Source organism: Pteronotus mesoamericanus, unplaced genomic scaffold (genome assembly GCF_021234165.1).
Source record: "Pteronotus mesoamericanus isolate MK-2021 breed Mesoamerican mustached bat unplaced genomic scaffold, CSHL_Meso_final contig_56, whole genome shotgun sequence".
NCBI classification, from domain to species: Eukaryota; Metazoa; Chordata; class Mammalia; order Chiroptera; family Mormoopidae; genus Pteronotus; species Pteronotus mesoamericanus.
In genome coordinates, this window is record NW_026555201.1 from 19,688,896 (window position 1) to 19,977,253 (window position 288,358).

Sequence of the window (288,358 nt, forward strand, 5' to 3'; positions counted from 1 at the left end):
TGGATTCTTTAATCTGTTCGATTGATCTTTGCCTTTTCATTAATACCACCCTGTTTCGACTACTGTAGCTACCTAATAAGTCTGAAAAATAAAGTACTGTGAGTTCTCCAACTTTGATTTTCCTTTGGCTTTGAATTGTTTTGGTTATTCTAGTTCTTTTACTTTTCCATATAAATTTAGAGTCAGCTTATGTATAAATGCAGGGATGACTCTCATTTGTTTCATTTTATAAATATAATAGGAAAAAAAAGAGAATCAGCCTGTTTGTACCTTCTGGGAAGAAAAATCATACTTCTCTGGATTTTCATTTGGGGCTTTATTAAATTTACAGATCAATTAGAAGAGAATTTACTTCTTAACAATATTCTGTATTCCCATACATGAATATTGTATATCTCCCATATTTTTAAGTCTTTGAATTCTTTCTTCAGTGTTTTGGAGATTTCAGCACACATACCATGTAAGTATTCTCAGATTTGCACTCAGTATTTGATTCTTTTTGGAATTGTTATAAATAGTACTTTAAAAAATGCCAGTTTTCACTTTTAATTTCGTAGCATATAGAAATATCGCCGACTTATCATGTTGATATTATATCCTATACCCTGGTAAACTCACTGGTTTCAGGAGCTCTTCTGAGTATACCTTGGAAATTTCTACATAGAAAGTCATGTAATCTGTGAATAGAATTGGTTTTACCTCTTTCTTTCCAAACTGAATAAGTGTCTTTTGATTTTTAACCTCTTACTTTATTGCTATGGCTAGAATCACCAGGAATATCTAAAAAGAATGCTGAAAGAAGAAATCCTTGCCTTGTTCCTTATCTGAAAGGGAACACATTCAATTTTTCACCAGTATGTATTATATTGTTTCTTGGTAATTTGCAGATTCCCTCTATCAGGTCGAAGAAGTTTTCTTCCATTTCTACTTTTTATTTTTTTCTAAAAAATTTTTAATTGAATTTATTGGGGTGACATTGGTTCACAGAATCATATAGGTTTCAAGTATACAACTCCATAAAACATCATCTGCACATTGTATTGCCCATCGCCCCAAGCAAAGTCTCTTTCCAACCCCTCCTACCCTACCCCCTTTGCCTACCTCCTCCTACCCCCACCCCCTTTCCCTTTGGCTATCACCACACTGTTGTCTGTGCCTATGTGATATATATATATATAATATATATAATATATAAACATGTATTTATATATAAAAATACTATATATACATGGTTTTTTGCTTAATCCCTTCACCTTCTTTCACCCAATTCCCCAACCCCCCTCCCTTCTGACAGCTGTCAGTCTGTTCCATGTATTTATGCTGCCATTTGTATTTTGTTCATCAATTTATTTTGTTCATTAGATTCCACATGTAAGTAAGATAAAATGGTATTTGTCTTTTTCTGACTGGCTTATTTCACTTAGCATAATGAACTCCAGGTCCACCCACGCTGTCCCAAAAGGTATTCTGTTGTGTAAATGTACCACAGTTGTTTTTTTTTTTTAATCCACTCATCTACTAATGGGCACCTAGCCTGTGTCCAGAGGTTGGCTGTTGTAAAGAATGTGTTTCAGTTTTTTTAGGATATGTTCCCAGAAGTGGGATTGCTGTGTCAAAAGGCAATTCCACTTTCAATTTTTAAAGAAATGCCATACTGTTTTCCACAGTGGCTGCACCAGTCTGCATTCCCACCAACAGTGCATGAGGGTTCCCTTTTCTCCATATCCTCATCAGCACTTACTGTTTGTTGATTTATTGATAATAGCCATTCTGACAGGCATGGGGTAATATCTCATTGTGGTTTAAATTTACATCTCGTTGATGATTAGTAACATTAATTATTTTTTCATATGCCTATTTTGAGTTTTGTGGAAGTCTTTACTGTATTTATTGATATGATAATGTCCTTTCTTCTTTAGTGTGTTAATATGATCCATTACATTGATATTTGAATGTTTAACCATTGAAAAAAGCATTGCATTTTCAAGATAAAGCACACTTAATCATATGTATTTTTAAAACATTGCTGGATTCAATTTGCGAATGTTTTCTTTAATTTCTGTGTGTCAAAATTCCTGAGGAATATTGTTCTCTAATTTTATTTTCTAGTACTTTGTTTGGTATGAAAGTAATGCTGGCCTACTAAGATTAGTTTGGATTGTTATCTCCAGTTTTTATTTTCTGGTAAACATTATGTAGAGTTGTTATTATTTATTCCTAGAAAGCTTGGTAGAATACGTTAGTGAAACAATTTGAACATGATTTGCTTTGTTGGAATGTTTTTAAATTTGATTTCTTCAATAGATATATGACTATCCAGGTTATCTATTTCTTTTTTAGTGAGTTTTAGTAGATTGCCCATTTTATGAAATTGGCCCATTGAGTCTGTTATCCAATTTTTGAGTATAGAACTTGTTCACAGGATTCCTTTATTATCCTCTCAAGGTCAATGGTGACTATAATAACAGTCTCCCTTTTATTATTTATGTTAATAAATTATGTTTTTCTTTTTTATCTTGGTCAGTTTGGGTAGTAGTTTATCAATTTTATTGATCTTTTCAAAGAACCATAGTTTGGATCTATAAATGTCCTCCACCGATTTTCTCTATTCAATTTTATTGCTTTCTGCTTATACCTTCATTAATTCTTTTCTTCTGCTTACTTTGGATTTACTTTGCTCTTCTCATCTCTTTAGGTAGAAATTAGACCTTTCTTTTTTTCAACATAGATGTTTAATACTGTAAATTTTTCTCTAAGAGCTGCTTTGGTTGCATCTTATAAACTTTAATGTGTTTTGTTTTCATTTTTATTTGGTCCAAAATATTTTCTAACCTAACCTCTATTTACAGTCTCATTTTCTAAGACTTCTCTCCTGTACCTTGTGTTCTAGCTATACTTGTATAATTTTCCACTTTTGCTATTTCCTTTACTGGGAATGTCTTTTCCCCTAGTTTAATCCATCAGCCTTCTCCATGAAGCTTTCCTTTATCACCATAATGGATAGTGGTATTTCCTTCTTTGAGCTCTTAAAACATATTATATTGGTTTGGTCGAGAGGTCTGTATGTTTTTTTTCCATAAAATAAAAGACACATTTTTCATTTCCACCAATAACTTTATTGATTTGGGTATTTTGAGTATGTCGACTATCTCCCATGTGGTAGAATGTTGATTATTCTCAGTTAATGTCTCGATTTGATTGCTATCAACTTCCACTGGTCTACACAACTGTTGAGCATTGTCCAGGAAAACCTCTAGCATGAAACTTTGCAAACCACTTTTGATATGTTCAATCAGCCACAGCACCATTTCCATACACTGCATAAATCTTTTTCTGTGTTTGTTTCATTTTTACCTTTCTTGAAATAATAAAACATAATATGCTGAAAATGTTGCATCTTTTCTTCCATCTCCAATATTAAAATGGTTATACAAAAACTCACCAATTTTGATAAGTTTTTTTTTTAATGCATGCAGATACTACAGTTGTCACAATACAATCTAACAAAATTGTTTCAAATGAAGTTAAAGACAACTAAGTGCTACTGGAGCCATCTTACAGAAAAAACCAAACAAGCTTTTAGGCCAACCTAACAGTATTGATGTATTAAAATGATTCAGAAAATTATATAAAACGAGAACTTCTATTCAAGAAAATGTGCTGAACTGTCTCTCAGTGTATACAAGAGGACTTAACTGAAGTCACCTTGAGCATTGTCTTGTTGTATTAGAAGCCTCTCAGATTAAGACTCTTTTGAGAGATTGCAGAGTTGAAAGGAACAAGCATGAGTCACATTGTTATGCAGGGGAACTTGTATTCCTTCATCCAGGAAAGCAAACCTTTTTTCCTATGATCCTCAGGTTCTGCCTTTTGAGTTTTTTCCATATTGAGCTCTTCTTTTGTAAGCTGTGTCAGGCTGGGTGGCTTGACAACTTCATTTCCTTGTGATCCTTGTCTGGGGGCCACTGACAGAACCAATAGCAGGGTGACTGGTGTCCCGGCTTGTGCTCAGTTAGAAATAGCTCTTGTCTACACCAAGACAGTTAACTGTGACTACTAAGATAAGGTGTCTGTTTCAACAATGGCTGGATGGAGTTCTTTAAAATAAGATTTTGGAAGAATTGAGGTTGATTCTGAAGACACAAGATAAAACTATCAATGATTTAAAGACAATTTTTTAACAGTAAATATAGACTTGTAAGTGACTAATTACAGTATCTCCATTTGCTAACTGCTCGCTCTTCGCTACAGGACATAAAAACATGTTAGCCATGGGTGTAGTAATCCCAATTTTCTATCTGCTCTAATTTTTACCCAAGTTAAACAGCTAATGTTCATATTCTAATAGGAATATTCAGAGTCTTAGTTACAGAAATTTTCATACTTCACTGCATTTTCTGAAGCCCCACTTCACGTATATGGGAGTGAGCAAAAGTAGGTTTATAGTCGTGAGTACATGAAATAGAGTTTGTTCTTATATTATTTATTTATTAATTATCATATTATTTATTATTGTTGTTAACCTATCTTTGCCCACCCCTGTATAATACCTTCTGCCAAACTCTGGTATCATTTTTAAACAGTTTTATTGAGATATAATTGATATGCTTTAAATTACACATTTAAAGTGTACATACTGATTCATTTTAACATATGTATAAATCTATCAAGCCATCACCACAAAACAAAATAATGAACATTTTCATCATTTCCAAATGTTTTCTTGTGCCTTTTTATAACCTCCCTTCCTACCCTCCTCAGCAGCTCCTTTCTCCTCCCTTGGCCATCACTGATCTGCTTTCTGTCATTGTAGATTAGTTTGTGTTTTCTAGAATTTTACAAAAAAAGAATAGCTACATTATGTTTTCTTTTTTTGTCCGCTTCTTTCATTCAGCATAGCTTTTTTGAGATCCATTTTCCTGCATATATAAATTGTTTTTCCTCTTATTGCTGAGGTATATTCATATGATGAGTGTATGGATATACCTCCATTTGTTGATCCAATCACTTATTGATGGACATCTGGGTTGTATTCAGTTTCTAGCTATTATAAATCTTTTATAGACAATCCTGTGTAATTTTTTTGTGTGGATAAATGCTTTTATATCTCTTGCGTATAAAGCTTGAAGTGAAATTGCTGGGTAGAATCAGAGGTGTACATTTACCTTTTCAAAAAATTGTCAGGCTTTTCCAAAATGATCGTACCATTTTACATTTTATATTTTTTGCATTTGTACATTTATATTTCAAAAACTGCCTTTCTCTCCATAGTATGGAAATTATGACTCTTTTTATTTCAACTCTTGCTATTGAAGTGGGAGTTTCAGGTAAGACTCCAATCCGGGGAGAGAGCTGGGATATAGCACAGGCACTGTTGTGGGTGTGAAAAGGTTTATCACTAGCACAATGAGGCAGGCTCTCAAGCAGCTCTAAAAATAGCTTCAAAGAACAGAGAAAAGGAGAAGGGCTTGGCTTTCATTGTGATCAGGGGATGGGGCCTGGGTAAAGTAACAACTCACTGGAGCAGGCTTACATGGTTTGAACTTCCTGCCAGGGCCAGAGGAGAGAGTTTTCTTATCGGCCTGCCCACATGTGGGACAGAAGGGGAAGTAAGAGTGGTGAGGTTTGAAAGCTGTCAGCAGTCAGACATCAAACATGGAGTAAGACTCCTAATTACTATTCACCCCGATATTTGACTGTTGCCTGAAATGGACCATGTTTCATTTAATTGAGTTTAGAGCATGTTTAAGTCAGTCATTATGGCATCCTGTAAGTTCTGCTTACTGAGGCCAGCAAGAATGATGAAATCTTTATTAAATGCTTTTTACATGAGTCCAACATTATGTATTTGGAGAAGTAAAATGAATGTCTTGCCTGTTTTCAGTAAATTTTGGAACTCTGGAGAGGGTAAGTGTCTTAGTGAGACCTTACATTGTGGCTTCAGTATGTGCAGAGACATGTGAAATTTTGATTCATATTTTGGGTATTTATGAGGCAAGAGATTCTCAGGGCTGTTTACCCTAAATGAGGCAGCCTTGAATAAGGAATTGTTATTGCTGGACTAGATAAACGGACCAATGACATTGGCTCAAAGTTCTCTTAAAAATGTGCAAATGGTGCCAGTTGTTGGGGTGAGCAACCAGTGTGTGAAGTTTGGCCAATTTTGCTGACCCTTGGGTTCCATCCATGATTTGGGGCATCCTAGTTAAAGCTGCAGCTCTCCAGTGAACATCCATCGCGTGCTGGTGGTTCTGCCAACCGTAAAATATAATACTAACTTCCTTCACTCTTCATGCACTTGTTCCCAAGGGGCTCTCCAGGTAGCCAAGGAGTCAGTGAGATGGTTCCTCCAGAGCTGTGGCTTCTAACATGGGACTGATGATAGGAGAGCCAACCCCTCCTGCAGGTGGGATATGACAGAAGATCTATGTTTGACTGTATGCTGTGGGTATTATTTCTGTTTTAGTGAGGGGGGGGCTTGGTGAACTTGCTGAGCTGCCACGGTGCTGCTTTCATAACCCAAGACATTATTGGCAGCTGGGTATGGAGAGCCAGAGTCAAGTATGTGAGAGCTTTTGTTCCCAGGACAACCCATTATAAAGCCAGCATTGCCCCTCAAGCGGCATATAGTATGTGGCTGAAGAGAGCAATCTTTTACATCAGCAGTCCATGGGCAAGTTCTGACTATCATGGATGATCATTAGAAGAGTTGCTAAAGCCTCTATAATAAAGGAGTTTGTGGGAGAACACTAAGAAAAGTGTTCTTGTATTGCAATTTTTATAGATTCTATATAGCCTTTTGTTGTAGGGAGTACCATTTAAAGTGGGTCAGTTTGTAAGAAACAGCATAAATGGGCTTAAGAAAATTTTAAAATGAGCAATATGTAGCTTCAGAACCCATTAAGGTCTAAAGGATGTTGAGCCTGTTTTAATGTGGGTGCTTAGAGGGTCAATAGCTGTTTCTTGACGGCATGAAGGATAGAGTGCCCCTCAGCTTACCAAAGACTTTTCAGGAATTTAGCAAAGGTATCCTGATCTTAGCAGATTTTGAAGGTGATTTAGCCCCCTGTTGTAGAGGCACTAAAGGGCATTATTCAGCACCCTTTTATCTTTTTATTGTGTAATTTTTTTTATTGTCATCTGGGGACATGCTCATTGATTTTAGAGAGAGGGAAAAAGAGGGAGGGAGAGAGGGGTGAAGCCTGATGTGAGGAACATTGAATATGGTTTCTTCCTATACGCACCCTGATCAGGGACTGAACTCAAAACGCAGGCATGTGCACTGACCAGGAATCGAACCCTTGACCTTTTGGTTTTGTCTTGGACCAGACCTAGCTTTGGGTTTCAGATTAAACTGTTTGTCCAATTTAACCTGAGCCATGCTGACCAGGCTTATTATATCAATTCTTTTAGCACCATGGAGTATCATGGCTGTTTTCTGTATAACCCCGAGGATCAAGAATTTTTAGCAATATCATCAGCAATGGCATTTTTAGGGTCCTAGTGAGCCATCTGCTTTTAGAAGTGTGACAAAGCATGCCTCATGGTGATTACTCTTCCTCACATAAGTGACCAAACATATGTGACCTGTGTACAGTAACAGTGGGTCTGTATATTCCACAGGTTAACAGCCTTTCCCCTGAGTTTTTTTTTTTAAATAGAATTAAGGCCAATGCCTGGTTGAGACAAACAACCAATAGTCACAGGGTAAGAGTCATTTTCCTGAGCTTAGCACCAGCTGATGGTTATGCTAGAATTGGACACACAATTTAATCTGAAACCCATGGCTAGGTCTGGTCCAAGAAAAATGACCCAGGACCTCTTAACATAGGGCTCCAATCCCATACTCCTGTCCCCAAATTTTATTTATCAAAATTTCCTATTTAAGTCAGTAAAATCTATGACAGAGTCTCAGTAGGGCTCAGCAAATACAACCAAAGCAGAAGAGCTGAACATGCAAGTTTGCCAGCAGGCTAGTGGCACAGCTCAAAGAGCATGCTAGACAGCAGGCAGGGGAGACAGCTAGTTGCATGACCACAAAAATTCTCTTTATGCCAATTTGCATTACCATAGGAAAATAAAAGCTAGATAGTAATACATGTTGTATTAAGCCAAATAGCAGATAAAGAAGATCTTTGCACTCCACTGAAGGAAAAATCATGATAAAGCTTGCATTTGGAAAGAATAATATGTAGCACTGGATGAATGGTTTGGTGGGAACATTAGAAGCAGGGAGACCCAAGGCTTCTATTAACCCACGTATAACATTTATGCAAATTAGAAAAAGGTATACTTTTTCAAGGTACTTTATTTATTGGAAAATATTTATATTCTCAATTATCTTATAATAGCTTCTTTACTTTGAAGTGAGAAAATTTTTGTAAAAAATATGTACATCTTTTTCATATATTTTTACAAAATATGTAAATGGTGATGAAGTCACCAAAATGTAAATGGTGACTTCATCAACAATCAAGTGTGGTGATTGTGCAGGGACCAAAGAGTACAAACGTGCATGGTGGCCTTAGGGAGAACAAAGAAGTAATTAATGAAATGGCTCAGACTGGAGATGATAGTCCTACTAAGATAATAGCAAAAGATATATGTATGATCTCTCTCTCTCCATATATACATAGTATGGAAAACGTCCAGCCATTGTTCATATAACAAGAATGGTTTGTGCAACATTGATATAACCTGGTAGCCAATGAGAGTGGACTGGAATGCACATGTGTGAACAATGACTACTTTACTATACTAGTCAGTGGGGGCAGTAGACATTGTTGAGTGAGCATGTGTACTGTGTGGCTGTTGCATTCAAAATGACTGACAGAATAGAGCAATGAATCTATATCAAACTTTGCATGAAACTTAGACAGTCATCCACAGAAACTATTTAGGTGATTCAAAAGCTACAACTATGGGTGACTGGTGATTGGCAGCTTCATCAGGATAATACTCCTGCTCACACATCATGTCTTGCACAGAGCTTTTCTGTGAAACATCAAATCACCCAGGTCCATCCAATCCCCCTATAGCCCAGATTGGGTGCTCTATGACTTCTGGCTTTTCTCAAAACTAAAATCACCTTTGAAAGTGAAGAGATTTCAGACCATCAATGAGATTCAGGAAAATATGACAGGGCAGCTGATGGCAATTGGGAGAACTGTGTGAGGTCCCAAGCTGCCTACTTTGAAGGGGACATTGAAACCTTGCCCTATGTACAATGTTTCTTGTATTTTGTATCTTCTTCAATAAAAGTCTCTATTTTTCATCTTTTGTGCTGGATACTTTCTGGATAGACCTTGTATATACAGTATATATATATTGTGTGTATATATATATATCAGTTCACAGTAAAATGTCTATTAAAAGAAAATTGGTATTATGAATAGTTTCCAATAAATAAAGTACCTTGAGAGGGTGTAACTTTTTCTCACTTATATATACACAAATATATATTTTCTTTTCGCATCTAGCAACTCTCTAAGATGGTATAATCCAAGGGCTTGGTGATCTATGGTTATATGAAATTCTAGATGTAAGATTTGAAGATATAGTAGGACTCTTAAGATAGTTCCAGGACTTCCAGTCAAGATACAGGCCTGGGTAAACACTGCTCACCTCCTTGCACAACCACGGCAAAAATTACAACTAAACTACAAAACAAATATCACCCCAAATCATCAGAAAATCAAGCTGTATGGAAGTCCGAATTAAAGAAGTCATATTGATCCTAACAGGTAGGAGGAGTGGAGATGCAGAGACATGTGGAGAGGCACAGAGAAAACCAGAGACATGGAGATGTAGTACAGGCAGTCCCATACCCACATATGGTGGGTAAAAATTGGGAGGGATACTTCAGGAGAGAGAGATCCCAGCCCCATACCAGACCACCTAGGCCAAGGTTTCAGTGCTAGGAAGATAAAGCTCCATAACTTCTGGCTGTAGAAACCAGTGGGGGTTGGGGCAGTGGAAGGAACTGTAAGGTTCTCAGGAGTCTCCTCTTAAAGGGCCTGCAATGGATTTAGGACTTACGCAGACTCACTCTCTCTGGGCTTCAGCACTGGGGAAGGAGCTGGAAGGGCACCCATGGAATACAGGGAGAAATTGAAGTGTCTGACATCAGGGAGAGTGCCAGGAGACAGCTTCCTTCTGGACAAAACTCCAGAGGCCAAAGAGCAGCATTGTCTCTTTTTTGAGCCCTCCCCCACACGGAGCCACAGAGCAGCGGCTACACCATATCTGAGATTCTATTACCCTAGTTCACATGGGTTGCCCACCCTGGTGATTACCTAAGTCTTCACCCCATCCAACTCACCAGTGCACATTTCTACAATGTAGTGTCACACTACTAAGACAGAGAGTCAAAGCAGCTCTACCTAATACGTAGAAACAAATACAGGGAGGCTACCAAAAGGAGGAGGCAAAGAAATATGACCCAAAGAAAATAACAGAACAACACTCCAGAAAAAGAGCTAAGCAAAATGGAGATAAGCACTCTATCAGATGCAGAGATCAAAACAGTGGTTATTAGGATGCTCAAGGAGCTCATTGGGTATTGCAACAGCATAAAAAAGACTCAATCAAAAATGAAAGGTACCCTAAGTGAAATAAAAAAAGATTTACAGGGAGCCCACAGTGGAGTGGAATAAGCCCAGAATCAAAACAATGATTTGGAATATAAGGAACAGGAAAACATTCAATCAGAACAGCAAGATGAAAAAGGGATTAAAAAAACCCAACAAGGATGGGTTAGGGAACCTCTGGGACAACTTCAAATATAGCAACATTTGAATCATAAGGGTGCTGTAAGGAGAAGAGAAAGAGTAAGAAATTGAAAACTTATTTGAAAAAATAATAAAAGAAAACTTCCCTAATTTGATGAAGGAAATAGACATACAAGTCCAGGAAGCACAGAAAGTCCCAAACAAGATGGACCCAAAGAGGATCACAGCAAGATATATCATAATTAAAATGCCAAAGGTTAAAGATAAAGAGAGTCAGAAAAGCAGATAATTACCTACAAAGGAGTTCCCATAAGACTGTCAGCTGATATCTCCAAAGAAATTTTGCAGCTGAGAAGGGACAGGCAAGAAGTATTCAAAGTGATGGAAAGCAGAGACCTACAACCTAGATTTCTCTATCCAGGAAAGCTGTAATTTAGAATTGAAGGGTAGATAAAGTGCTTCCCAGACAAGAAAAAATCTAAAGAAGTCCTCATCACCAAACCCTTATTATATGAAATGTTAAAGGGACTTATTTAAGAAAACGGAGAAGATCAAAACTATGAACATTAAAATGCCTATAAATTCACAACTCTCAACAATTCAATGTAAAAAACAAACTAAGTAAACAAGAAGAACAGAAACATAATCATAGTTATGGAGGGAGATACTTTGAAGGGTTATCAGTTGGGGGAAGGGTGAGAATGGGGGGAAGGGTGAGAATGGGGGGAAAGGTGCAGGGGTTAAGAAGTACAAATTGGTGGGTGTGGAATAATAGGGGGATGTTAAGAATAGTACAGGAAATGGAGTACCAAAGAAGTTATATGTATAACTCATGGATGTGAACTAAGGCGGGTATTGCCAGAGGGAATGGGGGTACCAGGTGAAGGGGGATCAAGGAGGAAAATTGGGACAACTGTAATAGCATAATCAATAAAATATATTTAAAACAAACAAACAAAAAAATGGGTCCTTTTTTTTGTCTTAGGAAGCTGGATGAATAATTATGTCATCCATTAAAATGTGTAAAATAAAAGGAAACAGGATAGTGGTTGGAAGGGTATATAAGAAATAATGAGTTAAATCTCCAGGTCCATTCATGCTGTTGCATTGGGTAATAATTCCTTCTTTTTTACAGCCACTTAGTATTCCATTGTGTATTTGTACCACTTTTTTTTTTTATCCACCCATCTGCTGTACCACATTTTTTTATCTACTTATTTGGCTTTTGAAGACAAATTCCATGTGATCTTAGTCATATGTGGAGCCTTATGAAAAAAATAAACTGATGAACAAAATAGAACCAGAGACATGGATACATGGAGCAGACTGACAGATCTCAGAAGGGAGGGGTTGAGGGGAAGAGAAAGAGATTAACCAAAGAACATATAGACATAGATGCAAAGCCCATGGACACAGACAACAATGTGGTGTAGGCTGTGGGGCCAGGGGGCGATTGCTGCCTGGAAGGCTGCTAAGTGGGCGAAACAGGAGGACATCTGTAATAGCGTCAACAATTAAAAAAAGTGTTTAGTTTAGTTTCAGACATGCTAAACTTGTAGTGTTTGTGGCCTTATCTATGGGCAATTAGATATATTGACCTGTAGCTCAAGAAAAGAAAGTGGGTTGAAGCCATAGACTTGGTAGTCACCAACATATCAGAAGTTGTAAAAGACATGTGCATGTCTAATACTTAATTACAGGTAAACTGGATGGCTGAAAGAGCCAAAAGCAAGCATGGCTCCTGGCCTTCTCCCTCCCTTCTGTTAACCCAGAATTTTTGTATAATTTTATGGAGGGAAAAATTGAGTCTCCCAAATGACTGGTAATGGACTGTCACTTACCTACCCTGATGTGTGGGGACTCAGAGACAGATTATATTCAACTTTAGAAAAACTAAGTAATGTGCCTTCTCTTAAACCTGCTATTTCATACTCTATACATGGACACAACAAACTTTCTGTTTGAACGCACTGGTTCTAGAGGCCAGTATTCCTTCAACATGAGAAAGTGGCACCCTAAAGTGGAACATGAAACATACAGTGGAAACTCAGGAGAATGAGGAGAATGCCAAGGGCTGTCTAGACAGGGAGGCAGTAGGCATGGTGTTTAGGTGCATTAACCCTGAGGTAAGACTGCCTGGGTTGTTATGCAAGCTCCTCTTCTTACTAGATTACAGGTTAATTAGCCTCATTGTATCAATTTCCTCATCTATAAAATAGAATAAGAATAATAAAATGACTGCATAAAGTTATTTTGTTATTCATAGGATTAAATGAATTGATACACACACATATCTAGCTCTGAGTTCAGTGTCTAGCACATTAGTTTTCAGTAAATGTGAGTGATATGCACTTTACATAAGGAATCTATATTCGTGCTCCAGATGACTTTGTCTTTAGTATGTATATAAAAATGTAATAATCAGCCCTGGCCGGGTAGCTCAGTTGGTTAGAGTATCGTCCTGATGCACCCCAGTTGCAAGTATGATCCCTAGTCAGGACATATCCAAGAATCAACCAATGAGTGCATAAATAGATGAAACAATGAATCCATGTTTCTCTCTCTCTCCCTTCCTGTCTCTTTTTAAAATCAATGCATAAAAATAAAAAAAAGTAATAATCAAAATTGATTATTGGTGTTTATCCAGTTTATTCACACAAGGATTTGAGGCAGCAAGACCATAAGGTTCACATTTATAGGAATTAAAGGGACAGATAAGTGGAGCCATAAAAAACCAAAAAGACATAGAAACACAGGCTGTCATATCTGATATTAAATCTGCCATTGGCCGTGTATTCAGGAGAACAAAGCAAAGAGGATCGAGTATACATTTTGGGCTACTTTTGTCCACGATAGTCCTGGAGGTCATGCCATTCCTGTATGTTCACCCTGTCCTCTTGCAGCTTGGTAACCTAGTGATGCTTTATTCCCCCTGAAGAAGAAATGTTTTCCACTTTTCACAAAGTTCTTTTCTCCTGTCTTCCTACTTTTTGATTAAGGTCTCTGCCATATGTCTATTCTTACCACCTTCCTTCTGATTTTTATCACAAGATCTTTATCACATCTTGGGTGTCCCTTGTATTATTTTCCTCCCTATTATTCCCTCTGACGCTTGGCCTCACTCTATTTCAGTATCTCCAATCCATCACTATCACTCGTATCTTTTCCAAACATGTTCTAATCGTATTACCTACTTTCTCAAAATATTTTGAGTGGCTCTCCATTGCATTTCAAATAAAGGGTAAATGCTTGATATTCTGGGAACCTGCACAATCTAATCTCATTCTTTATTTCCAGGTTTGTCTTTCCCCACTTCTCAACACATAGCTATGTTCTAATTGCTATCCACAGTGCCTTCTTCTTTCCTGGAACCTGCGTGCCCTTTTCATCTCTATCCCTGGCAGCAGAAAGCGCAGTGCCTTGCTTAAGGGGGAGAGTTCAATCAGAAACTGTTAGAAGGGTTTTGCTTCCTGTGAATTCAAACCCCATGGAGTGCTGCCCTCTTTTGGTTACAATAGCCCAGAGTGTAAACCACCAAATAGGGAATGAAGCTGAATGACTCATCTTTTCCTTTTGGTTAGAACCCTCATGGAAACAAACAAAGCAGGGTGAAATAATTCCGTCCTCTTTTCTCATTTTATCTAGCTTCAAAGATTGTTTGTTTAGGGAGATAGAAAGAAGATAAAATTTTGTATAGACGACTTGGAACTCTACGGATTCAAATAATATATTATGTGCAAACTCAGAGCCGGGGTAAAACTAATAGCTACTTTGAACACTACCAAAGCTCCAGGGATCTTAGGCCTCAAGGCAGAATTTTATGTAAGAGCTAGGGAAGGAGCAAAGAACAAGTACTCTTTAAAAACCTGGTAAGGTTAAGGACAGTTTCTGGTTAAAGGGAGACTGAGGTAAGTGAGAAGGTCATTTATTTCACACTGATACCTGGTATTTGGTAAAGTAAGAAATAATGGGGCCTGCCCATGAAGGTCAAGTTACTTCTCTAGACCTTTGTGGGTTCCAAGTTTGTGACTCCACTTGAGCCAGTCTTGATGATCCAGCAGAAATTAGAGGGGAAGGATGACTTGGAGCCCAGAAAGAGTGGTGGTCACATTTTTAAGAAAGGATGAGAGGAGGAAAGAGGGATGCACAGGGAAAAGGCCCCAAGTGAATGAGCTCTCTTCAGTATAAACAAGTCGAGGGCTGTTAATTTTAGAGCTATATACCCGTATCTTGGTATGGATCACATTGAACCTCACTAGGTATAAAACAAAATGAGCCTGGCTGGTGTGGCTCAGTGGTTTGAGTGCTCGCCTGTGAACCAATGGCAGCTGTTTCAATTCCTGGTCAGGGCACATGCCTGGGTTCAGGGCCAGGTCCCTGGTTGGGGGCATGTGAGAGGCAACTGGTCAGTGTTTCTCTCCCTCTCTTTCTTCCTCCCTGTCTCTCTCTCTAAAAATAAATAAATTAAATTCAAAATAATAATTAAAAAAAGACAAGGAATAGCAGATAGGTATGCACTATAAGTAACAAGAAAGTTCAATTAAGGCACGCCTGAGTTTTATCTCAAATGTCAATAAAACCAAACTTCCTTGGATCTGAAAGGAAAAGGTATTCGAAAACTGAAACCCAGCGGGTGACAGGGTGCTCCTGACCTTTTGGAGGAGGACAGAAAGGTTTGTAGGCTGGTGTCTGAAGCAATCCTGGCATCCCTTTGATTAGGAGCTAATGTTAGCAGAAAGATCAGGTGTCAGTCATGACCAGAGTTGTTCTCTATTATCTTGAGAAGGTCACCGGATTTCTGCCTCTTCTTTTTTGAAACCTGATCTGGGGACCACAAACAACCACAATGAGTTGGGTCCCTGCCATGTTCTCTAACTTGGGCTGCCAAGGCTGAGTCAGTGCCAGGAGTGGACACAGGATGCAGCTTGAAATATTCAGATGGGGAGAGGGTTGGACTTTCTTTTTCATTTTCAATAATACTCTTGGAGCACACTGGATTGTGTGTGGACTTCAAAGAATACACTAAATGAGATTTGTCTTGCATTTGGAGAGAGGAGATCTACAAAAGTCTGAAACTTTCTTGTGTTTAATTTTGGGCTCTTGGGGTGCTTTGCTCTATAGGGGCCTGCCATTTCTTTACAATGTGGTGGCCCTTCTCTTTAATATTATAAAGGTACACTTTATTCAAAGGTCCATAAGAAACAATGGAAAGTCCCTCTTGTGAGCAAGGATATGTGTATATTCACAAATATAATTTCTTTTATTTGTGTATGACTTTGCCAGCAGCACCTCACTAGAGCTGAACTTCTGCTATATAAATAAAAACATCTGGTGTATCCAAAGAATTTCAGTCTCTAGAGAATAGGATCATAAACAATTGATCCTCCAAAGGCCTTTCAGTATTTTAGTTTGAGAAAAGCTTTCCCACAGCATTGCTTTAATTATTTTATCTGTTTTAAATCTTCCAAGGATTGTATAATTTGGTCTTTCTAACCTAATGTCTTTATGTGAGTACATAAGGAAAAAGTCTCCTCTTTTTTAGTTTTCATTTATCTTCGTGTTTTTTAAAAACTTAAATTTATTGAAGTAACCTTGATCAATAACATTAAATAAATTTTACCACTTTGGACAATGTGAAGAATAATGTATCTTTTAAGGTACTTTGATGAATGAATTGCAATTGGACACTCAGATTAATAGAGAGTTTTGAAGAAGAAAGTTTGTTATTCTATTTTTCTGATGGGAAAATGAGACATAGAGGAATAAGTTCAATGTCCCATGTCCCACAACAATTAACTGCTAAACATGATTCAGATTATGTGAATCCCAGTTGAATAATCTTTTTACTCAACACTCTCTTCAACTTAATGTTTGTTTTCTTTGAAGAATGGATAGCAAGCATGCTTCTTAGTAAGACAAAGAGAATTTACTTTGACCAATTGACCAAACAAGACCCAGCAGCTGGGAAACTGGTTAAGACTCATAAGAATAAAATTGGCTTTCTTCTGCTTTTCTTTTTTCTTTAACCTTGCCTGCCCCCTTTAGCAAAAATTGTTTAGTGTTTATTCATTTCTTGGAAAAAAAATTTCTAGGAAGCTTCTGAAAGTACAATATGTTTGTCTGGAAGACCAAAGGGATTGATTGCAAATGTCATGTCATTGAATGTTGGCCAGAGAGTGTCTCCATCCACTGAGTTGTATCAGCGTCCCTTGGAGAGCTTAAAAAACAAAGATTAAACCCTGGGTCCCACCGACAGAGGACAGCATGTTTTTGGTTTGGGTGGCGAGGGTTCTCCAAGATAGTTCTAAATGTGCAAGCTGGATTGGAGAGTCACTATTTGATGCACCTGGATCACATTATTTCACTAGGGGAGTAAGCCTATGGATTCCCGTCTTTCTCCTAGGATGGACTTCTTTACTTTGAAGTAATTTTGAGTGAAGCTAAGCAATCAGATAGCAGTGTGGGAGGAGATGTGGGAGGGATAGAAAACAGCAGAGTGTAACGAAAGGACTCACTGAAAACTGTTTCTACTTCTTCCTGAGGGTTGACTAGACCTATGGGTAGCTTGCGTTATTGGACATAGGGAACATAGGTTGTCCGGGCTTCTTGACCGTGGTGCCTCCCGGAGCTAGCCGCAGCTCTTCTGGCACCATTTTTAGAGCAGGCTGAAATATCATAGACCCTGCCTTTTAAATTTGGATGTGTAACAATGTTGTTGTTTTTATGAACTATTTTGGCACGAAATGGCATTCATAGCAACTATCTTAATTGAAATTATATTTGGATGTGACTTATTAGGCTGTCCCATGCACGCACTAATATTTGCTGAGCTATTTGTTAGGGAACAGGATGTCTCCTGTATCTTAAGTGACCCATGGAAAAGTCTTCCCTGTCCAGTAAAATACATACTTCAACTAGTACAATTTTAAAATATTTTAATGTTTAGAAGTAATAAAAAGAAGTTCAAAGAAGCATGAAAGTAATGAAAGCTGATGTCTATTTTTTTCTTTTGGATATCAAGGTATTACTGGCATCAAACTAATGTTTGCAGTTTGGGAAGAATCTATGCACGAGTTCATTTTTTTGGTCAATACATGGGCAAAGGGAACTTTTGCAGCCCAGTTTGAGAATTCATGCAAGTTGTATTTAGCATTAGTATTCTTAGTTTTGTTTTTGTTTTTTTTTAAATATAGTTCTTTCTTTACTTCGTAGTTCATGCTTTTCCCAGGCTAGTGCAGATGAGCCTCAGTAAGGCTGCCGGGAACGGGGAAAAGCCAGCCTTCTAACGGCTTCTGTTAGCACAAGGGAGTGAGCTGGGAGGAGAGGGCAACTGTTTCATCTGCAAGCCTGAGGCTACTAACTCTTACCTTCTGGGATAGATCCGCCCTGGCCATAAGACATCTCTCATTTGTTTTTATATTGTGGCTTTAAAACCGTTGGAAACTGTCCAGATACTATTTTGGAACAAGGCAGGGAAAAGCTAAATAAATTTATAAAAACCATTTAATGTGTTTTTTAATGTATTCAAATGTACTCAAAATAACCAAATATGGTTATAAAATTTATAAAGTTTTGCTCTGTTTGTTATTTCTCCTTCAAAATAAGAATACCACACCCAATGAGTTGACCTCTTACTGAGATGGGACATCATGGTTTTAGCCTTGGCTGGTGGGGCTCAGTAGATTGAGTGCCTGCTTGCGAATCAAAGGGTCACTGGGTCTATTCCCAGTTAGGACACATGCCTGTGTTGTGGGCCAGATCCCCAGAAAAGAGTATATGAGAAGGCACACATTGCTGTTTCTCTCCCCCTTTCTCCCTCTCATCTCCCTCTCTAAAAATGAATAAATAAAATCTTAAGGAAAAAAAAGATTTTAGTGACAACAGGTTCTGTAAAGGCTTTGGTGTTAAACTAGTTTTATAATGATTGTATTGTGATAGGAAGTGACGGCTCTGGTAAGCCAGTATGAATGAGTTCTGGTCTCAGCCCTGCTGTGCTCACTGGCTTTGCGATATGGAACAAGTGATCTTGATCTCCGTTCACATGGCAAGTGAGGACACACAGACGGCTGCGTCAGTTTTAAATGCTGTGCCGTACTTAAACAAGGTCTACTTTTCAATGAAGGAATTCTAAAATGAAATTTCATCCAGATTTGTTTTCAAGAAACTCTTCTCTGTGTACAAATTATTACATTAGTCATCTTTTAGAAGGACCATGATTTATTCTCAAGGCTGTAGGAAATTGTTTGTGAAAGAGGTCTCAAGACTGACCCATGGCCACTGTTTCCCTCCCCCAACTCCTCGCTCTTTCCTTCTATGGGAAAAATCTACTTCCCTGGCCTGTGTATCTTGGAAGTTCAGATACATTATTTTGTCCCTCTTGGATGCCCTCACGACACATGGTAAACTTTTTGATGAGACCATCTAACAAGTCAGACCCAGAACAAAACTTTATCCTCAGTGATTATTTCTGTTCTCATAGACCTTGTTGTGCAGTTAGTTTTCACCTCCAAGGAAACCTGGGCGGGAACATGGGGGCCAGGCCTGCTTGTCCAGTCTAGGTTGGCTGTGCTGCCCTGACCGACATGGCCATAGGCCAAGGTCAGTCCATTGGCCCCTCACAGAATTCTCTTCCAGATCCTTACAACTGGTCCCTCCTTCTTCGTTTCACTGTGTGCTTATTCCTCACAGGACTTTATGGGAAAATAGGGCTGTGTATGTGCTCCCTTTGGTTAAAAGTGAATCTCCATTCTGGAAACACTGCTTTCATTAAAATAAGGTCCTAGATTTTACGTAAAAAGGGAGTTTCTCCAAGATTTTTTGAAGCATTACCCAGCTGAAACTCTCATCACTAGAAATAAAAATAGAATGTTCTCTAAACAGGCAGGTTTTTTTGAAGGAGAATGTGGTGTAATTCTAAGTGAAGAAGAACAAGATGTTTTTGTCCATTGTATTATTATATTTTAAGTTAGGGAAATATCTGTCAATAAAAAAAGCTTCTGATAACTAATACAATTACTGAAAACTAGTAGTTAGAAATCATATTAAAATTTTTTAACCACGAAACTCCCAAAAGTAAGTATAGGGAGTACATAGTATGTATCCAAATATTTTATGGATAAAAAGTGATAAAATATTAGACAATCAACAGTTGAAATTGGGAGATCAGGAAAATGCCCTCTTCATTCTTACACAATATGGGCTTATTCAAGAGGTTTTAAAAACATAGCGTAGAGTTTTAGAAAATTGATGGGGCCATCGCAGCCAGGTTTGGAGTCCTAGACATCTCTACAGACCCTCCAACCCCCTTAACCTGGAAAATGCAAAGCGTCCTCTAGATGGAGCACCAGGCCTTTTCTTTGTTAAGATAAGTAAGTCTTACTTTTGTGAAAGGAATTTAAAACTTCATTTTAAACAGGAAATAATGTAAATAACCTTATTTTTAACCTCAGCATGTATTACCAGGAACATCTATTCTTTAATGAAGGAAATGTATTTCAGAAAACAGCTTATCCTCACATGGGCTGGAGTAAAATGCATTTGATTTTAAGTTCTCCGAGTGAAATCCATTGAGTTCTGGAGACTTGGGCAAGAGCCAGGAAAGCTACAAGTGTTCTTTAAAAGGCCTGAGTATAACCGAGAGGGAGGGATGGTGAGGGCTGAGAAGGACAGGGTGAGGAGCAATCCCTTTGTCTAGACGGAAGCATTTCTCAAAAGTCGCTCCACTGCCTAAGTCATAATCGTGGGGTGAAAAATAGGAAGGAGGTCTGAAGTCATCGAATGCATTCATCTCTTTTTGTGAAGGAAGCAACAGAGACTGAGAGAAGTAGCTTTCTCTTACTGATGAAAGTGATGGAGTTAGTGATGGTGCAGACAAAACTAAGTAAGCAGGTTGAAAACCTTTGTTGTCTTAGCGATCTAGAATCCATTCCCTTTTCCTGACAACACTGATGTTCTTTTGGAAGTTACATTTCCCCAACCATATGGAATCTTAGAATGCTGGTAATGGAAGCTGAGGTATCCCATGAAACTGCTTCCGTACAGCCAAGGGTTAGGCATGTGGCCTAATCAGTCACTTGAGGGATTTAAAATCTTATGTAGAGTTTTTGTAAGGAAATATGAAACAGCTGAAACTAACTTACCTTAAGTGATAACCTAATGTTTATTTTACTAAGCATGGTTTTTATTTTCCTCAGCTTTATTGAAATATAATTGACTTCTAACATTGTTTAAGTTTAGGGTGCACAGTGTAATGATTTGATATGTGCATATGTATTACAAAATCTAAACATGAGTTTTCACCCTGCCTATTAGTTCTGTGAGAGCTTTAATTACCTAATAATTCCCCTTTTGCTTAAACTGGTCAGATTAGTTTTTGATACTTGCAATTAAAGAACTTTAAATGATTTCAGCAACTACCAACTATTTGATAATGAAGCAAGGCTTTCTTATTGTAAATTCAAGTAACTCAGCACTCACCTTAAGTTACCAAGAGTAACTTCTTAATTTCTCCAACCAGAAACATAATAGAATAACATGTTTTTGACCTTTTGAGCTATGGCAATTTTATTGTAATAAATGAGAAAAGTTTTCCCTTATACATTATACCAGAGAGCACTCTAAAATTAAGTAATACTAATTTATTTTGCCCAGAGTTTTTCTAAATCTTATATAAAACAAATAAACTTTGCTTGTTTTCCTACTAGAAATGAAGGGAAAAATCTCCAAACTGGTAAAATAGTACAAACAACAGCCATAAAATTATATGAGTCAGACTAAAATAACAGTGAGATAATAAGGCCTTTGCATTTTTTTCCCCATTCACATTCCTTCTCAAAAGCATCTGGTTTAACCCTGTTATTTAGAAAACATGTTACAAAAACCTCGTTTTTCTTTTTAATGTAATTCTTTTTAATGTGCCCAGCAAGTAGACATGTCCCCTCCTTCTATATCTCTGAATATAGTTTTAAAAAAGAGTTTGATGTTTATAAACGTTTCTTTAGGCCGTTATAACTAATCTTTGGAATAATGTAGTATGATATGATTTATAAGCTGGCAAGTCTCATGTTTTAACAATGAAATCTACTGGAAACAGTTAGGCCATTCTTATCTTAATGAGATTTTAAGGCAGACTTTGCAGCTTGGCCCAGTGGGCAGGGTAAAGAATGCTCCCAGGCTTGGGAGCAGACACGCTGACTTTCCCAAGTGAGTCAGCAGAGGGCTTTTCTGTATTGCTAAAAGTGTCTTGTTTTTGTCAAATTTGTAGTGCAGTTGAAGAAAAAGCACCTTATAAAATATAAAGGCAGGTTAAAGGGAAATCAATGCCCTGGAGATGAGCTAGCTTAAATAAAAATAAAATAGAAAGACTAGTTAGTAGAATGAAATGTCTGTGACTTAATTCAGTCTAATATTTGACTTGTTAAGGTTACATCCCTTTGGAGGTCACAATGTGTGTTAACCAGGTAGAAGTGCAGGTAAAACTCACCAGTTTGTGGGGTTCTCTTGAATTAGATTTGGATATGCCCTATTATGACTCTAACTGGGTCACAGTGGTATGCTGGAGCCTGCTCCTACTGGCTTATGAAAGCCAATGATTACATTTGCAGGAATTTTATGAGTCAGTTGAAATCACATTGATAGCCCCAAATTGACATGGTGGGAGTACCTACTCCATGGAAATCTGCAGAGGCTATACATCTGGTGTAAATCTGAACTTCCCATTTCCCCTAAGATGGTTGTTTAGCATTTACCAGCATATCACTGGATATAATAAAAAAAGGGAACTTTCTTGAGAATCATGCCATCTCACACCATTTTCATGCCTGTTAGTGTCTGCTTTGTTCAGCCCAGTTGAGTGCACAAAAAGTCATTCTTGCCCTGGCTGGTATGGCTCAGTGGACTGAGTGCTGACTGGAGAACCTAAAGGTTGGTGGTTCAATTCCCAGTCAGGGCACATGCCTGGGTTGCGGGCCAGGTCCCCAGTAGGGGGCATGCAAGAGGCAACCGATCAATATATCTGTTGCACATTGATGTTTCTCTCCCTTTCTTCCTCCCTCCCTTTCCCTCTCTCTAAAAATAAATAAATAAAATCTTTAAAAAAGTTATTTTTGAAGGTTTGGTTCCAGTCTCTTAAATACTGGGAGCTCAATCTGGTTCTTCACTAACAGGAGAGGCGGGATCTGGAGGTGGACTCTCCTGCAGCCCCTGCTGTTGGTGCGCAGCAAGATGTGTGTGGGTGAGGTGGTGGGCAGAGGCCTTGGTGTGATGGTGAGCACTGATCTGCAGTCCCTCTCCCCTGACCTGTTGCTTATTTTCTCCCCTTTCACAGAATGTAGTACTATAGTCCCCTCCCTTAGCGGCAGTTTCATTTCCCACAATTTTAGTTACCCATGGTCAATCAAGATCTGAAAATATTAAGTGGAAAATTCCAGAAATAATATTTAAGTTTTAAATTGAGCGCCGTTCTGCATTGTGTGATAAAATCTCTGCTCTCCTGACTCCTCCTGCCAGGGAGGTGGATCAACCCTTGGTCCAATGTATCCAGTCTGTGTGGTTATCAGATCAACTGTTGTAGTATTAAAATGCTAGTAGTCAACTAACCCTATTTTAACTTACTAATGACCCCAAGATACAAGAGTAGTGATGCTGCAATTCAGGTACGCCAAAGAGAAGCCATAAAATCTTCCTTTAAGTGAAAAGTTGAGAACAGTGCAATAGGATATTGAGAGAGACCACATTTACAAAACTTTTATTATTGAGTATTGTCATAGTTGTTTTAGTATGTTATTATTGTTAACTTCTTACTATGCCTAATTTTTAAATTAAAGTTTATTATAGATATGTACATATAGGAAAAAAGATGATATACATAGGATTTGCTATTATCTACAATTCATGCATCCACTGGGGGCCTTAGAATGTATCCCCTCTAGATAAGTGGGGACTATTGTAAATGCAGTTGTCCTAGGCATTGCTGACCTGTGTCTCAGTTTTGTCTTCTAAAATGTTATCTCCTGGACAGGCTCTTTCTGGAGCATGCCCACGCTTTTTTTTTCTCTCAGGGTGCATCTTTACTTTTCTCTCCTAAACTCTAGGAGTCCCCATGAGACTTGCAACCAGGGGAGCAACGGGCAGTGGCAACTCACCGGGCTAACCTCCTGAATCTATCCCCGAGGTCCCCTCTTCTCTGACTTCTCAGTGATCTAACAGCAGCCCTGCCTTGGCTCATGTCTTTCCTATAACATTTCTGGAGAGCCAAAGCAGGGCCCTGCGTAGGTTCTCTTATGTTGCGTCTTCTACCTCAAGCCCTTCCTTTGTTTCACTGTCCCCAGCTTTAATAAACATACTCTTAAATAAACAAATGAATAAATAAAGTGGTATCACCTTTCAACTACACACCTCACATAGCATCTATCGTTGACAATGTAGTAATGTTGCTGTTTATAAATGCAGTGAAGCCTCAGATTTACTACTACCACACTCAGATGCGCGATGAACCATTGGGTTCTTAATTTTTTTCTGTAGCTAACTTTGTGACCACTGTTCACTGCTCTGTTTGGTGGCTTAGGTAAATGTCCTTCAGCATTTCAGTCCCTTTCCCCCCTGACGTCTAGGTGATGGGGTGGGGTTGGGTCCACTTGCCCTGTGTGTCTTTGGGAGACTGCCTTCTAGGTCTGTACAGTGGTCTTGGAGGACTGCTAGTTTCTGTAGCGAATGGCTAGTCTGGGCTTCTCCACCTTGGCTATATGATTAGTTTTGCCAGTCTTACCATAGGATGTGCTGCTCACTGTAATTGCTGATAGAGGCTGCTGTATCTCCTGCTTTGTTCTTCTGTTTATTTTCTCTGATGATTTTGGGCTCCACTTCAGCTCTCAGTGGCTTTGTGGAACTCTCTAAAAAGTTTGACTGTGAATCTATGGCCACATGGTCCAACCAGCAGACTCCAGCAACCAAAGTGGTTCTTTCTCAAGACAGCGGCCCTCGTATAAGCTCTGAAGCCAGACCCTCAACTCCCTTCCCCCGCATCTGGGAGAAGCGTTTGGTTTCATCTTTTAAGTGAGATCTGAGGGCTGCACCAGAGAGTTGAACTCAGGTCCTCCCTCTGCTCATCCACATGTTGCTCCTACCATTAGCATGTCCTTTGTGGAGTCACCTTCTTTCCTACCTCTGATTCTTTCTCTTTCCCACAGCCCCTCTGGCTGGAAATGATGAGCTTTAATTCCTTCTTTTTCCCTCACTGGGGACTTCATCATATAAACTCTAAGATCTAGTCCCTCAGTCCTGCCTCTTAATATGTAAATAAAGGGAGATAAATATATAGAAAGTCTCCTTTCTTGAAAGAAAAACTTGACTTTTAAATGTATGTGTTTTTTTAATAGACAAAAAGAAAATCCTGCTTTGTATGTTGGAAATTGAATATTATATATATTTTTTCTCTTTGTTTCTTGGCTGAAATAATCTGAATCCTCCAAGGCAGATGCATGCCTCATTCTGACATGGAAGAAGGTCATACACATGAAATTGCAAAAAAGTAAAGAAATTAAAATATTTTAAACATTATCCTCATCACATATGCTTAGCTTCTCCCATCTTTTGGGTTAAATGCTTTTCAAGAGAAGGCTCCCCTACTGCTAAGAACTATCTCCTTTCAGCAGCTTCTTATATCCCTGTTTTCACTATCTCCCCCTCTTTGGTATCCTTCCTGTCAGCCTTTAAGTAAGTACCTGTATCCCTTTAAATAAACAAACAACAACAAGAAAAACCCCAGGGACTGGGAAAAGCTCTCCAGGGACTTCCCATCTGTCCAAACTTTCTCTTTCTCTAGTGTTTCCGATCTCAGTAAGTGACATCACCATCCACTTAATCATGGTAGATGGCATCGTCCTTTATATCTCCTTTCCTTTCATGCCCTGTGTTAATTAACTAGCAAATTCTGTTATTCTGCTTACAAAATGTTTCTTGAATTATTTTCAAGTTCTCAACTCAACTCCTATATATTCTCTTGTAGTCTAAATCACTATCATCTCTTCACTGGACTACTATCATGATCTCTGGTGTGTTTACCTTTGACCTTCTTGAATATGGAGTGATCTTCAAATAAACAAACAGATAAGTAAAATATATATAATTTGCATGTGTGTATATTTATGTGTACATATATTAACATATTTATATGTGTGCATATATATATAATGCATGTATATGCATAAATACACACACACACATATACATATAAAATCCTGTTTATGTTACTCTTTTGCTTCATACTCTCCACTAGCTTTTATTCTTCTTGGGGTGAAATCCAAAATTCTTACAGTAATGGTCCAAAGCACTTGAATGACCTCACTTTACTGTTGTTCCATCCCAGCCTTGCACCATTCTCTCCTTAGCTCACCTGCTCTCGCTCCACTATGTAAGCCCTTTATTTCTTCAAACCTACCAAGTTCCTTCCTTTTTAAAGCATCTACATAAGCTGTTTTCCCTGCTTGGTAAAATCTTGCTTCTCGCTGGCTAATTCCAGTTCTCGATATAAAACTAACTTTCTCTTGAAGCCCTACCTGACACTCCTTCTTCCTGTAAGACTCTCTCAGATCACTTAGTACTTTCTTTAAGGACACATACAATAATTTTAATTAAATAATTAGTTTTATAATTATTTTTAATGCTGTTTACCTCATTGAATGGTAATCTTTCAGGAAAGAGGCTGTCATATTCATTTTATTATTTCTTCCGCCTCTAATTATAGTGCTCATTAAATTAATTTGAGATGACTTGTATATGTTTAATCTTTATATGTTTTATCTTCATACCACTTAACTTAGTTTTTTATTTATATAAGTGTCCTAGAGCTTCTGTTAATAATTAATTATAATTTTAATTATCCCTTTTTTTTTCCCCTGGGGATTTCTGTCTTCTCATCTGTATGAAAAGGAGAGGGTTTATTTTTCTTTTTATTTTTTTGGTGTGTGTGTGTGAGAGGGAGAGAGACAGAGAGACGTGGGTGGGGGGTGGGTAGAGAGACACCAAAGATGTGAAGATGAAAGCAATCAAACTCAAACCAGAAGTAATCCCGATGTTGGATTCTGAAATGTTGAATTCAACCTCATGTAGCGTATTGCTATAAGAAAGCATTTAAAAAAATTGGCCACTGGAATTTCTAATGGATCTCAATTGCCTCCAGGAGCAAATCCATTCTATTTAGCCTAGAACATAAAGCTTTCCATAAATGGAACTTTGTTTCCCTTTCTAACCTCATTTCCCATCACAGACTCACCAAGTTCTATAAATATATCAGGAAAAGGAGAAGATTATCAGCATCATTATTACCATCACGGCTAACAATATTTATTAAGCAATAGTCTATACTCAACATTAGATGAGGGCCTTTGGGGACATACAAAAATGTGTAAGTCGGAATCATAGCTCTCAATCACCTGTTAACCTAGTAACAATGAAAGGTATACACAGAAAAGATAAATTGCAATATAAATTGAATAGTAAGTGCTAATAACAGGAGTGCAATTTCCTGAGTTGTGAACTAGTGCTCTGCTTTAGTTTTATGTTTCCACAAATAAATGTCACTCTTGGGAAACAAGAGAAGGTAGGAGAAGATATATAATGTTCTGCCTTTCTCTATGAAGTCAAGTCTTGTGAATTATCCATTGCTTTGTGTAGTCTTCCTTCTTTCTTGTCTTCAAAATAAGCATAATATAGCCTAAATCCAGAATACAAAGGGACAGATATCTGTCAATGGCTGAGAGCCCTCATCCAAATCCCCTTGAGCCCTTGGCTTACTAACTTTACAAGTTCAAATACACTAGCTTGACCTGTGGAAGGCAAAGCTTGACTTCTACATTGAAAAGTTAGCCTGGTCCATTACACGAGGCCATGAAATTAAATACCAGACAAGAAAAGGTCTTTAAAAGGTTTCCCAAATCCTGAATTTGTGTCACAACTTCCCTGTGTCATGGGAATTTCCATACTCCCACCAATGGAGCACCGTAATAGAAGTCTACCCTAACGTCTTCCTTGATCTGACTAATGAATGGCAGAAGAGTGAGCTGAACTTGGTACAGTACTTAGGGCAATGAGGCTATTTCACAGTGCCTGATTTCTCTTTCTCTTGCAGGTCTCATTGTCAACTTTCATCTTCCCTCTTATCTAATATCTTTCAAGAAGGTTTTTTTTGGGAAAATATAACATCTTTTTGTATGTGTGCATGCCAGTTCTCCAGTTTTTTCTATGTCTAAATGGACATTTTGGAGGCTTTGGAGTAGCTATTTTGGGGGCCCATTCAACTTATAGTATGCCTTAGTAGTAGGCCATTGTCCCAAGATCTGCAGTTCAAAGCTGGAGACTCAGGAGAACTGATGGTATGGTTCTTGTCAGAGTCCAAAGCCAAAGTAAGGAGAAAACTGGTGTCCCAGCTGAGAGATGGTCAGGCAGATACTGTGAATTCTTTCTTACTCATTTGTTCTTTTCAGTTCTTCAATGACCTGGATGAGGCCTACCCACATCAGGGAGGGTGATCTGATTTACTCAGTCTACCAACTCAAATTTCAATCTTATCCAAAAAATCCTTCACAGACAGACTTAGAGTGATGTTTCACCAAATAGCTGTGGTCCTGTCAAGTCAGCACATAAAACCAGCCATTACAGTCATCTTCTTTTTTCTCAGTTCCTCTGTCTCAGTTATGGATCATTGCTTGTCAAGGAATAAAATCCCAACCAAGTTCCTCAGGTAAAAAGAAATCCATTGGATAGATGTAGTTGTGGAAAGCAGAATGTGGTCAAGCATCTCTATCCCTTGTTTATGTTGCTTCCTTTTGAATATCTGCCCCATTTTCCTACTTCTTGCAGAATAGCTTTCTTTGCTCATTTAATAGCATGCATATGACTGAAAAGCAGCTGTCATATCTAAACCCATGTGACCACAAAGCTACATGTGACTTTTATCTCTGACTTATTTCAGCACCTGAGAGAAAAAATTGGATCAGTGACAGGACCACTGTGTATCATTTTGCTCAGGGTCAAGCGCCTACGCCACGCACCTACGCCTGGCTAGAGGATGCGAGTGCATTCATTTCATATTGCTGCTGTAACACATGATCACAACTTTACTGGCTTAAAACAACAAAATGTTATTATCTTATAGTTCTGGAGATCTTATAGTTTCACTGGGCTAAAATGAGGATGTTGGCAGAGAACATTCCTGCTGGAGGTTCTGGAAGAGAATCCATTCCATTGCCTTTTCTAGCTTCTAGAAGCTCCTGGAAATCCATGGTGGAGGCTGCTGCTTCCATCTTCTAATCTCTCACTCTGATTCTTCTGACTCCTTTCACCAATAAGGACTCATGTGATTACATCGGGCCCATAAGAAATTAGGTTAAATGAATCATTAACTGCCCTGGCCAGGTGGCTCTGTCAGTCGGAGCATTGTGCCATACACCACAAATGTTGTGGGTTCGATCCCTGGTCAGAGCACATACTTAGGTTTTGGGTGGGTTCAGTCCCCGGTTGGGGTGCATATAGGAGGCAAGCAATTGATGTTTCTGTCTCACATCCATGTTTCCCTCTCTAAAAACAATAAACATATCCTCAGGTGAGGATTAAAATTTTTTTTTAATTAATAAAGGGAACCATTAACTTAATTACACCTGTAAGTCTCTTTTGCCATGTAAGGAAAAATTCACAGGTTCTGGGAATTATGACAAGATGTCTTTGGGAAGCCATTATTCAACCTCTCATAGTGAGAGTCATAAAAAAAAGTATTATCAATGGAACAGAGGCAATGTGCTTCTGGGAGGAGTTTCTGTGAATAAGGAGTGTGGAAAGAGTAGGCAATATAACTAGCACATCTACTTCATCTTCCCAGACAAGGACCTGCTCACCTAGAGGGAAGTCAGGCTGGCCTTCGACCTCCACTTAATGTTTCCAGTCTCCACTTCTTTCCCCTCCAATGGGATTTCTCAGTCCTCCCATATTTGTAATTCACTTGTACTCCTTTTTCTTACTATAATAAACTTTTTGGTGTTTAATATCTCCCCGAACTGGATTCATTATTACAATACAGATGCCTAATCCTTTTAGACTCATGAAACAGAAAACATGAGATGTAGTAGAGGTGGGCTTGGGAATCTGTTGCTTCTAATACACTCCCCAGGTGATTCTTGCACACACCAGAGCTTGAGAACCTCCACTGTACCCTAAGGTAAAGCTGATAAACTTATCTTGTTATAACAAAAGGCTGAAGAAAACCTTCCAAGGGAACTAGTGTGTTTTCACTGCAGCTTTTGGGAGGTAATGATAAGAATTCTGCGTGTAACTCAGTAAGACTAATTCAAGCTGGGAGTGGGGGAAGAGGTCATGTTAAGATAAGAGGGGAACATTTTGGGGGGCTGATCCAACCTTTATGTGACTCTCCAATCACAATGAAAGGCTTAGTTTCTTTTAGATTATGTTTTCATACTGATTTGTACTCTGCTGAAAACCACAAAGATGCTATATCTCCAAAGGTGGTTTTTCTGTATTAGCCTTGATCAAATGATCTTTGACACCCCAGTGTGGCTGCAGTGGTTATTGTCATAAATCAGAAGGTCAGATATCTGAGTTGGAATCTTGGTGTTATGTAAAGTCATCTAACCATGACGTTAAGGATTTGGCAGAGTTTCTATTCTCAATAATTTGATACAAGTATGGGATGCTTTTATATGCTTTCTTTATAAATTTATAGTTATCTACTTTGAATAACTTAGGTAAAATTAGTAGAAAAATTATATTAGATAGGCAGTTTCTTGTGAGCCATAGATGCCTCCCTATCCCAAGTTTGTAATTCAGCTGAAAAGGTAAGTTGCAAATATATAAAGTAGTAACCTAGAAAATGAGCACATATAATTTTTGAGTTTGTGGTTCTGTTTTTTTGTTGTATTTTTATTGTTTATGCTGTTACAGTTGTTCCTACTTTTTCTCTCTTTCCCCACCTCCACCCAGCCCCACTCTCTTTCCACCCCAAGCCAAGCCCCATATTGTTGTCTGTGTCCATGGGTTGCACATAAATATTCTTTGGTTAATCCCTTCATCATCATTCATCCCATCCCCTTTCCCCTTCTTTCTGTCAGCTGTCAGTCTGTTTCATATGTATCTTAAAGTCCTGCTACAATTTTGTTTGTTGGTTTATTGTATTCATTAGATTCCACATATAAGTGAGGTCATGTGGTCTTTTTCTTTCACTGACTGTTTTAATTCACTTAGCATAATTTTCTGCAGGTCCATCCATGCTGTTTCAAAGTGTAAGAGTTTCTTCGTTTTTACTGCTGCATAGTATTCCATTGTGAAAATACACCACAGCTTTTTTTATTCATTTATTTACTGATGGGCACTGAGGCAGTTTCTAAATCATGGCTATTGTAAATAGCATTGCTATGAACATAGGGTTGTATATATTTTTTGGTTTTGGTGTTTTGGGATCCTTAGGGTATATTCCCAGAAGGAGAATCACTGGGTCAAAAAAGGGTTCCATTTTGAATTTTTTGAGGGACCTCCATATTGTTTTCCACAGTGGCTGCACCAGTCTGCATTCCCACCAACAGTGCACTAGGGTTCCCTTTTCTCCACAACCTCGCCAACACTTGTTGTTTGTTGATTTATGGATGGTAGCCATTTGACAGGTGTGAAATGATATCTCATTGAAGTTTAATTTGCATTTCTCTGATGATTAGTGATGTTGGGGCATTTTTTTCGTAAGTCTATGGGTGTTCCATATGTCCTATTTGGAGAAGTGTCTGTTCAGGTATTTTGCCCAATTCTTAATCAGGTTTTTTATCTTCCTGCCGTTGAGTTATACTAGTTTTTTTGTATATTTTGGATATTAAACCCTTGTCGTATAGCAGATTAAATGATATCAAAATGTGCTAGCTATAAAATGCTTGGACATGTTAAATAAAATTAGTCAGCCATGTAAGTGGTTAAATGAGTTCACAAGGATGTAAGGAATATTACCAGAAGCTAAAAACAAAGCAGATATTAAACATGGCCTTCTTTCACTTTGGGCTTGGGAGTTCAATTTATACTCTGAAGTCTGGGAACCCTCACATAGAGAAATTAACAAACAATTACTTGGAGCAGTCGGTGGAAGTACATAAATGTAATTCTTTTTTTGTAGGGGCCCATCCTCAACCTTGGAAGTAAGGGATTCTCATGGAAAATGCACTACCAGAAATGAATCCAAAATCAAAATTACAAAACCCATGAGATAATTCATCCTAAGTGCAAAAAACATATGCAACAAATAGCAGGGCTAAAGCTTGCCTCCTCCTGAGAAATTCAAATAACATCATTCCTCAGCAACTCTGAAATAAGTACATCTAAAATGACTGATGATATCAAATGGAATTGAAAACATGAGAAACCAAATTTATTTCTCTTGTTTTTTATATAGCACATTATATATTACTCTAAATAGCAAAATGCATAATGCTATAATAGTTTAAAGAATGAAGAGGACTGCCAGAAATATTGGTGTTACACCTTGACTTTGATGCTAAAATGTTGACAAGAGGAAACTTTTCTTGTAGGAGCATTACTTCTTTCAAGATATTAGTTAGATATTGCAAGTCAATGGCCCCATAGCAACTTGAAAAATGAATGTTCCTATAAACTATAACACTAACTTCTGGGGTTGAGCTTTAATTTCAAATCATGACCAGCACAGATATTGCTAATGACACTTAATCACGTCTTTATTCAGAAAAGCTAAGATAGATGCCATTTGTAAATTAAATTACGTCAAACAATCCAGAAGTTGCCAAGCAACACACCTTCTGAAAGCATAAATAGAATACTGCAAACTCTCTTATAATAAGGCAGTTAAATTTAGCATGGTTAAAGCCATGTCAAAGATATAGGAATCTTTTTGCTTGCTTGGTGATAACATATATTCTGTCTAAAATCACTAAACCTGAAATGTGTTAGGTTTAGTAAAGCAAGTGAGGAATAATTGCATTTCACTAGTAGAATGTGATATGATGGGAATCAAATGTTATCTACTCTAGATTTGATCTCAATCAATGAAAAATCAGTGTTATATGAACTACCAAAGAAATTAATTTTTCCCAAAGGTGAACTTTATTAAAAATACCCCCCTTATTTTTATCATTGATATATAAACTTAAGGTCAGCATTTTCCCATTCTTGACAATTGTTTTTAATGTGGTGTGTTGAGGCCAATAGGCTGTCAGGTGTCAACTTTCTACAGATCATATTCCATGTGGGAAAATGTGCAGCGCTCTTGTAGCAGAAAGGGAACTGTTTATTGCATGCATTATGTGGTTGCCTCAAACTTCTTATGAACTTAATATCTCTTCACAAGCTGGTAGTTGATTCGCTTTTTGCCAAAGTTCCTTTGTCAGAGTAGAATGAAATATAAAAGCTGTCAACAAAAATTTGACAGTAATAACTACATGTAGCACAGTCATAAATTCTCTTTTTGGTGTGGCTCTGGGTCTAATCTTTCATCTAAACTCTGTTCTATTGTACCTATTCATGGAAGTCTATTTTGCCTGTTTTCATGCAGCCTACCATTTAATGTAATGAGTTCATAATGTAGGTCTTTGAAAAAGAACCTGGGATTTCTGTTATTGTTTTCTTTGCCATTGTTCATTCTCCTTTACTGATCTTTTACCTATTATAAGCCCAGATGGATGAGAAATAGAAAGACAGCATACACTAAACCTATCTAAAATAGAATGGTCACCCTGAGAATTCCTGTTATAATTTCCACTATTTTCTTTACCAGGCACAACAAGTTATAGTTTTTAAATGTATACACTTCAAAACAGAAAAACAGTAATAAAAATGCCAGATTATGTAGTCTAGGAATGCTCAACTTTAGCCAGTGAAAATGGCTGTGATATTTTGAATAAAAAGTTTAAAGATACTATATGAGTTCAGATGAGAATATTTTTGTCTTTTTGTAGCACTGATAACCAGGAGAAGCCATTACAAGTCATTGGTTATTATATTTTTCATCAGGCAATTTTCAAGATTATTTGTTCAGGTTTTTTTTTTTTTGAATTGTATAAGATTTATGTCCACTGTAAGCATTGCTTAAGGTGTTTTTGCTCTTGATTAAAAATGGTTTTGTTGAAAATGCTATTGAATATTGCAATCTATATAGTGCATTGGGTGGCTTATTTTGTCAACCTGACCTCCTATGTTACCAATGTGTATCATCTCCTTCTCCCAAAAGCATACTTAATCTTTATTTTCTTTGCACAGTCTTTTGTTGCGAGTCATAAGCCTGAGGCAAATAAAATTCCAGTGTTTTCCAAGGACAAAAAAGATACTCTATGAAATTTGAGGTAAAGTTTCCAGTTTTATAACACATGAATTAAGTACATAAGATATCTAAGCTTATATTGGAAATAAATACTTTCCACATGGCTTTAATATTTAGAAATAACTATGAATATTATTAAAATGTTTACTTTTTGAAACATGAAATTCAACTTTGTTTTCCTTTTGGGATTTTTCCATATGTGTATCACTTGTCAAAAATTTTAAGTTAAAAAGAGTCAAGCAGTTACTAGATTGTGAAAAAACATTAATGTATGATTTATAGCTTCATATTTTAAGTTGGCTTATACAGGTTGACTTATGAAGCTAAGAGAAACTGTTATAAGAAAAGGAGGGGACTTAGTAATATACATTGATTATGTATGTTTCTACCTTTTGCAGAGAGTCCATAAGTGTTTTACATAAACAAAATTGCTGCCCTTATTTTAAAAATTTCTTTGGAGGAAAAATATTGTTCTTGAAACAAATTTCAAGCTTAACCTTTTGATTTATTCTGTAGTCACATCTTCTAAAGTATCTGGTATATTTTACAGTTTTGATTTGGTTTAAGTAGACAAATATTTTTGGACCAATATTTAGTATGTAGCTATAAGTAATTAAGTCATCTGTTTAGAATTACAATATATGAGTTTATTGCTTAGTTTGAGTGATTGTCTAATTACTTTAATAATAATGGCTAATAACCTTCTAATATACATTTATTAAATACATACTACAGTTAAATTATTTAAACTTTTAAAATATTTATTTAAACTTATCCATTAAAATTATAAAATGAGTGCATAAGCATATGTATGTGTACATAGGCACGTAGCTAATTATAAGTTGAGTAAACTTTGTATGTGCCTCCATGCTTAAAATGTGAATTTATAGGAAAATATCTTCTCTTGGGTCATGGAATTAGTGTCCATTTAAACAATGGAAAGTGATTAAGATCATTTAAAACAAGAGAAAAAGATCATCACGTTTGGGGCACAGACAAGGAACTGTTTATGTAACAGATATTGGGCATGCAATAATTAGAAGTTCACAGAAAGGACTGGGAAATCATTGCAGAAGAGGTGTCTGAGTACAAGATGTTAAGAACTGGTATGTTTTTTTGTCTTATAAGGCAGTTCCTTTGTAGTTAGACATTCCTTACGATGGTGCTCCATTAAATGAGTCTGATACTAAGGCAGATAACTCATGGAATCTGCTATAGGAAATGTGTGTCCATTATATAAGCATGGCTTTCACTCACTCATGGGGCATAGATAATCTCTACAGAGTTCGTTATGAAATATTCGAGTGGTTCTCTGATGCCATTTTAGGTAATCAGTTGCTTCCAGAGAAGAATGTTCTTACTATTGGAATATGAAGACCTTCTTTGTTGTCTAAATGGGTATTTGTTATAGAGGATGGAAAAATTAGGGGTGAAGGGAAGATTTTCAGGGCTAGACAAGTTACTTCATTTTCTTTTTAAAGTCAAATATTAGATTACCATCTCCATGTGTTATTTTCTATGATTGTTACAGAATATTTGATAGAAATATCTGTGGGCACATAAATATATCAATTTAAATTACAGTGTAATGGGACTTGAGTTGAAAATACATGCACATAATTTTAGTATGAGGACATTGAGGCATTCTAGGAATGAGAGGATTTTATTTCACATTTTTCAAAGTACAATAATATTTTATGAATAAAATACAGAGAATAGATGAACAATTGGAAGTAATATGATCTCAAATGAAATCAGCAGTTGACAGGGTTTTTAAAAATTAATTGATTCATTAATTTTGATGCTGCTGTTTTTAGAAGTTATAAAAGGCAAATAAATATAGGCTAAAAAGGCGTGTGATGTGCAGGGTCAGGGTAGGGTGTAACTAATACCGGCTCCTGTAAGAGGCTGCCATGCATTGCTAATGAGAGGCTCAGCCAAAAGGTTGCCTGCAATTTCTAAAGCTTCAGATGCCGTATGTAGTTAGAAAGACGGGAATTCCTTTATAAATTACTTTATTACAAAGCTATATTTCTAAGATTTTGACCACTCTGTAAATACACATCCTTCTAAGATGCCATCATAGTAAAGACCAACAATTTGGTTGCATTTCAGGGAGAAAGTCTACACTGAAATGAACATTGTGAGAAAACTCAATTTAATGATACCTTGGAGTAAATTCTTGCTTCATATACTGCTGTTTTCATTACAAGGTAAGAACTCATATAACACTTTTACCTTATTTTATCATATTTTAGTCTTTGTTGAAACTGATAGGAATAGTTTCTCCTAATACTGCATCTCTTAACTTAGAAATCATTAGAATGGATATATACTAAGTTATAGCCAGATTGTCTTTTTGAAAATTTTTAATAATGTAGATATATTTGGGACTTTCAGTTTTTTTGTTTTTTTCTCTAAATGTTTAAATCACACTTTTATTGTATTATGCAACTGTACTTAAAGAAGCTCTGATTATAACTTTTCTAAAAAATGATTTAAAATATTTGTCTCTGTAATTTAATTATTTGAAGTTTATAATAACTATAGAAAAACTGAGTACTGAAACTTTCTTTATGCCAGCAACCCAGAGATTGGTAAAAAGATGTTTTAAGGAGGACTTTAACATTTGGTGCTCTGAATTGATTTTCAATTATTTTATAGCAATTTTATTTACAAATTAATTTTTATAGAATATTTTTATGGGGAAAGCATTTATTTATAATGAGTTTTCAATTTCTAATTTCTGCAAAGGACTGTATGTTTTGTGACATGTAGGAGAAGAGGGAGAAATTACTGAAGTATAAAAGTCTTGTGAGGTCATAGGCACTAACTTCTAAACCCTAAGAGTAACTCACCGAATTTCCAGGGACAAAATGCCATAGGGAGTTAAGAGATGGAGTGGACTTTGGAGATGAACTTGTCTTACATCATTATTTTGTGATGTAGATGGTAGCTTGCTTAAGTTTGGCATTTGCTAAGTGGTAGGACTGAGACTAAAACTTGGATTTCTGTACTCTTAAGTCTAGTGCTTGTTCTACTGTATGATGTCTCTGGGTAAATCTCAGTACACTGCTCTTTCTTTCTGAATTACCAGTTGCTCTGATGTCTCACAGGGAATCTGCTGGTCAAAATCCTTTAGGAAATGCAAAATACCTAACACAAAACTAAGTTTTAGAATTTAGTTTAAAATTATCTTTTTAATAATTAAAACATGCAACCAAGGTATCTATATAATTCTTTTTTAGTCTTATGTATATATATGTTTATCTCTGGCAGGGTATATTTGTGCATCATCCATTCTGACTGAAACATCAAAGTGAGTATTTCTTGTGTTTTATGTCCTATTAAACATAAAATTAATAAGAATGAACCAATTTAAACAGATAACTACATCTGCTTGTAAGATATAAAAAACAGATAAACATTTTACAAAATAACATTATATTTAGTTTTTAAAAAATATTTTCATAAATTAAAAATTATCAAGCATTCAGTTCCTTATTTATGAAGAAAATTAAAAAAAAAATTTTAATTATATGAGGAGTTGGTGGTGTCCAAAGACTGTAGATACTAAGGAGATACTACTTCTACTTTAAAGATTTGTAAAGAGGTTATAATTGGTAATTTACCTTTTATATTATTATTATCAATGTACATAGCTGATTACAAATGTACTGTATCTCAACATAGAGCAAAACAAATTTTAATGATTAAAAAAGAATAAAATTGGTCTAACACTAAATAATGAAAGTCATTCTTTGGATTAAATTGATTTGCTTAACAGAAAGCAGAACTCCATTCCCCATTGATTTTGACAAATCACAATACGATGTGCTTATTCACTTTAATGCTAATCTGCCTTTTATGACATGGTAAAGGGGTAAATTAACTATTATGTTTGGTAAAAGTGAACATGTTCTTGGCGACTTATCTCACCAGTTTTATTAGGTCATTTGGAGAAAATATCAGACATGTTGGTGCTAAAATGTTACACTATTTTATTTACTCCTCTATCTTGAAGTTCCTTCCTAAAATTCAGTTTACATCAGACACTGGAGAGATTTGGGGACACTCCCAGAATTTTGTAAAATGAGACAACACCACCATCCAAATCTAACCCCTCCGAAAGGGGGAGGGGGACCTTTTAATGTTAAACCAAGAAAGACCTCTTTGATAAGGTGATGGAAATCAGGAGGAAAACACCAGCTCTCTCTTGGGAAAGGCTTGTTCAGGTTGCCTTGGGGCCTTTGACTATACAAGTTCTTTTTGTTTTCTTCCAGAAACGGATCTAATGAAAATCGACAGAAAAGAGCTCTTTTAGCAGCACAGGTAGGTTATGCCTTGGATGGAGAGAGAGGCGGAGAAATAATCCATTCCGCTTTGGGACTCTGCTGTCACTTCAACAATGAGACCTTTGTGGAGGGGAATGAAATGCTAAAAACAAGACGGGAAGGAGGAGGAAGAGGCAAAGTAATTTCTCTCCTGCTTTTCTGCGACCTTCAAATTCTTGTTTACAGTCAAATGCTTTTTTGCTGTTCACCGCAGTTTCCTATTGATAGGCTCATAGCGTGTGCCGGAGATTCAATCTCATCTACTTGCCAGAAAATTTAAATGGGTTTAAAAATTAAGCCCAATATCAGTTAGGACAATGACAACAGGGCAAATACAAGCAAACAGAGCAAAGAAAGGTGTAAATGATCTGAGTTAAAAACTGTACAAGGCCATCAGAGGTGTCCTGGTGTCCTGACAAACAGCTTTTATATATATTGTCTGATAAATCTAAATTACAGAGAGACACTTCTGAGAGGCAACCTTTTTTTTTTTTTTTTTTGAGGGGTGAAGTAGCACTGAACTTGGGGATGCCTTTTTGCCTTGATCCCTTCCTATAAAGGATATTAGATCTTATAATTGCAGTATCTTCAAACTGTGGTTAGGATGTTCAGATGAGTGGGTTTTAAAAAACATTTCTCTATAAAAGATGGACGGCAAAATAGAGGATCCTTTAAGGAATTTCTTTGGAAGGTAATATGATTTGAGTATTTACATAGCAAACAGCTTATATATTCAAAGAGGCCTTTGTCAAATGTTGAAATGCAATCAATTTTACAGACATTTCTGGTAAATGCCTGAATATTTAATATATTTTTTTGTTGTTAATTAAAGAGAATTAAAGACAAATTTGATATGCTGTTGTGACAGTTTAGAAGACAAAACTAATTTTTTTTTGTTAAGAGTGATCATTTTTTTGTACTAAAATGGGCAAAGAAAGGATTGTCTATGGAATGAAAATATTTTATTTTTTTCTTATAGAGTGTTTTGTGTACTTAAGTACTTACATAACGTGTGAAGTGGTTAAAATGATTTTTCTCTGAGAAATTTTAAGTAAGTGTTTGCCAGTAGACCATATTGGCTGCAAAAGGACATCATCTTGACTCAGTAGAAAATCTGATTTTGAGAAAAATTGCATTCTATTGAACTCACTATGTTGAAGAATCTGTGAGATATACCTATGGTTGTCACATGAAGTGACCTATTGATGGGGTTATACAGGGTTGGGCAAAAGTAGGGTTTACAGATGTGTACAGGATAATACAATAATAAATAAATAATAATACAAAAATAAATTCTCTGTTTCACATACTCACAACTGTAAACTTCCTTTTGTCCCCTGTACTATTTTTAAGATGGGTTTTTTTTTTTTTACCATTTGTATAATTTACTCCAGAGGATTTATGTTAATGCCTACTTTTTGTTAATAAGTTAGGAACTTCCCTTATTTTGATTTCCCTTTTAGCAAAAAAGAAGAGTAGGACACTCGCCTTTTTATTTCCTATAGTTAAAGAACATACATGACAATTAATGAATATTTAAAGAAATTTTGAAAGAATAAATGTTAAAGAAGGACAATGGAGACAATCACATGTTGCACTGTTTAGGACTGAAATTTCATCTGTTATAAGGCCATTCTTGCCCACAGATTCACTCCCCTACTCTAGGAAGACAGAACACTAATGGGTGGATATCTGTACAAGTAAGGATTCAGAAATATGTTGGCAATGAGATGAACAATGAGCAAAGAAAGTGTAGACAGACTTCTCTCAATGGTGTATTTGTGCACTGCAGTGATTTCTCATCTAAAGACTGCATTTCTCTGTGCTTCTCAGCCTCCTGTGGAGATTTAATCAGCCAGGAAGAAGAATGGGCTATTCTTTTTTATCACTTATGTGACTATGCACCCAGTGCTTGAATTTTAATTGTATTTGCATTACGTTTAAAAATTCTCCTGAAAACAGGGGCTGAGACCTAGACTCAGGTGCAGGTAATTTATTAAGGATGTGTACAGTGAAGGAGAGAGAAAAGTGAGACCAGGAAGGGAGAAAATCCAATACAGCTATGTTAATGAGGGGTTTCCTGCTTTAGACATCTGAGGCTCGGTCTTGCTGGGTACTCTCTGAGAAGCTGTATAGACTATGTTGTGGAATTGTTTCTCCAATGAATGGGGGAAGCTGGTCTACTTATTCACCAACTCCTTTTTCCCTTTGGTTGAGTGCAGCCTCTGGGGTGCTTTAAATCAGGTCCTGGGAGGAGCTTTCTGTGGTCTGTCCTGCTTGGATGCTGCCCTTAGGCAGAGTTTGAAGGGAGCCAGTGTTTGAAGTTAGAGGGTCTGAATGTGCACGGAAGCCCAGATGCAGGTGAAGCTAGATGAGAGGATGTGGGGAGGGGCATCAACAAAATTTTTTTTTTATCCTCACCTGGGGACATTTTTTAAAAAATTGTTTTTAGAGAGAGAGGAAGGGGTTGGGTAGACTGGGTAGGGAGAGTGAGAGAAACATTGATGTAAGAATGAAACATCAATCTGTTGCCTCTTGTATGTGCCCAGACCGGGGACAGAACCTGCAACTCAGGCATATGCCCTTATTGGGAATTGAAGCCACAGCCTTTTGGATTATAGAATGAAGCTCCAACCAACAGAGCCACACCAGCTAAGGCAACAGAATCTTTTATAGTCATGGTTCTAAATAGCCTTGGGAGGCACATCATTCCTATTTGAACAATGTCTATTTTCAGTATAGTTGGTGTTTGTTGGTGACATACAAGAGAACACATCAGAGATATAAACATGAATAGCAGTGCTCGTTATGCAGAAACTCAATGTCTAGTGGAGGCCAAAAAAGAAGATATTTTTGTATAACTTGTTCACTGACTCTGAGACACCATCAATAATTTGTGATTATTTTTATGACATAAAAATAAAAGTGCTCCTACTTATAAAAATACCATTCTGAGTTCAGAAAGTTCATCTGTTAAAAAGATGAAAACTATGTGTCATGTTTCATTTTCATACTACCATTATTGAAATATTGTAGTATGATGCATGGAACTCTGTGGTAATTAAAATGCTGTGATATTCAGGAGACTGGTATTCTAGGTAGTCGTACCTGGTCATACCAAGTAGTGAGAGGATATGGAACAAAAAAATGAGTTATATATTCTTGCCTTAGTTTAGTATTGTTCAGTGTATTCAACTTTTTTTCTAATAACAAAAATAGGTAATATGTTTATAACTCTTATAATGTGTATCACACTATACTTGGTACTTTACTTACCCCATCTCATTTAATCCCAGAGTTTTGTGAGGCAGTTACTGTTATTCCATTTTATAGACTGGGATTATTGAGACTGAGTAGGTTAAATAATTTATTTAAGTTTACAAGCCTATATGAGATAGCCATACACTGGGTGCAACATACACTGTTAAGTCACCATACATGTTTATGAGCATCAGAGGTGATTCACTGGAGCCAAAGAAGATTTTGGTGTCCAGTAATACTGGTGGTTGTGTTAGATTTAGGCAGCTAGAACAAAATAATGTTGAAGAGAGAATAAAACTTGCAGCCTTGGGGGTAATCAAGGTCACAGACTATTGTGAGTCTGAGTTTGAAGAGAGAGGCAAGGGCAAAAAGCAGAGATTAAATAGTAGGATAAAACCTTGGAGGAATGAAAGCAGGAGACAATGAGCTTGGACCCATGGTGTTGGGTCAAGGAGTTTAGAAAGGAGTCTTAAAGCCGTCAGTGTGGGAGTTCTTTGAGCAGGCATGGGTCAGGTTTGCCTGTTAAAAGAAGAAGTACTTTGTTGGGAAAAGCAAAATAAAACCTTACATGTAGGAAGGAGGCCAGAATATGTTGAAAAAGGACTTTGGACCTGAAATCACTTTCCTCATCCCCCTTTTCTTCTTATTCTTCGCTCTTCCAAGTTTTTCTAACATCCTTTGGTACTCAATTTGACAATTATGCAGCAAATTTTTAGAGTGTGTATTCCTCTGTGAACATAAAATTGCTGTTGGAAAGGACTATGCTGCAGACCATATACTAAATTGGCTTTGAGTTGGAATAAAAATCATAACTGATTAGTTTTAGTAATCCACAATTATTTGCTTTTAATCCATATTGACCTCTAAAAGTCTTAAGGTTTTATCTGAGTTGCTTAGATTAATGTAAATCTCTCTCTTGCTAATTTTCTATGTGTGAAGTACTATGGTGGAATCTTTGCATACATTGTTCTATTTATTGTTATGACTACACAATGAAGTAGGCACCATTGTTCCCATTTTACAGACAAGTAAAAGGAGGCACTAAGAGGTTAGGAAGTTTGCATGAGAGTAAGCCATGACAGAATTAATTAGGACTCCAGTCCAGGTCTCTCTACTTTACTGATTCATGCTCTGAACCACTACCCTAAAGTGCCTTAGGATCTATAAAAATGTATGCAAAAGCTCTGTGAGCTTTAAAAAGTGTTAGCTCTTTGGAGAGTGAGGGTGATACTCTCACACTGCAGCAACGGACGCTTCTGAGGACGGTGCCCCCACAGATGGGTCTGCAGGCAGTGGGGGCGTCATTGCTGCTGCATCGGCCTCGTGCATGTTCGCCAGGCCCATCTGCACTTGCAAGTGTCAGAGCACTGTGACTTCTGCAGGGAGAGCAGTCAGTTAACGCAAAAATTAACTCTAACCAGGCTCTTTTCCAAGGAGAGAAAGGAGGCAGAAGAACTGAGGTCAAATAGGATAAAGAACTTGTCAGAGTCATGTACGAGGCAAAACCACAACCTCAGAGGAGCCTTTTCTGCCTCATCAAGATGGCCTAAGTAACCCAGAAAATAGAATGTCAGTACCTTGTACTTTCTGTATTTGTAGCTATTTTCCAGATTTTCTAATTTGCTTGTTTGGCTGTTAATCTAATCCTCTTGAATTCTTATTTCTTTCAAAGTCTGAAGCAACATCTCCAAGATACTTCTTCCATGAAGCTATTAATTGGGGTGAGAGCAATATAAAAGGTTAGTGCTCCATTTATGTTTTTGTATTTGCTTTCTCAAAAGACCCCTTTTGAGGGATATACTGAACCAACTCTTTATTATCTCCATATAATGCAGGAAGGAAATGAGGCCAGGAAGGAAATAATACTTAACAATAGTTTAAGTCTACTTCATTTCTGGAAACAAGCAAGATTAAGCAAAGCTGATAATTACATGACCCAGAAAGATATCACTGGATATCAGAAACTTATTTTCTGAAACAATTACTTGCTCTTTGATCCCTCCTTGACATCTTATTTTTACTTACCAATTTCCCACTTCCATTAAGCAGAATGCTGATGGTAGTTTGAAATTTAATTTGTTTTTCATGACATTTAAAATAACAAGGATTTCTGCCTTTGGTTTGGTATTTGTTTTCACGGAATAAACAGGGTTGTGAGTATTTTTGAAGGAGATACATTTGTTTATCTAAGTATTTAGACATTTATTACTTGTAAAAATGCAAGATTGTGATAAGATAAAATATAGTTTTGCCTCTTGGAAAAAACTACATTTAAGTTTATGAAAAATATTATTTTTTACCTGTATTTATGATCAAAGTTGAAATAGCTCATTTTTCTTCGGTTAAGATATATTGCTTAGAGAGTTGTCTGTGTTTAAGTGTGAAGAGAAACTTTAGATCAATTGATCTTAAGGTGGAAGGATAATGAGTTTTCTGAATTTTTGTCTTTGGCAGAACTGTGGTTAAATTACTGCGTTTAGAAAGTGCTTTCATGGCCTTACCTTATTCCAGAAAGGCACAACCTCTAGTAATACTGTATAGTGACTCAAAGATGTCCTCTAGGTTTCTTGATCTGTTACTTAAATCCTTCTTGCGTGGGTTTTGCCAGTTGCTCTTGTCCTCTCCTTTTTAGAGGAAAAATTTTCACTGTGATTCATGTGCGTTTTGAACCTTGCCCAGGAGCTCACAGCTTCTTGCTTCCTCTTTCAACATAATCCTTTGGGGGCAATTTTTCTTTCCATGAAAGAAAGAATATTTTTGGTGATGTCTAGCAGTGACTTTGTCTTCTACCCCATTAAATTTAAATCTAGGTCAGAAAAAAATCCGTCATTTGTAATTAAACCTGAGGATTAATACACAAAATTCAAATGAAATTTTTAATCATTATCTTAGAAAATGGGAGTCTTCTTTTGAGTTTTATACTTTGCCTGATCCTTTGGGTAAATGAAGGATGCTATTCTTTAACACAGCACTTGCTCCTTCGGAAGGTTCTCATTGGATGCGTAGCCGGTGCCAAACTCCGTCAGCGGAATCATCCGCAGTTTGTTTATTTCTGGTTCTCATCATCTGGGACAGGGATTCCTTACATGGGAACTTGACCTTTCAATTGCTTGAAGGAAGCTAACCTTTGCTCTCAGGGTAGTTTGAGATGTGAAAGCCTGTCTTTCTTGTTTCACAGCACACATAATGAAATGAACTAGATAAAGACTTGATGGGCTTAATTCTTTAGCTCATCAAGGCAAGAGGCCCAGGGTTCTGTTTGAGTTAATAGTGGTTTCACTTAGTCCAAGCTAAATCTTGACATATTATGTTTATAAGAACTGATGCACGCCAGGAGATAACTTACTTTGTTGTCTCTCAGGTTCTTGTCCTCATGAATGCCTTAACGGAGCTTTCTGTTCTAAGGCTGGTACATGTGACTGCCAAATATTTCAGGCACTTGGGACACGGTGCCAGATTGGTAAGTTTCAGGGATACTAAGGTGAGAATTATGAGATGCCGAAGAAAACATTAAGGCATAATTTGCTATATTAGAGTTCATCCATTGGGATTTGGAATAATCATATTATATATTGAGTATTCACAATTCATTTCTAGTAATTTAGAAACAATGTAAAAGAAATTAGACATGCCCATTTTCTCTTCTCTCTTACCTCTACTATTTCCTCAAGCTATTTTTTTCTCCTCTAGATGGTACTAACCCATTAAAATCAGATTCTCGTTCATCTCTCCTTTGCTTGATAAATTAGACTTCTTATTCAGAACCGCACATTCTTTGTGACTTTGAGTTAACTGGACATTCTGTACATAAAGTAGACATAACATTGAGAGCTCTTCAAAGCAGAGGATACTTAAAAAATATTTTTATCCATGATGTTTAGGTTATGATACTACATCAGTCATAATCAATAAATATTCATCTTTGTCATGGGTATTTATTGAGCTTCTACTAGATAACAGGCTAGGCACTTGGGGTACAATAGTGAATAGTACAGACATGTTCCTGTTCTCCTGGAAGTTACAGTGTAGAGAAGGGGGCTGACACACAACAGATACACATTAATCATACCTGTGAAACGTGCTATAGAGCCTAAGGGTCTATGAAAATTTGCAACGGAACTAAAGCATGCTATCAAAGAAGACTGCCTGAATAATGAATTACTCTCTATTTTTTTCCCGAAAGAGGCCAAAGTTGGTCAAGGCTAATAAATTCAGGTAAAAATTACAAAAAGACCCCCAACACAGTTGTGCTTTATCTTTATGATCCCTATGCAGGGTATTGAAATATTTTACACGTACTGATTATTCAGTTAATATGATTGACTTTCATATTATTCTAAAAGGAAAGGTCTAGAAAATCCAAAAAAGAATAGAAGCTGTCCACAAGGGTAAGAAGGGAGGCGTGGAGACAATAAGAGCTGACGTATAATTTAAGACAAACATTGCTTAAAATTTGACCAGTTTGAGGTCATACATTTTTAAATCCCAGCATAATTTGGATGACTATTGCTCCCTACCCCCAGACATATAAATATGATACTTTTGTTAGTGTTCTTTTTTGTGGATATTATTAAGATATTTTTGAAAGAATTATGGAGACGAGAAAACTCTCATGCTGCTTATGCTAATTTTAGGACACTCAGTGGTGACCTTTCTTTTCTGAGTTATTATATTGCTTTATTACTATCACTTTATTTTACTGTATTATTCTCCCTACTCTTTCTTTCTTCCAGAATCTTCCTTTGGAAGCCAATATAAGGAAATTATTAATATAAATTCTTTCTTTGAAACCACATGAAGGCCATGTTTTCTTCTAGGGAAATTTATTGCTTTTGAGAGCAACCAGTAATTTTATGTTGGTTATTTTTTCCTGTGATATTGACTACCAAAGAAGAAAACATATTTTAATGAAATAGAATCACTTACTATGAGTGAACCTTGCCAGAAGCAGGTGTGATTTACTTAATTTTCCTAAGTATTACCCTATTTCTTTTCAGTGCCAAACATGGGCAATGGCAGAGATGGGATTTGCAAAACCTGGGGACAGTACCACTTTGAAACTTTTGATGGCATCTACTATTACTTCCCAGGAAACTGTTCTTACATTTTTGCAAAAGACTGTGGTAATTTGGAGCCTCGATACACTGTATGGGTAAGAGATACTAAGGTACAATTAACTTAGAACTTATTTCTGGTGAAGCCTGTATTTCTAAGATATTGGACAAATTATGCAAAATATATAATACTTAGGGTTCTGACTAGGGAAAGAGAGGGTTCTTAATAGGATGGATAAAATTTGCAGCTGTACTGAGTGTAGTTCTATCAAAGTGAGGCCTATGACTGGGAGAAGAAGGGTTTGGATTTACATGGAAGGGACTTTCAGGTAATGCAGAAATGTCTATATGACAGATGTCATAATATCAACTCCAGCTGATGTCCTCATTCTTCAGGTTTTATATGATCATTTTGAAGTGGGGATGGGTCCAGGCACCAACCATATTATTCACATATGTTTGGTTCTACACATGTCCACTGTGATGCCACCTGCATTAATTTTTAAAATGGCGCCCCTCAGCAGGAACCGGAGGCCAACATTACCTAAGCACAGGCTAGGGGATGTGGTAGCAGGCAGCTAATTACCAGATAGATTGACACTATCTGATTGAGCTCACAGAGTTAGTTCTTTTTTTCAGAATGCTTGCTTCAAAAGAATCTTAGGAGACATCTCAAAATGTAAACTGCAGAGTGGCTCTCACTGAAGGAAGTCAGGGCCCTTTTCCCTGCCCACTGCCTTCCCGGAACTTCCAGGCATCCAAAAGCACACCCAGGACACTGCCGTGCGTCCTATTCAAAGGCTAATCCCTCCATAACTATCATTTGTTTGAATCCTTGTTTGTTTTTGTTTTTCTTTTCTAACTTACACTGCCTAAATTCTTTTTGTCTCTTATATGAGGCAAATTGTAAAAAGTAGGCCCTGAAGCTTTTCAAGAACCACAAATCTTAGTGATCCAGAAAGGAAATGAGGTCTATTGGAAGTTAACTTATGGGGAATAAAGATAAAAAAATGGTTTCTTCAGATAGGGGAGTTAGTGAAATACACCTTCAGTACTCACAGGGCTCTTGTTCTTAGTCCCCTTTTGTCCTTTATGCCTTCACTCTTTTGCTGGGTTTATCACTCAGACACCTTCTGACTCCCTCATTGAAATGGTCTTGTCCAGTGTCTCACCCTTTTGAGGACTAAAGTGTCAACTAGGTAATCTATCCTTTGATAATAATACACAATGCTGAACTGTGCCTCCAGAGCTAATAGACAGTTTCTACATGGTCCTGTTCTGCTCAGTGGAATTTGCTTTCAAATCAGCAAATCCATTTATTTTAAATACCATCTTTCCCCTGATTACAGAACTAAACTACTTTATGTCACTTGTAGAAAATTTAAAAAATTCATACAAGTCTAAAAATTAAAACTAGAACTATCAGTAAAGAGTTAAGTTTGCTAATGGCTTCATATATTTCTTTTTACACTTTTTTATTCTGGATTTTGTGCACATTTATAATATAATATTTTTCACCTAATATTATATCAAGGAATTTCTTACATGTTCAAGTGTCCTTAACGAACAGAAATTTTATTAGCTATATTTGCTTCAGCTTACGGCATACTCCAATTATTTAACTATGCCCTGTTTTAGAAATTTAGGTTTTAACAATATTTTTAGAATTTTAAAATATATATTGATAAACATCTTTATGCACATAGTTTTATTGTCTTGATACTTTTTTCCTTCAATTTCAATTCTATTTTTTATGAAAATCATACCTGTATATAGCTTAAAAGATTTCAGCAAGGCATACAAAGTAAAATAAAAGAAAAGAAAAGAAAAAGAAAACAAATAAAAAACTTCTGCCTTTCTTCACTCCTCATCCCCAGCTGAAGTCTGACTCTCCAGAGGCAATTATGTCAACTTTTTTAGCTGTTTCCTCTGGTTTCTATTTTACATGTAAAAATCTGCAATTTTTAAAAATTTTTAAAAGTTAGGCCTTATTTGTTCACTTCCTACTGTGGAAAATGAGGAATCATCTCAGTTACATCACCCTTCCTACCTCTCACACACACACACTTTCCTCCTCTCTTCCTAATAGAGTATATCACCATTTTTAGTTAAATCATATGTGATTTTTATGTTTATTATTATTTACATATTGCATATATATGACTAATATTCATATAAGTATTGTTTAGACCCGAGCTTGGTGGGTTATTATGAATATATTTCTCTCCTTTGTACATTTGTATGGAGTTAACAGTTATCCTAATTTTGGTTTGCTGTGTGTTCTATACTGCAATCATTATTTTTCCCCCTCCAAACTCTCCATCACTATAAAACTCTTCTCAACATAGTCAGATACTTCAGGAAATCCCTCAGTTTCTCTCTCCCACCCCCACGGGGTGTCCATTCCTCAATTCTTTGTTCTCTGCTCCATTGAGGCTGATTGATTTTGAGCCTCTTACACACCTAGCACTTGGGATTTCTCTTCTCTTGGAGAATTTCATTCTTGTGTCTCCTGTATTGTCCCTGTTTCTTGGGTCCTGTGAATCGTTTAGTGATCCTGGTACTTTGTACACACTTGAGAGACAGGTTCTGAAAAGCTTATTGGATGCTCCAAACAGGAGAACAGTGCTCATTTAGCGGTGATTGACCCATTTCCTCTTGTTTTGCGCACTTGTTTTAATTGACTATATTTTCAAGTTGTTTTCAAGAAAGAGAAGATACTTTCCTGGAAAGTGTGTAGGGAAGTGAATATTTTAAAACTTGATTATTAGTTGGAAATTACTTGAAGAATTTTGAGATTTAGTCCATTCTGCTTTCTGATTATTTTATATGTGGCCTCTCCCAACCCCCTTCAGAAATTTTTAGATTTTCTCTGTATCATGAAGGTTTTAAGATTTCAGGATCATGTAAGTTTTAAAAAAAATTATTGTGTTGGGCACCTGATGGGCCTTTTGAAGCTTTACAAATCCTTCAGTTTTGGAATAATATTTCTTTTTCTTCTTCTCTTTCAGAATTTCTTCTCTTTCTCTTTTTCAGAAATTCTGTGATTCATTAGAGCTTTGGTATTAGAGCTTTGGAAGTGAGTGATTTATTCCTTATTTTTCTTGCTGATGCTTCCTTATTTTCCATCTTTTTGCTTTTTTGGTCTAACTTTGGGAGGTTTAATTCTAACTCTTAGATATTTATCTTACAACTATTCTATTTCAGTTATATGTTTCTCCTATGATAATGTCAATATACAATTATTACTTTTATTTCTTGAATTTCATTTTTAACAGAATTTTATAGTTGTTTCACGAATGACATAACTCACTTTTTTCTTTGAAGATATGAATTATGGACTTTTGGGAGATTATTTTTCTGAATTGTTTTTGATTCCTTTGCTCTTTTGTTTGTTTATTTGTGTTTCATGTTGAAGGTTTTTTTAATCACAATCCATGAATATTTATTCACATGTAAAGATTAGGCTCTAAAAGCTGATCAGAAATTTCTGAATATATGGATGGGGGTTTACTTGCCTGGTAGGAGAGTGAGAAGGGAGCCTCTGGTTTCATTAGATATGACCCAGATAGAAGTATCTGTATGCCTTTTATCCAAAGGAAAATCCTCCAATGTCCTGACTGGGAATAGATGCATGGATTCCTGGATACTACCAACATTTTAGACATACTACTTTTGGCTTTTGCACTTGCTATTCCCTTTGCCTAAAATGGTCTTCTAAATATCCACATGACTTGCTCTTACACTTCCTTTTTCTCATATATCTCTCCTTTCTTTTGTTTTTCTCTCTTTAAGGTTCATAATAGCCCTAAATGCCTTGGTTCAGTGTACTATTGTTACCGGTCAATCAGCTTGTTCTTTTCAGACCAAGAGGAAATTCGAATTTATGGCCACGAGATTAAAAAAAATGGAATCAGGTAAGATACAATAAATAATATAATGAAACTAACATCATCGATTAATAGTATTTCCAAACAGCTCACACTGAAAGTGAATTGTGGAGAGTAGGAAGAGAGAATTTCTTTTCAACAGTAACCTTAAAGTTATATCACACAGATATCAAAACTTTGGTAGGTTCCAAGGCCAACCAAGTGGTCAAGAATCTAATGATTTTAACTTCCCTGATGCTTTTGTAGGGCACAAGTATGTTTACATATGTGGAGAAAAGGTAACTAAGAGAGATTCAAGAGATATATTCACAGTTCATGTCTTCAATTATTTTCCTTTCCCCTCCTCCCTTCCTTCCTTTAGCAGAAACTTTAAATAAAACTAAACTTCTGCAAGTCCTTTCCAAATTTATGTGACTAAAGAGTGGGCATTACTTGAGATTTTCTATTAATATACTGACAAAGATTCGGAGCCAATATGTAACTGGCTTTCCTGAATAGATCAGAGATGGGGCTGCTTCTGGTTTCCTGTCTGCCGAGAGTAAGACCTGAGAGTTTTAGGGAAGGGGTATTTATTGATTTATTTATTTGGAAGAAGGTCTTATACATTTTAAACTAGGAATATTGTGGAACAATCTGCCTTCCCACCTCAATAATTATAGCAAAATTCAGTCTTAAATATTTCCAGGCTGAGTGATACCAGGTAAAGTAAATTGTGGGATGGAAAAATTCTATCCATCATTCAAAATTCACTACCAAGTGTTCAAACCAGGGGGAGTCTTTCCAGTGCAGTGGTTTTACCAACCAGTGTGTTTTATTTCTCAGTTTAGATTCCTTAAGAAGCACCAGGTTGTAACAGAAAGGGCTTTGGATAAAGCACCGGGGGAGCCAGGCATTGACTGAGGCAGGCAACCCAGCGTGGGCTCTTGATCTCTCTGGACTTATTTTCTCGATAATTGGGTTCTGTACTTCTCATTTTCTTATAAAAGAAAACAGTCATTTGAATGAGAAGATGATTCATTATATATGTATTTCTTGGAACTGAGTTTCAATAGTAACTAGGAATTCCTATATGCGATTTTAGGTAACATAATGGGCACTTTAAAATATTATGTTTTGTAAAACAGAAATGGCATTCAAGATTTTTGAGAATACTGTTTGTTAAATCAAAGGTATATTTAAATTTTAACTCAGACATGTTGTAAGATAAAAAAAGAGTAGTTTTCTTATTAACCAATTAAATTGCTTATACTCATGTTGTATCTGGCCGAGGGTCTAACTCACAGAAGGTGCTAGAGAAATGTTTGCCAAAATGAAATCAAGTATGTGAGGTTGTGTACCTCATGCATTATCTCTCCGGACTTCAGTTGTCTCACCTGGGAAATGAAGGGCTTTTTGAACATATGAATCTGGAAATAATTTTTATCATTAATCAGTGCATTCATTTTAGCTTGCATTGTTAATATTTCTTGCCTAGGTTGAATGGAGATTTTCTTAGATTTATGGGAGATTATCTAATTTTTCCTATTGTGCCCATCTCTACTAGTGTCCTTTTACGTTATAGATGTTAGAATGATCACATCCACCTTTTATTTTTAAAAGGTTTATTTACTCAATTTACTGTGAAAGAGATAAATGACAAATGACCAAACCAAAAACTACCCACAATGAAACAACTATACCTTCATACAATTAACATTCCATTATTATGAAATATATTTAGAAAATATGATTCAGTTTTTATGTATAGTTTTTATAAACTTGCAAACTTAAACATTGTTATTCATATGGAATTTTGCAATGTACTTACTATGAATTCCTAGTGTTTATAATTTTAATATCTATTATGAAAGCATTATTTAGTATTTTTATTTATTCTGCAATGTAAATTTTTAGTTATTTTCCTATTCTTATGACTAATTCTCTGTAAAAATTTACCTGCAAGCATTTTTGGGAAAGTGATTGGATATTTTGAATTGTTTCTTTGGAGACCATCCTTTTGTTAATGGATATGATTAATTTTATAGTTTTGTGTCATTCTTTTCCTGAAAAGGAACTCAATAATTTGAAGTTTTTGAGAGAAATGTTTGAATATACCTATTAACTTCCTACTTCACTCACATTATAGTTTATAATTTTCAGTTAGCATGGCTATAGTAATAAAAATGATATTTTCTCTTGTTTTAATTATTAGCGTCTGCTATTTCCTCTAATACTTGTGGATGGAAGAAGAGTGTTCTTTACTCTAAGTACTCTAGGCAACTTACCGTGCTTTAAAAATGTCCAATTTTGTAGTTTTCCTTAGATTTTGATATGTCTCCCACTTCTTTGTATGTGTACATTCTTGTGAAAAATGAAAAGACTAGACATTGGACCAGGAATTTAAATATTCAATGTGACCCTTGTTCAAATAGACCAAGTTTTATCCAACTTAAAAATTATGAATCTGACCCCTATGCAATGGTGTAGAACAAAGTATTCTATATTTCTAATAACATACTTTGCAGCATTAAAAATGTAAATTATAATTAATCATGCTTTGACACTTTTCTTTTGGAAAACAATGACTTATACCAAGGTGACACTTTGGGGATAGAAGCTCCTATTTCGTTACAGCCAAATTTAAAATAAAATTAAACAAAATCAGAATTTGTGCAGTATGTTTACATATTTTGACCATGTTTGTACTTCAAAATTTTGAGCAGCATTTTTTGATTATCTTCAACTCTCTCAATAAAAATAAATATATTTAAGCTCTCATTATTCAAAATAGACAAGGTTACTTTCCAGATTATAAAAATCATTCATATTTAGCAGAAGTATAATTTTGGCTGAATGAATCATCCATTATAAACATAAAATCTAAATCAGTGTGGAGAAACAGATATACTTTTTGTTGTCTTTTTATTTCAATATTGAATTTTTCCAAAAATATCAAGATTTCCTATTGATAGTTGCTTGGGAAATCTAAAGACATAGTTTATTCAATAATTTTGAATAATAACTATCTTTTATTTAGTTGTCTCGGTTATTATGACAAAGAAATAAATTATCTGTAATTGATCCTTTATTATAATTCTTAGATTGCCTTTGTTCCATTTTTCAAGTTTAACATTGCCTCAGACAATTGGACAGTTTTCTGTTGAAAGACTAGCCGACTACATTTTGGTGAAAACAACCTTTGGTTTTTCACTGGCTTGGGATGGAATATCTGCAATTTACCTCAAAATATCTGAGGAGCATAAAGGGAAATCGTGTGGCCTGTGTGGAAACTACAATGGCGTTCAGTCTGATGATTTCATCATTCAACAAGGTAAGGGGAGCAGGAGAAATGCATGGGTACTTCTGAGGTCTTCTTCCTTCACCCATCAGGTTGTTTGTACTCCAAGGTGTACAGCTTGTCCTAGCTTGGGTAAAACTGGTAGGTATCACTTACTTGTTTTAGTGATTTTAAGTGAAACTTAAATAGAATAATAGTTTTTTGCCACTCTTGGAAACTATGAGCTAGTTTGTATTTGCTGAATTAAGATACAGGGCTTGCTCATGTAACAAATACTAATTGGGCATTCACTTTGTGTCAGGCATTGTTGTGGGAGCTTGGGATACATCAGTGAACAAAACAAAGACTCCTCCCTTTTCAGGGCTTACATTTTAGCGATTTGGACCCATTTGGGACAAAATTGTTCATTTTTGGACAAGAGCTATTTTACATCATCTTGATAGTGATAAGTGACCGCTAAATAATAGTTTTGTGAAGACAATGAAATGTGAACAGCATTATAAAAACTGAATAATTACTTGGAAATATTTTATTATGTATAATGATGTATCTATCATCATCCACCTATTTATTCAACGTCACGAAACTAATCTCTGTAAACTATTAAAAACGTGTTCTCTTTCCCTTTGGTTACTAGTGTGTACTGGCAACAGCATGAGAGTCACAGGACACAGTCATGATTGGGGTCCACACGGAGAGGTGCAATAAAAAAAGAGTGCTGTTCTCAGTACCAGCAGACATGGCTGTGAATCTTGTTCCAAGTCTTACAAGTTTTGTTTGAGGCAACACATTTAATCTCTCTGATGTTCACTTTCTTCAGCTGAAAAATAGGGATAAAATAATTCTGAAACTTAAGAGTTATCAGAAATAAGAACACATCTTGCTGTTCCAGTATTTATAATAATAGTTAATATGAGCACATAACTACACTATTCCCAACCCTTGAGACATTCTCTAAGGTAAGTAGTATTTTTTTAATTTTCTAATGACACAAGGCGATGTGCTCAATATAACACAGCTTGGAAAATGCTGCTGTCAGGGTTGGCTGTCTCCCAAACCTATGTGTAGGTAAATGTGTGAGAGATTGACTTTAAATCTGTAAAGTGCTATAGAATCCTTTTTTTAATATTATAAAATTAATAAAGAGGAGTTGCCCATATGTTGTGTTTTAAGGCATAGTGAAAATCCTACTTTGAGGGTGGATTCTGGAATCAGGCTTTGGGATTCAAATTCTGCTTTGTCACTTATTAAACTTTCTAAGTTTAATGATATAATAATAACATCTACTTCGCAAAGTTGCAAAGATTAAAAAAGACCACCTATACAAGACATTTAGTATAGTATGGGGCACATAGTTAATGCTCCATACATTTTAACTAATTTATAATCATCTCCATGTGGTCTCAATAAGCCTATAATGGAGCTGAAATAAAAATGTTTGATTAAAGACATTGCTTTAAGAGGCCCTTGTTAAAATGCAAACATTTTACCCACAAGGCAGAATGCGTCATCAGGATTGGATCCCCAGTGGCTAGTGTAAAGAGCTGGGTTCCAAGGAGCCAATTTCCTCATATGTAAAATGGAGATAAGAATAATGATCCTGAGAACTCGCAGCCTGTGAAGATCAAATGAGAAAATGTAACTGAAGGTGTTCAAAAGTCTGTGAGCACAATAGAAATAAATGTACAGTATTGAGATCATCATAAAATGGTGTTTTGTATCCTGTTGGGTATTTAGAATGAGAGGGTTTACAAACTTGAAATCTTGAGAGTAGGGACTTAGACTCAGGCAGAATCAATCTAATGGTAATTATTGACTTCTTTTTCTTCTCTATGAAAGCTTCACAAGAAAATAATACACAATTTAGTTCTCAGGATTAGAATTAGAAAAGGCTGCTGTGGGCGATTCTTCTAGGACACCTAGGGAACATGGCCTGGAGGCCTGGAGACAAAACAGCATCTGCTCTGTGAGGGACAGAGAGACTCAGGCTGGATTTAAGAGCCAGACACACTTGGATAACTACCTAAAATGGTTGCTCACAGTGAGCTAATTGGGGCAGCACAGGGCTGATAGCAGATTATAGGTGGCAGAAGACCAGCAGGAGGCTCTTGGACTGAATTATGGCTGAACTGGCAGAAGGCGAGAAGGACGCTGGAGAATCTGTGGGAAGCACCAAATGAGAGCTTTCAGCTTCTTCACAATTTTATTTGGTGCACAATATGAAACAATTAAAAAATAACTAACTTACAATAATTCATGGGGCTATAAAAAGAACCTACCCTCTAATTTTCTTCCATGCTCTAGTAATGCAAGAAAATTTCTACTATAGATGAGCTATACTCCCTTCAGCTTTAAGATCTTAGCATTTTATTGAAACTCAGCTTTTACACTGGTGATTAGATACATCTTTAGAAGCAGTGAGTTTAACTGAATGCCATTGAATGCATGATGTCTTAAAAGTGACTAAGATTGTATTTCTCTCTGCATTCCTACTCATTCTTCAGAGGTGACTTTACAAAGAAATGAGGATTTTCAGAATTTCTGTGGATATAGAAGATTTTAATTTGTGGTCCAGTTGATATTCTGGTTCCATAATTCATTCTGTAGCTGGCCACACATTAACACAGAAACCTGATTTATTTTTAATTTTCCCTGCATAATCAATAGTGCCTCACTTTCATTCTCAGAAATGTCCCAAGGTGGACAATTACTCTATTGGCAGTACCTTTTATATAAAACATTTTAATTTTAGTTTTGCAGACTCTAAGACTACAGATTGTCTCATAATAACCAACTTTTGTGACTCTTTTATTAATGCAAGGTAGTAAAAAAATAGCTAAACATGTGGTTGAAAGACTAGAACTTAAGTGAACTTTAAAGGATTGTGCAGGTTGTGTAGTTCCATTAAAATTCGCACATAAATATTAAATGGGTCTTTAGGATATGTTTTTGTTTCTCTAGACACTTAAAAATGATGATTTTTAAAATGAAATGTGACTATAAATTATCTTTAAGAGAATATCTATTTTTCCTTTTTAAAATAAGTATATTGGACTAGACCCATGCTTAGTTGAGTGTGTCACATTTTAATCAATATCCGAGGTAATGGAGTGGGCCAAATTTGAAAGCTCTAGGATTCTAATCTTTTTAAGAAATATTACAAACTCTTTTGTATTTATTCATTCACTTATTTAGCAAATGTTTTTTGAGTACCTACTATATACCAGATACTAACCCAGGGATACAGCATAGGACAGCTTGGCAAGCTTGGTAATCTCTCTCCCTTCCATTAGTAGGTATTATAGTAAAAGACAAAATAAATAAAAGAACAATTAAAATAAAATTTTTGTGAAAAATAGCTGCCATTAAAAGAGCGCGAGAGAAGGAGGTTAAGAGTGATAAAACACTGTGTGTTTGGCTGTAGCCCAGATCATGTGACAGAGAGTGCTCTCTGAGGGAGTCATATTAAAAGAGATCCTTAAATGAATAAGGGGGTCAGAGCAGAGGGAAGATTGGAGGAGGGAGGAGGAGCAAGAGTCAGGTAAGTGCAAAAGAAAGGTGGGAATGAGTTTGAGTGAAGAATAGTACTATGCCAGCAGATTGGAGTAGGGTGAGAGAGAACAGGAGAAGATGTAAGGGAAGCTGGGTAGGCAAAGTAGGTGGAAGAGGTTAGGAGCTGAAGGAGTGCAGGGGCCAGATCAAAAAAAGTCTTCAAGTCCACAGTAAAATTTGGGATTTTCCACTAAGAAAAGAAAGCATTTTTGTAGATGCACTCCCACAATCTTCCCAACAACTGGTAGTAGCACACAGACATTATCTTCCTATCTTGAGGATAGGGAGAGAGAGTTAAACAATTGGCTTGAGATTTTTGATTTTAGTGATGTGGTAGTTCATCTTTAAAGGTAGACCCATGGCTATGTAAATCTACTTGGTGGACAACCTAAAACTGAAATCTGAGGCTGTCTTAAATGGAACTTTGAGATGTCATCTTTTTTTTTTTTTTAATAGATTTTATTTATTCATTTTTAGAGACAGGGACAGGGAGGGAGAAATAGAGGGAATGAAACATGATGTGAGAGAGAAATATTAATCGGTTGCCTCTTGCACGTGCTCTGACTGGGACCAAACTACAACCCAGGCACGTGCCCTGACTGGGAATTGAACCCATGACCTTTTGCTCTGTGGAGCAACACCCAACCAAGTGAGCCACACTGGTCAGGGTTTGAGATGTCATCTTGTTCAGTTCTGCTAACTTCTTGAAATTTGAGATCCAGACTTTGCAAGTGGGGCAGGATTCATTTTCATTAATTGTGAAACTTGTACTCAGGCCAAATGCTGTGACAATTTAACGGGTGTCCAACCCACGGCCCAGGATCGCTATGAATATGGCCCAACACAAAATTGCAAATTTACATAAAACCTTTTTTTTTTGCTCATCAGTTTTCATCAGTGTTTGTGTATGTAAATGTGTAGCCCAAGACAACTCTTCTTCCCCCAGTGTGGCCCAGAGATGCCAGAAGGCTGGGCACTGCTGCTGAGGCACAGAGCCCGGAGTGCTCACTGCCAACGGTCTGTTGCCGTGTGCATGAGCTCCTGAATCTTGCCTCTGAATAATGCTGAGATTGTGTCAGAATTCCTAACAATCTGTCCTGAACATGTTTAGAAACACTTTTCATCATGTTCAGATGAAATGGATTCATTCCTTGGTCTTCTGTTCACCAGGTGTCTTTTTTAGTCTTTCAGTGTGGGTGTGTCCTCTGAAATCTCAAGGGCTCCACAAAGATATTTTTTATTGTTGTTTACCCCCAAAACGGAACTATAGTTTTAGTAAGTTTCTGACTAATGCTAAATATAGTGAGAGGGCTTTCTGAAGATTTTCATACCAAACTTTTACTTATGCTTCTGTTTTATGCATGTTTTTCTTTTCTCTATAGCACAAACTACAGTCTAATTTTTACAGTGATTTACTGAAGTGCATGTTGTACCCCTCACTCTCAACCTTTCCTCATGCTGCTTCAATACATTCTTCCTCTTTAATTATATTAACAATTGTTTGGTCTTGACATTTCAGTCAATTTATTTTTCTTATGCTAAGGTAATGTTACAAGGGTGGGCAAAATTAGGTTTACAGTTGTGAGTATGTGGAATAGTTTATTCTTGTGTTATTTATTAATTATTGTATTATTTTTCATATGAACAACAGTAAAACTACGTTGCCCGCTCCTGTATAGTCTAATATCATTGATGATTATAAAGTTATTGAGTTTAACTTTTTGACCAGGTAGTTTATGTTGATGAATTGTGTATTTGTGGAAAGTGATATTCTTCCACATATTTGTGTGTGTGTGTTTGTGTGAAACAGTGGACTACACAGAAGACATCGCTATGTTTGCAAATACCTGGTTGGTGCAAACTGCAGGTGACCCCACGTGTGTACCCACACCCTCAGATTTTCCAAATCCATGCTCCAGTGGGATGCCAGCATTTGAGGTAAATTTGGCGTAAAAAATTTGGGCATATTGGATATAATACACATGTATTCTATTTGTATATTTAATGTTAAACATTTTAAGTGCAAATACTACATCATCAAACACTATTAAATTTCAGAAATATAACTGCGATCGGAATACCTTTAAAAGTATTTCAAAATAGTGAATGTAATGAGTTTCATAAAAGAACTACTCCTTATAAAAATATGCAGTTATAAAAATGTTGATTAATATTTATAAGCAGAAAGTACCTTCTGTTTCTTAGTAGGAACAGAGAGCCTTGCAATTAGATCAGTAGGAAAAAATGAGAGCACAAGCATGTGGTTGGGTCCGCCCTGGTGACTGCCGTCTTCTTCCGCACAGGCCATCTTCTTCAAGTGCCAGATTCTGCTGCAGTTTCCTTTCCTGAGCTGCCACGAATATATTGATCCATATTTATATATTGCTAGCTGTGTGAATGATCTTTGCAAGTAAGTGAAATGATTAGTATTTGAAGTGATATTTTCTATATACAAAAGAAGAGCAAAAAGCACTTCTGTAACTTAGCCATCTTGTCGGTTCACAAAATGTAATGGGAAATTAAAGTAAAAACTATACTAACAGCTATTAAAAGATTGCTGGATAACAGGTAGTCTGTAGAAGTGGCATCAACAAAATACAGCAATTCTTAAATATTTTTCATGCCACTAATCCTTTCTGGGAATCTAGAGATGTCTGCAGATCCTTTTTCAAAATAATGTTGGAATGAACAAAATGAAACACATAAATTTACAAAGAGTATTATACTGAAACAGAGTTATTAATGTAGTAAATGAATTGAGTTTTTGGTACATGTCCTTTTTTATTTGCACAGTAGTTCTAATAACTACTGTAATTTGACATAGTGATGAATGTACATAATATTTTGAGATAGCTGCAGTGACTAATGAGAAATGAAAACATGAAAAAATGACATATGAGATATATCAGTGACAAATATAGCATTGTATTTGCAAATACAACATTGTGATGTGTTACTTAAGTGTATAATTGAAGGAAATGCTTAATTTCATTTGGAGATTAGGGAAAATAAACACGTAATCCTCTTTCCATCCAAGGTCCAGACTCCTGCATTCTCTCCCAGGCTAAGAACACCTAGACTAGGTGGTTTCTAGGAAACAAATCCTATGAGACTCATAGTATGTTCACTAATGTAACACTTGCTATAAATTGCCTATTATCGAAGTCCTTTCCATTTTTTAAAAGTTACCGCGTATATGATTTAGCTATCTTGAATGTTCAAGAATAGCTCAAGAATCATCAATAAATCTGAATTTTAAAAAGAATTTTAAGAAGTGTAGATGATATATGGGAACTTGTTGTAAAAAACCAGACTAATTTTTGGATGAGTAAAACTACTTAAAGGTATCTAGGGTAGCTTGTTAAGAGGTTTAAGTTTACTAGAAGAGCAAAGAAGGAAAGTGAGATAATATAAAACTGTCTTAATTACAACTGCTCTGCTTTAATTAAATGGTAATTATTACAAAAATAATGAATATAATGATATTTTTCAGATATTAACATAAGCTAATTTGTGATACATGGTAATTTTTAGTAGAGTGCTGTTGTAGCTTTATTTGTGTGTATAGTCTCTAAGCGTTAGGGATTTATGACCACAGGAGCTTTGAGAGAATGACCTTTCTACCTAAAATATCAGGTATCACCCTCTACATTTTAAAACATTCTGCTCCTTATTTGGTTTTATTTTTTAGGAACAATGTTGTTATACCTCTGTTCTTTCATTCAGTCTCTTGTTTTGAGGATCCCTGTAGGCAGTCCATGATCCTTTTCTAGCCACATGTATGGAATTTAGAATTTTTCTTATTATATCGGTCTCATTCTTGGACCATTCTCCAGTAGTCTTTTCATTTGCCTTTATTGTTATCATATTTAGCACCCACTTCTCCAATAGACTGAGATGAAGTATCATTTGGCAGAATTGGGAAAGTCATTCTCCACTTATTAATTAGGATATTGTTTGGCTGCTCTAATTGCCAAAGTATCAGTGATTAAAATTAAATTTTCTCTCACATATAGTCCAAGGGAGGAAGTGGTCCTGGGTTCGTACCTTGTGTCTGCTCCCTGAGTTTTCCAGTGACTCAGTGATAGTATTGCTGTACCATCCCTAAAGGCCTAGGATATTGATGCTCAATTTTATGGCCCAAACTGGCTTATCACTACCATGTTCATATTTTAGCCCTTCAGGAGGGAGAAAAGGACATAGAGGGTTGATAGCTCTTTATAGGAAGTGATGTGTAGTCTCATGCATACTCCAACTTTTATTCTTCCTGCTGGAACTTAGAAGCATGCCACACCTCGATGCAAAGACTGCTGGGCAATGTTCTCCCTGTTCAGGCAACCGCATGCCCAGCAAGAACTTGGTGGTTCTAATACTGAGGAGAAGTAGAGGGAACTGAGGACAAAATAGGGTCTCTGCCACACTCACTTTGAAATTTCATCACTGAAAAGTTAACATACGAAATTTTGATATCTTTTAGGCTTTGGATTTTGAAACTGAATTGCTTTCTCCAAGGGTAAATAGAAGGATAGAGTAACATCTTTTATTGGTTGAAATCATCTGATAGTTTAAGAGATATGTTTGAGGTGGAGGGGCCAGGTTTGGAGGAAAAGCAGGCGTGTAACACCACAAGGAGGGCATTATCAATTGAGTAAGTGGTCATTGATAGAATGATGTGAGAATCTACTACAGTTAGCCTTTCACTCTTCTCAATATGTCACGCAGGACTAGACCTACCTACATTCTTTCTCCCCTAAAGGAGGTTCTCTTCGTTTCTTATATATCAGAGGACTACCTCACATGACCCTGCATCATGAGAATAGTATTGTGAATCTGTGAGCCCAAATTATTTCCTGCTTGAATTATGATAGTATAATGAATTTGATTCAATACATATTTTCTGAGCATCTATTCTGAACTGAGCAGTGTGCCGCACCTTGGAGAAAGAGAAACTATTTTATTTTACTTTTTTAATCCTTACCTGAGGATATGTTCATTGATTATAGGGGGTGGGAGTGGAGGGCGGAGAGAGAGATAGATATTGAGAAACACTGATGTGAGAGAGAAACATTGGTCAGGTGCCTTCTGCACATGCCCCGACAGGGGGTGGAACCCGGAACCTAGGTATGTGCCCTGAGTGGGAATCAAAACTGCGCTTGTTTGGTCTCCTGATCGCTTTAAATAACTGAGCCATCTGGCCAGGGCAAGAGAAACAATTTAAAAAGGGACGCCGTTTTGGGAACTCAGATTCCAGTGGGGCAGAGGAACAGGTCTCCCGCAATGACACATGCTCTAAATGTAAAATGCCGTGAATGTAGAGAGGATTGCTACCTTCTTAGGGAGCTCTGGTGAAGGCCCACGGAGGAGAAGGCAACTCAGCTGAAATCGGAAGAATGATGCAATACCAGTCTTGAAGTTAAGCCCTGTTTCTACATCGAAGGATGATAAACCCACCAGCAAGGACATGGTTTTAGTTCTTTTTTTTTGCATTATCAATACAATGTATTTATTTTATCTTTTTTTGTTTTTAGGGCATAACATCGTGAATTTTTATTTTATTTTATTTTTTAAATTTTATTTTAATTTATTTTTTCAAATACATTTGTCTCTGCCTCCCCCCCCGCCCCCCACTTTTCCTTGCCCCCTCCCTCAGCTCTTCCCCTTTGGTTTTGTCCATGAGTCCTTGCTATATGTTCCTTGACTTTCCCCTTCCCTTCCTTTTCCCTGCCCCCCCCTTCCCTCTTGTCTCTGTTGATTTCTTTTCCTTTCAGTGTTGCTGGTCTTATTTTCCTTGCATCTTTGTGTTGTTGGTTAGATTCTGCTTATAGGTGAGATCATATGCTATTTGTCTTTCGCCCCCTGGCTTATTTTGCTTAGCATAATGCTCTCCAGTTCCATCCATGCTGTCGCGAAGTGCAGAAGTTCTTTTTTTCTTTCTGCTGCGTAGTATTCCATTGTGTATATGTACCATGACTTTTTGATCCAATCATCTACTGATGGGCATTTGGGTTGCTTCCAACACTTGGCTATTGTCAATTGTGCTGCTATGAACATTGGGGTGCATAGGTTCTTTTGTATTGGCGTTTTGGTGTTCTTAGGGTATAGTCCCAGCAGGGGAATCATTGGATCAAAAGGCAGTTCCATTTTCAGCTTTTTGAGGAAATTCCACACTGCTTTCCACAGTGGCTGCACCAGTCTGCATTCCCACCAACAGTGTACAAGGGTTCTCTTTTCTCCACAGCCTCGCCAGCACCTGTTGTTTGTGGATCTGTTTATGATGGCCATTCTGACTGGTGTGAGGTGATACCTCATGGTGGTTTTGATCTGCATTTCTCTGATGGCTAGTGATGCCGAGCATCCTTTCAAATGGCTCTGGGCCCTCTGTATGTCTTCCTTGGAAAAGTGTCTGCCCAGGTCCTTTGCCCATTTTTTGATTGGATTGTTTGTCTTGGAGTGGAGTCGAGTGAGTTCTTTATGTATCTTGGAGATCAAAGTTTTAGTTCTTAAAGACAACTATTCCTTAATGCTCATTTTCCCTCAGTAAATTGGGCTAATAATTTCTTTCCTGCTCAATTGTTGTGATTTTTTTGTGTGGTGCCATGTGTAATGTGCCTAAAAGGAATCCTAGAGTAACTTAGATACTTAATAAATGGCAGCTATTTCAACAATAGTTGCACTGGGTTGAAAAGTCAATATTCAGTTACTTTGTTAACTTTCAAATTCTCTAGTAATTATAGGAAACAGTGTATGTATTTTAAGGAAATCATAAACTTCGTGTCTTTCTAGAAGTTGAATTATTTTGGCTTACCCTGTTTCTCAGAGACTTTTCTTGTTTGGAGGTTTAGAATATTTTCTGAGTTTCAAGTTTATATGCTCGGTCTCTTTTTCCTTCTAAAGCTCAGTTAATTGGACTAGATAAGCTGATGACTTCAATTACAGTAGCACAGGATAAGTGCAATTTGAGATGGGTGGCTTTTACAGTAGAGATACTGGAAATGCTAAGGTTCACAAAATGCAACATTCTTAAGGTCATTATCTTGTAAGATCTTAACTATTCAATTTTGAGTTTGACTTGGTTTGAAAAATGAGCTCACTATCTCACTCTAAGCCTTCCTCATTTTATAGGTATTTTGCTAATCTGCTCTGGAAATTGGCTGACCTCTTATATTTGTTTGGGGGAGCTTCTAGGGTGATTATAAGAAAATAATTAGAGATTATTTACTTTTGGCAATATTATCAAAGTAACTAGCTTTAGTAGTTTAAACTTGAAACTATTATTTTTTAAAATTTTATGTTAAATGCTGTCTATTCAGTCTTTCAAAAGAGGTACAGATTAGCATTGGTTTTATTCCAGTGTGTAGTCTATCAAGAGCATAGTATCTTTGAAATAATATTCATATTTGGTGCTTTTGTTGTGATAGAATTTTATTTGTTGTAATAGGATTTATTAAATTCCAAAATGTTTGGGATGCTTTGCGCAGGAGCCAAAAACCCATACAAGAATTCTGGGAACAATGTCAGAATTAAAATAGAAATCTTTTTCAGATATAGGGACATGCTTGAATCACAAGATGAGTGGTCAAATAATTTAAGACTTTGATGACAATGATTTACCGAGGCCTTTTTAGCTGGGATCCCATGTCCATTTGTTTTCTGCATTATTATACATAACATATTACATATATACTGACATCAGTGATTATTGGAATCTTCACCACACTAAACATTTCTAGAGATCAGGAGCTCAAAGATGTAAATTCTGCCAGTATTTCCGGTATGAATCGGCCCTTGTGTTCTCCCTTCCCAGAACTGACGATGATGATACTTACTGCCGCGCAGCCACCGAGTACGCGAGAGCCTGTTCCCACGCGGGCTACCCTATTCAGGACTGGAGAGAAGACTTCCCAGCGTGTAGTATGGTTCCTTATTTTCTAAACCCTGTGTACTTTTGTTAATTTTAGGCTTAGTCTAGTATTCAAAACTTCTCCGAGTACCCAAAATTGATAAACTGCAAGGATTTGTTATTGGTGTAGTGACGTTGGTAAACTCACAGACTTTTGGAAATACTCATTTTTTTTGTGGTGAATGAAGCTGACTTACAGCTCCTCTGTCTGCCCATTTCAGCTGACAAATGTGATGACAGCTTTGTCCACCGGGATTGTATCAGTTGTTGCCCGCCCACTTGCACATTTGAGAGAGAATGTCTTGGGAGCAATCTCCACTGTCTTGATGGATGTTACTGTCCAGATGGTAAGTGTTATGTGAAAGAAATCATGTCTCCATTCATGGAAAATGGCAGCCTGTGATTGGAGAACTACATTACAACATCCTTTCCTACGACTTTAGGGCTATTGCAATTTTCTGCCCTTGTAGGATTTGGTCCTTGAAGTGACTAGTAGAAAAGGCTGCCTTTCTTTAATAAAAAATGCTTCTCGCTTTGTAAATTTTCCAGGAAATTTGGGATCTAGGGTCTTAACATTACCCATGGTGACTCTTTTGTTCTCTTGAATATTTAAAGATATTTAATAATTTATGAAAGCAATTTCATAAAAAAGCCTTTACATTTTGGGAGTACAAGATTTTAGTCCTGATATAGTTTTATATTTGAAATTATAAGTAACATAACAAATTATAGAGGTAGAATTTAAATTTAGGAATGACTCCTATACCGATGGACCTTTTTAAAGAACACTGAGAATTTACTCAAACTCTTTTATATTTACAGATTTAAAAAATAGAATCCCAGAGATGTTAAGTGACTTTAACACTGTCATATATGTGAGTGAGAACTATGTGGAACCAGATCTGTTGACCTCAGTCCATTGTTCAGTTAGTGTTATTTAGAGTATGATCTTTGAACCAGTGCCAGGCCTGAACTCTTTGTAACCCATTCACTGATGAGTCAAGGAGTTTGCACCAGAATATAAATTAATGTACCAAAATAATTCGGTGCTTCCTTCATCTAGAAAGTCTTTCTCAGGAAAAAGGTCAACTGAATGAAACAGTGTGCTTAGTAACACAGTTGATTTACATTCTGGCTCAACCATCTTTACTCATTAGAGAGAAGTAACACATTTCCACTGTACTTGCCCTTTGAGTAGCTCTGCCTGGCTCTTTATTTTATGTGTGATGATGGTGTAGATCTCTCATTTTGAGATGAACTGAGATTAAACCAAGCATATATTTTCTTAGTTGTCTATATTCTGTATGGTGAACCTTGAATTTTTGATGGCAAGTCATGGGATAAAAACATTAAAAATCACTGAAGTAGATACTTAAAAGGTAGCTACTGATTGAGGTAGAACCAGGATATTGGTAACCCCTTGAAAGTAAAGAAATTTGTTATTTCATTGCCGAGTGTAAGCTAGTGTTGAAAAAAAGTTTGTTAAATTATTATTCAAAGAATAAAATCTTTATTATTTCTTTGAGAATTTCATATATTTTTTTCTTAAATAGGACTCATCATGGAAAATGGGGCTTGCATCTCCTTGGAAAATTGCCCATGTAGTTTTCATGGATTAGCTTATTCAGTTGGTTCAAAAATTGAACAAGAATGCACTGAATGGTATGTGATCAATGCCAAGTCAACTATTCCTGGGTGCCTGGCTAGTTGACAACTTTACCATGACATTTGTTTGAAGGTGTATACTTATTATTGGTTTTCTTTCAAAAATTTCAAGACACAGTTTGCATTTTATTTAAAATCTGTACAGGGGTAGGGAACATCTGTACATTCTTTTATAATGTAATTCTCACTTCCTTTGGGAATTTCATAAAATCTTTACCTATGTTGCATTTTCTTATTGTTTTTAATCACTAATTTGCACATACTACTACTCTTAGAATTGATGGTTTTCCTTGATCTTCTCTATTGATACTTTAAAAAATGACTCTCCATGTTGCTAGTTTTGGGCTCTGATTAGACATGTTTAGAATTTCTTATTAAATAAGCTAAGACTATTGCAGGCAAATGTTCCTCCCTCCAGGGCAGTCTTAAAAAGCAGCAGAGATCTAACTGGCATCAGGCTCCTTCCCTGTTGCTTGTCAGCATGTAAAACAAAAATGCCAGGGTTAGGGATAACTAACCTGTTCTTAAACACTGATTAGAGCTCCTACCTTTCAGAGACTGCTTCTGTGCTCCAAAACCCATGTCTTATTGATGGTAGAAGGCAGAATTTATCTTACATAAGAAGATATCTTTTCTCTGTCTTTAATATCTGATGATCCTTAGAACCAATTTTCTTAAATTTGTAGTAGATGTCTTAATTTATTAATCTGAACTCTTTATATGTATTTCTCTAATGACATAGGTAAATACTTTTGTGTGTGTTAACTTTTTTAGTTTAAGCAATGAGAAAAGGACAAAAAAAGTTCTGTTTGATTAGTACCCACTTGTATCATTGTTAGTGATTTTTAAGTATGTCACACAATAAGTAATGATTTAGGTGCTGGCCAGCACAAATTTATCAGTTAATTAAACTTGTGTGGAGATATTTTCCAAGTGTGATTATTCTGAGCCTATATATGTGATATATTTTGGTACATTAATTAATACATTGATGCAAACAATACAGTTCCTTTCTACCAGGAGATTAATGTATTTATCATTTTATTTAGTGTTTGTGTTGGTGGAGTTTGGAACTGCACTGAGCATGACTGTCCAGGTAATCTTTTCAAATATTTTTTAAGGAAAATGTCTCATTTTTTTTTTTGAAATTGAGCAGGAGTATAGCACTGATATTTCTGAGATCATCTCATGTATAATAAGAGATGTAATGATCTATAAATCCAGATAGTCAGAAGATAAATGGAAAATTGAATAAATGATAGCTTTGAGCAGGCAATCTTGGTAAATATTTATTAAAATAGCAAAAACATTGCAAAGCCTGAGGCATGTGGAAGAGCTATCACTCAGTAAACTTTAAATTGAATTGAATAACATAATTTAGTAAGTTTGTCAAACTAATAGATATTAAACATTTTAGTTCTTCTTTTTCATACAGGATTATTTACCCTAAATTAACTGGCTTTTTAAGACTAAATAATTTCTTTCTCTTCGTTTTTCTTCTCATTCTATTCCTTTTTATCTCTCTCTCTCTCTCTCTCTTTTTTTTTGGTAGTTCAATGCTCTGTTGTAGGTGATTCTCATTTTACTACTTTTGACGGTCGGCATTACTCTTTCATTGGAATGTGCCAATATATCCTTGTGAAAGGAACTGGAAAAGATAAGTTCACGATTACTTTACAGAAAGCTCACTGTGAGCAGGTAAGACTATCTCGTAATGATGGGAGAAATGTTTGTTTTTTGGACTCAAAGTTTTATCTAGGTTAAGAATGATAACATGAATGGGTATAGTGATTTTCTTTAAAAATAAGTTGATTGTTAAAATCCATCATTCACCTATGTACTATGAAGAAAGAAAAAAATGTTGATAATTAATCTATTATACTATTGATTATATGATGTTTCCTGATTTCAAATATATTACAATATGAGAACAAATATATTTTAAATTAAATATTTTATATCTTTTAAAAATGATATTTTATGTATAATTTTTAAGCATTTCCTGCATAGTAACACAGTGGACCTTAGTTTTTTGTTACTTCAAAAATACTATTTTAAGGAACAATTTTAGACAGGATTGGACAAGTTTCATATCATTCTAAATAAATACAATAAATTTCTTAGTGTACTGAAATATGTATTTAAGGCTTCTTCTTCAAATAAATACATCAATGATTCATAAATAAAGACACCCAGGCTGTACCTCTATCTAAATCAGGTAGTAAAAATCATTAATTTTCTGGTTTTACTCTAATATAAAATAGCTATTTCCAGCAAATATTCTCAACTATTTTATTTGCTTTTCCCCCCAGTTTAATTTTTTCCTTTGCGATACTTTAGAAATCTGAATAAACTTTCTACATAGAATTATACTTTTTTTGTTCTTTTCCTTACTGATTTTTAAATGTCTAATATACTACTTAAATGAATTTAAAGAGGTACTTCAAAAACATATTTACTGGCACTTAATTGAAAACATTATTTAATGCTCTATGGAAAGCACATGTGTATACGGTATATTTAATGCACTTAAAGGCATATTTTATTTGCAATGGGGCTACATCAGATGTATTATGTAGTAATTACTTTATTATATTACTTATACTCAAGCTTTCTTCATGCCAGAAATCCTCATGCATGTATACTCTCTTTCTCCTTCCTTCTCTCTTTTCACTCCCTCACCTTCCCCTATTTTTCTCTCCCACTGTCCCTGTTCTTTATTTCTCTCTTTATCTCTCTCATCTCTTTAATTGGCCATCCTTATTTATTCTTATGATCTCATTTTTATGCAGAATCTTGGCTTGGTCTGCCTTCAGTCTATAACTCTAATTCTGGATGATGATCTTAACAAACAAGTGACCATTACTAGAGGAGGAGAAATCCTTACCAGTCCTAACCAAGCCTTCAACCTGAATGGTAAGAAGCAGTGCTAATGGTGAACTTTCCTTACATTAAAACAACAACAAAACACCCTAACAAGGGAGCCTTCTCTGGTTGGCTGTCTCTCCGAACACTTGAGTATCTATGTGTTGCCAGATCCTCCACTAGACATGCTAGAGACTACCATGTTTATGGGACCTAGTGTTTGCCTCAAGTGGCCCTGTGTTTGGAAGGGGAGAGATACAAGCAAATAGCCACTTCCATGAAAGAGGATAAACTCAAAGACTTCGGGGCTCTAAATGAGCGCAGCTCTCCCAGCTGAGGGGAGGGGTACGGAGGTGTGGTCAGGAAAGTTTTCCGAAGGAGGAGCGCTGGGATGAAAGTGGTAGTGAAAGTGTACCATGCAGAGCAAGCAGGTGCAGAGCTCTGCAGTGTGTTTAGGGGAACTGTAGATAAGTTGGCAAAGCTAAAGCCTGGAAAGGGTAAATGGAGAATGTCCAGAGAGGAGAAGAGGGAACTAGGTAGGGGCGAGACTGGGGAAGGCCTTCCATACAGGGCATCCTACATTGTGGTTTTCCTGGGATAGGCTCTGTTCATACCTGTGTTTCAGCGTAGTTTAATAACACTCTGTTTTACTCCCAGAAATGTTCCAATTAGTATTAGAAATTACATGATATCACTAGTGATTGCCATGTTAGGGAAGTTGAACTTGATATAAAAATGAGTATAAAATTATCATTAGTTTACCATTTTTATGTACAAAAATGACTGTCTTATGTAGTTCAACCAGTTTAACAGTTTTAATGATACAGTCTTTGGGGGGCGGTATACTACAATTATCACAGTGTAGAAGTGGCTTTGAGAGATGTTAGACATTCCTAACATGGAAAACAGTTAGGATGTGATTAAAGTAGGGCATTCAAGGAATGAAGAGAAACTGATCTAAGGCACTGACAATAGAGATGGAAAGAAGAAGATAGATTAAAAAATTATTTAGAAAAAAATGGTCTGATTTTGGTGATGAATTGGATTGGTCTGGAGACAGGCAACAGGGGGATGAAGTGATCAAAGAATGATTCTCAGATTTCTGGGAATGGTGACCATATTATGGCAGAAACTGTAACAGGGATACAGGAGCAGAACTTTTGGTGGCCAAAGCCATCAGTTCAGTGCTGAACACAAGTTTCTTGTCTCTAAAGGTGTTTCATAAAATTTGCTTCTCCAGTGCTGAGCTCCTCCTTAGGCTGATAGGCTCAAGGGAATGGGGAATTTTTGATGAAAGTGTCACTGCCTTACTGAATCATGATGAGTGTTGGGAAACACACACACACACACACACACACACACACACACACACACACACACACACGTTGAGGAAGAGATATCAGATTTTAAATGTCTTAGGACCGTCTACCCTACCATTGAATGCTTTCCAACTGGAACTTCATGTGGACCTGACAGTTTATTTAAAATACCTGATCAAGATTCAGAAATGAGGGACAGAAGGGCAATGGGAGAAAAGAAAGCAGGCAAAATGTGGCAAAAACTGGCCCTGGAGCACAGGGACAGGAACTGGGCACCTGCCTCCCCGGTCCCTGACTCTGGGAAGAAGAGTCCTGGAGTGGTATGCTAGCATTTGAGAACACTGCCAATGAATCTCAAAGCTGATTTATGTATGTTCTTTTCCTGCAGGAGTGGTTGAAATTCAAACTCTGTCATCCTTATTTATTCTTTTAAAAACCACATTTGGTTTAAAGATTCTGTTTGCTATAGATGGGGAAAGAATTTATATTCAGCTCACCAGTACATGGAAAAGAAGAACACTAGGTCTATGTGGCACTTTTAATGGGAACATAAGGGATGATTTTCTGTAAGTACGATTTCTGTGTAGCTAACATGATTTAAAGACTAGTAATTTAGAGGACATAAAATCTTTTAGTAAAAAATGTTTACTCAACTAATAATATAGCTAGCTTAGGCATCACGGTTCCAAGATATTCACGTGGATTATGATATTTAAGTTTTGTAGCAATCCGCAGATTAACATCTTTGTTTTATAGACAAGCAAACCAACTGAGCCCAAAAAGTGTCAAATAAATAGCTCAAAGTCACCTCAAATAGAATGGAGCTGGGTTTTGAATTTAGACAGCATGACTCAGGGCTTGTGGGTTAACCCACAAAATAAAAGTAACTACTTTTTATACTCTCCACTGCCACCTATCAAAGTTAACAGTATTTTTTAAAAATCTTAATATCATTTTGTATTAACAATAGTAAGTTATACTTGTAAAAATATTGGTATCTTAGTATGTGTGATATCTCTAAAGCAACATTTTGTCATTGAAGTTAATTGAATTTTATGATAGTTGATGTTTAATCAGAAGAAAAGCAATAAAATACATTTGTACCTCTTGTATTGACAAAGCACTTTCACCTACATGTGAAGAGATATAGTGTGTAATTTATGCTAAGCATGGTAGGGCAGTTCAAATAGTATGATATGGTCCATTTTCAAGGAGCTTGTATTGAAGATTGGGAGGGGATAACAACTTTTAAGAAATTATGAGTTCCAGGCAAGGTGTTGATCAACAGTACATACATAAATACTGAGGTAATTACAAGAAGTTAAGTGTTGAGCTGTGTTGTTTTGGCTAGACGCACAGCAGGAATTTTGAGTAGGTGAGTGTGGGCTGGGTAGCGAGGGAATATTTTATGGAGAAGCCATTTTCGAAATACCATTTAAAAATTAAAACATATATTTGTATACTGATTTTAGAGAGAGAGGAAAGGGGAGATGAGAGAGAGAGAGAGAAAGAGAGGAAGAGAGAGAAACATCATGTGAGAGAGAAACGTCAATTAGTTGCCTCCCATGCGTGCCCTGACAGAGGATCAAACCTGCAACCTAGGGATGTGCCCTGACTGGAAATTGAACCCCCAACCTTTTGGTTTATGGGACAATGCTCCAACCAACTGAGCCACACTAGCAAGAGCTCCAAATACCATTTTTAAAAACACTTCTTTGTTTTCCTCCTGCTTGGGGTTCTTTCCACCATCGAATCTTATTCATGAACTCTCATTTATAGTTAACTCAACTCAGACTTGCTTCAAAAAACAAGTTCATATTACAACAAATGAAGTTAATTTTGACTTTGTTATATGAATATCCACCATTTATCTGTCTGGTTTTTACTTAAAATTGTGAGGGCTTTGAGAATAAGAATCACATCCTCAATCCTTGTATTCGTAGGAACTAGCATAGAATATTAAAGGCAGTAGGTGGTTGAATTGAAGAGAGGAAGAACTTTCAATAAAAAATGAATTAGAATAAGTAAGGATAACTGGCATTTAGAATTTTAAATTTCAAAAGAAAAATTTGGTATTGTCTCCTGTGTGATTAAATTGCTTTTAGGATATTTAGGTTTTCTTGTTTCATTTACTTATAGGTCAGAATATCAATATCTTCATATTAATATTAATCAAGTGGCTTGATTAAGATGTGCAGAAAAGACGCTAAGCCTTCTTTCCCTTCCTTGTTTGTCAGATGGGTTGGCAGACCATGTTTAACAGATGGCAGATCTGTCTCCCTCCTCCTAAGGCCCCAGTCTCCTCCATGTGTAAACATTCAGGCTGATAACAGTGCAGGATAATATTTCAGAGTTAGAGATAAAACTTTTTAACATTGTTTGGCTTTCCAGCATAAGCAATTAAACTTCTTTACTTCCCAAATGTTAATGAGAATCTGCAAAGTGGAATGGAAAATACTAATTACTTGAAAATTTATTTTACATTCCAATTTTAGTAACTTATGGTGAGCTGAAAGGTTATTTTATAAAATGAAATGCAGTAAATAAGTGGGTCTAAATTTTAACTCCTAAATATTTTTTGTATTTATTGTTTTAAGTGAACTAGATTCAATAAGAGAGCCAAGCTCTGAGTCAGTTCCTCCTGGGAACCCTGGCTACACCCATCACCTTGACCTATTTAATTGTCTTTTGTAGGAATGAAGAGGGAAGAAAGGGAAAGAAAGAGAAGAGCTAGTGCTAGTCAAACAATTTCTTTAGTTTCAGTGTTCTCATTTGAACAAAATGATGTTTTGGATTAGGAGTTTGTTATAGTGCTTTACAGTTTCAGAATGGTTTAATTTTGAGGACTAGGGGAAGGAAGGAAAGGGGAAAGGGTGGGGCAAAGATGGGCGTTGAGGAATGACTTGTGTAGCTCCTTTTTTTTCCTTTTCCTCAGTCATGGTGGTGAGACGCTCCATACAGTTAATGATGTCTGAGCTTAATAATAACCAAAGCAGTTAATTTATTAGGACACCATAGAGAGCCAAGATAAAGCCCACTCTATCATTTAGCCATGGTGTAGTAATTAATGCAGGTAGGGCTGGAGTTAGTCAGAGCTTCCTACAGGACACTTAATTCAACTTGATTCTCTAAGTAGTTTTGACAGTGCCTGGGATAGTGTCTAACAGGGATTGTTGCTTATTAAATATGGGCAAATGAATTAATAAACCTTGATGGTTGCTGGAGGGGGCATATTAGTGTTTGGCTATTAAACATTGTTGTGGTTTATAAGTCTAACTTCAGAAGAGTAGATATTTCTCTTCTATTTTGGTTTGCTGAGGGAATTGAGGAAATAAGCAAACTTGGATGAAGGATGCATTTTTATACCATTTTCCCTCAATTTTCATTTGGTTTGTTTGATTCATGGTGGAATGTCAGTATTTCAGGACTCATAATGGATATTGAAATATTGAACCATAATTATAGACTATTTATCCTTTGGGACATTGGTCTTTACCCTGAGAAGAGTCATGTGAGCTACGTACCGCTTTGTATTTCCATACACTCTAAAAGACATACATTAGTATTTTGGTTGTGTGATGTTTCGTTAAATCAGTGCAAACAGGATTTGCATGTTGGCTATGACACATCAGCTGAGTGAACATTGATTGTTATCTGAACTTCTGTTTTGCTTTCTTTCTACAGGGGGATAATGATGGTTTTTTTCATGAGGCTAAGATGATTATTAAGTAAAACCATGTATGTTCGCAATTTGACACTTCGCAGAGTCTTGATAACAGGAAGTTGATTCTATGTTTATTTTAAAAAATAATAGAACATTTTCAGTTCTAAAATTTTTCCTTGTAAATAAAATATAGCATTTCTTTAAAAATATTTAAAGACTTTGAACAAATGAAATGAATGGGAGAGACCAAGATGAATACTATCTTTGCTTTCTAGCTCTCCATCAGGCATGATAGAAGGTACACCACAACTTCATGCAAATGCATGGAGAGTTTCCTCCACTTGTTTTGCACCTGTTCATGTTCCTATGGTGGACCCCTGTAATATTAATCAACAAAACAGTGAGTACTTCTTTCTGCTTGTAAACTTAGGGGAAAGTTCTATGTATTACTATTATCTTATAACATTAGACAGTAATTTTAAATTTTGATATTTTTATTTTTTTCCATGTTTCCTTGCCTGTGGCTTATTTAGTTCATTAGTTTATTTTGTTGAATAGATTCCACTTACAGGTGAGATCATATGGTATTTGTCTTTCACTTACTGGTTTATTTCACTTAGCATACTATTCTCCAGTTCCATTCATGTTGTTGCAAAAGGTAGGAGTTCCTTCCTTCTTTCTTTCTTTTTTTTTAAATGCAGATTGATTTTATTTATTTATTTTTTAAATATCAAGATCCATTACAAAATATTAAAAATTTTAAATCCATTATAAAGTCTCACCAATTAAAACAACATGACACCAGCACAGAAATAATCAAGTAGATCAATGAAATAAAATGAGCATTGTAGAAACAAATGTATATATCTGTCTAACAATGTAATATATGATTAAATTGATATTTCAAATCAATGGGGAAAATATGGGCTATTCAACAAATAAAGTGCATGGACCACAATTACTTGAAAGGTAACAAATATAGAGCCCTATTTCACACATAATACAAAAAATAGTCAGGTGAGTTAAAAATCAATATGTAAAATCTAAGGAGTTTTAGGAGAAAATACAAAATAATATTTTTCTTACCCTGAAGTAACATTCTAACCCAGAAACTATAAAGTAAAACATTGACAATATGGTCATATTAAACATCTAAGACTATATAGTAATATACATATAAAAAAAGTTAAAGGACAAGTAATAGAATAGGAAAGTATTTGTAACACATCTAAAAAAGGGTTAATAGTTTTTGTTTTGTTTTAGGGCAAGAATTCTACAAACCTTTAATCAATGAATGGATAAAGAATATCAAAAAGTCATTTAAAGCTTTTTAAAAGTAATAGAAATAGGCAAGAAATATACAAAGGTTTAGTTTCAACAAATAATAAAGTAACAACACATCATTGTCACAATCAGATTAAGTATTAAAAATATTGGTAATATCAAGTATTGGCAACTGTGAAAGGAACTGGGCATTCATAGACATTTTTTCTTCATCTTCTTAAAACAGTATCTTTAGCATATCTTGCAGTGCTGGTTTGGTGGAGGTGTATTCTTTTAGCCTTTTTTTTTGTCTGGGAAACTCCTTATTTTGCCTTCCATTTTAATTGAGAGTTTTGTTGAATAGGCCTTTGCTTTTTATGACTTGGAGTATTTTTTGCCATTCCCTTCTGGCTTGTAGTGTTTCTGTTGAGAAGTCAGTTGTTAGCCATACCAGGGCTACCTGATATGTTACTATCTCTTTCTCCCTTGCTGACTTTAGGATTCTCTGTTTGTCTTTGATATTTGCTGATTTAATGATGATGTGTCTTGGAGTGGGCCTCATTGGGTTCCTCTTGAATGGGACCCTCTGTGCTTTCTGGACTTGTGTGACTTTTTCTTTCCTTAGATTAGGGAAGTTTTCTATCATTACTTTTTCAAACAGGTTCTTTATCCCTTCCTCCTCTTTTTCTCCTTCTGGTATCCCTATTATATGGATATTATTACATTTCATGTTGTCCTGTATTTCCCTAAACGCCACTTCATTCTCTTTGAGTCTTTTTTCATTTTCTTGCTCTTTCTGGGAGCTTTTTTTCTACGTTATTGTCCAGCTCGCTGATTCAATTCTCTGCTTCATCTAGCCTGCTTTTGATGCCTTCTACTGTGTTCTTCAATTCAGAAATTGTATTATTCATTTCCTCTTGTCTCTTATTGATAGTTTCCATGTCCTTTTTCATGCTGATATAAATTTCAATAAGTTCCTCATAGTTTCCGTATAGTTTTTTATAGTTCTCTCTGAGCTCACTGAACTCATTGAGCTTCCATATAACTGTTGTTTTGAACACAATATCTGGTAGTTTACTTGCCTCTATTTTGTTTATTTCTCTTTATGGGGATTCCTCCTTTCCCTTTGACTGGGGGATATCTCTTTGTCTTCCCATTATTTCTGAGACTCTTTTTTTTTTTGCTTCTGCTTCTTAAATTGATCTGTCTTGATTTCCTGACTTTGTGGTGTGAACTTCTATGGTAAGAGATTGCTGTTTTTTTCTTTCTGGATCTGCCTCCGATGATGTCAGATGTTGTCCCTCTCTGATCTTAGGCAGTCTGTTTGAGATTTCCAGGAATCTACTGTCTGTGGTTGTCTCCTTCAGCTGTTAATCTAGTCACTCTGCACTCAGCTGGCCGGCTTAGTGACACCACAGGGTGGGGCAGAGTTCCCCTTGGGGGTGGGGTTATTGGGTTCTCTCATGCTGCTGCTGCTCAGGGGCATGGTCTGCTTAAGCCAGACGACTGATGCTGTATGGGGAAGGAGTCAGCACCAGGACCCTGCTGGCTACTCTCTCTGTTCTCTCCCCAAACCCTTCTTCCCCAGTCTCTCCTCAAGAGTCCCTAGACCACTCTGATCCCCTTTAGCCAGGGATCTACTATTTGTGGCTGCCACTCTGTACTCAGCAGGGTTGAGTCCCTCCTGGGGGTGGGGCTATTGTGTCCTCTCACACTTGCCACTCAGGGAAGTAGTGTGCCTGAGCAAGATGGCTGCTGCCGCATGGGGAAGGAGTCAGCAGTGGGATCCTGCCGGCTACTCTCTCAGTTCTCTCTCCAAAGTCTCCTTCCCCAGTTCCCTCCTCAGGCCTCTTTAGGCCGCTCTGCCCCTGCCTTTGCCAAAGCCCAGGGTAAGTGGCTGCAAATAAAAATTTATGCATTGGCCCTTTAAATGGCTCTTTCTGTGTCCAGCTGCCTGTCTCTGGGAGAGAACAACCCTGCTGCTTTTCACAGCTGGCTGTTATCTGTGTACTTTTTGGGCTCTGGTGCTGTAGGCTGGAGATCCCCACTTATGGTTTAGACCCTGCTCTTCTCAAGGGGATCCAACTGGCCATTTCAATATCCTTCTGGTGCTGCTGCCTGTGGGTGCCTCGCCTGCCTTCTCCCGTTGGTACCGCACTCCTTACCAGTTAGATTGCGCTAAAGCTGATTCTTCTCTCTGTCCGAGGTTACAAGGCTCCTCCCTCACTATTGTTCAGTTGTTTGTTCCAGATGATTTCTCCACAATTTAGCTGTAATTCCAGGTTGGTCCTGGGAGGAGGTCAGTGTGACTTCCACTCCGCCATCCTGATTCTCTCGTGATGTTTTTAAGTAGGATAATATTGATGCCATTCCTTAAGTACGTTTGTTTAATATTATGTCTTTACATATGCCTCTTTATGTAATAGGTTATTTTTAAAAAGGACTCCAGAAAATGTCTATTTTATTTACTACTTTGCATTCATAAATTTATTTATTTTAGGTATTTATAAATCCCCCACTTTTTCTCAAATGTGAGATAGCATTTTGGAGAGTTCAGATTATTTAAAAGCTTAAGAAAAATATCTATTAACGCTGTTTTAGTTTTGGGATATTTGAGTTTAGTTCCATAGTATGACAGCTCATGCAGATTCTCCTGTTTATTACTATCACACTATGCGCTCCTACTCACAGAATCTATTATGGTTTCATAAATAGGGAGCTAGTGATCCAAGGAAACTTTGTGCCATCAAGCATGCAACAATTTGAGGTGGTCATGCTCCATGGTTACAATTTACAATGATAGCGAAGCTCACATGTCAAGAATATTTGGCTGTATTTTTTTGTTTGTTTGTTTTTACTAAAGCTACAGCAAACTATGAATGGCTATTTCACTGTTCAGTAAAAGAAGACATAAAAGATCTGTCCGGAAAATGTTCAACCATTGCTAATATAGTGAGAATGGTTTTTCTGACATCGATATAACCTGGTAGCCAAGGAGAGTGGATGGGTATGCACATATATGAACAATGATGACTTCACTGTACTAGTCAGTGGGGGTGGTAGATGCCATTGAGTGAGCATGTGTACTGTGTGGCTGTTGCATTAAAATGACTGAGTAAAGCAATGTCTCTGGATCAAATTTCATGTTAAGCTTAAACATTCCTCTGTAAAAACTGTTTGGATGATTTAGAAGGCCACAGCTATGGACAACTGGTGATTTGCAGCTTCATCAGGACAATGTGCCTTCTCATGCATCATGTCTTGCAGAGTTCTTTGGCGAAATGTCAATTAACCCAGGTGACTCAACACCCCTATAGCCTAGATTTGGCACCCTGTGAGTTCTGGCTTTTCCCAAAACTAAAATCACCTTTGAAAGGGAAGAGATTTCAGACCATCGGTGAGATTCAGGAAAATACGATGGGGGAGCTGATGGTGACTGGAAGAACTGTGTGTGGACCCAAGGTGCCTACTTTGAAAGGGATTGAGGCATCATTGTCCTATGTACAATGTTTCTTGTATCTTGTATCTTCTTCAATAAATGTCTCTATTTTTCATATTACATGGTTGTACATTTTTTGGACAGACCTAGTATTATTGTTATTTTTGTAAAATCACTTTGTGAAGAAAGTGTGCATTCTTAAATAGACTAAACATTTTAAAAGTTTAATTATTTTCTTTAATTATTTTAGCTAGTTTAGTGTTTTTGTGTAGTTTTTAAAAATACATTATTAATATTGGTTGAGTACTCATGAGAGGCCAGTACAATTTCTGGATCTTGTAGAGGTTATTTAGTAGGATTCTGTTGATTGTCATATGGTCCTTATTTTTAACCTATAGTTTTGATGTAGTGTAAAAACATAAGATAATGGTACTTTTAGTGCTGTCTTTTAAACTAAGCCAACTTTTCTTTTTAAAGAGGAATTTTTTAAAAGATTTTATTTATTTATTTTTAGACAGAGGGGAAGGGAGGGAGAAAGAGGGAGAGAGACATCAATGTGTGGTTGCCTGTTGCATGCCCCCTGCTGGGGACCTGGTCCGCAACTCAGACATGTTCCCTGACTGGGAATCAAACCAGCGACGCTTCGGTTTACAGGCTGGTGCTCAATCCACTGAGCTACATCAGCCAGGGCCCAACTTCTAAATTTGAAGAAGATTGTTAATCTTTTTGGTCATTTTTCCTATCTACAATAATAAGACTAGACTGAAGTCAATTGGTCTCTATGGTTGAATACTTACCTCACTCTTGTTTAACAACACTTTCCCCCTTTTTGTGTTTAACTTTGTATTAATAAAGCTACTCCTTCTCCTTCAATTAGTTTTGTTCAGCTTATTTCTAATTTTATCAATTCCCTTCTTGACATTGCAGCAACTTTATTTTTAATTTTTTTAATAACATGTAAAAGTTAGAGTAGAACACAATTGATAAATTCAGTTTTTCTTTTCTCTAATTGCCTCCTTTATTACATACCATTTGTGATATATACTTGTGTCATTTTTATCCTTATATCTCATTTCTTCTCTGTTATATATTTTAGATATTATCCTTCTTCACCTTTGCCATGAACTTTTAAAAAAAATTTCAAATAGGTAAATTCAGAATAATCTCCAAAGAAAGGAAAAGAAATAGATAAAAGTCAATAATTCTGATGTGGATTCTGAAGGATATTTTTCCATAAAAATCTTGTTGAGTCACCCTTTTATTTAATGTCAGCAGGAATATTTTTTAGTCTGCAAATCCTTCCAGCACACAACAGAAGTCCCATTGATGATTGCTTTGTTTTGGAGCTCCTGGGGATTGGGAATATGCATGTTAACACTATGCTGTTAGAGTCTAAGTCATTTGTTTTCACATACACAGGCATAACAGTACAAAAATACAAAACTAAGATAATTACCATGTGTTTCCTTACCAATAATAAATATATTTAAAATACTCCACCAATTAAGTTTAGCATAATTCATTAATTTGAAAACATTCCGATTCCTGACAGCTCATCTGGTCTCTCAAAGACAATGACAACTCAATGATTGATTAATTTTAGCTTGAGGAAGTCAATGCAACCTAGGTCCACTGCATCAAGGAACTGCATAGCTCTTTTTCAGAAAGGTGGGAGCTTCCAGATTGTTTGGTCAAACTTAGTTACTCCCATAAAAATTATATCTGATCAGTCACTCTCAAGGGGAACATCAACAAATTTTAAGAAGAAATTACACCCCAGCCAAAAGCCTGGTAGTTGTATCTCATGGCCTTTAGCATATGTTCTAATCCCTAATTTCTATTCATTAGTTATTTACGTATTCATAGATTCTTTTATCACTGTGCATTGTGCCTTGTGCAGACATTAGTGCAATGACTTTGTGGCATATGCTACATTACCATTCACCTCAGAGACTCTATTGGAATAAGATGATTCCCAGACTTTTCTGGATAATTGTGTATTCCAAGGAGTTGACATAGTATCCACGGTATGGCGCCATTTTTATCATATATGGATGCCTGGAGATAAGCCTGCCACTACTCATCAATTCTTCATAGTAGAATTGGGGTGATTTCATAAGGTGATTCTCAGGCAATGGGATGACTGAGATTATCAACCTTTTTTTTACTCATTCTGGTAAAAGTTATTTTTTTTGTTAAAATATTATTGAATATAGATTAAGTGCTGTCTTCAATATTACCAAAAGTAAAACAAACTAACAAAAAAACCCAGTGTAAGCTGAAAATATTGGTTCTTATTAAAAGTAATGTACAGTACAGTATATTTCTAGGAAAGCAAGATGCTGGCTAGTTCTGGAACTTGATCCTTAGGGTTAAGATCACAAGGAGTAAATGAGGTGCTAATGTGGTTCTTTGTCTGTTAGTTGGATACGCAGTACAATGTGATATCATCCACCAAGAGATCTTTGCTCCTTGCCACTTCTACATCAGCCCCAGGCTGTACTACCAGCTGTGCCGCCACGATGCGTGCAAGTGTGGAAGTGCCTGCCTATGCAACGCTCTTGCCCACTATGCCTACCTCTGCAGCCAGCGCGGTGTCACCATTGATTTCAGAGCTTACGTTTCATTCTGTGGTGAGTACGATGGCAATAGCACAGATAAAGACAATTAGATAACACTTTAGAGATTTTTGCATTTGTAATCACTTTCACTTTTTTAAACAGAGAGTCAATATTGCTTAAGTTATTTGAAATACTATTATAATGTACAAACAAAAACAAATGAAGTACTTTGTTTCTTAAAATTGAATATATGTTGGATAAGATCAATAACTTTTGACTTTTTTGTTATAAGCAAACTTAGAGTGTAACTGTATGGTTTGAAATTTGTAACAAATAATTTTAAAAATTTGAAAAAATTTTTACAGAAATGTCACATGTTAATATGAAAAAGCATTATGTGTTATAGTCACACAATTGATTTGCAGATAAATAGGCAAGTTATGCAACAGTCAAGTATTATTTCAGTTTCTTGGGGCTCTAGTCTTCATGGTTATGGTGTCTGCCATTCTTGTTCATGGTAGATTGTTTCCTTTTCTATTTGTTCTATATATTTTTTATGAGCTAATCTTTATTCGGGCCCTGTCTCCTGTTATTAGAATCCTTTGTGACCTGGATTTTAAGAGCATCACTTTCTCCACTCCTCCACCCTGCAGTCTGCTTCACAGAGCTTTTTCCTGTCACTCTAGAGGTCTTCTTGGCCAATTTTGATGTTACTTTCCTAGCTTGGGCTTTCTAAGAGTGACAATGTAAATACAAAAGTAATGTCAATTCACATAACAAATGTGTAGCATGTATATTTGGGGTTTTGATTTTTCAGAGGATACTTTAATTTATTATTTAGTCCCAACAGAATTACAGAGGTTTTCATAGCATCTTCCTGTACTAAGAGCAGATTTCTAGTCCAGGTGTTGGCAAACTACATCCTTTGGCTTCCTGTGTTTTTGTAAATAAAGTTTATTGCCCATTTGTTTACATATTGTCCATGGCTGCTTTTGGGCTACAAGGGCAGAGCTGTGTAGTTGTGACAGAGACTGTATGTCCTGCAAAGCTAAACTATTTATCATTTGGTCCTTTATGGAAGTTTGCTGACCTCTGTTGTAGTCCATCTTTGCAACATGGACTACAGGGTGGAGCTTGTTGAGGGTCTGAGAAAAATGTCTCCCAGTTCCTTGCCTCATAAAGGACTAAGTTTCATTTTCTGTTCCCACACGAGTTAAATCCAATAGATCGATCTTTCTCTCCTGTATTCAGATTTCTGGATATTACTTCTCTCTTTGCTTTTGGTATTGGGGGATGTTACTTATCTGCCACCCCCCATTTTTTTCCTCACAAGATCAATTATACATTTAACATAATTTCAATTAGGTTTTATCCAGCATCTTCTGGGTGTTTGCCTTTATAAGGTTATTTTAATTTGTCTGCTCTGATCAGTTCAGTTTGGCCTAGAGAGAAATTGGAAGGGTTTAGAAAAAAGTACAAGCATGATTAAGAATGCAAAAAATAAGAGCTATGAATATGAATCAATAAAATCAATTCCTTTCTTATTTGTAGAATACCAAAAGTTTCTTAAGTAATACTTAAATATGTCATAAAGAAGATGATGTTAGCATAACAGTCAATAGATTTGAAATGTGAGGACAGGAAGTTTATTTAGACATATAAAATACCTTAAATAGTTTTAAAAGCTATAGTGCAGGCTATTAAAAAATATTATGGAATATCTCACTTAAAAATATTTCAAAATAGAAATTTTATTTTTCCATTATACTTCTATCAAGGTAAAGATTGTTAATTAATTAATTTATTTCTGTTATAGGATTCTGTAATGTTCTGCTATCTTTTTTTCCCATGATTTATATCTGTCGCAGACATGTAATTCAGCACAAAATGCGTCCCTCCCCTGTGGCAATCTTTCTCAGCTGCTGCTCCTTTGTCCCCAGGGGTGGTGTGCCAGAAAGGCATGCTGTACCACCACTGCTCCTCCTTTTGTCGCCGCTCCTGCACGGCTCTCTCTGCCCCCGAGCAGTGTACTGATGAATGTGCTGAAGGCTGCAACTGTCCTGAAGGCAAATACTATGAAGAAACACTTCACTTTTGTGTGCCCATGTAAGTCACAGAAACAGGTTGACAGCAGCCAGTTTTTTAATCTCTTGTTTTCTCTTACAGAGTAACTGGGCTTTCATGCTTGTTTCTTTTCTCACTTTCTTAATCTAACTGACTCAGTACCACTTATGGGAAAAAAAATAATTTTCTTCGTGAACAGTCACTTTTTGCATAAAGTAAGTGTGCGTGAATGCAAAGATCTGCTTCCCAGATAGCTGCAGAAAGAGCTAAGGAATCTGATGGTTAACCCAGGAGTATATTTCTACTTGTTTTTACTATATCAAAATTAATAGCAAAGTTTGTGTTTCACTGCCATGTGGCAAATTATAGTAACAGCATTGCAATGCCTGTCCACACTCAGAAATCCCTCAATTCTCACACGAGATAACTACTTTTGTCTTAATATACTGTCTCAGTTATGTTTTCTCTGAGGTGCATTTAGGAACTTTTTTTGTGACTAACACAGTGCAGTCTGTGTTGGGACTAAAACAATACAGATTTGTTTTTTGGGTTTTTTTTTAGTTTAGAAAACAAAATTTGAAGCTACCCAAGACTTTGCATTTAAATGGTTTCTGCCATTTGTATGACAAAGTTGTACGTAGTCTCAAGAATCGTGTCATTTTTAAAGTGTGCCTTAAAGTACCAAAGCAGAACATGAAGTCTACTTGAATTTTAGTGTTTTCTGAAATCTACATGCATATAACCTATTTTATTAATTTAACCTTTTTCTTTTTTTCTTATAGATTTCACTGCCGGTGTCATTATAGGGGCAGCATTTATCAACCTGGAGAGCTTATCCCAACACCTTCAGGCTTATGGTAGATTTCAATGATGGTGATTGTACTTAATGAAGAACATATACTGATATAATTCCTTAATCGAAACTGTAAATTGAAATGACTACTATAATTTAAAACTACAGAGAACTCTAACAAAACTTTTAAAACCGTATCTATATCTCTATCTGTTATCTATTATCTATCTATCTATCTATCTATCTATCTATCTATCTATCTATCTATGTATCTACCATCTATCATCTATCTATCTAACATTGCAGTCCAGAAGCCTAGGTCTTGGACTCATAATTGCAGAAAAGAGTGGAATTGAAGTGTTATGCAGGGAAATGGGAGCCCTTTGATCAGTTTGGCTTTTTAGATGGAATTTAGGAGTAAGGTGGGTGTTCAAATACTGCAAGTTACTAAGGGGTTTTAGTTTTGTCATTTATCCATTGGCTTCAAGAAAAGCAACTCCAAAATAGATTTAACCATGTCACATACTGGAGTCAGTGCACCGTCTTTCTAGGAACATGAATCCTGGTGAGATAACACATCACTAGGATAACACCCATTTGGGTTGTAACTCATCTGTTAAAAATGCAGACACACTCATGCAGCAGTCCGCATCAATCTGCACTCAACTCCTGACATTCCTCTTTTAGTTCCCCTGTAGGTGCCAACAGATGACAATAGATAGTAGGTAATAGTAAAAATAAGGATAATAATAATGATACCACACCATTACTATGCCCCTTCTCTAGTCTGGCACCATTCTAAGTCTTTTATATCTATTATTAAAACACTCATAACTGTAAACCTAGAAGGTAAGTACTGTTATAGTCCCAGTTTACTGGTAATAAAATGAGGCACAGGCAGTCAAGCAAGTTGGTAACAAAGGCAAGTTTCAAGCTCAGGAAATGTGGCTCTGCAGGGATTTTTCTTTTGCCTACTTTGCTCAGCATCTTATTTCATATCCTCAGCAATATACAACTTATGCTCAATTTACCTTGATTGTTATCTCCATCTCCTTTGCTTCCACCCCCTAATCAAGATACAAAGGCAACAAACTTTCAGATCTTTCTCAAGTAGTTGGTACTACTAGCCACAGTTTCCCAAGCCAGAAATCTGGCGGTCATTTTTTGACTCCTCCCTCCTATTCAACACCCCTAGCCAATAAACCCCCAGTGACTGAGGATCTTACTTTTTGCAAGTAGTTGAAGTCTGCTGCTTCTCCATTGCCACAGCCATAACCATGTCTCTTCCTGTCTCTTCCCTGGACTTCCTGTCTCTACCTGGTCTTCTTGCCTCTAGTCATGTTCCCTTCCATTTTGTCTAGGTGTTGAAAATTTAACATAATTGAATTTATTTTAGTAAATTGGCAAAAATAAAAAAAATAAAAAAAGAAGGAATCCTTCTCAGTGAGAAAAAAATCCCATTAGTGTAGTGATCTCATTTGCCATTTCTGTAAGACATGTTCCAGAATAAGTATGATATGGAAAACCTGGTTCTGTAATCTGAGGTCTATCTGTCTCAGTTTTTCTCTGCCATTCGCGATGTGAGCACAGCACACCTCTGATGTCATCCTAATGTTAGACAACATATAAGCATTTTTTAAAATGTAATATGGTCTTTATATATTAGATTCTTCATCTGAGTTCAAACAAAGAACACATGATCTGGTCCAAAGCTGGAATGAAAAAAAAATGTTTATGTTGGAGTTATTGAGAATCAATGGGTTGTTCCCTCCCATGATAACTTCTTAAAGGAGCTTCAGGATTAAATTTGTCTGTATATGCTTTTTGTCTTATGCCCTGATTTGATAACGTAAGTTTCAAGGAAGATGTGGCTTCATTGTATGTTCAGGGTTGTGCCAGAATGATTTTTCTGGAAATCAAACCAACCATATCACTTGTCTGGTTCAGGTCAATAGTTCACCCCAGAGACAATGCCTTAATGCCTGAATAGCAGCTGGCCTTTGCCTCTTTGCTATCTGCATCTCCTGTCACTTCCTGCATACCTGGTTACACAGAATCCTGCTCTACCCCTGCATGGCTTTGTATTACCTTTTCACTGAGTATTAGAGACTTCTGTTTGAGCAAAGACTATGAATTTTGGTCTTTGTATTTTGATCGTAGGTATCCCCCATGCCTATCTCAGTGCCCCATATATAAAAGTATTTGATGAAAATGTGCTGAACTAAAATAGCTCTCTTCAAATTGGACCTAAGCCAATAACTTATGTATGAAAAAAATTCTATGAGAAAAATAACATTTGTATATATATTCAATAAATTTTTATACATTATATTGTTTTTGAAATGCATAAAAATAGTTTTGTATTTATATTTGTTTACTTTTACTAGCCAATGTTCAAATGGGACTGTGAAATGTGATGAGCCAGCACCGCCCTCTACTGGTAAGATCTAGACAAGTATTTTCCTTAAGGAGAATGTAGCTCTAGTACTGCTCCCACTTTTCTGGCAGAAGTGTTTCATCTATCACAGCCCTCCTTGCCTATGTGTATGAATATAGCCTTGGGAATGCTTCTCAACATGGTGCTTCAGCGCTTCCTAACTTCTTTCACTTTGGAAATTATAATATTTATGGGGCAGTCTGGGTTGAACATATAAGGCTCCTTGGGGGCAGAGGTCATCAATCCAGGGATGCTACCTAGATTCTGTCTACCAGGTGCCACAAAAGCTTTACAAATATGTATCTTGGCACCAGTTGTAACGCACTTGTGAGACAGAAGTTGTGACATTATGGTAAACCAGCACTTCTCAGACATTAATATGCCCACAATTATCTGGGGATCTTGTTAAATTGCTGATTCTGATTCAGCAGGTCAGGAGTGATGCCCGAGATTCTACATTTCTGTCAAAGGTCAAGGTTATGCCATTGCCACTGGAGCCTGGGCTACATTAGAGTAGCAAGGCTCTAGAACTAGCAACCACCACTTAAAAAATGGCATGTAAAATGGCATCTACTGCCATCTTTCCTTATAAATGCCATTTACATTTGTGTATCATTCCTAAAGATCCTATGTATTAGAGGATGCTATATTATTTATTTTCACTATACAAATACACTTAAATTTATAGTCACTGTAGAGAAAATTCTAGGCAAGTTAATAATACTACCTTCATTGACTTTAATGGACAGAAAGAGCGTAGGCTGTTAACAGTAATTGTGAGCGATTGCTTTGTTGTTTATTTACACAGTCATGTATATATTATTATAAATTAGCATTGGATTCTATGCTCTGGAATTACTTTATAAGGATTTAGGCTCTCTAGGGCTTCTTTTAAGATATGTTCATGGGCCACACACATATTCGGTAACTTCTGGGCCATCCCTGCCGTTCCCCATTGGCATTAAGGTGGCTCAGAGTTAAAGTAGGGGAAGTCCCAGTGGCCAGATTTCTTACAGAAGAATCCACAAGATTTGATCCTTTTGCCCCTAAATAAGGTATTTTGTTTAATCCCTCTGAGCCCAAAAGCTTTCTGGAGGAACTTGTAGTTCTTATCCTACCTAAAATTATGTCCACTTCAGTACTTCCACAGTATAGTGAGGACAGATGTCAATATTGTCTCAGAGGTGTGAAGCAAGATCTAAAATTATCATGTGTTTATTGTATACACAGAGATTTGTAAAGTTGAAACAATAATTGTTCTTCAAAAGTTGTGGATATATGTTTGGATTAATCAAAATACCCTGTTTCTTGACCTCAGAAAATTATACACTAGTTGTTTAGTTATCACGTTATGGAAGGAAGCTAAGGTTTTCAGACTCAAAATAGGTTTTGGAAATTTAGGTATTTAAAGAGAATCTGGTTAGAGAATATTTGTAAGCTCATCAACCAAACATCACAGAGTAAGAGAATGATCTAATAATAACTGATAAAATAGTCTATGGTGACTTGTATTTTGATACAAATGCACTTCATTATGATTATCTATCTATGGTATGAATACAAACGTAAGCATATTTTGTCTGTGTCTTGTCCCTGAAGTTCATGCCTGCCCCGAGGGAAAAGTGTATTTTGACTGCAGGTTACCTGACCCTGAATTACCAGCTGGTGGTGTAAATTGTGAGATTACATGTGCAAACCTGGCCATGAACTTCACTTGTGCCCCATCCTCGCCCTGCATAAGCGGTTGTGTTTGTGCTCCAGGGTAAGACTCTTTTTCTTGATAATACAAAACATTCGGGATTTAATAGGCAACGCAGCACTTAAAACATTATTTACAGAACTTGCCCTGGCTGGTGTGGCTCAGTGGATTGAGCGCTGGCCTGCGAACAGAAGGTTGTGGGTTTGACTCCTGGTCAGGGCACATGCCTGGGTTGTGGGGCAGGCCCCCAGCTGGAAACAAGCAAGAGAAAACCAGTTGTTATTTCTCTCACACATTGATGTTTCATTTCCTTCTCTTTCTCCCTCCCTTCCCCTCTCTCTATAAATAAATAAATAAATAAATAAAATATTTTAAAAAAAGAAAAAATAAAACATAATTTACAGAACTAGCTAAAATTGTTATTCTGGTTGATGGTGTTAATTAGTTGGTAACTAGAAAACTATTGTAATCATTGTTTTATGTTCATGTAACATCACATGTTATATGCAAGATATTATGTATTACATGTTAATATAACATGAATAAATAATGTCACATATATTAGGAGTGCAATATTATTAAAGTGATAGAGTATGTGCAATATTATTCAGGTACTATACAATGGAAGTATTATTAAAGTAATATAATGAATTAATGAGAGAACTCATTTTAGGATGGATTCAACATTTACTTCCAGATTCAACTGCAATTTTGGGAAAGTGATAGTGAACCACTTTTTATTCACTACATGTTAGTGCATATCTTTTGTATATTCTGTTGTGCTGCTACTATTGATATTAAGTTATAATGGTGATACTAACTGCTTTATCTAATGGATGTTACAGAAAATGGTGTGTTGAGGCAGTGTAGGGTCATGGGTAACAGCAGGAGCTCTGGCTCAGACACACCAGAATTCAAATCCCAGCTCTGCTGATGTTAGCCGAGTGATTTTTCTGCAAGTTTTTTTAAGGTCTCAGTTAGGCATTGTGAAATGTGTGTGTGTGTGTGTGTGTGTGTGTGTGTGTTCACTCAATAACTATGAGCCACTATTTTGTGGCAGCATAATCTACTTTTAACTTCATAAATTGTGTTTCGTAGCAGGAATGCGTAATACCCATGAAAGCAAATGCAGAATCCGGGGGCTATTAGCCTTCTTGTAGGCACACTTACAATGTGGCCTCACTGGCTCCCCTCCCTTCTGATGATGAATAGAGGCAGTGCTCAGAAGGAGGGCCGCGAAGGCAAGTAGGTCACCCATTCTTCTTCCATGAGCATATTCACACAAAGGGATTCCTGGGTTTAGTTCATATAAACCATGAGCAAAGAAGAAAGAGGTTTTGTGGTCTGTTTCCCAGGAGAGTCACATTTGCCTAAATGGTCCCCATTTAGAATAGGTTGAAGAGCCAAGGAACTTGGGACTGTACCAATCTTTTTAGAAAGGAGGGGCACAGGCAGAAGTTAAAAGAACAAGCCCATGCATGGGAAAATAAAGGCAGGTGGAAATCAGGCCATAGAACAGATAAGAAGGAAGACATTTTAGTAAAAAGGACAAGGAAAGTAAAACCTTTGTAATGATAAAATGATTAAAACCTGCATCATTGATTATTTATTTGATTTTATTATGACTATTATAGATGTGTGGCTGATTAGATAAATGTACATCCTAATTTCGTTTCATATGTTTGTGATTGATGCTATTATTTCGAAAATATCTATTTGCTGTCACATTTGACTTTCAGTTCAACAATGATTTATTTACTGATAAAATCTCATTACAAAAATTTAAAGGAATGTATTTTAAAAATACAGTTGAAATTGCCTAAGAGGACTCTGATTGATTTGGAAACACTTTTGTTATTTAGAACTTTCTGTTATAAAGTTGGTTATGGTAGTACAATTTGGATTGTCTTCCATGTGACTTTAGTTAGCTTATTTAGGAAAATAAGCCTGTAACTCGTTTTCTTGAGGCTTCTGATAGTGCCAATGATTCACTGACTATGAGAGGACTATATACCTTAGTTTAGAAGGTATTAAACTTCTGTGGATTAAAGAAATGCAAAGTGATATAGTGGAAAGAGTCATATAGACTTGGGTCCTCCTTTTTATTAACTGAAGTATGTTGGAGCAAGTTACTTAACCACTGGAGTCTCAACTTCCTCCTTTTAAAATGGGTGCGATAATATCTACTTCATGTCTGCAACACACCGGTCATATGGTAAATCTGCCCAGGTCTGCTTAAAGCAGATAACTTACAAGTGATTTTTGGCTTTCTTCTTTCTTCCAGTTTTGGTTAGTTTTAAAAAAACTCATCAGTCATCAGCATAGCCATTTGAAGCCACTACTTTGGCTGGGTATGTAGGGACTGTGGTTCATTTAGGTGAGCCATCCTTCTTCTAAACAACTGGACAGCCAATGTTTGTGAAGCATCTAATTGTGGAAAATTGTGTTACACTACATGGATGGTGGATACAAAAGTACCCATACAACAATGGAATCTACCTTATGAGGTTGTCACTAGGGTTAGATGAGTTAGTGATGTATTTAAAATGGTTAAAATGGTGGATGGGCCATAATAAGCACTGAAAAAAATAATAGTTTTTATTGTTGCTTTTGTGATCTCTCTTAGGTACCTAATGAAGTACTTGCCATTCATTGTTATGAATCCTCCAATAAACATTTGTACAAATCACTGTGTATAAAAAGTGTGAGACCTAAAGGATTGCACTAAAATGACTGTGCAAAATGGAGTCTTAAGTGATGAGAAGAGGCCTTTCAGGCAGAACAGGGGAGGAGAAGGGTTTTCTAGGCAGAGGAGAGATGCAATGTCCATGGAAAGTGGCTTGAAGTTTGGAGGGTAGAAGTGAGAAATTATGGACTTTAGGGCATTGTTGTCTGAAAGAAATCTAAATGAGATAATGCGTTGTTTATATGGATAGATTCATTTATTTGCCTTTACTCAATAGTTAAGTGTCTGCTATATACTAGATATTATTGGAACACAGCCTTTCATGGTCTTTCCAAGTGGAGATATAAGTCAAGTGACAGCATATCCATGGAATAAGAAATGATAGCACTATGTTAGATGAGCTATGAGAAGGAGAGCAGAACTCTAAAAGAATATGATTATTCCTATTTGAGAGAAGTGGCAAGGATCCAGGATTTCCTATGTTAATTTTGATAGCATTGAATTATAACATTTTAAAACAAATTTAGAAAATACTTTATGTATTTTGTCTATTTTTAGTAGCTATTTTGTGTTTTTTAGTAGCTATTTATTTTGAATTATTTTACTATTATTTTACCTAAATATATTTAAAATTTTATTGTACTTTCAAATTTATTATTAATATCTTATTATTTATAAAAGCAATATTGAAAAATATTTTAATATTAGAAAATATATGTATATATTTATATTAAGGGTATTGAAATATATGTATTTGTTTACTCTTAATAACAAAATGTTTTGATAACACGTCAAAATTAATTCTTCCTTAAGACTATTTTGTTTTAATTTTTATAGTCATAGTGATAGTAAGTACTTTTTCATGGGGTACTATTTTAAGAAGGCAATAACACTTTAAATAAAACCAACATTCAAAACCTGGTATGTTAGTAATACAAATGTGAAACACTTGATATAAAGTGTTTTCTTTTTTTAATTCAAAACACACCTGGACTAAATTCTTATGATTTTTAACTTTAAGCACTCACAGAAGGTAGCTTTTGATTCCTCTCTCTGTCCCGTAACAAAAAATGTGACTCATCTCATAATTCGCCATTTTATCAAAAAATTGTTATACCTACACTCTTCTCTTAAGTAGTAAATATTGATGAAAGGGGCCCCCACTACCTCTTTGTTTTTTTTTTTTTCAGAATAGCTCACTTTATGAAGGAATTTAGGCTTCTGTCTCCCTTTTCTTGTAGTAAGTGATAAGAAATGGTTAAAATTATCACATCCAACTTTTTGCCTGGCATTTACTTACTACTGTGATATGGAAAAGGTACTATATGGAAAAAGGCAGGGGACAAAGACCAGATTTAACCCTTCAACAGGCCAAGTGACAGATATAATGAATATAGATGGTTCTGAATGTCAAGATTATTAAATTTTTAAAAAAGATGAAATTAGTGCTTTACATTGCATTCATTCTTCTTTTGGAAGACTGGCAGAGCACAAAGGAAAATGCTATATTCCTGAAAGCTGTCCTTGTATCTGGAAAGACTGGGAGTACCTCTCGGGAGAAGTGATTGCTACTCCATGTTATACCTGGTAATGCAATTCATTTATTTCACAAACAAATGTCCTAGGCACCTGCATTAGTTTCAATCATCTTGTATTTACTTAATGGGACTGACTTCAGCAAAAAACAAATCAAGCCTGAGTAGATAAGATTTTATTTATTTATTTATTTATTTATTTATTTGAGTAAATAAGATTTTAAAGGCATTCAGGCATTGATAGAGAGCTACTATCTATAGGGAGATCATACTATTATTTTTATGCACATTTGTTTAACCCATAATAAAAATGTGAAATAATGACAACTTGAAAAATTAATAAGAAAAAATATCTTCAGTTTATAAGAAAGTGATAAATACTCCATAGAGAAAGTCACACTTAGTGGAAGGTTTTCTGTTTGGAAATAAGCCAAAAGGATACCATAAAATAAAATTAAATATAATTATAATTTTAAAAATATGGATAAAGATTCTATTCTCATGAACAAAATCACACCTAATGTATTTAAATAAGCTCAGGTATCGAAGACGGAGTTGTGGTCTTTTGATTCGCAGCATGCCCATGTTCAATTTTTCTTTCGCCATCTTTTTTTAATGTGACCCAGGCACAATTTCTAGGCTTTGTTGTGGTGTCTGATAATTTAAATAAATAAAATGGTAAATACATGCCTAGTTTCTTAACAAATTGGCAGTGCTCTTGAATGCAAACCTTCCAATTTTATATCACTTGAAAAACTAGTTAGAGCTATGTTTCTTACACTGGTAACTTGTGTTATTTTCTGATAGTGTTTGTCGACGAGGAATGTTCAATTGCACATACTATCCATGCCCAGCTGTGTGCACGATATATGGGGACCGGCATTATCATTCTTTTGATGGACTGGAATATGACTATATTGGTGATTGCCAGGTGTTTTTGATAAAGGTATGTCACAATTACTTATACTTTTATTTGTAATTATGTATATACAATGGGATAGCAAATCCATATGTCATTAACACAACCTATAAAAGTTAAGCAATTTTAATCTAATTTCCTTGATTCATTATAAGGTTTTATTATTTATAAGTGATGAGCCAGTTCTGAAACTTTCTGTGCTTTTTCTCATTTGTAAAATGAGGATGAAGAATGGACCTGTTTCCAGGGCTAGTTCTTAGGATTAACTGAGATAAATATAGGCAAAACTATCAAATAGTGCTTGACATATAGTTACTATACTTTAAACATTAACTGTTTTATTTTTATTGACTTAGTTTACCAAATATAAATATAAGGCATTAAATCAGGTATTGGGCTATGTATTGTTTATAGCTGTAGCAATCAACAGGCATTATTCTCAATTTTGTACTGATATTTTGATATGTTTTGGTAAACGCCAGGCTTTTTGTATCTTATAAAATCCTTCAAATTTTCCATATGTTTAATGCATTTGGATTTTCTATGTACCTAAATTTTATTTAGATGTCACTGATCTGAGAATTACATTTCTAAATAAAAATGTAAGCTTAGAGCCCTGGCTGGTGTGCCTCAGTGGACTGAGCGCCAGCCTGCGAACCAAAGGCTTGCTGGTATGATTCCCAGTCAGGGCACATGCCTGGGTTGTGGGCCAGGTCTCCAGTAGGGGGTGTGCAAGAGGCAACCACACATTGATGTTTCTCTCCCTCTCTTTCTCCCTCCCTTCCCCTCTCTCTAAAAATAAATAAATAAAATCTTTAAAAAACAAAGAGAAATGAAAGCTTAGGAAAGAAATTTCACAAAAATAAACAAAGTCTGATAGATTAACACCTCCTAAAACATTTCAATAGCACTTTAAAATAGGTTTTCTAGTAATTATTTTTTACTTTTGTATTATTTTATTTTAATTTTTTATTGTTTATTCTATCATAGTTGTCCCAATTTCTTTTTTTCCTTTTGCCCTTCTTTACCCTGCCCACCCCTCTCGCCCACAGTCAATCCCCTTTCCATTGTCCATGTCCATGAGTCATTCATACATATTCTTTGACTAGGCCCTTCCCCTGCCTTCCACCATTTCCCCACTCCATCCTCCCCTCCTACAGTTATCAATCTGTTCCATGTTTCCATGTCTCTGGTTCTATTTTTCTCATTAGCTTACTTTGTTCATTAGATTTCAGTTATAAGTGAGGTCATATAGTACTTATCTTTCACCTACTGGCTTATTTCACTTAGCATAATAGTCTCCAGTTCCATCCATGCTGTTGCAGAAGGTAGGAGTTCCTTCTTTCTTTCTGCTGCCTAGTATTCTATTGCGTAAATGTACCAGCTTTTTAACCCATTCTTCTACTGATGGGCACTTGGGCTGCTTCTAACACAAAGCTATTGTAAACTGTGCTGCTATGAACATAGGGGTGTATAAGTTGTTTTGAAGAGGTGTTTCAGGATTCTTGGCGTATATTCACAGCAGCAGAATCACTGGGTCATAAGGCAGTTCCATTTTTAATTTTTTGAGGAAATTCCATACTGTTTTCCACAGTGGCTATACCAGCCTGCATTCCTATCAACAGTGCAGTAAGGTTCTCTTTTCTGCACAACCTCTCCAGCACTTATTGTTTGTTGATTATGATAGACATTCTGAAAGGTGTGAGGTGATATCTCATTGTGATTTTAATTTGCAACTCTCTGATGGCTAGTGGTGTTGAGCATTTTTTTCATATGCTTATGTGCCCTCTGTATGTCCTTTCTGGAGAAATGTCTATTTAGGTCCTTTGCCCATTTTTTTTATTGGATTGTTTGTCTTCCTGGTGTTGAGTCATATGAGTTCTTTACATATTTTGGAGATTAAATCCTTGTCTGATGTATCATTGGCAAATATGTTCTCTGATACAGTTGGTTCCCTTTTCATTTTGATGATGGTTTTTCTTTAGCCATGAAGAAACTTTTTAATTTGATTTAGTCCCATTTGTTTATTTTTTCCTTTATTTCTCTTGCTCTAGGAGATATAGCAGCAAAAATATTGCTGTGTGGGATATCTGAAATTTTACTGCCTATGTTTTCCACTAGGACTTTTATGAAATCATGACTTATATTTAAGTCCTTTATCCATTTCAAATTTATTCTGGTGTATGGTGTAAGTTGTGGTTTAGTTTCTTTTTTTTTTTTTTTGCATGTACCACCAGTCCAGTTCTCCCAACACCATTTACTGAAGAGACAGATTTTACTCCATTGTATGCTCATGCCCCCTTTGTCGAATATTAATTGACCACAAAGACATGGGTTTATTTCTGGGCTCTCTATTTTTATTCCATTAATTTTTGTGTCTGTTCTTATGCCAGTACCAGACTGTTTTGATTGCAGTAGACTTGTAGTACAGTTTGATAGCAAGTATTGTGATCCCTCCAGCTTTGTTCTTCTTTCTCAGAATTGCTTAGGCTATTTGGGGTCTTTTTTGGTTCCATATAAATTTTTGGAATATTTGTTCTAGATCTGTGAAATACGCCATTGGTATTTTAATAAGAATTGTGTTGAATCTATAGATTGCTTTGGATAGTATGGACATTTTAATGATATTATTTCTTCCAATCAATGACCACAGCCTATGCTTCCATTAATTTGTATTTTCCACAATTTCTTTCTTCAGCGTTCTATAGTTTTCTGAGTACAGATCTTTTACATCCTTGGTTAAATTTATTCCTAGGTACTTTATTTTTCTTGTTGCTATAGTAAGTGGGACTTTTTTTCTTAGCTTCTCTTTCTGATACTTCATTGGTGGTGTACAAGAATGCTGTCAATGACTGAACATCGACTTTGTATTTTGTTACTTTGCAGAATTCACTTATTAGGTGGAGTAGTTCCTTGGTGGAGACTCTAGGGTTTTCTAGAAACACTATCATGTTATCTGTGAATAACGACAGCTTTACTTTCTCCTTTCCCATTTGGATGCCTTTTATTTCTTTTTCTGGTCTAATCTCTGTGGCTAGGACTTCCAGTCCTATGTTGAATAAAAGTGGAGAAAGCAGGCACTCTTATCTTGGTCCTAGTCTCAAGGGAAACACTTTCAGTTTTTGCCCATTGAGTATGATGTTGTCAGTAGGTTTCTTGTATATGGCCTTTATTATATTGAAGTATGCTCCCTCTATTCCCACCTGCTCAGTGTTTTTTAATCATAAATGGGTTCTGGATTTTGTCAAATGCTTTTTCAGCATCTATTGATATGATCATGTGATTTTTGTCTTTCATTTTGTTTATGTGATATTGTGTTGCAGCCTCCCTTAGGCTGGGAAGGTCCACTCAAGACTCAGGTAGACGGAAGAAGATGCATGGAGCTGTGGGGATGCTTGACATGCCTTTATTTGGGAGAGTCATAGAGGCCACAAGGCCATGTCTATATCTATATTGGCACCCCACCTTGGGAGTCACGCAGGCCATAAACCCTTGTCTATGTTGGCACCCCGAGTCACTCCTTCTCTCTCTCTCTCTCTCTCTCTCTCTGTCTGTCTGTCTCTCTCTCTCTGTAAGAAGTTCCTACCTCCTTAAGTACAAGCCCAAACAAAGCAGGCTTCAGGCCAAAATATGATGTAACCTAGCATGAGTTGAGGCATGCGAGCCTACTCAAGGCTAAGGTGCAGTTTATCGCACCCAGACTCAAAGCCATGAGACCCAGGCTCAAGGCTGTGGGAACACTGCTTCATCAGACTCCTTCGAGATTGTGAGAAGGTGCTCCCCCTAGTTACCCAAGCAACTGGATGAGGAAGCTAGACTGCCTCCATTTACTCTGCAGATGTATTACATTTATTGATTTACAAATGTTATGCCATCCTTGCATCCCTGGGATTAATCCCACTTGATGTGGTGTATGACATGTTTAATGCATTGCTAGATCCAGATTGCCAATACTTTGTTGAGGATTTTAGCATCTTTGTTCATCAGAGATATTGACCTGTAATTTTCTTTCTTTGTTGTGTTTTTCTTGGTTTTGGAATTAGGATAATACCTCATAAAAAGACCTCATAAAAAGAGTTTGAGAATCTTCCTTTTTCTTGAATTTTTTTGAATAGTTTAAGAAGGATAGGTGTTACTTTTAAATGCTAATTGGTTAATTACACATTTAAGTCTATACTCTATGCCTCTATGCTAGGAAATGTTAAGGGTACAATTATGAAGACATTAGCTTTACTCTCAGTTGTTTTACATATGAGGAGTCATTAATAAATAAGAAGCCAGAAGATTGGGTCAAATGAAAACTTTGGTGTGGGAATGTAACTAATTTTAACTAGAAAAGCAGTTAACAGGAAAGTTTCATGGAAGTGGGAGGCCTGGAACTGGTGTATTTCACCCTATAATAACACTTCTTTATCAGTGTACTTTCAAGTAGAATTCCTTTGCAGTGAACACCTCATTGGTTTTCCTTCTCAGTAACATTCTGGTTAAGCATTTGCTATTTCAGTAAATGAATAGCAGGGAGTGGGCGCTGTGGTGATTTGTGTGTAAAACCCTAAGGGAAATAATACCCCAAAGAAATCTTTGAGCAGGACAATACACCTCATGGAGGTGACAGCTGAAGGGTGGTTTTGCTTCCCCACCGGCAGGAATCCATGGATGCTCTGATGTCATTGATGCAGCTTCCACAGCCTCTATGTGAATGCTCTGCTTTCTGCTTCCTCAGGCTTGCTGAGTCTCTCCTTTCTGTATTTTGTCTCTATCTTTGCTTCAATTCCATCATTGTTTCTGTTTCCTCATTTCCTAAGCTTGCTTTACCTGTTCAGCTCCCACTTCACCTTTATTCTCTCTGTGCCCATTCACCCTCAGATCTTACTACAAAAAGCTTTTAAAGTCACAATTTTCTGGTTCAAATGTGAGAGAGAATCTAATTAGATAGAGTTGTCTTTCTCCTGTTAGCATGTAAGTCTTTTGGCCCATGAATGAATGTGTTGCTTTGCATCCAATCAGCTGTGGACAGAAATGTGGCTGCCTACAGCTACTGTATCAGCAAGGACTTTGTGTGGGGTGGTCCCCCTTAAAAGGCTAAGGCTAAGACAGGTGCCCAGACCTGAGATAAGTAAAATAATATACTACCCTCAGAGGTGCTGACATTTTATATTTCAGAATCATTTGGGAGAATATTCCCTGTTATTGTTTTCATGACCTGAGAATAAAGGGTTTGAGGAATCCCTGTGGCATATTGATGTTGATTTTTTCCCTCTAGCTTGTTATCATACTTACTATGTGGCTTAGTAACTCAGTATCATTATCTTCAAACCTAATGTAACTCAAAAATACATTAGAAATGGAAATTGGAGAAATATGATTCTTAGGAATTGATATTATTTCAAGTTACTGTCAACATAACATGTTATTCCAAGACAGACCACACAATACTGAATGTTTCTTGGCTCTTTGGAGTTATGTAAAGAATACAGCTGACCCTGAGTCACTTTAATTATTAGTAAAAAAATGGTGATAGAAAACCTTTCAGCCAGCTTTTCACATCCCTTTATTGAACTCTTCCCAAGAAGAAGAGCAAAACAAAACCCCAAAAGACATACATTTTTTGTTCTTTGAAAACTGTTCACAAAAGCAGAAATGTGTAGCATTATTTTTTAGTACAATGCCATAATCATCTTATTAGTCTCCTTTTCAAAACTTAGGCAATGATTTGCAAAAAGATTACCAGAAAGCAAAAGCTCTCAGTGACTATGAAGGAAGGAAAAATAGGTCCTAGAGGGACACGTCTGTCAACACTATTGATCAAAACCAATACTCTAGGTGTTATGCTATTGTGATTACTAATGAGACAGGAAGAGCTTAGACAAACCAAGAGATATACTGAGCTAGTGTTCACATAGCTGGTGACATGAAAAACTAAGTGTGGAGAATTTGCATCAAGACCTATGTGATTTCCAAACATTTAAAGACTTCTCTCACTTGGAAAATAAATTATGACCCATATGCCTATGAATGAAAAGGATTCAAGAAATGTGTGTGTCTTTGAAAACTGGATATTGAGTCCAGAGAAATTTTTTTTTCTGTTGTAATTCCTACCTTCCCAAAATTAGTGGGAGGACCCTTAGAGCAGTGGGGCTTTTTACTTTGGGGGCAGGTAAGGACTACCTCAAAAATTTGATGAAAGCCATGGATTTCCTTCCTAGAAAAATACAGATACTCAAAAGCAACATTTTACACTGAATTTTCAGGATCTTTAAAGCTACAGAAGCCCAGACGAGATCGGGCGCGTTCAGGGTGGTATGGCCGTAATGCACTTATAATTTTCTTAGGTAATATTGATATTTCAGATCTTTTTACATTATTTTAAATGTATGTTTTCTACATTATTGCAAATGTAATCTAGTGTTGGAATTGAATACTTATAAAGATTGGGAATTGGAGCTCAATGTGTTATGTATTTTAATTTAGTTTGTTTTGAAGATAAAATAGTTACATACAAACTTTCCTAATTCACAGATGCTAAAAACTTTTTTTAGGAAACATTTTAAGATGTTGTTAAAAGATAACACAGTATTTAAGACCATCATCTGAAGAGAAATAAAAATTGTGAATTCATGTGTGCTCAAGGGAAAAAAAAAACCCAAAAAACAAAAAACTACAGAAACCCATCCATGAAACTGAGATACAAAATTAGAAATCCTGATTCTAGGGAACATATTCTTAGTGGATGGAGTGGGAATGGCTAAAAGGTGAGGGTGAGGTGAGAGTAAGGGGGTTGATTTATAGTGTCTGGGGCTAAAAAATATTCTCTCAAACAAGGATAAACTATAACCTTCAACTGATTTATCTCCTCAGAGAAATTAAGAAGGGTCTAAACCGTTCCTAATTTCTCTGCAAGTGGCATTAAAAGATAATAGAACTCTGTTTCTGCCCTTATTTACCTAAGTGACCTTGGACACTCACTTACTCTGTCTTAACCTCTGTTTCCTGATCTGTAAAATGGAGATAGTACTTAATTCAAAAGGTGCCATAAGAATTAAGTGAGACAATATATGTAAAGTTCACAGGAATCCCTCAAATGGTATACATTATTTTATTTACCAACATATACCAAAGTTTTGTATATATTTTAAGTTTTAATTTGTAGGCATATAATTATTTAGCTAGAAAACTCTTTAAGATAAAACAAAAGATGTTGTGTAAAATGATGTGTTTTGGGGTATTTATTGGAAATGAACTGGTTGATAATTTGAGCTATAATGATAAAATGGGAAAAATATTAGAAAACATTAACAGATGATATCAGAGATAAATGTTCAAAAATTAAGCTATCTTGGTATATTTTCAGAATATTCTTCATATTATTAGAACAAAATGATCTTTATTTTAGAGGTAAGTTGTATTTCAGTTTCAATACACAGCATTGTATATCCTGGTCTTCTTTATAATTTGTGAATAAAAATAGCTAAAAATTATATATAGTACACAATTGTATTAATATAATGTTATTGACATTTCAGAGTACAGATGATTCAGATATATCAATCATTGCCCAGAACAAGAAATGCTTTGACAATGATATTGTTTGTTCTAAAAGTGTTTTGATTTCAGTTGGAGACACTGAAATTTACCTGAATGATTCTCCTTACAAAGAGGTTAGTGAAAATTTTCTTTTTTGGATCATTTTAACTTGTCCTAAGTATACAGAAAATAAAATAGAAATAATTTGGCATGCTTTTCTCTGTAACTGGTTACTAGATTTAGGTATTTTCTTTGCCATTTTACGTGGTTTCAGTAAGTCATATGTGACCTGTCTCTATGTTTACACTCCAATTCTCCATATTCTAATTCTTCCATCTTTTCTTCATTCCCATGGTTATCACTCTGGCTTTAGCAGCAGTCACCTATTACCTAGAATACTTCGGCACCCTCCAAACAAGACTCCTGACTACCAGTCTTAGTCCCTCTCCTCTAATCGATTCTGCCACACTGCAGTCAATGTGTGTAGTAAAATGAAAAAAAACGAATCTGTCACTCTAGGGCTTTGAACTTCCATTGCCCTGGAAGGCTTCACCAGTCTGACTATTGTCACCTCTCGTGACTCACCTCTCGTCATTTTCTGCTTCAAGCCCATGTTCCAGAAGTTGGAGTTTTTTATCCACTCTTCAGGTGCTCTGTGTTCTTCCCCTCACTTCTGTTTTTTTTTTCCTAAATGCCATTGCTCTTACCAGGATCAACCTTTCCATTTAACTTATTCTTATGTGATAGGTATCATTTTATCTCTTTCAGAGATCTTCTCCTCATGCATTACACTGGGGAAGTTATGAGTGTAGTTGTCTGTCTTCTCCGCTTGTCTACGAGTTAATGTGAGAATTGGAACCACTGATGCCCTGTTCATTCTTGCATTCTTGGAGCCTGTCCAATGTGAAAGAATGAATCCATTTCATTCATTCATTCATTCATTCATTCATATTTCTACTATATACCAAACTCTCTGTTAGTTATTGAGACTACAACAGTGAAAAGATGCTGTGTTTGTTCTTAAAGACCTTATCTCAGGTAAAGAATACATCCAAATAAGTAAGGATATGCAGTGTGATGTGCTATGTATGGCAAGAGTATGTACATACAAGGTAGTATAAGAACCCCTGGGAAGAAGACCTAAAGCAACCTTGGATGTTTAGGGTAATTGTTAAGAGCATAGTCTTTGAAGTCAGTCAGTACTCAGCTTGGAACCCTTATTCTATCGTCTGCCAGCTGGGTCACACTGGGCAAGCTGCAGCGTTCCTAGCAGTAAATTGGAATGATTCTACTTCTTAAGTTTATATGAGTATTAAACAAAATAGTGGATTTCAGAATATCTTTCTTCTCCTCTCCTTTACCCCCCTGACTTTTGAGGGCTCAGAGAATGTGCTCTAGAAAATGATTTGAACTGAGTTTTAAAGGGTGGGTGGGTATTAGCCAGATGAAGAGAGAGAATAGAAAGGCAGTTAATACAGAGGAAAAGAACAGAGTTGAATGATAAAGTGGCATGTTTGAAGAACTCCAAGTGGTTTAGTTTAGTTGAAGCATATAGGGATATTGAAGGGAAGGTATGGCAAAGGAATTCAGGGAGAAGTGTACAGACTGACTTTATGCACGAGACATGGGTGCAGGGAAAGTAGACAGGAGGCAGGTTCCAGATCATGGAGGCTCTTGAATGGTGTAAATGACATGATTTGATATATGCCCTTAAATAATGTCCTCTGAGATATTAGAACAGTGTTTCTCAAAGTTTGGTCAGCAAAATTTCTGCATTAAAATCATCTGAAGTATTTCTTATAAAATCTGGTTCCTGGGTCCCACCTTAGTAATCATAATGGTTGAGATTGAGAATGAAAATCAGTATATTTAATGGTACCTCAAATTCTTTCATGCATTAACATTTGAGAGCCAGTGCCCTAGAACATAGTGCCCTAGTCGGCAACACTGACACATAGAGGCCAAGTAGGCAGCACTCCAGCTTTGGACAAAAGAGTTTCTGTAGTCCTGTTGACATCTTTTTGAAGTAATTACTACAGTTTGGTATAACCATCAGTTGGATAGTCATTTACAGGTGAAGGTTCTCTCTAAGGACAAGAATGTGTTTAAAAAAAACTGAAGAGAAAATAATAAATGCTCTTGTAAAGACAGTTTGACACAAGTTTGAAGGGGTAATTATAGCTTTGTGTAGCTTTCAAATCCAATTTTTACCTGTATGCAGGTGCTGATGAATCTCCTTCATAAAGGTCAATGAGGAAAAGTCACACAGATAATTGGACCAGAACAAATCCTCCTAATATTTGTTCTTGAACATCAAAAGTAAAAATAAGTACCGTTTATTTTATGGCAGATGGATTGCTCATCCAGCAGAAGAAAATAAATGTTTTTTTTTTCCCCAATAACTGCACACTTCTAATTTTATTAAAAATATAAGCCATAAACCTTTTTTGAATTTATTTAAGCTGTACTTTAAGTGTTTTAATTCATCACACTTATAACATCGCTAGAGTTTGTGTAAAGTGCTATAATCTTACCTAAAATGGTGCTCTCTGTTTTGGGTAATTCATTGCACAACACTTTTCCAATGAGAACCATCCTTACTTCCTAATCTGAAATGAAAGGAATATGCATCTCCTTTTGATGAAAGAGAATTGTTTGTCTTGTAGCAAGCTGTCCTGTCTAATAAAAACTGTCCTGCAGGCAGATAGAAAATATGTGCAGAATCAAACTGAAAGAAGTCTAATAATAAGCTGCCTTATCCCAAAATTCATTTTATGTTCTAACGATATGTCAGTCAGTCTGAGGGAACTTTAATAGGAAAATACACAAAAGAGCATTTCATGATTGAAACAGAGCTATAAGCCACACTACATGCCTTAATTGTTGCTTGGAAGGCTGAAAGGTGAGACCCGTGAACAGGCCAGTGCAAGAAGTTATAAAATTTATGAGTGGGGGCTTGATATAGAAACTGAGGATACTGCCATGAACTTGACAAAGCACATCTTTCAAGGAGCTAAAAATCAAGTGAGTGCAAAACAGATAATAACGCTAAAGACAAAGTGAGATAATAGAAAGGCACTGAAAAGTATAATCAAAACAATAGAAATAGATTTATGGCAGAAGTAACTTGGGGGCAGGGCACGCTACATGTTTTATGGGCCTAGTGAAAAATGAAAATATGGGACCCCATTGTCAAAACAGGAAAATGTTATTTTTTCTTTTGTGCTTTCTCTTGTCCTGTTATGGCATTATTCCTTTATTGTTTAATGTCATGCCAATCTGGGCACAAGGATGCTTCCAGGTTGAGTGCAAACCCTTGTAGGCACCCAAGGCCTTGCTCATTACTCCAACTTGACACTTGGGAGTAGAAGGAAATGAGATTAGGTAGAGTCCATTAACAATACATAAGTTATACAATGTGTACCATTTTATCCAATATACTGAGCACTTATAAGTATTACCTTGGTCTAAGAGACTGAAAATTCCTTATGGCTATGCCTAAGTTTATTTAATTTGTCCTATAGAACATTTATGTGGCTACTATCCTACAGTATTTCTAAAGTATGCTTTTGGGAAAATTATAACTGAAGGATTTCATATCTCCATCATAATTTTTATTTTGCTTCTGGAAATATTAGTTTTACTTAATGCTCTTTAACCATGTAGTTTTAAAGTTATTATATGAGTTAATTTCAATGTAGTCTTTTATAAGGAATAGATCCTGCTCATAAAGATCACTGTATATTGAACAACAATAAAAATTTTTTTAAAAATCGCTGTATATTCTCACTTTAGGCTAAAGACACTAAATTTTCCCAATAGGTTGAATCCCTAGTTTCTTCCCACTGTTATCCTTTCTAGCATATAAATTACTTTCTTTTAATGTACAAATATGATCTGTCACTTTCCTATTCAAAAGTCTTTATTTAGAATAATCTTCCCATGGAATAACAGCCCTCGCCTTTAAGGATAACATGGTTGCAAAGAGTCTGAGGTTACTCTTGTCATGAAATCCATGTTCTAGTCCTTTGGTGCTCTCCTTAGCACTGAGCAAATCTTGTACTTTTCTGCCTCTAAGGCCCTATTCAAATGATGATCCCTTTTGCTTGGAATGATTTCTTCTCCATTCTCATTTCCAGCCCTCTATATCTTCCTATGTATGGCCTCTTACAGATCAGTTCATATCCCACCCCTTGCAAGAAGCCTTCCTCAGTCTCTTTGATGGAAATTCATTTCCCCATTCTCTCTCTCTCACTGTCTTTCATATATATATGCTTGTCTGTGTGCATATACATACATACACACATACACATTTTGTGTTTTTATTTTCTATTTATGTAAGTTTGTCATACATTTTTTGCACTCAGTCCTATTTATTCATCATCAATATGAAATTTCGGAGTCAGTAGGTATGTGCCCTTAATCTACTCTACATCCATGCTCTTGTTCAGCTTTCTTTTGTAACTGAAATACCTTTCCCCCATGTGCTCATTTGTCCATGTTGAGCCCATCCAGCAGTTTGCGTCTTGTAACCAATTTTATGTGTTTCTTATTGTATGCATTTGCTTTGTTTTTTATTTTAGAATTCATAAAAATGGGACTAAGCAAAAATACTAGTACCTAGATACTTGTTGGCAGATAGTAATTTTAATGTTTACATTTTGGTTAGAGAATAAGGAACTTACTATATCTTTATCATTATTATTATTTTTGAAGAAACTATCAGGTTTCTTTCTGGAAAATGAACCTACATACCAGCTTTGGAAGGCAGGGTACTACGTGGTAGTGTACTTTCCAGAGAAAGATATCACTGTTCTTTGGGATAAAAAGACAACCATTCATATCAAAGTTGGACCACAGTGGAAGGTAGGTCAACCTATTTGGTAGGTCAGTCCAAATGAGATGCAAGATACAAAATTACATTTACCTTTCAATGTTTTGTGGAAATAAAATGATTTATTTTTTCTTTAAGAAATAAGTTGATTTTATATTCAGAATTACTAACTCATATCCCAGTGAAGAACCACCTTATCACCTAGAGTACAGTATTGTATATAGTTCTTTTTGACATTGACCTTACAGTACCCAATTTTCCAGAGTTACTCCGGTCAACTTCTTTCTTCCCACCCCCCTTCAGCATCGTCATGTAATATGTTTATAATACAGTTTGATTCATCTTTTACAATATGCATTTCATCTTTCCCTCAATAATCTGGATATATCATTGAATTTATATATAGTAAAATTATTTTTAAAAAGTAAAAAATTTACTCTTATAGTATACAGTTCTACAGATTTTAACAAATGCATGGGGTTATTTATCTACCACTAGAGTGCTATACCTCAAGATGGCATGATGTAGGAGTGTTATTTTTTCTTTAAAATTATATTCTAAAACAAATATCAGTAAGAAAGATATGGGGCTATCAGAAGAGAAACTCAGACATGTGATGTCACAGGGCAAAGAAATATCTATCATCAATACAAACAACCTTTAATTATTGCCATAGCAGTAACCTTAGACTAACTGAATAATCAAAATTCCATCGTTCAGAGTTGGTGAAAAGCTATACAGAATGTTTTCTTAGCAACTTGTCCATGTGTGTTATGTATTAAATTATCTCAGAGTATAAATATGAAGTCAAAAAATTAAATTGATCAAGAATGCTTAATAAAAACCTATTGAAATCTAAAAAAATTGGTACTTTAAATGTTTTGGCTTTTCAATCTGACCAGGAGAAATATAAATTATTTTATTGTTTCAACATTCATAGTATTACAAAACCTTAAACATATCAGGAGGTGGGGTTTTCATCATTAAAAATTTACTTATATATGTATGTATAGGAGTATACTGTAATGTTTGTATTATACTTTTCCAAGCTAAGACATTGAAAAGTGTGGAAAATAAAATTTGGGGGATGATAAAACTTTTTTGAGAATTTAAAATAATTGTTAAGTATAATTAAATAGATAGGAAACTCAATCTTTTTGAAATATTTTAAATTGTAGAAATTCTTAAAATGTCTGTGTTAAATATTTAAAATATTTTAGTGACTATGAGTTCTTAAATGTTGAGCTGAATGTAGACTACTTCATGGTAATTTTCTTTTACTTTAGAACAAACTGTCAGGATTATGTGGAAACTTTGACAAATGTACTTCAAATGATATGACCACATCTAATAACATAGAAGTGAGAAATGCCCAGGTATTTGGAGATAGTTGGGCATTAGGACAGGTAAGCTGAATATATATATTTTATAACTAAACAAATTTTTTGGTATTTATTTACTGGAACATTTTATTCTTATAGCAAAATGTATCTAGGTAATATTATTTTATGTAATATTTCTATAGTAATTCACATTTAACAAACTACTTTCACATTTATCTTATATAATTCTGTGACAACCATGCAATATAAAGGGTATTGTCTTCATGTATGAGGCTCAGGAAAGTTAAATGATTTGTCTAATATTAGACAAATACTATGAAAGATTGTATTCAGAAGGCTGAATCTGGAGAATTAAAAAAAGTCTTGTATCTTCCTGGCTCATTGGCTAGATGCCGGTGCTCTTCCCCGAGGCAGAGCAAAGAGGAGAGTGATTAGTAGGTGACAGTGAGAACAGGACAATGATGCAGAGGTACGGACAGCCTAGGGAATGCTGGAAGAGAAGTGACAGGGATATTTATGTGGAAATGTCCAGTTTTTAGATTCAGGGGAGAGATCCAGGCTAGAAATAGGGATCTGGCAATTAATAGCTATATTCAGGTTGTTGAAGCCATGAGAAGTGTATAGAATGTGAAAAAGAGAAGTTTGGAGATCAAGGTTTTCAAAGAAAGGGGAAGAAGAAGAGGAAGTGGCAGTGGTCAGTGAGGAACCTGCCCAGAAAATGGTGCCACCAAAAGCAGAGGGGAGACATTTAAAAAAGGGCAAAGTAATAAACAGAATCAAAGGTAGTGAAAGGTCCAGTGAGATGAAGACTGAAAGACTGTGCTTATATTTAGTAATGAAGAAACCATTGATGACCTTTCCCAGGGCAGTTTCAGGGAGGTGGATTAGAAGAGGTAGAGACCAAATTGCTGAGCCTGTAGACACTTGAGTATATTCAATCTTCAGAGGATGGCTTGTGACAGAAATGAAAGAGGTGAAAATTAAGTCTCATTTGCTCATGTAATGATTTTAATCATTTAAATGCCACATTTAAGACAATGAAAAATTATTTATCTCTACTCTCTCTCTAATATCACTATGATGTTAATAGCATGTTCAATTGTTTTCAAGAATAATATATGCTATCACATTGAGTTGGCTGAGTGCAGGTGCTTTAGGTAAAGTCTGTCTGAAAGAATGAGAATATATTAGATGTGATTGTAATGAACAGAGTCAGGATAGATTACTATGGTTTCTGCTTTAGAGATCACCCCTTTAAATCTTTCATTTCTTCTTTAATATTTCCCACAGTGTGAAAACGCATATGAATTATTTAAACCCTGTGAGGCACATCAAAACAAATTTCCTTATGCCAAGAAAGAATGCTCCATTTTGTACAGTGATGTTTTTGCTCCTTGTCGCAATGTGGTAAATGAATACTTAACTAAACTTTCAAATCTAAATGGTTACTGCTGTATCTGTAATATTAGGATGAACAAGACAAATAATTTAGCTACCCATTGTTATGAAGACAAATTTGTAGTTTGTTTTTCTGTAGAAGTGATGCATTTAGTTGATTTACTCTCTCCCTCACACCGTCTTATTTAATAGCATACATTTGTATGTAGTATTTGCAGTAATCTCTTCTAGTTTATGAAGCATTTTTACATATATTATCAAAGCCATAAAAGATAGATCAAAGCTGTATTTGTTTTTCTTCAGAGAATATTGCTAAATGGACATTCTTTTCTTCAAACCATAGTTTAAGCGTATTTCTAGTGGCAGATTTAAAATGGTTTTAGAAGCATATCACAAGATGAAATGTAACTTATTTAGAAATTTAATTGTTTAAGATATTCATAAAAATCAATTAAAAGCACAATTGGTGCTTTCTTTTAGTGCCATATGAGTACTTCAAAGATGAAAAAAGTGAACTTTTATAAAATATAAATCTGTTATATTCCATATGTTGAAATTATATTTGTATGTTAATCCCATTTGTTGTGTGACTGAGAAAAGAATTTTTGGCTCAAGCAGAAAGAGTTTAAGTGTCTAACAAACTTAAAGCTACTGTAGTACCTAAACAAGTCAATGTTGTACATAGTATAAAAATTCTTTGCAGAAAAGTATTCCCAGTAAGGAAATAGCATTGAAATGTTAGATACAATTTTCTGAAAGTTATTTTTTTCTATCATATTGTATACCATTGCTTTATTTTTTATAAGTTATTTTCTCATTGACATTGGAATAGATATCTCAGATTGTGTAGATATGCTATTTAAATAATTTATCAGGAAATACTGCCTGTAGAGTTAGTATTTCTATTTTTATAAAATGTTTGCACACTGAATTGAAGAATTGTTGGTGTTTGTTTTATTTTTGATTTGTTTGCTTGCCCCCTCCCCCAGTTTTTACTATTTGCAAATACCTTTTTCTAGGAATGTGCTTCTTTTTGTACATTTTGCTAGTTCTTTGGTCTTACATTTGCCTAATAAATTTCTTTATACTCTGAGGAATTTAGACATCTGAAATACTGAGAGGAGTCTCTAGGCATCAGTGTTAAGCTGAGGATATCAAATTTTGAAAATCGACCAGTTAGTTTTTCCTAACTGGTAGAACCAGTTGGAGAACATTGAATTTTCATCATAATTACAAGTTACTGAAATTAATTAATCTTTTTGTCATTTTCAGATTGATGTTACTTCTTTTGCCAAAAATTGCCATGAAGACACATGTAACTGTAATCTTGGTGGGGATTGTGAGTGCTTATGCACAAGTGTAGCAGCATATGCATATAAGTGTTGTCAGGAAGGGGTACCGGTTCACTGGAGATCATCTACTGTTTGCTGTGAGTACCCCATTTGGCACATCATCATTGGGTGGGAACCTCGTGAGGAGATCACATTAATTTGTCTTCTCCTAGAACTAATACCATGGGACTCATGGAAGTAGAATTTCTTTAACATGACTGAATTTTAATTCCTTTGACAGTGCTAGTACATTTTAGTATAGTTAAAGGGTTTATAAAAAAAATTTGAGAGAACTTTTTCTGTTTTGTTTGACTGTTGTCACTGTAACATATGCACTATAATTTATTTGTATACCATCCTCAGATGCATTGTTTATAACTCTGTTCTTCCCATGGCTATGAAGCTTCTGTGTTCTTATTATAAGCAACATATTTTATAAAATATCATTTGAATTTGCTTTCAGATTGGACTTTAAACTTATTATTTACTTGTGTAGATGGTCATCTGAAGACTTTATAATGGTATCATTTCTGTGTTCTTTCACTTGGTCATTGATAAACCCATGGCAATATCTTGCACACTTTTAGATAAAGAGGTCATATTCTTATATAGTTTAATGTTTCTTCTTCTTTTTTTCTTTTAGCACTTGATTGTGAATATTACAATGAAGGTATGTGGCATTTCAAGAATATCACTATATTACTCTATTAAATGTATCTTCAGAGTTTTGAACAACTTTGCTGGAAACAAAGTATGAAAAGTTCATAATTTGGTTAATAACCCAATAGAAGCTTTTGCCTTCTAAAATTTATCTAAATTTCTAAGTATTTGTGTTAAAATTTTCCCTGGAAAATAAAAAGAGGGTGTAAGCATCTTCTCAGCACCCAGGAGGCCTCAGTAGTTTTTGAATGATGTGAATAAATGAATGAGTGAAGTTAGCTAATTTTTTAGGTAAAAAGAAAGATATATACCAAATGCATATCTTTTACCATTATGTATAAAAATGGACATTATTTAAACTTTTAATTATGTTGTAGAAAAAATAAACTATAAATACAATTATAATAGAAGGAATTTATATATTCATCACTTAAGGCAAAAATAATTATTTAAATTTTATAAGAATGAGAACATATTAGTTTAATACTAATAATGAAAATCTCCCAGCTCTAACAAGCATCGAGATTTGCAATGAGAAATCTAACATGTGGTTCTGGCTAAAACTAAGTTATAGTAGATATGAGACAGAACTATATTCTCAGTAAAAATGCCAGAGATTGGCAGACTTGGTGCCTGTTTATTGTCAAATCTGTTTAATGATGAAGGCATTGCCACTTAATGCTAATTTCAGACAAGTAAGTGACTGGAAAAGTTAGAGTAATAGTTATAGAAAAACTAAGCCATTGAAAAACAAATCAAAACAACCACAACCATGGACATATGGAACAGACTGACAGTTGTCAGAAGGAAGGGGAGAAGGGGTGTTGAATGAAAGAAGGTTGAAGGGATTAGACAAAGAACATACAGGCACAACTCATAAATACAGCAACAGGGCGGTGATGGCCGAGGGAAACGGGGGTGTGGGAGCAGTGGAGGTGGGCAAAGGAGAAGCAAATGGGAACATCTGTAATAGTGTCAACAATAAAAATTAAAAATAAATCACAACTAAGCAATCAATTGAAGACATTTTTGGCCCTTTATTGAGCCAGGGAGAAATCTATCAACTACAATCCAAAGGAGGCCACAAAATTTTAGAGAAATCAAAAGGATGGTTTAGATAAATGATTATATAAATAATAAATAATATAAATTTATTATTTATAAATAAATAAAAATATTTATTTTATTTTTATTTTTTTTTACAGTTATGGAAGTTAGATGGAGGAAAAAAATCCAACATTAAAAATATTCTGTGGTAGTAAAGAAAATCTAAACCCAAAATATTTCCTGTTCAGGACTTAGAACACATCGACACCCACACACACTCCACATAAATCCTTTGGATTCCATGATTACTTAATATTTATAACAGTAATAATAATAATAGTTTTTATTGTATTAACTACTTTACCCATTTAATATAACTACAGCTTCAAAATATGCTTGAAAGACATGCATTGTTATTAACTCTCTATAGAGGAGGAAATTAAAGCACAGAGGGTTTAAATAACTTGGCCAAAGTCACTTAGCCAAAGTATGGTAAATTGGGGTTTGTAAATCCCCAGTTTGTGAATCTTATTAATAATATCACTCCAAAAAATTTAATATAAAGAAAAAAGACAAAAGAAAATGTTTTAATAGCTTCCTCACTTATGAAGTCCTGCCTCACACAGCTCTGCTGTGGAAATCTGTGCCTGTGCCTTTGTGCCTCCTGGGGCTCCTTCTGCAGGCCCTTGGATCCAGAGGCAGAGTTTTCAAGTATTGACTCTCTATCTCTTGCTGTTTTGTACATTTTCCTTTCTGTCAGCCTCTGCTGCACTTCTATTGATGGTTCTTTTCTCTAATGTGCTGCAAGATTCTTCAAACTGGTTTTCCTAGTTTCATTTTTAATACCATATTGGTCATATTCAGAGAGTGAACATGAGCCATTTGGCCTTCAGGAGACACTGATGGACTCAGTGAAGTGAAGGGAATCTATTTCCTATAATCAAATTAACAGGAGAAAAAAATCAATCTGCATGAGAGAGTAAGAGTTTTGAAAATAATGCAATAAAAATAGATGACTGAGGGGAATACAGAACTGAGGAAATTGTTAATAGCAGTAAAGAAAGAAAATAATTTTAAATGATTATTCTTAACTTGTTTCATCCCAAATAATTTCAGAGCTATTGCAAATTTACCTAGTCTTCCTTGGATATTGATAGCTGACATATACTTCTCTCTTTACTTACCACATAATGGACAGTATGTTATTAAGATAGTTATTATTAAAGCTAATAAAGAAACAAATAATTGTGATTCTGTCAGAGGAAATTTTTTTTTTTAAAAAGAAGGAGAATTCAGAGGATATAACTGAGATTAACTCAATAGTCCTTAATACAAAGACTGTATATACTATCTTCATGTTCACTTTCTGGCATTTACTAAAAAGTAAAGATGTTATTGTTATTGCTGTAGGGGAGCAAGGACTTCAGTATCCCACTAAAAATTGTGCAAGTTTTATGTTCAGTGTTTTTTTTCTTTTTTAAGATAAGATATGCTCAATAATGTGTTTAAATAATCACTGCAGGAAATGATTGCTTTTGGCAGGTGGTAAAATTATTCTTCTCCCTGCAAAAAATTAATGATAAAGTAAATGACTTTTGTCTCTCAATTGTTGGTGAAAAAATACATGAAAACAATTGAGACACAAGATATCAGTCAACTAGGAGTCAATTTAGAAGCTTTTGATTTTTATACAAATGAATTTCTCAAATGGCAGTTGTCTCTTCAGGTTGCTGTAATAAAGGACTTGTGCAGTAAGGGATATTGGTTAGTTGTCTATTTCCTTTCCATTTTATTTTGAATATCTGTGAGGGTCTTGAAACCCTTAAGTTGTCATTGTATATGTCTTTCTCATTTTGAATTGCATCTCATAGTATACATATTTATCTATTCATTTGTACATTATTTACATACAAAGGTGGGCAAAAACAAGTGTACAGTTGTGAGTACTTGAAACATAGTTTATTATTGTATTATTATTTATTTATTTATCCTCACCTGAAGACATGCTTATAGATTTTAGAGAGAGTGAAAGGGAGAAAGAAAGAGAGGGAGGGAAAAAAAATCTATGTAAGAAACAGCAATTGGTTGCTTTTCATGTGCATCCCAACTGAACACCGAACCTACAACCTAGGCATGTGGTCTAACCATGAACTGAACTGAACCCTTGACCTTCTGGTTGTGGGATCATGCTCAACCGGCTGAGCCACACCAGCCAGTGCTTGTATTATTATTTATTATTATTGTTTTTTAGTTATTATTATTAACCTCCTTTTGCTGCTCCTGTATTTATGCAAATTGATATATTTATAAATTGAATGATATTGCACCTTGGAAGTTTATGTTGCTCTCATCTTTCCTAGAAGACAAGCCAGTAAGTGGTGTAGACTAATGATACAGTTTTCTTTGATTGTTGCGATTGGAGTTCATAGAGAAACACAGTACATTTTAACAGCAATGGGGTGTCCACTGCAGCAAGGCTCATAGAGAAATTCTCTGCTGTATCTGCTGAGTTTCATTTTGTGTGGAAGTAGAGTTATTGCAAGTCTCCATCTCTACTCAAGGTGTCCAAGTCCCTAAGAAAGCTCTTTTCCTCATGGTTTATAAGCATCCCCAGCTGTTCATTGGTGAGATATCCCAGCTGATGATTCTGTAGAGGGGACAACACTTGAAGATAACTTACTGTATAAGTCCCTACCTCTTCTCCTGGTTTTAATGATTAAATTTTTGGTTCTTGTTCTCTTTTCTACTTGAAAAATTTTGGACCCTCTAATGACCTAATCCAATTATCTTCTTTCCTTCTCTCAGGCCTGATCATCATTCTGAAAGGCAAAAAACCTAGTTCTTGGATTTCTCTGAATCTTTTTTTCTCTCCATCCTTTTTTTTTTCAAATTATAAGAGAAAGTTTATTTAGAAAGTCACAGATGTACAACAAGTGAGCCAGCTGGGCTGCGTGGCTCAGGAAATAAGTCACAGAGGCAAAGGGAGAGCCCTTGGAGCTTAGGAAAAAGGCAGAGAAAATGTGCCTGGGGGAAGTAGAGGGCGAAAGGGTGAAAGGTAAGGGAGGGAGGCGGAGAGAGAGAGAGAGCACCAGCCTCTTCCCTCTATCTTAAGAGTGGACTGAGAAAGGAAAATTGTCCTTGAGATAAAAATTAGAGAACAGAAGGAAAGTGAAATGCACTGAGATTATCCAGATTAATCTTTTTTGATATCACCTACTACGTATTAGCATTTTACATAACTTAAACATAAAACATACATATATCTGTAAAAACTATACTGCTGATAATTTTTAGCTTAGTTCGATGATTTAGAATAAACTTGAGTATTACAGTTACCTAAGTTATATTAAGAGCATTAAATGACATAGAGAGTGGGTTGAAGGTAAATTGATCTTACTATCATAAAACCTAACATACACACACACACACACACACACTTCTGTTTATAAGATTAAGTATGCAGAAAAATTATTCTGATTGAGTTTCAGGTTTGGTTCTATACTAACTATCGTAAATATTTCCTTCTTTTTTTTTTCCCCTTAGTTTCATAATCTTTTTTTTTAAAATTTATTTACTTTTTAAATACATTTGTCTCTGCCTCCCCCCCAACTCTTTCCCTTGTCCCCTCCCTCCTTCCCTCCCTCAGCTCTTCCCCTTTGGTTTTGTCCATGAGTCTTTGCTATATGTTCCTTGACTTTCCCCTTTATATTGAACCATTTAAGTGTATGAAAGTGATAGCATTAAATAAAAAGATATTTAATTTTCTGCTAAGCTTCATTTTCTTTTCTTTTTTTATATGCATTTCTTACTGGTGAAATTCAATAATTTCCCAAACAGTAAATTATTATATATCATGTCTGTGAATTCTGTTTTCATGCAAGGTAACCTACTAGGGAGACACTATTTTTAGAAGACTATCAGAATACCTGGCCATTGATAGATAACTAAGCTTATGTTTATTAAGAGTAGATTGGAATATTAGAGTGGAAGGTAAATTAGAGAAACTTCTTCATATATGTGGGAAAATCTGAGATCCAGAAAACGTAAGTCGGCCTTGTATTCAGCACTGCCATACATACATATATACATGTGCACATTCTTGTGTATATACACTCTAAATTACATAAATTAAATATGTATGTATATTTCCCAAAAATTATAACATATAGTTTGAAAAAGAATTCAGTAATTTTATTAGTGACAAATGTTTAAATGCTCAGTAATTTTGGAGTATCTTTTGTTATTAAAATTGTCCCATTGAAATGTCAATTTGAAATGCAAACATTTTATACCAATTTATAATTCTCTTATTTGTATTTAAATAGGGCTTGGAGAAGGTCCATATATGCTGGCAAGTTATGGGCAGAGCGGCCTTGTTCTGGGGGCCAATATAACCAGTAAAAATATTTTCTCTTTGCCAAGAAGTAGTACTTTTGGTGATTTATTGTTTAGTTTTATGATCACTCCAGGTCTTTTCAAAGAAAAGGCATCATGTAAGTATAATTTCCAACTGAAAATAAGATTTTAGTTTTCTATTTACATTTTTTCATTTATTCATTCACTAAATATTAATTTGGAGTCTAACATGTTTATGGCATTTTTCTAGGTGACACAGAGGATATAAAATAAGATGCTGGTACATGAACCTTCTATCTATCTCTTTTGTATATAAAATCACTTTTTAAATTTATTGGCATATGTATGTTAGAATCACAATTGTTTGACTGAGTTTTTGGTCCTAAGTTAAACATAGCTTAAATTTCTTATGTATTATTCATAGAATTTAATTTAAACTTTTGGAAAAACAGTCCACTAATAACCACAATGTGAAGGATTTTAATGCTAGATTAAAGTAAAAGAAAAAATTCTGATGTGATATCAAAGCTGTTAACTAGTAAGAGCATAAATCAGAGCCAAGAGAGTCATTGAGACAATCTGTTACCTTCACATGGCCTTGTGTGTCTTGGTGTCTGGCCCCACAGTTACCAATCTATAACTGGCTCTATCTACTTGCTACCTGTTCTGTCTGGGGATTACTGCCCTCTTCTGATTTGGGAGGCTCAGGCTACATTGTTACTGTACTAGCCCTACTTAGAACCCTGCATGGTGTGACGTATAAGCTCAAGAAATATTTATTAAAGGAATAAATTCAACTTAAATTTCACTATTCTGAGAAATCTCCTGATTCTCCAGTCAGAATAAATTGCTCTGTCTAGTAAAAAGAGCTTCTTAGTTTTTTCAGTCTATGAAATCATTATCATAGTCTGAAGTTGTAATTCATATGTTAGTTATATATTTTTTCTCTTATAAAGATTTCCTTTATTCTTATTTGTGTCTTCCATTGCTCAAAAATGAGACTTGTAAATTTTAGGACACAAGAAATATCTTTGTAAAAAATATACTGACTTAGAGAAAATTTTCATTGTATGATTTACAATAAATGATGTTTTTAACAGAAAAATCCTAATGGATTTAAATTAAGATCTCTTATCAAATGTATACTTTGCAAATATCTTCTTTTATTCATTAAATTACCTAAAGAAATTAAGGTCTAAGAAATTAAACCTAAAATCTTGATTTAAGAAAAAACATTTATAGCATGAGTTTTGCAAGTATAAGGGAAACTTTTAAAGTATTTAACAAAAAAGGATGATACTCCCCAATGCTTTGTAGTTGTTTATAAGCAACTGATCATGTATTGGGAATAGACAATAATGTAGACCACATTTCTTTCTTAATGCAGTCAAATCACTTTCAAGAACATTTATTTAAGAACTTTGTGATATTGAAATGTACTGGCATGCCTAAATCTATTTGTTTCTCTATTATCTTATTCTTTTGTAGCATTCAATTTAGCCATTTGTAGATATAATGCATTTGAAAATATTAAAGCTTAGCAGTACTAATAGGTGTCCAATCAATCATTTAACTATTTTTATGATATTGCACATTCTGGGCTCCTAAGTTGATATATCTCCCCTGACCCCGCGACATGATAAATTATTTAAAAAATAAAACTCATCAAAGACTGATTAAAGTTGTTACTCTTATTCCATGTATTACAATACTGCTTTTTAAAAGAGATCTTACAACTCATTTCTGAAATATTTTAGGCTGGCATTAATTACGTATGGCAATTTTGCAGTTGTATTTTTGTCAGCTTTATAAATACATTTTACACTGCCAGTGTCTGTCACCTGCTTTCTCCAGAGAACCCAGGCCGCTGTCCAACTCACTGCTCTCTGTTTTACAGCCCTGGCGCTTGTTTCCTTGGAATCTGCTGAAAGGCCAAACTACTTTCTCTATGTCCACAATGATGACACTCTTAGTCTGAAACTGTGGCAGGCGAGTCCCGCCTTTCATCGGAGAGCCACATTTTTCCACCATGCGGGCCTCTGGATTCCTGGTTACAGTGCATTTGAGTTATACAGCAAGAAAGGCTTTTTCATCACCCTCACAGACTTTGTTGTCAAAGCATCAAAATATGACGATTCTGAAGCATTTAAACATGCAAGTAGCTTCAGCATAGAAGGTATGTTTCCTGAGATCTTCAAAAGGAGAATAAATAGATAATTTACATGATGGCAGAATATTTACCAGATACTAACTTTTAAGTCATTCTTCATGGAGTATAAGTAGATAGAAATATTAATATCTACAGTATAGGGTTATTGTACAATACAAGCTAATTGCTTATACTATAAATTGTTTAGAACAGCCTTGAATAATGTTATTTTCTGTTATTGACCCAGTTATTACTTTCAGTACTCTCTGGGCTTTGGAAATAGAGCTCAGCCATGTCTCATGAGTGTCTGGTGTTTGTATCTACTTTTTGTTTCCTAGAAGACAACTTCTCAATAACCTGATTCTTAATGATAAAGACAACGTGTTTATCTCTGTCCTTTGAATACAAGGGTGTCTGGTTCCATTGACCTCTGGAAGATTTCCCTGATTCAGCAGGAACCTGATCTTATTTCTAGAGATCCTTATAGTTCTATAGCTATTGAATCTCCTGAGTTTCAGAGAGAGAACCTCACTGCCTCATCCAATGTTTAAAACTCACGCTTTATTTTTAAGACCGAGGAACTTAATATCTGTCTTGGGTCTCCCACACAAATTGTTTCAGCCTAATCTCCCCTTCTCAGTCAGTCTAAGAAAGCTAATCATTTGCCTTTTCTGCTGTGGATAAATTGTTGTATACCTTGATTGTCTTTAGGTTTTAGGTCATTCAAATTAACTTTGATTTTTGAAGAGGTTTCTGTACTCACGAGGAAAAGAGCCACTGACATACCTATACAACATTCAATAGAGTAGACGTGATACTTTTACTTGAATTTACTTAAAAGTTGAACTTTACAAACCTATATTTCTCTTCCATTCTAGAAATCTGCTCCATTAGAACTTGACACAGCTCCTCATGAGCTGTGGACAACTATAGCCAATGGCACCATCAGAATCTCAGAAACTGATCTTTGTGGGCTTCCTAAACCTAAGAAACTCTAGGGGTCTACCCTAATCTTGGAACCAATCCTCTCCTAGAAACTCCAATGCCAGTAACCCAGTTCTAATGGTCACTCTATTCTTTACATGCATAGATATTTTCCAAAAAGTATTATTTTCCTTCGTATACTTGGAATTGAATTCTGTATCCAGAGTTCAAGTAACATAACCTATTGCCTGAACTTTCTGTCTAATGGATCTCTCCAGAGATAATTTTGGACTGCTGTAGAGGATTGGTCTATGATGTGGGAAAGGGAGAATATTAGCAGAATTTACAGGAGAAAAATCTTCAGTTGAGGGAGGTTTTATAACAGTAAGCATGTATTATTAAAATCCATTCTTTTTTTGTCCAATAATACTTATTATGTACAAGGAAATGTGCTAAGTCCTGTGAGGAGAATAAACATGAATGTTCTCTGTAGGCTTGATGTCAGGCAACATGTCTTTGAACTTGCCATTTTTCTAATTGTTTGAACTTGGCAAGTCACTTGGCTCCTCTGCACCTCAACTTCCTCATTTATAAAATGGAAATAATACCCACTCAACAGGGTTGTTATAAGGATTAAAATATAATCATAGGAAATTTGCTTTGCAAAAAATAAAATCCCAAACACGTGTTTAGTATTATTCAAATATATAAATTATTGAGAACCCGCTATACATAAAGAAAAGAAGAGACTTAAAAATGTCCTTGGCCTCTTCCAATGCTGCTTTTTAAAATGTTTGGAAGACATACTGAAATTTAGATGTTCAACCTGAGCATGAAATACTTTAATCACCAAGCAATTACTATCATAAATCATTATTTTTCATGGTGTACATAAAAAATATACAGTCTATGCTTTATTTTTTTCCACTAGAAATCCAGGCAGCAGTGCCTTACAGGAGGATGTGTGAGTGGAAATACGAGCCCTGTGCCACCCCCTGTTTTAAAACATGCAGTGACCCCGAAGCACTAGCATGCAAATTCCTTCCACCGTAAGTCATGCTGAGCCATTAAATGTGCAAATTCTAGCATTAGCAGATTCTTCTCTCAATGAGTGTTTTTTAGATTTGAAAAAAATGCATCCTCAAGAATAATTTGTGTGTGCTATATACTCATTCACAAATTTTGTTTTATTTCATTCAATCAATAGTTATCAATGGTTGTCTATACGCCAGGAATTCTTCTACCTGCTATGGTTACATTAGTGAACAAAATAGAGGAAGTGTCTGCCCTGATGTAGCTTAAACTTTGTTGGGGTGAGACAGAGAATAAACAAATAAAAATGTAAATATACAATACAATATAGTGTTAGATGGCAATATGTGTTATGGAGAAAAATAAAAGAAGGTCAGGGAGACTGGGAGTGTGAGACATGTGTGTGTATTTGCCACACGTGGTCAGGGAAGAACCTGCTCCCGAGATGGCTTCTGCTCAGGGATATGAAGGGAGTCAGGGCACTGGCCGTGTGCATATCTGGGGAAAGAGCCTTTCAATCGAGAACAGTACAAAAGTCCTGCAGTAGCAATGTGTTTGAAAATTAATTTAGGAGCCCAGCTTGTTGGAGCAAAGTAAATAAAAGTGAGAAAGATAGGAAATGAGACCAGAGAATTATCGTATGATTCTGATATGTGAACAAATAATATGGGGCCTTAGAGCCTGATTGTGGGGCCTTTGTGTGTGTGTGTTTTTTTTTTATGAGTAATGCTCTGGTGTATTTTGGGCAGAGAAGTGACATGATCTGATTTATTTTTAGAAAGTTTACTTTGGTTGTTGTAGTGAGAATAAACTATTGGGGGATGGGAAAAACAAGAACAGAAGTGGTCAGTAATACAAACTAGATATAAAGGGAAGTGATTAGGTTGGGAGTCCTGGAGGTTATGAGAAGTGAATATAGATTCTGGATATATTTTGAATTTAGAGTCATAGGGAATGCCGATGGACTTAATATCAATTATAAGAGATAGAAGAATTAAAGGACTCAAGTTTTGGTCTCAGCAATTTTTAGGTGGAACAGTATGAAATTGCCATTTTTGTAATCAAAACCAGTCAAATACCAGCAAATTCAAGTGATTCAATTTAATGGAAGGACTGAATTGCCATTTACTGAGGTAAGGCAACGTGAGGAAGAGCAGCTTGGAGGAAAAGTCAGGAATTTGGTTTTGAGGATTTTAAACTTGAGACTGAATATTGCTCATTGGATTTGTCAATCTGGAGAACAGGAAGAGGCAAAATGGAGACAAAGTGTAAATGTTCTTTTTTTGTTTGTTTTTTAAGGAGTTTCTCTGGAAAGGAGAACAGAGAGATGGAACAATAGTAGGCAGTATTTGAAAAGAATCATTTTACATCAGGCATTACTGAGGTTCCTTTTTATAACCAACATCGGTATTAGAAAACTTCCTGGGCACATCAGTGATGAGACATAACCCCTCTTTCATGGAGCTCAGAGTCTGTTGGAAGGAGACAGGAACAAAAGCAAATTATGAAAGAGGGCTAGAAGAAAAACAACTAGCACATTTGAATATTGACAGCATGGCAGGCACTCTGCTAAATGTTGCAAATAGGTAATTTCATTATTCGTGTTTTCAGAGGAGAAAATCAACTGAGACACAAAGAAGTTAAACAGTTTGTCCTAAGTCACACAGTTTACAGGCACTGGAGCCAGGGTTTAAACCCCTACAACCTGGTGCGTATCAAGTGTTAGGGGAGCCCAGAGAAGGAAATGATATTTTTGCTTATTTTCTTAAAAACAATCAAGTTTTTCTGAAAAGGAGACAACTTCATTCATCGGGACCCCTCATATTCATAAACCTATTTCCTTGTCGCCATTAGGACTTTGAAAGCAGCAGGGGCCGGGGAATGAGGAGTGCGCTAGGGGAAGGAAGGAAAGGAGGGAGGGACGGAGGGAGGAAACGCAGGGCATGGCCAGCCCTGGCACTGGGGACGACATGGGCCGTTCCGAAGTGGCGTTTGGCTACGTTGCTACTTCTCATGCCATAGAACCAGTCTCTGACGTGTCTGAACTCAGATCCTCAATGCTTCTTCCATCGTTTGGTCTGTAGCTATCCTGAAGTTTCTCTTCTGGTATGGTTAGGGTGCAGAGGCGAGGCTCAGAATGAAACTGCATTCCTGCTGAGCTGTTTCTCATCTCTGCTCTTCTCTATCTCTACGTCTTCCCCTTCCCACACCAAGGAGCAAAGTTATTGCTCCTTCTTGTGCTTTCAGCCCTGATGGGAGACACAAGTATTGAGCGGCGCTTCAACAGGGCTCTGCGCTCCTCCTCCAAGTCACCAACAGAATCACCATCCTCGTTCTTGATGATTGTAGTTTCTGGCACACACCTAGTGTTAAAAATAAAAATATCTGGGGGAAATAATAACTTTTATGAGAAAAGATGCTAACTAGCATACTGTAGAGCTATATATGTAAGTAGAGTTATTCCCATTATATGATATAATCATTAAAAGAACCATCCTGCATCTGAGAGATTCTGTCAGTCAGCAATTGAGTAGATTACCCATTGCATGACAAAATAATCAAGAACCTGCTAGGAAAGCATTTTACAGGAACAAGTTACTGGTTTTGGGAAAATATTTTAAGAGGATGGCTGTGGTTTTGACTTGCATAAAACAGTTGCAAAATAATTGAGTTGCATAAAAATGATGTTGATTTAATTTAATGAGAACCAATTGGCCCTAGTCTTTTTAGCATTCTGGTAGCTTCAATTTTTCTTTTTTGCTTGACAAAGAGTTGAATAGAAAAAAATCATCTTGGCTAAAATTGTATTATTCAAGTATATTTTATGAAATAAACAATTAGTCATATTAGATAAACTGTTTATGATTTAAAAAATCATTTGCCAAAGAAGTATCTGAGAAATGGCTAAACGTATCTCATGTTAAAAGAGCAATGAGTCATTCTTGGTTTTTAGTGTTTCCTGGATTTCCTTCCATGAACAATTGCCCTCTGGGTACCACACTTACCCCAAGTGTCAAGTTAGTTCATTCCTATCCTGAATTGGAAAGAGGCTTTGACTGTTTTTGGTTCAGATTCTTTGCTTTACAGATGAGGCAACTGGGAATATTTAAAAATGCTAAAATTATTATTAAAATCTGCTAGTGTATTTGAAAGGCAGACACGCAAGATTTTTAAATAACATTTGCATTAATTCTCTCTAGTATAGATGAATATAATAAGTGGTTGTACACAAAGAATACATTGATCTCATTGAAACCTGAATGAATTGGATTCTGAGTGCCAACAGGATAAGAAAAAATATGTAATCTCAGTCATTATTTTGGCTTCATTTCCTCAGAAGAAAGCATTCGGGATGGTCCCTCCTGTCTTTGGCCCACGGTGCCCAAGCCCATGGCTTCTTGAAGTTTGGGACTTTTACTTTGCTTCTATGCCATGCACAAAAACTGGGAGTCTTACAAAGACCAGTCAACCTGGGACTTGAAATCAGTCTCCTTAAATTCATATGCAACCATCTCTTCCCAGGCCACCCAGCTACAAATTTGGGCACATGCCCTGATGCTCTGGAGAACTATAGCCTCTGCCCCCTCCTCCTATTCCTCCACTCCCCATTTTCGAAGTACAACCATGTCCCACCTCCATCCCTTTCACCCAGAGATTCTCAATATCTTTTCAATGAGTTTAGTGCTTAATAATAGGTGAGTCAAGCCATGAGATGCTGTTTTTGTTCCTTAAGAACATCCTTAAGGCAAGGATATTCAAAGAGTACGCCTGTCTGCTTGGATGAAGGGGCAGTATGGGAACGAAAAGTACAATGAGTGTAGTTTAAAATCACAACAAATGATTCTTCTGCGTTTCTTCTGACTTGAAGAACCTGGCCTTAATGTGTCCCAAACATAAGTGTATGTTTTGAGTCATTGTTATTCAAATTCTGCTTTAATCACGAATGATTAAAATCCTGCTTGTGATCCATAGCTTGTGGTTTTATAAAATGAGGTATGATGGAGTGGTAGCAAATAGAACGTTCCTTAGTGCTTGACAAAAAGAATGGAAGAATTTTAGGAAAAAGATATCTTGATTGTTTATATTAAATATTTCTTATATTTTAAACTTTTTTCATTTTGAATTTTTTTCATGTAAAGGGTTGAAGGATGCTTGCCCTACTGCCCCAAAAATATGATCCTTGATGAGGTCACCCTCAAATGTGTTTATCCAGGAGACTGTAAGTATGAACCTTACATAATTTATTCAGGAAAAATAAAACACTGGGATATATTTTTTTTCTGTATGATGGCAAATGGTTGTGAACTTAAGTTTTAGAGGGATAATACACTATCATAAGATTCTTCTTCAGTAGCTCTTCCATTGTATTTTGTTTCTAATGACTTCCAAGCATGTAGATCTTCCTTCTAATATTCCTCTGTGTTCCCTCTCCCCAAACATTTTCTTGAAACTAAAGATGCCTATATGAACTATGTGGGCCTCACTTTAAGTAAAACTGATTAAGGGAAAGTATTTCTGTTTCTTTGCAGGCGCACCCTTGGTTCCCACAGAATTAGTGACGCCAGGTAAGCCATCTCTACCCATATAAACAGGTATGGTGACAATTTTAGAGACTAAAAGTTAAGTCCTGGCACATTCTTATTGTACCAACTGCTGGTATTAGTACTGGCCCATTGATAGGAAAACCTCACTGTCAACTCTTGTTCAGCAGCTGTTCACTGGTTCTGCGCGCCATAGTTCCTAAAAGGCTTCCGCGTTTGGTCCATCCCTTTTCCCTTTCAGTGAGTTTAGATAACAAAGATTTTCCTCACTTTTTTAATTTGGGTTTTACTAAATCCTGCTTAAATTTTCACAGTGATTAAGTTGACTCTAAAGAGATGTCAATGTAAATGGCGTCACCCTTGAAAGGTTTCCATTCCTGTTTCTGTGCTCTGTCCCAGCCCTGGAGGGGCCCTCCTGGGCTCATACCCTGGCTTCGCTCCCTCACTGCGAAACTTGCCTCAGAAAAGGATTAATAAATCCACTCACAGTGAGACTTGACAAATTCAATGTATTATTTCACCTGGGGTTATAATTTAGAAAAGCTCAAATATTTATTCTTTAATTTATTTGACTAACTTTAATTGAGTGTCAACTCTGCCGTGCAGTCAACTCTGCCTGGCACTGGGGGGAGGAAGGGAGAAGGGTGATCAAGGCACAGCCTCTGTCCTGACACAGCTGTCAGTCCATAGGCTTGGTGATATTATAATAGGAGTAAGGAGAGTAAGCAGAAGGGGTCTTGTATTTATTTTGGAGGTATGGTCTCAGAAGGGTAACAGAAGCTAGAAGTTGGATAAACTAGTACAAGAAGGAAGTGTGTTCCAGGTAGAAGGAGAAATGTGTGCAAAAGCCTGGAACTAAGAGCGAGAATGTGTCACACAGAGGGACTTGCTAACCTAACAATAGGCCTTTCAACATGAGGGTAAACAAGCATTTACTGAGATCGATAAGAATAGCTATTCTAGGCACTTTGATTCAGACAGAGGCTTAACTACTGTTCCAATTTGGAGACAAAGGCAATGGGTATTCATGAGAAAGGGAAGGGGAGCAATTGCATCAATAGAAGGAAGGCATTCCTATTGGTGCAGATAAATAACATAGTCATGTTAATTCCAAACTATGTTTTTAATTTTCGGTCCAGTAGTCATCAACCCAGTAGTTATAACTGCTTTCTTGTTATCTTTGCAAACAGGTTTTTTTGGGACATGGTGTTGCCCTAGGCTCAACCCAAAGGTTATTTTGCCCAATTATTACAATCCAAAGATTTGAGATGTAAGATATGCCAGGCAGTTCCTCTGGCATGGCAGCTCTAGCTCCACTTCAAAGTAGCTCTGTTTAGCTCTGCACAGGTGTCTCAGTTTGTGGAAGTGTCATACTGTACACCAAAGGGTTGCAGGTTCAATTCCCAGTCAGGGAACATACCTAAGTTGAGTGTTTGATCCCTGGTCAGGTGTGTATGGGAGGCAATGGATCGATTTTTTTTCTCTCTCTCCCCACTCATCCTTCCTCTCTCTCTAAAGTCAGTAAAAATATTCTCAGGTGAGGATTTTAAAAAAGTGGTTAAGTTTCTATTATTGTTTTACAGACTTCAAGCAGGTCAGTGTATCTTGAGCATAGAGTGTGAGGGAAATTGTGCCAAGGGATGGGATGGAAGGGATTATCAGGGTCAGATCACAAAGGGCCCATGGTAAGAAACTTGTATTTTCTTTTTTCTGAAGACAATGGCAAATCATTGAAGAATTTTGATGAGTCCTGTGACATCTTCAAAATAATAGTCTCACAGCTACTATCACTAGTATTCTAATTATTGACCATTTATTTAGTATTTATTATGTACCAGGCATAGGACTAAGTGCTTTTACATTTATAATGTAAATTAAATGCTCATACATTTAATCCTTATAATAACTCTATGAGAGAGGTGTTATTTTGTGCATGCACACACACGTTTGTGTGTGTATAAATAATGGTGGTTAAAAGCCAGGGCTCTGGGATCAAAATTTCTGAGTTTACATTCTTCCTTGAACATTGACCACATTACTTCTCTGCACCTTAGTTTCCCTCTCTGTAAAATGACAAGAGTATTGTTATCAACTTCACAGGTTTCTTGTGAGAAATAAATGAAATAATCTTTATAAAAATTTCTTAGCACAGTTTCTACCACCTATGAATTCCATACGTGATGGATACTGTTCCACTAATGGTGAGGACACCTTCATTTCCAACAGGTCCAGAAATGATTACCCCAACCGACATGCTAACACCCACAACAGGTTTGGAATGTGAGGTATGACTGGGTAATCTTTCAGCTCTTTTGTCCTTTCCTTATAGCATCTGTTCAAGTGTCTGTATCACTCTCCAAATGCTATTAAACTTTTCAGTGTGATCACTAGTCTTTCTTTGCTAAAAGACAATAAGAAATATGCATTACATTTTGACAATTGTATTTTTAAAACCAGTTCAGATATTTCTTATTAATTAGGTTCTGGTTACACTAAAAAAAATAAAATTCAAATGAGGCCTTAAGTGTGATTCTTTAATAAAGAGTTATCTAGTCTGGGCTTCTCTGTAAATCAGGCAGTCAGAAATATTTATTATGTAGCTACTATGTACCAGGCACTGTGCAAGATGAACAAGAGACAATGGTAAGCAAAGAAAGATAAGATCATTGAACTCCAGAGCTTGTAACTGTCTGGGCTGAGACTTGAGCATTTATATCCTTACTTCAAGTATGTCACTTGTTCTGATAAACTAATTATTTATTCAACCAATATTTCTTAGCATTATTTCTGGCCAGGCCCTGGTAAGGTGCCAATGAATAAGACAACATAAAAAACAATATAAAAATTCCTATATTTATGGAGTTTACATTCTGTTGGATGTTCTGAGATAACCAATAAGCAAAGTAAGTAACTGATCATATAAAATGTTAGCGGGTGCTGCTCAGGCGGAAAGTGAAACTATTTTCAGTGAGAGGGTCAAAAATCCTCACTGATAATGTGAGTTTAGAATAAAAGATCTGGAGAGGTTGAAAGAGAGAGCCGTGCAGAGAACCGGAACAACAGTGTCCCAGAAGAGGGACCGGCAAGTGCAAAGGCCCTGAAGTGGGAATGTATCTGAAATATTAAAAGAATAACAAGAAGGACATTAAGTAAGGAAGGAAAAAAATAGTAGTAAGTAAATTAGATTATGTGAGGCCTTGTAGATGATTGTAAAGACCAATGGCTTTTTTCCCTAAATGACAGATATGGCATGGGATGTTTTTAAGCATAGGAATTACATGAGATAATTGTTTCAGGATTATTTTAGCTGTTGTTTTGAGAGCAGGGTGTAAAGAGAAAAATCGAGCAAGTTAGAAGGCCATTGCAGGAATTTAGGCAAGAGATAACGATGGCCTGGACCAGGTGGTAGAATGGTGAAAAATGCCTGGAGTCTGGACATATTTTCAAAAAAAAAAAGAGGTCACAGATTTTGCTCAAGGATTAAATGTGGGGTGTGACTGAAAAAAAAAAACATCAAAGATTCTAAGATTTTATTCCCTTGACTAATTGAAGGATAAAGTTGACATTAATCATGATGGTGTAATTGTGGGACATGAAAGGCCGTGTGCATATAACCATGATTTCAGCTTTGCCAATAGAGAGATTGAAATTCCTTCTAGATATCAAAAATCTGTGGATAGATCTGGTAAACAGAGTCTACCTCAGAGGTTGTTGTGCAAATGAAATGGGTTAATTTGAACAATGGGGAACATAATAATGGTATAAATTTTTATCACTACTATAATTATTACCATAACTTAAATAGAATATGACTTATAAACAAAAAAATCCACCACTTATTTAATTCTTATTTATCAAGAAGTCTGTGAGCTATGTATAGATATTAATTTATAATACTTCTATCCAATAGTCAAACTGATCTTACAGGTGAATGTTTAATGAAATATTGGGATCGGTATTGTTATAATTTTTCTAATTGACATTAACAGAAATTATAGCCAACACTAGCTTTACACAATATAGTATAACAGGTTGATTGCCTCTATAAGTCTGCTTGCAAAACACTAATTGAGACAACTTAGGACAAGACTTCAGTTTACTCAGATGTCTGAGAACATGGGCCATTTTGATATTAAATTGATATTGAGATAAATCTGCAATGAAGTACATATTGAGTAGTTTAGAGAGGTTACATCAACAAAAAGTTGCAGTGAAATTTTAATTGTTTATCTTTCAATGACTGCCATATTTAGAAAATATACACTGTATGGATTGTGAATGGGAAAATTAAAAAAAAATGCAATGGAATATTACTCAGCAATAAAAAAGAATGAAATCTTGCCATTTGTGACAACATGGATGAACCTGGAGGGTATTATGCTAAGTGAAATGTCAGAGAAGGACAAATACCATATGATTTTACTAATGCATAGAATCTTAAAAAAAGACACACACAAATGTATAAACTAAGCAAAGCAAAACAGAGGCAGACCTATAGAAACAAAGAATTGACTGAGGGTTGTCTAAGGGATATGCATAAAATTTTTTAAAATTTATTGAAAATGTTACTTGAAAATGGGAAAAACTCACCAATTTTCTTTTTCTTCTTTCTTTATTGACAGCCTCAACAATTTGATCCTGTTTATAATTGTAGCCAATATATATGCCTTAATATGGAATGGAAGTTGTACAACTGGTCTCTTAGTTGCCCAAAAGACTTGGAAATGCCTGACTGTGGTTTCCGGGGAAGGCCTGTTCAAGTGAACACTGATATCTGCTGCCCTGAGTGGGAATGTCCTTGTAGGTTTGCATTTCTAAAACGCAATCAGTTTTTAATCGGAGGGAGGTTGTTATTTTTTTGAACTGACCACCTCATCAAGCCAAAGTTATTGTTGAGCAAAGTTATTCATTTGATTTATGATTTTGGTTCCAAGTATGTATCTTTTAGATTTGCTTTTTGACAAACATAATAAGACTAATTTAAAAGATGTTCTAAAGGAGTAATTATTACTACAAATGCAAATCATTACTTAATAAACTAAATCCACTCTCTAACATTTTTTTTTAGGTCGGTGTTCCATGTTGTCAGAATTGAGCATTATTACGTTTGATGGAAACAATGCAGCATTATATAGTATGGCTTCTTATATCTTAGTAAGAATTCCTGGGGAAATTATAGTTGCTCATATTGAAAAATGTTCCATGAGTCAGGTAAGTCGTAATCCATTCTTTTGTCCTTTCTCCATAAATCCATAGCTGTAGAACATTGCAACATTAGGTATTCTCAGAGTAAGAAGGTGCTAAAGAGCTCACTGAGATTTATCTTCTGATACTTAAAACAAAAAACATTTCATGTGAATATATTTAGAGACAGATAGTAGTAATCCAAATAATGTTTTTAAAAGTCAAGTAGTACTTTTCTTTCAAAAGTGTTTTTTCTTTATACTTTTTTTTCAGAATGAAAACTCATTAAAAAAACTAGTGAGTATTTGCAAAATGTTTAATAAATTCCATCTGTTTATTGCTAAAATTATGTTTAACTTTATAGAGTTTTAATTTTTTTTTCAAATAAAGGCTTCCTCTGAAAGAATCTCTGGACTTTGTTTTAACAAGTTAAATTTGACAACATCTATACATGAAATACTTGTCCATCGGGCAGCAAGAAAGGTAAGACTGTAAAGATTAAAAATACCTAAATTTCTAAATTTCATTAGATGAAATTGAGAAAAGAGAGAAAATTAAACATATCAGTGGAGTTTTATTTCTATTATGTCTAATCATTCTTTTGCTGGGCAGTCTAAAAGTATTTCTTAATATTACATTTCTCCTTCTATAATGTGCCAACTGTTGCACATATTTCTGAGGTTGACACTGTTGCGGCCACATTAATATGCCAAAGCCTTCTTGGATAACATGAGTGGCCAATCTTCCCAGTGTCAGAGTTAACATTAGTGTTTCAAATTAAACAAAATAGCAATGATGTGGAGAAAAAGGATCATAAGGTTGGAAAGAGTAGTAGCCATGGTACCACAATGAAGACCACTAAGAGAATAGATGGAAGGAGTAGTTTTGAAATGTTGATGCCATTTATTTTTCAGTAAAAAAGTGATAGCTAAAATAAGAAAAAATAAAGTAATAGTTAACTGTATTAATATATACTAAGAAGAGCAAGAAATGATCTGTATTTACCAGATAAGAGTCAGTTATAAGCTGGATGTCTCACTCAGATCTAAATAGTTCTCTCAAAAATAAAAGAAAACAATGTGTAAAGATTTTGTTCAAAATATCTGAGATGTTATAGGCTTTCTGTAAATAATTCTACTAGCACAGGACCCTAGATTCTAAATAAAAACAATATTAAAATTATCCTAAAATATAGTAAGGTGTTAGAAAGTTTAATTTTAAGTAAAACTTTAAAAATATATGAAAGAGGTACTTCTTAAATGATAGCATTTGAACATAACTTTGATTTTGATGAGGCTGATATATTAACAGGAAGTGGGTGGGAAGTAAACTCAAACTGGGGCAGTGGCGTTACTGTGAGCATTGGGACAGATGGGTTTATGTTTAGCCTCAGCTGAACTCATCACTGGTTATGTATTCAGTTAAAAACTAATTAATTTAAAAAATCATTTAGTGAGCGTTTTCATGATAGAAACAACACAGGTCCTGGTCTCAAGTTACTTGTAGTTGTGTGTGGGATGCGTGAATGTGATTATCTGCCAATTGAAAGCAGTAGGAGATACGGTAACAGAATTATAATCAAGACATTATGGAAACAGAAAGAAAGCTCATTTAGTGCAGTTTATAGGAGGGTCAAATAAGTATTTTTGGAAGAGGTGACACCTAAAATAAATCTTAAAGAATGAGTAGAAATTAACAGGCAAGTGGAGAGGTGTTTTAGCTCAAGGTCAACATAGGAGAAAGACACAAAGATGAGAAATCAAATGGTTGGTCAGGTGTAACTTTTATAAATTTATTGCTGGTTACAGCTCATGGTTCCATGTCATTGCCATTATTTAAAGCCCTGTTTTTCAAAGTATAATCCTTAGACCGCTTACATTTGTATTATCAAGAGTACATGCTAAAAATACAGAGTCTGGAATCCTATCCAAACCTAGGAAGTAGAATCAGTGGGAATTCTAATCTTTACCAACCTTGACAGATGATTGTTATAAATATTATAGTTAAACACTAATTTAGAAGGCCAAAGGAAGAACCAGATTAAAGAAAACATCCTGAAAGTAACTTCACTATCTTAAATTCATGTTAGTACATAATGGTGTAATCACGATATATTGAGGAAAACAGACAGAAAAGCTTGCATAACAGAAAACCGTTAAGTTTTGAAGAAAATAAAGGGCAATGAAGTTAAAACGAATGCTGAATATATAGCAAGGCACAGAAAAGGCATAATAAAAGACTTTAGAAGTTATGAGAAGCTGTGGCAGCACCAAAGAAATACATTTTTAAAAACTTATAGTTTATGTTAAATCAGAAGAAATGGGATGATCTGAATTCTCCTAGTTTTCATAATTGCACACATAAAACATTTTTCTGACAGATGTAAATGCATTATGTAATTTCAGGTAGAAGTAGATTCTGTTGTTGTGCCTTTGCCCTTTTCAAATCAAGAACTGCTGATAGAGGATTCTGGTACTATGTATGTGATTACTACTCCCGCTGGACTAATCGTGAAGTGGGCTCATCTTACAGGAATCTTAGACATTCATTTTGGCTCTCAATTTAACTTGTCATCCTATACCGAAGGACTTTGTGGTAAGCATTCCTCTTCAAATCTCAATTTCTTCTAACTCTTCTTTCCTGATCACGTTACAATTGTGACCTCTATTGTCACACTTTTTTGATTTGAAATGTGACATTAACTTTCAGAGCCTCATGTAAATATTGAAGGAAGTAATGATTTCCAAGAATGGGCTAAGAAGCAAGAAATTACAGTTCAATGTGGGTATTTTATGGAGCTAGATGCTTACCACTATTACTACAGTACTGTTTATATCCCTACTACCTCATCTTTATTAAGAATTAATGAAGTGTCAGGCATTATTTTACATACTTTAACTCATTTAATTCAAACTATAGCCCTATGAATAGGCACTAGATTAATATGTAAGTGATGGAAATGAGGCATAGAAAAGTTAAAGGGTTAAATAATGTTTTTTCCTTATTTATTTTTTAGTTTGAAATCAGGGAAAACAGTTGTTTAAGCCATCTTGAAAGTTATACACAGGGAACACAATGTTCTGACAAGCTATTCAAGTTTTATTATAAAGTGTAAAGCCTAGAGGTACTTTTACACCTCAATTTAATATCACAGCAGGGTGGGAGAAAGTAGGTTTACAGATGTTCGTATGGAAAATAATACAAAAATTAAAGAATAAACTGTTCTGTGTACTCACAAATGTAAACCTCATTTTGCTTCATCCTGTCTGTTACATAGATACAAAGAATATCAAGACAAAGGAAATAAATTCGAAATATATCTTTGTATATAACAAAATAAAAAGAATAATACTGGCTCTGGTATCTACTGGAAAGTTAAGAAATGGCATCCATTTCCAGCTCTGTGCTCAACATCATTTTCCTCATTTTTAAGATGGGAATAGTGCCCTGGCGAGTGTGGCTCAGTTGGGAGTGGCTCAGTTCGGCATTGGGAATGTCATCCCAAAACCGAAAGGTTGTATGACTGAGTCCTGGTCAGGGCACATACGTAAACTGTGGGTTCTATCCCCAGCCGGGGCACCTATGGAAGGCAACCATTGATGTTTCTCTCTCACATCGATGTTTCTCTCTCTCCCTTCTCCTCTCCCTTTCTCTCTCTCTCAAAGCCATGAGAAAATGTCCTCAGGTGAGGATTAAAAATAAAATGGGAATAGTAATGTCTATCTTTAGATTGTTGCTAGAATTGTGTATGAAAGTGATTGCAAAAGCACTTAACATATTTCTCAGTACAAACAGTGAACAAATATTCATACAAATATATCTATTTTAATATCACTAAATATTAATTGAATAAAAGTTCATGGATTACCTTTTGAGTGTCTGACACTATGCTTGCTTGGTGTTGACAACTCAAAATAAATAGACTAAATCCTTTCCCTCCCAAATTACACAAAATTCCCATATTTCTTTCTAAAAATGTAAAACATTTAGTGGAAAGATTGGCTAAAATGGTTTACGTATTTCCTTGTCCATTTAGAGTATGTTACATGTAACACAAATTTCTATGATGACTAAAAGATTTTATTGTGGAAATATAGTGGTTATTATTGAGTATATAGTATTGATAATAAACAACTCAATAGTTACTATTAAGTAATAACTCAGAGACTTTGAAAATGTATAAAAATAGTAGCTGCTTTGTAAAATAGTTCACTTGAGTCTTATCTTGGTTGGTGGGTTTGTTTTTGCACTGCACTCCATCCTCTGTATATTTACAAGGGCTGCAGCAACTATGGCAGCAGCAACATTATTGACAATGATATAAGATTTGATTCTGAAAAAAAAATGTTTAACTCATTTCTTTTATAGCTGGGAGCCTTGGGAATTAAGAACAATTATGTCTTAAAGTAGGATGAGTTTTATGTAAGTTATGATCAGGGTTCCAGACCCATTTCTCTGTGCTTCCCTCAGCTTTGCCCTCCACTGGATGAAGAATAAGCTCTCTCCTCTGTCTGTCCTTCCTCAAGGCAGTTAGGCCAAGGCAGGTCCAAGCATGGTGGCCATCAAAGGCCCTTGTCGTCCTCAGGAAGGGAGGTTGTCTGTGTCCTAGATTCGTAGGTCAAATCCTGAGTTTGGCAATGATTGTCCAAATGTTGAACCAATTTGTGTGTCTGGTGACTGCCCCACGCTGACTGGTTTATGCCTGGAATACTTGTAACAGTTTTTAATAAAAGGTGTGAGGGTTCTCTTTATGCTGGTCAGGCCGCTCCGCTGAAGTGGTGTCATACACTAGGTGGTGGGGCAGGGATGATTTCTGAAAGAAATAATTTAATGTTTTCCGGCAGAGTTTTCACAGGGGAGTAGATGCCTAGGGGGCAGTCACCAAATGCCCATTATTATGGGGAACATCTGACAGATTTAAAGAACTTGCTCTTAAATTAGGAAATAGTGCTAGTAGTGGGAAAGCATAAGGATAGAACCAATCTCCTCTTTTTTTACCTGCTGCGATTCTTTCATGCATCTTGACTTCCAGGGTTATTAACCTTAATCAATCACTATTAAGATGATTTAATTCTGCTGCCTACCTCTGGTTTAAGTTAAAAAAATCCTTATGAATGTCACACGTTTTTCTAGGAATTTGCAATGATGATCCAGATGATGATCTAAAGATGCAAAATGGCACAATTATTACAAATATGGAAGACATAGAATTATTTATTGAGAGCTGGGAAATTGAGAAGTTATTTAAAGTAACAACGAGAAGACCTGTCAGAAATTGTACTGAGTATGATTGCAGTCACTGCCTTGAGTTATTAAACAGAAAAGTTTTCATTCCATGCCATGACAAAGTAAGTTGAAAATGACCGTAAATAAGAACTGTCATGTTAGACATTTTGAGAATAAAGCCAATGAATTCCTGTTCTCGCCATGATGTTTTTCTATCAAAAATAGTTTATCCCCAAACCTTCTGTTAGCATGCTTTGGAATTCAGAATCATTTGCTGTTTATAGATTTATAGATACAGGAAGCATTGCCATCTTTTTTCTCCCTATTTTTTTTCAGAACTATATCTACAACTTTCCTGAAAAATGAAAGTCCATCCTATGAAATAAATGCCTCTAGGAGAAAGAGATCAATGTCATTCCTTAACCCAGTATAGAAACCAAGACAGTGGAGGTTTAATCAGTTCCCTATGATCATGGCCTCTTAGGTATATATTTATAATAGAATCTGTCACATATTTAATTTAATTATTCTTTATTAGTCTCTAACTTTCTGACTTTAGGTGACTAGTAGGTATTTTAAATAATCTGTATATTTAAAAAGATCCAATACTCTGGTTTCTCTTCAGATCATATAAATCTGCTTTTTTCTAAAAAGATCCATTATTAAAATCAAAGGACAGACAAATACAGCATTTTATGAATCATTTTATGAAAAGTTAGTGAGCATCTAGCACCTATTAGACATCGTGTTAAACTCTGGTGATCCAAAGATGAATAAGACCTTCTAATTAGCCTCAAAGAATCTAGTGGGAAGGAAAGCCTGGGAATAGGTACTTTGAAGGATACACATAGAAGCTCAGGTTTGAAGAAAACTTCCCAGAGTTTAAGACATTTAAATTATTTAGAAGAGTGAATTTTCCAGGAGAGAGAAGAGAAGAAGGGAAACCTAAGTAGAGAAAATAATATGTTAAAGAGCAAGCTTGGAGTAAAAGACCATGTTAGGAAACATTGGAAGTTTAGTGCAAGACATGTGGGTGGGAAGCGCCTGAGAGGGAGAGTGAGGGAATTGTGAGGGAGGGAGCTCACTGCGGAGCCCTGCTGGACGGGGAGTGCAGCCCCCACCATTCTCAGCCTGCCCTCTAAAGCAGCTCATATTACTGGAGCTTCAGTTTCACTTAGAGATTTGGATGCAAATAAGTTTTAAATGTTGACATTTATCAGTACATGCACTTAAAAATGAAAAAATAGCATATACTTTTAAACTAATTTCAGTGTTATTTTAATGTCTTTTAAAAGCAAAACAGTTTTCGAAAATTGCATTTTTATCTGGGAACGTGAAAAGTTGATTAAATCGGGCAACTTTTCCTCTTACTCTCCAGGCCATAGTGAGGCAACACAGAACACCCTTCAGTCTGTGATAGCCTCAGCTTTTCCCTTAGGGTGGTCCCAGTGAATTTGATGCCAAAAGAAAGAATGTTCATAATTTGGTTTCCCTACATCTAATCTTTTTCCTTCTTCTTCTTCTTCTTTTTTTTTTTTTTTTTTTACAAATCGCCATATATCAGGCAGATGATCTTTTAAAGATGGAAACAGGATTGTGTCATTTCTTTACCTAAATCCCAATCAATATCTTTCAGTTACACTTAGAGTACCTTCCAAACATTTATCAATACTTACCAGGTCCTCTTTGCTCAGGCCCACTCGTCTCCAGCTTCCTCCTGTGCAGTACTGCTCTCCCTGTTACACATCAGGCTTTCTCTTTTCAACTCTTTGAATATTCCAAGTTTTCTTCCTACCAACAGGCTTTTGTGCTTACCCTGCCCCCAGCTTGAATACTTTCCTCCTTCACTCTATTTTAGCATTGTGACTCATTAAAAGATTTTCTTAAATTGAGATCTACCAGGCAGAGAAAAGATCTGTTTTATTCACTTTTGTATTCTTCATGCATAGCATAGAGCCTGCCATGTAGTTAGGTGCTCAATAAATTATAGACGTGTGCATAAATGAATGGATGAAAAGAGGGTACAGGAGAAAGGATATAACTTTTTATTTTGAGTAAGTTAAGTCATGTGGAATTTTAAAGCAAAAATATCCAGAAAAAAACTTAGAAACATAATTCTGGAGCTTACAGGGGATAAGCTGAGGCCAGAGATCAGGTTTGGGGGAGTTCTTAGTACATACATTTTTAAAAATAATACTTAATGTAGGATGTGCCAGAGTCTGTTCTATGCACTTTCCATATGTTAACTCAGAGCAATCTCAAGCAGTAGTAGGCTTATTATTAACTTGATTTATCATGTGAAGAAACGAACACAAGGATTTAAATGCCTAAGATGGTGTTAGAAACTCTGAAAATGTGTGAGACCAGGAAGAGCCTTTGTAGTGAAGATGGGGTCTAGAGAAACACTCAGACTGAGAGGCAGAGGCAAAAAACAATGACCAGATGCACAGGCAATAGAGTACGGTGCCCTCAAAGGCAGAAGAGAGAGTCTAAGAAACAGGAAGTGTTCACGGCTTCATAAACCTCTGAGAAGTTGGGGGAGGTTTAAAACATCGGCGTTCCTGAGGTTTGACAGTTAGGATGTCCTTGATGACCGCTGCACATATTTCGTGCAAAGTGCTTGGAAACTAAAGAGGCAATGAAGGAGATTAAAAAGGAAGTCGAATCTTGATTTTTGTAGATATGGACGTTGTAGAAGAAATGATGGAATATGAAAAATTTTAAGAATTTTATCTTACACTTTGACTTATGTCAGGATTTAGTATCTGAATGTATATACTTGGTTGTGGTGGAGTGGGGAGAAGATGGCAGCAGAGCATCTACACACTGCCTACTCCCAGGTCCAACGTGGAATTACAGCTACATTGTAGAACAATTAGATGAATGTAGATGCTTAGTATGTTTGCTGAATGAATGAGTACAGAGAAAAGTTGGAATAAAGGTTGTTCACAAGTTAAATTATTTAGATTTCAGGCATCTCTAGGTCAAAATGAAACACTGTAGGAAAAAAGAAAACAACGGGTCCCTAATTAAACTGAGGTATGTCAAATAAAATAAATTACTTGAACAATGTATAATATTAATACACATTTTTGAGAAGTATTTATAACCTCATTTAATAAGAAATTTCATGTATCATTATGGAAAGCTTCAGGAGCTTCCAATTTCATCTATAATAGATCAAAGTCATATTCATTATATAGAAAAAATAATTGTAACCCAAACTGTAATATCAAAAATGGACTTTTGCACCCTGGCTGGTGTGGCTCAGTGGATTGAGTCCTGGTCTGTGAACCAAAGGGTCATTGGTTCGATTCCCAGTCTAGGGCACATTCCTGGGCTTCGGGCCAGGTACCCAGCACTGGGCGCATGAGAGGCAACTGCACATTGATGTTTCTCTCCCTCTCTTTCTCCCTCCCTTCCCCTCGCTCTAAAAATAAATAAATAAAATCTTTTAAAAAAGTGGACATTTGCTAAATCCACATACTTTATTTTTTCCATATTTTTAAAAATTTAGTCTTTATTGTATTTTTTTCTCATTACTATTTAGTACCCCACACCAATCACCACACTGTTGTCCATGTCTATGAGTCCTCTTCAATTACAAGACATGCAATATTATACTAGTCTCAGGTGTATGACATAGTGATTAGACATTTATATACCTTGCCACAATAAATCTGACACTATACACTGTTATTTCAATTTTATTGACTATATTCCTTTTGCTGTGCTTTACTTCTCATGACTATTTTCCAACTACCAATTTGTACTTCTTAATCTCTTTCACATTTTTCAGCCATCTCCCTATGCCTCTCAATTGGCAACCATCAATTTGTTCTTTTTATCTATGAGTTTGTTTCTCTTTTGTTTGCCTGTTTATTTTGTTTTCTCAATATCACACAAAAGAAAAAGCATATAGTCTTTGTTTTTCTATGTTCGACTTATTTCACTTAGCATAATACCCTCTAGGTCCATCCATGTTGTTGGAAATGGTAAAATTCCATTCTTTTTCATGGCTAAGTAATATTTCATTGTATATGTGTACCACTTGTCTTTATTTATTTGTCTATCAATGGACACATAAGATTGGTTCCATATAGGCTGTTGTAAATAATGCTACACTGAACACCAGGGTTCATACATATTTTTGAATTAATGTTTCTGAGTTTGATTCTCCAAAGTATTTTAGTCTTGCATAGGGCCTTTAGAAAAATAAAACAATACAATTTATCCCAAGGAACAACATATTTCTAGGTTTCACCACAGAGCTTTTGTGAAAAGATGTGGATCAATTATACCAATTCTTGGAACCATGAATGTGATGCACCTTCTGCCTATGTGGCTCTGTGCAACAATTTTGACATTTGTATCCAGTGGAGAACACCAGATTACTGCGGTAAGTAGTAGACTTCAAATACTGTTTTCCAACAGCCAAACAACATTCCATTTTTTTGCATTCACTTCTTTCTTTGTCTTTTCATTTTTTATCACAAAATAATTTTGTAAGAATAAATGCAAATAAGTTTAATCTAGAAGTTAGAGACCAGCTTCCTCATATAAGCAGCTTCTGTTTTTATCCTAATCTAAATTTAAAGTAGTCCTCAGTTCTTGTAAAAGAATACCCGGCTCACATAATATTAGTGAGAAAAGTAGATTGAAGAAATCACAGAGGACTGAGAAGGGATTTTAATTCTCTATCCTACAGCATATCTTGTTGATCTCCATTTAACCTACCTCATTTCCCCCAGCTTGTTCGTATTCATTTATTAGGTGGAGGGGATGGAGGTTTTTGCCCTCTTCCTCTCCTTTCTTGACATAATATCCACTTCCAAGAAATCAATCTTTCTGGCTTTCTTTGATATCTAGATTCAATACTTTCTCAATTACATGTTTATGTTTTTGTTTTTTTTTTTTTACTTTGTATGTATTCTCTGTTCATTTTTATCTATAGGGTTCACGCTTTCTCATTAAGTTGTAATGCTTTTCATAAAAATTTAGTTAAACGTTTCACCAATCCTGGGCACCTTTCACAGAATATATTGTTAATTTAATTTAAAGAAGTAGTGATTAAATGGTAAAAGACTTTCAAAACGAATGTGACTCAAATGCTCCAACATGAAAGGATTAATTTTCCCCAGGAAAAAAAGGATAAAATGCATAAAGAAAGGTTAATGAATCACAAATAGCAGTTACATGACTCTACCTCAAAAAGGAAGGCGCTGCCCGTCCCCTTCTACCTCCTTTGTCTCCCTGCGCTCCCAGGTGTCATCACTATTCAGGACTGGAATTGCTTGATTCACAGGGAATGTATGACCTCACCAGTTTTACAAGATACTGTCAAGTTGTTCTCCACTGAGATTTTACGAGTTTGCACCTCTACCAGTTCCCTGTTCACTTTTTAGCAGTACGACTTTTTAAGATGACTGAAAATAAGAAAGAATTTATTTTCTAAAACATCATTTATAAACTGCTCAACAATAGTGGTTTCTTTTGACAGTGAAGGATTCAACCTGAGTAAACATTCAGCATTTTCTGTTTTTATGACTTGGTTGAGTTACATATCTGAAGTGTATTTCTTTGCTTATTCTGAGTAGACTATTGCATACCCTCTCACTGCACGGAGCAGAAACTTCATAATAGTAGACTCTGTATTTATGCCAACCAGATTTGGGCTGCCAATTGGTAACATTAATTTGATAGAAATCAGATGAACTTCTCCTATGCTCACATAGTACTAGCTAGACAACTGGAAGATACTAAAAAATACCCCCTGATTTTAAAAAAAATTCTTATTACATAATAAATGAAAAAAACAGACTTTGAAGAGACTGAAATATGAAGAACCATTTTCAAAAAGAAATCTGACATTTCTTCCTTTTATTAGAACTCAAATAGGTTACTTTTATCATTAACAAATTCTGTCCCCTATTACTTGTAGAGCTGAGTTGCCCAGAGGGTAAGGAATATCAACCCTGCGTGCGACCCTGTGAAGCAAAAACATGTCTGAACAGATGGTTCTATGGACATTCTTCATGTCTGAATTTAAGAGAAGACTGTGTGTGCAAAAACGGAACCATTCTTCACAGGCCCTATTCAACTCAGTGCATTCCAGAGAAAGAATGCGGTAAGCAGCACACAAACAGAACATTGTTAGAACTTGGAGAAATGTGCTGAGATAGATTGATCAAAGATAACCTAGGTATTGGAAAGGAAATGAGTATGTTTCTTTAATAAACCAGTTAGTGAAAGACAAATACCATTATGATCTCACTTATATCTGGAATCCAATGAACAAAATAAAGTAATGAATGAAATCAAAATGGAAGCATGGATACATGAAACAGACTGAGAACTATCTGGGGTGGGGGGAGAGAAGACTGGATGAAAGTAAGTGGAGAGATTAGCCAAAGAACATATATATGCATGCCCCATGGACATGCGCAATGATGTGGAGATACCCTGAGGGAGAGGCTGGTTGGAAGTAGGCCAAGGGGGAGGGGGAAGTGGGGACAATTGTAACAGCATAAACGATAAAATATAAAGAATGTAGTTTGATTTTAATAGGATTCTAATAGAAATTATCCAAATAGGATCTTCGGTGGTGATATGTTTTAATCTCTAACTATGACTTTAAAAACTGGGTGAGAGCATTGCAGATTATGAACCAGGACTATAATTTGTAAACTGAATTCAGGTTCCAATTATTTCAAGTATAAGTGATTCAGCTTCACCTCTATAAGCCTAAGTTATGCATCTGTAGAGTGGGGAAAATAACCATAAAGTTAGTGTGGGAATGCACAAAGTGCAAAGCATTTCGCAAAAGTGGTGAGGGAAAAATATTACTCAAAAAATGTCAGATAATATTATCTGAGAGAAAAGATTTAATATCTCTACTTTCATTTTCAAGCCATTGTTACACAATTACACATTGTATGTGTAATTCTGACACATTATCTTCATGGTGGTTTCAGATGAAAAAAGGGTGCAAAATTGAGAAAATTTTAGTATAGTACTTTATCAGCCACAGGGCTCATTGTTACAATCAGGAAAAAAGAGATTTAGCTAATAATTAGAGAAAAAGGCAAGTAGAAGTGAAATGCATATGTGGTTTCAGACACAAGTTTGTGTTTGCCACTGAAGAAGTTTGAAAATATACAGGCATGCTTATGTTTGTTTTTAGGAACCTGTGAGGTTGTTTTGCTAGTGAATAGGATGATGTAAAATAAGTTCATTGGCGGCTGGTTGGTTACTACATTTATCTTTATTATTCCTTCAAAGAACTATAGAGAACCATAGTTATCATTAAGTAAACCTTAATAATAAAACTAATAGAGTCACTAAATAATATTTTGCCTTTTTGCCTACTTTCCATGTTTACATTTTAAAGCTGGAATAATTTGAATTTTCATATGACAAAAATGTTAATGTGAGATAGTGATTACCTTGTTTTCTAATACCACTCATTTTTGACAATTAATACTTTAAAACATGTAAATTCATGTTACTGAGTTTGTTCAAGTGAAGTAAATTGTGTTAACAAGACTTAAAATGAAAAAATAATTAAGCAATTATTTATAAAAGAAGGTATGCAAATTTACAGAGTCGTAGAAGGGAAATATATTTTCTGTAGACTACGTCAGAAATTTCAATGAAGAAAAATGTAAGCTAGTATCTGATTAATGAAAAGACAAATCTGAGAAAGGATGGATATGTGACTTGTTATCTGTGCCACTGGGGCGAGTCCCAGTATGAAATAAAAATATAACAGCTTGATTGATTTTTAGAGTCCAGATTGTGAGTGACGTGACATTGTCAATCTTTTTAAGCATGTACTGATAGAGAAGACCAGCCCCACACGGCTGGGGAGATTTGGAATGGGGGCATTGATGAATGTGCCCTATACCAATGTTTGGAGAATGGAAGCATTATTGCTATAGAACCTGAGTGTGAGGAAGAGCCCCCACCAATCTGTGAACGAGAGGCTGAAGTCGTCCTGGGCATCGTTGATGAGCAGTCCTGCTGTTCAAAGGAAGTTTGTGGTACGTATTCAGGCTGAAGCTTGGCAGTCAGTAAGTTCTGGTAGCCTTTGTGAAAAAGCAGGTGTGCATGATGCTTGGTATTACAAAATATAAGTTTAAGGTAACAACAGAAATATTTCCATAAATTTCATTTGCACTTCCTCAAAGGAGTTTTCCCTCATTATGGTTTTTTGATTTTACAAATACACATGTAAAACTCTGACTACTAGCAATTAATAATATTCAGTAATATAGGACCATAAAAAGGATCTGGGAATCTTTTGTCTTATGACAACTGAGGGTGAAAGACAGTAACAAATAAACCTTAAATTTGCTGCCTTTTCACATATGACCCATTTTGTGAACAGAATGGGTTTAATTGCAGTGTAAAAACATGCACAGTGAGAATTATCTCCCTGCATTGAGTTAGAAACACAAGATTTTACTTGTGTTCACTACTATTTTAATGCTGCTGTTTCCTATTTGCAGGATGTGACATGACCTTGTGTGATACTACCATTCCAACATGTACGGACAGTCAAAAATTGACTGTTGGCCATAGCCCTCTTTCTTGCTGTCCCCAGTACAAATGTGGTAAGTAATCAATCAGGAAAAATTAGAGGGCTGGTCATTGTTTATTTGGAATAGTAGATTAGATTCTCACTCTTTGTGTCTACAAAGAAATGATCTGTTATTAAAGATTGTAATATTGTCTTCCTAAAGATAGTTTTTTTACCTGAAAAAATATATATAAAAATATACACACATATACATATACACACATTATGTACATGTATATAAACTTATACATTATATACATGTATATAGTAATTAACTCATTTTAAATATCTTAATCTTGTGGAAACACATAAGAAATAGAATATTATATATAAATATGTGGATTCAGAGACAATTAAACCATACTACTTTATTTAATTATCTCATACTATACAGTTTTTCAAATATTTTTGTGTTTCTACAGAATGTGACCCACTCAAATGTCCCAGTATTTCAATACCAGAATGCAGAGAAGACCAATTCATGATTCAAGTTCAACAGGATGAGCCTTGCTGTTTTGCTCCTCTCTGTCGTAAGTGTTCTATGAGATAATTTCTTGGAAGAAGGAGGATGTAGAGAAAATCTCTTATTTGATATAAATTTCATGGGACTGATGGAAACCAGTATTTTGCTGTTACAGGAATTCAAATGAATAAGAACAATAGGAAGGAAAGTCCAATGTTTTAATTACAATTAGTACCTACTATATTGTTTATCCATAAATTGGAGTAATCAATTAAGAAAATGAATTAAGAAAACTTAAATCAATCAATCAATCAATAATATTTTGATCCTAGTAAGAACAAGTTATTTCAAAAATCTTAATGCCCTATATTTCTGATAAAATGGTATTATATGCCACTACTTGGAAAGCATAAAGCGATATACTCAAGCAAGTAAGGTCTGTTAAAGCCTTATTTTTTGTTTTCTATTTTATTAATAATAATGTATTTTATGTTGATTTATATACATATAGTAATCTGAACTAATAATTACATTTTTTAATTTTCAACTGTAACTTCCAGCTTCTTGTTTTACTTTTAGTTTGTGAACCTTGCACTGAACCTATTCCACTGTGTACTGATGGGGAATTTCTCACTGTGGATCTTAATACCACTGATGTCTGCTGTCCTCAGTATTACTGTGGTAAGTTTATTTTAACCATGGTAAGTTTATTTTAACCACTTTAAAATATTTGCATGTGTCCAAAATTAAGAAGCTCAGTGCATCTTAGTTATACTGTCACATAAGACCATAGTTGAATTCTAGCATATAAAATACACATTAAACATGTTATGTTTTCATGTATCTAAGAGCTTTTCTTCAGTAATATAATTTATCTACCAAAAATAGGTCAGCTATAACTTGTCTCATCATGCTAGAATTTCTAGTAATCCAATCGATTCCATATCTTCTTCACTTCTTTCTCTTCTTGCACTCCTGACATTTCTCAGGGCTCCTTATTTGATGAGCTATCCTAGTTCTACACTGTTGCATGTGTTATGAATCATTTATTTGTCCTCACCAACACATGGCAATGGGGTGGTGGGAGAGGCAGAGCTGGGTAGATAGGATTTATGCACTACATCAGCGATGACAGTGAACCAAATGGTAGATAGTGAAACTAGCTATACTGCGTGAAGTTAATCTTTATCCATGTAATTTTTCTATTCAGTTTGTGAACCAAATCTTTGTCCTACACCACTACTCACCTGTGCAGAAGATATGAAACTTGTGAAAGAAATTGTATCTGGTCAATGTTGTCCAGTATGGCATTGTGGTAATTAATTTTCATTTTTTAAAGATTTATTACAATACATTAACATGTTCTGATCAATATAAATGTTGATTTTTGCCTTTTAGAATGTAGCTGTGAAAACCTTGTTATACCAACTTGTGAAGTGGTAAGAACACATATTTTGATTGACTTGTCATATAATTTAAATCATTTATTCTTCCTTTACCTCTCTTCTCTCTGACTACTCAAAGTAAAGGGAATTATCCTCTCTAAGGTATATTGAAGTAGATTAAAATAATGTGCCCTGATATTAAGGAGCTGTCAATGTTTTATATTCTACTTCAGACAGGAAAGTACATAACTCATTTTTTTTCCACTGGTGGCTGAGTCTACTAATCTCATATCTTCTTAAGTTCATTGGTCTTAAAATGAAGCAAAATATTAAAAGACACTATCTCAATATTGGCATAGATTGTGATGATAGTTTTATAGATATATCTGTTTCCAAATTCATCAGGTTTTATGTTAATTATATACAGCTTTTTGCATGTGAAATAAAGTAATTGTTTTACAAAAGCATTAATCCAACATTTACTATAGTTATCATCTACTATTTGCTTAGAATGTATAAATAACTTTCATAGAAATTCTCTCATTTGATATATTGTATACAGTATATATGCATCCATAAAGTAGAATTATATTGTATTTTTATCAGGTTCTTAATATTTTATATAACATGTTTAGTATATTATCTTAATGAATCTTCACATCATAGGTATTTTTAGTTCATTTATAAATAGGGAAATTCAGATCTAGAGAGAATAAGTGATCGACTGAGATCTTTAGGACCCAAGGGGTTGTTTTGTATATGTGAGTATTTGTGTGTATTCCCTTATTCTTTCTATTCTGTCTCAGCTCTTTCATTTCCTTTACAAAGTGGAACCAAGACATATGTTGGCGAAAAACAAAAGCAAGTGTGACTATCTTGTTTCTATTAGTGGCCTAGCCTATCTTTAGCTGTGACTCAGTCTCTTAACTGTACTGAGAAAATAACAATACCCATGCCATGTGAGTGAAATATATTAATATAAATTAAATAGTTAGATAGTACCTGACACATAACAAGGGTTCAAAAAGTATTAATCACTTATTCTTACAAATCCCCCCTCCCCAACCCACACAATACTCAGAATGTTAAGCACAAGGAGTAGATCGTCATGGAGAACTTTTTAGGGAAGATGACCATCAAAGAAGAGTTTGGAAAAAAGTGGTAGTCAGGTCAGGAATAATAAGTAAAAAGAGGTGAACTACTCTAACCAGTGGAGCTCAGTTGATGGAGCAGCATCCTGCAAGGTGAAAGGTGACTGGTTTTATTCTCAGTCAGGGCACATGCCTGGGTTGCAGGTTCAGTCCCTGGTCAAGGCACGTAAAACAGGCAACAGATCAATGTTTCTCACATTGCTGTTTCTCTCCTCTTTCTCCCTGCTCCCCCCCCCGCTCTAAAATAAATAAATAAATACATAAATAAATAAATAATCTAAAAGGGGTGATTAAAAAAAAAAAGGTGAATTGTTCCGGACAGGGAGTAGTATGAACATGAGTAAGTGCACAAAAGAGTGAGGTAAGATATGTGTGCTGAAGGATAATGACCTCTCTCTTTCCTTGAGAGAGAGCTTACTTGAGAAGGAACAATGAAGGGTGAAGGACTATATAAATTGATGAATTGGGTAGGGCTTTAAAGGCAAGGCTGAAGAATTTTGATTTGATTTATTCATTTATTCTTTTCCATTATTCATTCACCCAATATTTGTTGGAAACCAATTATGTCTGGTCATGGTGCGAATCACTTAAAAATGTGCAGTCTTACCGTGGGGAGGTCAGTATAGATTTAATGTAATAGGAGATGAAAAAGGTCTTGTATAGGGCAGAAATTATTATAAAAAAGGTGTAGCAGGATAAGGGCAGTAGAACATTAGAGGGCAGGAGATCAGCAAGAGACTAGGATAGCCATTCATGATTGGGGCCCTAGTGTAGTGAGGTCTATATAGAGGAGAAAGAGGGGGATGTTGAATTCAGTAGGGCAAAATGGAAGACTCTGGCCTTTTGCAATATATTTTATAAGTGTGTGTGTGTGTGGGGAGTGGGGAGTGAAGAGAAGGCAGGATAAGGAGAGGAGAAAGAAAAGTAGCAGGAGGAGGAGGAAGAAAAGAGGAAAAAAAGACACACAGGTATGTAGAGAGAGTTCTAAAAAACCTTTAAGTTTACAAAGTTGAGACACTAAGAGTCCAAGAATACTGAATCCGTGGAGAAACACTCTGATAGCCAAAGGAGCAGTTCAGAGGGACTCTGGGATTCTCCTAGAACCATCCTCGCTCAGAGCTCCCCTGCTGGCCTGAAAGAGGTAATGCATGCCCTGAGGCATTTCAATAACTTTCAACACAACAATATAAACTATTCCTTTTTCCTATAGGGTTTTGTGCCTCCTGTGCTCTGTGTCCTTTCAAGCTTCTTTGGGCAGCACTGTTTATGTTCATTCTTTAACCTTTAGTGTGGCTGTTACCTTAACTATACTTTTGTGAGTGTATGTGTCTTTACTGCCTCCCCTGACCTAACCGCTAATCAACGAATCCAATTCCTGTGTGCCCCTCCCTTTTCCTTTTCTTCCCTCCCTTTTAAATGGTGGTGAGTTTTTATCATTTTTCTATGTACTTTTTCTCTGCGTTCTTCTCCCACCCCAACATTTGTGCTAGACATTGGTCCATCTAGTTTATTACCAGCTCAGTTTTCAATGTCTGAATATTATTTATGAATGAAACTTTGCAAGTATTTATTGAATGCCTATTGTATATTAGCATCATTCTGGGTGCACAAAACATAAGCAGTAGTGTCAATATCCCTATATTTTACCCAAATATGTAATCTTCCATGCATGAAAATTTAGTTTTAACATTCATTGTCTACACAAAGATTGACCTGACCCCACTGTTCTTGAGTACTCATTCTGAATCTGAATGATGGCTAAGTGTTTGTTTCACTGTCTAAATATATGTATTTACATATATTTAATATCACATTAGTTTTTCACATAGAGTACAGATATATTTCAACCTAAAGAATCTATGTTAGGCTTTTGCAGTCTTTCTTTTTCTTTTGTTCTTTCTTTCATTTTAGTAATGGCTTTATTAAAATATAATTAACATTAATATACAATTCAGGTACTAAAAGTATACTTTTCAGTGGTGTTTAGTGTAGTCATATAATTGTGCAACCATCAACACAATGAATTTAGAACAATTTATCACCCTCAAAAGAGACTCTACCTATTAGCAGTCACTCCTCACGTCTTTCCAAACTCTCCGGTCAAAAAAGATCACTAATCTACTTTTTATTTCTATATAGATTTGCCTATTTTTGGTATTTTATGTAAATAGGATCATTATACTATGTGGTCTTTTGCAATTTTTTTCACATAGCTTAATATTTTTAAAGCTTATTTGTGCTGTTTCTTGTATCAGTACTTCATTCCTTTTTGTTGTTAAATAATATTCCATTGTATGGATATACCTAGACATTTATCCAAAATAAAGATATGAAATGGTCAATAGCACATGAAAAAAATTCTTTAACTTACATCATTAGCTACCATCTGGATGCAAATCAAAACCACAGAGACATACCACTTTATACTAACTAAAGATAGATATTTATACATTTTGGCAAGAATGTGGAGAAACTGGAACCTTCACACCCTGCTAGTAGGATTGTAAAATGGTATCACTGTTTTGAAAAACAGCCTGGTAGTTACTCAAAAGGTTCAATGTAGAATTGTCATATTACCTAGCAATTTAACTCTTAGGTATATACACATAAGAAATGAATAAACATATCCACACAAATGCTCATACATGAATGTTCATAGCAGCACTATTCATAGTGCTAAGCAGCACTAATCATAACACAGATTAAGGTGACTTTGCTCACAGTAAAAATAAAAAACCATCATATTTGATGTAATATTAAGTACTGGTAGAACATTAAGGAGATATTTCCTCTTGGTGGGATTGGGTACTTATGAGAATAAAAGTGTAACTAAATATGTAGATAATATCTGAAAGAAATAGTGTGGAAAAGAGGAACAGAAGATTGAAGCCTAAGTTTGAGAGGGCACATTGGGCATTATGGATCTAATTATTAGAAAACACATGGGTAAGTGACTTAAAAGAGTTAGTATGAACCCAATACCTCCTTATCTAATCTTTTGGAGTAGCTAATGCAGTAAGATAATTTAATTTATTATTTTTAAACTCCGTATTTCTAACATTTTATTTCCAATCTCATTGGAATTGTGTAATGACTAAAAATCATAAAACCTCATATGAGTTAATGTTTATGCAACCATTTTACAACTTGTAAAGCACTATGAAAAGTAAGATGTTATTAGGTTATGGGGAAAAGTGCCTTTTATATATTACTATAAATTTATTTGAATCATTTCTTATTCAAGAATCAAATTCATTTTATTACTGATCTTATGAAAATTAAGTGTACCCAGAAAAAGACATTGCTTAAAATGCAATTCTTGAGACTTTAAGCCTTGTCCTACATGGTAGAGGAATCTATACCCTTCCTAATAAGGCACAGTTTGAGTGTCGGTCATAACAAAAATTTACTACAACAAAAGGTTATACAGCACTTTCTGAGTGTCAGCCATATTCTAAGCTCTTTACACATAGCGACCCATTTATTTCTCTCAACGGTCCTAAACGTGAATCAGCAGCATTATCCCCACTTTATAAATGAAGGGAGTGAGGAGCAGACTGGCTAAGTAACCTGCCCTACGTATATAACACAGCTAGTAAGTAGCAGAGCAAGAACAGCACAAGGGCAGTCTTGTTCCTAAGTCTGTGCTATTAACCACTTTACTATGACTTTCTGCTCTTGCCTCATATGCTATAGCAGACTGGCTCAGATATAGACATCAGAACTCTGGACCACCTCTACAGAACAGATCAAGATCATTTCCACCGAGCAGAGTTTCCAGGATAAGCAAGCCTTTTCTTATCTCTAATTGCCCAGTAGCAACTCAGAATCAAACAATATTCTAAAGTTAGGAAAGATCATAAAGATCATCATATCTGCCTTCACTCATTTAATAGATAAGAAAATTAAAGTTTATGGAGATTAACTGATCATGCTCACAGTGTTTATTGTGAATTTTTTCCATGTGCTATAAATTAAATGACCACCAGGTTAATCCAAGACTGTTCATTATCAAGTAGTCATTAAACCACCTACTATGTGTCTCACTTAAGCTGGTAGGCAACTTATTAAAAATTGTGTATTTTTTACAATTGTCATATAAGAAGCCATATGATAAGTAGTAGTAGTAGTAATAATAATAATAATAATAATAATATCTTTCTAATAGGGAGAATTTACTACAATAGACCATAATTTTCAGAGTGACTGTGGATGTGTGCAGTATCTCTGTGGTAACTATGTTTTTATAACCTTTAAATAATAGGAAATTTTGGTATCTGTTGTTCACTATTAATAAATGAAAAGTAATTTTCTTTACAATGTATTTCACATTTTAAGCCATTTGCCAGCTTTTGAGTATAAAGATGTATTATTACTTTTCAATTTCCTTTCTTGTAATATTTCTAAGAAATTCTGAGAAATTTGATAGTAGAGCAGAAAAATGAATATTATTTTTTAGAAGCTTCACGGTATTTGAAGTTGATGCTAAGTTTCATCTATACTTAAATTTAAAAAATAGACATCTATAAGTGAGAGTTTTTTTTGCTCACTGTTTTATTATTATTGATGTTGACACTGCAAATCAGAGCTGATTTTTCTATGAAATAACAAATCTTCATATTAAGTATTAGCAGGTTTATAGAAAATAAAGTTTCTGTCCAACGGCTTGAAACTTGTATTTTTATATGAGAGAAGACTTAATTAAGTTCAGTGTTGGTGAGATACAAAGATTTTCTGAACTGACTTCTTCATCATTTTGCAGCTTACCCTGACATGCCACTTTTAATGATATAATAGCACATGATATCATCTGCCTTCATCACAAAGTATGATTTACGTGACTATTTATTTTGCAATGCAATAAAATTGCAAATTTAGTCTCAAAATAAGGATTAAAAACCATGGCATGTTGCAGAATACCATCATTAAAAACCTACTAGTATTAGTTTAGATTTTGCCTCCAAATACATCCACTCCCCAAAATCGTCATGTTATGTTTCTGGAAGAGGGGACAGCAAGTAGCTTGACAATCTTTTAGGTTTAATTCTGGAATCTACTATAAAGTATAGCTTTTGGAGGAAGTTTAATCAGTCAATGGCACCTGAGTTTACAGACCCATTTCTTATTGCATGTTAAGGAATAAATGTGCCACATTCATTATTAGGTAAACTCCTGAGTTATTAACAATATATAAAGGTAAAGATTTTTATTGGTTTTGAAAAAATTGCACTCACAATGAAATCATAGATTTAAATAAAATTCCATTAATTGAGCAATTAAAAACTCAATATTATACTTTTTGTTGGCTCTTTTTCTTTTCTTAGAAAAAGATGATGTGTGTGTATTTCAAGAAGTTTCAGTATTGAATCCTGGCCAATCTATGACAAAGTACTTGGAAGGGGACTTTTGTTATATAATAGATTGTCTGGAAGAAAAAGATAACTACACAGGCTTTCACACTCTGAATTTTACAATGGTGAATTGTTCAAAAGAATGTGATGTTGTAAGTATTCTTTATAAGTCATTCTGGTGAGAGTTAATCAATCTTAAAATAGCAGTTATACAGTTTGAACTGGGGAATACCCCATAAATTAAAATTATACACTTGAAGAGTGCTTCAATAACCTATTAATGTGTAACATATCTACATGATGCAGATTTTTCTTTTCTGGGTGTGAACTTGAGCTTCAGGAGTCTTATTATTTATAGCTTGCTTGACCTGAAATTGTTACACTTGCTTGATGAATCTTGGCTGGCAGATGTGAAGAATAAACATCTACTTCACTTTTAAGATAGCCATATAAAGTCAATTATTATGTGAAGTGCTCCAAATTCAACCTTAGAAATGCTTACAGGTATTCTGAAAGGCATGTATTTATGTTGGGAATCACCGTCAGAACTAATTAATTATATATTGGTATTGTTGTGGGGCTAATGCAATGTATTATTATCATACTATTATCATAGCACCAGGTATATACTCCATCTCCAAGTGATTATGATTGTTGTGGTACCTGCAAAAATGTATCCTGCAAATTTCAAGTGGAAAATACAACATCAGTTATATATGAGGTATGAATTCCTTATTTCTTAAAATTATGTTTTTTTGGGGGGTAGCTCTTTATGCTACTTTCTGAAGAATACATTCTTAAGTCAAATAAGTTTGAAAAATGTCACATACAACAAACACACAGAGTTCTACATACAATACACATACCCATATACAACATACTTACAATAGACAAGGTACAGTTACATTCTAAACTATCTGATAATTTCTGTTGTAAAAAAATATTTAATTAATTTTTCTAACTTATCATAGATCTTCACATTTTTTTTGACTTGAGGAATGACCTTTGAAAAATACTGATTTCTAATTATTGTGCAAGAAAAGAACAATGATATTTTATTCACTCATTTGAAATGAAGCATTTTAATAGAAATCTGAAACTCAAGATGTTAGCATGCTATTTCAGGTATTGATAATTTCAGTGGATACATAAGAGTAAAGTTTTAGAATATCTGACAGATTTTTAAAAGAAGATCCCAACATACATTAATGCTATACCACATCTTTATACAAAAAACAATAAAATAAGGATTCAGAATTCTCCCATTTTCTTTTAATAACTATATATAGTTTACAGACTGACCTACTCCTTCCCTAGAATTTTTAATGAAACTTTATAATTTTGTTAGTGGTATAGTCATATTTAGGAAGGTCACAAATTATGTTTATAATTTACCTGAAGGTAGTTCTAATTTATTATTGCTATCCTTACATTTTTTCCATGAATAGTTTAATTATCTATAGATTATTTCTAGTTTTCTTAATTACATGGGATTACTCTCATGCCCAAAAGAAAAACAGATTTTTCCCCAATCCTGTACATTTTATTAAATAAGAAAAGTAAACAATTATCTTTTTGCCAGTATTTTTACAATTATGTCAAAATAGTGTTATTGAGTCATATAGTGTTGTTGATATTGTTTAGCTGCTTATCACTGCAACATTTCTGTTTTCTAATATATATTTTTTAAAGAAGGAGTCTTGAAAAATGAAGCTTACAAAATGATAAGGAGACACAGTGACAGTGAAAGAAAAGAAATGGAAGAATACTTTAAAAATACAGTAATTTGGGGATTTTAGTAAAAGGGAAACATAAGCTTTATAGATATCAATAATCCAAGAACCACTGGTGTATGTAATTAATATTGATGGTGGTATCCCTGAAATGTAAATAAAAGATTAAATTATGTTTAGAATATTTTTTGAGAACACAAGAAATGCAATATAGGTAAATAGAAAAGACCACTAACTCTTAGCTCTTTTTAAGATAAACTTTAGTTATCTAGAAACCTAATTTCTATGGAATAACTAATTTTTTAAAAATTTCAGGTAAGTCAGATATTATTGCGTTTCCTGAATGTGAATATTTTATCTTCTTTTACACCTAGACTTGTAGATTTTTTTTTTAAATTAAGGTTCATAGAAGACCCAAAGCCATTCATAAGCTAAAATAAAATTCAGAGAAAAGGAAGTTAGGTAAAATTCTTTACTAGCCCACAAGAAATCTTCAAGCCAGAATTTGACTAGCATTCTAAAGAAACAAGTTATAAAAAATAAAAATATAGATCAGTATAGCCCAATAATTATGTAATAATTATGTTTTGTTGAAGTTATTTCTAAATAAGAATTCTGACATGAGGAATGAAGTTATTATGTTTAAAAATTAAAATACTAAGAATAGGTTTGAAAATAACCATAAGGTACACAAAACTAGAACCATATGTCAATAATCACTATCATCTGAGGATTTTTAAAAATATTTTGGTGACAAGGGAGTGGAAGGGAGAATAAACAAATCCCAAGAAAGGAGGTGTATTACATAATATGATTTGTTATTTTATAATTAGTGAGGGAAATAGTAGAGCAAGACCTTTGACACTTGACCAAATTAGATAATTCATTTTATAATAAAAACAGATACCTTTTTCTTCTTTCCTCTCTATTACTTTACTTTACATTTACATCTCAGTTCTAATATGAAACCAAAGACACTCTCTCACACACACAAACACTGCATCTATGTATTTTTAATCATTTAAGGTAAATTTGTGGACATTTCCAGATGGACTTTTTATATCACAAGAGGCTTTCTGCTTCTTGATTTGACTTTTGATTCAGTAGGATTGGAGATATTCGACAAGAAATATAGCAGATATTAATGGCAAAACAGTTACTTTCTCTTTTATTTTTAGGAGGGGAGTATGTGGCACTATAATTGTACCACATATGAGTGTGTTAAGACTGATGAAGGAACAATGATTCTGAACTACAGTATGGTCTGTCCCCCTTTCAATGAGACTGAATGCAAAATGGTTTGTACTTTGTTATAGCTAAAAAAATTTAATATTAAATATAATTTAGGAAATAATTAATATGTTTGTCAAGGTCATATGTACATTGTAGCTTATTTATTTTGGTGAATATTTTATTTTCATGTATACATATAAGCTTTATTATATCTCCTCATTTTGCCACTTTGAATTATATATGGTATTCCAAAAAATTTTGACTTTCCCAGAATAGACATTATGCTATCTCTGGGTTTTTAATATGCAGATAAATGGTTATTGAAAAATCATTTGATTAGCAGCCCTAGCTTCTTTCTTAATAGGGATCAATAAACTAATCAATTAGAGTTTGGACAATTCTTTTTTTTAAACACAAAGCCAGATATATGATGTAATTTGCTTTTTAATGCATGTGGGCCTACATGAAACTTGTCTTAGCTTCCCTGAGCACAGGCCACTGTGGAATTTGGCGGACATCACAGTGTTGCTGCTCCTTTAGCTTTGTTCTCCCTATTTCCTCTTCTCTCCGTCCGTTGGGAAGAGTAGATTTTTGAAAGTGATACAATTTTTTTGCCTTATTGTTACTAACTTTGAAGGTTGCTGGAACAACTTTCTTGCCCATGCAAAAGTGATAGATTTTTTTTAAAGATTCTCTGTAGCTTTAATTATTTAGTAGGTAATAATTCCTAAAGAAATGTGAGCTTTGTTCTGCTGAATGGGGCAATATTTTTCTAAGTATAGAGAAATAGCTTGGTCTCATTAATTTTTTTCAAGATGTCCTCTTTTAGTGAGGATGGCTAGCTAGGTAAAATATGTACTAAATTATATAATAGAATTTTAGGTCTGGAAATAATCTTATGCACCATTTTATTTCATATATTTTGTTTTACAAAGTATATTATTTTTTTATTTGAATTGCAATGATCAGGTTACTACAAACAACTAGAAACTTACTGTAAGAATTCCAAAAGATAATAAAATTTTCTTAATTTAGCCTTAGGCAGGAGCCATCCTGAGTAAAGAATTTTTAAAAATAATAAAATATATAAAAATATATACAGTTTTAACATTCAATTATATTCAGAAACCCAGTCTAGTCTCATCAAGTAGCTTATATTATTTTGAGGAGTTGAAAAATACAATGGCATCTATTTAGAATACCTGTTAGTATGTTGCTTTGGTAAGAAATTTTTTTGTAGTATTTAAAATGTTCCTTTAACTAAGTTAATCTTGTTGTCCTTTTTCATATTAATAATGAAGAAATAATAGTTTTAAACAAATATCTGCTCCTGTTTTTAAAAAGGAATTCTTATTAGAAATAGTTAAATTCCAATCATTTTCCTATTAAGTCTTTGCAATACTTAATAGAAATATTGAGAAAGGTAGTTTTCTCTTTTTAGTATAAAAGGAAATAAACAATCATTATGAGTTTTGACTTTATTCCTTTTCTCTTCCTAGAACGAAGGGATTGTAAAGCTTTATAATGATGGCTGTTGCAAGATCTGTAAGTGAGGACATCTTACGTAGATTAATTTGATAGATTTATTTTAATTGTTTTATGATTTTTCTCATAAAATTTAGTTCCAATAATACAAGGAGGGAAACAAATTGGATAATGTATATTATACAGTATAAATGTTTTTGTGTTGTGTGGCTGATTATTCTGTAACTTAGAGAGTATTTTCAAGAGTATGAGTGAAGTATTTTTTAGATAAATTTTAATTTAAATATTAGACATTTCTTTATCGTTCCATTTCCCAGAAGATATTGTGTGTGATTTTAATAGGTTTTAAGTTGTAAAGTGCTCTGTGGTCCAGGAGTTTTAGGAAACTTCATGTAGGTGGTAATTTTAAAATGGCTTACAGAACCTTTCAGGAAAAAGGGTACAACACAATCAGGTTATTAATGCCGTGGTGTAGGTTTGGCTTCTTACATACATGTTATCATGCCTCTCAAGGGAAATTTCTGAGCTTCTTTCATAAAGGGCTAAACCCCATAAATACGTAAGAAATAGTCTGGTCTATTTAGAACTGTATAGTCACATTGAACAGAATATTGAAATGTATTAAAATATTGATGCTACAAAGTTATATGTATTATTGAACCAGGAACTCTCTTAAGTTTTCTACACTCCGTTGATTCTTCACAAATTCCAGTAAATATCCTGATTCCAACGAATGTATCCTGATTTACAGCTTACAGAGCTTACGTAACTTTTCCAACTCAAACTTCTTGTGAGCCCTGGGAATCCCACTCCAGACCTGACTTCACAGCCTCCTTCCGAACCACTTGTAGTATTCTGGAACATCAGCAGAATTAGATTTAGGAGACGGCAAACGCTGACTGATAATGGCTGTCGATCAATAGCACGGCTAGAATGACTGACTTTTTATTTACATGATATGTGAAAAGACAAACCCCACACATACAAACTAACCCACAAAAAACAAAAAAGTTCAACAGAAAATGGCCTGACATCTAATTTGATATTGTAGTAGTTTGTTAGCGCTGCAGAAACCAAGTACCACAAGCTGGGTGATTTAGAAATTTATTGTCTCACAGTTCTGGAGGTTAGATGTCATAAACAAAGAAGCCGATGGGATTGGTTCTTTCTGAGGACTGTAAGGGGAAGGTCTGCCCTGGCCTCTCTCCTTAGCTTGTAGATGGCTATTTTCACACTCAGATGGTGTTCTTGTGTGTGTATCTATCTCTAAATTCCCTCTTTTTATCAGGACGTCAGTCGTAATGAATTAAGGCCTACCCGAATGACCTCATTTTCACTTAATTACCTCTGTTAAGACTCAATCTCCAAGTAAAGTCATATTCTGAGGTTCATAGAAATATTTGGAAGACACAATTCAACCCACAACAGTTTTTATTGCTGGGACTTTTGTAAATAACATAATGCCACTTACATACTTTTAGTTACTGGGGCTCTTAGACACACACTAATGAAAAGTTTTCTGTTAGAAAAAGCAATTTTTAATTTTGTATTCTATGAATCAAATGTGAACTAATGTGTATCCAAGAGTCATTGTGTCAGGAACCCAAGGAATGAAATTAGGATCCAGAATCTGAGGAAGTTTATATTTTTGAGATCTTACTTCTTTTTCCTTTGCTTCCTCAGTTTAGACTCTTCTTTAGGTGTGAGATATAGGAATAGAATCATATTGCAATGTTAAGACATTGAATTCTGCAACCCATGTTAATTATTAGAGAAGTGAGTACATTTATGTTATCTGAGTGGACAGAAGAGCTGTGTGGCTAACCATATTAGTACCATTTATTGCCTGTCACTCTATTAAGTGTATTCCAGACAGTACTACAACTAATCTTCACAAGTTCTGGGAGCTAGATGGGAAGGTAGGTATGGCTTCCCCTACAGAAGAGGAACAAAGGTTCAGAAAAATTGATCACATTCAAGTAATACACTTAAGCCTGTCCAATGCCTGGGTCCAGCATCTTTCAATTCTGCTTAGCTCTTTGAAGCTGCAGAATATTAACAAGCCACCTCAGATTTTCCTATCTAATGTGTAAGGACTTGTAAAGAAGTTTCAGCTTTGGTATCAGAGAACCCTTGTCTGAAGTCCTTGCTTTTGTGTGACCAGGTTGTACTGGAGAGACTGTGGATATTGAATACTATCACAGGTGCTGTGCTAAATAAAATGTGTTACCGTAAAGTCTTTGAAGAATGAATAGGAAATGCCTCTTGGCACAAACAAAGTCAGCCAAGTAACAAAAAATTTATGCTGTCTGAATTTGATTCATTGAGTGAATTGACTTACCAAAACAATTTTTATTGAGGGCCTACCATGTACCAGACAGCCTTTTAGCACTGGGACTATAATAGTGGAGGAAAGAGAATCTGCATGCATAGTGTATATTTTGTCAAGGAGGGGATAAAATAATGAACACAAGAATATACATTATTGTGTCAGGTAGTGATGAGTGATATAAAGAAAAATGCTGCAGAATAAAAGGGATGGAACATGAAGGGAATTTGGTTGCTAATTTAAGAGAGTGGTTGAAGAATGCCTCTGTAATGAGGTGTCATTTGAGGAGAGACGGGGTGTCCTCAGGAAGCCAGCAGGAAGAATGAAAAAGTTGAAAGCACAGGAAAAAACAGGTGTGGCTATAGCACAGGGATGAAGGTGACAGAAAGAATGTTAGGTATCTTCCAGGTGATGTTAAGGATGTTTTCTTTCTAGACCTATTGTTAAACGTGCATGAAGTAACCAGTGAATGAGAGCACCATACAATACAAAACTGCCTGCTCTCTGTCACCAACACTAAGCCTTGGGTCACACTGTAGCTGGGAGGTCAGGGAAAGGATGAAGAAAAAGCAAAGGAGACAGAGGAGGAGCTGCAGGTGAGATGAGCGGAAAACCCACGAGGGTGTTCTGGAAGCCAAGTGCAGAAAATGTATTAAGGAGGTGAGAGTGACGGGCTGGGTCAAATGCTACTGAGGAGTCCATTAGAATGACAACTGAGATGTGACCTTGAATTTAGCAGTCTGAAGGTCAAGGGTGACCTTGAGGACCATTTTATTTCAGGCAATCTTTGATTCAACCAGAGTAGCTTACCATTGATTTACTTTATATGTTGGGATTTCACAGAGCATTTATTTAAATAAGATTTTGTGGCTAAAATGATTTGAAAACTGGAGATCTAAACCCAGGCTTTTACAAACAAGGGCACTCAGCAGAATAATTTAGTGGTTTTCCTAAAATGACAAAGCAAGTGAATATTGAAGCAAAAAAATAAATTAAAAAAAACCCCCAAAACAAAGAAAGAAACAAAGAAACCCTGGACTTTTGCAGCCTGATTCAAGGTTGTATCCTCTACATACAACATTAAATATATATATATATCTCCTTGGTGTATTACCAAGTGATAATCCATCACACATCCATGTTAGTGGCAGAAAATGTATTACCAGAGGCATATTAGTGTGTCATTAATTAATGCAAATGCTTTCATTTGAAATCCTAAGAGAACATTTCAGAGTCATAAAATCAAGTTACTATCACTCATCCATATATTTAAACATAGTTGATAAATTATTCAATTATATTCATGCTTGATTTTTTAAAATTAATATACATAAGGATAATGTGTTTTTAAATCCAATTTTTAATTTCAAAATAGATTTATGTACATATGTACAGATGCCCTAATTATATACATGTATATTTACTTCTACATACCATGGTTCATTCTGAAAATTATCTCTTTATCTATACACCACACAGAAGTTGATGGTTAGCCTTACTGTTTGTGTAGAATGTTTTTGATTTGTGGTTATAATTATTCTCATGAAAAGATAAAAAAATAAGTATAAAGCTAGAAAATATAAGAGAAAATCTTTTTAGAGGATGAAAATATTGAACATAAAAATATATGAGTGTTATATGAGTGAAATTTTAAGTATTTCTTACTATAGGAATATGTTATTATAAATATTAACACATCAATTTTCAATATATTCATATGTTAATTGAATTAAGAAACAATTTGACATGGGCCTTTTAATGAATAAATACATTCTATATTTTATCAGGTAAACGAGAAGAAAGGATATGCCAGAAAGTGATTATTAAATCAGTCATAAGGAGACAGGACTGTATAAGTCAAAGCTCTGTAAGTGAAAAAATATCATTTGTTACATAAAGGGCATGTGTCTTTCCAAAAGTATATGTATCACAGCACCAATAAGTTTGTAAGCCAAGAAAATTCTAACATTTTTATTATTTGACTTTGAGACAATTCCTAAATTTTAATATTATTTTGTTTGTGAAGAAGTGTAGCTTATTCTTAGCATAAATAATAAAAAGTTCTGAATGATAAATAGAGTCCAGAGCGATGAAAATTAAATCTAAATATATTTGACTACATATTTTCTTAAATATGCAATTGTACTCAGCAAAAATATTCCTAGTTCTAACTTTACTTCCTTTAATATGGTCTAGTCAATTCCATAGTCTACTTGAGCCATGTGGTATAATATGGGTTACAATAGACTTATTAGATTATGATTAATATATTGCAGATACCTGTCTAGTTATGTGAGCACATTTCATACTTTGCGTTATGTCAGCATTGTTCTTTTTGGCATCTCCATGGAACTACGTTACAAAGTTTCAGCCTAATACATTTTACAATCTGTTAACATACAGAAGCTTGAAGGTTAAAGTGATCAGAAAGCCTTGCTTTCATTTGACTTCTGAGTAGAATCAAGTAATAAGATTTTTAAATTTTAAGACTTTTTTTCTCATCGTCTCTCCTTACAACAGGTAAATGTTGCATCTTGTGATGGAAAATGCCCATCAGCCACCATTTATAACGTCAATATTGAGAGCCATCTAAGGTTCTGCAAGTGTTGCCGTGAAAACGGAGTGCGGAACTTCACTGTCCCTCTGTATTGTTCAGGAAATGGTACTGAGGTCCTGTACACCCTCCAGGAACCGATAGACTGCACGTGCCAGTGGAATTAAACTTGGATTTCCAAGAACTCTCTGCTACATCATAAATTAAATAGAGCTAACTTTCAGCACTATTATTTAGGCACTGGGCAGATGTATACTATTAACAGACAATGTATTTTTCAGACTATTGGGATGCAGCAATTAACATGTGGTACAAAATTTTCATGGAAAAAATAGATTTATTTATTTACTCAATTTTAAGGAAGCAAATTATTTTAAGTTGTTCAGCTGAAACGCTATTATGCATATGATTGCAATGTGCCACAAAACAGGGATATGTTCATTAATTAGGTTATTTTGCAGAATTCTTGCAGTTTCACTCAATAGTTACTCTTTGATTTGCTAAGTCTGCCATAGCTATCCAAATTAAGATACTCGTTTATCATCTCTGTTTAGTCTGGTAAATGATATCAGTTAAATTGGTATCTGGATAGTCACAAAGAGTGGTATGCTTAGACACAGATCATAGAACTATAGGATTTTAGGTTTTTAAAAGCTTGAATGGATATTAAGGACATTGTTGCAAATTCCTCTCATTTTGCAGGCAACCAGAGAGGCTGGTGACTTGTACAAATTAATTTAGTGTAACAATATATTGAATTCACATTAACAGATGGGTTAAGTCTAGATCTTTTATATTCCAGTCCTATATTCTTTTGAATGGTATAGTAAGGTGCCTATCACAGAATCTTTCATTCTTAACAGTTAGCTTTGCATAGAATTAAGAATTTTAAATTCAATGCCTTTACAAAAAAGGCAAAACAATGCCACACATACATATGTATATACATGCATATAATATAGTTATCCCAATAATAAGGAATGGGTAATGTAGCATCAGTTCCTAAATGGAGGAGGGGTACCTTGGGCTTTTATTTTTTATACCATTAAAACTATTATTAAATATATTGATATCACTTAACATTTAGTTAGCTGTTTACTGTCCCATGCACATCAGATTTTTGAGATGTATTTGCATACTATTGAAGTTGCATGCTGTTTTGCTTTTCATGCTGCTTTGCCAATGAAGAATAAGAAAATTATTTGAATGTATTAATAACTCTATAATGTAATGCTGCACTTTTTACATGTAGTAGTTTATTGACACTTGCAAGGAATATATCCAGAGCTCTTTGCAAACTTCCAAATTTTTTGACACTTAGAGTATATAATTATCTGAGTTTTCTTGTCTGTAAAAAGGAGAGACTACCATACTTGGTATTATTAATGTAGGGCCCAAATGGAGTCAAACATCAACAAGTGAAGAGTAAAGTTGCGTTGAAAAGCAGATGTGGTGAAGGGTCATCAAAGAATGTGTATGGAGGACCCTTGGACAAAGCCAAAGTGGGGTAGGGTTGGGGGTGGGAGGTGCAGGTGGGGGAAAAATGGAGACAACTGTACCTGAACAACAATAAAAAATAAAAGCAGATGTGGGGGCCTGATGATATGCTCAGATATGAGCTAGATGATATCTTTGGTTTCAAAATCATGCTTCCCAGAAAAATTGCAACTTATTAGATGTTTTGGATCCCCAGGGTTACTTAGAAAAGGATGGAAAATGAAATGAAGATCTGCAATGTCCCAGTGTCTACTATATATAAAAATTGATTTTATCTTATTTGTTCTTCATGTAAGTGTTCTGTCTAGGTGTTAACATTTCAATATTCTTTGACTCTTGTTAATATATAGGCTGAATCAAAGGTTTTACATTAAAATAAATTAACATTTTGCTTAAGAAAAACTGTTATGTACCTCAAATGAGGCACATGATATTGTACATTGTCTACCATGCATTTCTTTATTTTCATGCTCTGTAAAATATTTATTAAATTTAAAATATTAAGTCATCTTTAAACCTATTTGTGGGGAAAAAGGGAACTTTCTTTCAGAATTTCATAAACATTCTTAAATATAACAAAATGTATTGAGCACCTGCTATGTCCAGGCAAGTTCTAAGCTCTGATGACACAGACATAACAAAAAAGACACAGTGTTCATGCAACTTACAGTCTAGGAAGAAGATGGGCATTAGGTAAATAAACAGCTATGAGAAAGTCCAGAAAGAGAGGCCAAAACTTTTTGGAATGTAGCATAAGTAAAGGTGGCTCTGAAATCAGCCCTCAAAACAACATAAATGGTGTTGGAACAATAGGATAATAATTTGGACAAAAAGAATTTTGGATTCATACATCCAATAACATCAGGATAAATTTTAAAGCCAAGGTCTGTCCAGAAAGTATCCATCCGTGCACTATGAAAAATAGAGACATTTACTGAAGAAGATCCAAGATACAAGAAACATTGTACAGGGGACAATGATGCCTCAGTCCCCTTCAAAGTAGGCACCTTGGGACTTCACACAGTTGTCTCAGTTAACATCAACTGCCCTATTGTATTTTCCTGAATCTCATTGACAGTCTGAAATCTTTTCCCTTTTCAAAGGTAATTTTAATTTTGGGAAAAGCCAAAAGTTGCAGGGTACCAAATCTGGGCTTTTGGGGGGCCGAGTCACCTGGGTGATTTGATATTTCACCAAAAAACTCTGCACAAGATGTGATACATGAGCAGGCACATTGTCCTGATGAAGCTGCCACTCACCAGTTGCCCATAGGTATGGCCTTCTAAATCATCTGAATAGCTTGCAAGGAGGAATGTTGAAGCTTAATGCAAAATTTGATACAGAGTTTATTGCTCTACTTGCTTGGTCATTTTGAATGTGATGGCTACTCAATACACATGCTCACTCAATGGCGTCTACCACGCTCACTGACTAGTACAGTGAAGTCATCATTGTTCATGCATGTGCATTCCAGTCCACCCTCCTTGACTGCCAGGTTACATTGATGTCACGCAAACCATTCTCGTTATATTAACAATGGCTGAACTTTTCCTGGACTTCTTATAGAGGTTTACAAGTTAAAAAGAAAAAAAGAAGGTAGTTCTAATAGAAAATTGGAGTAATTCATTGTAACTTTAGAATGGAGAGGGTCATTCTAATTGTGATTCAATATCCAGAAACTCAAAAGAAAGGATTGTTAAGTTTAATAAGAAAACTGAAAACGGACAAATTCTGCCAAGAACAAAAATGTCATAGAATCAAAAGAAAAATGTGAAATGAAAACACAATATTTGCAGTGTATCACTGATAAAGGCCAATCTTCCTATATATAAAAAGCTCCTAAGAAATATTAACAACCTAATAGAAACAAGGCCAACAACATGTACTGATAGTTTAAAAAAAGAAAGAAATACTACTAGGGGACCCTTTAACATAAAAGATAATAATTTTAATACAGGCATTTTAAATTCAATCTACACTTACATGCAATTTCTTACTTACCAGACTGGTAATAATTCAGATATTTAATTATACTTCTATATTTTTAAAACTCTTGGAAAACAAGCACTTTCACAGATTATTGGTGATGACACAAAACAGTAGAAATCCTGAGAATTTTTCAATGTTCATTAAAATTTAGAGGTGGTTTTTGATTTCACCAAGTTATCTAGGATAAATATCCTAGACAAACAACTGCATGAACATAAAATAGCACTTGTACAAGGTTATTCATTGCAATACTGTTTGTGATACAAAGATTGGAACAAACAAGACAAGAATAAATTATATGAATCCACGTAATATAATACTATGCAACTATAAAAAAGAATGGAAAAGAATTTCTATATTGCTGTGAAATTATCTCTAGAATATATTTTTAATGAAACAGTCCAAGCATAGACCAGCATAAGTAGAATTCAAGGTTTTTAAAGAAATGGACCAAATAAAAAAATATAAACATATTTACTTAGATTTACATAGGAAGAAAAACAACAAAGTAGTAAAATGGCACAAATAAACGGTGGGGTGGATTAAGATAGATGGGGACTGGAAAAGGAAAAAGATTTCTCAGTGTACAACTTAATATGTCTTGATTTTTGAACTATGTTTGTATCACATATGCCACATATTTAAATTAGTATATACTAATGTAAGTAATTGAACAATTCTAAGCACTGACAACTGTCATAAAGGAAGAGTAGAGATTGCTATGAGGAAATGATAAAGAAAAATCTAATTTGGGTTGGACAGAAAATAAAAGGAGACCACCGAAGTGAGTGATGAGCAGGTTGAGACCTTAAGGATGAGTGTAAGCTAATCAAGCATTTCTACACAAAATGAATAGTACGTACTAAGGTCTTCTGAGGGAAAAGCCAGGACAGGTCAGGGAATGTTTTTTTGTACATTTTGAACAATGAGGAGTGTGGGGCAGGATGATGCTGATGAGATGGGCTGGGAACCAAAACTAAACAAAGAAATTGGTTAGGGGCTATTATCCTAGAAAAGGTGAGAAACGGTAGTGAATAAACAGACAGGTGAAGTTGTCGTTTACAAGATATGTTTGGATGTAAAGTCAAGAGGACTTGCTAACCACTATGGTACGGAAAAATGTGTTGAGAGTACATCTAGTTTGATGAGCAACTGGGTGGATGGAGGAGCATTTTGGGAGTGATGAGGAAGATTCAGAACCCTATGCTGGGTGCATTGACATTGCCGGGTAGACCACTGAGTGAAGTTATTAGTACATGGCTATTCCTAGTGGCCTGGTTCCAGGATGAGAAATCTCTCTTGGAAGTTAGGATTTGCTAACATATAAATAGTATAGAGCCATGAGAATGAATGAAGTTAGCCAGAGAGAAAGTATAGTGAAAGAAAAACAGGATCCCAGATCACATCCTGAAGGCCTCTAACATTTCGGGGTCATACAGTAAAAGAATAGTCAGGGTAGGAGGCTGAGAAAGAACAGCCATAGCATTTGGAGTAAAGACTGGAGCCTTAATGGGGGCATAGAAGCTAAGGAAATAGAAGGTTATACAAGGGATAATCTTAGTATACTAAATGCTTAAACAAACATATGAGAATTATTGAATGACAGTACAATAAAATCAACATTTACAAAATGATTTCTTAACTTTAGAAAGAGTGACAGGATACAAGTATATTAGATCTTATGTTAAAAGTAGTGCCCGCACACTTATACTTTTTCTATTTATAGTCATTTCTTTGCTCTAGCTGCAGCTGCTCTAAATTATATCAGATAAAACAAAATTAATTATTTAATTAATGGGCAAGGAAGATTCTATAGTTCTTTTTGTGAGCAAGGCTTAGGAGAACCAACTCTGGAACTGGACTATCTAAGCTCAAATTCCAGGGATGCTACTTACTAATCTGGGGGAGGAGCTGCAGCACGAGTGGCTCCAAAGGACGCCTTTCAAAGAATTTGAGAATTTCAGATAAGCAGGCATTGAGACTGGCAAGAGAATGAGCTGCACATTAGTCTCTACTTCCCTTGCTGTCGGTTTCATTCTCTCCCACTCTACGCCAGCTGCTCAGTGTACAACATTCGCTTATGGCCACAGCAGTTCTGAAAAAACAACCTTTGTTATATCTGTCGAAAACATCTATCTCTGAGCTCTAGTTAGAAAATCCTGTACAGTGACTGGCCAGGCTTGCTTGTCACCTGATCCATCAGGTTGACTCTGGGCTTGTATTAGTTTTCTATTGTTGTGAAACTAATTACCAAAAATTTAGTGGCTTGAAACAAAACACTTATGATCTGGCAGTTTCTGTAAGTCAGGAGTCTGGACAGGGGTTAGTTGGGCTCTCTGCACAGGATCTCACTAGGCTGAAATTATTTTTTTGGTTGAGGCTGTGATCTCATTTCAGGCTTGGGGTTCCCTTCTTCCAGGCTCATTCAGGTTGTTGGCAAAATTAAATTCTTTGTAACTGTAGGATGGCATTCCCTGCTCTCTCACTGGCTGTAGGATGAGGCACGCCCTCAGCCCCCAGAGGCCATACTTGTGTTCTAACAACTTGATTCTCTCACACTAGAATAGCTCACTTCTTCAAAGACATCAGGAGAATCCCTCCCTTGTTCAGCTTTATATGATGTAACATAATCATGGAAGTGACTATCTCATCATTTTCACAGGTCCACCGACCATCAAGGGAAGGGGATTATACAGGGTGTGCATATCAGGTCGGGGGGGCATTTAGGTGTCATCCTAGAATTCTGCCTACCGAGGGTTCAGGCTGCATGAAGCCCCTCGGGCCATGTGAAGCCCAGGATGGCTCTGAATGCAGCCCAACACCAAATTGTAAATGTACTTAAAACATTGAGATTTGTGTGTGTGTGTGTGTGTGTGTGTGTGTGTGATTATGTGTCACAGTGTATTTAATGTGTGGTGCAAGACAACTCTTCTCCTTCCAGTGTGGTGCAGAGACGCCAAAAGTTTTCTCACCCCTGGAGACTGTTAGGCTTGGACCTGATAGGGTTGCTGGCCGTCCCTATGAGCTCAGAGAGCTCCACTAACTTCTGCTCACCTGTAAAGTGAGAAAAAACAGTACCACTCATTTATCCAGTTAAAATATCTAAAGAGGGATGTTTTTAGACTGGCTTTTGATTTTTTCTCTGATTTTTCAGGGGAAAGGATAATGGATCTTCTCTGGATATAAAGCCCTTGCAGTCAGTCAGGTATTCAGCTCTGTCTCTCCATCCCTGTCCCTCATCTAGGACACTTTCTTCATCAAAGTTTCTCAGTAAAAGTTACTGAACTGACTTCATTAAATATGTTAAATGTGCTGATAATCTCAGTTAGAAATAAGTCCCATCCATCCTGGCACACTTGTTAACAAATTTAGCAGGAATTTAACTTAATGGAACTTAATGGAACAGACCGCTGAATTACTTCACAACCACCCCCTAACCCAGAGATGAAGATCCTTTTCGTTTAATCCCAATTCTCAGTGTGACATTTGCATTTTAGCCGACATCAATGGATGTAGATGAATCCAAACTCTAATCTTAGACTGTGAAATGCAGCCAATACCACTTTATTAAACATCCCATTTTCCCCCAAAGTGCATTAATTTGGATTAATTTGGATGATTAAATCTTTCTTTAGAAAAGAAAGAGCTATTGCAATAATGACTTTTCGTATTGTATAAATATGTTAACAAGATCATACCACAAGTATTTAGGAAATTTTACCTTGTAGAAAAGGCCAATCTTAGTTACAGAACAAAAACCAGTCTTTTTGGCATCACATTTAAGAAGCCAAATAGAGATGAAAACGTGCTGCTAATTCAGCTTTTCTTTTCTTTCTTTTTTAACTTATCCCAACAAAATAGAGCTTTGGAATTCTATAGCAACAGTGGCTTTCCATTAAGTAGTGTTAGAAACATGACTTACTTTGAATACATATTAGCTTATGGAAATTTTACTATTGTGAGAAAACTTTTGAGTAAAATATCTTCTTTGAAAGAGGATATTTAAAAAGACCCATAAGAACAAGAAACATGAGACAATGAAGACAAAAATATAGTACCATTAATTTATCTAGACTAGAAGATTTAAGGAAGAATACTTTCATGTTGGTCTCTAATTTTGAAGTAGTGCTCCATTTTAACCTCAAAACAGTATACTTTTCCACACTCTGGAATGTGATAGATCTTGCTATTCTAAAGGGTAAAGCATTAAGAAAGAAAAATTCTCATGTACATTGCAAAGGACTCTGAAAAAGGACTCTTGGGGTTCAAAGCAGAACCAGAAAGATTTTTACAGTAATTTTGTAAGTCATGCATGAGTTTTTCCAGAGTGACATGACTCTTGTTAAAATTTATATTTTCTGTTCCCAAAAAGATTTAAAAATCTTTACAATGTGGTAAGTCCCAAGTGTCACCTAGAAAAGGGAAAAGACAAAGAATTTTATAATATTCCTTGAACAAGTATTTATTTAAAAATATTTGTATCCTAACCAGGTTGCTCAGTTGGTTGAAGCATTGTCCTGTGCACCACGAAGTTGCAGGTTTGATTCCCAGTCAGGGCACATATCTAGGGCGCAGGCTTGATCTCTGGCTAGGGCATGTATGGGAGGCAAAATATTGATGTTTCTTTCTCACATGGATGTTCCTCTCTCTCTCTCTCTCTCTCTCCTCCCTTCCTCCCTTCCTAAAATCAATGAACATATCCTTGAGTGATGGGCAAAAAAAATTTGAGCACCTACTATGTAAGGTATCATAACTGGCTCCTTAGGTAATATGAAGATCAATAGGACAGAAGTCTTGCTTTCAGGGAGACTAACGTCTTGTAGAGATACTGAGATGTTCACAGATAGTTCTATTAAAAGTAGAATTCGATGAGCCATCCATTAGAGGCATTAAATGCCACAAAGGCACAGAGGAGGAATTTGACTGTTGTTAGGTGTATGAAGGAAAAAATTCAGGAAAAAAGTGAATGGGAGAAAACTATTATGGGGAAAAAGAGAGTGAACTGAAAATGTATGACAGGAACAGAAAATGTGCTGGGAGACTTCAAAAGTAAGGAATTAGTGAGGCTCAAGAGCCATTGAAGACACTGTAATAAGGAAATTAACATTATCAGAGCAGATCTTCAGGGAAAATTAATCTGAAGACTGTTGAAAATAGATTAAAGCAGGAAAAAACTAGAGCTAGGGAGACCTATTTTACATCAATCTAATAAGAAGGGATGAAGGGTTGTCAGATATCTAGATATCATACTGTGATTTATAATAGATATATATTTGGCCTTCTTTCTTCTTTTGGGCACATACGTGCTCCTAAAACCTGAGGAATTTCCTGAGAGATGAGACCAATAAAGATGTCTTTTGTTATGTTAATGAGGTCGTTTTTGACCATACCTAAGGCTGGAGCTGATTGTCTAGAAAGCCCACACTGTGATTAGAGGGCTGGAATTTTCAGTCCCCCGTGACCTCCAAGGAAGGGAGAGGAACTGGAGATTGAACGAATCTCTGGTGATCAACGATTTAATCAATCATGCCAATATAATAGAGACTCCATAAAAATAAAATGGACAGGGTTTGGAGACCTTCTGGGTTGGTTAGTAAATGAAGACACTGAGAGAATGGCCCACTTAGAGAGGGCGTGGGAGCTCTGCACAATTTACCCACATTCCTTGCCCTATGTATCTCTTACATTTGGCTGTTCCCGGTATATATCCTTTTATGTTAAACCAGTAAAATAGTGAGTAAATGAGTTTCCTGAATTCTGTGAGTCACTCCAGCAAATTAATCAACCTAAGGATAGGGTTGTGGGAGCATCCAATTTATAGCTATTTGCTCAGAAAGGTAGAAATGTGAGCTTGTGATCAGCATCTTGAAAGGAGAGGTGGGGACTCTTATAGAATAAACTCTTAACCTGTGGAATCTGATGCTTTCTCTGGGTAGATAATATCATAGTTGAGTTGAATTGTAGGACTGGTGGCTGAGCATTGCCTAGCACTATGCTCAACACGTAGTAAGCACTCAGTATTGTGATTGAATAAATGGCTGAAAGCTGAAGATGAGGAAGGGGTGGATACTGTGTTTACTTGTATATTTGTCACATTCCTACAAGGATGTGGTTATGCATATATGCCTGCTCAACCTCTGGTGAAGACATGGCTTTTCTTTCATGACAGGTATGTGAATAAGACCCCAATCAACATATTTCCTAATAGGAAATTCATGTTATAAGATATTAATGATCCCTAACATTGTCTAAGTGGTTGTCTGAAAAATAAATTATTTTCCTTAAGAATTCATGCTCTGACCTAGTACTAAATGCATCCTTTCCATTTCTTAAAGTAAATGACTCATAATTTTCTTGAATTTTCACATAATTTCTCTATACATAAGGTCCTAGAACAAATAAAAGGGTAAGGTGGGAACAAGGTCACATTATTTCACAGGATATCTCTTCAGAAAGAGGAGAAGACCCTATTGATTAACTTACTATTATGTGTATTGACCTAGTACAGAAGGTGGTGGTGTGATGCTGGCTGCTTATTTAAAATGCCATTGCTGGGAAGCAGATGTATGACCAAAACACCCATGTCAAAATACATACATATTTTCATCAGTTCACTTGATGGACTATTTATTTATTTATTGTGACCAATTTCTTGATTTTTCTTCTTTTCCCTAGTTTTATTGAGTTATAATTGGTATATAACATTGTAGAAGTTTAAGGTATATGTGATGATTTGATATACGCATACATATGGCAAAGTGATTACCACTGAAATCTTAGTTAACATCTTCGATGGATTTTAATTTAATCATATTTCCCAAAACCTAAAAGCTAATTCATTGGCAATAAAATTATTCTCTGATATGTTGCTTTGACACCTCTTACTTTTAAAGTTCATAAAAGAGAGCCCTGGCCAATGTGGCTCCATTGGGGGAGTGTTGTCCAGTAAACTGAAGGGTCACGGTTTTGATTCTCTCTGTCTCTCCCTTATCCTCTCTCTCTAAAAATCAATTAAAAATTAAACCCTAGCTGGTGTGGCTCAGTGGATTGAGTGCCAGCCTGTGACCGAATCGACTCCCAGTCAGGGCACATGCTGGGTTGCAGGCCAGGTTCCCAGGAGGGGGCGCGTGAGAGGCACCCACACATTGATGTTTCTCTCCCTCTCTCTCCCTCCCTTCCTTTCTCTCTAAAATTAAATTTAAAAAACCTTTTAAAAAATAAATAAATAAAAAATTAAAAAATATAAAGTCAAAAGATACATAGAACCCTCTGTTAAAACAACATAAATATAGTTCACATCTATACTTGTGCTTGAATTAAGATGTAGTCTGTGCCATCATTGAGTTCCTAATCTGGCTGAGGCCATAAACACATAGAAAGTAAAATTTTGTTCTACAGTATAAACAAAGTTGTATAGAAAAACAGCAGTGCAAATGCTTATGGCCTGTTACTTCATTGAGGGTATAAGTTAGAATGCCAAAGAGGAGAGGAGAAAGATGATGTTGGAAAGTGAATTTGGTCAGAGGTACATTGTAAGCAACCAAAAGTCAGAACAGGCTTTTAAGTAAGCATCCCAGTCATGATTACATGAGTGTTTTAGAAAGATCACACTAGCTAACAATGTGTGGGAGAGGCAGGGATATCACACAAGAAGACAGGGTCCAAGTCTGAGTTTATTGGTAGTAATTGCAATGAACCCATACCAGTTACTCAAGTATTTATATTCTACTAAGCATTGTACAACATTACTCTTGACCACAATCAACTTTTCAGAGAAATGTTCAGCTACTAAATGAAACAACAGGATCTGAACTGAGATTCCAATTCTTAAACATGACACATACTTCTCAGAGTGAGAGAGATAATTACAGTTTTCAGTTAAGGCCATAGCTGTGGGAATAGAGAGGAACAAATCACCCTAAGAGGTGTTTTAAAAGTAGAGTTAAAGGGATTTGGGGGGACAAGTTCGTTTGGGGCAGTGAGGGAGAGGACCTGAATATGCAGAACTGGTGGGGTTTTTGTTTGTGTGGTTGGTTTGCTGACCCTCGGCTCAGAAGGGCTGGGAGAGGAAAGATCAGGAATTGTTTTGGAAAGGTGGTTTTGAGTCGCCTGTGGGGACATGCAGGGAGATGGCTGGTGCGGAGCTGTAAATACGGCTCTGAAGCGCTGAAAAGAAATGAGATGCGTGACGAAGTGATCGGGAGCCTTGAATGTACACAACTGAAATCGTGAAAGTGAATGAAATAACCCAGGCTCTACGAAGGTACCATGGGTCAAGTCAATTTTTAAATTGGAAATATCCGAGGATGATGTGGACTAAGGAAATGGATGGAAGAAAGAGGTGAGGGTGATGCCAGGGAAGCTGAGATCTCAGGAAGGAGAAAGGGTTCAATCAAAACTGTCAAATGCTGCAGGAAACCGACCAACCACATAACTTTTTAACAAGGAAAGAACGTGGATTCACATATAGACCCATGGGCGAACTTAAAACTGCCCAGCCAGGGCTATGCACAGCCACATGGTCGACCTCCGCTTCGTTTTCCGGGGAAACCAATGTGCCCCACTGGCGTTCTCCCTCGCCGCCCTACCCTTTCCGCCCCTCCTCCACGCGGAGTAAAATTCTCCTCCACAGATCAATGTTTTGGGACTGGCCTCCCACTCCTCCGCCTTCCCGCGGCTTACTGTTGCCTGCACTTAATGAACCCAACCGAGGGAGGGGGCGCAGCCGGCTGGAGGAAAACCCGGCGGGAAGAGCCCAGCCGACCGAGGGCTCCCAGGGAGCAGCGGGGAAGGCGAGACGCGCAAACTGGCCGCGAGTCGGGCGGGGACCGCGGGCTCCTGCGCGTCCTCCGCGCCTCCTTTTCGTCTCTCGGACCCGAGGCCGAAACTGGCAAAGAACAGGCGGCGCGCCCGGGGTCAGGGTTGGGGTGGTGTCCGGGAGGGTTGCAGGGGCGCCCGGCACCTGCAGGCTTCTGCGCCGTTCCACCCTCCTTCCCGCGCTTTGCTTTCCAGGTCTGTGCTCTTTCCTCCCAGTCCCACTCATCTGACCATTCTTAAACCCCCAGTTCTTTCCTTTACACTGTTTCTTCCTCTAGCCGTTGCAAGTTGGCTCCCTGGCAGTCTTTCTAAAACAGCACGCCTCTGGGCAGCTGCTCTTCTTGTTCTCCGCTCGGGGCGCAAGTCCTACGACTCACAACTGATTTGATCGAGGACCTGGGGACTTGAAGAACAGGCAGCGAGACCAACCTTTCCACTTCGATATTCTTATTCTAGTACACAAGACTTCGACATTCTATATTAGAGCTGGGCGTGGGGAAGGGGAGATGATATTACAATCCCGAGGCCAGAGCACTTTTGCTGAGAAAAAACCAACAAGGTTAAAACTTTGCAGTTTTGTGAAGGAGTCTGTGGATTGACTGATTAGGTATTTCTTTTTAACTGAGTGCATTTTATCTGAGGTAAACACTTGCTTAATAATAACTAAAGAGGATTTTGTAGGAAAAACTTGCTCTAGAGTGGGCTTTAGAGAGCTTTGAACTTGATCCTGGGTATCTGTTTACTATTAAAATTACACTTTTTAGCTTCAGAAATATATATCTACACATATATCTACACACATATACGTATATATATTAATACAGATTGTTTTTTTCCTTTATACTTTAAAATGAATGTAAAAGGTCCCCAGGGGCTCTAAGTTCCCAGGGAGTTTAGGTTCCCAGGAAAAGTTACACAAACTTTTTAGATGACTACATTTTAAAAATAAATTGAAATAGATTTGGAATGTTTTCCCCATTGAAGTTGCAAGTTCATTAACAGTATATTGAAATACTCTTCATAATTATAAAATGTGAGGAATTACTTCCAACGAAGTAGCAGTGTGTAGGTGTTTTCCATTTCCATCAATTACGGTTAAATAGTTTCACACAATGCAATGTAATTTCATGTAATTGCCTGATAATTTATTTTATTTCTAACACCTCCTTTATATTTAATTATAGCAGCTACTAGAAGCAAATTATTTTGGTATTTGTGGGGAAGCACTGATGTTTCTAATTTTATTAGGTGGAGAATATCATCTGGCACCAACTTATTAATGCTTTAAGTTCATCTGGGTGAGCAGTCAGTCTAAATTGAAAAGTCGTGACATTAAATGATACATGCAAACTCACACCACATAAAGATCATCCAATAGTTTAGTATTGAATCTAAAAATATACATGTTTAACTGAGCTAAGTATACTTTATCTTCCAGATGGAGAAATCAATCATTCTATTACTCTGGATACAGTTTGTTATTCAGGTAAGACATTTTTAAATGTGCCTCTTTTGGAAGAATTAGTTACTGGACAGGATGCTTATTACATTGAATCTATCCATTTTGGAAAATAAGGGATATGTTGAAGAGAAATAACACTAAATATTAGGTTTATTATGAAAGGAAAATTTCTTGGCTAGGTGCTGTATAAATTTGTGGATATAGATGGCATCCGTCTTCCTGCTTACAAATTGTATTGGGAATAATCGGGGGTGACAGAGAAGAAATTTGGTGAAAAACATGCTGTGGTGACTCATCTTAAGGCTGTTTTTTGTAGCAATTTTGATAAATATTCTTCTGAGAGTTGAAATCTTTCCTCGTTTTTATCTAGGGAACATAAAAGGTCTCTGATCCTGTGGTCTATTTTTGCCTCAATTGGTAACGGTTTCTTTAAATACAAATGAACCAAGTCTGAAAAATAACTCAGAGTCAAGCATTTTGCACTCAAACTTATCTTCATTGTGAATGTCTTATCAAGAATGTCTGTGAACTAATTTAATTTTGTAGCAGTTACCATCAAGGTACACAGTTGACATGCCAGGAGAGTGTGCTGTGTTTTTCCTGTGACTTTGATTTTCTTCTGCCTCCCCTGACCCTGGGAACATGGTGTTTTCTAGTTTGAGAAACATAGATCTTAAATTTTCTTATTCTTATTTTACTTGTCTTTCTTAAATTATTCTCAAAATTATATTTACAAATAAAGTGTCCGATGAATGTTATTTAACTTATGTGTAGAATTCAATACAGCTGAAATATTTTTCAATTATCATTTGGCATATTTTAGTTTTAATTTTTGTAAATTTGCTTATAAAATAATAATAAGGCATGCATTGTATTATTTTTTTATCATTACTTTTCTTTCCCTTTTCAGATCTCAAAAAGTTTTCATTATATACCAATAAGAAAACAAACAACAACAATTTTTGTTGAATGGGAAGAATTTCCTAAAGGAGGAAGTCCTGAATTTTATTTTTTAAAATACCACCTTGTTAATAATTTTTCTCAAAAAGTAAGACATCAGTTTTTGACTCTGATGATGAAAAATAAGCATAGTGTAAATTTGCTATAACTAAAAGTCACATCAGAAGTAGGAACTTAGTAGTAATTGTGATTTATTTTTATTTTATTAATACATAAAATGTTAGCCTTTTGTGAAGTATATTCAATAAGTAATCCATCAAAACAATATTTAACTTTTTCAAAAGAATGATTATGTATTTCTTTTTAGAATTTGTATACTATGCAGAGAGTAGTTATTTAAAAAGTAACATTTATATAAAAATATTCCATATTGGGAAAACTTCTTTATGAAGGAAATATGCAAAAGTCAGACTTTTAACGTATCTGACACAGTTAGTAGACATTTCCTAAGCAGGTGTGTCTCATTTCCAGGATGCCGAAAGCATTCCTGCAGACCCACTAAAACCTCCAAAAACAGTGATTACACTGGAAGAAAATGAAGACTATCATATCATTATACAGTCCATAAAATATGGACAGATTTTAAGTGAAAAATCATTTCAAACCCGTAAGTAATATTCATATGTTCATTATATTACCTGATTATAAAAGGGAAAGTACAAGATAATTTGAATTCTACAGTGATCATGAGATATGTAATGGTAGTTGAAAAAACACATCATGATAGTATTATTGTGTTTTTAAATATTTAAAATTTAGTATCTAAGGGAAATCATAAATTAAGGTAAGAAAATTTTCAGTTTTGACATTTAATGTGTGTTGATATAAATAGGGAGGTGTAGTGGAAATGTTACACATAATTCAGATTATTATAAAAATATTATAGTGTCGATTTGTAATCTAAATTATTCATTCTAAATAGGTACGAGAAACTCCCATATAGTTTTGAAAATATTTTACGTTTAGATATTTTCCCGCCATGGCCACTCTTTTGTGAGTCAGTATTCTTTGTGTTTCATTTAGTTTTATTTGAAAGCACACTAATTATTCTCTCTAATTTTTTAGGTGGACTCTCAACTAAAAATATTAGAATAATAGCAACAAGTACAAGTGTTTCTTTTAACTGGAGTGTACTATCTTCCAATGACATTTCAGTGTCAATATCTCTTAACAATTCTTCACAAATTATGCAAAATAACATCATGGTTTATGAGTGGAATGATTTGAAGCCTGCCACCTTATACGATTTTACTTTTGAATTTAAACAGTTGCATTTGGATTGTATAAATATACTTCAGAGACTGAATGTTCAAATTGAAACAGGTATATGGATATTTGGTTCATTATTAATCAATGTATTTGTTATATATTTTGTAGAAAACTTGGCAGTTGTGTTGTTCTTTTAAAAAGTGATCCTGGCAGTTGTTAACCACTGTGAACTACTTGTAAATGAATTTGCATAGTCCCCCTTTCCTAACTATATCATTCTGGTATTTGACTGATTTAGTGAACAAGCTGGATTTAGCAGCGTGAAGGTAAGAACCAACTTTATTTTCCTTTTACCACTTATTTTAAACAGAACTAAGTGGGTTCTTTATGTCTGTCTGTCTCTCTAAACCATAGCATTGGTTCATATGGATTCCATAGCTTTTGGGGTGACTTTAAAATATCAATGAACAGTCATGTTTTCAGGTATTAAAAAACATCCATTAAAATCTAATTTAAACTTCTCCATTACTCTTCCCTGATTGGACATGACCAAAATTAAGAATACTGCAAAGGGAAAGGGAATGCATTCAGTTTTGTTTGTTTGTTTGTTTTTAGTCTTCCTTCCCCCACATGGGGGGGGAAGATATAAAAGAGGACAGAATCATAAATTACTAATGAGAACAATATCCTCGCTGTAATGGGCTGAGTCCCATTTTAGTACTCTAGGAATAATCAGTGAAGCACAATGTATGTTTACAAGTGAAATGGGAAAACGCTTGAGTAGTAAGAAAAAGACAGTAAAGTAATTAAAGCATTCCCTCTCCTCATCCTCCTTCCTATCCTATAAAAAAGAAGACAACAGTTTCTTCAAAAGATCATTGCCACATCTTCCTAATATCATGGGTTGAGACACTGCTGAAGCATCAACTAGAATTAAAGTACGATATATACTTAGAACAGGCTGACATTTTCCTCAGTCTTTCTATGGTATGCAATTTTGAAGAAAAACATTAAGTAGCCATTCCAGTCTTTTCAGGAAGGTGAGCCCATTTGAAATGGCAGGGAACAGAACTCTTAGCAAGCATTATGCCTAGTTCTCTAAAATAAAAAGGAACCTAAATATACTTAAATAGTCTCTACCAGTATTTAGAGTAAGGGATAGGATGGGCAACCTAAAGTAATGTAGTAAAAGGAAAATCATCTGTGGTTTTGTTTTAAGTTATAATTGGACAATGATTCTGCATAATGAACTCTTAGAGCTACCAAAACGATTTTAATTGATAGTAATTCATTTACTACATGAATAATAACAGTTTTAGCACTTATTGGTTTGAGAGAAATATAGGGCAAGTGCACTATTAATGCTCTGAGGTTTTCACAATTAACGTCTATGGACTTTAAGAAACGTAAGGTTGAAATGTTATATTACTGAATTCACCTTTAATGAAGCATTTTTCTTTTGGTAGGTTCATGTTCACAAGGATGGGTAGCATTAAAAAATAACTGTTACAGAATTAGCAAAGAGAGTAAACCATGGAATATAGCCCAGCAACATTGTAACTTATCCTTAAATTCTGCATACCTTGTGGATATAAAAAATGAAGAGGAAAAAACATTTATATTCTCTCATCTCAGATCAAAGAATCTAATAATATTATGGACTGGTCTTAATAATTTGAAGGTGAGTAAATATAAAGCTATACACATAGTGTGATAAACAAAATTGTTTATCTATGTTCACTTACTCATTAATTTATTCTTTATTCATTTATTCTTCATTCAATAAATATTGAGTACTTATTTATAAGCCAGACACTGTTTCTCTTTTATTTTTTTCAATCTCCTTCTCTCTATCTCAGAGCAGTTATAGTTTCACAACAAAATTAAGCGGAAGGTAGAGAGATTGCCCATACACCCCACTATCTCCGTACATGCAGAGCCTCCCCACATCACCTGCAGAGTGGTACATTTGTCACAGCTGATGAGCCTGCATGGACCCATCATAATCACCCTAAGTTCATTGTTTACATGCACGGTTCACTCTTGGTGGTGTACATTGTATAGGTTTGGACACATATGTAATGACATTTATCCATCATTTTGGTAATCACACAGAGTATTTTCACTTCCCTAATGATCCTCTATGCTCTGCCTATTCACCCCCCACCCCGCCCCCCCGCCGCCCACATCCTTCCATCTGGTTTGTAGGCATCTATTCGTTACCTAGTTTTGCTTTAATTTTGGTCTTCCTAGGCCCCTCTAAATTCACTGGAGTGATCACATCCATTCCTTTACTTAATTTATCACGTAACCCAATGATTCTCAAACATTTATCTAGCACACTTTTTTCTTAGGAGCTCCAGACATTGAATTGTGTTCTGATTACGCCTTTCGAAATGACCCACAGATGCACCGACTTCGCCCAGACCGACCTGTCATGCCCTTCCCGCCACACCGCTTCACTTCCTCTATTCTCACCTCTGTGAACAGTGCAGTAATGTGGACCCCCAAACATGGAAGTCTTGTCCATTTTATTTCTTCCACTCCACACATCCAATTTTATGAAGTTCAACTTTACTAAAAAAGATAAAGGTCTGAAGATTTTATTCAATACCAGTGAAAAGGAGCATGTGATGTTTTTCTCCAACATTCCTAACACTATGAGATATCTCATGAAATTTCACTTTGGTCAGCATTTTGTAGGAACACCCAAGACATAAAACAATGATTTCTGTCTAGTTTGTGTTTCTTTGCGATGATACATTTAATTTTATATACTGCTACTCAAAGGTAAACCTGCTCTCCATGAAATACCCTGATCTGTAGGGACCTGAGGCAAATTCTATCAGTTTGATACCAATTTTTCTGTGGAACTTTGCATACGCTTGGGAAAATGTATTGCTAACATTTATTTACGTTTTCATCATTCTCTTATTGAGCTTCCTTTATCTTTTAATAGGCAGTGAGTGAAGTTCTAATGATTCCTCGAACCACAGTTCCTTTCAGACCTCCTAGAAGCTCCCCTCCCAGCATTTCAGTTTCTTTCAACGTATTCCAGTTAGTGTGTATATTGTTGTTTCCTGCTATTGTGTGATTGTTGTAAGTGGTTTAAATTAGAATGTTCTTTTCCAATAGTTATGGTTACTGGTTTCAGTTAAAAAGTTCCAGTCATGTGGTCACAACAGCCAAAGAGGCTCTCAAGCCATTCTTGTGGTCGCTGTGAATTTTTCAAAAGTGCCAGAGAGATAGTCTCTGTTTTCAAGATACTTTAAAATAACTTGGGAGGTAAATGGAACATCAGAGTATCTATAACAAATTTATTTATAATAATAGCTAAATCCTATAGCATCTCCTAAGTGTTAATTAAGCACCATCCTATGTGGTTGACTTGTATGACATACACGGAAACTGGGGCACAGGGAGATGAACTTGTCCACATGGACAAGTTCACATCAGAGTCTGTTCTTAACCACTGTTCTCTGACCTCTACATTAAGCTGGTCTCTTGAGGTTGACATCAAAGTCACCTGCTGGGTTATAATCCCTGTGGTAGCGTGAGAAAGTAATCACCTCTTTCACCCATGCTGAATAAGAGTGAGTTGTTAATGGACTTCAAGGGTAGACTTTCTTATTCATCACTGCATTTCTAGCTTCATTTGGGGCCTGGTCCTCAGCAGGAACTTAATGAATGAAAGGATAATAGTTTCTGCTTTCTACTTTGTGAGGTAGGTAACTCTCATTTAGTTCGCAGTAACTTTATGAGGTAGGTACTATCATTATTCTCATTTTATAGTTGAGGAATGTGGAGCTCAGAAAGATCCTGATTCCCATAGTTGATAAATGGCAACGCCAGGCCTTGAGCCTTGTGCCTGTTTGACTAGTACTCATGCCCCAACCACTTGAGCATACTCCCCTCAAACCTCTCTATATGCAATAAAGCAGACTCTTTGAGGACTCGGCATGTGCTATTAAAAAATCTCTTTGGAGTGTCTGGAGGGAGCAGTTCTCTTTGATCCTCATCTGTGCAACTAGCCCAGAGCTGTGCTTGATGCTGGGATGGCATGATAATCACACTATCGACATAGTCTCTGTTTCCATAGAGCTCATTATCTCTATAAGAATCATAGTTATTTTATAAGGAGCTATTATGGGCCTGGTGTTGCGTATACACACTCTCTAGACCTGTTGGCAACCATGAAAGTAGTTATGACTATATCCATTGTATAGATGAAAAAGTTTAGTTTTTAAGAAGTTGGCAGTTGTCCAAGAATAAACAGTAGGGGGCGGGAATATTGATTAGAATACAGGTAGGTGTGTCTTTGTCAAAGCTTGCACTTTCCCTACCACCCCTTTCAAGAAGGATAGACACATGACCATCTAGAGATACATTGATTACTTGTGAGAATTGAGGTTGATGATATTCACCAGTGACATCCTTTAGCAGAAAGGTATCAAAAACTGCTCCCAATTCATATGACGTATTTGATGACTTGAAATAAAATAACTAACATCTAATAAACGGGCCTGTGCCTGGCATTATGTTGAATCTTTCACATGCACTGACTCTTTAATTCTCACAACAATTTAATGTGTAGATTGTATTATTCTACCCATTTTCCAGATGAGAAAATTCAGGCTTAGTGTGAGATTCAGCAGTTTGCCTACTACATATGGTTAATGAATGAAAGTGAACTCTGTCCTCAGCTCAGAATCTTTATAATAATTATATATAATAAATTATACAATATTATATAATAAATATATTTATATAAATATAATAATTTATATAAATAGATTTATATAAATTTACAAGGTCTGGCAGAAGTAACACCATCGAGTGTGGTTGGTAGGGTACATGAGTGTCTTGCACAAGATGGACAACAATTTGAACATTTCACCTAAAATGTCATATGGTGTGCTTGAGTGTGATATTGTTAGGTTACAGGATTACATGCTTATGATTTTGTAATACAAGATTTTTATGTAACAAAAAGGGGCATTATTTGTGCTGGACCCTGTATATTAACTGGTTGATAATTTAACAATCTTATAAAATTTTATAATAAAGGTGTGACTAATAAAAATCTTCAAGTAAACTCATTTGAAGATATGACACTTTTCCTTCAAGTTGGCTTAATTTGTACCTCTTTTACAGAAAGAAGGTCATCTCACATGGACAGATGGATCACCTTTTGTTCTTAAGAAAAATGAACTTGTTTCTTTTGCACTGCTACCCAAGAATGAAACAGATTGCTACATTTTACAGCAAAATGCAACTGGATCAAACTATTTTTTTGCAAGATTTTTCTGTTATGTTCCATTGCCATATATTTGCAAATATGAATGTAATTATTTTTATTAGTATTCTTATATTTATGTATCTTTTATTTTAAGAATAGAATTATAATTTGTGATTGAAATAATTCTTTTAAATATTTCTTTTAGCACCTTCTCTGCAGGAAAACCTTTTGATCTATATAAAGGATGTTGGAACTACTGAAGTTGTATTTAGTTGGAATAATTCGAATGGTTGGCATAATTTGAATAAGTGGTTGAAATTAGGATATAAAATTATCATTAAATATTATTTGGATTATGCAGAACAACATTTTGAGAGCATACTCCCAAATACTACACAGAAATCGATTACCCAACTGTCTCCTGGCCGTGTTTACAGATTTTCACTGTTTGCGATAAATGAACAGGAGGCAAAAACTACGCTAAGTCCAGTATTCATTGTTGAAACACGTAAGTTAGGAGACACCTGAAGTTATATTTTTCCAAGTATTTAATATAATTATTTGTAGATATTTCCTGAGGGTCTGGTATTTTCTCATAACATTCGGGGTACACCTGCAACTTTACCAATTTTAAATTAACAATGAATCTGTTTAAAATTTTGGCTTTCCTGTTAAACTGTAAACCTATAAGGAACTCTATCTTATTTGTCTTATAGCTCATCAGCTAGACTGGATCCCAGTCCATAGTAGATAATCAATATATTTCTGTTGAAATGGATTTTTGATATGTGCTAATAGCAAAAGATAAACAGACTTGTATCTGGGCTTTAAGAGGATAACAATGGGGAAAATTAGTGAAGAATAAAAGTAAATACACACAAAACTATATAGCAAAATGCAATCTAAATTCCCACTCAGTGATACATTTAATAAATGCTTTCTAGAATTCTGAGGGTGGGTGACGGTGGAAGACTTGTGGAAAGGAGAGGCTTGGACTCAAAGCTGAAGGAAGAAAAACATATGAGCAAATATGTGGAGATATGAATTTGTGGGCAAAGGATAATACGGACTAGAGATTTCCTTGGGCACGCGGGTAAAGTCAGTTTGAGAGGTAGGCGGTGCCCGATTTGGGAGTGCCAGAGGTCTCTGTTGCAGATGATTGGACCTAACCTTACAAACAATGAATATCAATTAAGACTATAGTTTTTGAAGACTTGTTTTACCTTCCTCAGCACATTCTTAATACATTATCTTACTCAGCCCTCGCTTCAACTCTGGGAGTAGCCATGGAGAAATGAGGAAACTGAGCTTCAGATAGGTTAAGTAAACTAACTACAATAACTGATTTGTTTAGTAGAGCCAAACAGGAACCCAGATGGTCTTATTTTAACTCTTGAGATGTTGCTTCTAAAGAAAGAGTCATGAAGAATATGTATATTGGGGGGCAGGGGGCGGATATGGGTTTGGGGCTGATACGTGCAAGGTGCTGTTTTAAGAAAATTAATCTTTAGGGATAAACTAGGAAAATCACTGGCACTGGATAAAATGGTTTGTCATGGGCAAATGTTTCTATAAGAGGATGAGTGCTTGAGTTCCAGGGATAATGGGATTGAGGAGTGAATACTATGAAGTCCTGCCCTCTGGTCTCACAAGACAGAGGGGGAAATGATGTATAGTATGCGATTGCTGAATGCTGTAAGTGTCATTTCAGTAGTGCCTGTATTAAAAATAAAGATTGAACAATAATGTGTCAAACACTGTGCCAAGTGCTTTACATTCCTTTTCTCATTTAATCATCACAATAATTTTATGAGGCAGCTATTAGTATAATTTCCATCATTTATAGTCAAGAAAGTGACGCTGAAAGGTAGTAAATTACTCAGGAATCAGAACTAGAAAGTGTAAGAACTGGGACTCAAACCCAGTTTTCTCTGTTCTAGAAGTGCTGAGAAGTAAGTGGCTATTCTGGCCAACCATATTGCTAATAGCCTGTATTTTTATCTTCTAGGCCCATTATCAGTCCGAAATTTCACAGTTAGGCATGTCACCCCAACAGAAATATTTTTACACTGGGATCCTCCAGATCCTGAGTCTTTTCACCACTATCTCATAACTACTTTGGATGTCGAAAATAATAAATCAGAAGAGATGTTTGTTGAAAAACTCAACACATCAACAACAATTAGAGGCCTCAAATCTTTCCATCATTATTTGATATATCTATTCAGTGTAGCAGAAAGAGGAACTTTAAGCTGCTTTGGGAGACCTATTTCAGCCATTACAGGTAAGTGTGGACATATTTTGCCTTTTAATGAAAAATATAAACTGCCTATGTTGGAATATTCTTTTCATAAAATGTAATTATGCTTATCCTTTATAGGTACAAATACTCCCAGTTGAATATCTGCTTGAATGTTGAATCACAATTTTAAACATGGATTCTAAATAAATAAATTTATTTAGGTTTAAACACCTGCATTGTTCTTACCAGAGTTCCTAGAAGACATCTTGCTTATCATAGCATTGTGTAGAAAATAAGTTATCGTAAACTATGAAGATTAGTTCGCCCAGTTATCTTTAATAACACTAAGTCCAACAAACATAAAGACGGCACATTTAATGTTTTACTTTGTTCATTTTCTCACAAAGCGTGATTACTTGACCACTAGGCGGCAATCTCATCCTAGGACTTTTGGCCAATACATTTTTAATCACTCACCTACACATGGCCGTTTTAGAATCCTTGTCTAGAACATAATCATTAATCTATTTTTTATTTAAGCCTTCTTCTGACCTACTTAAGTATAAGTCACTCTTTTTTAAAGAGATAAAACACTGTTGTATGAAACAGTACATAACTAAACCCATATTCCCTTTCAGTGTAATGTGTGTATTGCTTGTATATTTGTGTGTATTAAGCATGCATTCATGTAAAGTTCTTTGAAATTTCACTGTTAAAATTTAAACACACAAGAGCTGAGGTGTAAAATCTGCATGTTTAGAGCTATAGATTAATTAACCTTCCTAGACTTTCTGGAAATACTTAGGTTTCCTTGAAAATAATACCAATAAGAGAAGATACTATTTAACGTTTACCAAATTGCAAATGCTTAACTTACATGTGTTCAGTGTTGCAAATCCTAACCAAAAATACTTTGCAATTGGATACTAGATAGCAGACATTTTTTTCTTCCCTGAGCTTATACAGAGCATCCTTCATTTGATAAATGCCAACTGACAGGCAGACTTGGAGTATTTCTCACAGATGCACTAATTTTGAAGTCAGATTAAAATCTCTCGTGGTATGTACCTATTTGTTGAATAGAGGAATGGGAGAAAGGTACATGTAAGTCTGCATGTTTAATCTTGGGTCATTTGCTATGTATATTAACTGTAAGATGACATAGCAGTGCAGGCCCAGGATTTAGTAATCCAGTCCTTTTTTTACTCACCTGAAGTTGAGGCAACATTCTTGTTATTTTTTAGTATTTGGAGCTGCAAGAGGTACTAGAGATGCAAACGTAAGTAAGACCTGCTCTCTGCCTTCCATGAATGGAATGAGACAAATAAGTTAAAAAATGTAATAATGTATTATATTTGCTGTCACAGGGGCTATATTCTGGATAACATGGAAGTATAGAGAGGGATCAGTTAACCCAGACTCGGGGTACAGGGAGAGCCACAGAAGTCTTCCTGTGGAGTAGTGATGCTCTGAATCACGAAGGAACAGAAGGAGTTTGCCAGGTGGGAGTGGGGAGGCAGAAGAATGTTGCTAGTAGAGCAAACAGATGTACAAAGACAGAGAGGCATCTATGTAGCCAGACCCAGGAAAGACAGAGAAGGCTTTTTGAAGAGACGGGCATTTGAGCATTAGGAAATGAAAGCAGAGCGGCGTGCCCAGGGTGCAGAAGTGTGTGTGGAGAGAGAGTCTAGAAAATGTGATCTAGACACATAACACGAAGGGCTGTGATATGTATTAAGGAGTATATTTTCAGTCAGTAAAATTTAACATCTTCGGGGCCTCAGAGACTTTGAGGATGTGGGAAAATGACGGACCCTCTCCCATAAACACACACTCACATGCACAGGGAACTCTGCACTTACAGGCCTGTCGCCGACTCACCAAATGCCATCATTGCCTCACTGTCTGCTTCTGTGTGGCATTCGGTAGATTTCTTCTAAGTCCTCCACTAAAGTAAATGTTTATAATAGGTGTTTAAGTTTTGCAAGTATATAAGAGTAAAGATACGAAGTTGTTTTACCCTGGAATCTTGTGAGCGCTTTTTCTAATTGAATTATACTGGTATTTTCTGATAACTTTACATAAATAACCAGTTTCAATACTTAAAGCCAGGTCAGCAACAATTTTGTGAAATTAAAATATGGGCTGAGCAGACTATAGGTCTGGCCAAGAAAGATACTTTCCTGAAAAATTAAAATGTGATGTCTAATTGTGTTGATAAGGAGTAAACTTCAGAATGGATTAAAAATATAATTATAGTTTCTTCAAAGTAATGAAAATCATAATTAATTCTTTAAAGAGTATTTAAAGTAAAACTACTGAACAGTTTAAAATGCCATAATCATCCTTTTCATAATGAACTAGTGATTCATCATTGTGCTTGGGAACTATTGAAAGTTCAGGGAAAACATACAACTCATGACAAATAGGGTTAAAAAGAAGGCATTATAAATTCCAGAGTGTTATATAGTAGTAAAAAAAATCACAAGGCTTGAAGTTCAAATAAATAGTGTAAGGAGATGAACCAAAGTATTTTCTTTGGTTATTGCAATAGCTTATCAAGAAAATTGCTCTGGTCAATGTGATTTAGTTGGTTGAAGTGTAGTCCAATTTACCAAAAAGTTTACGGGTTTGATTCCCAGTCAGGGTATATACCTAGGTTGCAGGTTTGATCCCCGGTTGAGGAACTTACAAGGGGCAACCAATCACTATTTCTTACATTGATGTTTCTCTCTCTCTTTCTCTGTCTGTCTATCTCTCTTCCTCATTAAAATAATGAAAAAATGTCCTTGGGTAAGAATTTAAAAAAAAAGAAAAATTCTCTGATTATGTTCTACATGAATTGTAGACACTATAATTTTCTCCTTATTCCTAAATGTGTTATACCTTTCAGAAATTAGAAAAGTAGTATAATTTAAAAAGTTGCAGTTATCTTTATGATAAATACCAGCCCCAAAGCTTTAAAAACCATCTATATGTTAATGATGCCTAAATTCATACCTCTAGCTCAGACCTTTCTCCTGAACTCCAGATTTAAATATCTATTCCCTACTCAACATATTGCATTGGACAATCTAAAAGACATTTTAAATTGAACACATCCAAAGCTGGATTACAGATGTTCCCCCCCAAATTTGCTTTACTCGTAGCTCTTTACACACCAATTCACAGCCATTTCATTCATCCAGGTGATTGGGTCAGAACCCGGAAGGTATTGTTAACCTGCGTTTCTTTCACAACCTACACACAGTCTGTCAGGAAATCTCATTGATTCTGTCTTTAAATAAATCAAGATCCCAATACTTGTCCCCACTTCCCTCAGGGCTCTTGTCATCCGGGCCACCACTCTCACTTAGATGACAGGCCTTGCTTCCCTGTTTCTAATGTTGGTCTCTTCTATAGTCTGTTATGACCATGAACAGCCCATGTGATTCTTTAACATGCAGGACAGATTATGCCTCTGCATCTAACCCTGTAGTTACCCCTTGTTTTATTCAAAGTAAAAGCCTAGGAAGCCTGGCAGGCCCTGGTGCTCTGTTAACCCCTGACCTCATCCTATCACGCTTCCCTTCACTTGCTCTTGTTTTCTTTCTATGTTTGCATAAGCCAGGTAAACTCCTATTGCAGGGCTTCTCCATTAGCTTTTCTTTCTGCCTGGAGCACTCTTCTCCAGAAATCTGGGTGTCTAACTCCCTCATCAAGTGTTTTACCTAAAACCTCATCTTTTCAGAGACACCTGCCCTGCATTCTCTATGTAATACCACAATTTCCTTCCTATAGACATCACATTCCTGATCTCCCGCACCATGATTTACTTTTTCTTTTTTCTTTAGCACTTATCATATCTGAAGTACTATGTAATGTAAACACTTATTACATGTGTTGTTTATTGTCCACGTCCACTCATTAGACTATAAACTCCACAAGGCAGTGACCTTTGATTTGTTTTTGTTTTTTGGTTTTTTTTTTTGATGTGCTCTATGTGCCTAGGGGAGTGCCTGGTACATAGTGGGTGCCCATGTGTACTGGATACGAGACTGAATACTTCCAGTAATAGGAACACTACTCTGATAAAACTCTTAAAAATCTAAAGAATTTGCAAAATACTGTCTATTTTCCCTTGATGTGTAATGTTTGTGCTTAATCATATTGATAAATCTTACATAGTAATAAGACATATTTTTCTCCAAAATTGAGTTCTTTTCAAGATATGGTGACATAAGGATTTGTTTAAGTTACTTTAAATACTAATTAAGATTGAACTGAGATATTTTTACTCAGTTGAATGAGTGCTGCTGACAATAAACTCTATCTATTTATCTGTTTTTCTAAGGTGTAAATCCACCTCAGAAAGTTTACGCTAAACCTGAAGATGTGGGAGAGGACAGTATAATTCTTCAGTGGGAATTCCCACAGGATAGCCATGAGGTCTACATTCAAGTCAAATCCATACCAGATGCCAGAGAAGTCATGAATCTTTTTGTAAAGGATGCTAATAGATTCAAGATCGATAATTTAATCCCTGGAATGACATATGACATTGGAATGGCAACAGTGATGAATGGGAATTTGAGTGAGCTCGTAACTATTCAACAAACTCTAAGTGAGAACCAAATACTTTTCATTCATTATAAACAGGTATTTTGCTGATCTTGGGATACTATAAAATATTCCCTATAGACTCCTTGGATAGTAGGTTTTACCTTTTTAAGTAGATTGTTGGTGTGTTTTGCTGAATGGTAGCCTCAGGACCTAAGTAATTTTTATTCCTTTTGTCTTGACAATGCTCCCTGTATAAAGACAGCATTGTTTATGATTAAGAACTTGATCCTAAAGCCATACTACCTGGGTTTGAATCCGGGTTCAACTCTTTGAATAATCCGGGGCAATGTGCTCAACATGTATAAGCCTCAGTTTCTATACTTATTAAAAGGGAGAAAATATTAGTAAGCACAATGGGATTCCCTGAGAATAGATGATTTAATAAATGTAAGAGCTTAGAATAGTGCCTGACACATAGCTATTTGTGTTTATACCAACAAAGACATGCTGTAGCACACCAGAAGGAAATATTGACAGTATATGAAAGGTTTGGGACCAAACCAACAAAAAGTTTCCATGTCCTTTCTCAAATAAAATTAATTTACTCAAGAAGTAATCATTGAAATATCTATTAAGGAAAGACAGTTAAAAAGGTAAAAAGAAACTATGTAAATGAAATAATATTTATAGAGTTTATATATTATAATAAACATTAGGGAAGGAAAATGCAAAGTGCTGCGATAAGAGAGTAATTGAAGAGTGATGGAGAGTTCTATTATAAATAGGCTGTAATAGAAGAGTTACATTTGAATGGATACTTAAAGGATAAGAAGAAGCCAGAGTAGAATTAGATGCGAGAAGGATACTTTAGGTATACACAGCTAGCATGAAGACTGTACGAGAGAAAAAAGTTTGATATATCTAAAAACAAAAAGGTCAGAATGTGTGGTGTCTAATGAATAAGAATAATGGTGTTAGGAAATGATACTAGAGAGGTATTCAGGGGTCAGATCGCATGGGTCTTACAGCCTTTGCTTTTGAGATTCTTCTGAGGCGGTGGCAAGTGGTTGAGAATTTTAAGCAGCAGAGTGACAGTGGGAACTATGTTGCAAACACTTCCCTGTGGCCACATGCAAAGAATGGTTTGTGAAAGGGCAAGGAAACTGGGTTAGAGGTTGTTGTAGAATGTAGACAAAAGGTCAGGGTGGACAAGATGGGAAAGGCAGATACAGTTTATGTTATGGAATTAGGTGGTCCACCCTTTGATGCTCTAATACTTGTGATAAATAAAGGAGGGGAGAAACTTAGGGATTTGACTTGAGCAGTTTGGGTGGATAGTGGTTGCTCTGAGGAAGGAGATCATTGGATTTCACAGGTTTTTTGGTTCTCAGTAAGGCAGCCTGGTAGGAAAACAATGATTGGTCCCCCCCCAAAAAATTATGTACCAACAGTGCCTACAGTTAACCAGCATCAAATCTCCTGTTTTATCCTCCAAAGACTAAAACTAAATTCATGTATGGAGCTTGCATACTTATATTTCTAAGAAAACCTAGCTAGAGGTAATTGTCATAGGAAACAGTTATGAAAAAGAAAACCACTAAGAAAGAGATATTGCTAAAAAAAACAGTTATTTCATGCCTGTGATTTATTGGCAGAATGGAAGTACTAAATTTAATATGCATAAATGAGAAATGAACTGTAGTCATAGGTCTGCCAGTTATCAGCTGTATGAGGTTAGAGTGTCTCTATATTGTCTCTGTACCTAAGTTCTCTCTAAAAAATTGAGACCATTGAATACGTTTTAAAATTGTCTTCCAGCTCTCAGTCCTATTCTTCTTTGACTCTAGGGAACTTAACATATTTTAACCCATCTTCCCTCTAAAATATAAATTTTTTGCTTCCTTTTCTAGATTGTGATCTCTTTTGAAAATTTTTTCAGCTCTATATCTTGAGGTATAAGCACAGTTGTTAATTTTGTGTAATTCAAGCACTCATTTGTAAAACTGCTTTCCAAGATGAATCTAAAACATGGATTAACATCTATAAATTTTAGGAAGAGTAATAGAATATTGGGGTTTGAAGATAGGACAGAGCTCTTCTTGCCAATCTGATGTGCAATTCCCAGCATAGAGCCTCTGGTCATTTTGTAATGAATGCAGGCCTGTAATTTTCCTCTATTATGGGATCACAGAGCAGACCTACTCTCAGATTCCCAGGAAAGGCCATCAGATGTTTGGAAACAGCCATTGTGTTCCCTGTGTCTATAGTTTCTTTCATTCTGGTGAATTTTCTGTAGTTCCTTTGTGCATTCCACAATTTCTTATAATCCTATTGTCCTTTCTGTTCAGTTCTGAAGCATGATAATCACTTTTGGCATCACCAGATTATTTATCATTTATCATTTGTACTTGTCTCAAGATGATAAAACAAATATTAATCTATTCCAAGGTGCATAGATAGACTTGATGCTTCCCATGCCTCCATTCAATCAGTATTTGCTGATAACTATTATCTACTATGTTCTACTTTTCTCTTTCCCATACACTTTGAGGCAATCGAGCACAGAGGGGTATTTTCCTTTTAATGAGCTATTACAGACATGTAGAAGAAAACCAAATTTACACATTCTTTTCTTTCCCTTTCCCCTTTTAAAACATCTCTCTCTCTCTCTCTCTCTCTCTCTCTCTCTCTCTCTCTCTCTCTCTCTCATTATTCTGAAAACAACTAGTAAAACTTGGTTTCTGGTTATTATTATGCACCTTGAAACATACATTGTTCCCTTTGGGAGAAGGCTGTCTTACAGCACAGACCCCGGAACTGGGTCGCTTGTGTTAGAATTCCAGCTCCACCATCATCAGTTTACGTCCTTGGGGAAGTTATTCAAACTTTGTGTCCTCAGTTTCCTTCTCTCTAAAATGAGAAAGATGAGAACCTTACCGACTTTATGAAATTCCTATAGTATAAGGGCTCAGACACCAAGCGAGCACTACGGGAGCGTTCCTTGTGGTGGTGGTGGTTCTTTTTCACGAGGCGTGGCGTGGGGGCGCGGTGGCCGTTCTCAGCGGGAAGACGAGCGTCTTCAGCGGGCCGTGCACACGGCCTTGGTTGGAGGAATTAACGATGCCCAAGTTTTCTTGAGGGAATGAGAACTGTAGGACAGCTGGTGTTTGCGTTTTCTCTTTACCCCTTGGTAGAGAAGAATGCATTTTAATGTAGACTGGGCATTCCTGAGACCTCATTTTACCTTGTCTTTGAATTTGGCCTGGTTCAGTTTATCTCATTTGAAAAAAAACCTCACACAGCCCCCAGTGCTACTGCTTCTTTTGAAAGAACCTTTGAAAGAAAATGATTAAGAAGAGAGGTCACAGTAACAGTGGTGGAGACCCATCAGGAGTCCCCAAAATATGCCAGTACCTCTAATTTTTCTTAAGTGAAATCTTCCCCAACTTTGAATTGCTGGAGGTTCACGATAGAACTTTAAGACAAGGAAGGACTTGGTCGTACTCTACCCCGTTTAGCCTCGCTGAAGCCTCGGCTTGAATGCGTCATGCGTTGAGGCTGCAGGCTCCGTTTCCCTGGAACAGCGAAACTGATGGAAAACCCCACACTCACCCGCTGGAGGGACGGTCATGCCTTCACATACACACAGAACGCACACTAGACGATGCCTATGTAAGGTTGTGTCTCTCCTTAGAAAGTATCTTTGGCACCCAAGGACATGGAACTGAATTGTTTCCATGACTACACCGGTCACTCATTTCCACCCCTTGGATCTCTAATTGCTGCTCAAATCACATTTAGAAACTTTCGCAGATCACTACCCACAGATTCAGATGGATTGGACACTTGTGGGATGTCATCCTATCCTTAGAAGAGCCACATTTACTTTAAGAGCTTTGTAACTGAGAAAGCTGGGTGGAATTTAAAGAGAAACCTACAAAACATAGTTATGGACAGAAAAAGAGAAATTAAGATAATATCACTGCAAAAGGAAAATCATGGTAAGAGAGCCTTGAAACCTAGTGGTATGCCCTATGGAAATTTTTTATGGTTAGTATATTGAACATTTTCTTATACCAAGAATAGAAAGGGCAAGAAAGTTGTAAGTTACAGCTGAAAAAGAAATGATGAACATATTGTGCAGATTCTATGTTCAAAAATGCTAATAATAGGTGTGTGCCTAAATCCTTTTACACAGTACTGGCTCTATGTAAAGTAGCAGAATACACTATCAAATATTTAACAGCGACTTAGAATAAATTCCAGTGCATGAAACCAGATGTGACCAATAAAACTAAAAAGGCTATCTAATTATTTTCTGGAGGAAAAGATCATTTTTTCAGAATATGTGTTTTAGAAGAAGATAAGTACTTGGAAGAAAGGCAATCGAAGGGTATACTGGATTGTATCCCAATAATCCGCAGATAGAACTGAGATTAAAATGGACCTGAAGAAAAATAACATAAACTGAAATTACCTGAAATTTCAAATCTGCTCTAAATAGCACGGTAGAGGATTGAGTTAAAATAAAGCTATTCAAAAGAGGTCAGAGAGAGTATACAAAATCCTCCAAGAAGTTGCCAGAACTGTGTTCCTAAAAATGAAATGTCTCCTCAAAATCCCAGTGCCTACAGGATACTGTCTGATGCATGGCATGCAAAGCCTCTCACAGACAATGTCCAGCTGTGGAGGTGGCCCTTCCACGGCTTGTCCCCATTCCTCAGACACACCACAATTTCAGCCAGCCTGAGGGTGTGCCTGATGCAGCTCTAAGCACTTTGTGTATAAATGCAACCTCTCATTTAAACAATGACCCTGCAAAGTAGATTCTAGTCTCCTTCCCATTTTAGGAATGAAGAAACTAAAGCACAGAGTGACTGAGTAACTTGCCAGAGAAACTTGGCTAATAAAGAGCAGAAAGAACTTGATATTCCTGAGCACAGGAAGATGCCCTCTTTGGTTTCCATGCCTGGCTTATGTATTCTCTCTGCCTGGAATTCCCTTCTCACTGCCTCTCCCCCATCACACACACTTTCTGCTACACTTGTGCTATCCTTAAGACTCAAATAAAACATTGCTGACTCTGGAAAACCTTGCTCAATGATCTCTGCTAGAATTGTTATTTCTTCCTTTCTTCTCAACCACTTTTTGTTCATGTCACCAGCTCAGCTCTTGAGACAGGACAGGAACTTGGGACGGGACTGGGAGAATACCAGGTGCTCAGGCAGCCAAGACCAGACCAGATGGCCAGAAAGAATGCCAGCTAAGCTGACCTCAAGAATGTTACCGCCCCTCCACTCCCTACTCAAAAATGCAGAAGTAGTTGATTTTATCTCCCTTCTAACTGCCAAGGTAGAAACTACCGACCTACATGTACAGTTTTTTAAAAATTGAATTTATTGGGATGACACTGATTAATACAATTAATATAGGTTTAAATGTAGAATTCTATAATACATCAACTGCATATTGTATTGTGTTTACCACCCCAAGTCAAATCTCCTTCCATCACCTTTATCCCCTGCCCCATTGCCTTCCCCCGCCTCCCTCCACCGCCTTCCCTCTAGCAATCGCCATAGTGTCAAGGTGTGACTACTATACGACCGCTCTAGGGTGGCGATGATGAGCCGTCCACCATGTTGCCCCACAGCGTGATGTGAACATAGTTATACGGCAATGCAGCAGCAGAAGGAAGTCACTTGACCCTGAAATGTAAAATTCTGCAAGCCTGCCTTTTAATAAAATAAATAAATAAAAAGTCATCCTTTTATTTAAGTCTGCCTTGTCCTGAGGTTATAAAAACAGCCAAGCAGGGCCAGCCCCCAGCCAATTCAGAGGACTTTCCCTTCCTCGGTGGTGACTCCCTTGTGCTCTAACATAAGCTTAGTAAACTCTGTCTGGAAATTTCTCTGGAGTGTCCTCTTGATTTCTACCCCAACACTGGTAACACTGACCATTTGGGTTTCTAGTAAGTGATATGCGCATCTATCTCTTCAGCTTGGGAGCTCTTTGAGCACATGATCCTGGCCTTATTTGAGTGCTTGTTCTAGTATAGAGGTTCTCAAAAATATTTGTTAACTAAATAAGCATAAAGATAAAAACTTAGTAAATCTCAAACTCTATTTTTGAGACTGTTACTGCAAATCAAAAAAATGAAAGTTAATTATGTACTTCCAGTATACATGTACATATATGGTCTGTCAACATATCTACCTTGTTGCTCTTGCTAATGCTGTCATAGTAAACATAAATTTAGTGCATAGAATGTAATATTTTCACAAATTCTAGAAAAACAGACAAAATACAGGGAAATATGCTTGAAATTTGAAAAAACACTAATTATAAACCTCTGTTTTTATCTTTCAGAACCCAAACCAGTGCAAATTGTTATTCCCTATGAAAGTTATAGTACCTCTGTAATCTTATTTGCTCAAACACCTGACACGGGAGTGTTCGATGGCATACATATTCTAATTGAAGGAGGGCCAAATGTAACGATCCCTTTCAAACGTGACAATAAAATAACTGTTGCCAACTTAACCCCAGGAACAGAATATAATTTCTTTGTTTCTGTCATCAGTGGGACTAAATTAAGTAATGCATATTATGTGCCTGCAGTAAAAACATGTACGTATTTTAGGAGTTGCCTATGTTTTATCTTCATTTTGATTTTGTGTAATATTTCAAATTAGTAGACTATGTTCACTGTAATGCAATAGTTCTCAAAGATCTTTTATTTTTTTTTGATTTTTTAATATTTATTTACTTTTTAAATACATTTGTCTCTGCCTCCCCGCCACCTCTTTCCCTTGCCCCCTTCCCCCTTCCCTCCCTCAGCTCTTCCCCTTTGGTTTTGTCCATGAGTCCTTGCTATATGTTCCTTGACTTTCCCCTTCCCTTCCCTTTCCCTGCCCCCCCCCTTCCCACTTGTCTCTGTTGATTTCTTTTCCTTTCAGTGTTGCTGGTCATATTTTCCTTGCATCTTTGCATTGTTGGTTAGGTTCCGCTTATAGGTGAGATCTTATGGTATTTGTCTTTCGCCCCTGGCTTATTTCGCTTAGCATGATGCTCTTCAGTTCCATCCATGCTGTCGCGAAGTTTAGTAGTTCTTTTTTCTTTCTGCTGCGTAGTATTCCATTGTGTATATGTACCATAATTTTTTGATCCAATCATCTACTGATGGACATTTAGGTTGCTTCCAACACTTGGCTATTGTAAATTGTGCTGCTATGAACATTGGGGTGCATAGGTTCTTTTGTATTGGCATTTTGGTGTTCTCAGGGTATAGTCCCAGCAGGGGAATCGCTGGATCAAAAGGCAGTTCCATTTTCAGCTTTCTGAGGAAATTCCACACTGCTTTCCACAGTGGCTGCACCAGTCTGCATTCCCACCAACAGTGGACTAGGGTTCCCTTTTCTCCACAGCCTCGCCAGCACCTGTTGTTTGTGGATCTGTTTACGATGGCCATTCTGACCGGTGTGAGGTGGTACCTCATGGTGGTTTTGATCTGCATTTCTCTGATGGCTAGTGATGCTGAGCATGCTTTCAAATGCCTCTGGGCCCTCTGTATCTCCTCCTTAGAAAAGCATCTGCCCAGGTCCTTTGCCCATTTTTTGATTGGATCGTTTGTCTTCTTGGAGTGGAGTCCAGTGAGTTCTTTATATATCTTGGAGATCAAACCTCTATCTGATGTATCATTAGCAAATATATTTTCCCATAGGGTTGGCTCCCTTTTCATTTTGCTAATGTTTCCTTTCGCCATGCAGAAGCTTCTTATTTTTATGAGGTCCCACTTGTTTATTCTTTCCTTTATGTCCCTTGCTTTAGGAGACATATCAGTGAAAAACTTGCTGCGTGGGATATCTGAGAGTTTCCTGCCAATGTTCTCCTCGAGGACTTTGATGGTGTTGCGACTTATATTTAAGTCTTTTATCCATCTTGAGTTTATTTTTGTCTATGGTGTCAGCTGATGATCCAATTTCCATTTTTTGCATGTAGCCGTCCAGCTCTCCCAACACCATTTGTTGAAGAGGCTGTTATTGCTCCATTTTATGCTTCTGCCCCTTTTGTCGAATATTAGATGCCCATAGAGACCTGGGCTTATTTCTGGGCTTTCTATTCTGTTCCAGTGGTCTATGGGTCTGTTCTTGTGCCAGTACCAGATTGTTTTGAGTATGGTGGCTTTGTAGTAGAGTTTGATGTCCGGTATTGTGATCCCTCCTACTTTGTGTTTCTTTCTCAAAGTTGCTGCGGCTATTCGGGGTCATTTATGGTTCCATATAAATTTTTGAAATGTTTGTTCTATTTCTGTGAAATACGTCATTGGTATCTTAATAGGGATTGCGTTGAATCTATAAATTGCTTTGGGTAGTATGGACATTTTGAGGATATTAATTCTTCCAATCCATGAGCACGGTATATGCTTCCATTTATTTGTGTCTTCCTTAATTTCTTTTTCCAATGTTGTATAGTTTTCTGCATACAGGTCTTTTGTGTCTTTGGTTAAATTTATCCCTAGGTACTTTATCTTTTTTCGTGCTATATCGAATGGTATTTTTTTTCTGATTTCTTCTTCTTCTATTGCATTGCTGGTGTACAAAAACACCTTTGATTTCTGAATGTTGACTTTGTATCCTGCTGTTTTGCCAAATTCACTTATTAGGTTGAGGAGTTTCTTGGTAGAGTCTACAGGGTTCTCTATGTACACTATCATGTCATCTGCAAACAATGATAGTTTTACTTCCTCCTTTCCTATTTGGATGCCTTTTATCTCTTTCTCTTGTCTGACCGCTGTGGCTAGGACTTCCAATACGATGTTGAAAAGAAGCGGTGAGAGCGGACATCCTTGTCGTGTTCCCGATCTTAGTGGGAAAGCTTTCAGTTTTTACCCCTTGAGTATGATATTAGCTGTAGGTTTTTCATATATGGCCTTTATTACGTTGAGGAATGCCCCATTGATTCCCATTTTGCTGAGTGTTTTGATCCTAAATGGGTGCTCTACCTTGTGAAATGCTTTTCCCGCATCTATCGAGATGATCCTGTGGTTTTTGTCTTTTCTTTTATTTATGTGATGTATCATGTTTACTGATTTGCGTATATTGAACCATCCCTGCATCCCTGGGATGAATCCCACTTGATCGTGGTGGATAATCTTTTGAATGTATTGCTGGATGCGGTTTGCCAATATTTTGTTGAGGATTTTAGCATCTATGTTCATCAGTGAAATTGGCCTGTAGTTTTCTTTCTTTGTAGTGTCTTTATCTGGTTTTGGGATCAGGGTGATGCTGGCCTCATAGAAGAGTCTGGGAGTCTTCCCTCCTCTTGGATTTTTTGGAATAGTCTGAGAAGGACAGGGGTTAGCTCTTCCTTAACTCTTTTGTAAAATTCTCCTGGGAAATTGTCCGGCCCTGGCTTTGTGTGCTGGGAGTTTCTTGATTATTGCTTCAATTTCCCCAACTGTTATCGGTCTGTTCAAGCTTTCTGTTTCTTCTTCCTTCAGTGTTGGAAGATTATACTTTTCTAGAAATTTGTCCATTTCATCAAGATTTTCAAATTTCTTGGCATATAATTATTCATAATAGTTTCTGATGATCATTTGTATTTCTGTGGTATCAGTTGTTATTTCTCCTCTTTCATTTCTGATATTATTAATTTGGGTCCTCTCCCTTTTTTTCTTGATGAGTCTGCTTAAAGGCTTGTCAATTTTATTTATCTTTTCAAAGACCCAGCTTCTGGATTGGTTGATCCTCTGAATTGTTCTTTTCGTCTCTATGTCATTCAGTTCTGCTCTAATCTTGACTATTTCCTTCCTTCTACTTGCTCTGGGATTTATTTGTTGTTGTTTCTCCAGTTCTTCAAGTTGTAGTGTTAGGTCTTTTATTTGAAATGTTTCTCTCTTTTTTAGGTAAGCCTGTATTGCTATGAACTTCCCTCTCAGGACCGCCTTTGCTGTGTCCCATAGGTTTTGGACTGTTGTCTGTTCATTTTCATTTGTTTCCAGAAATTTTTTTATTTCTTCTCTTATCTCATTATTGACCCATTCATTGTTTAATAGTGTACTGTTCAGTCTCCATGAGTTTGCAAGTTTTTTGAAGTTTCTCTTTGAGGTTGATTTCGAGTTTCAAGGCCTTGTGGTCTGAGAAGAAGTTTGGTATTATTTCAATTTTCCTGAATTTGCTGAGGTTTGCTTTGTGTCCTATCATGTGGTCTATCTTTGAAAAACTGCCATGAGCATTTGAAAAGAATGTGTATTTTTCTTCTTTGGGATGTAAGGTTCTATATATGTCAGTTAAGTCTCTTTGATTCAGTGTGTCATTCAGCGCCATGATATGTTTTGTTTGGAAGATCTGTCCATTTTTGACAGTGGGGTGTTGAAATCCCCTACTATCAGTGTGTTGCTGTCTATATCTTTTTTGAAGTCATCCAACAATTTCCTCATAAACATGGGGGCTCCTATATTGGGAGCATATAAGTTTACAATGTTGATGTCTTCTTGATAGATTCTTCCTTTAAGTATGATAAAGTGCCCCTCTGGGTCTCTCTTAATGGCCTTTGCTTTGAAATCTACTTTGTCTGATACAAGTATGGCAACGCCAGTCTTTTTCTCATGTCCATTTGCTTGGAATATTATTTTCCATCCCTTTACTTTCAATCTGTGTAGGTCTCTTGCTCTGTGGTGGGTCTCTTGTAGGCAGCATATGTGTGGGTCATGTTTTCTTATCCATTCAGCTACCCTGTGTCTTTTGATTGGGGCATTTAGTCCATTCACATTGAGAGATATTACTGATAGAAACTAACTCATCTTTTCTCTTTGTACTTGTGTTCCTCTCTGTCTCATTCTTTTCCTTCATCTTCTTAAACCAGTCCCCTTAGCATATCTTGGAGTGCTGGTTTGGTAGAGATGTATTCTTTTAGCCTTCTTTTGTCTGGGAAACTCCTTATTTCTCCTTCTATTTTAATGGAGGGCCTAGCTGGGTACAGCAGCCTTGGCTGTAGGCCCTTGCTTTTCATGGCTTGGAATATTTGTTGCCATTCCCTTCTGGCTTGTAGTGTGTCTGTTGAGAAGTCAGCTCCTAGGCATATGAGGGCCCCCTTGTATGTTACTTTCTCCTTCTCCCTTGCTGCCTTGAGGATTCTCTCTTTGTCTTTGACATTTGCCATTTTAATGATGATGTGTCTTGGAGTGGACCTCCTTGAGTCCCTCTTGAGTGGAGTCCTCTGTGCCTCCTGGATCCATGAGAGCCTTTCTCTCCTCAAATTAGGGAAATTTTCCATCATTACTTTTTTGAGGAGGTTCTCTATTCCTTGCTCCTCTTCTTCTCCTTCTGGTATCCCTATTATACGGATATTATTGCATTTCAGGTTGCCCCGCATTTCCCTAAATGCCTTCAAAGATCTTTTAAAATAATTGCAAATACCTCACTACTTTGTCTGATCTTTTATAGCCTAATATACAAATTGAGCTAACCTTGTATAAAATTGAGGTCATGAATTTTTAAAATCTATTCATTAACAAAAAAAAATCCTTGCATATTAATCAGAACTTTCAATGACTTAATCCAAAAGTAAGGAATGTGAGTAATTTTAGGCAGGTTATGAGGACTAGATTACATTATTTGAAAGTGTCTCTCAAAGTATAATATCTAAGTATGTGCTTGCTCTCCCAATGCTGCCATTTCTCTGGAAAGAACTAGTGCATATATTCCTTACCTCTTTGAATATTTATAATTAATACATATTATATTTATTTATCCCAGTACTTACATTTTGAGATTGACATTGTTTTTGATTTACCTTTTTCCCCCTTTTATTGAATTTATCGGGGTGACCCTGGTTATCAAAATTATTCAGGTTTCAGGTGCCGAATTCTACAACACATCATCTCTACACTGTATTGTGCATTCAGCACCCCAAGTCAAGTCTCCTTCCATCACCATTTATCCCCCATTCCCTCCTCCACGTTCCCTCACCCCACCCCTTTCCCCAGCAATCACCCCACTGCTGTCCCTGCCCATGAATTTCTCTCTCTCTTTTTCCTCCTTTTTGCCCAATCCCTCCATCCCCCAGCTATTAATCTTAACACCCCCCATGCTAGCTGTTGATTTATTTTTTAAAAACTTATTCAAAAATTCTATAACTATAATTTTGAACATTTGGGATATGTGTAATTTATCTAAGATATTCATCTAGTATATGTAGAAATGAATGGCACGGAGTAGTAAATGCCATGCAAATATCCCATGGAGTCCTAGAGTCATTAAAATTTCAACTATACTATGTCTAGGTTCTTTATGATTTTCTCTTTTTTGTTACAAATCTTCATGTATATCATACTACCGTGTGTCTTTCTCCCAAATTGTAATCCTTCCATTACTGCCTAAACTTAAATTTTCCATAAAGTACTCCCAAATTGATGTCACAGATCACATTATTCCAACAGTATTTTAACATTTATAATCAGCTCAGTATATATTTTATTTTTCCTTGAAATTTTATTATACTTTTCAGATTGGTATTCTCTGTCTCTCTTCCTTATACTACAAATCATCCTGAGTAGCATTCTCTTTGACAGTCCTTGTCTTTTAAAATAATTAGTAATTGATCATTTAAATATATCAATATTGTGATATCAAGCAGCAAAATATATCCATATATAACATGACAATCTAAAGCTGCCAGTTTTTCAGTATTTCTGAAATAATTTTTTCCTTTATGCTAGATGAGATCTTTAAAATTAGAAAAATAACCATAAAAGCTCTGCAGATAAAAATGTCCTTGGTTTCAGCCAATATTTGATACAAAGAGAATTTTTTACTTTGTCTAGACTTCATATTTTTCTTTCTGTTGTCTTTTCAACTTATGCTAATAGTTTCAGAAAGCTTTAATCTCTTTTTCCTCTTTGAATATTGTGTACTTGCTCCTGTGAATTTTTTCCTATGTGGTTTTTGCTGCAACTTAGCTGCCTGTAATGGCATTTATAACGACTCTGAGTATTGTAACTGATTAGCATATTTTATCAACTGTCATTGCATGTGTAAACAACTATTTTTAATTAGGAGAGATAGTTGATGAATAAACTTTGTTGTATTTTTTAAAATTGTACTTTGTGTTCCCCATTTAATGGGATAAATTAAAAGAAAAACCAAGTTAGAAAACATCAAAGGAGAATTTAAGTGTGTTGTGTTTTGGATAGGTTTGGAAACACCATCAAATATCCACGAGGGAGAAGTTACAGACTCTTCCATAGAAATTCTCTGGAATCGAGCTGGTGGGAATTTCCAGCATTATGAAATCACATGCATAAACTGTGCTGCTGCCTTCATGGTACGTTATAAAAGGCTCTTGGAGGAATTAAACTTGAATCTTTCATGCTGAATCCAGTATTACTGCATTCTTACGTTAGATAGCAGTGAAACCAAGTAACCCTCAAGCTTTTTGGCTTGTTTTCGAGTGTGGAGCACTTCTTAAATGCAAACTTGCTAATGTATTCTTTTGGATTGATAGGTCCAGAAGGTGGTGCGAGAAGCAGCAACATTCTGTAACCTGGAGCCTGCCACGCTGTATACCTTTTCAGTTCGCACTGAAAAAGAAGGTTTTAAAGACAGTACTCCCACCATAAAAGAAATACAGACAGGTACAGCCATGTAAGCGCTTTAGGTCTTATTCAATGTTCAAATATTTATTTCTTTTTAGGGAAGACTTATTAAGTAGTCTTTCTAGATTTTCTCTATTAGCTAACAGTGTCCTCTCCTGTCTTATTTTTCTGTTTCCCCTTATATGGGTTAACACAACCTCTTCTGTGTATGTATTGCTAAATAATAGGGCAACAAATTGCGCAGGGTCTGGTCAAATTCTTTATTTCTGATTTAATTTCTCCATTGTTCAATTAGGTAGACAATGAAGTGCCATTTCCCCAGTGTTAGCAGTTTACTTCCAATGGCAGATGGTACTTTATCCCATGGTAGTTGGATGGAATAAAGTATGATTAGGCAGGATGTTTGAAAAATGTATGTTTTCACATCTAGCTGAAGGAAAATTGTCAACTAGTCTGCTGAAATAACTGTTTTAGTTATTCTTGACACGGATGCTATATATAAATATTTATGTATTTTGAAACCAGTCATGTCTAGTATTTTTTTCCTGTAATAAGGAACGGTATGGAGAGAAATAACTAGGCAATTTTGTTCCTTTCTTATACATAGAATAATTTCAGAGAAGGAACAAAATATATATTATATACTATTTAATTTCACCTTTTTCCCTAGGGAGGAAGGGAGGCATTTCATATTTAGATTGCAATTAACATTCCTGATGATTAATCTTGTCACTATCTGGTATTTAATTAGAATGAATCCTAAAAATCATTCAATATTTCTGAGGGTGGTAGTTGTACAAGACCAAGATATAATCACTTTGTACATTTTAGAGGCAAGGGAAATATTGAGTACAATACTACTGAAATACATATTGGCTTTTTTCAAAGTTTAAAATGATTCTTGCTGGGGTTTTCTCTCTCTTTTGACTTTTAACTGTTCATATCTACTAAGAAGAATAAAAGGAATGTCTTGGTTACGCTCAGAGTTTGAAGAAAGTCAAAGAAATCCTGAGAATATTTCAGGGTTGTTTTAAAGCAGCTGCTTAGTGTGGTAGAAAATGCTATTTTAAGTGTATATTTTAAATGCCACAGCCCCAAGTGCAGTTGAATTTCTGAACCATAGTAGAAACTCAGATGCAGTAGCTGTTAGCTGGCCTTCGCCTAGAAGTCTTCTGGATGGATTCATTATTTCCATATCCAGTGAAAGCTTAATGAAAGAAGAAATGCTGCCTTCCACAAAAAGGTACGATAATATTGAAAAGAAACTATGTCAAGTTACATGGAACACAAGGTTAACATTTTATATATATTTTTTATAAATTTTGTGAGTGACTTAATATATACAGAAGTTAGAAAACTTTGCAAGACAACTTTTTAGACTATAATGTGATTAGAATAACTAATAAATAGTACCACATTTATTTCTGCAAATAGATAAAAATAAAATATTTCATGGTATTGTCATGCTTATGTGAGTTATATACACTCTTTATTTATGTGAAGTTACTTTATATAAGAAGCTGAGCTTTCTAATTGACAATTAGTGCTTAAGCACAGCAAATTTTTTTTCATGATAGACAATAAAAACAAAACATATATAAAATTCTTTCTTTAGGTAGTGTGAGAAGACAGAGTTTTCCAACTGTTTCTGAGCTGAATATCTTAACACGTGACTTTCCTTACTGTGCAGGACATTCACATTTGATAGACTTTCTCCAGGGACTGACTTTTCAATTAGCGTTATAACAACCAAGGGACTAAAGAGAAGCCATCCTACTGTACTCATGGTTAGCACTTGTAAGTTCATTTTATACTTAATTAACTTTCATGGGTAAAAATAAGGGGAATAATTGCGTTTAAAGACCATATCTAATTTAAAATGAGTGAACTTGGAAGTGGTTTATGACATGTTTGAAGAGAAGGAGCATTGTATTTACATGGAGAAAGCCTGAGTTATATCCCTGCCTTTACCACTTTTAGTTATGTGACCTTGGGCAAAACTATTACATTCTCACTTAGAAAATGATAATAATTATTCCTGCCTAGCTATAAAATCTTGTTACTAAAGTGGAACTTACAAATTCTCAGTAAAGTTTCAAAGCACTCTAAGACCCTAGGGCACTTTTGTTGCTGAAGTATCAGTGCCCTTGGTGTGTGAGAGGAAGCTTAACCTCAGAGTTTGCCAAGCAGAGTAAGGGAAAGCGCTGGGAAATGCAGCAACGGTCAAATCAATTCCTGGAAAATGAACTAAAAAATTTGAGCCCTTATATAGCAACATGGTGCTACATGCTTAAGTTACCACTTTGTCTCCCCACTTAACCTAAAATTCAGGTTAAGGCCCAGAGGGGTTCATCACTTGTTATTTAAGGTGAGACTTAACACAGGTATTTAACTCTACAACTGAAATGGCACTGCTGCTTCTCATAAAGACCATCCTAAAAAAAAAAATCAGAAATAGATGAGAAATGGCTTCATTTTTTAAAATGATAGCACATTATTTTATATCAGTGAAGGCTGCTTAGCTTTGGGTTGTGTTGTTATAGTTGTCACCATCATCGCCATCCTTGTCATTCTTATCGTGACATCACATACTTGTTCTTTGTCAGGAACCTTGCTAAGCACTTTTTAAAATAAGTTATATCACTTAATTCTCAATGATAACTTTTATCCTGTCAATCACAATGGATGCATATTTTTTCGCATTTTTAAAAACTGAGGAAACTGAGGATTAGAGAATTTCAGTAGTTTATATAAGTTGACAGGGATTTGAACTCACGTTTCCCTGACATCAAATTCTGTCCTTGTAACCTGCTCCAGTAGAAAAGCCACTGTGTTATAGGATGGACTGACTCTCCCCTTTCTTGGCTCTGTTACTTTGTACAAATCATCACTCTATTTGAACCTCAAGTTCCTCACTTTTACCCTGGGTTTATTAATATTTTCTATATTTTTAGAGGTTGTTGCTTTGGCTTTTTTTTTCCCCTCAGACAAGATTGATAGTCTTTATTTTCACCCTTCCCACTTTACAATTTCACCTGTGTCTTCTACCATATATAATTTTTGTCTTTTTGGTAACTCTCTTTCTTTGAAAGCCACCTCAAATCCATTTGTAGGTAGATGAAATATTAAAAATGTACAAAATAGTGCTAAATGTTTTAAGAGAATATGGGGGAATAACGAATTGATTCCAATAGGAAGGGAGTAAGTATCACAGAAAATGGATAAAAAGGATTGTAAATTAGTAAGGCACATTTAATTCTGAGCTGAATTCTAATAAATTTAAACCAGTATGAAAGTAGGAACAAAAATCTCATGCAAAATTTGAATTTAGAGATGAAATTATTCCAATAATATGTTAATATTACATTTCTTCCAGTTAAGAAAAATAATGCAACATTTCAATTTGAAATATAAATTAGAAGTAAGACATGTTACTGATTAGAATAATAAGTTTCTAGAATCTTCTCAGATAAAATGTTTAAAGGAAATAGGAATTTGTGAACTTGAAGGAAAATAGGTGTGTCTCTTATTTTATGAAGTACCATAAAATTTTAAAAGTACCAATTGTAATAACTGTATACTGAATTCTGCTATGAGAGGGATAAGTATGAAAATCCATATTTCGTATAATTTTATTAAGGAAACAGGATTTCTAGAAAATTCTTTTTTTCCTTCCATTGTAGAGATGAAGAGACTGAGGCTCAGAATAAAGGGATTGCACAGATCGCATAGTGTTAAAATTCACTAGAAAAACCTAGGTATCTTATCCTCTCTTTCACAGTGGGATATCAAAGGTTATCAGTCCAGTGTAGATAACATAATGTTAGAACTTTTAAAAAAGATATCATTTCTGTGTCTTATTTCATCGCCCTAGATCCTGACCCACCATCAGATTTGCTGATTTTTGGGCAGGAAGAAAACACAATATATTTGTCTTGGAAACTCCCACAAGGAGGCTTCGAAAAGTTTCAGGTAAAGAACAGTGCTGCTGTCATGCAACCTAGATGTTTATTGAGAGTGTTATTTTACTCCTTCCTTTTGTACCTCATTTTACATTAATGGTGTGAGAAATTACAGTACTGTTCCTTTAATGTAAGATTTTCCTCCAAAGCAATTCTGTTTACTGCACTAAAAGTACAAAGTTGGTATAGAGTTCATATTTAAGTAAAAGTGGATATTTTGCTTTATTTTTAAAATTTTTTTTTCGTTTATGCTGTTACAATTGTCTCAATTTCTTCCTTTCCCCACTCCAGTCCAACCCCTACTCCCACAGTCAGTCCCCACACTATTGTCCATGACAATGGGTGATGCATATATGTTCTTTGTCTAATCTCTTCACCTTATTTCAACCCATCCCCATCTCCCTGCTTCCCTCTTACATCTTTCAATCTGTTCCATGTTTCTGTGCCTCTGATTCTATCTTGCTCATTTGTTTATTTTATTCATTAGATTCCGGCTATAAGGGAGATCATATAGCCTTTGCCTTTCATTGACTGGCTTATTTCATTTAGCATAATAGTCTCCAGTTCCACCTTGCTGTTGCAAAAGGCAAGAATTCCTTCTTTTTTACTGCTGCATAGTATTCCATTGTGTAAATATACCACAACTTTTTTATCCACTCACATACTGATGGGCACTTGGGTTGTTTCCAAATATTGGCTATTATAAATAACACTGCTATGAACATATGAGTGCATATATATTCTTTTGAGTTGATGTTTCAAGATTCTTAGCATATTTTCCCAGAACTGGAATCACTGGGTCAAAAGGCAGTTCCATTTTTAATTCTGTGAGGAAACTCCATACTGTTTTCCAGTCTGCCTTCCCATCAACAGTGCATAAGTGTTCCGTTTTCTCCACATCTTCACGAGCACTTGGTGGATTTATTGATGATAGCCACTTTGGCAGGTGTGAGGTGAAATCTCATTGTGGTCTTAACTGGTATCTCTCTGATGACTTGACTTTAAATGAGTTTGGATTTTTGGTGGAGATAGATGTGCACATACATGGTACAAAAAGGTGAATAAAGGCATGATGGTGCTGGAGGGTAATGTGTGTGCGGTAGCACTGGCCAGACTAGCAGTTCTGACAGTTAAAGCTGGTGACGTGCCACAGGCTCCCTTTCAGCTCCATCCTACAGATTTGGTTCAGAGAGGAGACTTCCACGCCAGAGGGGATGAGAGTCACTATATACAGAAGATACTTTTCAATTATGTACATAAGGTAAATGTCTACATTTTCATCACTTTCAGTTTTTAATAATGTGACCTGGCATCATGTAAGGACATACTGTACACACCTGTATGGTCTGCAGAGAGAATAAGCTTCCAGGGACAGCACTGTTACTTTGTTTTCTATGGTGGCAAACAACTAGTCCACACTTCCATTGTGGGAGGAAATGGTAATTTTAGTTGTAAATAACAGAAAACAACCTGGAATAGTTTAAGCAATGAATAAAATTGTGTTGTATTTATACAAGAATGCCTCATGGAGGCTAAAAAAAAGAACAAAACTAGGTATTGGGGAGAACTGGAATCAGATATTTTAAGCCCATTGAGAATCCAGGGGTTATTTTCTATTTCTTATATTCATCTGCCTGAAGTCTTTTTTTTTCCTGATGACCATCTTTCTCTGTTAAGCAATCCATGTGGTGAGTGGAAGTGTGCCATACGCAATTTTCACTTGCAAGTGGTGCATTATCAACCACAGAGAAGAACAGCTTCTCCCTAGATTCCTAAGGAAGGGGTTGTGATTATTCCAACTTGGGTGAGACACCAGTTCAGTTCCAGTTAACAGCGGTTACAGGTTTCACATTATATTAAAATGGTGGCACCGGGTCTGTGGATGATAGGGGGTATAAAGAAAACCATAAGAATTTGGGCAGATATAACTAAAGGTGTTTCCTATAAATAAAAAGTACCATAAAATTTAATAATTTATAGAATCGACACAGCCTGAAAGGAACCAGAACAATAAAATTACTAGCCACTTAAAACAAACTAATTAGTGCATCTGGGTTTTATATTTGAGTATTGATTCTTAACAACAAGAGAAACAAGGTAATCATCATTATATGACAGACAAAAGAATCCACTTTCTCTATAGTACCATCTGCTAAAGACAAGAGGGATGTGGTAAGCAGAATAATGGCCTTCCAAAGATCCACAGCCTAATTCCCAGAACCGGGGATATAATATTATATGGCAAAGAGAAATTAAGGTAGCAAATGGCATTAAGTTTACTAATTAGCAGGTTTTAAAATTTAAAAATATAGATTATCATTTATCTGGGTGGTTCAGTGTAATCAGAAGAATCATAGATGTGGAAGAGTAATCCATGTGGTAGATGGAAGGAGACCATAAGCCACCAAATGTGGGTGGTGTCTAGAAGCTGGGAAAGGTTTTTATTTTTGTGGGTGGGTGTTAGATATTATTGTCAAAGTTTTCTGGTTAACTTATTGAAAGGATAGATCTTAAGAATCTAGATAGCTGAAATGGTAAGGACTTTGAATTCTCTGATAATTTTAGTATTCTAGGCCAGCTCTAAACCACAATTTGACAGTAGCCAATTAATGATTCCAGTTTTAAGAAAGCAACTGTTAAGAAAAAAGTCCATGCTGCTGAATAAATTAAGAGAAATTTGATTAAGGTATGATTTTTAAGGGAACCAAATATGTCATTCTGTTTTCTCCTGAGGCTAGACTATCCTTGTACCTAAAATCAACCCCTGCTATTAAATTTCCTCTGTCTGCTTGAAAAGAATGTATGCTGCAAGGCTGCCAGTTTTCAAATAATGATAGCTAGGGCATTAGTGACTTGTGCAGTTAAAATACTTTAACCTGTTTAGCCACCAGATTTTGCTTCCATTTGGTAGCTTCACAGTGGAAACAAACTGTCTACCAGTGTGTTGATATAAGACATTTGTGGCTTCTGGTCAAGACGGCAGCTTAAGTAAATGTGGTACTTGAATCCTCCTGCAACCACATGAAAATTACAACTAAACTACATAAAACATCATTCAGAACCAACTGGAATCTAAATGAAAAGAAGTCTTATAACTAAGGATAGAAAGAAGAAGCCATGTAGAGACTGATAGGTGGGACAGAGATACAAAAAGTTTGGTCCCACACACATGTGTGGTGGTTAAAAAACTGGAGGGATATCTTGGTTTCGTAGGTCTCCTCTAAGGAGTGAGGGGGTCCCAGCCCAGGTTTCCAGTTATGGGAAGAGTAGTCCCCAAAATTTCTGGCTGTAAAAACCAGCGGGTATTATAGCTGAATGAGATGGAGGGCTTCTGGAGCCCCAGGCATTCTTCTTACAGAGCCCACAGGGGCTTACTTGGACTCACTTGCTCTGACCTCCAGTGCTGAAGTACCAGGACTGGAGTATGAGGAGGAACTGAGTTGTCTGGCTTCAAAGCAAGGGCTGGAGTGGCAGCTTTCTCCCAGATGGAGGTGCTGGCAGAGACCATTGTTCCTTTGCTTAGACCTCCCCCACAGAGCCAGCAGAAGGGTGCCATATATGAATCTCCATCAGCCTGGCTAACACTGTTCAACCTGCCCTTGTGCTTCCCTAAGACCCTGCCCCACCCAGCTTGCAGGCCCACCCAAGCTGTTTACAGTGGCTTTTGTATACAAATGGCCTATCTTAGCTCATACTGCAGACTTCCTAAAATTTCTCAAAGGTTCAGAAGTCTCAAACAAGTAGCATCTGGCCTCGGTGTGTCCCACACCTCTTGCTAATTGGTCCCAGGCCTGGCACTAACAGCAGCCAGCACTACCAGCTTGTCCTCTCCCAGGCACCTCTAAGCCTAGCACAAGTGGCAGCCATCTACAGATTGCTTTGTAGCTCATGCTGAGTAGCCCTGGACAGGGAATAGGTGGCATCTGATCTTGGCCTACAAGTCTTGGGAGGCACCAGAACCAGCACACCTGGTGTACAGCTTCAGACCAAGCCAAAGCACCACCCAAACACCTCCACGATCAACAGACTCAAGGGGGAAGACTCAGAAGACACCAGAGCCCCACTGAAACAAGCCCTGCTCCATGCAGTTGGCTCCTCTGCAACAGATCTGCTGCAGTAGTCACTGCCAGTCATTGCAGATGATTGGCCTGGTGATAAACCACTCCCATTGACAGCAGTCAAGACACAACTACAATAGGAAGATGCACACAGTTTATTGGGGGTAGGGGCAGGGTGGGACGCACCTCTTGTGCTAAGCTGAATTGACCTGAGAGGCTGACCACTAAGCCATACAGGACACCTACTACATAAGGCCTGTCTACCAGGAGATAGAGCAGCTTTACATAGTACATAAAAACAAACTCAAGGATGTAGCCAAAATGAAATGACAAAGAAACATGGCCAAAATGAAAGAACAGAACAAAACTCCAGAAAATGAACTAAACAAAATGGAAACAAGCAATCTACCAGATTCTGAGTTCATGACATGCTGAGTTCATAACACTGGATGCTCGGTCAACTTAGGGGAAGAGTAGATGAACTTAGTGAGAAGTTCAACAAAGAGATAGTAAACAAAAATGGAGATAGAAAACATTAAAAAGAACTGATCAAAAATGAAGAATATACTACCTAAAATGAAAATTGCATTACAGGGAATCAACAATGGAATAAATGAAGGAGAGAGTCAAACTATCAATTTGGAGGATAAGGAAGAAGAAACCACCCAATAAGAATAGGAAAAAGAAGAAAGAATCCAAAACAATGATCATTTAAGGAGCCTTTGGGACAACATCAAGCATACCAACATTCACATAATGGGGATGCGGGAAGAAGAGAGAGAGTAAAGAATTGAAAACTTATTTGAAAAAATAATGACTGAAAACTTTTCTAATCTGGTGAAGGAAATAGACATACAAGCCTGTGAAGTGCAGAGAATCCCAAACAGGATGAATACAAAGAGGCCCATACCAAGACACATCATAATTAAAATGCTGAAAGTTCAAGGCAAAGAGAGAATCTTAAAAGCAGCAAGAGAAAAGCAATTAGTTACCTATAAGGGAGCTCTCATAAGACTGTCAGTTGATTTCTTGACAGAAGCCTTGCAAACCAGGAGGGATTGGCATAAAATATTCAAAATGATGACAAGCAAGGACTCACAACCAAGATTACTCTACCCGAAAAAGCTATCATTTAGAATCAAAGGACAGATAAAGAGCTTTGAAGACAAGAAAAAGGAGTTCATCACCACCACAGTATTACAAGAAATGTTAAAGTGTCTTCTTGAAGAAGAAGAACAGGAAAAGGAAGTAGAAGAAGGGGATGAAGAAGAAGGGGAAGGTGAATAATAAAATGGCAGTAATACATATCTATCATCCATATGTTCATTGCAGCATTATTTACAATAGTCAATATATGGAAGCAACCTAAGTGTCCATCAGCAGATAATTGGACAAAGAACTGGTGCATATATACAATGGAATATGACTCCACTATAAAAAAGAATGTTGTTGCCATCTGCAACAACATGGATGGACCTAGAGGGTACTGCACTGAGGGAAATAGGTCAGATAGAGAAAGACAAATACCATATGATTTCACTTAAATATGGAATCTAAAAACCAAAATAAATAAATAAGCAGAACAGAAACAGATTCATAGATGCAGAGAACATTTTGATGGCTGCCAAATGAAAAAAGATTTAGGGGTATAGGTGAAAAAGGTAAAGGGGTTTAGAAGTACACATTAGGCCCTGGCTGGTATGGATCAATGGATTGAGTGCTGGCCTGTAAACTAAAGGGTCCCTGATTCACAGTCAGGGCACATGCCTGGGATGTGGGCTGGGTCCCCAGTCAGAGGCACCCAAAAGGCAACCACACATTGATATTTCTCTCCTTCTCTTCCCCTCTCTCTAAAAATAAATAAATAGAATTTTAAAAAAAAAGTACAAATTGGCAGTTACATAATAGTCATGGGGATAGAAGTACAGCATAGGAAACATAGTCAATAATATTGTAATAACTATGTATGGTGTCAAGTGAGTACTAGATTTATTGAGGTGATCACTTCATGAATTATATAAATTGTCTAATCACTGGGTTGTACACCTGAAACTAACATAATATTGTACATTAATTGTAATTGGAAAATCAAAAAATCTTTAAAAATTGCATATGTATGACTAGTTAAGTTTAAAATATTTAAATAATTTAATAAAGTATTAATTATATTAATTATTAAATAATATTATATATAGAATGGTGTTATTATAGATCTATCTCTAAGGCATGCATAAAGTATAAAGCCCTGTGTGGCTCTCTACTGCCTACCTAATGTTATGTATGCTGCTTATTGTCATCTTCAGAACAAATGAGTGACTCCAATGGCCTTTCTAATCTTCTGTTTTCCATGTACCTTATATTTCAACAGAATTGTATTGCCCACCATCATTTATATATTTTATATTTTCCTGACTCTCTTCATTGGTCATATAGTTCTTTTCAACCAGAATACATTTTTTCCATGTTTTTCTTTGACACTTCTTCAAGACCTTGCTCAGATAACATTCCCTCCACAAAAGTTCCCTTGAACACCATCTGTCAGTCTCCCATACTAGAACTTTTAGTGTTGTCCCTTGACTGCTCTCTTTCCTTCAAGTCTATATGTATTTGTTCACTGAACTGAAGTGATTCTAACAGAATTATTGCAATAATCTCTCCCTTTCCATTACCATTTTACTCGCCTCAGTTGAGGCCTTTACCTTTATTGTTGGCTCCCTATTACCCAAAGGATCAAGCTGACTTTCAGAACAATTCTAATTCTGTTAAATCATCATCTCGTTACCTTTTACTGCACTCATCTTAAATTCCAGACTCATATTGTAAATGCATTAGATATTGTACTCCTTTCTTTGATAGTACACACCTCTGTGAGATTTAAATATCTGTGCAGTTTTTTTCCTCCTGAAATGATCATTTATGTATCCTCTACTCTCACCATTTTTTGAAGGGGGAGATGGCTTCCCCAGATATTTCTAAAAATAGTTACTCTCTTCTCAGACTCACACAATTTTATTTGTCATAGCATTTATACAATACACTTGTTTTGATGTCTGCTCAGAAATGGACATCACAACACATTGAGGATTCCTTGGATGGGACAGGCTCATGTATGGGTGCAGTACAAAAGGAAGCAGGTGGAAGGGAAGAAGAGTTGGTTTCTGGATTTATTGTAGATAGAGGTGGAGCTGGTGCAGAGGCTTCCTAGAAGGACTAGAAGCCGTGCTGTTTGAAAATTTCCCTGAGCTTAGAAGCAAAGGGAGCTAGGACCTTCTTATCTTGGTTATGGGGGAAGCTGGGAAGAGGAGCAGGGATCTAAAAATTGTTGACAGCCAAATATAAAAAAAAATGGAGTTAGCTTTTTTATTAGAGTGCAACAATTATCTATAGCTTAAGGCTAGAAGAAATAAAGTGAAGGAGAATTTTCTGTTTGCTGGTTTGTTTTTTAAAAGATTAGAGCACTATGTATGCCTTTAGGTTAAGTTGAAAGCTTCTTGGAACGGAAACAATTTCATTGTCAACAACTTCAGCATTCGGTATTCAAAAATCTTTCCCCTTCAACAACAAATTCTTCTCTTACCAATGCTTGCTTATAGTCCAGAAGAACTGCAGATATGAGAATGATAGTTACTAGACCAACATCTCTATGAAGACGAGGAGGTAAGGTCAAGGCCCCCAAATCCTCTAAAACAAAAGGAAGGAGGCAGCTATGTGTTAAGGTCTGCTTGATTAACCAAGACAAATGTCTTAAATAAATCTTAAGTTATCGAGTATTGTCAGTTCCACTACTGAAGTATAAATTCCACTTGATGCTTAAAAGGTCCTCAGAAAACCAAACTACCTAAAAGTTCTCTACCAATGTGAAATGATGAAGTCTGTGTGGCATTCAAGATCATTAAAGTCTATGTCATAGAGAACCTAGGAACACAATTATCATATTTCTTATGAGATTATGACTTCAACTTCAATTTTATTTTTTACTTTTTTTGCAGAAGAAGAATGAAGCTCATAAGTGATATACTTATGCAAAATATTCTCATAATAAATATTATAATAGGGTTTTCTTTACACAATAGAAATAGTTACTTTGTTTTGCCTAGCATTCTGGGAGTTTAAAAGATAGGGAATATGTATTAGTATGGACAAACTGTGAAATTCATTTAAACACCAAATATTTGTTCTAGTTAGTAATTCTCTGAAAGGATTAGATTGCTGACTTTCTTTTTCATGAACATTGTGAGTGCAAAACTATTTATATTTTTAAATAGAATCTCAGAACTGTAATGGAACTGAAAGTATAATCTATTACAAACATAAAAATAAATATTAGCTTGCATATTTAGGACCTAAGAGAATTCACTGTGAACTCAGAAAAAAATCAAATAGTTGACATAGAACATTTATGGAAGTTTGCCATTTCCTTTTGAACACATTTCAGTTATTTTTATGAACTCTCAGTGATGTCATAGACCAGCGTTTTCCAGTAGAAATACAAAGTGAACCACAGATGAAAGTCATGTGTGCAACTTTAAATTTTCTAATAGGAACAGTAAAAACGTAAAAAGAAACAAGGCAAATTAATTTTAGAAATATATTTTATGTACCTCAATGTATTCAAAATATTAACATGTAAATAATATATAACTTATTAATGAGCTATTTTATATTATTTTTTTATATTAACTCTTAAAAATCTAGTGTCAGAGGCCCTGATTAGGTAGCTCAGTTGGTCAGAGCATTGTCCCAATATGCCAAGGTTGTGAGTTCAGTCCCTGGTCAGGGCATATACAAGAACAAACAATGGTGTCCTGGCTGGTGTGGCTCAGTGGATTGAGTGGACCTGTGAACAGAAAGGTCATTTGTTCAATCCCCCCATCAGGGCACTTGCCTGGGTTGAAGGCCAGGTACCAGGTTGGGGGTGTATGAGAGGCAACCGATTGATATTTCTCTCGCACATCGATGCTTTGTTCTTTCTCTTTCTCCCTCCCTTCCCTTCTCTCTAAAAAAATGAATGCATAACTAAGTGGAGCAACAGACTGGTATTTCTCTCTCTGTCTTCCTCTCTGCCTCTCTCCCTAAAATCAACAACAACAACAAAAATCTAGTGCCTGTTTTATACTTTTGAAAAATATCAATTCAAACTAGAGACATTTGAAGCACTCAATAGCCACATGTGTTAACGAGCTATCATATTGGACTGCAGAGTTACAGAGAGTGACTGTTGTCACCTGGATTTAATGATAAGTGGAAGATGGCAAAAACTGCCCCACAGTGCCCAGCTCAAATTCTTCTTTCCTGAGGCTTTCTCTTACCTTATCAATAGGGAATAACATTTCCTTGCACAAAGCTTTTATGAAACTTCTGTTTAACCTTTTCTGTTCTTTTCAAGATGCTCTCTTACAATGCTACTGTTGATATACATGTGCTAACATCACCATTTCCTGAGAAACCTTTTAGCTTTCTTTAGGAGTAAACTTCCAAAGTTACTATGTATTGGATAAAGCAGCACTTCCTTTTATTTGTCTATAGAACTCATGTGCTAGCCTTTTAATATGACACAACATTGTTATATACGCCTGGGCCCAGTTATCCTGTGATTTTACAAGGTGTGGTAGGCAGTATGTTGGAACAGAAGGATCAAAGTCCTGGAATTTGGCTTTGAATTACAACTTCATCTCTACTGTGAGACCTTGGGCAAATTTTTTATACTGTTTGGTCCTATTTTTTCATCTGTCAATGAAGATTATTGTTATTCTATGGAATTGTTGAGGGAATTCAATGAGATAATATTTAGCAAGTGCTCGGTCATGTAAATTTTTTGAGGGCTGGCCTTTTGTTTGCTTTGCTTACCTTTTGGTGCCATTACTAAGACCAGTATCTGACGTATAGCAGGAGTCAATATTTTGATGAGTGAATGATTGAATCATTACTTTTAAAAAAGTTTTCACTGTTTATATTTCACAATCAGAAGCTCAATTTTAGTGTGAATCTCTCTTTACTCTCTTCCTTGTCATATAGCCATCAGAATTCTCTTTCTTAAAAGTAAAAGGAAATGTATCAATTTTCTGCTTTCAAGTTTTCTTACTATGGCTTACAAGGCTCTACCTGTTCCTTGGGACCCACTCCTGCTCTTTCCAGTATCTCTTGCCTCAGGAAGGGACTCGGTCCTGCAATCACTGCTTTGTTATCTTTCATTCTTCCCATTCGTTTATCCCTCAATTCATCAGCTAGTTAGCTCTGCCACTTCTGCCTCTAAAACAGATTCTTAATGTGTCTACGTATCTCCATCCCAGCTCCACCACTCTTGTCCTTGGCACTATCATTTCTTACTGAGACCAGCAGACTACATGACAGATAATAACCTTTCACCTCCTGACTGGTCTCCATTCTTGAGTACTTTACAGCCCTCTTTCCACATAAGAGCCAGAGAGAACTATTAAAACATAGTGTTCCTCATTGGTTTAATGCCCTCGATAGATTTTCATTGCTCTTCAAATGAAATCTAAACTCTTCGCCATGATCTCTAAGACTTCACCTGATTGGACCTTCATCTATATATCCTGCCTACTCAGTTACAATGTTGAGACCATATCTGGCCTTTTCTGTTCCTCAAGCACGCGCCCTTTACAAGGCTTTTGTGCTTGACATTCATTCCGCATGATCATCTTGCCTCCATTTCCTGTCATTGAGTTTAAAGCTCAAATATCATTCCTTTATATCCTCCCCTGATAACCAAATCTAAATAAAACTGCTATTTCTGTTCACTCATCGTGTTGCTGATTTACCTCATTCATTTATTTATTGAGTTGCTAATTGTTAAGTGCCACCAGTAGGAATGTAATTTTCTACAATTAGAAACGTTTTCTATCTTATTTACTTCAACATCCCTAGTACATGTAATAATGCTGGCTCTATAATAGGCACTCTATCAATATTTGCTTAATAAATAAAATGTTACATACCACTGTTCCCATATATTACTAGGATAATGATGGAGGAAGACATCAATACTGGATATAGTTATCAGGAAAAGATGGAACTTGAGATGGACTTTTAGTAATGGGTGGGATTCAGACTCATGGAAAAGAAGAGAGGATATTCCATGCTAGCAAGTTCACAAAGTCAGGAGTGAGCATTCTATCTGGTGTTTGTAAATGTCATTCAATCAAAAGGACATCTTTAATAATTAATCATTCATGAAAAATTATATCCTTCTGGAATGATTCAATTCATTCCTATATTCAGTGTAGGTATTTTCCAGTGAAAAAATCTAAGCATTTTAAATGTTAGTGGTAAAAGATCGATAATTTTTCCCTTATCATTCTATCGGTCCCGATTCACGTTATTTCAAGGCAAATGCCCAAGGAATGTCTTTTCATGGGGTTAACTGAGGCCATACAGTTATTTGTTGCTAAATAAAATATATAACCGTAGGATTGGTTTTTACTATATAAATGAACACTTTTCTTTCAGAGGCTGTAAATTGTGCATCTGTTATTTAGTGAAATTTGTTTTAAGAGATCATGTTAATCTTTGGAATTCAGAATATTTTTATTAACTATATTATATTACTAATGGTTATCCTAGTCTTACTAAGCCAATGAGATTATTTGTTAAATTTTAATGAATTAAGCAATAGTATCCTGGTTGCTTAGCAAAGTGTACTTGCATAATTGGGATCATTTTCCTCATCATCTAAAATTAATCGTCCCAAGTCTTCAAATTGTGCTTAAAAGTAGAAGTAAAGCATGAATTAAGTTTTCTTCCTTTGGTTTCTATTAAGCATGTGCAGTCCATATACCCTGGGAAACAAACCTGTTTTTCAAGTTGCATTTAAAAAATTTACATATTTCATCATTAGATCACTACAATTTCTTTTCCTTCTACCCCTTCATTAGTGTCTTAATATGACTCCTTTACTGTATTTTTTCCATTACCATTTAGTCCCCTTATACCTGCTCCCTGCTGCAATTGCCACACTGTTGTCCATGAGTCCTTTTTCCTTCTTGCTTGATCCCTTCATTAATATGGCTCTTTTATGTGTCTGAATTTAGCACTCTGTTAAGACACTGTTCTTTTACTATTACAATGTACTTTCTCCTACCATCCTTTTTCAGACCAGACGTACTCAACATTCTACTCACTATTCCTATCTTTTCATGTGCCAGATAAGCAAGGTAATTGTCAGTGACATGTTATAAATCAATAAGCAATGATGTGCTTCTAGACCTCATGTGTCTTATCTTCCTCCAGTAACAAAACACTCCTCCCCCAAGACAGCAATAAACGTGCCTGTTTCAAAAATTTGACTCTACCACATAACTTTTTTAAAGCATAATAAAGTTAAATAATTTTAAAAATTAATATTACTTTCATTTTGAAATATCCTTCTGTATTAAGACATGAAATATAGAATGAAGAAGAGTAAAGATTGTTATAAGTAGACTTTAATGAATAAAAAAGTCCCCAAGATATTGGAACTATCAGATTGCACCATTGAAAGTTTCTAAAGGCAATCCCAATTTGAAAAACTTTAATGAATAATTGATTGACTCAGGTTATGATAAAAGAGGGGTTGGCATGGAGTGTGGCATTTATCATCCATTCATTTATCAAAAAATTGAAGCACCTTCTTTAATCCAGGTGTCTGTTTTTGTTCTCTCCCTTGCTGGTTTTGTCTGCTCCCCTGACTAACACTGGCTGGCTCCCAATGACATCTGTTTAACAGTCCCCCCTCCCGGGCACATGCCTGAGTTCTCTGAAGGTCCATGGGGGTTATCTCCACTGCCCATTTCCTTGACATGCTAGACCAGTTCTGGCTCAACCTTTTCTAACCCCTCTCAGCCCTTCTCTGCGGCATTACGCCCTGCTGCTTTTTGCTAGGGTCTGTTTGCACAGAGGCCAGCCTTGTTGGGTGGGGTACTGGGAACATAGTTCCCGGCTGACCATTCTCTGGTCATATTTGACCCGTGGGAGACTCTGGCTTCTTTGCCAGGATGAAAGTGGGTGTACACATTGCACTACAGCTCTTTTTTTGTGCTCTGCTCTCTCTTTCCAATCTTCTTTTTCTGTGGTCAACCAGCACATGAGCAAAAAGTCTGCTACCTAAGTACATGACCTCCTGAGAGGTGTTATTTTCTCTAGCAGGCACCCTCAGTTTATGGTGGCCGTCCTCATTTAGCCACAGTGTGGAGCATGGGCAGAAGCTCTACTTCCCACCTCCTGTGCAGCCAGGAAAAAGTTGTGCTGTTCTCCACTAGGCCAGAAACTTGGGACTTCAGTAGGTCCTGCTTTCTCCTCTGGTCTTCTGCTTACATGGAGTTGGGGGAATGGGCATGCAACTTTACAGAATAATTTTTGCTTTCAGGTGACCAACAGGAAAAGTCCCAATCATTATGTAGCATATATATGTATATATATCAGAACATACATAAATGAAACGTAAAAACTGTTTGAGACTATGGGTCTTCTAGTGAATAACATCTAACTCAGCCTTCTGTGCTTATTACTATGTGAGCTATACTGTTGTTCAGCCTCATCCAGCTCAGATTACTTCTTTGTGAACATAGGGAGGATCACAGCCCCTACCTTGCAGTAGCTGGTGACAAGTACAAGACTGGTGCTTTTTAAACTATGAAAAATATAAATTCATCTCTCCTTCTTCTAGGTATCCTATTATATGACCTCTAAAAAGGAAAAGCTATTTAAAGTAATTGTTTATGGCAACAAAGCCAAAGTAAAGAATTTGACTCCAGGTGTGGACTACATGTTTCATGTGAAGACAGTTAGAGGCAAAGATTGCAGTGTATCTGTAATGAAAAAAGTGACTACAAGTAAGCCTATATCAAGAAAGAAATCTTTGCTTTAGACTGTAAAAAAGTTGAATGTATATTGTTTCAGCATAAATATAACTATTCTAAAACACAAAACCTGGTAATAAAGAAATAATGATGATCATAAAAATATGTTGAGAACTCTTAAGAAATATTTGAATTTTAAATTTTTTGTATGTATAAATGTATTGGTAACTACATAGAGTGATTTCTTAAATTTGAAGTCAACATGTATGTATGTCTATATATCATGTGTGTCACATATACAGAATATATGTGTGTATAATAGATGCATGTATATGTATGCACAAGCATTATATGTTTCATAATATAAACTATTTTATTTTCTGTGATGTTTGTAAATCAGCTTCATAATGTTTTGGGGTTGGGAGGAGTTACCGTATTTGTTACCAATAGTTCTTGTGAAAGATTGTGAGGTCTGTAGGAACCCCTCTCAGTGGAGATCAGTGTTGCAAGAAACAACATTACTTCCATTGATGAGCAGACTGAAATGCAGTAGTATAGGACTATTAAAACTTTGATGTAACTACACCACATTTGAAAAGGCTCCACTTCTCTTCTGGTCCTCACTACCTCTCTTATTTGTTCTGTCTTGTCTTCATTCAACATTAACTAATTGCTAGGTGGTAGTTAATAAACCTGTGATTATATGACAATATTCAGGAGACATGAGTCTAAATGAAGGACTATTGGAAGTGATTTAGGATCGGTTAAGTAAAGATACTTGGGAATGAGGGAGGATGTTAATGTGCCACTTAAATTAAAATGTGTGTGTGTGTGTGTGTGTGTGTGTCTATAATCTGTTTATTTGCAGAGCTATATAGGGCATTATGCATAAGTGAATTTAAGGGTTATTACATATATGTTTAAATTATATTATTCATGTTTGCTATATTTTTATATATATGTACAATTTTATTTACATATAATTTACTTTTTCAATAGAACCTTCTAAGATATGTGGCTTAACATTAAAATCTGTGAATACTTCTTCTGCAAATTTAATGTGGAATCCAACAGAGACTAACTTCACTCATTACAAGATTTATCTATCAAACAGAACATTTGCAAAAGAATATCTCATTAGGGGAATGATGACTGAGTACACAGTTACAGATCTGACTTCTGGTGGAATATATAACATCACAGTACACAGAGTGAGAGGCGATGTTGAAGGATCTGGAACATTTATCACAGTTGTTACAGGTATATAAATTCTTTTTGATATTTTTAAAATTCACGTTTGTATTGCATATTGTACTGTTCAAGAAAATATTTCAATGCATTTTTTTAAAAGTTGAAACTTACAGTGTATAGAATATTTTGGAGGGTAAAAATAGTCATTTTATTGGAATATTCTGAGGATTTTTGAGATAACACACGTGAAATATAAGTTGTGCAAAACAATATCTGGCACATAGTGCTCAATAAATATAGCCAACATTATGCTTAGTTTCACATCAAGTTAAGGTCCAGCTAGTGAAATTAGGTGTTGCATTGAGGATCATCCATTCTCCTAAAAACTTATTCTTTGTCTTTGATGTCCCACTATGTTCTGTACATATGAAAAAGCATAGTCTTAAAATGTGAAGAGTAGTCAAGAGTAGGAGCAAGGAAACACATAATATAGGTCAAATTAATAGGTGAAGCAATGGATGGATATTCAAACAATGTGGTTGCACAAAAAGGGAATGACCAGCAGCATAGCACGGATGGAGAAGGTTCATTGAGTCTGGTAATATATGCAAAAAGATAAGGATTTTTCTAATCAGACCAGAGGGCATTTGGGGTGTGTGGAAAGGAGGACTCATGGAGAGAGGGGACAACCTATGCAAAATCATGGAGGTGTAAATGAATATGGTGTATTTGTGAACTATAAGCAATTCAATTTTTTAGAGTTCTGCTGTTTTTATATGAGAACAAAATCCTATTCTGAATAATTTAAAGCATCATTTTAAAATCCAGATGAAACTGGAAACCTGTCCATATTGTAAGCTTTTCAAAAGAGAACATAATTTCAGCAATAACTCATAAGATTCCTCTTAGGCTGTGGATTAAACAGATCATCCAAAGCAGACATATGCTGATAACTCAGTCTATTGACAGTTTTGTTATGTGGCTGTTACATGCTGTGTTTCTTATTGCTGCTGTGCCAAATTAACAGACACTTAGTGGCTTCAAACAACAACAAAAAATTCATGTCATAGTTCCTAAGTCCAACACAGATCTCATCAGGCTAAAATCAAAGTATTGAAAGGGCTGTGTTCCTTTCTGAAAGTTATAGGGGAACACATAGTTCTTCGCTTATTCAGATCATTTGCAGAATTCAGCTCCTTGTGGTTGTAGGACTGAGGTAGCCATTTTCTTGCTGGCTGTCAGCTGTGAGCTGATCCTAGGTTTAAATGGTGCCTCATTTCTTGGCTTGTGATACTTTTCCTCCATCTTCAAAACCAGCAAAGGCAGGTTAAGTCACACTCGTGCTTCAACTTGCTCCTGCCTTCTTTCCCATCGCATCTGACTGTTCCATCTTTCTCTTCCACTTTTAAGGGCCTGTGTGCTTAGATTGGGCCTACCTGGGTAATTGAGGTTTACTTCCACTTTAGGATTCACAATCTTAATTAAGCTTGAGCCCTGAAGCCATTACTCTGGGTCTAAATCCTGCTCTACCATTCACTCGTTCGTTTTGAGACCTCGAAAAAGTTACCTAAATTCTTTGTTTCTGTTTTCTCATTTTAAAATGGCAACAATAATGGTATATACTTGTGAATTGTTATGACTGCTACATCAAACAATGTGTGGAAGTGCTTAGCAGGATATATAGTGTATACTATATATCCTCTATACTTGGTAAGAGTTAGTTCTTAGTATGTTTTATGTCCAGTGCATGAGTATCTCATAGGTCATAGTGTATTTTATGCCTAACCTATGATTTGATCATGGAAAGATTTAAAAGAGATATTCAAAGCTTAGCATATGCTGTGTTGCTACACAGGAAATAACAGAAGTTAATAATAATTGTAATGAAACCTTTTAAAGTCTTCACATTTAATTTTTAAAAGCTGTTCATTGTAGACTTTTGTTTTCTTGATACTGTTTCGATAGGTTTGTGCAACTCTTTTGTGAATATGTTCCAAGTTATGTAACACTTCTGCCACTTTATATATACTCTTTTAGGAGTCAGGATCTACTGAGGAGCTCTCTATGTACCACACTCTTCCATTTTAAATCTATATTTACTCTCTTTCTCAAAGGTTTATGTACCCTAGTTAGTATCAGAATTTTGTTTTTGATGTTGTCCCAACTCTTTTGATCTGTTTTTTGTTATAGACACTGATCATGGGATCCTATTTCTGTTTTTTTCTCAGCTTCTCAAAATGCAGTTTAGGTAAATTTACTGAAATATCAAGGGGAAAGATGGGCGATGCTTTCGAGGGCACTCATGTGCAGTGATTAGCAACACGTGACTCTCGAGTCTTGAAATGTGGCTAGTCCAAATTCAGATGTGCCGTAAGCGTGTAAGACACATGGGATTTCAAAGACAGCATGAAAAAAATTAACCATCTGAATAATTTTACATTCATTCTCTGTGAAATGATATTTTGATATATTGGGTTAAATAAAATATATTATTAAAATTAATTTTACATGTTTCTCCACTTTTTTAGTGTGACTCACATATTTTTATTGGACGGCACTGCTTTAGAGAATAATAAGAGACATAATTAAGCATATTTAAGGCTCTGAGATATCCTGCAATAAAGAAAACTGCTTCATGGAAAAAAAAGGAATTATTTGACACAGTTGTTTGCTCACAGGGCATCTGTTAAATTCTAAGGATTTAGAGTTCTGAGGATTTACTTCTGGAAAACAATGGTCTAAAAAAAATCATCAAACTAAGCCTTGAATTCCTTTTGCTAGCCCTAATTAAATCAAACCCAGTGTGATTTAAAACAAACAAAAACAAAAACAAAAGAAACTCCAAACATATCCACCTCTGGTTTTCCTTGTTAAGTAAAGTTAGGTTGAGAGTAGTATTCTTTCCCCAATCAATAAAGAGAATATTTTTGTTTCCTATTTGTGAGGTACAAATCATATATTCATTGTAGGGTCTACTTTCAGTTAACTGAATCTTCCAGCCCATATCCAGAAAGCTGCACGCTTCCACGTGATTTATACGTTGCGTCGCCACCGCTACCTTTTTCAGAGGATAAGCCTCGCTCCTCTTTGCCCAGGTGGTCACAATATCCCACCAGCTGGCCTCTCACTGCCATTTTTGCCTCTTTCCAAATCATATACCATTCTAGAGTAATCTTTTCAAAATTTTTTAAAAAGGCAGATTGCTTTCCTGCTTAAAATTTTAAAAATAGATTCACATTGTATTTAAGGAAAAAAATATAAAATCATTATTATGGCCTGCATGTTCACCAGGCTGTTTTTGTTATGTGACCCCAGGAACTCAGGCTGGCTTTTCTCAGTTACTCAAAATTCTGTCTGTTTCTAGGGCTTCTATTCACCCTGCTTTGAAAGGTCTTTACCAAACTGTCTTGAAATTTTCAGGCCTTGCCTCCTGATCAGATTGGCAAATTTCCAGACAAATATATTCTTCCTCCTCTTGGTGAGACATGCTTCCTCCTTAGCCAAGAGTTCTTCAGTGTGTAACCTTAAACCACAGTCTAGGAAACTACATCCTATCTCACCACCATCTCAGTAAGCAGACCTTTACTTCTCCGGGTTTCCTTTTTCTTCCAGAGTCTCAGCTGAGGTCTTTTCTAGTTTCTTACCAAAGACTTTATGGATATTAGTTCTTTTCTGGGACCCTTGAAGAAATAGTATTAGCCCTCATATAAATCAGTAAGAGTTAGTAATATTAACTGGACTTTTGTCATGTTAGACTTTCATTTATTTTAGTGTGGGCTGGTGAGTAGAACCAAGCTCTATTCCCTCCATACTCAGTATACTGAGGACGGAGGTCTGTGTGCAAGACCATCCAGGAAAAATGCCAGCAGCTGTGGACCAAAGGAATTATACCCACCACAAACTTGGTATTTCTCTGGTCTTTGACCTTGGGTTTATAATATTTCTAAAGAGTTACTATAAAACTGCAGAGCTCACAACACGAACAATTTAGAGATGATGATGAGGAGTGACCATAGCTTTGGAGGAAGTTGATTGACGGATATCAGTTTTAGGTGCTTGGGCTGCATTACAAACATTAAATGAACTTTTCAAAGGGGTTAAAGAAAAATCATTCTAAAAGGAACTCCCTCTGTTCCCCCTAAAAGAGAAATTAACTCGTTATGTTAGATTTCTATTTTATGCAATGTACCATTATCAGTTTTATTAGGAAATATATGTACATTTTAAAAATTATATCCATTTCAAATCCATTCTGGTAGCAGGACTTTAAAATGACAAGTGAAATTTGATTCTTGATTCCAGACTCCTTTCTGTTGAAAATAGTGTTAAGATATGGTCTCTGTCAGATATGCTTTTCACCAGCCTGGCTCCATAATTTCTCTCCGTCCCATATATTGTTTGTTTGGAATCTGCACTAAAGATGAGGCAGAGGGAAAACGTGACTCACTGGCAACCAATAAGAGCTTTAAAGTACAAAACTCTCTTCAGGGAGGGACAGGCAGCATAAGCAAAACTTTGGAAACAGAGGAAGCAAAAGTGGAAAAATACAGTTGAAATAGCTAGGACAAGTGGGACTTGTTTGAAAACTATCACATTTCCTCTCCTATATAAGAACTCACCTTTCCTTTAAAGAAACACCTAACTAAATATTTATCAGAATTTCTCACCCTTTAAAAAATTTGGCAGATTTTGGTTATATTTTTCCCCCAATTGTCTTCTATTTGATAAATATCCAGGTAATTGGATAAATAGTTTGTACTTACTTTGCTATAAAATGATTCAATTTTTCTATTAGAAACTAACTTTAAAAAACATTATGGCCCACCAACAGATTTTAGTAGGTAAAAAAATATCCCAGAAACAGATACCTAAATCAATACATTATTTCTGATATTTATAATTTAAAAATTGGTTAATGTTAAAGATATATATATGCCTAAGACCTCCCTAAGGCTAGACATAATAGACTCAGTGTTTTCTAACAATGTGATTAGTTTGAAACCTGATCTTTAGACTATTGATTTTCAATTTTTTCTTTGAAGCTTTAAGAGAATTAACCGTATTTCAAACCTTTATTTTTCAATATCAGAACCAGAAAAACCCAAGAAACTTAAAGCCTTCAATATTTCCACACATTCCTTTTCTCTGCACTGGAGCCTGCCCTCTGGCCACGTGGAAGGGTTTCATGTGGATCTGGTTCCTGACAGTGGCTTTGTTACTATCAAAGATCTTGGAGGTGGAGAGTATCAGGTATAGTTTTCATTATCATACTTGCCGAGCCAACTTGTATTTATATTTGGTCCTAATAGGAAAGCTATTTATGAGACTCATCCCCCATGAAAACTTACTCCTCTGAGAGTTTTTAAAAGCATCCGATGAAGACAAAAACACTGGTGCCAAAATGATGAGTGTAAGTTTCAGCACCGGTGGACCGTTACCTTAGCAACATCTATGCCTTTTTTTTTAAAAGTCTACCCTGAACCTACAGCCAGCCATCCAAGGGTTCATGAATAGTTTAACAAAGAAAGGGCAGAGCTATTGAGTAATCCAGGCTCATTAATTGTGTACTTGCCAGGAGGATCTGTCTTTAAATCATTAATGCAGGCAACATTTCTCTCTAGAGCCATCAATGTGATTCCACTGCCTGAAAAATGTAATAATGATGGATATTCTTATCATTTTTTTCTTAGTTTTTATTGGAACTTCAGAGACACAGGTATTTCCTATACATGCTTAAAAACTACTGCCAGGCAATGGGCTATAGGTTTCTTAAGACTCTTAAACAGTTGTTTCTTGTGACAATGAACTAGCATAGATAGAAATACTGATTTAGTGTTTGATAATGCAGTATGTTTTGTAAGTTTTTATTTGGTGAATAGTTATGTGGTAGCATACATTTATATTTTACAGTATTATGAAACTTGTGATATCTTAAGCTACAGAGTTATACAGTAAAGTTACTTTATTTTTCTAATTGTGATAGATTCATTATTTAAGCTATCTTGTGTTCCAGGAAGAGTTTTATTGCAATTGTTTGTTTTTGGTTTTCTAGGTTGATGTTTCTAATGCTGTTCCTGGTACTAGATATGATGTAACCATCTCTTCCATTTCTGCTACAACATATAGCTCACCTGTTAGTAGAACAGTGACAACTAATGTAACCAGTGAGTAAATGCTTTCAATTACCTTTTTTTTCCTCTGAAGATTTGGAGTCTGTATAGATCTATTGTATGGAGATATTTATATTAGCAATATGTACATTACATGCCTGAAAACAAATGGTAATTAAAACAAAATGGAAATTTAAAGTGACCTGTTTAGAACCTGCGTTTTACTGTTCTCTAGCTTCATTTTCTTTCAAAGACTAAAGATAACCTGTACTTGTTTGTGAAACAGATCCGAGACTGTTAATGGCGAAATTTAAATAATACAGAGCCTGAAAGTAAACTCACTATGCTTGCTAAGAAAGAATTAGTTGGCGAGAATATTTGTTTTCTTAGTTTTTGTGTATAAGCCTGGCACAAGTAAGTTTCTTTAGAAAATAATCTGGCATCAAAAGTGTATTTGGCATGTAGAATTTGGTAGCATTTCATTTTTTACATTCTTATAAAGGAATGTTTTTGGTATTCCCCAAAGCATTTCATCTTTTTATTTTTCTTTTGGTAGCAAAATTCTAGGCAGGGTAAACTCACACTCAAGAGACTATTAGTCTTTGGGAACTGTAAAAGTCTACATTTATAAATACTTTTCTTACCTATGATTGTGAAAATATAGTAATTGTTTGACCTTTTAACAACATGTTTTTTTTCAAAAAAAAAAAAAATAGAACCAGGGCCTCCAGTCTTCCTAGCAGGAGAAAGAGTGGGATCTGCTGGGATTCTTCTGTCTTGGAACACACCCCCTAATCCAAACGGAAGGATTCTCTCCTACGTTGTGAAGTATAAGGAGGTTTGCCCATGGATGCAAACAGTATATACACAAGTTAGAGCAAAGCCAGACAGTCTGGAAGTTCTTCTTACTAATCTTAATCCTGGAACAACATATGAAATCAAGGTAATTATTTTGTTAATATTTACTTAGTATTAAAATATTCTATCTATTTTGAAAGTAAAGGAGCTGTTCCCACCTGGTCCAGCTGTTACAGCTGGACAGAACCAGCACCTTAAGAACGGTCAGCTGAGTCCTGGCCGTGGTGCCTGTCGAAGCTTCTAAAATGAGCAAATGTCATAACCCTTTTTCATTTTTTATGTGCATTTATGTAATGTATCTATTTAAAAAAGCATTATCTTAGTGACTTTTTCAAAGGATAAATCAAGTTTACATTAAATAATTTAGGCTGTATAAGTGAAAATAGTCTGCTTTTTTAATAAAATCAAAGTTAGCTTTGTTATTTTTCTCTTAGTCCTGTTGTATTTGTATGTCTGTTATTGAAGTTTTGGATAATGTAATAAAAGTTCCTAATGAGCAAGGTTCTCGAAGAACAGTGAATTCAAATCAGGTCCATTCCCCAATATTTCCTGAAAATTTACTGTATGTTTGTGCTTATAAAATTTTTTTAGTCCTTTACAATATTTAATATGCAAAACTTAACATCTTATTTAAAAATTAAATAAACAAGAACCTATAAAAAGCCATCCTAAATTAGGCCATGTGAAACTGTTTGCATTTCAGGAATATCTGTGATATCTCTAGGGCATAGTAAAGAGTACAGCTTCTTGCTCTTCTCTGTTTTCAACTTAACATCAAAATGTTTTTGGAGCTTTGTAAGTAATTGAATGTTGAGAAAAATCTATAAGAACTATATAAATATGTAATCATACGTAGTTGGGACAACCCTCTAGATGGTAAGAAATGATGAAAAGAGAGGTTTTGTCTGGAAGATTTTTTTTTTTTTATTAGAAGCATGTCTGTCTGAGGGCTCAAAAAACATAACAAGAACTGCAGAGCATGTACCAATTGTAGGGAGCTCCCAAATGAGAAAGTAAAAAGCAAACTTTTACTGATGCAGAGGTCAAAATCAGGTTGTTGATAGTGATTTCATTGCAGAAACATGGGTTAAAGAGTAGGAAATCTTTTAATAACTGACATCTGAAAATGACATACTACAGCTATTTTCTGTAAACAAAACATATTAAGATTAATTTATCTGTTAAAATACCCTCTTGAGGGTAATACATAAAGATTAAATTTTAATGTGATATAAGATGCTATTGCTGACAGAAAGGTGATTTAGCCAACCTAGTTCTGCTTAGATCTACTTATATGGGGTTCGAATTTTTATTCCTTTGAATCCTCTTACTTTAGGCCTATTGGAAAGCCTTCATTGTTCTTTTCATCTCACACTTTATAAATCATTGTTGTGTCCTTTACATTGTTCAAATAAATGTTAACCATTGAATAACTCCAAAGGGTGTTTGGCATGATACATTTGATATCTTCAAATACAGGTATCAAATCTACATGGCAATGGGAAAATCCCATTACATGTGTTATTTAATTTAGTCTAGTCCTCAGAACAATCCTATGACATAGATACATTATTATTCCCACTTTAAGGAAAAGAGAAACGTGACTTAAAACACTTAACTGACCAAATTTACTCATCTGGGAATTGGTAGAGCTACAGTTTAAACCACTGTTGTTCGACTTCACTTATGGCCATTTGGAAAACCTTAAGAGTGCTAATCTCCTTTATGATACTTTCTCTGCCTACTCTAGACGATTTGACTAGCTATCCAAGTAAAAAAGAAATTTTCCATCTTTTCTTAAAAAAGATTTCATTTATTTATTTTTAGAGAGAGGGGAAGGGAGGGAGAAAGTGAGGGAGAGAAACATCAATGTGTAGTTGCCTCTCATGTGCCCCCCGCTGGGGACCTGGCCCACAACCCAGGCATGTGCCCTGACTGGGAAGCAAACCAGCGACTCTTTGGTTTGCAGGCTGGCACTCAATCCACTGAGCCACGCCAGCCAGTGTATATCTTTTGAATTCTAAATTCCTTAGTCTAAATGATGAATTAGACCTACTTATTTTAAAAATTGTTTTCTTGAGTATTTATTTGCCTGATTAAATTGTAAATTCTAAAGCCAGATACCGTAGCTATGGTCTCACATTTGTTACAGAAATGACTGTAGTGTCTTGCATAGATAATGGCTATAGTGGAAAGAGGTTGAACTTTAAAAATAAGCACTATTTAACTGAATTCTCATTCTACCATTTATTCCTGTATGACTTCAGGCAAGTTATTTGACATCTGTCAACCAGTTTTCTCACTACAGATTTTTTTTTTTTTTAATCCTCACCTGAGGATATGTTCATCGATTTTAGGGAGAAAGGAAGGAAAAGAGAGAGAGAGAGATAAACATCGATCAATCGCCTTCCATATGCACCCTGACTGGGGATCAAACCTGCAACCTAAGTTGTGCCCTGACCAGGGATCGAGGCTGCAAATTTTGGTATATGGAATGGTGTTCCAACTAATTGGGCCACTCAGCCAGCACTCATCTACAAATTGTTAACAACAATACCTCTTGTTCTGGTTATGTGACTAAAATGATATTTGTAAAATTGCTTGACGATTTCCAGGTGCATAGAAGTTGTCCATAAATAACAATTGTTATTGTTACTATTAGTTGACTATAAAACTTGATTATCAATTTTTCCATTAGGAATATGAGAAATCTGTTGAATCAAACTGTGCTGCAAATATATCCTTAGGGGAAATGAAAACATGGACTAGCTCCACACATGCCTCACGCTTTAGGAGTGTTGTAGGAATTAGAGGAAATGTGTGTGTAGTTTTTTTAAATCATTTTCTAAATAAAAAGACAAGTCCAAATTTTATTATTTCAGGTTCTGATTAATTATAAAGTAAAAAGTTTGAAAATAATTCTTTTGATCCACTCTAGGTTGCTGCTGAAAACAGCGCTGGCATTGGAGTGTTTAGTGATCCATTTCTCTTCCAAACTGCAGAAAGTGGTAATTTTCCTAAATCATTTATTCTAAATTAACTTGGTTATGAGGTTTTGCCATTTAAAATAAATAAGGATATTAATAAAAACCTGATGCTAAAGTGCATAAAATTTTCAACAGCAGGACCGTTTAGTTATTTTAGAATCTTCTTAGATGATTAATTTATTCATTAAAATATGTTATTATTTCTGATTATAAAAGTATTGTTATCTTCAGAAACTGAAAAAAACACAAAAATAAAAAATATGCAATGAAAATTATCCATTGCCCTGTTATACAAAAAACCCTGTTATCATTTTGGTGCATTTCTGGCTGGTCTTCACACCCCCTCCTCCTCTCTGTGAATATATTTCTATATAACTGTATATAATGAAAGTAGGCATGTGCCATTTGTGTAAATTTATATCTCACATTTTTCTGTTAACATCAAATCATAAGCATTTTTATGACATTAAATGTATGGAAATATGGGTTTTAACAGTTATTGTATTATCCATAACATGTAGTCATTACCAAACCATTTTAAAGACACCTCCATTCTTCCAGTGGCAGGGAGGAAAAATCTTGAAGTCATCATGTTTTTATTATATTTCATTGATTATGCTATTACAGTTGTCCTGATTTTTTTCCCCTTTGCTCCTCTCCACCAAGCACCCCCCACTCTCTCAGGCAATCCCCCACTTTTGATTCATGTCCATGGGTCATGCATGTAAGTTCTTTGATGACTCCCTTTCCTATATTGTACTTTACACTCTCCTGGCTATTCTGTAACTACCTATTTGTACTTCCTAATCCCCTCACCTCTCACCCATTCTCCCATGACTCCCCTCCCATCTCTTTATCTTTAACCTTTGGCATTTTAATTATAATGTGTCTTGGAGTGGGCCTTTTTGCATCCATCTTGTTTGGGACTCTCTGTGCCTCCTGGACTTGCATGCCTATTTCCTTCATCAAATTAGGAAAGTTTTCTTTCATTGTTTTTTCAAATAGATTTTCAATTTCTTGTCCTTTCTCTTTTCCTTCTGGCACCTCTATGAAGCAAATGTTGGGTTGTGTGAAGTTTCCCACAGGCTGCTTACACTATCCTAGTTTCTTTTTTCTTCTTGTTCTGATAGGTTGTTTTTTGCTTCTTTATGTTCTAAATCATTGATTTGATTCTCAGCTTCATCCATTCTACTATTGTTTCCCTATAAATCATTCTTCATTTCAATTAGTGTATCCTTTCTTCCTGATTAGATCTTTTTTATGCTGTTGAGGTCCTCACTAATTTCTTTGAGCATCCTTATAACCAATGTTTTGAACTTTGCATTTGACAGATTTCTTATCTCCATTTTGTTTAGATCTTTTTCTGGAGTTTTGATTTACCCTTTCACTTGGGCCGTGTTTCTTTGTCTCCTTGTTTTGGCAGCCTTGTTGAAGCTTGTTTAGCTTCAAGGATTGGCTGTGACCACTTAACCACCAACCTTTGCCCTCTGTGGAGGATCAGCTGTACAGGGGCAGGGTGGTGGTGCTCCAATGTGGTCTGTAGCTGTCCACTGGGTGCGTAGGTTCTGGGGTTTCCTAGGTGGTGCAGGCCAAGATCAGCTCCCACCTGTATTTTCCTCGAGGCCACCCTGCCTGAATTATAAAGCAATCTGCGATGGCTGCTACTTGTGCTTAGCCTGGAGATTTCCAGGCAAAGCCAAGTTGTGAATACAGGCTGCTAGTTCTGGGCCTGGGGCCTACTGAGGCCAGGTGTTGCTTGTTTGTTCATATGGAAAAACAGTTTGAGTGGGCCTATAAGTTAGGTCAGGTGGAGTCTCTGGGGGTCTCCAAGGCAAACCAAACAGTGTTAGCCAGGTTGATGAAATCTTAGATATGGTACCTGTCTGCTGGATCTGTGTGTTGGGGGTGGGCAGAAAAGGGACAATGGCCCCTGCTTGCCTTGGTGCCAGACACCTCAGTCTCCCCCTGCATTCCACTGGTGCCTGTCAAACTGCCTCCCTGGTGCCTGAGTCCAGGGGGAATGAGTCTGAGTAGGTGAGTCCACATGTGAGTTCTTTAAAAGGGACTGCTTGGGGTTCCAGAAGTCCCTTCCACTGACTCAATCCCCACTGGGTTTTGCAGCCAGAAGTTGTGGGGGATTATCTTCCTGGCACTGGAATCCTGGGCCAAGGGGTCTGGTGTGGGGCTGGGACTTCTCACTCCCAAGACAGCCCTCCCAAATTTTTATCTACCACACGTGGATGTGGGACCAGTCTGTTCCACATCTCTGCCCCTCCTACCAGTCTGGATGCATGTGGTTTCTTTAATTACATAGTTGTCAGACTTCTATTCAACTCAATTTCTGTATGTTCTGAGCAATGGTTGTTCTATATTTTAGTTGTAATTTTTCTGTGGTTGTGTGAAGAGGCAAGCCATGTCTGCCTATGCCGCCTTCTTGACCAGAGGTCTCTTGAAGCCATCATGACTCTCACAGAATACTCAGCAAATCCTGCTAGCACTATGTAAAAATCCATCTTGAATCCCACCCCTCTTGCTAATTAACCTGTTATTATTTCTTGCCTGAACAGTTGAACGTTGTCTTACTGGTTTTCTTGTTTTCAATTTGCATGCCTATAGTCTCCTCTCTTTATAAGAGCTATGTCATCTTTTGAAACATAAGCCAGACCCTATTACTTCTCTCTTCCTAATATGGCTTCTATATCATTTAGAATAAGACCCAAAGACCTTCCCATCCCCCACAGTGCTCTGTATGCTCTTTCCTCTCTCAGACTTCATCTCTTACATCCTTCTTTCCTCCATGTACTCCAGCCACACTGATCTTTTTTTTTGAATGTTATATACTACATACTTCTGCTAATTGACACACTTTCTAGAGATACTAACTCTCTTGGAAATTATGACTGAGAGAAACTAGAGAAAGGTTTAGTGAAAATAACCTTGGATAGGTGTCTCAGTGTTTCTCATTTGCTGTGTGGCCTTGGGCAAAGCACATAATGATATAATTCTTCTTGCTACATCTTTCCTTTTTTTTTTTGAAAATGTAAAGAGGTATAAAATGTAATATAAGTCTAAATTTAATTATATCAGTGTTCTCCAATTTGTTCCCCTAATAGCCCTTTTATTATTGATGCTATATAGAACCCAAACTTAAGGAAAATTTCTGTGCATTTATTGTTGTTTAATCAGGAGTAATTTCTTTCCCCATGAATAAAAATACTATGAAGGAGAGTGTACAAGGTAACCAGCTATACTATACTGAGCTAATATTCCATTCATTAGCATCATAGCTCAACTACTTAACTTCTGGGCAGCACTATTTCCTGTAAACAAAGAATTTATTTGGCTTTACAATATTAAAAATATCTCTTGCACCTTCATTCTCAACTTAGTGGATCCTTAGAAATGCAGGAAAATATTTTTAAAATTTTCTGTATTCAATTTATACAGTAGTTTTCTGAAACAATAAATGTATGTTTGGTATAGTGTACACAAGTTATAGGTATTTTCACACACGTGTATATTTATGTATGTCACTAGTCTAGATATATTGTCAAAGTGTTGGAAGATGCTTATCTGAAAGATGAAATAACTTTGTAAACAGAATTTTTTGGTACTTTAGTATCAAATCTTTTAGATCAAGATGGATAAATTCACCTATAAAAATCAAGATAGCGGGATTTGATGCACAAATGTCCAGAAGTAGAAGTAGAAACTAGAATATTTAAATAAGAAAAAGACCTACCAACCGAAAAAGCCAGAATTAGTCTTTAGACACCGTAAAGTCACAAAAGAAAAACATACATACATTTTACTGAGACAAAATTAATTTAAAGTAGGCTAATAAAAATATCCTTTTTGTCACTAAATGTTAAAGTTATGTAATTATGTAATTAATTTTAAAAATCTAATGTTTTGGGTCTACTTTTATTAATATTCTGATATCATGCTTTGGAATTTAATAAAAATTTAGTTATCTTATAAATTCAAATTTGTCTACATTCAAGTAGTTCCCTATGATTATTGTTGAGGCACATTTGGAAATGTGTCAGCTTGGCTAACACATTTGTTAATTTGTTATTGAGATACATATGGCATACTTATAAAATTTGTAATTTGTTATTAAAATCTATATCAGGCATACTTAAAAAATTGGTATAGTTTACACAAATAAGAAATTTAAAAGGATGATTAAGATTCATGGAGAGAGTAAAATGGTAGTTAGGGGACTTGAGGGTGTGGGAATAAGATTGATGCTTAAAGTACACAGTTGCAATGGGTAGTAAATAAGCCATAAAGATCTCATGTACAGTATAATGAATATAGATAATAATGTGGTACTATAATATAATTATGAAATGTGACAGAGGTGCCAACTATCACTGACTGGCAATCATAATACAATGTATAAATATATCAAATTAACAAAATATACACCTTAAATTTACACAATGTTATCTGTCAGATATATTCAATTTTTAAAGAGATCATACATTTTAATTCATATAAATCCATAGCATCATACATTTAACAACCTTTTTCCTTTTACATTATTATATTTTATATACCCCCCAAAATGCAAATATTAAATCTTTAGTATCAGAGAATAATTATATCATTATTTTCCTTAAGCTTTAATTAATTCCATTGACCAATTTCCCATGGAGGAAAAAATTCCATTATTTCACCCGTTATTAATGATTAATCATTCCCCCAAATTGATTTATTTTGTTTTCTGTTAAAATGCAACTCTCCTTAAGTTTCTTAGTTTCTACTGTTTAAGTCATATTCACATTAAGTCCTCTCTCCCAAGCCCAAACTTTCTTATAATTTATTTGGCTTTTATTTACAAATCATATTTTAGCAGTCTTTTCTGCGATGCACATCTAAATTCTATTATTTTGTATCTGTACTATTACTTATAATATTTTACCCCAGATGTCTTGTTTTGTTTTTATTTCTTTCAAGAGTGACTTGTCATGTTTGTTCAATACACTAAAAGATCTTGATTATTTACTCTATTTGTCAGTTTTGCATCATTTGCTTTGAAATTAATGGGCATAATATTCTTTCCTTCTATCCTTATTTGTCTCATCCTAATTAAGAAAGAATACAGATGATTATTATTGCAGACTATTAATAACTGATAACAAAATATCATGAATTTTGATGAAAGTTAATTTTGAGGATGTATGAAACTCAAAATGTAATAACCACATCTAGTTGGGTGGTATTCATATTATGTTAGACACCAGATTGTTAAATATATTCCAGCAATGCTTTTTAGTGCAAATGGTTGGATATTTGTTTCAATTTTCTAGTTCTTCATTATCTAAGGAATTTATATAATCCCAAAATATTTCAAGAAGAGATTCATTTTTTAGTTTTTTTGTATATTCACAAAAAACTATTAATTGAATTTTCAGACATATTTAAAATAGTTAATCAATGGGTGCGTTGATTAAATAATCCTGAAGTAAAGCTTATTTTCTTCTTAAACACAACTCTATGGGCCTAATTTCTTGTTCTTTATTTTAGTCAACAGTTAATTAAATATATTGCAAAACATCTTACCCGAATATATTTTTCCAATGTGTTTTATATTTAATTTCATATAACATGGGAAAAGTAATGTCCCAAAATTATATAAATGGCATTCTAATTTTTATAATTTGAATACACAATTCCATTGTGTCCCTCCCTTTTCATCTCTCTTACTTCCCCAGCTCCAGGAAAAGTGGTGAATCTCACAGTCGAGGCCTTTAACTATTCAGCAGTAAACCTGATTTGGTATTTACCTCGGCAACCAAATGGCAAAATTACCAGTTTCAAAATTAGTGTCAAACACGCCAGAAGTGGGATAGTGGTGAAAGATGTCTCAATCCGAGTGGAGGACATTTTAACAGGGAAATTGCCAGAATGCACTGTGAGTACCATGGAACATTTTCTAAGTCTCGGGAATTTTAAGTAAACTTATATCCTGAAGTTTTCAGCATCTAGATACTATTTATTTTGCTAAAGTATAGCTATTTGATTACTTTTAGTACTGGGTTATAGTATCATGTTACACGCAATTGGCCATATTCAAGGTAGAATAAGAGAAAGGTTTGAGAATTCAAGAGTAAGATACCAGAGTCGCTTAGGGAGCTCTGCAAAGACTTCATGATGGGGGTAGCATTTGCGATGGTCCTTGGACAGAGGAAGGACAGGTGAAGGTTGTCTGAGGGGCACATTTTGGGTGAAGGATCCTTCTAAAGCTCTGAAGTAGGAAAATGTAGGCTATCACTAGAAAAAGATGTGACAGGAGAGGAGGGGAGGAGAATGATCAAGGTTAAATTTGTGGAAGTAGATTTTTTTTGTTGTGCATTTTTTGTAAATTTGCGGAAGTAGTTTTTTTTGTTGGTGAAGAATTTGTTATTACTCTAGTTATTAATGGGAAACCCCTAGAAGCACTGTAATAATGCTCTTCCAAAAATAAGTTTGTTGGTCTTCATGATAACAGTAATAGAGAAACAAACAAAATTGTTTGTTTTAAATATTCAAAGTTTTACAAATTTCCAAATCTTTTAAAAATTAGGACATATTTCTAATATACATGGTACACACACTCACATAGACAACATGTGCTTTATCTTTTGAGTACTTACGAAAAAATAATGACAGTAACAATAAGAAGGTAACCTATGCTTGAAATTTCACAAACAGGGAAATATGTCATATCTTTAGATCTTGTACTTTTAACATGAATTTTTAAAATTCTAATGATTTTGGTATAGTTTTACCTTTATTCTAAGCCACTTGAAATCCTAGTCATAAGAAAGATTAAGGTATAAAGAATGCAAGATATGTATTATACTGTAAAACTGTAGCCATAAATGGGTATAATTCTAGCAAATTTTTCCATAACTCAAGTGGGTTAATTTAAAAAGATCTTAACCAGTCATACACATACCATAAATTTAAGAATAATATTTATAGTATAAAGGAAAAAGAAATAACTTCTCATGTCTGCAAAGAGATAACGCATTTTTTCCATTGGTATTTATTTTATTCGCTAGGAGAGTAATGAATCTTTTTTATGGAGTACAACCAGCCCTACTCCGACTCTCAGCAGAGGCACACCTCCGTCACGCACCACATATTCATCGAGCCCCTTGGCACGAAGTAAGATAAGCTCCGTATGGAAAGAGCCTATCAGTTTTGTAGTGACACATTTGAGACCTTATACGACATATCTTTTTGAAGTTTCTGCTGTTACAACGGAAGCGGGTTATATTGATAGTACAATTGTCAGAACACCAGAATCAGGTATGGTTTCCTTTTGTGTGTGTGTGTGTGTGTGTGTAGGGAAAAAAAAGTTAAATTATTTATAGAATGGTCTTTCATTTTCTTTGGTACACATATTTTTGTTAAAATATTTCTTCCCTTTCAATAGCTTTTTTTCTCTAATAACAGATAATAGGCACCCCACCTGGAGCAGCTTCAATTTCACTTCTCTTTTATAACATGAGCATCTAAAAGGAGAAAGATTTGAAAGAAAGAATTATTGAGCTAATTAAGTGTGATTCTAAGATCGGTTCTTATTGTTCTGTGATCTCAGCAATTTTTCATAATCATCTCTTCCCTTCTAAAACTTCTATAATCATCTATATCCTCCTCTCCCCGATAGTGCTATTAGCAAATGTGAGAATAACACCTGCAGTAGCAAAAATATCATGTGATTAACTTTTCAGTATCAGATTAAAACAGTAGTTAAAAAATATACCCATTAGTCTTGTCTTTGCCCTGCAGTTTCCTCATGTGAAAAACAGAGACTGTAATAGTTTTGTTCCTTATGGTGGTGGTGTTAGGATTAAATGAATATAGTTAGATATTATTACTGCTAAATTCGAAACCATATACTATTTCTAGGTATGAGAATGTATTTACTTATGGTATTATGTATACATATGTAAATGTATGTAGATATTGATGTAATACCATACTAAATATGTAGTATCAGACATTCAGCTGTGATTGGTAATACTTGAGGTTACTAGAAATTATTACTGCTAGGGTAATTTCACTAAAGCATCGTACTTTTTTCTGTTGGCATTAGTTGTTAGATTTTATCATTTCATTACATGTAAATTTTAAGTTTTATCTTGATTTAAATTACCATGTTGGATCATAACACTTCCTTCTTATCCTTCTTATACAATAAAAAATTTTGTTAGGGTCACACAAAGTGAGATTTGGCAGACAAGAAATTTACTTTGACAAATATTTGAATTGCTTAATTTCAGTTAAAAGGGTAAAGTGTAACCTTCAGTTTCAGGCTGTTTTTGCTTTTTATGCTTAAATTGATGTTATGCATTATTGGGGACAATACCACAAGGATGATGCTATGCCCTTCTCAGTGCATCCCATTAAGGGGTATACGATATCAGTATGTCATCTTAACTGTCGATGTTGGTCCTTTTTTTTTAATTTATTTTTTTCAAGTACAGTTTTCTCTGCCTTCCCCCCACCACTTTCCCCTGCCCCCCTCCTCCCCCAATCCTTCTCCACTTTGGTTTTGTCCATGAGTCCTTGTTATATGTTCCTTGACTTGCCCCTTCCCTTCCTTTTCCCCCCGCACCCCCTCCCTCCTCCCCTGTTGTCTCTGTTGGTTTCTTTTCCTTTCAGTGTTGCTGGTCTTATTTTCCTTGCATCTTTGTATTGTTGGTTAGGTTCTGCTTATAGGTGAGATCATATGGTATTTGTCTTTTTGCCCCCTGGCTTATTTTGCTTAGCATAATGCTCACTAGTTCCATCCATGCTGTCAAGAAGTATAGTAGTTCTTTTCTCCTGTCTGCTGCGTAGTATTCCATTGTGTAAATGTACCATAATTTTTTGATCCAATCATCTACTGATGGGCATTTAGGTTGCTTCCAACACTTGGCTATTGTAAACTGTGCTGCTACTGAAAGTTATGTTTGTTAACTAAACTTGTTATGGTAATCATTTCACAATATAAGTCCAGTCCTTGTTGTACATACCTTAACTTATACAGTTCTGTATGTCAATCATATCTCAGTAAAACTGAAAAAATGTAGGGACATTTTGCAGATAATTGACTAGTACACTTCAAAAGTCTCAAGGTCATGAAAGACAAGGAAAGGTTAAGGAACTATCACAGGTGGTAGAAACTAAGGAGAATAACTTAAGTGTATTACAAGATCCTGGATTAGATCCTTGAAAAGAAAAAGGACATTAATAAAAAAACTGATAAAATCTGAATAAAGTCTGAAGCTTAGTTAATAAAATTGTACCAAGGTTAATTTCTTAGTTTTGATAACTCTGCTGTGGTTATGTAAGAGGTTAACATTAAGGGAAGGCAGGTGAAGGGTATATGGGAACTCCACACTATTTTCATAGTTTTAAATGACATAATAATAAGTTTTAAAAGGGTAAATTCTTTATGACTTAAAACTTCCAGTGGAAATGTAGATCTATGTGCATTTCAAAGTGAAATTGATAATTGAAACAATTTGTCCAAACCAGTTAGATAATTTTAAAAAATATATTTATCAGGGCCTTTTTAACAGGAGCACTTCAAGGGCATTTGGGTTATAGCTTTGAATAAATACAAATAGTTCTAATGACATTTGGCGATGAGTACATGTCCTAATTATTTCCATTCTTTCCATTAATTTGCAGATAAAAACCTAGACTTCATCTCAGCTGATATGTAGTTCTCTTCAAATACAAAAATGGCCACATTATTCTCAGAAAATTGTTACAGAGATGTTGTTAGTTTTTAATCATCAGTACAATTGAAACTTTCTTGGGAACTTTAAGTCTGAATAAAAAGGACATTAGACCATCTTTTCTTCCAGTAGTTCCCAATCTGAAGTCTGTGGCATAATCTTCACTGGCCTAAGGCAAAACTGAAAAAATAATTGCAAAATGCATTTTTATAAAACTATGTTTTTTTAAAATTTAAAGGACAGTCCCTTCATGAGGTTGTTGTCATCCTATTTTATATTAAAATATTATTCCTTTTATGAAACAATGGTAGGAAATGATAGGTTTTTAACATTTTTATTTAATGTTTATACATGGAAAAATAAAAAGTTGACTAATCTAAAAAAATAAATAAAAGGGTAAAATGTAGAAACACATCTATGAAAAATAGACTATTTTGAATTATCATTATTATTTTTATGTTACCAATGTTACATTAGAATCTTTTAACCATACGTTATAAATTTCTTCTCAGAACCAAATACAAAAAATATTGATATGAAAAGTAAAGATCATTGCCAATAGATTCTGAAGGCTGAGTTGACCCTTTTTACCTGTGTCCCCCGGGGAGTGTTTATCAAGCCAGGTACCCAGGCCTTGCTGAATGCAAGATATATGTACATATAAATGTTTCAGAACACTGTTACTCTACATTAAACTATATAGAAATGAAACTTCTATGTAGCATTAAATAAAACCAGTAATTGTTGCAAATAAGTTAATCTAATGATCCAGCATGTTTTATTCAAATCCTTCAACTTAATCCTTTTAAGTTGAGAAAACCCTTTGCTAGTATTGTGATATTTTCTTTTGTTTCTGACTTTGTTCTATTATGTATATCAGATAAGGTAATTTTAAATTTTAAACATACATACCTGCTATTTATTCATTTTTCCCCTATGATCATTTTAGTGCCTGAAGGACCACCACAAAACTGTGTAACAGGCAACATCACAGGAAGGTCCTTCTCAGTTTCATGTGACCCACCACCTATAGTAACTGGGAAATTTAGTTACAGAGTTGAATTATATGGGCCATCAGGTAAGTCTTAATTGGCTTTGTGTTTACCTTTTGGAAAAAGAATTATATAAAATGTGTTACCGGTATTAAATTTTTGAAGTTTCAAACTCCTTTTAAATGACCCTGTAATAGGAGCAAATAATTGAAGAGTAATAAAGAAGGTGAGGTTCTTTGAACTTCTTATTTGTTGTACTAAATAAATAGAAGTATAGCAAAACACAACGCATATTCCATATTTGATGAGGAAGAGCTGAAAGAACTAGAGAGGACCCATCCAAAAGAGAAGTGTTAGAGGAGGCATATGTCTTCAAACATTTGAACAAGGGACCTGGACTTACTCTGATTACAAATATATTTATGAAGAGTAATGGATTTAGGCTATACTAAATTAGATTTCTGCTTAGAATAAGGAAGCCATTTCTAAAAATTAGAATTCTCTCAAAATAATATAGGCAACTTTATGAGATATCAAGTTCTCCACCTTTGTGAACAAGTAGAAATGGGCATCCACATGTTAGAGATATTTTGAGGGATTCAAATCCCTCAAATGTTATATGTTATTGGCAGTTAATTAAGTAAAATCAAATTGTTTCCTAATCTGAGATCTCATGGTCCAACAAAAGAAGTTGAATTCAAATAATAATGAAATAACATAATGATAACATAAATAAAATGAAATAAAAATGATAACATAAACTCACATGTTATCATTTACTTGGAAGAATGAAAAAAATAGTTACAAATTACTCATTTTGAAATCTTTATGAATCTCATGAATCAATAAGTAACTTTCATTTTTCATCCAAGTACCTATGCTCCTAACATTCTGAAATAATGGCAATGTTTGCAGTCCTTTAAAAAACTGTAGTCTTTTATTCTCCTCCCAACCCTCGCCCCTTCCCCATATACACAGAAACACCTTTAAAAAATTTTTGTTATTATTTTGCAAAATATTGACAATGCAATATTTTATCTATAAGGCTGATAAATTAAGTAGGATGTATTTAGTAACTATTAACATTTAACAACATGGAAGTCATTAATGATCTTGATGAGCAGTTTTGATAAAGCCTGTGGGTAAGTGCCTGAGTGAGAAGGATATAAGAAAGGCAAGAGTTACTGGGAAGTTGTCTTTGTTAGGCAGAAGCTGAGATCTTTTGCTTAAATGTAGGGATCGGTTTGAGATAAGAACATAGATGGTTTGTCTATAGTAAAGACTCTGAGGCAGAGTATTTGGGTACAGAGGCTGGTAGACAGTTAATTTTGTTGGTGGGAGTCTATGGCAGGTTTTTTCTGATTGACTTCATTTTTTTTTTCAATGGAATGAGAAGCAAGACTATCAACTAGGAGTGAGGATGGAGCAGAAAGGTTTTTGAAGTCTGGGGAGAAAATAGAGCATATAAAATAATCATCTAGAAGAGTAGAGGGTGATTCAACTAAGTTGTAAGGTGCTAGACACCATTAAGGGCTCATTTAAAATGTGGTGATGAATAAAGTGGTATCAGTCAGAGTGGCTTTGTGGTTTTCTCCAGCTCCCTTCACCAAGAGAAGGGAAAGGGCGTTGAAGGCTTATGAAAGGCAGTGATTATAACTGACAGTGACATCAAGGAAATCAGGTGGTGAGAGACCAAACAAAATAAAATAGAAGAGGTCGACTGGAGGTTCCAGGGGACACAAAGAATTGTTGGCTGAAGGTTCTAGAGTAAGTGAACAGGACACAAGAAAGAAGGGTCATGGAAAGTTGAATGAAATTAAGATTGTGGGGGATTTGCTTTTATTGGTAATAGCGATAACCAATTATGACCGTGAAACAGTGACTGGGATAGAGTGGAGGACTAGATTATTTTAAAAGAGCTCGAAGTGGTTTAAGGATTAACTCTTGGGATATTGAAATCACCACAAATTAAGATGGTAGCATTGAAGAAAATGACATTGAAGAAGTAGCTACCCCATCCAGAATAAGGGTGAGTGACCCTCAGGTTAGGCGATCACTACAACAATGAGGGCTAGTGGATACTATTATGGCGTGAGAGTTAAAGCTGTGAGCTTTTCCAGGGACGGAGCTAGAATGGCCTGCGACAAGGCAATGAGGAGCTGGGAGAACACTTATCACACCAGAAGGGCTAGTTGTACAAGGGCTGTGGGGAAAGATAGACTGCCACCGTTGGGGTGGCTGAAGGGAGCAGAAGGCATCTTCCTAGGGGACAGTCAGGTTTCGTCCAGGGCAAGAAAGTGAAAGGACTATTCAGTGGTATATTTGAGGATTTAAGGAATTTTGATGCTGGGCTATTTAAAGGAATTTTTCTCAGAAGCTAAATTAGAAATATTTTCTAAATAAATCTTTCTGTGCATGACAATGAAAATATTTAGCATTTTAATTGACTAAATTTGTGTACAAAATATTGTTGCTGTTTTTATATTGTAAAATTTAGAGTATTCCTCTTAAATATGTCGAAAATAATATGGCAATTAAATAGGACTTTATAATGTAATAAAAGTTATTTTAAACACTGGAAGATTTTCATGTTTTTTTCCTTTGTTTTAAATAAATTGCTATCAATGCACTATTTAGCTAAACACTTGAAATATATTTATTTTAAAAATTGTAGTAATAAGCATTACATAGGTAAGCACTTTAATTACTGTCCTTGGCTCTATACTTAAATGTGAGAATGATTACATGCTTGATAAGAAAATAATCCACAGGTATTTTTTGTTTTTTGCAGGTCGGATTTTGGATAACAGCACAAAAGACCTTAAGTTTGCATTCACTAACCTAACACCATTTACAATGTATGATGTGTACGTTGCAGCTGAAACCAGTGCAGGGATTGGTCCCAAATCAAATATTTCAATATTCACTCCCCCAGAAGGTAAAAACATTTCTGTTAGTGTGTTAATGAGATGCTTTTGTTCTGCTTGTGAATTTTATTGCATTGGTTAAACATTATATCAGAAGTTATTTGGCTTATGTTTACTTAATTCATGTTATTTCCTCACCAGATGACTTCCTAGTACATTCTGAACATATGTTCCTCAGAACATTAAACACATAGCATGCTTCATAATAAGAGGGACTGAAGATCAAGCAAGGTTAGGTAACACTATATGAAGTAACCACCTGCTGGAGGTTCACAGGGAATACTGGCAAAACCTCAAGAGATCTTAAACAAAGAAATACGTTTAACCTTTTTTTAACTCACATTATTTGAGGAAGAATTTTTTTCACAGACTAACATTCAGAGGTGTCTATATATTCCCAATGGCTATTACAAAATATACTTATAATCAAAAGGATATTTTAAGCAAGTAAGGAATCCTAGAAGATATGTAATACAAATTTACAAGCATATACTGAAGTTATTAAAACAATATTTCAGAGAAACAATTTTATTTATATATATTAAACATCACACTTTGAGGTGAAATATAGTGTTTAAATAATGTTACAATATGCCCTGGCTGATGTGGCTCAGTTGGTTGGGGCATCATCCTCTAAACCAAAAGGTTGCAGGTTTGATTCCCAGTCAGGGCATGTACCTAGGTTGGGGGTTTGGTCCCCAGTGGGGCAGGTATGAGAGGCAAGAAATTGATGGTTCTCTCTCGTATCGATGTTTCTCTCCCTCTCTCTCTCCATCCTTCCCCTCTCTCTAAAATCAATAAGCATATCCTTGTGTGAGGATAAAAAAAATGTTACAATCCTATTTCATAACATATTTTTTTGGCCTACCCCAAACATGCTAAATGTCTTCATTTACATTTAGGGATTGTAATTACTGAAAAGAAGACAATAATTTTTTGTAATCACATTAATACTTCAAAAATGTTATAGGTATTGTTTATATGCTAGCTAACATACAGTAACTTATGAAATAAATACATACATGTGTGAACATGCCTACACACACACCAAGGTTTGGCATGCATTCATCAGATGAATATATCCATTCAAGCATTTGACCATTAGAGGGCAGCAACTATTAGGGGATTTTGTACTTCTTCAAAAAATAGTTAAACCTTGATAATATTTTGTATTTAAAGAACATAAAAATCTGTTTTATATCACTTTCAAATGAAAACGCTAATGTATATATAATTGCAATGCGCAGATTAAGAAAGAGATGCATGCCCATAAGCAAAATGTTCTCATTTTTTCATACTAAAATTTTTCCACTGTGTTTCTATTAAAAGAGACTTGGTTTTATGTCTTCTCCATTAGACCTTCATTTTTCCCTGTCTTCACCTAAAAACTGCTCTTAAGCATTCCCAAGAAAGCTAGACAGATTTACGGAGCACTGTCAAGCACAGCAGAACGGCTTGGCCCTCAACAGACTGGAGTGCTTGAGTTTGGTCGCAATAGCATTTTCTCAGTCAACCTAATTGCTCGACTGATTTCTGTTTGTATGTTAAACAATTAAATAAATTCAAAACTCTGTCTTCTTTCAAATCAAGCGTATAAACCGAATCCACAGTTTAAGATGATTGTTTGTGATCATTCTTGGCCTACAACATTAGACAAATGTAGAGAAGTAAATAACACACTGTCACATACAACGTCATGTGGCTTACTTTGAATATTATTTAAATGTTTATTTCTCTTTCTTTATTTCTGCATTTTTATTCACAAAACAATATGAGGGGGTACACCCCAAAAACAGAACTATCTTTTGGAGGGTGGGGCCCTTGTAGTACAGGCTTCCCCGGCTGCATGAGTCTTGGAGGAACCCATCTGCAACAGTGTACCAGATGCCGTTGTTGTGAGAAGCTGTGTTCAGATTCAGGGAATTTTTTTTTAAAGACTCTTTCAATGCATTTGCCCATTTCATGATGGGTGATTTACAAACACACCTGCACACATTATCCTGAGTTTTCAGCAGTTTTTGACCAAAAGCGGCTTGACTCCCATATCCCACCCTCCCTATTCACCCAATCTCTCCCTGAGTGACATTTTTTTGTTTCCTTGGATTGAAAAAGTCCTCAAATGAAAAATTTTCCCAATGTGGAAGAGATGAAACAAAAAATGACAGAACCACTAAAGGTCATGAGAATTGATGAGTTCAAACTGTTTTGAACAGCAGAAAAAATGTCTCAATAGGTGTATTGCATCAAATGGAGAGTACTTTGAAGGTGACTGAAGTTTGAATATGTAAGAATAAATACATAATATTTTATAAATAAATTCCATTCCTGTGGACCCCCCACCTAGTAAGCATAATTTTAAGGGCCTTTTTCAATATATTTTGCATGGGTTATTTGGCACATTAAATATTTTGAATAGATGGTTCTGTTTGCCCTGTATATCAAGCAGTTTATTCTAAGTTTAATCGTACTATCTTCTTGAGCTTCTCTCCATATAGACAACATCCAGCTGACTCTCAGGAAGGTCCACTGGCAACAGGTAGACCCCAGTAAGAGCAGGAATGACATCGTTCTCAGCTCTGCATGCTACCTTCCTCCATGGATTTCTTGGGGGATAGTTCAGCCTTAGGAAGGGCTTCACTGGAACACTGTCAATGCAGTGAACATACCTTTCTATTTCTGACAACTCTAATGAATCCTTGTCCACTAATTAAAACTTTGTAATAGGAATCTTTAAAATATATGAGAATGCTCTAATAACTCATTAGGGCTATATTCTTTCAGTTAAAATTGGTATCTTAATTTTAGATGATTCTTTTTCATTTATTAATACAATAAGGTTCTTTGTATTCTAATTAAGATTACTCAATTTATTTTCTTTTCCATATTCAAAAGTATATTTAAAAGTTACAGTATATTTAAAAATTCATTAAGACATGCTTTTAAATTAATATCTTTTAAAGCAACTGGGGTTCTAACAAATCTCCAGATATTCATAGAAAAATGTTGAATTGACCTCATAGAAAATAATATTTGCTATTAGATTAAAAGGGACTGATTTCATTAGCACTGAGAATGTTATGGTCCATAGTCTACTTTGGTTATCAAAGAAAATCAATGTCATGTTGTTATAGCAGTTCTATGTATTTCATAAGATTTCTACATTTGCTTAATATTTTACTAAACAGATTTTTACATAAGCATAAAAAAAGTTGACTTTTGGAAAAACATTGCTAATCTAATTTCCAGTATTACAAAATGTCATAGAATTATCTATTCTAAAATGAGACAGAACTGATGAATATAATACAGGCAAGAGCATTTTCTTATTATTTGTATGTGGATTAAAAAGTTTTAAGTAAATTTTGCTCCTTCAATGTCCCCTAATAACTTTTCTGTTACAAGTGCCACATATCTGGTAAGGAGTTAACATCATTTCTTAAAAGCAAATGAAGTTTGGAAAGCCGTAGTTGACTTCCCCATAAATAAGCTATAGAAGTGAAGTCTTTTGTCTTTAGTGATTTCAACTCTCTTCCTTCTGCAAATGATAGTAAAATCTTTTATAGGGAAATCAACTGAAAGACTGTCAACTTTGTGTTTTTTAGGATTCTCAATGACTTTTATTTTTCAGTAGATTTTTTTTTCCAAAGTAAATTTCTAATGGAAATTTAATTTGCTCCATAATCGTAAAAATTATTTTAATGTATTATATTTACACCAGTGTCATTTATCTCTATTGTATTTTTTCAAATAGTTTTTCATTTGAAAACTTTAAATCATATGGAATATTTTTTAACCAATCATATGTCTACTTTGTTTCTCATTTATTAGTAAAACTTCTAGATGTGTTAGCTTGAGAATGAGTTTTAGGTAGTCCCTGTCAACAACATCTTCAGAATTGATGCTGAACTATGAATAATTGCCTTGTGTGTTTGATTTTCTTTAGTTAATTGGTATCAATATTAAGGGGGTTTGATCTAATCCCACTTCTCTGGTTTCATTATAAAAATTTGTGGTATAACAGATCAAGTATCTTTCCAAAGACAAGATTCAAAGCTGTCTGCTTCATTTCCTTTATCCCCTAAGCTTTTTCTTCTTTTATAAGAAAAAAAGGGATACATTTACAGTCATCCTTATGCAAGTTTGAGGTACATTTTTAAGGTGAAATAGAACCACTTAATTTTTTTATGAATCATAATCTTTAGGCATTATTGTTGGGGGCAATAGTTACTATGTTATATTTAAAAATGTCATAAATTAGAAGATAAAGAAACTGCTACTATTTTTAAGTTTGGCTAAGACACAGTAAAATGTCTATTTTCTGCTGTACTGGGTAATTTGATATATCCTACTACATTAATGTGTTACATCAAATGGAATTGACCATTTCCCTTATTTTCCAGGAGGCAAGGTTTAATTGCCTGATTAATCTGATCAACATAGCCTTTAAATCGGCTTCTTAAGTTGAGATCCTACAAGAGTTCAAATGAAATAGAAAAGTGACCTAGGTCTCCTATGATTATGTTATGCAATACTGGCTAAGGCTTTGTCTGCATAGAGACTCCAGAGTAGAATGTAAAAGAAAGGTGCAACGGAAGCATTGCTAATTAAATGGCTGAGTTATTTTCACACTACACAGGCAATTGGAAAGCTTCTCCACCCTTGAAAAATGTGCATTGGTAAACATGATAATAGAAACGTAAGCTCTGGGGACAATATATGTCAGTCAATGAAATAAAACTTGTACAAGAGGTGACCTGCGCAAAATGTTTAATCTATTTTATTTCTCCCTGCATCTTCAGGTGCCTAGAAAATGACCATATGATGAGTGCTCTGTTGAATGGTGAATGGATGAATCCATGATTGTGGGGTCCTACCCTAGAACTCTTCCTCCATCCTTGAAAGGATAAACTGTTTTTTATTCAGATTAGAACTCCTATGGGAAATCAGTCTAAAGAGTTATCCTCCCCTATAGAGATATACCAAAATGTTTTAGAAAAGCAGATTCAAAAAATAAGCAAATTAGAGGTGTTATAGCCATGTTGTGTTTATCTCCCAGTTTTGAGCCCAGGTTTTGCCTACCCTGGACACTAGAATCTTGACTGCAATAGTCAAATAATATGCTCTTTGGCCAGGTTGACCCATTCCTCCATCTAGCCATTAACTATTCAGAAAGCATGTAGAAATATTTATATTACTACAATATCTAGAGGGCTTTTAAAATTGTTATGTCATAGAGACAAGGGGAAAACTCAATCTAATGGATGAAAACTCCATACAGTTTATTACATGGCTTTAATGTAAGCATAATTGTGTTTACTAATTATAAATAATATTCATTGGAGTTGTGGCATTAATTTTCAATTCCTTTATGTTATCTTAGGAGGAAATAGAGTCATTTTCCATTTATATTATACCTTCCCCCAAGGTATCTGTCTTTTCAGTGCAAGTCACTAAACCTTTACTAATGTGAAATATCTCAGCGTAGGAAAATGAATTTAATGTGTTACCACATCCTAATTATAAGGGACAATATTTTTATGTCATGGTTTTTTTCTTGAACTAACATTTATAAAGTCTCTTGAATTCTTTGTTCTTATATAAATCTTGCATAACAATAGGAATGATGTAATTACACCCATTTTATAGATAAGGAAAGAGCGGTGAGCTGGCTATTCATAATCACATATTGGATTATAAACAAAAAGTGGACAAAAGCCCAGCACATATTTACCCTCAATCCATTACTCCTTTGGCACTGGGTGGTTTCCCAGATGTCACTCTTGGTGACTTTTTACCCAGAATTTAAGTTTTTGGTGCCTTGTCTTAAACCAATTGTTAGTTTGTCCCTGTTTTTATTCTTTTTTAAAAAGATTTTATTTATTTATTTTTAGAAAGGGGAAGGAAGAGAGAAAGAGAGGGGGAAAAACATCAATGTGTGGCTCCTCTCGTGCACCCCCTCCTGGGGACCTGGCCTGCAACCCAGGCATGTGCTCTGATTGGGAATAGAACTCCTGACCCTTTGGTTCACATGCCAGTGCTCAGTCCACTGAGTCACACCAGCCAGGGCTGTCCTGTTTTTCTTTACTGCAAGGAGTAAGGGTCCCTGAAATTTGAGACTATGTAATTAATTTGTAAAATCCGCAGATAAAAGTCAATCAAATTTTCAAACAATTTCATGTAATAAATTAAAATATAGCCTAATTGAATTTACCAGCTACATTTCATTGTATTCCAAGTCTTCTAGATGTTGTTTTTTGATATGTTGTTAGAGTTTTGTAAAGCCTTCAAGGTTTCTATTGTGCATTAATCATCCAGAAACAACTTCCTCTGGGAAGTAATTTTTACTAATAAAGTTGTTCAAACAAATGTTATGTCATTTTGATTTAGGGAAATTATTCCAACTTATCTTATTTGTCATTTTCATTTCTGAGAACAATGTGTAGAAATTTAAATATCCATGTATTTAGAGAGTCTTATATGTATTTAATTATTAATAAATTAGTAAATTATTTTAGTCAGTTTTCTAGCAGAATTTCTCACAATTTTTTTTTTACAATTTTATATATTTTTAGAGAGTGGGGAAGGGAGGAAGAAAGAGAGAGAGAGAAACATCAATGTGTGGTTGCCTCTCATGCACCCCCTACTAGGGACCTAATCTGCAACCCAGGCATGTGCCCTGACCAGGAATTGAACCAGTGACCCTTTAGTTTGCAGTCCAGCATTCAGTCCACTGAGCCACACCAGCCAGGGCAAATTTCTTACAAATCTTAAATCATGAGTTAAGAATTTTGAAAATGTTTTCTAATCTGAGAATGTATTTTAAAATTTCCCACACCTTATTTTTATTTTTAGTTCCAGGTGCAGTATTTGATTTACAGCTGGCAGAAGTAGAAGCCACATACATAAGAATTACTTGGAAGAAACCACGACAACCAAATGGAATCATTAGTCAATACCGAGTGAAAGTGCTAGTTTCAGAGACAGGAATAATTTTGGAAAATACTTTGCTCACGGGAAAAAATGAGGTAGTGAAGTTTTATTTTACATGTTGTTGAGCCCATTCTGCTTCCCTCTGACACTGAGAACTTGGAAGATTTTCTAGCACTCAAACAAAATACTTCACAAGTTTTGGAGTAGAATGTGAAGTAAATTTGGGCCATGTTGATAATACAGCTGGATCATATTTCATTCTGAGACTTATATTATTAGTTAAATGCTATGTTCTTTTTCAGCATATGAAAAATGTTAAATGAGCAATTAAGCAGGAAAAAAGGTGAATGTTATTATGGTAATTCAGTTAATGAATTATTTGGAAACTCCTTTATGATTTAAATAATCCTTTTAAGGCTGTGTTTGCAACTGGAACAGTTGCCAGTAAAAGGTACTGTAATTTTACAGTAGCTGTTGTTGACAGATGATTATGTCTGTTTAGTTTTAGGAAGGTAAATTTCCCAGAGCTGCCTCTTATAAAAACAAAGTACATTTTATTAAAGAAATCAAGTAAGTAAAAGAAATTAAATCATTTTATAGATGTAAAATTAGAGGACAATATTTTTGCTTTTATTCACACTGGAAGTCTTATTCTTTCCCCATTGTTTTTGTTAGGAAGCGACACAACACTGATTCCACTTCACAGTTTTTATTCACCCGACCCAGTCAGCTCTTCACTTGTGAGGATCTCTGGGCCTTCAGACTTGTCAAATCCAGATATTGGCTGCTTCCTGGGCACACAAACAATAGCTGTCCTCAAACTTAGGACGAGTGAGGTCAGCTCGAGGACTAGCTTGGAGGAACCCTCCAGTGGTTATTTAGCATTTGGCTCCCACTATTTGGGTTCAAAATCACTGCTTCTTCTAATTGAGCACATTTATTTTTCCCACATGTATTCACTCTATTTCTAATTCCAGCCTTCCTCTATTTCTGGCATCTATTTGAATGCCAGGTGCTCAGCGCCATCTGGTCATTCAGGATTTACTACTCCAAGGTGTTCACCATCTCCAGACTCGGGTTACATTCTAATCTTACATTGACTCCTTTCTTTGGTGAAAAGATACAGAGTTATGATTTCTCTGATACTCAGGGAAAGGGCAAACACTTAAACCCTTTACTCCTGCTGAGAAGGTCTTAACTTAGATACTAGCTTTTGGGGGACTCAAGTGCCAGGTCTCCTACTAATGACATCTGTTGAATGACCAGTTACACTTGTTTTTCTCTTGAAGCAAAGAGGTTCTGGAGAAGCTTCTTTGTAATTCTGCTTCTGTCTGTATGATCTGCAACCCCTGTGACACAGTCGAGAGAACAAAAGCATTGGACCTATACAAACCTGGGTTTGGTCGCTAGCTGGGCTGTACAGCAGGGAGGGTGAGGGCACGGACCTGAGAGGCAGAGGGCGTGGGTGTGAAGCTTGGTCTTGCCTTTACTGATGATGTAACCTCAGGAAAGTTGGCCTGGCATCTCTGAACTTTGGATTCCTTTTCTCTAAGCAGAGATTATAAGAGTCCCTATTGCTCCTGGAAGTCTAGTACCCATCTGACACACCATTCTTAGTTATTACAAAATAATTGACTGTATTCTCTGTGCTGTACTTTACACCCCTATGACTTTTTATAACTGGCAATTTCTGATGTGATTAATTCTGACATTGGACTGTTCACCTTGGCTGGCACTCAGTAGTAGCTTCCTTATCCTCTCTTGATAAAATGAGACATTTATTTTTTGTGATGGTATCTTTTTAAATTAGATCAGGCCTATTACTGGTGCTTGGGCTCACCTTGCAGATGGTTCATGTGGGGAGACAGATATGACTGAGACGCCAAATTCAAATAGATCATGGTCTAGCCTTGGCTCTGCACTGTTCTAGGTCTATGAACTTGGACAAATAAACTTTTGGAGACTTTATGCCCTCATTTTTTAAAGCGGGGCATATATACCCACCTTATCAGGTGAGAAATACATGGGATAACAGATAAAACCTCTGGCTTAATGTATTCATTTATTATCCTTTTCGTTGACCTTGGGAGCTTTATTAGGTTAAAGACTCTATGCTTCCATTCACTCTTTTTTAAAATATATTTTTATTTTTCAATTACAGTAGATTTACAATATTATATTAGTTTCAGGTATACAATCCAGTGATTAAACATTTATATAACTTATGAAATTATCATCCCAATAAATCTAGCACACATCTCACATTATACAGTTATTACAATATTATTAACTATATTCTCTATGCTAAACTTTATATCTCCATAACTATTCTCTAACTACCAACCTGTACTTCCTAATCCCTTCACCTTTTCACCAATTTCCCCAACCCCCTCCCATGGGGCAACCATCGAAATGTTCTCTTTATCTGAGTCTGCTTCTGATCTGCTTGTTTGTTTATTTTGGTTTTTAGATTCTACAAATAAGTGAAATTATATGGTATTTTTCTTTCTCTGTCCGACGTGTTTTATTCAGCACACTACCTTCTAGGTCCATCCATGTTGTTGCAAATGGCGAGATTTCTTTTTTATGGCTGAGTCATATTCCATTGTATACGTGCAGCATTTCTTCTTTATCCCATCATTTATTGATGGACAGACACTTAAGCTGCTTTTATATCTCGCTTATTGTAAATAATGCTGCAGTGAACATATGGATACTGTGTCTTTTTTGATTCGGTGTCCTGGGTTCCTTCAGATATATACGCAAAAGTGAATTGCTGAGTCTTTCTTTGTCTCTTATTTTAAGTCTATTTTGTCTAGCGTTAGTATTACCACCCCAGCTTTTTTATTTTTCGTTTCCATTTTTATAAAATAGCTTTTCCTATCTTTTTCTTTTCAGTCTGAAGTGAGTCTCTTGCAGACAGCCTATGCAACAGTCTTGTTTTGTTATCCAGTCAGGTACCCTGTGTTCACTCTTAAGCTTCTCAAAGCGCATCCTTCTTGCCCTGTCTCAAGAATTCTTTCATCCTTGGAATCTGGTTAGAAGTCACCAATGACCTCCTAAGTGTCAAATAAGTAGTTACATATTTTTTAACCCTCCTTATCTTCCTGTTTCCTCCCAATCCATCCCTCTGTCCCCCTTTCTCCCAGCTTCTGACGTAACTATTTGCTCCCTAATACTTCCTCCACTTTCATATACGTGACTTTGCAAAATTTGGTGGCCAAATTTTTTTGGTGGCCAAATTTTTTGGTGGCCAAATTTTTTGGTATATTTTCCAGCAGCCAGATACAATGACTGCTGAAAAATATACCAAAGCTAGCTCTCTCTTTTACACTTTTCTAATTCCTTCTTTGAAACGGAATTCCAGAGGTTCCTGTTTTCAGGCATGCCATTGCACTCTCTTTTGATGATCTCCCAGTTTCAGTCACTGCTTTCCGTGTGCATCACTCCATTGCCTTGCTTTCCACAGTGCTCTCCAACTCTCTGCATTCCTAATTATAGCCATTTATAGGAAGCGTCTGCTAGGGCTTGTCACATCTAAAATCATCTACTCTATAAGGCAAAGCAAAAATCTTTTTTGAGATAATAGCATCTGGTTCATAATCAGAAGGCATCACGTTGGGATAAGGAACAGACACTAGACAGAGATCCTGGGACAGAGATGGGGACCAGTGAATATTCCCACAGGACACACAAGAAGGAAGTTAGTTTCATGACGGCTTGAAGTGTTGGTGTTAGCTCTCACTTGGGTTATACTTAGAATTTAATAGCCATTCAGGGTTAAGGCCAGTTATTTCCGCCTCTACAGTGTGACAATCATATATCTGTACTTCATTTTCGTGTCTCCACTTGAGCTCAGAACTGCATAGACTTTGGCCTATTGTTGTTATCTCACTCATTAGTAGTTGTCCATTATTGTACAACAATTTGTCACAAGCTTAAAACCACTCACATTTATCGTCTCACAGTTTCTGTGGGTCAGGAGTCCAAAGAGCTTTGATGGGTTCTCTGAGCAGGGCCTTACAAGGCTGCCATCAAGGGCTGAGTGTGCTGTGTTCTCATCTACAGACTTGAGTAGGGAAGAATCCTCTTACAGCCTCACTCAGACTTTTTTGGCAGATTTCATTTCTTTTTTGGCTATAGAATTGAGAGTGTGGTGTCTTGCTGGCTCTTGGAAGGAGAATACCTTAACTCTAGCTCGTAGAGGTCTCGCACAGTTTTTTCACATGGCCATTCACTTCCTCAAGCCTGCAAGGAGACTCTGTATAATGTAATGCAGTCACGGGGGTGAAATGCCATCATTTTTGCCTTCTTTTGTTAGTTAGATGCAAATCATAGGTCCCAATCTGTTCAAGAAGAAAGGACTGTAAACAACAAGAGGTAGGGGTAATGGGGACCATCTGAGAGGTTATCCACCACACTCTTGGGGCACTATTTTATGTTTCACATACCTATAGAATAATAGGTATATTAATTTAAGTTATAAAAGTGATCAAATAAGAACAGCTCAGGAAGATGTATATGTATCTGTTGGTGTAATCTAACTCTTCACTCTGATAAAAAGTCAATGGATAATGTCTAACATAAGTGAGTCTTAACAGAAAGTATAATATTATTTAGTGATTTTAGAAATAAACACCATAAGAAATGAAAACAAGTGGTTAATGGTAGAAGGAATGGACAGGGATTTTCACTGTAAATCTTTTATCACTTTTTTTAAAGCCATGTACATATATAATGATGATGAAACGTTTTTAAAAAAATTTTATTGTATTTTTCCCATTACCATTTAGTCCCTTTTTATCACTCCCTGCAATCCCCACACTGTTGTCCATGTCCATGAGTCCATTTTCCTTTTTGCACAATCCCTCTACCCCTACCTTCCCTACACTTTAGCTGTCCTCCTGCTCTCCATCTATGAGTCTGTCTCTATTTTGCGTCTTTGTTCAGTTTGTTTATTAGATTCCACATATAAGCAAAAATCACATGGTATTTGTCTTTCTCTACCTGGCTTATTGCATTTAGCTTAATGTTCTCCAGGTCCATCCATACTGTCACAAAGGGTAAAATTTTCTACTCTTTTATGGCCAAGTTGTATTCCATTCAGTGCAGCCACTAGGGAAAGCAGTATGGAGATACCTCAAAAAAATTAAAAATGGGTCTGCCTTCCCACTTCTGGGAATATATCCAAAGGAGCCCAAAATACTAATTCAAAGGAACATAAGTGCCCCTGAGTTCATTCATTGTAATGTTATTTATAATCATCAAGGTGTGGTAGCAGTCCAAGTGCCCATCAGTAAGTGAGTGGGTAAAACACCTTTACATGATGATGACACTTTTAAAAATATATTAAAATATACTTCAATGCTAGGCCTAATCTGATATCATCACCCTTTTTGAAATTTTTTTCCCAGTGATCTATTTGTTCCCAGTGATCTAATGATCTATTTGTTTCTTAATGAACAGGGGTTATTTAAATAAGCCAATATATACAGTTTACTTTCAAAATTTAAACAAATATTTGAAACAAATACATTAGAAACTTGAATTTCAGGGTTTGAGTGCTTTTATTTTAACTTCGACACTTATATTTCCATCTCATCTATAACATTCCTACTGAATGACTGGGAATCCAGTCTCTTCTAAAATATTTGGTCAGCTCTGATAATAGGGCATTCACTATAACAATAGCAACTCCTGTTCAATAAACTTTAAAACATTCTTTATTATGGCCCCACAAGTATTTATTAAGTAACTATCAAGTTTCAGGTATTCTGCTAGATCCAGAAAATAAATAGATGAATAAGAAGCCACCCTGCTCTGAACTATCTTGAACTGAAATATTTGTCCTCTAATATTTTCCAGCATGTCCTGTCTCTCCTTTCTAGATCCAAACAGTAGATCATAGCAGCCTTGGCTTTGGGATTTGGAACCAGGAAATGTGTTCCAATCCTACCTCTGCTAACACTGATAATGTGAAATTGAACAGATGACTGTAAAATGGAGACACTAATATCTATCTCTGTGCTATAGCGAAGTAATAGCTCATGGGAAAAAGTGTTCAGTACTGTATTTGATACATAGTAACTTTAAATGCTAGTCTTTGCAGTAGTAACAATAATACATATCAATTTAACTTTTTATCATTTGAAGACTGATGAGAAACATCTTCATGATTTCTTGGTTCTTCCTATTATTGATTACTGTCCTGTATATATTTTTCTGTTTATCAATGAGCTTCTTACTTAGCTGAATATAATATCCTTTATGTAGTTTTACTAGAGCCAAATTGAACATAATTATTTTCTGCTTTTGTGTAGATTTCCTACTTCAGTCAATGCAAAGAACAAAATTAATTTTGGGGGGGACTCATTCTACTGAAACTGAAGTCTGAAGTGCCCTAAAGTCATCTCTCCATGGATTGCTCTTTACTTTTCACACTCAGATCTCATCTTGTACTTATTCTCCTAGAAGAATGCTGGGCCATTTTCTCCCAAAAGACACCATCTTGCTACTTAGTGTTACAAATTTCTGAGATTCATACAGATACTTTTTTTATCTAAAATGTCTCTCAATTTTATCAATGTTGGTCCCCAATGAACATGAGAGGAAAGTCAGCTCACTGTTGGCCAGTTGCTATGGAATGATGCTGAGGAAGGACTCAGTAACAGTTTAAGAATGCTTGAGATAAGGTTACTCTGTTGAGCATTAGAAACAACAGAAGCAAGCCTTAATGATTTTTTTTCACTAAAATAATGTGTAGAATGATACAATATCTAATAGGAGGCTTCCAAACATTTGCAAATTGCAAACTTTTCTTTTTATTGTTTCTTGATAATAGATAACATAAATCACATCATAGTCTGTAATAAAACATAGAAGCATTTCTTAAGAATAAATCTAAATTTTCATTAATTTAATTCAGAATACATCCAGTGAGTCCACATTGACAGATATAATTTAGGGCTAGATAGATAGATAGATATTTTTTGGGTTTGTTTTAAATAAAATCTGATTAACTGTAATGAAGACTATTACATGTAGAACCAAGTTGGTTTAATCAGGTCGATTTGGAATTTAACTCTAAGGACTTGTAATTCTTTCACATAAATTCCAAAGATCCCTGGGTAGCTTATAAGAGGCTTTTCATGTTGATGAATTGTGGCATTCCCTGACTCAGTTCTTCTCAATTGGGGGTGATTTTGCTCTCCAGGAGACATTTGGAATCTCTGAAGACATTTTTTTTGTTGTCACAGCTAGGAAGATACTTCTAGTCAGTAAGCGCCAGAGATACTGCTAAACTTCCCACAGTGCACACAACAGCTCCTTACAACACAAAAATTATGTGACACAGAATGTCAATAGTGCTTAGGGTGAAAACCATGGACCAACACAATGGGTCCTAATCTTTTGGAAGCTGCAATGGTTTTTTTTTTCCCCTGTATTTTCTTTATTTCTACTTCTGCTTTACTTTGCCCCTTGCCATTATTTCTCAGGTTCTAATTCTCTCCCATCATTTTTGCACTTCAATTTTTCTTTTTCTTCTTTAAAAAACACCAATTAATATCTAATGCTTTCTTATAGAGTCAAACTATGAGAACTATTGCTCCATGGCACACCCTGATAATTAGTTATGTGCTGAATTGCTGTAAAACCAATGTTCAAATCATTGCCCTGGTTAAGGAGGGTTTTTCCAATGAATACCAGAATTTCGGAGAATTGCAGATAGTTGTAAGTGTACAGACCAGCCCTTCCCTTGAAATGACAGTATGTCAACAGAGATGCTTAGCCTAGTTAATTGATAGGATGCTGTGGTTTACTCACAATAACTTTTCTGACATGGGTATAAATATGTAGAGATTTAATGCAAAATCATAGTGCAGGGGGCAATTCTTTGTCCTGCCTCATTGTACCTTCTATAGCAGTTTATACACAGTAGATTGTCAGAGTGGCTAATTGATAGTAGAAACAGCTGTGTGGTTTGGGCATAAAGTATTGACTAAAATTCCAGAGCATCTCTGAGTTATGTGTTTGTGTTTCGTGCCCTCCCTGATTTTCCTGGGGAGGGGAGCTGAAGTGAGCTGTTGGAAGACAGAAGACCTTTCACTTGTCCCATATAGGGTTCCCTTTCTGGAGGGTTTTTTTTTTTTAATCACAACATTTTTAGAACAGCTCATATAGGTGTCCCCCTGCTCTTCACCACAATACTTTTCTGGGTAAAAATGTAACAAGATTTGGATAACTTTATCTCAAAAATATCATTTGGAGAACTGGAAATTTTCTTGAATCTTTTCTCCATTATTTTATCTCTCAGAAGAGTTAATATCAAAAAGATCTGTCTTTGTAGATACTCAATTAAATAAACTGCCTTAAAATGTCTTGCTTTCCTGAGATATTTTTTCCTAAGCATCTCCTATTTTTGAAAATACTAAGTACTTTATGTTACTAAGTAATAAAAAAAAAACCCTGTTTTTGGCTTTATGAGGAAAGATAACCCCAAACATATAAGATAATTGAAAGATATCTATACCAAAATTAATAAGTAAATAAAATCTAAATTATGAATTATAATTGAGAATAAATGTTTTTTTTTTAAATAAATGCTTTTAGAGCTGAGTTTTGAAGCAGAACTTGAAAAGAAATAGATGAAAAAAGAGTAGTCCTTGCAATGTTTTCTTTTTTCCAAAACTGTTTTATTTTGGAAAATTTTAAATAGCCAAGAAAGTAAAGAAAAGAGAATAAAGAGCTCCCAATTATCCATCACCAGGATTGAATAATTATCAACATTCTGCCATTCTTTCCTCAGCTCTCTTGTGTTATTGCTACTTCTATGAACATGTTTTAAATTACAGAATTCATATCATTTTGCTCCTACGTGTCTAACTAATTGCAAATCTCTAAAAAAAAAACAACTGGATGTTTTAATTCACTCAATGTTTCCATTATCACAGCTAACAAAATTACTAATATTGTCTTGGTACCATCTAATGCCTAGATCGCATTCAAATTTCCCTGATTGTCTTCAAAGCCTACATTGCTAGGTATGTTCTAATTAGAATCCAAAGTCCACACATTGTATTTGGTTGTTAAGTCCCTTAAAGCAACGTTTCATTTGATTAATATTTAGCCTTATTTTTAGGGTTGATAATTTATGCAAAATACCTAATACTACTTGGCTAAAACACCCTTTCGCCATTCTGTTTCAATCAACTATGCTGCATGAAGAGGGAAAAGAGAGAGAGCTGTCTTGTTATCACAACAAAAATCTTTAAATATTTGTAATCTGCTCCTGATATTTTTTACCTCAATATCTGCCACTTCGGTGAACTTGACATGTGTGAAGTACATTATGGGATCTAGAAATAATTACAGTTACTGAAAATATTCCTTAGATCCAGAGATGGATAAGTCTGCCGTGGACCCTGTCTGAGACATATTGCCATGCAGTTTTGTTCATGTCTATAACCTCAGTCAGTCCTAGATAAACTCCTATTACTGAACATTCATTAAGCAATCATGCAGGCTGCTCACACCTGGCATAAAGCAGTACTCCTAGAGTACTTTCCTTTTGCGGGTAAAGGAAGCAGTTAAAATATTTTAGTCCTGAAATTTTGCACATGGATGTTGAGTTTTATGATATCTGAAGTCAGAAATGAATGCCTCCTTCTTCCTACAATCCAATATTGATTTGTCTCCTAAGACAGTAGTGACCACAGTGTGTTACTATGATGCAGGATTTTAGCAGCTTCAGAATTAAATTTTGGAATGTAAAGGAGACAGAAGTCGTGGAAATATTATCTTTTTAAAAAACATGATTCCAAAGTCACAAGTTTCTTAAATTAATATTCGAGTGAAGTCATTATTAAGTATAATGGTTATAAACATTCTCTCTAAGAAACTGTTTTTAATTACAGTATGTAAGCAACCCCATCATTCCAGAAACTGTGAACACAGTAGATTCAATGGCAGAATTATTTGAGGGTTCAGCAGAGATATCTTCTGACCTGTACGCAATTGCTTCAGTTATGTATAACAATTATCCACGTAACAAATTTCCTGCGAGGAATAGAGTTGAAGACCAGCATTCAACAGTTGGTAGGTGCAATTTTTATGTTCTATGAAGTACACTTAAACCAGCAGTGCTAGCTAGCAGAGATATGAACCTTAGCTTAAAGTTCAACCACATTATTAATGGTTCATGGGCTGGAGTCAGATTTTTTTCTTCTTTAACTGTTGGATAACCTCATGCAGCAAATGGAAATGCCACACAGGCAGAAGCTGGCCCCTTCTAACCCGTTTGACCTTCCTCCTAGAGAAAGTAGCACCCTAGAGTCTTTGGCCAAGCTGCATAGACAATCAGTTATTACAGTTGCCAGAGCAGGTGTGATGGGGAGGGATTAACATATCTCCAAATCATTTACAGGCCTCACCCTCTCTGCAGCTTTTGACTAATAAGTTTTCAGATGTCACTAAAGGTAAATAGGTCAGAAAGTTACAACTCCGGTGCATGCAGTGATAAACAGGTGTAAGTGACCCCAACGACGTGGTGATGTCATTAGTATATACACTTGCTCTTCGGGGTCAATGGATCTTATTGTTTCTAAAAGAAGAATGTCATACACAGCAAATTAAAACTACTTGGTTAGAAAACTCAGATGTAAATTATCTCTGGTTTTTCTGAAATGCTAACTGAGAAGAATATCTTTCCCTCATCTTTTCTCTGATTTGGTATTTGTCCTGTTCCAAACTAAAAGTGTTATTTTATTGAAGGTGGAATCAGACAAAAAAATCACATTACCTTCCGTATATGTTTATTTCATTCACTGATTTATTCATTTTTTGTGCAAAGAGCACTGGGGCAATGCTACAAATTAGAAGTCCACAGTTTCTGATACAGATGTTTCCTTAAACATTTCAACTTTGTCCTAATTGCTAATTAACATTCCTCAAAGCACAAGTTCTAAATAAATTTTTAAAAACCTAACATTATTTGAAATCTTTATTCAGACAGATTTATGTATCAGTTATCCGAATAGGCTTGCTTTAAAATAATACTGGGTTTAGTGAATGTATAGTGAATTTTGAGTTCAAATAAAAGTCTCATTTCTATCTTTCACAGTATAATCTAGCAATGACAAAATATTTCAATTTGATATCATTGTGTAGTCTGTCTTTTCAGATGAAATTGCTAGCCAGTCCATTTTAGCAAGTTATACTGTCTCAACGCTCCTATCTCACATTTGAGAATAGTGTATAATAACTAGCAAAGCTACATTATGAATACAACATGTTCATAGGTATTATTAGGGAGTATTCAGTATACTTATTATTAGTTATACATTTACCTTTCATATAAAAGAGTGCATGGAGAGATTAACAAATAATGAGAAATCAGTTTTAAGATTTCACTGAGTGAACAAAAATAATTTTGATCATGAACCCAAATGCCTTTTTAAAAAAAAAACAAAACAATGATTTTTAATAGGAACTACATGGAACCAGCATATCACTGACATTGCTGCTGAACAGCTGTCTTACGTTATCAAGAGACTCGTACCTTTCACTGAGCACATGATTAGTGTATCTGCTTTCACCATCATGGGAGAGGGACCACCAACGGTTCTCAATGTGAGGACACTTGAGCAAGGTAAGAATGTACTCCCTTTGAAATAATTGCCTTCAATTATTGCTCTTGCACATTGTAATACTTTTCTTTTTATCCATATTAATTGTTCATTCTTCTCTTCAAGTGCCAAGCTCCATTCAAATTATAAACTATAAAAATATTAGTTCTTCATCTATTTTGTTATATTGGGATCCTCCAGAATACCCCAATGGAAAAATAACTCATTATACAATTTATGCAATGGAACTGGATACAAACAGAGCTTTCCAGATGACTACTGTAGATAACAGCTTTCTCATAACAGGTAGAACGAAGTTTTGCTTCTTAAAAAACTTTTCTGTTCTCATGGAAAATATGCACCACTTTGTGCCTTAAGCCCTGCAGGAACATGTGTTTCTTCATTCCAGATTGTGTTGTGCTATGTCATCATGGATCTTTTTAAAAATAGGTGAAGAAATAACTTGAGTAAATGTGTTCTCCTTTATATTTATCTGCAAAGAGGTAAAACCATCAGATCACAAGTTATCTTAGGAATATACTTCACCCAGGGAATTTTATGTCTGGTATATTAAAACAAGTCAGTGTTGAAGGCTGGAAGAAATGGATGTGAAAATCAGCTGAAAAGTAAATCAGTTGATACGGTGTTTGTGCCAAGTCAACTATACTCCTTGCAGTGTGCCAAAAGTTATTTTTCAGCCTCAAATTCTTCATTAATATTTTAGGAAAGAACTAAAACATCATCAACATGGGACGATCCTCAAGCCCAAGGTATCTTAGGAGAGTGGAGTTATAAGGAAGCTGGCCTGGGTGGTCGGTCTTCCAAATAAATTGTTTTCACTCTTTCTGTGTCAAGTGGCACTAATCTAAGAGTGTTATTTTAATGAATTTAAACAGATTGTTATTGTCTTTATAGGGTTAAAGAAATACACAAAATATAAAATGAGGGTGGCTGCTTCAACCCATGTTGGCGAAAGTTCTTTGTCTGAAGAAAATGACCTCTTTGTGAGAACTCCAGAAGATGGTAAGGCTACCCAGTGCAGTTTTAATAGAAAAAGCAAGTGGTGTTGCATGCTCACTGCCGCCTCCCTCATGCTGCCTTCAGCATGTGAAGCAATAACCATGGGAAAAAAATACATATTTTTAAAATTTTCTTTTCTTCCCCTAGAACCAGAATCATCGCCTCAAGATGTGGAAGCTACTGATGTTACGGCAAATGAAATAAGTTTGAAGTGGTTACCACCTGAGAAACCCAATGGGATTATTGTTGCTTATGAAGTTCTCTATAAAAATATAGATACCTTATTCATGAAAAACACCTCAACAACAAATATAATTTTAAGGGACTTAAAACCTTACAGCCTCTATAACATTTCTGTAAGGTCTTACACCAGATTGGGTCATGGCAATCAGTTATCTTCTTTACTCTCCATAAGAACTGCTGAGACTGGTAAGTTTTTTGTTTGCTCATTTAATAATACATAGTAATAAAGTAAACATGTCTGACAATTGCTATATTGTTTCTATTTTACTTAAGCTAAAACCCATCATTGTTCCATTTTGTAGAATCCAGGAATTTACTTGCTTTTTCTGGTAAACGTGTGGGGAAAGGCTTGCCATGCAAATTTTTTAAAAGTATGATTTGCATATAAGGAAACGCCACAATAAAAATCAAATGTTACAAATGAAAGGCTTTAAGAAACTAAAGACGTATTTCCATGTGCCTGTAAATTTGCAAATTGAAAACTACTTGCTTTCAAATTAGGTAAAGGCAGAGACACACTCCTAAGTGTAGATTCCTATACTCTACGAGGTGTGTGTATAGTGGGAAGAGGAAAGGGCACGCCTGGGAAGGCTTAGCGGGGAGGGAGCCTTTGACCTGGATCTTAAGGAGTCAGGCAGAATGCGCAGGAGGACCTTACGGAGGCTGTACAGTGGGTAGGCAAGCAAGGGGTTACTTGTGTTCAGTTTCCCGGACGCAAGAGCAAACAGCGCAAAAGAAGACATTTTGCCTGATGATTTTAGTTTATTATTTATGTTTATAATCATACATTGGAGCATCACTCTTAAGGCAGCTAGCTTTATAGAGCATGCGGAGAATTAACAACTAAATTTAAGTTTACTGTTTTATCCTTACATATAAAAAATAAATATTTATTGACTGACAGCTGGCTGAACCACATGGAATTGCTGTCCCTGTAGGTCATAATGCCCAAATATCAGCATCTTCCTATGGCTCAGCCAGATCCTATATGACCCCATCACTGACCTTGAGGATCAAGGAATCTAGTAAAGCAGCTTACCTTTGAGCAAAAGTATCCTTTTGAAACTGGTCACAATTTAGTTAAATAAGATGATGCAATACCCATTGAGAATGGCATTGGTTATAATTGCAGGAACAAGAGAATGATAGCAAGCATTTTTTATAATCAAGGGTTCCCCTAAGTAAAATCTAATTGATAGTAAACTACATACTCTTGTCTCATTGCTTTTATAGAGAATGTATTTCAGTATTTTTGTAAGAAAAATATCTGCTCTTTACGAGGCCTAGTTTCATTTTATTTTACACTGGGTCAAGGAGAGAAACAAGCATATTTTAAGCACCTACAAAGTGCAATGGGCTCTTCTATTGACTGTCATAATATTTGCCTTTTTTATTCAAGAATGAAGTATTAAGTCATTTTCTTCATTGCCTAATGAAAAATGGAGATCTGAGAGGTTCATCCTTTCAATAAATATTTACAATATGCCAAGCCCTACTGGAAATATAGCACTGTTGAATAAAATGAAGTTTTACTCACCTAAAGTAAATATTAATTGGTGGGTGTTTGATCTTTTAAGGTTTTATAGCTGGTAAGTGAAGGAACTGGAATTGGAACCCAATCCATCTAACTGTAAAGCCCATATCCTTTCACAATACATGCTGTTTTAGAAACCGTCAATAAAGTTGGTAAATTATAAATAAATATACAGAGTTCAGCAGAAGGAAGGCTTGCTTGAGTGTGGTAGGTAGTGTATGTGACTGTCTCACACGGGATGGAGAGCAATTTGAACATTTCACCTGAAATGTCATATGGTGAGCTTAAGTGTGACATTGTTATGTTACAGGATTAACATGCTTATGATTTTGTAATACAAGATTTTATAATAAAAAAGGGTGTTACTTGTGCTGGACCCTGTATATTCAAGATCTTCCTTCTTGTAGTTGCGGTGATGTTTTGCTGTTTTGGGCTCCGAACAGCATCAAAAAGGAAAGTAAGAACTTTAAAAAAATCCTGTTGTGATATTAAACAATAGCCATATTCATGAACATATATCAAATACTTCACTACGTAAGTGGTCACAGCATCAAGAACACCTTATTTTTATGACTATCTATAAAAATCATTTTTTGTTTGCTATTTATTACATGCATGTAGTCTTTTTACTTAGTCTTAAGTAAATTCGATTATTATTTCACTGTTTTATGAGCTTAATTCTAAGATATGGATAACAATTTAAAAAAACCCATAAGTGAATATAAGAATTCAACTTGAAATGTAACTTAAAATGTAAATTTTACTTTTGGGAGATGTCTTAGAAAAGACACAGACCTCTTTATTTTATAGATGGAATATCAGAATATCAGAATAAAGTGACTCAAAAATCATAGTAGGTGATAAGTAATGTTTGGACTTGACGGTTAGCATACTGACAGCCTTCAAGGCTCCTGAGCTAGTGACAAAAGTAGAGAAGGGGAAAACAACTCGTGACAGGGTTCACTAGCTCACCCACTTGGGTGAGTGTAATTTGATTGTCTTTACACCAGATGCTTCAGAAGCGATAGTGGCCTTACAATAGGGTTTAGGGCTCAGGGCTCATTCCCCTAGTTTCTAGTTCTGTCCTAAATTAGGGTACTCTCAGTGTTTGTATATTCTCCATCTAGCTGGAAATGATGGACAATGGGATCTATGCTAGTGATTTTCCTAGATCATGTTTACCATGACTGAGCTCCTTTTGAAAAAAAGGAAGCTAGAATTGTAAAATAGAATCTCAAAGTGTCATTTGAAACAGGATGTGCTCAAGAACAACTATCTATCTGTTTCCGGGTCTCAGTATGCTTATTAGATATAATAGGTTTATTATTTACTCATATAAAAAACAAGAGCCCACTTTTTGTTACTGTTTTATAAGAAATGAAGGAATGTGCTAACTCATGTGTTAATGCTACTAATTACAAATAGTACTAAATTATTTGTTCAAATGTTTTATCTTGGCTGGAGAACTAGAGTTCATTACTGCTTGGAAGTAAAATATTATACTCTTGTGTCCAAACAGGAAAGATCAATACAAGACTGATTTAGTGTGTGCGTGTGTGTGTGTGTGTGTGTGTGTGTTTATGTGTGCTTTAAGTATGGAATGTACAAGTGACAGCAAACATCAGATTAGGTTATATTTTCTCATCCTTAGTATGCAATAATCACATAAAGAACTTTAAGTTCCTATGCAAATTATTCTTTGATGATCCATATATTTTCTTTCCTTTTAAAGCTATAACTTTTTTTTATAGTAATACTTTAACCAAATGCCTTGAATATGTCTAATTTTGGGCAATAATCATCAGTGGATAGTAACTTACATATTGACAAAAATTTTGTGTAGGACTTTATAAATTATATTAATTAATAATATTTCTTTGTTATCTACATAAGATTAAAACTATGTATGCCAGAAAACAACATTTTAGCATACTCAAGGTAACTTCTCACTTCCTATTTTAGTATAGTATCATTATGAACTAAATTATTTATTTTTAATTTTTACATAGATTGAGTTTATTTAAATTCAATCTATGAATTTAACTATACTAATTACCTTTATTCTTGAGTTATCTATTTTACATGCTACTTCCACAACTGGAAACACTATGCTATTTTAGAAAACTGAGGAGTTCATTATCACTCTCCAAAATTAGTAAGTCATCAAGTCGGTCTTGCTTTATTTTCCCTGAAGACTCAGCACTGGTTTTTCTCTCAGAATTAATGAATAAAAATGGAAAGGATATCAGCCTGGGTCAGGGATTCATATTTATATCCTGATACTGGTGATAGGCAAGCAACTCCAGAGGGCATATTAGAAAATGTCAGTGACCATTTTTCAAAATCTTGAAGTTATACTGAGTAATAAAATTCAAGCACAGTATCACTAATTTCTTTGTTTCTTACTATTAAAAACCTACTTAATTAAATTTTACTTATTTTCCTTATCTGTGTTTCTCTCCTATTTTTAGTACATTCTATGTCATGTTCAACATATTTATTCTTTCACTGAACAGATTTTTTTGGACTCCTTATCATGGCCTACAGCTCTAGTAGGTACCGTGGCTACAACAGTATATAAGACTAAATTCCTAGCTCCTGGAACTTAACATTCTTAGAAGGGCTACAGAAAATAAGCCAGTAAACAAATAATACATATGACTTTTGAAGTTGTAAATTTTATGAAGAAAAAATACAAGAAAAGAAGAAAGAGTTACAGAATAATAAGCACCTATTTGAGATAGAGGACTGATAAAAGGTCTCTCTGAGGATGTTATAATATATCCAGGAATATTAATAATCTACAGGATTAAATTAGATGAGGATAAGGAAGAAAAGTGTTGCAGAAAGAGGTATAGCAATTGCCAAGTCCCTGCAGTGAAGATACATTATACAGTTGAGGAAAAACAGAATATTTCTGTCATTCAAGCAATATGAGTTAGGGAAAGGACTTAGCAGATGAGGAGAGACAGACAGAGGTGGACCATGGAGATTTTTGGGTGCCAATGTAAGAAGTTTGTTTAATCTTAATAAGAAGCTATTAGAGAATGAGGCAAGAAGCTGGTATGATTTGCAGTTATAGAAGACTGCTGCTAAATATGTTGGATTTGGGAGTAAAGAGATAAATCATGTTACTAGTTTTTAAAAGGTTTTATTTATTTTTTAGAGAGAGGAGAAGGGAGGGAGGAAGAGAGGGAGAGAAACATCGACATGGGAGAGATACATTGATGGGCTGCTTCTTTCACGCCCCCCGTTGGGGGCCTGGCCTACAACCCAGGCATGTGCCTTCACTGAGAATTGAACCAGTGATGTTTTGGTTTGCAGGCTGGCACTCAATCCACTGAGCCACACCAGCCAAGGCAATGTTACTAGTTTTTTGGTCTGAAAATCTGGGTGAATAATGATGGCACCATTTACTGAAGTGGGGAATTTAGGGAAAAAGTCATTTTGAAGGAATTCAGTAGTTTTGTTTTGAACATGTTTGAAATACCCAAGTGCCTGTCATGACGGAGGTTGTATATGTGTTTGAAAGTGAGGGAAAGAATCCAGAGTTGAATGCATAAGTTGGAGGCATCACTATTTTTGTGATATTCAAAGTCAAGGGATGATTAAAAAGTCATATCAGGGTGCTTGTCCTGGAGAGGAAAAGAAGCATACAATTATGTCCTAGGCACTCTAACCTGTAGACCTTGGGAAGGCAAGGAGGAGGCAGCCAAGGACTAATAAGCAGAAGTGGTCAGTGAGGTAGGAAGAAAATCAGGACAAGATCATGAAAGGCAAGTGAATAAAGATTTTCAAGTGGAAAAATTCATTTCCTATGTCAAATGTTGTTAACAGTGAAGTAAGATGAGGGCACATGCAATTGATTAATGGTTTGGCAAGATGGAGGTTATTGATGACTTCACAACAGTAGGTTTCATGGAAAAAATATGAGGGAAAATGCCTAACTGAAGTGGGACTAAGAGAGAATGACAGGTAAGACAACAGCTAAAACAAGTAAAGGCAAATTTTGAAGAATTTTGATATAAAGTGGAAGATAGAATGGATCAATAGTTGAAAGAACAGTAGTCTTTTTTTACTGTAATAGATACAATGTATGGTTTCACATGCATTTCACATGTAATTATATAAATGATTTAATAAAAAAGGAAAACTAATAACCCAACAAAGAGGAAATAACTTCAGGTCTAAAGCATTTGACTGGATAGGTGGAGTGGAATCTAGTGCAAAAGTAGAGGCCCTAGGCCTTGGAAAGGAGTAGGAGAGAAGGCAATTAAAGGAAAATTGGTATTAGAAAGGGAATGTAGTTCTCTTCTGAATGTTTTTATTTTCTCAGTGAAATGAGAGGCAAGTTTATCACCTTTTAATGAGGAGGGGGGGCTATTGGATGTTTGTAGAGAGAGTGGATGGTGAAAATATGCACAACAGAGTGAGAGACTAAGTTTTACACACACACACACACACACACACACACACACACACGCCTCCAGACAGTGAAGATTTTATTTGATATTTGAGGTTATAAATTTAAATGAGACTAGTCAGCATGATATAGTGTTTTATTCAGACAGTTCCACCTGTTACATTGCTCATGTGGAACCAGCCCTGAGTTTGGTTTAATCCAAATTGGAATTTTGCCAGAAAAGAAAGGTTAAAAAAGGAGTTGATAGAGATTGCTAGGGAGAGATTTTATGAACTCTGATCTGAATAAGTAGGAAGATGATGGACAGTGATGATCTGATGAGGATAAAATAATTGTTCGATTGACAATACAAGAGTCAGTAAGCTGGAAAGATAGAAAGGGGTTGTCAAAGAGAGGAATACTGGCAGTGACCGGTGAATGACAAGGTTTTGGGTGTTGCTATGAAAGCTAGCGGTTAAGGTGAGGGAGAGGAAAAGATTGTTGGGATTACAGAGATGAAGGAATACAGAAGTAGGGCAGATCATTTGCATCGATGTTGACATCTCTAGGAATGGTAGAGAGGAAGTCAGTCAAACAGGTGGTAGAATTTTTAAGATGTTTGGGAAAGTGGCAGAGTTTTAATAGATGGCTGTCTTTTTTTCATTATTTTGATTTTTTTTACACTTTTATTGTATTTTTTCCATTACCATTTATTCCCCTATACTGTCTTCCACCTCCACCCATGCCCCTCCTCCGGTAATCACCACACTACAGTCTGTGTCCATGAGTTCTTTATCTTTTTTTCTCTTTTGCTCCATCCCTCTACCCCCTCAACAACCCCTCCCAGAGCTGTCAGCCTGCTATCTATGACTCTGTCTCTGTTTTACTTGTTACTTCAGATTGTTCATTAGATTCTGCATATGAGTGAAATCTTATGGTACTTGTCTTTCTCTGACTGGCTTATTTCACTTAGCGTAATGTTCTCCAGGCCGATCCATGTTGTTGCAAAGGGCAGGGTGTCCGTTAATAGATGAGTGGATAAAACAGATGTGATACATTTACACAATGGAATATGACTTGGCCATAAAACATTAACTTTTTTAAAAAATTAAAAAACACAAAAATTTTATACTAGATGACTGTCTTAAGGAAGTGTAGCTCATAGAGTTTTCAGGTAGAAGGAATGAGAAAAATTATGAATATGACAAAAAGAGGCAATAAATACAACTGTTCGTTTCACAGGTGCTATGGCTATAGGGATCATGGAGAAAAACAAATGGCTACCAATTACCCAGGAGGGCTAAGAAGTAGTGCTCTCAGCAAGCCCAAGATTCCAGTGAGAGTCAGAAGGTTAACACAGCATCAAGGGGAATTTTGGGTGTTTGGGAAGGCATAGTAGATTATATTGCTACATCAAACTATGCTTTGATTTACAAACCTTCCAAAATTTGTGGAACTGTCAAAATTCTTATGTCAGTTTTTTTTATTAGGTCTGCCTTAGATGCAATACACTTCATAGCAGGTAACAGCTGGTAGGAAGACAGTGTATCTATACTTTCAAGACTTCAGAATTTTATATCTCTAGTTTCCTAAATTTATTAGTAGCACTCTTTATGTCCACTGTATTTAGAATACTAATTTTAAAACGTTCATTATTTTTATTTTGAAAGAAAAGACTTTAACAACAGAACTCTACAATGGCAATAATTTTTACACATTTAGTTTATATTGCTAAATAATGGAAATTAAATATTATTATTATTCTGTGCAGTGTTTAACATTATCTTCGCAGCTGTGGTCTTTGATCTCCAGAAAATATTTTGTTTGCCAAGAGTGCATTATTTAAAATTGTATTTATTGATTCTGTATAGATGGGATGTATTCTCTCTGTTTTTTATCATCTGGATATGTTTTTATTCTGTTTTTATTAATTTTTCTGGATATAGAATTCCAGTTGTTTTTCAATTAATGTAAATTTTCATTTCTCTAGATGATATGTCTTTTTTTTCTGGTGCTGTTAAGATAATCTCTTCTTTGTATTCTATACTTTCACAATGAATTTGCTTAAATATGATTTTTTAAAAAATTCTGCTTGGAATTTATTGGAATTCCTTGATCTGAAGTTCCATATCTCTCTGATTTTGAAAAGTCTCAGCCATTATCTTTTCAAATATCTCTTCTTCCTCATTCTATTATCTTAGACCCTCTTAGTTGTAACCTCTATGTCTAATTTCCATCTTTATATTTTTCATATTTCCTTTCTCTTAGCTACATTTTTATAATTTCTTCAAAACTACCATTCTTTTCATTAAATTTCTCACTATCTTTGTCTAATCCACTTTTATACATTAAGATAATTTGAATTGCAGTTATTTTATTTTTCTGTTTTAGAAAGTCTGTCTGGTTCTTTTTTGACCCTGTTTGGTTATTTATGCTTTCTATTATTATTTAAAGAATTTTTGTTCATATTTTCACATCTGTTTTATTTCTTGAAATATACTACAAAGTCATATTTTTATTCTTTATAGTAAGTTCAATAATGATACCTTTTGTAGTCTGATGTGTGTTATTTATTTTTTCTTTAGTGGCTTTAACTATTGGTGCCTAATTTACTTGGGTGTTTAGTGATTTTTATCAGTGAGCTCATACTCCTTGAAACTCTATCTGTGGGAAATTTATGTGGCCTGAGTTGAAGTTGAGTCTCTTTAGAGAAGATTTATGTTCACTTGTGCTATTTGCTTTAGAATGATAGCAACTCAGGATTGCATATTTGTTTTAATTTAAATTCATGCCGTATAGGCAGCATGGATTTGGGCCACATAGGTTCATTGGGGCAGACTTGCAGTTCCAAAACTGCATAATTCTTCTTTCTTTCCCATCTCTTCATCAAGAGGAGTGGCAAGAGGGAAAAGTTTCTTTTCTGTCCTCTTTTGTATAGTGGGTTTACACCCCTCTCTCCATTCTCTGCAAGTGAATGAACTACATTGCACTAGTCCAAAAGTTACCTCTCATGGTGAATTCTGTGGCACTCTCCAGAAGAATGTAAAGTGCCCACTAGAGTTGCTTAGTATAAGGTTGTAGTTGAAATTGCATTTGTATGGGGTTGTAGCTCTTTATGCAGGGATATCCTTTATCCTTCTTGTGGTCAAAGGCTTTTTCTGGCACTCCACACAGCTGTTAATACAGAAACTCAAAGTTTCCAGAATTGACAATATTCTTCAAGGCAAAGCTGGCTTTACTACCAGCTTTCATCTTTGGATACCTGTTTTTACTCTATTTTTTTTTTTGTTTTATTTTACTTTGTTTCATTTTTTGGCCACCACAGATTTCTAGCTTTCCCATCAACTCAACAAGTAATTGAAAGAAAAATCTGTTTTAATTTTATGCAGCATTTTAATTATTTTTTAATTTTTTAATAATCCTTACCTGAAGATATGTTTACTGATTTTAAAGAGAGGAAGGAACAGGGTAGGGGGAGAGGGGGAGATAGAGAGAGAGAGAGAAAAAGAGAGAGAGAGAAAGGGAAACATCCACGTGAGAGAAAAACATTGATTGGTTGCCTTCTGTATCTGTACTGGCTGGGGATCAAAACTGCAACCTAGGTATGTGCCCTGACCACCAGGAATCAAACATGCAGCCTTATGGTATAAGGGATGATGCTCCAACCAACTGAGCCACCTGGACAGGGTAAATATTTTAATTAAGATAGTCATTCACTTTAAAATATCTATTCCAATATTTTTTCAGAATTGGAATCCCACATGTAGTGTTAGTATTTAAATATATGTAGAGAACTATTTATGACCATTAATATAATAAAAACAGTAGTAGACATAAAAGCTAGTGTTTTATTTACTTATATCCTGTATCCTTAGGAGACTTTTTTGCTGTCAGATCATACATAATATGCAGCATTATATCTCGGAAAAATAACATGCCTTGTCATAGATTTGTTTTAGACCAAAACTAATTATCAACTTATTATATATATATATATATATATATATATATATATATATATATATACACACACATATGAGTAATTAATGGAAGGCAGAATCATTTTAAGTGTTTTTCAATCCTCTTTTATCTGTGTGTTCTGCAGTGCAAGATAGCTTATTACAGTTACAACTATTTTAATAAAAATATCATCCTGTAAGCATTATTCTGTAAAATCATTGTATGAATTTTCTGTTGAGATAAAATCTCTTCTTACACAATTTTTAGTGTGTAATTTATCTACACCTTACTTCATTTAAGATAGTCATTACAATCACATACTAGTCCACTTGGCTGAGAACTTCAGCAGATTAGATTTTTAGGATGGAATTGTTTTATGGATATATTTTATTTTTCTTTTCATTTAGTGCCTGATAGTGCACCAGAAAATATTACTTACAAAAATATTTCTTCTGGAAAGATTGAAATATCATTCCTTCCCCCAAGTAGTCCCAATGGAGTAATACAAAAATATACAATTTATCTCAAGAGAAGTAATGGAAATGAGGAAAGAACTATAGATACAACCTCTTTGACCCAGAGCATTGAAGGTAAAAATATATATATACATATATATTTATAATGTTGTATATTTAGATTTATATTGACAGAGTGACCACAAAATATTAGCTTGTTATATTATCAATGGTATGTGTGAGTAGTTTTCTACAGATTATGAAAATTCTGGCTTTTGGATTAAGTAAGTTAGGAATTTATTTCAGGTGACATGAAAGAATATTCTAGGTCAATTTTTGTCCATATTACCCTATCTCATTTTTTCTTCTTAATAGTAGTTACTATTTCAAAGATTTATACTTTCATTTAGTTTTTACTTTTGGAAGATTAAGAGACATGTGTCTAACAATGCAATAATATGTATCCTTGTACATATTATTAAAGGATATTTTCTAAGTCTCATCTTGTCAATTTTATTTTTATTTAGGACTGAAGAAATATACCCAATATATGATTGAGGTGTCTGCTAGTACGCTCAAAGGTGAAGGAGTTCGGAGTGCACCCATAAGTGTACTAACAGAAGAAGGTGGTAAGTATAACAGTAGATAGTGATATTTTGAATTTATCACATTTCAAAAGCCATGTATATAGATGAAAGTATAATGTAAAAAAAAAATCCCCTATCCTTTGGTATCAGTTGTGTGCTATGCCAGTATTACACAGATTTCATTGTCATGGTATACAAGCTAGCATAGTCAGATTTATGTTCAATAAAATTAGGTATAAAATGCTTTTTTGCATTATTCTGGAGTCATCTGTGCTCTGCTAAAGAAATCACTGATTTTTTTATCAGAATTTTTAAGGCTAAAATTTTGATTTGAATGGTTTGAACATCAGCTAATGTATTAGTTATGTTGTGTTTTTCAACTTGTTCATAAGATTAGACATTTACACAAGTTCTGTAGTAGATTCTGTTATGTCAACCTATTAAGTTTTTTAAATCAAATTAGAGTTAGTTTGCTAATGAGTTCAGGCTATTTTCCAGTTTTGCTGCATAATTCGCAAGATGGAACCCTGAATGTTAACAGCCTTCCTATTGAATATTTGAACATACCTTTTCCAACCTGAATAAAATCATCTTTACTACCAAGACCCCTTTACACCAGTACCTCACCAAATTAGAGGCATATATCATGTTTAGAAAATTACTTTTGAGGCATATACTCGGGTTTGAATTTGCATTTTATGTTTTATACATTGTGTGCTTTGGGACCGTTAATTTTTTTCTGTAAATGGAAGCCCTATTCCCATGAGAGGTGCACCTGTATATAGCATAAGTATATAGAAAGTTATCTTTGTTTCCCTTTCTCTTTCAAGTTTCCCCATATTCGAGCTGGGTTGTACCCTGAGGGTGTTCAGATTCTTGTCATTCACCAGGACAAAACGTGCATGGTAAACTTCTAAAAAGGAAGGCTTTTTCTCTGCATTTACTTACGTTATTCACCATAATAAAGTCTTTGGAACCCTGTTCTCCCATTTCAGGTCTCTCACTGTCTCACCTCCACCAAATTACTTCACCAAAGCATGGTGGTAGGGTTGCCCCAGTTTCTAAGTCTTCTTAGAGGTTAGTCTTTCTTACTTATTGTCTCTACTTATGATGCTTTTTTTCTCCACTAATATTTACCTGTCCAAATTTGCATTTTTTAATTAAAATTTTTTTCAATTATAGTTTACATGTAATATTATTTTGTATTAGTTTCAGGTGTACAGTATAGTGATTAGAAAATCACTATACTGTACAAAATGTTCCCCTCAACAGTAGGTTTCCAGTACCTACTTCACTGTACATAGTAATTACAATGTTATGGACTATATTTCTTATGCTGTACTTTACATCCCCATGACTATTGTGCAACTACCAATCTGTACTTTTCAATGTCTTTACCTTTCATACCCAGTTCTCCTCTCCCCCTTTCCTCTGGCAAGTATCAGTTAGTTCTCTGTATCAATCAGTGGGTTTCTATTTTGTTTGTTAATTTATATTGTTCTTAAGATTCCACGTGTAAGTGAAATCATATGGAATTTGTCTTTCTCTGTCTGACTTATTTCACGTAACATAACCCTTTAAGTCCATCCATACTATTGCAAATGGTAAGATCTCATTCTTTTTTGTGGCTGAGTAATATTCCCTTGTATATATGTACCACATTTTTTTTATCCACTCATCTATTGATGAGCACTTCGGTTGCTTCCTTAGCGTGGCTATTATAAATATGCTACAGTGAACTTAGAGGTGCATATATTCTTTTGAGTTAGTGTTTTGGGTTTCTTCAGATATATTTCCAGAAGTGGAATCACTCAGTGATAAGGCAAGCTCTGTTATGCTGAATTAGATAGACTGCAAAAGATATTGCATTTATTTTTTGAATTTTTCCAATTTTATTTTTTTTGCGATTATAATTTAGCGTACAAATGCCAAAATTATTAAAACAGCCTGTTATACTAGATATGCAATATTTTGTTTACATAAGCATGCTGATTACATTTATTAATCAGTACAAAATTTTACAAAAAATTACCCCAAAATATAGAAAGATTAAATGTAAAACACCAAGAATTATCTAATATTTCACAGAAGTATCCTAAAGCATAGTATTGAAAGAAATGCTTAGTTACAACATATGTTCTAAAGTAGTGTTATTTTTGATCAAAATCTTTTTTTCCAATAATAAACAAAAGTTAAGTTTTGCAAAGACATTAGGGAAAATATCATAGGTATTTGTTTTGACAAATGAGAGTTCTCAGTTAGAGGTAACACATGTCTTGGGGAAACAGACATCTCCAAATGATATATGGATTCTTGTGATAATCAGTATTTGATAGCATTTTTATTATAGTGCCAGTGGGAATACCTAATGAAAATATAAATACAGCTGTCACCATTATTCCTTAGAACTGTTCTCATAAACCTTTTCTCTGCTCAATAAACTCTTTTTTTTGAGAAACTGTTGCTACCAAAACAATGAAAATACAAAGATACAAACAACTATAACTGAGATTGCTCAGGAAATAAAAATTAAAATAATCCAGGTAGCATTTTCTCTAAATTATTAGAAAAAATGACATATACATGTATTAACATTGTTCAAATATACCAAAATTTTCTCAGAATTCCTATTAGCTTCCTATTTAATTGCCATGTAAAACTATAACAATGATCAAAGTTTTAGTAATTTATATCCTTTTATATGCAAAAAGTTATATATTAATAACCTAAGACATTATTATAGTAGCTGAGAAATGCCATTCCAAACGTTTTATCTAAATAGAAATGTAAACTTGGCTAGCTAGTTTACAGCAATATTTTTTAGTACTTATTCAATGTAGAATCGCTAACGTATTTGAATCCTTACATTGTTATAGCAAAATTAGAAATAGACCCTAAACTGTACTTTCCTGTTTATGTGCTGCATTGGTGTTTCCTTTGTTAACCATTCAATTTTGAAGGCTAAGTGAGCAGATTTTGATATTATTTTACATTTTATTGACACAAATGAAATCGAGGAATGTAGGTTTTTGTTTGTGGGGTCAGTCATTTTAACTGCTCTCCCAATGTTATGCTTATCACTTTTCCACTTCTTAGATGTGTGATTTTTTTCCATCTATTTTTACTGGGGGGGTAGCTTTTTTACTGCATATTATATTTATTCACCACTTAATTTTATTTTTATTAGAGAACAATAATTTACCAAGATGTACTTAAGCAGTAGGTGAATCACCATGACATACCCCTTGTTCTTTTTTCTCATGAAATGTTCTTTTCCATTGAATCACAGAAACAGATGTTCTAACACCACCATGCAAAATCTTCTTTTATCATCTAATTTTGAGAGTAAACATCAGTCTCCCATGCCCATGGAGAAAAGGGCTGTACTTGATTCATTTACCAGAAAGCTTATAATAAAAATTTTGTGCATCTTCATTCTAGCCTTTTAATATATGCTTAATAAAATAAATTATCCTATACTCTAAATTTTCAGCTCCTGATTCTCCCCCCCATGACTTCTCTGTAAAACAGTTGTCTGGTGTCACGGTGAAGTTGTCATGGCAACCACCGCTGGAGCCAAATGGAATTATCCTCTATTACACAGTTTATGTCTGGTAAGAATTTTTTTTTTCCTTTTTGGAAATAGTTCTGAGAACAAGTATTAATCTGTAACATAAGAGGAATGTAGTTTTTCAAATTTCAAAATTTGATACTACATTAGGAAACTTATTATTAATAGGCTGGTTAATATGCTTTTATTAAAAAACAAAGTTTTTCCCATATTATGTAGAGATCCAAGCATTGTCAAATAATATAATTATTTGTAATTAAAACAAAAAAAATTATGTATTATATATAATTATACTAAATTTCTTCTCTTTAAAGTTACTGACTAATCAACTTAAGTGCATACTCTTGTAGAGTTTTATACAAATACTTTCTCTGTTACTGTTTTTTTTTTTAAGTTTCCTTGAGCGTAATCATTTTAACTCAAATTCAACTAAAAGATTTTTTTTGAGAAATCTGTTAAGGTCAGTTTTTCATGGAAATGTAAGCAGTGGATTTATTTATTTTTTCTAATCACCTTTGCCTGATTGTCTGTTTATGCATCATTTGTGAAAATGATGAAATCCTATAGTGTGTCTCATGTCAATTAAAAATGACTATACTGCTTCATGAAAACTCAGTAGATAAAAATTCTAATTTTCATCTAATATTAATGCTCCTAAAAGGATTCATCAGTTATGTATCATAGTTACTAGTACATTTTAAATGCCTCAACTCAGAAAATACATTTTATACAATGTTTTATAGAACATAGGCATTTCTTACTTTGATTCCTGACTTGGAAGATCCAGCATTGAGAAGCTACAATAGTTTTTAAAAATCTACTCTTCTTTCTCCTAAATTAAGGTTTTTCTTTTTCTAATCTGTCTTTAAACTCTTTGCAAACTGCTGTGTAGGACTATACCTCCTATGTCCTTCGTTGCCTGACGCATAGTCCTTTTGCCTAGTCATGGCGGAATTGAGAGTGACATGAGAGATGTCAGCAGGAAGAGAAGCAGTGTGAAGAGGGTAACCGTTTCCTTCTGTCACCACATTTATTTATTTATTTTTTTATCACTTCATTTAACAATATTGATGGAGTACCTACATACCTAAAGAAAACACACGTATGACCCTTGCCCTTACGTAGCTTACATTCTCAGGGGATAACTGGATTATAGACCCATAAACAGAAAACTAGCTGGCTCTTGATTGAGATAGTGTTTTTGAATGGATGAATTAAGAGTATATTTTAAGAGTTAGAAATTGATAATTGACTTTTTCTCTTTGAATTTCTACCATAAGAGTAATGATGCTCTTAGACAAGGGGTGCCTCAGGTTGAATAGGATAAGATCACATAAAGAAAGAGCAAAAATGGAAAAACATGTTAACATCTTCAAGAATATTATCTGTAATAGATTGAAATATATATTAATGATAATGAAGTCCATAGAGGCATTTAAAAGTTTTTACTAATGCTCATTGGAAGCTTTAGCTCATGTAGTTAAAGGGATGGCCTTAATTCTGGCTTGTTTCACAATCACTAATGCTTTTTGAGGATTTTTTTCATACGCTTTATTGGGAAGACTTGGAGATGGGTATCATAACACAGTGCACATGGGTCTTGAGTCAGAGAGACATGGGTTTAAATTTTGCCTCTGAAAATTATCTGTATAGTTCTCTTAAAGCACTTTATAAATGGTGGCTATCATTCTTAGGAGGGTTCCTGTTTCAAGGGTCCATATTTCTCTCATAGTTCTGCTTCAGTTGCTTCAATTGTTCCAATAATTACCATTTTCCTTTGAAAAACAACATCTTTGAATATTTACTCTTTCCAGTATGTCCACAAATGCAGTCTTCTTATTACATTTGTACTTGATGACTTCCCTCTTTGTCATAAATATTTCTTTACAAACTAGCTCATGAGGGATAATGTGTAATCATTTTATATCCACTATTATGTGAGTCATATATGGTTTGTGGATGGTGTGTTCAGAAATCTGCTTTAACCCATTACATTTTAAATTAATTTTTCCTTCTAATGTTTGCTTTGTGAAATAATTTTTATCATATAGCAGGATGGTAAAGGAGCACTTCTCTTCAGCTATATTGATAAATTATGCTTTTATATTTTCAAATGACACATAATCCTTACATCTTTAAAGCAACCACTATTAAATAAATAAATTTCTATTAGAGTACTGTAATCTTACTGTTCTACTACACTATGGATTAAGTAGACTGATGTAAAGTTTATTTATTTATGGTTGAATTCAACTTGGATTATTTAACAATATTACTTCTGTATTGTCAGTAAAGTTTAACAGAAGTTTTCTCCTTTTTAAATAACACTTCTGAATGAATGCTCTGTAATGTTTAGCTAAAATACTGTGGAACGAAAATGATGCTGAAAATTCTAGCTTCTAAACAGATACTGGTTTTGAAATGTTTTGCACTTTTCTTAGCAGTAATTATGAAAGCATTCTGAATCAGTCAGTCTGACAGATGTTTATTAAACTCTGTGGGGAGATGAAAAATATATAGAACTTTAAAATGATTGTAGACTAATTGGAGATAAAATATGCCCATGTCAAATAACTTAGAGTTACTTGCTAAGCAGTATGTTAGGCAGTCAAAGCAATTCTAATGCAACTTTTTAAATCAAATGCCACTAGTCAAACAATATCCACCATAACATAAAAGCTTACCTTTGAAAATGTACTTTAATATGCTAAAAAGTATGTTTAGTCTTGTTTCTTCCAGTTTTCTAAAAGATTTTTACCCTTTTAAAACTACCTAATAGTTTGAGCATATGCTATAAATCAATAACCAGAATGGGAAGAGGGCCATTTCACATTTCATGAATTTACTCCCATTTTGGAATAAAGGTGGTAAAGATAGACTTATACACCAGGAGAACACCTCAGTGGAACCAGTATATGAAGGCTCAGAGGCAGCATGAATAACTGTCTCAAGAAATTGATAGGTAGTGTTGTAGAAAAGGGATATGGGGGCCAAATTGGGATGATGCGTGATACAGGGATAGAGGGAGTGCTGTTGAGTAGAGGGGTGCTCTGGATCTTTTAACTTGAGGGTTCTAGTGAGATATTAAAAGGTCTGTCTTTGCCCTTTTTTGCTAGTCATATTTTTTTCAAGGATGCACAAATTTTATTGTTTCATACTTCCAATTCTAGTTATAGACCTTGTAAAAACACTTATTTTTGAGCAAAAAGATGCATATATATGAATATTTATTACAGTATTTGTCACAGCCACAACAATATCTAAATTACCAACCACAGTAGGATAATTAATAAAAAATTAAGAATAGTCATTCACTGGGCTACTATAAAGCAGTTAAAATGTATCAAATTTGATAAATATCAAGACATAATGATAAACAAGTTCCAGAATACTTGAGCATAACTCATTAACATAAAAGTTAAAATATATAAAATTATGCTATCGGTTTTTTGTAAATTTTTAATTAAAAATATTTTAATTTATGCTAGTTATTTTTAATGAATGACTTGGATGAAGCTTAAGTGTCAAGGTCACAAACAGGCTGCCTGTCGACCATCTAATCTTTGCTGGACCTGCAAACAGTTAATAAATTCTGAATAGAAATCCAGCAGCATTTAAAAATGAGTAGAGCCCTGGCCAGGTAGCTTAGTTGATTAGAGCATCAACCAGATACACCAAAGTTGCAGGTTCGATCCTCAATCAGGGCACCTACAAGAATCAACCAATAAATGCATTAAAAAGTGAGCAATAAATGGTTTCTCTTTCTTTCTAGGAAAAAAATCAATCAATGAAAAATATTTTTAAATGAGCAGACACTTAGTGAAACTTCAGGTTCCTTTGTTTCTTACAAAAATTAAAATACTTTCTCCATATTCCCCATAATAATATCACCTGGAGTTGAATGGAAGCTGTCTTTAGATGGACTATCTGTTGTGTGGTTTATCACAGTTTCTGCCACAATTTGTTTTAAAGCCAACTTTTTTAGTCATTTATTTTGCCTGTCTGGAGTGCAAATGTTTAAACCCTAAATTCAATGGATTCCTTTACTTTATTTGTGAAATTCAAATATCTGGGAGAGATTGTGATATGATTGCATTAAATATTTGGGGAACAAAATGTCTTGGAGAGCTAAAGAAAAGAGCTCAAGAGGGATTGTAGAGTAGTTACCATTTTGGGACAAATAATTTCATTAGATGTGTTTGGTTTCTCACATATATTTTCTTATTTTTTTACAACAATACCACAAAGAGAAGAATATTAACCTCATTTTATAGCTGTATAAATCAACTCTTGATGAGAGTAAAGAGTTATGTAAGTTTGTAAAGCTAAAAGATGATGGCATCAGAATTCAAACTCAGCTCTGTCTTACTCCTAAACCATGCTTTTCTCACAACACTAAGTATAAGTTTATAATTTGTCTTTGTTATAAAACCTCAGCAGTATACTTACAGAATTCGGGGAATCTTAGTTTGATAAAAGTGTTTATGATAAAGACTTAAGAGTAAAAATAAACTAATTTATTGCATTAACTCATATGTGGTGTTTCTATTGAAAATATCACTGGCTTGACATTGATCTGCATTAGTTGATGGACTGTATTCATTATTAGAGAAAAATTACACTGTTTCATGTATAAACCAGTTAGATCACTGGTCCCTACTGTTTAAATAGTATGTGGATGAAATAGATATTTGGGAAGAGTGATGAAAATGGTGGAAATACTCAGGATCTATGTGTATGAGAAATGGTTAAAAAAATAGGAATAATTATTAGACAAGATTCTTTTACTATCCAGTGACTAGATCCAGCCTAAATTGACTTAAGTAAACATGGGAATTTATTGACAACTATAGTTGAAAAGTCTAGAGGTATACTAACTGGATATAAGAGCTCAAAAAATTTCATTAGATGTAGTTAACAGCAAGACACTTGGCAAGGACAACAGCAAGATGGGCATGTGTCTTCATTATAAGGCACAGAGCTTATGCTTTATACTGAATGGGAAGAGGTGAAGCTAAAGAGGTGGGTGGGCCAGTCACTCCACTGATGAGGGAGAGAAAGACAGAGAGAGAGAGAAGAGAGACAATTAATTGTTGTATTATATAGGATTTAAAAAATTTATTTTAACCATACACTCAAAGTTCAGACCCCTAGAGAAAACACGCCAAGAACTTTTTGCTACTCTTGGAATAAAAATCCAAATTCATTTTTTTGACCTGAGGGATTTTGTCCACTGTCAGAGGATGAAATATTTCTCCTCCAACTCAAGCTCAACCCCTCCTCTCTTCTGCACCTTAATAACTTACATTTCTCCAAGACTCTGGTTTGTAAGTGCATTCTCCCTCAGCTTCAACCTCATTTTCTGTGGTGAATTCTTCCTCTGATCTTATAAATGTGTCTTTTTCTGCTGCAGACAAACATAGGAAGTAAAATTAAATCAAATCAACCAAATAGCAAAAGGATGACAATAAGAGGAATAGCAACAATTGAATACCCTATGTCAACTGAGACTATCTCTGAGACTCTGGAAAGGCTTCCGGATCATAGAATGTGCAATGATTTGTGCCTTGCTAGTTTTGGGCTGTTTAATAACTAAGTACCAAACTACTGATACTACCCAGCTGTTCAGAGAAATTATTTTAAAGTGAAATATAGATGAGTAGTTTCCTTGTAGTGGGAAAATATGAGGTAGAGAATGATTTGGTAAAAATAAAGTAAATGGATGTTGAAATATTTTATTTTAAGGGAGTAAAATTTAGTGACTGAAAGGATTTATCTAAAATATTTAGATAAAAGCAATTAAAGTTTTGAAAATGAATTCATAGAAATGAACAGAGATGGATGTATCATCAGGTTGGATTGACCCCAGGGGAGAAAATATGAAATGATTTAGCTTAGAATGAACACCTTGACTTTTCTAAGGGTCTCAAACTTTGTGCAGAAAACCATTCATGTTCACATTTATGAAAAATTTAAGTCTTCCCATGGAGTTTTGCTATCCATGATTCCTTCATAGGCAATTGCTGCCTGGCATGGTTTTGAAGTGACAGAAGTTTGAGCAAAGGACTTGGTAAAACAGAGCAAAGAAACTGCTCTTATGCTTTAGAATTTCCTTTATGCCATAACAATTACTATATTTTTTCTGAATAATTTCAGAGTCATTTGAATATTTTTGATTTTTCAAATTCCAAACAGCTTTTAAAATGTTGTAGTAAGTTCCTAGAGTTAAATCATTAAAATAACTGCACTCAAGATTTTCCTCAAGGTTTTTCTCAGTTTGAACATTTGCACTAATCATGAGGTTTGGCTGATGTTGCAAGTCATCTATTTTAGAGGTTAAATATTGTGTGACATTTACATTCCTTCCACTTCTACACAGTTTGTGAGTTTGGATATGTGAGTTAGACCTGCTTTGTCAGGTAGGCCTCTGGTCCACATCTTCCACCTCACTCAGCTCTCTGTCCTACTCTCGAATCTTATAGACTAACTCTCTACTAAACAATTTCTTTCATCTTTAGGACCTGTTGCTTTTTTCCCTTTTCTACTCATTGGTCGCAACTATTTTTTTTTTTTTTTTTTTTTTGCGAAGAAAATTTTTAGGGACTGAGGTAGGGGGCGGGATTTATTGTTCTGATCTTTAAGGAGATCACATGGTTATTAATGAATTGTTTTATAATTATTTACTGCTTTGTCTTTCTATTTTAAGGATAGAGATTGCATCTTAACTCATATTTATGTTTAACTTAGTTCCTGACATAAGGTAGATATTCAGTAAATTTTGTTGAATTTTGCTGAGTATTGATTACATATCTGTCATCTCTAATTTCAGAGGGGGCGGATAAGGTACCTCTCCTTTTTGGAGCACTATCTATAAGAACAATGCTTCTCTAACTTCAACATTTAGTGTTCTCCATTTAAAAGACTAAAATAAAATAGAGAAAATAAAATGTGTGAATAAGTTATTAAAAATGGGCTGCAAGTGACCAATAAACATATGAGAAGACATTGTGTCTCACTCATGGTCTGAGATGTGCAAGTTACATAGATTTCTTTTTGTCAATTAAACTGGCAGAAATCAAAAAGATTTATATCCAGACTAGTAGTGAGAGTTTGCCCAAATGTGTACTTCCACACATTATTGTTGTGATTGGAAATTATAATGTTATAATTTGGAACAGAAATTATTTTGGAAGAGTAATCATTCAAATAAAAAATTCAAGCTCTTTGAATCATAATCACACTACTGGGAATTAGCCTACAGAAATAAAATTACCATTATGAAAAGATATTTGTATAAGAATGATTACGGCATCATTGTTAGTCATAACTAAAAAGAAAAAAGACAGACAACCTAAATGTTAATTTAAAGAATGGCTAAATACCTATGATACATTCAAATAGGACAACTACAAAAAGTGATTATATGGATCATAATTATTCATATGATAAGAGAAAAATAATCAAGATATAGAAGAACATGTACTTTTATAGTGGAAATAAAACCCTATAATGGAACACATAATAATCCTATTATAATATTTTTAAACTAATAAAAACAAAGCAGATTTTTAAACTAAACCAGCTAAAACCAATGTAACAGCTGGGCTTCTTTGCACGGAAGGGCGCGGCCCCTCCGGACCTCAGCACTGCGCTCAGAGATGGCTCTTCAGAGAGCAGGGAACGCACAGACCTCAGGCAAGAGGCGAACGTGTGGTTTCCTCCGCTCTGGCAACAGCGTAAGAGCCAGGAGGATGGAGTCAGATCCTCAGGGACAGCATCACATCTCTTCTTCCTATTTTCCTTGGTTCTCATTTTTAT

The 288,358-nt window shown here is 35.4% G+C and overlaps 2 protein-coding genes across 2 annotated transcripts in view; both read left to right on the top strand.

Moving 5' to 3' along the window:
* The first annotated feature begins 36,196 nt into the window (after positions 1-36,196).
* Positions 36,197-162,220, top strand: OTOGL (otogelin like). The gene is given in 58 exon segments (XM_054579830.1): positions 36,197-36,275; positions 37,342-37,381; positions 38,346-38,394; positions 43,330-43,396; positions 45,019-45,117; positions 46,655-46,809; positions 50,507-50,628; positions 53,706-53,911; positions 59,241-59,368; positions 59,734-59,840; positions 65,235-65,341; positions 65,552-65,677; positions 66,884-66,992; positions 68,045-68,091; positions 68,548-68,693; positions 69,788-69,911; positions 71,568-71,745; positions 75,119-75,243; positions 81,969-82,178; positions 84,047-84,212; positions 84,953-85,027; positions 87,351-87,403; positions 89,000-89,162; positions 93,265-93,372; positions 94,128-94,266; positions 101,763-101,897; positions 106,480-106,629; positions 107,884-108,003; positions 109,231-109,347; positions 110,611-110,767; positions 111,313-111,339; positions 116,702-116,869; positions 118,630-118,908; positions 120,737-120,854; positions 124,977-125,056; positions 125,367-125,456; positions 127,605-127,663; positions 130,001-130,178; positions 130,447-130,589; positions 130,836-130,859; positions 130,953-131,045; positions 132,968-133,157; positions 135,696-135,910; positions 140,046-140,187; positions 141,730-141,915; positions 143,618-143,830; positions 144,299-144,403; positions 144,792-144,899; positions 145,412-145,513; positions 146,043-146,147; positions 146,231-146,271; positions 151,537-151,600; positions 152,693-152,871; positions 153,336-153,440; positions 155,631-155,750; positions 157,185-157,230; positions 161,287-161,366; positions 162,020-162,220. Coding segments are annotated over 58 exon segments (7,068 nt in total).
* Positions 162,221-228,271: 66,051 nt separating this feature from the next.
* The window catches only part of PTPRQ (protein tyrosine phosphatase receptor type Q), a 204,787-nt gene continuing 144,700 nt past the window's right edge, over positions 228,272-288,358 (top strand). Inside the window, exons 1-17 of the mRNA XM_054580156.1 lie at positions 228,272-228,328; positions 228,665-228,776; positions 229,439-229,665; positions 232,519-232,588; positions 238,291-238,490; positions 239,623-239,872; positions 243,245-243,373; positions 246,079-246,225; positions 253,067-253,239; positions 263,059-263,239; positions 264,630-264,791; positions 264,895-265,074; positions 265,684-265,791; positions 265,936-266,217; positions 276,335-276,517; positions 276,910-277,011; positions 280,463-280,583. Coding sequence (XP_054436131.1) covers positions 228,272-228,328; positions 228,665-228,776; positions 229,439-229,665; positions 232,519-232,588; positions 238,291-238,490; positions 239,623-239,872; positions 243,245-243,373; positions 246,079-246,225; positions 253,067-253,239; positions 263,059-263,239; positions 264,630-264,791; positions 264,895-265,074; positions 265,684-265,791; positions 265,936-266,217; positions 276,335-276,517; positions 276,910-277,011; positions 280,463-280,583 — 2,684 coding nt within the window. The remainder of the gene's footprint in view (positions 228,329-228,664; positions 228,777-229,438; positions 229,666-232,518; positions 232,589-238,290; positions 238,491-239,622; positions 239,873-243,244; positions 243,374-246,078; positions 246,226-253,066; positions 253,240-263,058; positions 263,240-264,629; positions 264,792-264,894; positions 265,075-265,683; positions 265,792-265,935; positions 266,218-276,334; positions 276,518-276,909; positions 277,012-280,462; positions 280,584-288,358) is intronic.